The 288,358-nt window shown below is 42.9% G+C and overlaps 5 protein-coding genes across 7 annotated transcripts in view; 2 read left to right on the top strand and 3 right to left on the bottom strand.

The window, feature by feature from the left end:
* Positions 1 to 23,428, top strand: part of DAAM1 (dishevelled associated activator of morphogenesis 1) — a 56,825-nt gene extending 33,397 nt beyond the window's left edge. Inside the window, exons 15-25 of one of the 2 annotated variants that reach the window (XM_054400813.1) lie at positions 4,819 to 4,848; positions 6,222 to 6,325; positions 11,956 to 12,040; positions 12,789 to 12,895; positions 14,677 to 14,765; positions 15,002 to 15,170; positions 15,899 to 16,006; positions 18,118 to 18,178; positions 18,828 to 18,959; positions 21,587 to 21,757; positions 22,193 to 23,428. In XM_054400813.1, coding sequence (XP_054256788.1) covers positions 4,819 to 4,848; positions 6,222 to 6,325; positions 11,956 to 12,040; positions 12,789 to 12,895; positions 14,677 to 14,765; positions 15,002 to 15,170; positions 15,899 to 16,006; positions 18,118 to 18,178; positions 18,828 to 18,959; positions 21,587 to 21,757; positions 22,193 to 22,402 — 1,266 coding nt within the window. In that variant the 3' untranslated portion in view covers positions 22,403 to 23,428. The remainder of the gene's footprint in view (positions 1 to 4,818; positions 4,849 to 6,221; positions 6,326 to 11,955; positions 12,041 to 12,788; positions 12,896 to 14,676; positions 14,766 to 15,001; positions 15,171 to 15,898; positions 16,007 to 18,117; positions 18,179 to 18,827; positions 18,960 to 21,586; positions 21,758 to 22,192) is intronic. The other variant, XM_054400812.1, reaches the window with a different exon arrangement.
* Positions 23,429 to 34,073: 10,645 nt separating this feature from the next.
* On the bottom strand, positions 34,074 to 35,360 carry GPR135 (G protein-coupled receptor 135). Its single transcript, XM_054400834.1, has one exon. It carries the CDS (start codon positions 35,358 to 35,360, stop codon positions 34,074 to 34,076), a length of 1,287 nt encoding a protein of 428 aa, XP_054256809.1.
* A 1,947-nt stretch (positions 35,361 to 37,307) lies between these two features.
* On the bottom strand, positions 37,308 to 40,572 carry L3HYPDH (trans-L-3-hydroxyproline dehydratase). The gene is made up of 5 exons (XM_054400591.1): positions 40,026 to 40,572; positions 39,571 to 39,740; positions 39,160 to 39,282; positions 38,073 to 38,210; positions 37,308 to 37,433 (listed from the first exon to the last, which is right to left on the bottom strand). The coding sequence occupies exons 1-5, from the start codon at positions 40,570 to 40,572 to the stop codon at positions 37,308 to 37,310; spliced, it is 1,104 nt and encodes a 367-aa protein (XP_054256566.1).
* Positions 40,573 to 40,836: 264 nt separating this feature from the next.
* JKAMP (JNK1/MAPK8 associated membrane protein) lies at positions 40,837 to 45,425 on the top strand. The gene is made up of 7 exons (XM_054400472.1): positions 40,837 to 40,856; positions 41,050 to 41,141; positions 41,826 to 41,980; positions 42,898 to 43,104; positions 43,890 to 44,071; positions 44,675 to 44,751; positions 45,016 to 45,425. The coding sequence occupies exons 1-7, from the start codon at positions 40,844 to 40,846 to the stop codon at positions 45,232 to 45,234; spliced, it is 945 nt and encodes a 314-aa protein (XP_054256447.1). The 5' UTR covers positions 40,837 to 40,843; the 3' UTR covers positions 45,235 to 45,425.
* A 44,162-nt stretch (positions 45,426 to 89,587) lies between these two features.
* Positions 89,588 to 211,093, bottom strand: RTN1 (reticulon 1). Of its 2 annotated transcripts, XM_054400302.1 has the most exons (9): positions 210,904 to 211,093; positions 142,281 to 143,018; positions 137,284 to 138,066; positions 94,219 to 94,426; positions 92,756 to 92,894; positions 91,806 to 91,875; positions 91,374 to 91,420; positions 91,226 to 91,284; positions 89,588 to 89,630 (listed from the first exon to the last, which is right to left on the bottom strand). In XM_054400302.1, the coding sequence occupies exons 1-9, from the start codon at positions 211,091 to 211,093 to the stop codon at positions 89,588 to 89,590; spliced, it is 2,277 nt and encodes a 758-aa protein (XP_054256277.1). The 2 variants fall into 2 exon arrangements, with proteins under 2 accessions (XP_054256277.1, XP_054256278.1); XM_054400303.1 differs by lacking the exons at positions 137,284 to 138,066; positions 142,281 to 143,018; positions 210,904 to 211,093 and adding an exon at positions 106,373 to 106,433.
* Between the last annotated feature and the right edge of the window lie 77,265 nt (positions 211,094 to 288,358).

Below are 288,358 nucleotides of genomic sequence, written 5' to 3'. Positions count from 1 at the left end.
TAACAGCAACTGCTTCGTGTCTCTGTATTGGGTGGAAAATTTCTGTCCCTCTCTGGCCAAGAAGGACTAAGTTCTGCCCACATCTACCATGGGTGGATCTCTACTTTTATTTTTGTAGTGAGCCCAGAGCAAAATGTGAGCTTTGAACAAAAAAGCAAATCCCAAACCAAAATAATGACACTGCAGTCACAAGTCTCTGCTTTTTAATCTCCTGCTGAAGCAATATGGCCCCAGTTTGGAAGGCATCAAAGCACACAAAGAAAATTAAACACTTGTTTTACCCCAGGCAGGACCACTATGGGCAAAAGCAATGATTTTTTCAACAAAGCAGGAGAAAAAGCAAGGAGAGAGGCTGAAAAAGTCATGTTCATAGAATCATACAATCATAGAAGGTACCAGGTTGGAAGGGACCCTCAAAGGTCATCTTGTCCAGCCCCCATGCAGTGAGCAGGGACATCTTTAACTAGATCAGGTTGCTCAGGGCCTCATCAAGTTTGACTTGAATGGCTCCAGGGATGGGGCCTCCACCACATCTCTGGGCAACCTGTTCCAGTGTTTCACTACTGTCACCTGCTGAATGTCTGTCTGTGTGGCTGGGAGGAGAGGACTGTCCTGCGCTTGCCAGGCTCAGGCACAGGGACAGTGCCAGAAAGGAGTGGATGCGACACATAAGCTCCTTAGGCAATGTGAGAGTTTAGTCTCTTCCAGAGGCTACTTGAGGGAAAGATCAGGGTGGATTTGAGTAGAACAAATACCAAGAGTAACCCACGAGAAGTATGTGGTACCCCAGTGTGTTTTGGGAATAGGTGACCACAATGCTGGCTCTTCCCCTCGGCGCTTTTGGAGCTTGACTCATGCCTACTGAAGGGCACGTCTGCAGATGAGATGGAAAGGGAGGGGAAGCAAGAATAGAAACCTGGTGTGTCAGTGGGGTGGTTTGCCCTCTGGCTTGCCTGCCTGAGTCCATGAATCACCTGGTGTGTTGCGGATTAGTGCCAGACAGGAATGTAAAAATAATTTGGCTTGGCCGAGGTCCTGCTGGGTGAAGTAGCTGGTTGGATTCAGGGCCAGCAGAAGGGGTAGATACTGCAAGGAGTGCTTGTGACATGAGCTTTTTTTAGACTAAAAAGTAGCTCTATGTGGCAGCCAGGGACTGGCATGGGGCTGACAGAAGATAGAATAGAATATCACCAGGGGTGGGATCCCAACCACCTTCCTGGGTGGCCTGTTCCAGTGTTCCACTACTCTCATGGTGTAGAACTTGTTCCTAACACCCAATCTAAATCTGCTCTTCTCTGTTTTGAAGCCATCCCCTCTTGTCCTATCACCACAGGCCTTTGTAAACAGTCTCTCTCCATCCTTCTTGTAGGCCCCCTTCAGGTACTGGAAGGCTGCTACTAGCTCTGCTCAGAGCCTTCTCTTTTCCAGGTTGAATAACCCCAGCTCCCTCAGCAGAGTTGTTCCAACCCCCTGATCATTTTCATGGCCCTCCTCTGAACCTGCTCCATCAGGTCCATGTCCTTCCTGTACTGAGATGCTGTGGGAACATCTGGAAAGACATTTGGGAAAGAGAAAGTGAAAGTTCACCCATGAGATGATGCTGGGGCTTGAGCCTCCTTTGAGAGCCAGACACTGGAGTTCCTTATGGCTCATCCAGGTTTCATGGTAGCACCAGTTTGTGGTGGTGAAGCGATGGAACACGTTCTCCTTGACCCAAGGGTGTGCAATTGCTCACCTGCAAGTCCCCAGGGTGCCCGCACTTGTGGTCCCAGCATGAGGATGGGGTGCCTGGCTGTGTGCCCCAGTGTTGCTGGCAGCACAGATCTGCAGACAGCTGCTGAGAAGACACCAGCACACAGGGTTAGATGTTGTCCTCCTTGAGATAACACACACACCATGGGACACTTCACACACAGTGTGGGGCTGGGAGTGCTCCATGGGAACGGCCCAGCCCTGCGGGGGAAGACGGTGAACTAATGCCTTAATAATTTGCAGTGGTTTTGATCTCTAGCAAAAGCTGGGTTCTGTTCTGAGCAAGCAGTGGAGTAACAGGGATTTCTCCTCCCTGCTTCTATCCTTGGCTGAAAATATCTTCCTTGCTGATACAGCGTGGGCTGCCTGCTTGCCTGTGCCCCGAGCAAACTGGCACTTCAAAACCTCACGGCCAGGTGGTACACTGATGTAGCCAATGTCCCAGAAGGGTTTTGGAGCAGTGTACAGGGGTGTGCATGGTGCAGAGAGTTCCTAGACCCCCAGAAGTAACTGTTGCAGGGTTGCTGTTGATAGGTCTGGGTTATTTCTGTTACCATAGTGCCTGGGAATCCCTGAGTAGTGCCCAGACTCAGGACTTGATGATGTACTTCATTTTAAGTATCTCTTTAAATGCTTTTTCTGTGTTACAGTCTGAGAGGTAAAGGCAGGCTCTCCAGCTCTTGGAAAAGGCCCTTTCCATGCAGGGAGGGCAGGAGCTCTTTGGGCTTCCTGGGGCACATCCTGGGAGCATCTCTGCCCTGTACTGTTAGGAGAGACCATATCCTCCCCATCCTCCCTGCTGAGGCTGTGCACATGTCCCTGTCCCCAGAGAAGAGCTCAGCCTCACAGCTGTACATAATACCAGCCTTTACCAGCCTTGTTAGTTACAACAGAAAAAAATGCAGGAGCTCTTATTTCCTGGCTATGGCATGAGGACGTGGGACTGGGGGTAGCTGCTTCAGGACTTGTATGCAGTGATGGAGAAAACCAAGTCTAGGGTCATCAAGGCTTAAATGTGCTACTCAGAAGTCTGCTCCTCTGTTGGAGATGTTTTGAGAGCTTGCAAGGGGGAGGAGGCTGGAAGTGACACTGATAAGTGGCAGTGACGTGGCTGGGGCAGTCCTGGCAGATCTTGCAGTGAGTGATGTAAAAGACTCAGGGCCAAGTGGAAAAAATTCGTGTTGTTGAACCAGGGGCTTAGCAGTGAGCTGGGAAAGAATTCATCTCCCAAAAAGGGATGAAAGAAGAAAAGCCTCCAGCTCCTCCGTGCAAGCAAGTGTGACCTGTGCAGGATTCAGGGGCACCAGGGATGGGGAATGTTTGTGGAGATGGTGACAGCAGATTTAAAGCTACTCCTCCTTGCACCACTGTCCTGCAGCAGAGGCTGAGCATAGTTCATGTGAGGGAAAGGGGCAGGGATGAGGCTGCTCTGAGGCATCCTTGACAACTGTGACTGATCTGTGGAGTTAGTTCTGCCTTTGCAGTGGCCAGTCCAGCTAAACTGTATGGTTATGGGTTTTCATCTAACTCCCTGAAGTACAGCACTGGCAGCTTAATTGTCCTTATTCAGGGTCTGCAGGTCCCCATTGCCTTGCAGTGCCTCTGGTGTGGTGGCACTGCTGGAGCTCTGCTCCTGGGGATGGTTGTGGTAGCTCTTCAGCACATTTCTACACAAATGGGTGCAGTGCTGCCGTGGGGGACCGCTTGGTGCTGTGCCAGGCTACCCATATCACACCCCATAGTTGTTCATACTCCGACAAAGAGGGAGTTGCTTCTTTGTCTCCTGGCAGATCTTTGTCTCCAGGCACATCTTGTTCTGCTCAAGGAAAGCCCTGGCACTTTGGTTTTTAGCCCAGAGCTTGCAGTTGGCACAGCTCAGCCCCCAGTGGGTGCCAGTACCCCAGTCCTGGGTGTTCAGTAGTATCTAATGGAGCCTTTTCCCATCCTTATGCCCAAAGCCACATGTGGGTCCTGGAGTGATCCAGTTTCAGCAGCTGGTCAGGGAGGGGAAAACCTGCATAAACAAGGTTTGACTTTAAAAAGGCTGCAGTGATGGGGCTGTGGTTGGGAGTGACCAACTTGAATGAGGCACATGGATCACTCTGCACAGAGGTGCTGAAGGGAGCAACCCTTGTAAACTAACTGCGTTTGGGCCCATCTACCCCCACCACTCGCTGTCTGCCTTCTCTTCTATAACAACAGCAACAACAAATCAACTATTTTTTTGTAACTTTGAAACATCCCTCCTCATCATGGACCTGCTGGCTGGGCATTTGAGCCAAGCACACAAAACCAGTAAGATGCAGCCCAAGGAAGAAGGAGGGAAAACCTTCAAGCGCATGTGCACATGTGTGGTCCTGGCTTTGCTGCATGTGCTTCCAGTCTGGTGGGGGGAGATGGCAGGTCAAGCAGGTCTTTGGAGGAGTGCAGTGCCAGTGGGGCATTGAGGTGGCATTTGGCCAGGCAGTTGAGCCCTAGAGAAGGAGAATTTTTCCTCTTGGAGGAAAAGTCAAGGAGAAACATATTGCCATAGCAAATGGTAAAGTTTTGCTGCCACCAGATTCGCTCTGGGATGAGCCTCTTGTTATTTCCACTCGAAAGCCTTGTTTTTCCTGGCAGTCACGTTGGCATTTCAGTTCAGATTTGCAAAAAACTGCAATTTTCTTCCCCAGCACAGCAGGCTGAGCACTTCTGTGCCTTTGGGCCAGCACTTGCCAACTCGTGCACAGAGCAGTGGCAGAATTTGGCCAGCATCCTCCCAGCTCTTCCCATGGCACCTCCTCACCTCCCTGCATAGCAGCACCTTGTCCTGACCCGTACATGGATCCATACATGGACCCTCTCCTATCAGTCCTCCCTTTCTGTGCATCCCTTAATTCTTACCATATTTGCATGTGCAATGCCTCTATTTCAGTGCTGGCAGACCCCAAGTGCCTGCCTGTGCTGCCAAGCCCTCCAGTGTTGCACCTTCCACTTGCCTGTGCTTTGATTCCTTTTGGTTTCGCTGGGATCACTGAACTGCATGTGTTTTTACTGCCTTTTTCCATGCTTCTGCTATGGCCGTAGGACTTCTTTGTGAATGGTAACTCCAGACAGGTAAGCCAGCATCTGCATGGGCCTCACACCTATGAGCATGAGGCTGGGGATGTGAGGGGTTAATGTGTGCTGAAATGGGGGTTAAATCAGAGAGGTACAAAGATCACCAGGAGCAGCAGCTTGAAAGTTGCTGCCGGGAGGCCGCAGGAAGCTGCCCTCTCTGCTGTCTGGTCAGATATTGAAGACGTCTGAGTCCAGGGGCTGAATTTTCAGATGTGGCTTAAAGCAGAGAAGCTCCTGCCACTGGGTATTTTTGCTCATCAGAACATGGAAATTAATAAACTCATATCTATGTCTTGAAGCTGTTTCACTGTGCTCAGAAGCAGCAAGGCACATAGAGGGGCAGCTGGTGGTAGGTGGTTTGGGGCTCACCTTCTTTCACCTGCTTTTGCCTTTTGCCTTCAACACCACCTGTCCCAGCAGTTTCTTGCTTCTCATAGTTGTTTGGGTGTTTTTCATTCAGACAAGAAAAAGAGTGAGAATTTGGAATTTCTGTGCTCACTCTCAACCCGTGCAGTGACTACATGCCAGCTCTCCTCCGCTCATAGGCATTTAGCACAGGTCTGTAATGTGTGGGACCTTGCAACTCCAGGTTGTGTTCCTTGCAGAAGGATTGAATAGCGAGCTTTTAACTGATTAACCTTACTAAAACATGCAATACGGTAAATTAAAACCAGGGGCAACATGAACCCCTTCAACAACCCTGCAAAACTGCTCTTACATAGATCTGCCCACTTGCCTGCAACCACCATTTGATATACTGTTAGTCATTTGAGGGTAATGAATTTAAGCTGCTTAGGAAATGTAGGTGCTGATGCCACGCCAATTCCTGCTTTCACATCCCTTGCTTAGGGAGAATTTCACTGAAAGAGCAGCGAATGCTGCAGGTTGTGTTTGCAAGTCTGGTAGCTTGTATTGGTTAGCTTGCTCCGGAGGGCTGATGCGTGAAGGGCGACTGCAGATGTGTGGAGCAGGGGTGAAGAACAAGAGTGATGCTGAGTGTGTGCAGCAGCCCGTAATGAAATATTTTGTGTGAGGATTTAATGAAGTATCACAAATATGTATGCTAAGAAAGCCTGGCTTTATTTATTCAGCAGCGCCTCTGTGTTTGCAGATTTTTAAATCTTCCCAGTCTGAGAAAATATTTACATTTCTAACCAGTGGCTTCAAAGCCAGCTCTGGTTTATGAAATGACTTACTGTGTTTCATTTACAGGCGATGAGTTTTACCCGTAACCCGTGGTGACATTCCTGATTAATGGGGGCCCGCTGTGTAGCACACTGCTATGTGCTGAGAGTACTAAATGTCTTTGCTTCTTCATGGCTTTTCTCCAAGATTTTCTTTCTCCTTTTTTTCCCCTTATTTTTCTGTAGAAGGAAGATGCTATCGATGACACCTTGAGTTCTCGACATAAAGTCAAGGAGCTTTCGGTCATAGATGGCCGGAGAGCTCAGAATTGCAATATCCTCCTCTCAAGGTATGGTTAACATCTCCTTATCCTCTGGGTAGCAGGGGGATGCTTGATACCCTGCTGTGGGTTCGGGGTTGCTCATCATCCTCTGGGGGGGTTCTAATGACAAGAACCAGTCGGGGGGAGAGCCAGTAACACCTGAGCCCAGCTATAGTTTTACACACTGTGTCAGGGTGACATGGGGTGGGGAGATGCACTTAACTGGATGTGTGGTAATTCAGTGTCCCTGGAAAGCCCCAGAAGGGCTGTACCCAGGGAGCTTTTATATGGGCTGGGAGGGTGGTCTTTCACCTCTTTTCTTCCTCAGCCTGGGTTTTGTTTGCTTTTTGATTGTGGTTGAAGAGCATTCCTGTTAGGAAGGTATCTGCAGGGTGTGATTTGGCCAGGGACTGGCTGCCAACATGGGTGTCCTGTGCCACATCTGGATTTCAGGAAGGAAATGTCCTGCTCTTCCAGCTGCCCAGCCCCTCTGGGATGACAGCCTCCTGCACACCCCTCATCAGGCAAGCTCAGCACTGCTACCAGCAATTTAATCCCATCCCCGGCTTGCTGCCAGGAGGATAAAAAGGACCTTTTTTGGCAAGATAAACTATACCAGTAAGACTGACTCCTGAAAATGAGAACCCAGGCTGAGGTGGTCTAAAAGGATCAACAATCAATGTAGCTAATCAAAAAAACCCAAACCCACACAGCAGCAGAAAATGCCACATGCCACTTGTTTCTGACTCATCCAGAAAAAAAATACCAACAGCAGTAAAATACAGCTCCATTCAGAAATATTCACTCTGCTCCTTGGGAGTGTAAAAGCTTTTATGCCATTCAGGTCCATCTGGGATGGAGCAATGTCACTGACAGGTTGGGTTTGCAGCCAGGGTGCCCAGACTCTGTTTCCCCGGACAGTGTATCAGCAGAGCCAGTGCCTTGCCTTGGCAGCCTAGCTGATTTCCTTCCCTAGAAGGCATGCAGAGGATGATGCCTGCAAAAAAAAAAAAAACCAAAACTGGGTGGGTAACACAAGGTCCTTGGTGATTCTTCAAACTCTCGTGGTGGTGGTCTGCAGGCAGTGGGGCTGATGAGTGCAGTGAGCCATGAGTTGCAGCGTTCAATGATAAAATTGCTGTGTTTATGGCTGTTTCTGCTCTGGGTTGCTTCTGGGGATTTCTGTACTTCCTAGCAGCCCAAATAAAAAGGACAACGATGAAAGCAGAGTTTAAGGCAACAGGCAAATGAGTATGTCTGTGGCAGCCAGCTATTAGCAAGAGAAGTGATGGGATTCAGGGCACTAGCTGGGCTGCTTCCCAGTGTATGTAGGCTGAGCGCAGTCAGAATGGGTTTAGGTGTAATTCAGTCAGAGGTTTAAGCGTGTAATTGAATGTTAAGCGCACAAGCAGCCCCTTTGGTGGGGAGGAGAGCTGCCCAAGCACTTTACTTCAAAGGCATCTTGCATGTCTTACTGAGTAAAGGTCTTAATTTCATCTCACCACCAAACTTTTCTCTTCCAAGAAAGCAATGACTGGAAATGAGTTGCCAGTAATTAATCCCACAAATAGGGCAACCCAGAGGCCACTGCCTGGCTGTCCTCCCCTTTGGGTCATTTCCTAGGGGAGAAGCAGGATCAGACCTGCTCTGCAGGGTGGTCCCCAGGCTTCTCATTCAGCTTTTCCCTGGGACATCCTGCAGCATTGGAACCCTGCAAGGATGAGTGGCTCTGGGGGTGCAGTGGTTTTTGCCAGTTGCTGGTTTGGAGGTGCTTTGGGGTTCATCCTGTGGAGCTCCCAGCCAGGCAAGACTTTTCTCTAGCACTGCAGCAGCAGCCAGACGGACTCCTTCCCCCATTTTGCAAGGGATGACGAGTGAGTTTCTCTGCCCAAAATCCCTTTGGGTGATTTAATTGTGCTGCCAAGCAGCTAAAAGGAAGGGCAGTACTGGGATGAAGCTCAGGCATCTTGCTGGTGGGTTCAGGTCCAGCTCCTGCACCTCCAGCAGATTTTATGTGACCCTGGGAAAACTCTTTCATCTCTGCCTGCCCCAGCTGCCCATCCCTAAGGATTGTGGTGTGGGTCCTTGGTCCCAGTGTTGCAAAGGGACTGGTCTCACAGAGTAGCTCACTGTGGCTGGGCTGCTGCTTTCCAGCCTTGCTCACGTGGCCACCATGGGGACACACAGACTTTCACATGTGAAAGGACCTGCAAGCTTGGCCCTTGATTTAGGCCAGACATTTGTAAACTCACCAGGCATTGTCTGGCTTGCAGCATGGAAAGATTACAGTCAGTGAGATACTTTATCTCTCTCTGTAGATTTATTTTTCTGCCCGTTTCCCTTGCTTTGGGAGAAATTGCTGCGCAGTGAGATCATTGGATTTTCCTCCAGCTTGTAATGCAGCACAAGAATATTTTTAATGCTTGTTGTTTTCGTCCTTGTTTTTTGGAGAATGTTTTGCCAATGTCAGTGCCTTGTCAGATCTTCCTCTGTGAACACACCGTGTCCTTGCTTTAGCTCCCTCTGCACATGTGTGTGTTTCACAGAATCACAGAATGTCTTAGGTTGGAAGAGACCTACAAGATCATCTTTGATCCCTTTGACCTAGCACTGCAAGGTCACCATTAAACCATGTCCTTAAGCACCAAGTCCACATGCCATTTAAATACTCCAAGGATGGGACTTCACTACTGTCCTTGGCAGACAATTCCAGTGTTTGAAAACCCTTTCAGTGAAGAAGTATTTTCTGACATCCAATCTAAACCTCCCCTTGCACAGCTTGCATCTATTTCCTCTAGTCCTGTCACTTGCTACCAGAGAGAACAGGCTGTCCCCGTCCTCACTCCAACTTCCTTTCAGGTAGTCATAGAGGGCAGTGAGGTTTCCCCTCACCCTCCTTTTCTCCAGACTGAACAACCCCAGCTCCCTCAACTGCTCCTCATAGGGCTTGTGATCTAGGTCCTTAACAAGCCTTTTTGCTCTTCTCTGGACAGGCTCCATCACTTCTGCATCTCTATATTGGTGGGCCCAGAACTGAGCACAGTGTTCAAGGTGTGGCCTTACCAGTGCTGCATTCTGCAGGATGCAGACGAAGCCCTTGCTCCCGTGCTGGTGGTGAATGGCTCTCTTGATTCCCCTCCCGTGGTGTGAAGCATTTCTCTCAGATGAATGTGGCTTCTTGGGGGGGGCGTGTCCCTTTCCCGTCAGAATTCATTTCCCCCCCTTCACACTTCCTACGTCCTGCCTGGGACTCAACAAAGGCCACTCCAGACAGCCCAGTGCTTGTCAGGCTGGCGAGCTGTCACCTCGCATCGGCAGGCTGCTGGCTTTAAATCCCTGTGACAGCGAGTCCTGTGACCCCGTTCCTCTCAGACGGCTCGCCTTCGACAGCTGCTGCCAACAATGATAATTATTGTGGTTATAGATAAGCTTCTAGCTTTCACTGGCCCCTTTCCCATCGAGTTGTCTGGGAAGCTGTTTTCTTCTGGCGCCCCGCACTTGCTCTCTGCTGATGCTGGGGCAGGCTCTTGTTCTTGGCACTGGGTTGTGATGATTCCTGAGAAAAGGGGTCTTTTTCAGCCCTTCTTTTTTTTAAAGAAATTCTATTATTGGCTCTGTTTTTAATGAGCAGGGCTTACAAAAGTCACCCTCATTTTTCAGTGCCTTCCTGGAGACAGTCATGGTGGGAAGTGTGTGCTTTGGCTTTGGATGAGGGGTAGCTGCCTAGCTGCCCCCTACTCAAAGGAGCAATTTGTCTCCCAGGGATCCCCCAAATGTTCAAACACAGCCAGTTTCTGCTTTTCATTGGACTGAGGACTGGTTACATTTGTTGGTGGTCTGACTTCTCATGTCACTGCTTGGGAGTAAAAAGAAGTTCTGCTGCAGCTTCGTATCCTACCTTGGGTCATGTCCGTCCCAGCAGCTGCCCTCATATGGGACAGGTATGGTGTCCTCAAGTACATGGCTGCTGGTCACTGAAAGCATAAGAGGAGACATTTTCCATGGATCCTCGGTTTGCTCCTTGTAGGTAACCCTAGCAACTGTCTTGGCTGCTGCACAGTGCAACCTTTGTGCTTCCTTCCCTGCCTGAGATTTTAACTCCTTGTTTAACAAACCCTCTCTTAGGCAGCTCTCTTGAGCAGAAGGTGAAAGAGGACTGAATATGATATGAGCAACATGAGTTCGTAAGGAACAAATATTTTCTTTCCAGCCTCCATAAAGTTAATCCTTCACTCGAGTCTTGAGCAAATCCTTCACTTCAGGTCTTGAGCAAAAGATTTTAAGCTAAACCAAACTCTTGCTACACAGTTCTTAGAGACCAGCACCCTTTGTGCTTCAGCTTTGTCTTCCAGAAGCCAGCTCTATGATCTCGGTCTGCTCCCTGAAGCAGTGCCTGGGTGATAAGTACCCTCCTCATTAAATTACTGGGAGTGATCAAGTCAGCTCCTGATCTGCCTTCAGGTTGACACAAGGTCTCACATCCCACCATAGTATATTTCTGGTTTCAGCTCATTCCTTTGAACCACAGGCAGTGTTTCAGCACCTCTTGGCAGTGCTGGTCACTGAAACTAGGGAGATAGGTTTTGCTAAAGCCCACAAATGGGTCTTTTCATCTCTGCAACTTTTCCCTGCATGCAAGAACCAGGGATTTGGGTTTTTCAAGTCTATCTGCTTCAATGGCTTTAGCCGTCACTGCAAGCTGAGCAAGGGAGAGAGTGTTGGCAGACGGTTTCAGGAGTTTCTGTGCTTTCCCTCTTTTGCATTTAGACTACTTTATCAACCACAAAATGTGAAGAAAAGTATGTGTGGTTTTGCAATCAAAGTCATTGCAGGGAGCGGTCACAGGGAGTGTTGCAGACAAATTAAACTGCAATTAATGGCTGCTCTAGCCCAGGAGGAGCTGAGGGCATCTATTGCCTCAGCTTGGTACAGGCTGCTGGGGGAAAACCAGCCTGCTGTTGCTTACTGTGACACAATGGTCTGTGATTTTAGACATCTCATAGCTACATCTTCAGTTCCTGTTACTTGAAGTGGAAGGTGAAAAAGGTTTCAAACCTGATACATTTCAAAGCACATTCAACCCTCACCCCTCAAAAAAACCTTTATGGATTTCCTGGGATGATGAACACCCATTTCTGCAGATTTGTTTTATTTCTTTCATCTTAGAGGGAAACTCTAACCAAAGGCAGCTGTGAGAGGTGGGGAGGCAACATTTCAATCCAAGAAAAACAGCATAAATTGGCCAAATTTTCCTTAGGGATTGTGGTGATGGGTTCAGGAGCAGTGCTGAGCTGTGTGACCTCCACTGGTCCCATGACCCTTGGGGATGGTGGCACTGCAGGAGCAGTATTGTCATGAGCAAGAGTTTAATAATTTTATAAGATGACAGCTATAAAATAGGGGATGGCAGCTGCAGTATGGGGTATTGGCCAATGGGATTTTGACTTCCCCATTGGCAGTGAGGCCAGGGCTGCCTTGGCAAAGCACCATCCTAACCACATTTCTCACACATCCTTCTTCACAACACACTATATAGTGTTGTTTGTGATGCTGCTGCTGGCCAGGAGTTAAGCTGTTCATGGGTGTGTAAGGAAATTCTCCTGAACCTTGTCATATTGCTGGGCAGGGAATAACTCTTCTTCCCTTCCACCTCCCAGGCTGAAACTCTCAAATGAGGAGATCAAACGAGCGATTTTGACAATGGATGAGCAGGAGGACCTCCCAAAAGACATGCTGGAGCAGGTGGGCAATGTGTCTAATGCACCTCCATGGGAATATCATGTTGAAACCACCCTGTGCAGGGCACTCAGAACCAAACTGCAGTTTTGAGAAGTGTGTTGGGGCCCAACATTATTTGTGTTGAACAACCACCCAAGTGGGCTGGAGGAGCAGGAAAGCAGCTCAGTTGTAGCATTGGTACTGGGAGGAGCATGGCCTCCACATGCCATGCCTGTACTCTGGTCTGCCCCAAGACCTAGATACTGAGCCTATTTTGTGGATGCAGACTGAAATTCATGCACACCCAAAAGCTTGTTCAGCTTTTGTGCAGTCCTCCAAAACGCAATCCTATTTTTCACCCTTTTTTAATCCCTTTGGAAGCATTTTGTTCACCTGTCCTTAAAGTTGAGCTGGCTGCACATTCAGCAGAGATGTGGGAAGATTCAGTGCACAAAATTTCCATCTGCAAATAGGTAGAGTTGCAGCAAATGAGAGTCCCTGACATCAACTCTGGCAGAGCTGATGTCAAAACCTCTTTGGAGCAGGTGTAGTACATCTGTTGTAACACCAGAGTGGTGGCAGGGCAGAAGAAAGAGACACTAATGTGGGGGAAAGGTCACAGGGACAGCAATAACACTTATTTCACAGGTGCCTTGGGGTCACTGTCTGTACATGCTGAAAAGGTAGGAGGTTCAAGTAAATAAGTCACCATTTTACTCCTAAAAAACTGTATGTGGACCTCATGTCCACTATTGTGCTTTTCTTTGTTCAGCTCCTGAAGTTTGTTCCTGAGAAAGGTGATATTGACCTGCTGGAAGAGCATAAGCATGAGCTGGACCGTATGGCCAAGGCTGACCGGTTCCTCTTTGAAATGAGCAGGTTGGTGGCCCAGGGGAATCATGTTTTGGCCAGTGGCTGCACAGGCTGGTTGCAAGGTGGGTGTTTAATCAAGCCTGGCTGGGAAGTAATCCCTGCTCACTGTTTTTCACATCAAGAAACGAGTGAGCCAAACAGATGAGAGGGCAAGCAAGGTGCTCCCACCTATATGGATTGCACATGATGGTGTGCTCATAAAATTCAGTGTTGTGTGTCCCAGACAAGCAGCAACTGGCCAGAGCATGGGAGGAGGGGTGGGGAGATGGATCCTCTGGAGAGAAGTGTTAGCTTCCCAGGTCACATCCTGACACATTTTCCCTCTAATTTGAGAGAGAAAAGCTCAGTCTGGCACAGCTCTGTGAATATGCATCATGGCCCAGGTAGGATGTGCTCTTTGGTAACAAAGTACTCCTTTCCCTTTCACACAAACATATCCTGGTGAATACTCAAAACTGATGTATGTAAATTATATTCTGCTGTTTAGATGAATCCCACTCCTTACTGCAGGAGAAGGAGGTCCCTGGAGCCCCTGAGAATATATGAGATGGAAGGGAAATGACATTTCTTCCCGCTCCTGGTAGTAATCATTTAGGGCTTAGAAGTCTTCAGAGATGAATAACTTTATCTTTGGCATACACATCCTCTAGAGGTGCTAGTTTAAAATCTTGAAGCTCCTTATTTAAATCCAAATGAGTACTGAGCTCTTTGAATTTCTTAGCTGAAATTGAAGCAAGTCACTTGTTTGCAAAGTCAGTGAGTTTTACAATCTGGGATCATTCTGGGAGATCAGAAATAGAAACACTCTGTCCTCGCTGAGGAACAAATCGATGAACACCAGCTAAGCACCAGAGGCAGGCAGGACAGAGCTGTAAAGTTCAGACCTGAACCCTTAGGGCTGGAAGATGCTCAGAATAAGCTTTCTTATTGCAGGTCATCTTTCTTCTTCACAGTCTCTTGCCCAAGTGTTGCTCCTGTGGAAAGCATAATGTGCTGATGCAAGTATTTTCCTTGATTTCCAGCACAGCTTTTTAATTTGTCCTGTGGTCTGTAACTGAGTGTGATGTCTTTGTCACCTCTGATTAGCACAATGACAGTATAGCCCATGGCCTTGTCTGTGAGCACGTCTCCTGTGGGTCCTTGGTCCAAGTGACTCAAATCAGACTTCTATTTCTGTACAAGTGAGACCTTGTTCAGCCTAAATACAATTGACATGAGCAGAGCTGTCTGTAACTTGCCCAGGAAAGGGCTGGATTGGGCTGTGTTGGTGGCTTCTCTTCTCCAAGCTGAACAACTCTCTCAGTCTGTCCTCACAGCAGAGGGATTCTAGCCCTTGGATATTTTTTGTGGCCTACTCTGAACCTGCTCCAACAGATTCTGAAGGTCCAGTTTCATTAGTGCTGGTAGCTGGTGTGCCTGTGTCCAGCTGCAGCTCATATAAAGTTTTGGGAGCCTCAGACCTCATCAGCATCTTTGGTAAGGAGTGGTTGTAAAAAACCTGTTTGTTCATAGCAATAAGGTGTAAAAATGTACTTGTTGAACTTGCTGAGTTAGGATAGGCTAAGGATGTGCTTTAGAGCCCATCTGGATCCACCCCAGGACAGCTGTAGCTTCAGTTATCATTTTTTCCCATCCCAGCATAGTTTCAGGGAGACGTGCAGTCATTATTTTTTAATCACCATGGTTCAAGAGTGCTTTGTAAGCACAACTATGAGCAGCAAAGCAACTGAGGTCTGTCTGGAGTGAGCAAAGCTCAACCTAAACCTCTTTTTTTTTTTTTTTTCCAGGATAAACCATTATCAGCAAAGGCTGCAGTCCCTCTACTTCAAGAAGAAGTTTGCAGAGAGAGTTGCAGAAGTCAAACCCAAGGTGGAAGGCAAGTGATCAGAGTTGATACGGGGCTCTCTGCTGGCACAGGGACTGCTCCTAGGAAGAGCATCTCTCCACGACAGGGCAAACCTGGTCAGCATGGAGGTTGCGGTGACACAGAGGAAGAGAGGGAGTCGATGGTCACTCTCTGGCCACAGGGTGACTGAGGTGGTTGCTGCAAGAGAAAGGGAAAAAGGGAGATTTTGTGCCAGGGGATAATGGTCCATGCCTCTCTGCTTTCAGCTATCCGTGCCGGCTCCAAGGCAGTGCTACAGAGCAGCAGCCTCCAGCAGCTGCTAGAGGTGGTCCTGGCCTTCGGGAACTACATGAACAAGGGCCAGAGGGGCAATGCCTTCGGGTTTAAGATCTCCAGCCTCAACAAGATCGCAGACACCAAGTCCAGCATTGACAAGTGAGCAGCCCCTGCTCTTGTCTTTGGTAGCATTCACAGGCCCCAGGGATGATGGAGGAATGGAAGAGCATTGCCTCTGGGATGTGGCTAAGTGGGAGCAGTCCCCCTCCTGCTGCTGGCACATTCAGTGGTGCAGGTGTCCATTTTTTGGAGCTGAGCTGCAGATCAGCATGAGGATTGATGGGGGCTGTCCTTCCTGTGCTGGCTAAATGGCACATTTGAGGCTAATTAGGAGCATCATCCTCCAAATGCTTTTTTCCCCATTTGAGAAGCCAAGAGCTGTCATGCTGTGGCATAGTGGCCAAAGGAGGGGTCCCAGGGTCTCCTTTTCACAGGAACCCCTGCTGGAGCACCCCCAAGCTGATGCAGCCATTGCCTGGTTCACTTTGCCCTGCTGAGCTCCATGCACAGGGTGAGAAAAGCTGCATCAGGTCTTAAACCTGCCTTGTCTTCCATGAGAAAAGACAATGGAGGATGGGAGCAGTGATGCTCAAGTCACTTCCCCTGGTTCCTCCTGTGGAGGGTCCTTGCTTGCAGCAACCAGGCTGCTCTGCACTGTGGCTGTGCAGGGGAGAAACCCATCCCATGTCCCCACATGGGCAGCAAGCAGCATCCTTGCAGAAATCCTAAGAGTTCATTGCCAGGGCTGGGATTTAACCAGGGTTTTCAACTGAGCATTTGGCTCCCCAGGGTGCCACCATGCTGACCTTGCTGCTTCTCTTTTCTAGGAACATCACTCTTCTGCACTATCTCATCACTATCGTTGAAAAGAAATATCCCAAAGTCCTCCGCCTGCATGAGGAGCTGCGAGACATCCCACAGGCAGCCAAAGTCAAGTAAGCAGGGGTTAGGTGGTGTTTGGGGAGTACCAGAAGCACCTCTCCCCTCACTTCAGCTTGCTTTTCCATGTCTCAGACCAACTCTGGCTGCCAGGCTGGACCCTGTGCTCTGGCCACTCTAGTCTGAGAGCAGCCCAGGGCAGAAGCAGACATCACCTGGTGGCTTTAAATCTCAGCCCTTGCAGCAAAACGCTGCAAGCCTCCAACCATGAGGGAGGAGAGCTCCTTGGAGCAGACATTTCCTGTTGTTATCTCACCGCAGAAGCATTTAATTAATTTCTAATGATAGATTAAGTAATCCAGGAGGAAGCGGTTGCAGTGTGGCTGCAGATAAAGGGCAGCTGTTTATCTGTGGGTGGTGGGGAGGCTTTTCCTGCGGCACAGGCAGGACCAGGCAAGGGTGTGAGGGGCTCACCTGCCTCCAGGTCCAGCCTGGCCCTTGTTTCACCACCAACATGGAGCTTCTGGTGTTTGCAACAAGCTTTAAAACCCTGCTTGACTTCCAGTGACCTGTTTGGATCAGGCTGCCTCCCTCTCTTTGCCGGTAGAGGCCCCGATCGCAAAGCCATTTAAACACACACTGAACTTTTAAGTGCAGGAGGAATCTGCTGTTGCTCTGCAAAGCCCTGAAGTATGTGCTGAAATCCCTCTGAAATCAATGAGGCTCTGTTTCAGTTTTAAAGTTCAGCAGGAACTTACAGGCTTTGGTGTTTCAGGGACCTGAGCAGCAAAGATCACAGGTTTCTGCAGTCAGCACATTTGTGATAGTCATGGACATGAAAAAGGCCTGAAACTGCACTTTTCTAGAGAGGGGATGGCAAATATGCACAGTATACAGCAGCTTAGGAATCTTTCAGGCTTCAAAGTGCTCTTGTAGCAACAGTGGCTTCCCCACAGAAGATCTGTAATATGCAAAGCAAATGTCCTCACATTTAAAATGTGAAATAATTGTCAGCCATAGGGAGTAAACAAAGTGACAGGACAAATCTTGGTGTGCCATGAGGAATGTCTGCTGGCTGCTCTCATAGGTGTTGGCTGAGACTATGGTTGAGCGGGGCACACTCCCAGCTAGTGGAGGCTCCAGCTTTCTCGTGCTTGCGTATCTGCAGCTGTTGTGCAGATACTCATATGGGAAAGAAAACCTCTGAGCAGAGGGTTTTTATCCCCCTAAACTTTATCATTTTGCTCTGAACTGGACAGCGTATGTAATACTTGGGTTTGGTCCAATCTAGAGGGAGACCAAAAAGTTTCTAAAGCTGTGGAAAACCCTAAATTCCCCCCAGCCCTGCAGCTGTGAAGTCAAATTGCTGCCTCTGTCAATCCCACAACTAGTAATGAACTGCTGGAGCACAGGGCTCCCAAAATGGCATTTTCCCAGACTAAACCTGCCAGCAGCTCTTGCCCCATGACCCAGCATCAGCATTTCCAAGGACCCCAGTCATAGGACAGACACCCCTGGAAAGGCGTCAAGCCTGTGGTCATCGAGTCTTTGTGAGAAAGCTTTCCCTCAGATGTTGTGGTAGAAACCCATAAGCACTTGAACTCAAAGCTCATCAGGGGCTTGAGCCTTCTGTAAGCAAAGTCAGTGTCAGACATGATGATTTATTTTAATTTCTCTATATCTGGGTTGTCTCCCTTTATGAAAGCCTCACCGCTAAGAAGGATGCTTCACATGGCATTCACCTAAACATGGTACTCTAAAAAACTCTCAGCTGTGCACTGGGACAAGAAGCCTGTTTTCTGCTGGCCTTCAAGAGGGGAAGAGAAATCTCTGCTCAGCAAAGCCCTCTCCTGAGCTCTCCTTTTGCTTGGAGAGGTCTGGAGGCTGCTGAACATGCTAAGCCTGCACAGTCGCCTTGATTAAAAATACAGAAAAGTGCTTTGCTTTAAAAGAAGCAGCTGCAGCCACTTTGAGATAGGCAGCTGTCCTAGCTTAGAGGCTGTCAGCCCAATTTGCTGCTGGAGACACCCTGCTCTGCAAACAGAAGGCAATGCGTGCAGCACCGGGGTCTTTCCAGTAGAAAAACATGATCAGGTTGGTTGGGAATTTGGTTCATTGTAGACTTTCCTGGGAAGGTTGAAAATTAACATCCTGCCATTTCCAACAGCATGACCGAGCTGGAGAAAGAAATAAACACTCTGAGAAGCGGCCTGAGAGCAGTGGAGACTGTGAGTACTGTTTGAATCAAATATAGCCCAGCCTGGCTCTGAGCGCCACAGCATCCCCCCTTAGGGAGGCAGGCGAGGCAGCTCCCAGCAAAGCTGCTTTCATCTCACATCCTGGAGATCTGTTTGTCTTTCCTTCCTGCCCTGCATGTGTGCCTGTCCTCTTAGGGCTGTTTTGGCAGCAAAGTCCCCATGTGTGGTCAGGCACGTGCATGGTTTGTATCTAATACGCCAAGGGAGGCTGAGTAAGTCTAGTGATGATGCCCATGGAGGACCTGTGATGTGCTGAGGGGTCTTCCTTTGGCTGTAAAACTGCAGAGGACTGGGGCTCAGGCTGGGGAGCACTTCTGCAGCCCAGCTGAAGTGGTGATGAAATGGTGAAGGTATCCCAAAGGACTCACTGTCTCGCTAAATTTTGCCACTTCCACAATCTGTCTTGTAGGATTTGGCCTTAGAAGCAGACTGCAGGCACGGTGTTGTAAAGGGGAGGAATCCACAGTCTCACCCATGGAAGGAGGTAGCAGCAGTGGCAGTGCAGCCAGCACCTGTGGCACTGATGCAGGCACACACCCAAGGGCACTACCAGAGGCCAATGGTATTCATGTCCCTCATACAGGGCCTGACTTGATTTACTTTTTTTTTCCCCCTAAAGGAACTGGACTTCCAGAAGTCTCAGGTTCAGCAATCAGGTGACAAGTTCGTGTCTGTTGTCAGCCAGTTCATCACGTTAGCCAGCTTCAGCTTCTCAGATGTTGAAGATCTCCTAATGGAAGCAAAAGAGCTGGTAAGGTCACCTTGAGATCTAGGTAGCATTTCAGCCTTTCTTCCAGTCAGCAGGACTGATTGTTCCCTTCCCACAGCACATGCTGTATGTTAGCATTTCAGATGCTAACAAGGTCATGCTGAGACACTGACAGAAGAAAGGTGTTGGCCTGCTCTTCATGGTTTGTTTGGAGTAGGTTGGTGGGTAAATTCCCATCTCTCTTCAGGGTCTTTTTCTTTCTCCACAATCCCACATACGAGGGGATTTCAAGTCAGGCCAACAGGCTGCTTCTGGAATGCAAGATATGCTATACAAAGCAATGAGACACCTGTCTTTTGGAAGTCCAGTGCAGGGTCTAGCCATGGAAGAATCATGTCTATTTGTGAGGATCTGAGTTTTGGCAGAGAGCTTTAACTCAGGCCTAGAAGGCTTCCTTGCTTTCTGTGTCTTAAAATGAAAATACTCAAGTTTTGTTTGCTTTAGAGTTAGGAGTGTCAGCTGGGGCACTGTGGCCAAGGAAGGCTGTGAAGGGGCAAGAAAGCAAGCTATTCTGTCTGGTGTGGATGGAGGAGGAGGCAAAATGCCACCAGTTCTTCAGGATGGACATAAGGTCATTCAGAGGTTGATATCAGAGACAACCCAGGCTGCCTGAGTGACATTGCTTCTGCAGGACAAAACAGCATCCAGTGTGTAAGTGTGGACTGAGACTTTCCCAGCTCTTCTCTCCAGAGAAGAGGGAGAGGAGCTCAGTGACATGAATTGAGGCCAGCTTCAGACTTTGTTAGAGAAGCTACTCAAAAGATTCACTTTCCCCAGAGTAATGCCTTGTGAGTGCTTTGCAGCCATGTGCAACAGCTTCTTGCCATATTGTCCTTTCCTCCCTACCAGACTGGTTCAAATCACAGCAGAGGGGTGGCTGTTGGCTGGCATCTGTGATTCCCAAACACCTTTTGTTTCCCCTCTTTTAGCAGAGGGCACACAACTGGCTTTCATTTCCTCTAAAAACAGTCCTCCAGTATCTTGTCCCTGGCCTGGCCTTAATCTTGATTGAAGTGGCAGGGAGATAGTCCAGCACAGGCTGATTTAGAAGTCCCATCCTTGTCCCACTGAATGAGCTACCTCTCCAAAGACAGAAGTTACCAAGTCTCACCACCTCCTTCTCCCTGCTTGTACCAATGTCCAGCTGGCACTGTCTTTCAGACCACCCGTCTATACTTGGGCATTATGATTGGCCATGGCCTTCCTGAGGCCAGGCTAACCTAGGCCATCCTTTTAAACTGTGGATGGTAAACTGGCAGATCTTCCCTGCAGTGAACTGGGATTGTTGGAGATGATGACAAATGCTCTTCAGATTGTATGATCTTCTGCTGACTTGTCTGGATCTGAAGGAGAAGGTCTGGTTGTGGTCCCCAGCATCCATCCAAGTCCACTCTGAAGCAATGTGATAATGGCACAGGATGGACTGTGCAAAGCACACCAGCTCTTTGCTTTTTAGACGCATGTCCAGGTTCAAATTGTTACTGGTTTCTCTTAGGAAAGCAGAAACATAATTGTTTTATAAACTTTATATCCTGTGAGGATCACTTTTTCAGCCTTCCCCCCACCCACACCAGGATCTCCTGCAACATGGCAGAAAATGTCATACCTTAGTGAAAATCAGTAAGAGTAATCTCGATTATTTTGACTTATATAGTGTCATTTCTCAGATTCCTCCCTGTGTCTTGAAGTGCAAAGTCTCTTAAGTAAACAAAGAAATAAAAATGTCCTAAAATATCTTTTGAAGAGCCTGGGACACCCCTGCAAATAAAACTAAATCATACAGGCAAGCTTTAAAAATGTTCCTCTCAGACTGCCCAGCCAAATCAAAGCAACCAATAAATCTGTTTGTGCTTTGATTTTGTTTTTCTTGTCTTTTAAGCATGCTTATCGCCAGAATGAGCCCTCACAATTTGAACAAACTTTCTGTGCACAGAGAATCTCTTTCAAACTGGAAGTGAGAACAAAGGATGTCAGCCCCAGGGACGACTCATGGACTCCTTGGGGACCAGGACACATTGGCAGATCGTGGATGTCCTGTCCTGACCTTTGCCATGGCCTCATTCAACTCCCTTCCATTAATGGTGTGCAAACAGCACAGAAGGCCGGAAAACTCCTGATTTCCCCACACAGGGCTGTGCCTGAGCCTGGGCAGAAGTGTCTTTTAGGAGTTTCACCAACACATTTGGTTTCAATAGCAGAGCATGTGGCAGTGATAAATAATACCCCAAAAATACTTCAAAGAAAAACTTAAAAGTGCGAGTTTCCCTTCCCCTGCCGTGTTTACTATTAGTTTTATGTCTTCAGTCTTCAGTCCCACAATATTTTGCTTCCTTGTTTTTACTGCTGCTTGGTTAATAAAGTCGAGCTCGGGCAGGGGGAGACTCAGCAGAGCTGGAGGGGAGAAGGGGCTCAGGAGCCACCCAGGGCAGCAGGTAAAACATCAGATTATTTATATCATGTTTAAGGCAAGGCTTGATGCAGCAAAGCCCTGCTCTCCGCTGTGGCTGCTGGAAATGTTTCTCCCTGCTCCATCAGGTTAAAGGCTTCCCATGAAGGCTTTTGCTATGAGGTGGGTATCTCTGAAACTGACAGATTCTTCTCTCTCCCAGTTTTCCAAGGCTGTGAAGCACTTTGGAGAAGACACAGACAAAATGCAGCCTGATGAGTTCTTTGGCATATTTGACCAGTTCCTTCAAGCTGTGACTGAGGCCAAGCAGGAGAATGAGAACATGAGGAGGAGGAAGGAGGAGGAAGAGCGCCGAGCACGCATGGAGGCACAGGTGAGTGGGCACCAATGAGTCTAGCAGCACCCTCAGGGCTCCCAGGGATGGCAACCATGCCGTGCTGCCCCCATGGTGGCATGGGGAGCACTGAAGAATGGTCAAGGAGCTTCAGTGCTCTTAGACCCTCTGATTTTTGACTTCTGATTGTTTAGTTAACTAATGACCTTGAGTTGGTGAGATCTTGGAGGTAAAGTGCGCAGCAGAGCTGGTGCTGCCTGTGGGCTGCACTGACCAACCAGCAGCAGCCATGGGCCTCTGGACCTCAGCCCATGGGTTGTATCAATAACCTTGCCCAGCTCCCATGTGCTAAGCATTGGGGCAGAAAACTGCGCATGTCATAAGTTTGGGGATCACCATGCATGTGTTGGGCACCCCACAACCACCTGCCTGAGAGTCAGATGTCTTCTTTCCTTCCCTTTCCATGGCCTGTAGTTGAAGGAGCAGCGAGAGCGGGAGCGCAAGGCGAGGAAGGCGAAAGAGAGCGGGGAGGAGGGCGGCGAATTTGACGACCTCGTCTCGGCCCTGCGCTCAGGAGAAGTCTTTGACAAGGACCTCTCCAAACTGAAGCGCAACCGCAAGCGCATCACCAACCAGCTGGCTGACAGCAGCCGCGAGAGGCCTGTCACCAAGCTCAACTTCTGAAGAATGAGCACCAACAAAACCCGGCAGAAGCAAAGCGTGGGTTAGTCTTTTCCAAGTGGCTAGGGGGGTTTTTTATTCCCGTTACACTGCCTTGTGACTCAGAGCAAAACAGTGGCACACCCTTCCTGCCCGCAGGCGACTCTGTTTCTGTATTTACCATGTATATAGTCAGGGCGCAGGTGCTGGGGTGTGGGCAGCCCAGCTACATGGCTGCCAGCGCTGCCTCCCCCACTCCCACCCACTCCCAAAATTAGTTCTCCCCATGCACAAGCACAATGCTGCACCTGCGGAGCAAGAGAGGACCCAACCCCGAGATGCCAGCAGACCCCATGGTCCTGAAAAACAATGGGATGCCGCTCCCTGCCACTGTCCTGCTTGGAGCCCCCCAAAGCTGCTTGCAGGTGACGCCTGCAGCCGAGCGGTCTGAAGAAGAAAAGACGAAATCCAAGTTGACTGAACTTGAATCCGTGGGTCGTGTTTTTGGTTATTGTTGTGATTGTTACAAAAAACTTGCAGATCCGTGCTTGCCCGCTGCTCCCTGAGCTCGGCGACACAGGCACTCCCAGCGATGCTCTTCCCAATGTCCTTGGGAAACGCTCTTTTCCCTCTTGCCACCACCTTGCTAACAGAAAAAAGGTTACCCCAAAGTGCTTATCGCTCTAAGGCCGCACAGATGTATTTATACTGCTAGGACCCACTCTGGCCCTGGACGGTGGAAAAGGTCGGTTCTCGGAGGAGACAAAGAGCATAAATTTTCTCGTGTTGTAATTTTTATTCTTGATTTCTGTTCAATGGGACAAACTGTATCCTCTGTAAAGGTGGGTCAGGACCAAAGGTCTCTGATATACGAAGGGGCTGGTGCAAAATCCACCAGCTTTCACCCACCTTCTTTTCTCTTTTCTTTACCGGACACACAGAAGCAGCGATGCCAAGAAACCACTCGTCTCTTAGCCAGGTCCTTTTTCAACTGGTTACTGGTTTGCTGTTCTTTGTCATTGCAAATTTGTAAGCAGAACTACCTGTCAAATGTCAGTCCAAAAAAAAAAAAAAAAAAAGGACAAAAAAATAATTAATAATAATAAAAATCATTGAAAGCTCTCAGGGAGTAATAATTTAATGGTTTAGAAAATTAAGAATTGGAGAATAAAAAGTAACCACCATTAACATATTAACATTTCTATGCTTAAATTATGCTGAGTATATAGAGGACTGTTACTTTTTACTTTTATTTATTTGTGGTGTGCTTTTTTAAGAAAACAAAGCAAAAACCTTTTTATACCACCAATACTTTTTGTGATCCTTTGTTGTTTGTTTTCTTTTTTCCTTTTGTTTGTTTTATTCTTTTTTCCTGTGGAGAGATGAGTTTGTCCCTGTTGCACTAGATATTAACACTATTTGAAATAGGTTGGTTGGTTGTTGTTTGGGGTTTGTTTTTTTTTTTTTGTCAGATAATCGGTATTACTGGTGGGGTGTGGGATGTCAGTTAACTGTATGTACTGTATAGCAAGAAAAAAAAAAAGTGCTGTTTAAACTAATTTGTGTAAAAAGATATGGTTCTAAGCACTTGAAGGCCACAGGGTCTGTGTGCTGAATGAAAGCTGTGAAATCTCTCTCTAACCAGAGTTGTCAAGAGCTGTGGTTTTACCGTTCTGTTCTTTTCTTCATTGCAACTTTTGACACACTGTAAATTAAAAAAAAAGAAAATTAGAAAAAGGAAAAAGGAAAAAAAAGATAGACTTTCTGAGTAGCATTTAAAGCAGTAATAAATAAAGCAGGTAAGCTCAAAAAGCCCAGCACCTCGTATCCCAGCAGCTGCAAAACCTGCGGATTATGTTCAAAGGTGGAGTTAAGCACTTTGCTTTAAGAAGGAGGGGGAAATAAAGACAAAAGGTAATGATAATACTATTCCTTAACTAAAGTGCCTCTATTTATATTTTTTATTTATGGCTGAAATAAAAATGGGGCTCATACAATTGAGGGAATGGACTTCGGGGGGAATTTAAAATATGAAAAAAAAGGTTTAAAAAAAAAAGTCTGGCCTTTGATGGTTTAAGGAATGGTTGGTCACACGTCTTTCATTCAAAAGGCGCTGGGAGTCAGACAGGGCGATCGCCTCTGGGGGTCCCTGGGTGCAGGGCTTGGCCACCAGCACCCACTCCCAGCTCCTGCCTCTGTGACCCCAGTGCCACATCAGGACCTTTCCTGACAGATTTCCTCTTGCCCTTCCAAACCTCTTTGTTGTTGTTTTCTTAATTATTGTTTTACAAGAGCCTTGTTATCAGGCTGAATTTGCCATTTCTTTGTTTTCTTTCAAAAAAAGAAAAAAAAGGAGGAAGAAAAAAATTTATATCTCTCTAAATAAACACAAAGGCTGTGTGCAGGTAATTCCATGTGCCATTGTTGAAAACTACTTTTAGATTGGTGCTGGTGTAAGTAGCCGCTCTTTTCTCTTGGGTGTGTATTTTAAAGATGATTTTTTTTTTTTAATAATGCCAAAAAGAAAAAAAATCCATAATAATTTGTAAACTGAAGTTATGTGTCTTGGATCTTATTAGCTTTGTAGTGACCAAGGTAGCCTGTTAGGTGCAAGGATGTTCGTAGTCTTAGGTAGCGGGAAATGCTGTGTAATGTTCTGAGACTGTACATTTTCTAAGATGGCAACATGCAATAAAGAAAAGCGATCTCAGTGAGTGTGCATGGCAGAGGTGCGAGTTATTCTGGGCGGGCTGGAAATAAATGGGATGCTTAGAGACAGGTATTGAAGAAAAGGCCTTTGCTGGTTGCTCTTTTTCAGATCTGTTTGCAGTCGTTGCTGGGATTGGCTTCACCACTTCGCTCACCTCATTGCTTTCCTGCTTGCTTGGTTTTCACAGAATCATAGAATTGTTTCAGTTGGAAAAGACCTGTAAGATCACCTAAGACCACCACATGGCCATTTAACCATGTCCCAGAGTGCCATGGCCACATGTTTCCTGAACACCTCCAGACAGTGACTCCACCACCTCCCTAGGCAATCTATTCCAGTGTCTGGCCACTCTTCCGGTAACAATTTTTTCCCTAATATCCAATCTAAACCTCCCCAGCACAATTTCAGGCCGTTTCCTCTCATCACCTGATACTAGGGAGAAGAAACCAGGCCCCACCTCAGTACACCTCCTTTCAGATAGTTGTAAAGAGCAATGAGATCTCCCCTCAGCCTCCTCTTCTCCAGCCCACCTGTGGGCTTTGAAATGCCTCCCAGTTAGCAGGGCCATTCATTTCTCCCCACCTTGGTGACCAGCTTTACTAGGAGCCTGGGTCAAGGCAGATGCTGGTTTTACATCACTGGATCAGAGCAACTACCGTTCTCCAGCAGATGGAGCCAAGCCAGTGCTGCCTGAGCTAGCCAGCATGCCTCTAGCAAGTTTGGCCAGTAGCTCAAACTCCTCTTGGCGTATTTACAGTCACCGTTGCCTTTCCCGTACACCTTTCCATCTGTTACTTTTTCTTCTTGTCCAGAGTTGGACCCAGCACTACAGGTGGAGTCCCACGATAGCAGAGTAGAGGGACAGAATCACCTCCCTTGACCTGCTGGCTACACTGCTTTGGATGTAGCCCAGAATACAGTTTGCCTTCTGGACTCCAAGTGCTGGGTCATATTCAGCTTTTCTTCTACCAATATCCCAAATCCTTCTCTTCAGCTGCTTTCAATCCCTTCCTCCTCCAGCCTGTACTGATACCAGTACCTTGCACTTGGTCATCTTGAACCTCATGAGGCTAACATGAAACTTGTCTGGTTCTTCATCTTCCCTTCACTGTCCCCAGCACAGGGGTGCTCTGAGGTGCACCCATAAATGAATGTGAACAAGGTGGCAAAACTCCACAACCCAGTGAGGCACTGAAATTATGGCTAGTGGCAGATCACAGGTTTCCTAAGCCATACCAGTGTCTGACACAGGATGTTCCCCAGGACAAGAACAGGGTGGGAGATATGAGCAAGGATAAGACAGCATTTTTTTCAACCAAGATCTGATGCCTAGTAACATGCAAGCTTCCTAGACTACAAAGCCTTCCTCAGGGCTAAAATAGCTACATCTATGGCCTGAGAACACAAAGCTGAGATATAGAGGAAAGGGGTCTAGGGTGGGTGCTATACTGCACCAGTACCACTGTACAGTGTTAAGTCCATGCCACCAGGATCTCAGGTCCACTGATGGCCTGGCTGTTTTCCCTTGAAAAGGATTCTGTACCCGAAATCCCAGCTGCTGCCCCAGTTAAAGCAGTAGAGGAGGTTGTGCTGGATGGGCTAAACCTTGCCCAGACCTGCCGGTGCCAGGGGAGATTCCAGGCATGGCACTCCTGGAGGGATTGCCCCATGGGGCCACCCAGGTTGGTGGCACCAAACCTGCTGAGCCAGCCTTGCCTGTGCTCCACTCCAACCCAGCGGCTTTCCCAGTTGCCAAAAGCTGGGGCGACTTAGAGTCCTGCCTGAATGAGGAGTGTCAGTTGTCGTCTTCTGAACTCAACTCATTATCCTTGGCACCACACCCTGGCTTGGAAAAGATGAGTCAAGAGGTTGGGGAGATGCCCTGATGTAGACAAAGCACTGCATGCAAAACTCAGCTCAGCACGTAGGGCAGACATGACTTGATGGGGAGACACGGGGCTCCCAACCCTGCTGGCAGCACTGCCTCTTTGGTGCCACTGACAAGCAGCTGCAGGGTGCCGGATCAGCAGGAGCTTGCTGGACTTCATGTACAAAAATATTTTATGTACTCCCAAGGGAGCGTACAATGGGACTGATGGAACTGTCAGACTTTGATGTCCCTCCTGGAAACCCTCAGGAAAGGGTTGGCAAAGTGAGGACACTGCCAGTCCTGTTCCAACCTGTATGGTTGGACTTAGCTCTGTGCCCACTGCCTATGTCACAGCTCAAGCTGTGACAATTCCGGGGTAGAACTGCCCTTTGCAAATGCTATGATCTCACACAGCTGACTCATCAGATATGCAGCCCTTGTGCAGGGGATGCCCCAGGAACAAGCTCATCCTTCAATGCAGAGACCAGTGTAGCAATTAAAACCCCATAAAAGCATCTTGGTGCTGTGGGGTGAACATGCCCTTCAAGTTGTGCTCCTGTGGGCACGGGAAAGGCCAAGCTGCCATGAAAGCTAATGGGTGCAGGAAGAAGGCTGTGAGCCATCACCACCCCCACCCCTATCCCCATCCCTTCCCCCACAGCAAATCCTGCAGACGTATGTCCTGTGAGCTCTCTCCTTGGCATTGCTCAGGGTCCTGCAATATATGCACATGAAAAAGAGTTCTCCATTTTAATCAGAGGTTCTCTGACCTGAAACTTTGGAACATTTTATATTATTTTTAGCCTTAAACCAGGCTTGATGAATGTCTGCAGGTGAACCTGGGGAAAGTTGGAAGTCTGTGCTGCTGGGCCCCAACAGAGCCTCAGGAAAGGCAGCACCATCTGCTGGCACTGTCCAGAGTCCATGGGTGTAGAGTGTAAAATCAATCCTGCCTCTTGCTTTCCTCTGCCAGATCTCTACTGTGGTCTGCAAAGTTGAGTGTTCTCTGGCTGTGGAACAGTCAAAATGCTACATTTTATATTTACACTTCCCCCAACATAGTTGAGGAGGGATAATTTTAATTCTGTCCATCATAATTCAAAGGTCACAATGTGTCTTCACTGAGGCTTTCAGCACTGCATGAGCTTCAGGTTGGTACATTCTGTCTGCACATGCAGGCGGCACAAATGTGCAAGGTAAGCTAACTAAAAATGCTTTCATGGATCACCTGAACTCCCCTCCATGGATTTTGAAATCAGAGAGTGCCTCACTTCATTACAGCAGTCCTCAGGACTTGTTCCAATGCTGAGGTCTGTGCTGGGTGCTTGTTTTGTGAAGGCCCCCTTGTGAAAATGCAGCTTTCCTTGCACTGTGTTGTCACATTGCCATGTCATCAACATGAGGGTGGAGTTTCCCAGCTCCCAGGGCAGCCATTTTTCCATGATATTCTTTAGCAGCCCATATTCCAGCATTTGCTCACAGACCTGTGCTCTCAGGTCAGCTATGGCTCTGCAGGAAAAGGAGGACACAGGCACTGTGTATTTGGACAACAGCAAGCAGAGCTGCCCTGCACCAGGATTATTCCATGCACCACAACAGCAAGTCTGGAGGACATAGGACATCCAAACATAGCCATGTTCCTGCTGCCTAACCCAGCGTTTCCACTTTCCAGGATGCTGCTGCAAGCAAAGCTTGGCTGTGATGTTGCCTGTTCCTTTACCTGGGTTTTGGGCTCTGCAGGGTACTGGGAGCTTTTCTGTGTGCTTGAATTTGTTCTTGTGGGTGTTCACACAGCTTTGTTTTGCCAGTCTCTGTGGCTCTGTCTAGAGCATCCCCTGAGTTCAAGGAAAAGTAAGATATACCCAGCCTTGTGTGTCACTCAGCTCCCAATCTCTGTTTGAGACCCTTTTTACTGTGAAATCGGTATGAAGCACTCAGGCAAGACCTAGTTTCTGCAGCAAATCTTTCCAATTCAATAGCAGGGAGATCACAATTTGAGTTCTATTTTCTGGAAAGAATCCACAATTCAGATGATGCATTCAAAACTTGGTGTGACCTCAGGGCCAGTATATTACCAAATGTTCTGTAAAATGCACCAGAATGAGCACAGAAGCCACAGGGGCAGGTCAGGCAGGAGCACAAGTGCCAGAGCACATCCGATTTCACTGGAGAAAATAAGTGACCTGGTTACTCAAAGCATTTTTTTTCCCCTGGTGCTAAGATTTATTCAGAGGATGTTGCTAGATTGGGTAAGCAAATTACATATATGTGGTTGTGAGGGAATTCCTGGGTGAACAATGTAAGAGAAATTTATCTTGCTGCTTCTGTCCATGTCTGTGCCCCTGAGGGATTTTAACCTATAGGATTCATCCAGGGGGGTGAACCCACACCAGCTGCAGTATCAGCACCTCCCCAGCTGCCTTCTGTCAGGGTGGGTTGGGCTGGGCTAGCCTGGTGCTAGCTGTCAGCCTAGGAGCCAGCCCAATGCCGACATGCAGCCCCAACCTGGGGACAATTTCCACCTTCTCTGAGTGTGTACACTTCAGTGAAGCCCTCTGGTCAAGCCTCTGAGCATAAATCTAATTGTTCAAGCCTGCACATCAGTACTGCTGGCAGAAGCAGGTGGAGAGCTTCCTGCTGCCTTCAGCCAGACCCCAGGAGAAGCAGACATGTTCCTCCAGATGCAAAAGAGCAGTGCTATTTCCACTCCCAATCTCCACCCCAGAAATTGAGGAGTGTTGTCTTCCTAAATTACCTCCCCAGAGTCATCATCAGTGTACCTTTCTACTTTTCCTTAGAGTGGGGACAAGGAGAAGAGGATGTCCCCATGTCTGAAGGGAAAGCACCCACAATGTTTGAAGCATTGAGGTTTGCAAACGCCATTAACTCTTTAGTATGCACAATAGTAAAAACCTCTCTGACAAAAGCTGGAATCATCTTTTCAGACCAAAGCTTTAAAACCAAATTTTTTTCAGTTTATGACACTCTTTAGATGTTACCCTTTTTATTAATTTCTGAGCTGACTATGGAAGAGCTAAGGGTGAAAGTAGTTTATAAAGGCAAATATAATGAGTGCATAAAATGAAAACTAAGGAGCTCAAGTATTTGGAAATTGCTCCTCAGACAATTTCATGGGTTTCTGCCAGTGCTTGCCTTTTTGAAACCATCTGAACTTGGAGGAGCTCAGTGCCAGCGAGGCAAAAGAATAGCACAAATCACAAATGGCTCCTCTCAGAGTGAAAGTTCTTCATAGCTGGATCCAGCTCATCTTTTATGATAACTCCAGCAGCCTGTGGGCACGTTGGTGTGCTGCTTTCTCCAGTACAAACAGCCCAAGCCAGGCTTCAAGGCCTGCTTGCTGACTAAGCAGCAAGTACCAGCACAGCTCCTCCAGATGGGGTGGCAAGACGTGTGCTTTGGTTGTGGCTGTTACAGACTGAACTAGAAGGACATAGGTTTAAGGCTCAGCCAAAAATCAGCCCCTGAGGTATGTGAAGCTGAGCACAAAGTGGTGATGCCCACAGTGACAAGGACAGCAGCAGAGCAGGGATATCTATCTCCCCAGGTACAAATGCTGGGGATGCTATCACCTGCCTATCACACTATCTGGCATAGTGTTCCTACAGCTGAGGAGAAGGGTCTTTGTAAGGAAATCCAGTGTAGGATCTGACAGCACACACCATTCTGTGCCAGTATTCCTTCCTTCTCTGAGTCCCCTGTGCTAAATTTCCTCTGGCTTCAGTCACAGCCTCCTGGGATCTTCTTGGCTGAGCAGGTAATTCATCACTTCCCAGCCATACTAATGCAGGCCCTGGTATTGCACTCTGGGATTTGTGCTATTTTCACTTTGATTTCCCCAGGGACTTATCCATTTCATACTACTGAGAGGGATTTACAGTCTGTGTCTCCTTGTCACTTTTCCTCCTGCTTCTCACAGTAGTGATTTCCTAGGAAAAAAATACCTAGCAAAGCAGAGCTGTTCCCCAGGCACCTCAGATGGTAAGGAATGTAGATGTTCTGAGAATCAAGCAGTGTGCTACCAGCAGCACAGTATTAGGAACCCAATTGTCTCTTTGCAAACTGTGAACATCAAGAGGGCTGACCATGGCAAAGGCAGCACCTCATCCTCCCACATCTGGCCCCAGTGAAGCCACTGTGCTTATCTGGCAAGCTCACTACCTGCAGCAGCACAGCACAGCTAGGCATGGAGTCACCCAAACCTGGATCCCAATGTGGGTTACTCTTCCTGCAGGACTTGGGACCATTTTATTCTTCCAGCACTTTCAGTTACTACCTTATGCCTGTGTAATGCTTTGCAAGCAAATCTGGAGGCTCACGCATTTGTTATTAATACTCAGAGTCACTATATAAAAACACAAATCCAGCTAAAGTGAAGAGGCAGCTCTGCTGCTGAACTAAGCACCCTGTCAGTATGAGGCCTGATCTCACCAGGCATGTGGGTGCAGGTTTGGCAGCTCTGGAGAGCATGCAGCACAGGTGTTAGCCAGTATAGCACGAAATGCTGTTTTTCTGATGTGCCTCTCAGCTTATTCATTTTGGCCTCTACCACAAACCTTCCAGAGAGCAATGAGTGTTGAGTTTAAGGATGTATACCGAATACATCTTTGAAATGAGATCTGAGAGAGGCACCCTGGAGCTTGACTGCACTGGTCACAACCTTTACTCTGAATGCTTTTATGTGGGGTGAAGCAGTGATGAAGGTGGAGGGACTGACCTCATTAACAGAAGGAGGCTTTTCTTAGGATCATCAGAAAAGCTGTGCTGGCTGCTTGGATCTCTGCTGGCACCTACTGGATATGCAAAACAAGACCAGTGCTGAAAGTAGCAGAAAAGGGGACTCTCATCCACATGAGCTGGCAGAGAAAGCTCTTGCATGCAAAAAAATGCAAAAACCCCAAATCCTGTAAATCTAAAGATGGGGGTGGGGAGTTGGAACTAGATAATCTTTAAGATCACTTCCAACCCAAACCATTCTTTGATTCTACTCTATGAACTACAACACTCTGCCTTTGCCTGCAGTCAATACTACACAAGGCTGATGAGTATTGTGCTTGGACAGTTTTCCTTGCTTCTGCCCTCACCGTGTTACAGAGCACTGGAACTTACTCTAAGGAATGTTGCTGTGTCCCTTCTGGAAGGGCAGAACCCTGTGGGTTTTCTTTGCTGTCTTCTGGATTATACTTAAAAGATTTCTATAGATCATACAAAAGTCCAGAACTGCTGCAACTCAGACAAAAGCTCCCGAAGTTCAAACATCACAGTGCTCTGTATGTCAAACTGGCCTACATTAATCTCCTCATCATCAGCTACCCAGGTAAGAGTTAAATCTAACCTCATAATTCACAACCACCTCTTTCACTTTACACTAGCCATACTTTGATGTGAAAGGGCAGGGATGCAAGAAATTCCTGTCTGACCCTTCTAACAAGTCACTAGTGGTCACTTGCTGTCAAACAGCATCTCTGGAAAGCTGTGGGTTTTCTGGACAGCTTCTCTCTGGAGTGGTATGAATACACTGCTCAGTGTGCAAAACCCAGGATCTGCAGGGCAAAGCAGCAGTGCTGAGAAGTAGTCAGGGGTCAAACCTTTTCCTCATGGACTTCAGGAGCATCACAGAAGAAAATCATAGTAATGCTCACAGCATGGAAAACAGACAGTTACAGTTCTCTTTACTATCATTCATCTGGCAATGTTTCACACAAGCTCCCTTCTCAAAGCTGGGCTGAGAATGATAACAGGCTGAGACACTTTCATCTCCAGCATAAACACAATTTATTTGTTGTCTCACAAAATAATGGTACTATGTTGACCTGGGTCACAAAGAGTTAAAAAGCCAGTAAAACAGTAAAATTATAACCTTAAAGCCTGTACAAGACAAAACACTGTCTGTCTTTCACATTTAATTCTGGCAAAGATAAAGGAAAGCCCAATCTTATTTTCTGATTCAAAACAATAACTTAAAGCTTTAGGCCTTTGGACAAAAAAAATTGCATTGATAAATTCATATGAATTCAAGCTGTGCAACTGCATTTCCATTGTTATTTTCCTTCCTATAATGACAAACAGAACTGTTTTCTACATACCACACTCCAGGTAGATTGATGCTATCAACAGAATAGTACCTCTTCTCTTTGTATACACGCTTTCACATGCTAAGAGCTCATAAAGAGCACATGGTGTTGCTTTACCTCTCCTTTCAGATACTCACCTCTCTCACATAGCTCCTCTATGCATGATTAAACTCTTAAGAGCTGTGAGACACTTTGGATGAGCTCAGAAAAAAGACACACACCTTGTGCACAAACTCAGTGATACCACAGTCTACACCCACACCCTTCTTCTTCGTCTGTCTGAAGAACTTATTTCACACATTCATAAGAATTTTAAGCTGACTGTACCTGCAAAAAAGACAGACATAAAAGAAAAGAAAGGCTGCTAAAATTTTGATAACTGAGGTTTCATCTTCTTTTCCTTCCCCCTTGGTATCACACATCTTCACTTTCACAATTACTGGCTTGCTGTGCATGGAGGTTTGAAAAAAAATCATCATAACTGATGGGTTTTTTAGCCTGTCCTTTCTGATTATCAACACTTCCACACATAATGGGTTAAAGCAACAAAACTGCCATGTTGAGGTTTTCACAGTGAGTTGTTTTCAGTGTCTTCCAGCTGCCAGTGCTCAGCTTTCAATTGTTTTTGTGGCACCTAATAAACCACTCACACAATCAGTCAGTTTGGGCTGTATTTGTGTTTTCTGTTCCTAGCTCTGCTGCGGCACTTTCTGGAGCAAGCTCTGGTTTGTTCTGGCAGACAAGCTCTTGTGTTGGCTGGGCTTGGTGGCTATCACCACTGCATCAAGCCTGCTGAAGCGGGATTTCCTTTCCCTGTGGAGCTCTCGCTGCTTGCAGACTGAGTCACCAAACCAGAGTTCACATAATGGAGAAGAAACTACACCATGGCTCACACAACCCCATCTCTCCAACTTCCTGGTAGAATGGCTGCAAAGGGCGGCAAGTGCCAGGGCTCCCTTCATTTCCACAAAGAGATGGCCCTGGAGCCAGACATCCCCAGTCCCATCCTGGAGCCCTGTCTCTTCAGAGGCTGGTATCAACAGTGTCTGTTTTGGCCTGCAAGGCGGCCTCGGAGATGGTGTCCGGTTGCCCATCCCGACAGAAGAGTACAGCAGGGTTCTTGCAGGCCCACATGGCCACCTCTCCCCCACTCCCTGGGCTGGAAGAGGATGGGGCACTGCCTGGGGGGCCACTGTGCCGGTTGATGTAGCGCTCCCGGACACGGTCAGCCTGGCTTCTGGACAATGGCAGGCGACCTGGCACCGAGAGGTAGGCTGCCACATTGTTCCTAGTCCTGTAGCCACCCTCACGGCTGCGCCGCAGCAGCACAGAGATGTTGGGGTTGCGGGCGGCATAGATGAGGGGGTTGATTGCTCCGTTGGCCCAGGCCATCCCACTGGCTACGGCGTCCATGGTGGGCGAGAAGGGCAGGTGGCCAGCGGCCGCGGCCAGCCCCAGGATGCAGTAAGGACCCCAGCAGCAGATGATGGAGACGATCATGATGAGGACAGTGGTGGCTGTGCGCATCTCCCCGTAGGCCCGCAGCAGGTTCCCATAGGTTGTGAGGGGCCGCACGCGGCTCTCGGCCAGCCGCACTGCCCGGCAGATGTTGTAGTGACAGAAGCACATGAGGGCGAAGGGCAGGAGGTAGCAGAGGATGATGAGGGCTGCACCGTAGGGTGGCCCCAGCCGGGAGGAGCCCCAAGGCAGCACGTAGACACAGCGGTAGGCTCCGGACCGGGCCTCCCGCTGCCCCTCACCTGCCAGCCCGTACCAGGGTCCGGCCAGGGCCAGGGCAACTAGCCAGACAGCAGCCAGGAGCTGAGCGGCACGACGGCGGCCCATCTTGTGTCGGGGCTGGCGGACGATGGCGCAGTAGCGGTCGAAGGAGAGGAGGGCCATGGTGAGGGTGGCGGCGATGCCCAGCCCGGCGTGGAGGGCGGCGCTGGCCAGGCAGAGGCGCTGGCCGAAAAGCCAGGCGCCGGGAGGGCGGCTGAGCAGACTGAGGAAAGCCAGGGGCAGGCAGAGCAGGGCGCCCAGCAGCTCCGACAGCGACAGCGACAGCACGAAGGCATTGGTGACCGTGCGAAGCTGACGGTGCCGGGCGATCACCAGCACCACAGCCCCGTTGCCCAGAGCCGAGAGGGCGAAGATGAGCAGCAGCGCCAGAGCCTGCGAGGCCAGCGCCGCCGCAGACCACCCCGCCGTGGCCCCCGCTGCCGCCGCCGCGCCGCCGCTCTCATTGCCTCCGCCGCCGCGGGAGAGGTTGCCCGGTACGGCCGCCGCCGCCGGCTCCATACGCAGCCTCATGCCCCAGCCCGCGCCGCGGACGCGGACGCAGACGCTCTGCCCACTCGCCCGGCGCGGGCAGTGGCGGCCCTGCCAGTCGCTGACGTCGCCGGGCCGCCGTTGCCCGGGGAACCGGCCCGGCCCGACTCGCTCTGCGACCCGGGGGCGGGAGAGCAGCGCCCGAACAGCCGAACGGCGCGGCCGGGAATGCCCGGCCATCGCGACTGGGGTGGGGACAGGGACGCCCTCGCGTTCCCCACACCGGCACCGTCCCCATCCCAGAGTCGGGGACGGGTTTTCACAACTCCTCCTGGTCTCTCGTTCCTCACATCCCCCTCCCCACACGGCCCCTCTCCCCTCACAGCCCACTCCCCTCATACAGCCCTACACAGCCCATCACAAGGGGTCTGGGGTCAGCTACCCCCAGACACTGGCAGAGGCCAGGACCATTCCCTATTTCTCCATCCTGGGCCCAGGCCAAGGAACCCCACATGAACAGCAAGACACTGTCTTCTCACTCAGCCACGCTAGAGCTGCTTGCCCCTAAGTGAAAAAAATAGAGGGATGGGGATACTAAATAGATCATGAAGGCTGAGAGCCAATTACAGGCTGAAGAGCTTCCAACCTGTTTGTGCTGGGCTTCATGGCTGGCTGCCCTAGCTCTTCCCCAGGAGCTAGAATGGGAAGCTGATCACAAAGGAGAGGCCTAGAAGCCAGAAACAGAGGATGATGTGTGTGTCATGCCCACTTGGAGCAGAGGCTGTACAGGATTTATCTGGGGCTTACAGGAAAACTGGGAGCAAGGCCTCCAGATACCAGCCTAAAAAGAACTCTGTTGGCAGTGCAACTATTCTCTGAATGAGGGGATTTCTCTTTCTTCCTATTCCAAAATTACAATTTTCAAGTTGACAGAAGAAAATCCTCCCAGGCTCTTCTATGCCAGCCTTTTCCGGGCTCTCCAGTATGACTTGCTCCCTTCTGTTGCATGAGCTACTGGGAGCATTCATTCTTATTTTCATGTCTCATTTTACCAAGGAACATTCCCTTGAGTGTCTTCAATAAATGAAAACTATTTTGTCCAGTAAGCCAGTGGAAATTACAGGCCACAAATGGTCTGAAGCCCTGCTTGCCAGGGCTTGGTTTGGTTTTTCCACCAGCAGTCATCCCTTGTGGGACTTCAGCAAAGCAAGCACTGACTGCACTCTGCTGTGCAATCTGCCCCTGAGGCCAAGACAAAATCATCAGTAAATAATTAGCAATCAAAGGTCATAATGGCTCAGACTTTTGAATACAGATGTCCCTGTTGAAAGTTAACCACAATGTATTTGCAGCCAAGATAAGCAAGAGAAGTTTAGGGAAACTGTGTGGTGTGCACATGAGGTAGGAAATTCTGAGCAAATACTTGCATCCAGCCCCAGGATGCAGGAGGAAAGCAAATACAGTGAGAAAGGAGGTGTCTGGACAGGTCTGAGAAGGCAGACGAAGGAAACCGAGGCATGAGACAGAGCAGCACAGCCATCTGAGCCAGAGGCATCAAGGAAGAGCAGCAAGCAATTCAAACCAATAGCCATGACACACTCATCAGAGTCCTGGAAATTAGACTTGTGATTTAAAACAAGGATAAAGTCAGTGTTTTCAGCTGGCATAGGAATCTGCATTTGGAATTAGTAACTTGCAGACCTAGAGAAGGCACATAAATTGAAGATAGCTCTCCAAGATCCGGTCCATTTCCTTATGACTTCTCAGCGCAGCCCATATGTGCTAATCACATTACACCCTATACACTAATCACAACAGGGGAGTGCAGCTTGTTATCTCAAAACAAGGCAGATGCTGTCACACTACCAAAGGCTCTTCCTGTCGCTCTGGCATACTGCAGTGAGCCATGTGGAGAAGGAGAAGAAAAATTTGTGTGCTGGAGAAGCACAGCACCATCAGGTGAGACTTTGCACTGCCCAGTGGCTCAGATCACTTGAAGAAAAAGCCATGTTTCAGCGAGTCCCCTTCTTCAACAGTGAAGGTAGCTGTACCAGTGTAAAAGGCTTCTCCTGAGACTTCAACGATGACAGCATTGTAGTTCCCAAACCTGGCTTCCTGCAGAGGGATTAGGATCAGGACAGAGACAACAGGATGTTCTCCACTTTCCCAACCCCAACCCCATGTGCTCTGCCCTGCCCAAGTACATCTCAAAGTCTGCAGCAGCCCTTTTACTGCCTCACCTCACTAGCACAAGCTTCACACCTGCACAACTGCTACTGCCCCTGCTCTTGAGCTCACAAGACCCTACACTACCACACCATGGGTTTGCCCCAAAGGAGGCCAATGAACTAGTCGCTGCTTACACTCAAAGACCAAAAATTCCCTGGGGCATGTCCAAACTTTCACATCGATGTGCTGCCAGATGCCAGGAATCCACCCTTTGCTGTCACTGAAAATGGGCCAGACTGATTTATCTACATCAGCACTGTAGGTATTTCTCACCCCAGTCCTTTCCTGATGGCAAAGAGGGGCTTTGCAGGGAAGCCATGCAACAGAACAAGGTCTTACTGTTACTTGCCTCTCTAATAAAAAATCTTGAAGTGTGAGGCTTGTGGAAAAGCAAGATGCCCAGGCACCTCCCTCCTTTCACATGCCAGACACAGAAAGGCTTTTCTGCCTCCCCACTGAGCCAAGGCAGCAGCACTTTTCCAGCAGTCCTCAAGACACAGGGAAAGTTTAGCATGAGCCACTTGCCTTCACTGCCTTCCCAGTGAACAAAGACCCCGTTGTGCTGCTCCGAAAGGTTCTGGTCTGGTTCAGCTGGATGAGTCCCTTGTGGTACTGCAAGGCAATGCGAGCTGTCACACCTGAGCCTGTTGGACTTCGATCAACCTATGTTCAGAAGAGAAGATGAACAATCTCTAGTATTTTGGGGTTTAATAGAAAACATTATTCCCCTCAGTTCTATTTGCAGCCTTTCTAACTGCACTTGGGGGAACCCCTCTAGCACAGGGTTTTTTACAGAATCCAGAAAAAGTATGCATGTTTGGGATGCTTTTAGGTTGTGATTAGCTCTGACATGTTGAGATGAATGATCTAATAAATATTGAGGCCGTTTAGGAAGCACTCGATAACTTCCCAGCATCACAGCAAAAGGACTGAGAGCTGCTGAGGCCACCTTCCCCATTCTCATGCATCAAGGTGGGACCAGTTCTCTTTAGAGAGAGCTGCCGGCTAGCCTGGTTTTTAAAACCCTCCAAACACACAGCACTGGCCAGCTTCTGAGGTGGTTTGTCCAAATGCTCCACACTCTTCACTGCTGGCAAGTCCAAACAAAACTTCTCCTATTTATGCATACTTTATCCACTGCAGTCAAGGACAGACATTTACACCCCCCTATTTTCTCTTTTGCTCTGTTTATTCCCAGCAGCTGTTCCCTTCATTAGGACTTCAATGACATGTTTTGTGTTGGGATCCTTCCTCAGCCCCTAAACTGAGAAATTCCTGCCTAAGGCACATGAGTATGAACCTTTTTTAAATGCCATCATCTACAATGTGCAGACGTATTTCTGTCACTAGGACCTAAACCAGTATGTGTTAAGTGACCCTCAGATCTTCAGAGACAGCAGTGTAGCAGAAGCAATTTTCACTGTCCAAACCAAGAAGAAGCAGAGCTATCCCTCATCTCTGCAGTGGATGTATGAAGGGAAAAAGGTGGTGCCTCATAGAATCATAGAATTGTTAGGGCTGGAAGGGACCTCAAGGATTATCTAGTTCCAACCCGCCTGCCATGGCCAGGGACACCATACATTAGATCAGGTTGAAGAGCCCATTTCTGTACCTGTTCATCTGCAAACACACATATGTTGGTGGTGGGCTCCTCACTAAAGGCATCTTTCCCATCTGTGAGTATGGTGCCATAGAGGAAAGCCAGGTCTTCACTTTCAGGGTGATGAAGCTTGAACTGGAAACAACACAGACAGGTTCAACAATGCTGTCAGCATTTTGTGCAGATTCCTCAAGCCCAGAGGAAAGGGACAAGGCCACTGCTGCTTCTCCAGTAATGGAGATGGATACAGCAACAGTGAAGCAAGATCCTTCTCACATCTTTGGAAGGCTGGAGGAGGACTCTGAAATTCATCATGGTGCTGGGTAGGCTCCCATTCTGAGCATCTTGGGGGAATAAAGGACCTTAGTCTAGCGCAGTTACTCTGAGGGGAATACACTGGGGTACCACAAAGTTCCACCATACCTGTTTCTTCACCACTTCTGTCACCATGCTCGCTGCATTGACAAGGTCTCTAGTCTTTGAAGAGCATACATCAAGGCCCAGCTGCTCGGCACTGAGGAAGGCATAGAAAGTGCCACCATAGCCAATGTCAATCACCACTTTCCCATGACCAGGGACATCAATGGCCAAGTCTGGGTAAAGAAAGGGACAGAGGTGAAAAGGAGATGTCATGTGGAGCCATGGGCTCACAAGTGAAGGAACTCAGCCACAAGCGAGCAGGGGGACAGGGAAAATGACTTGAGTGCTCCCATGCCAGAGAGCAGTGACACCTTACACCATGCCAGACAGCCTCTGAGAAACATCAGAACTGGGGCAGCGATTTGGCAGAAGTCGTTTGGACAGGCCACCAACCCCCAACCCCAGCGTGGCCATGACCAATCCTTCCCGAAACCCGGTGCAGCAGGTTTGGTGCCCACCGGTGACGGCAGCAAAGGCGGGCACGCTGTGGAAGCGGACTGGGTTGCCACTGCGGTGGCCATCCCAGGGCACGAAGGCAGTGACGGGCCCGCAAGGGCAGCGCAGGTGGACGGCGGTCTCGGGGCAGCTGGGTGCCACCACCAGCCCGTAGTCCAGAGCGAAGCGGCCGAGGGCCATGACGGCGTGGCCGCACATGGCGCTGTAGCCGGCCCCGTGCAGGAAGAGGGCCGCCAGGTCAGCACCGGCAGCGGCCCCGCCGCCGCGCACCACCACCGCCCCGTACATGCCGGCGTGGCCCCGCGGTTCGTGCATCAGCGCATGCCGCACGTGGTCCTGTGTGGCCGCCACCTCCCGCCGCAGCGACAGCAGCGACAGTCCGCGAGCCGCCACCGCCTCCTCCGCCGCCTCCAGCCGCGGGATGATGCGCAGCGGCTCGCCGCCCGTGTGCATCTCCACCGTGTGCAGAATCAGGCCCGAGGGAGAGTGAGGTGGCAGCCGCCGTCCCGCACGATCACAGTCACTATCGCCACCGCCCGCCGCCGCCATCGCCCTGGCCACGACAGCAGTACGGAGCTGGAGTCCCCGCCCGAGCCGAGCCCCGCTCCGAGCCGAGCCCCGCTCCGAGCCGAGCCCCGCCCAGAGGCGGAGCAGCCCCGCCCTTGCCCCGCCCCGGCCCCGCGCGGGTAAGCCCCACCTCTTGAACGCGACCACGCCCATATCGCCGCTTAGTGGTGGCGCGGGGCCCCTGGCGGAAGCGGAAGCGACGTGTCTGGAAGTAGCTCGGCGGAGTTAGAGGGGCGGTTGCTGGTTTACTGGCATGTACCGCTCCGGTAGGATGGGGCCTGTCGAGCAGGGGGCGCCGGGCTCGGCGGTACCGGGATGGTGCTGGGAGTGGGTTATGAGTGGCTAGAGTGGGATGGGGGTGGTTCTTGATGCATCTCAGCTGCGGGGGAACCGTGTTGTGCGGACCGGGCCGTGCAGGATCCCAGCGCCGCGGTAATGTGGGCTGCTCCTTCCCCGCAGCTGTGGACATGCAGCCCGCCTGCCTCGGGCTGTACTGCGGCAGGACCGTCCTGTTCATCAACGGCTCCGTGGAGACCTATGGGGAGTGCGGGGTAAGTGCAGCGCGGGCGGGGCTAGACCTGGGAAGGGGAGATGGCCTCGCTTTCCCCCGGACTAGGCACTGGCCGGAACGCTCTGGAGGGTGATGTGGATCACGCTGTAAGCTCGCAGCCCAGATCCGAGGTGCCGTGAGCATCAAATGATGAGAGCTGCGAAGGGCTTGGCAGCGCTCCGTTGCCGAAAATAGAAACTGCTGGATATCGCTGAAGGAGGTGCAGAAGTCAGGTGATAAACGGTAACTGAACAGAGGGTCTACAAAAGGTGGAACAGAATAGGATGGTGTGGAGAGCTGTGCTGAAATTGCTCTGGCCGCTAATTTTATTGCATAACTAAAAGAGAGCAAGATCCAGGGAGGGTGGAATGAAAAAGAAGCAAGAAACTCTGGGGGTCAGTGTTTGTGAGCAGCCTGGTGAGTGAGCATAGTGGTGAGAGGGAAATGATGTGACAGTGTGAGAGGAAAAGGGCTCTTGTATGAAGCCTTTGCTTCACCATTGTGTTACAGAGAAAGAGACACAGAACAAGGCTGATGTTAACTGAGAAATTGCTGAGGCTGGTGTTTCATCTCTAAAAACCTGATACTTTTCTTGCCCCCACTACTTAAGCCTGCTTTCTAGGAACTGCAGTGATTTGTTCTTGGTACTCAGATGGTTTGTAAATACACATTCTGCTTTTCACAGGTTTGCCCTAGAGGTGAAAGAACCGATGACAACAAAATCTGCCGGGAATGTGTGGGATCTCCAGACCGCTATGACTGGCTGTACCTTGGATTCATGGCCATGCTACCCCTCATTTTGCACTGGTTCTTTATTGAGTGGTACTCAGGAAAAAAGAGGTTTGTGTAGCCCTTTTTCAGATAAGTTATTTACAAGTGGAGATCTCAGATCCATGAGTGATTCACCTGAGATGCTGAATTGAGGTGTTCATGCTGTTGGTTGTGCTGATACAGTAGTACATGAGCTTTGGGCAATTGGAGGGAGTGTTGTTTACAAATGGAAGAGTCCTGCAGCTTCTCCTTGACAGTCAGTGCCTTCTGGGCATGACCTGTATCTTTAATGTGGTGGTGCCCAGTCCATCTGGCAATTTGGGCTGTTTTGGGTTTCCCAGTAGCAGCACGTGGTGTCATGCCCTCTCTCCTGGGTCAGACCATAAACCTGCAGCAGCCCCAGTCACCAGCACCCTCACAAGAAGATAATGGATTTAAGGTTTCTCTTTAGGAGTGTGCGTTCTGGAGTTTGGTCCTGATAAGCATAGCTGATATCGACTTTATGTCAGAGTGGTGCATTAAGGAAGGTCTGTAAAAAAAAGGAGTTTAAAACTGCTGCTGCATGTGGCCATTAGGTGTTAGACTTGAACTTTTCAGAAGCAATGTCTCTGGAGGGTGCTAAATACCGAAAACACAGGAGACTGAGACAGTTCAGCGTATGAACGTGTGCCATCTTTAACAAGGGCTTGAAACCTTGAAAAATTTGCTTACGTTATATGTAACAAGGCTGTACCTGCTGGGATCTGTGGTGTCTTATCCTCACTGCTGCTTCCTTGGAGACTGCAACAGTATGAGTGTTGGTGTCCCTTACCTGCCATGATGCTTATGTTACAGCAGGCTTGCATTTAAGAAGCTGGAACGTTCAATCACATTTTACATACTATATCACCTGAGATTGTAAATGATATTCATATTCAGCTTCAAGTACTTAACTTTTTGCTTAAGCTGTAGTAGTACAATAGTAGTGAATCTCTCTCCTTCCACAGTTCCAGTGCATTGTTGCAGCATATCACGGCCTTGTTCGAGTGCAGCATTGCAGCCATTGTTACCCTGCTTGTCAGTGACCCTGTGGGCTCTCTGCATATCCGCTCCTGCAAGGTGAAGAAGCTTTCAGACTGGTACACGATGCTCTATAACCCCAGCCCTGACTACATAACCACTGTGCACTGTACCCACGAAGCAGTCTATCCCCTGTGAGTGAAAAGGCTGTTATGCTCCTGTCTGTCCCTTCATTTTTTACAGCCATGCTTCTGTCCATACCTCTTCTCAAAGGTGTAAAAATAATTGTTCAGATATAAGTCAGACCAATGACTAGCCATTCCCTGAAGTCTTTCATGGATCGAGCTGTTTTCTGCATGAAATACTTGGCAACACCACGTGACTTTGAGTTGCCAGAGAAGGTGACACAGTCCAAGCTATTTAACTATGCAGTGTAAAACTTCTTTTTTCTCCCCTTTTTCTGCAGGAGGTTGCAGTGAGGTGGGGGTCAGTCTCTTCTCCCTAGTATCAGGTGATAGAATGAGAGGAAATGGCCTGAAATTCCACCAGGGGAGGTTTAGATTGGGTTTTAAGAAAAATCTCTTTATGGAAAGAGTGGTCAGGCATGGCAATAGGTTGCCTAGGGAGGTGTCACTCCCAGGGAGTGTTGACACCCCCCACTGTCTCTGGGGGTGCCCAAGAAATATGGGAGTGTTCAAGTGTGGACATGGCATTTTGGCACATGGTTTTATGGCTGTGGTGGTGTTAGTTTGAAGGCTGAACTTGATGGTCTTAAAAGTCTCTCCAACCAACACAATTCTAAGTTTCTATGATCTTGACTGTTTCCTCTAGCAAAAGTGAGACCATCGCTCTGAGTGTACATCATTTGGTTGGTAATGTTTTAGACTTGACTGGCTAACCCTGAATTTCCTGGTTCTGAATTGAGTCTTCAGGAGAAAACTGCATATTTCAAGAAACTTCTCTTTTGTTTTTTTCCCAGGTACACCATAGTGTTTATCTATTATGCCTTCTGTCTTGTGTTAATGATGCTACTTCGTCCTCTTCTGGTTAAGAAAATTGCCTGTGGCTTGGGAAAGTCTGATCGATTTAAAAGCATCTATGCAGCACTGTACTTCTTCCCCATCCTCACCGTGCTCCAGGCTGTTGGAGGAGGCCTGCTCTGTGAGTTCTGTCATAATAAATGACTTATGGGAGGGAGGGAAGGGATATGACACTCTTTTTGCTTTGAAAAGAAGGATGCTGTTTAAGGTGATTGTGAGGAGTCTGACCTGAAAAGGTTGCCTGGCTTCAGACCAACATTGCTTTGACATGCTGCTGGAGACTGTCCCATTCGCAAAATGGGAGCAGAGGGGATTTTAACTCCACTTTCTGCTAAGGCAGAGTTTGTCTAATTTCAGAGAGAAATTAAAGTGGATGCTTGGGGAGATCGTCTCGTTTTGGTTTAGTGTTCAGTGTACTTGTCATGTGGAGGGGACAGGTGCCACAAAATCCCCACTCAGCCTGAGTGCTTTATTCATCCTCTTTTCTAATTAGTGACTTAAACATTCAGTAACTCCACCTAGAAATACTGGAAATCGCTTGAAAACCTGAGATGGAAGTAGTGAATAATTGTGTTTGGCTGACCCTCACTGCTCTGCATGGTTGATGTAATGACAAGAGGCAGGCTGTAGTAGCTCAGTTTAGTTCACGCATGTGGAAAATGTCTCTGCTGAAGTGTGTGCTATACATTCTTTATCCTGCTGAGGTGTTCAATATTGCCTTTAGATTACGCCTTCCCATACATCATACTGGTGTCGTCTCTGGTTACACTGGCCGTCTACATGTCTGCTTCTGAAGTGGAGGTAGGTAAACATCTGCTCTGTCTCTTGCCTTTTCTCAGCAGTGCATTCTGCATTTAAGCCTCACCTTTCATGACTTCTCTTATCTGGAGGAAACCTCTGCCAGACTTCCCTCCTGTGGTGCACTGAGAAACTGTGTAATGTGCTGAAAGGTTTGAAACACAGGAGGCTGCATACAGTCTTTGTGTGATACCTAGAACTTCTCTTAAACATTGGGCGCTAGGTGGCAGGCTGAATGCTAACAGGGTACTGTGTTCAATTTGCCAGACTTTCAAGGATCTTCTTGCCAGGAAGAAAAGGCTTGTTGTCCTCTTCAGCCACTGGTTACTCCATGCCTATGGAATCATCTCCATTTCCAAACTAGATAAGCTTGAGCAGGACCTGCCATTGCTCGCCTTGGTACCTGCACCTGCCCTCTTCTACCTCCTGACAGCAAAGTACACTGAGCCATCACGCATCCTCTCAGAAGGTGGGAATGGACATTAAAAGGAACCTGTGCCAACAATGCTGTCCTAATGATCTGGATCACGCAGTTTTAGTGTTTGTAAAAATTCTATTTGAAAGAAGTTATTTATGTACAAGACTTGTATGTGAAACCCCTCTAAGAGAGACTGTAATACTGAAAATTTGCACTTTGAATTCTCTGTAGATAGCTGGTGTAGGTCAAAGGGAACATCTTTGTGTCTGTCACTGCATATCTGTACAAAAAGCTTGTGACACTCTAGTACAGCATTTCAATAAAACAAATAGAGCTTGAATATACCATTGAGCATGCTTTTCTCATTATATAGGCTAGCTTCTGTTGCCTACCAGTGGAAACAGACTCATCTTCCATCAAAAAAATAAAACATGTTGAGCATGGCTCCTCATGAACCTTTAGTATGACTGCTAGGTAGAAGGAGATGAAATGTGTTTTAAAGTTCTCTGACATGCAGTTTATGGTCTGTGTACTTTATGTGTATGGAGATCTCTTTCTGGAGATGATTAAGCAATGGTATCCTTCCCCCTACATCCATTTTCTTTGACTAAAAATTTCCATCTAAAATCAAGATTGTAGATGTTCTTTTCCTGGTCATTGCTAGCAAACCACGTGCCTGTGAAGCACCTATTAACTATGTATGGGAAAAGCGTTCTTGGTGCCTTTCAGCACCCACCTCAGATTCCTTCTGGGAGGAGGCTTCAGGCCTGTTTCATCAATGGTGCCAACAGCTGTTAGCCTGTGCGCTGTACTGGAAGACACCCAAGGCATGTGTCCTGTATACGTCACCAGTAACAGCTACTGAGGGTCTAATAGAAAATGCAGAGCAATGCTGAAGGGCTAAACACAGAGGAGTAAGAGAACGTTCTTGGCTTAAACACCTCCTACTGCATGGATCATTAGCTGTTGCAGTGCAAATAACAGTGCATTTCAGTGTTTAAGTGTGACTAGGGCCTTTTTAATTCTTTGACCTGTCACCACTGCTAAGCTCTGGCTTGCTGGCAGCTCAGGAATGTTGGGTGATGTCATACCAGCCAGGCTGCCTCGAGATGTCGCTCTCCTCTTTCTCCAAAGTGGTTTCATTTCAGTGCATCTGATGTACCTTTGCCTTAGAGCTTTTTTTTTATAATGTGAAATGCCAGTTGACACATTCACTGCTTGCACACTGTTTTTAGAAGCAAACTAGGGCTTGCACACAGAAGTGAGGGTTATTTTAGGGATTAAATAAGTAATTGATCTCCTTAAGGAAATCAGATGCTGTCTGTACTGCTAGGTACAATATGTGATTTGCAGACACATTAATCTAGAGGACAGTTCTACTAGTATGAGTTTAAAACGTGTGTTTTATAGTCATAGGCGTGTTTTTCTTTAAAATGCCCTTAGCACAGTTTTGTGTCTGTATTTGCACAGCTGCCACATTAGTTCAGGCATAGTAGGCCTGCAAGCACCTAGAGCAGCACTGTGCAGGAAAAGCCATCTGCAAAGGTGTGATGCCTGGGCCCATACACTTGTACGTGCATTTTTGTGTCTGGACTACCTGCATTGGGTTTAAACTTTGGGCTATATCTTATTTTAAAAAAGAAAAGTAACAACAACACTCAGATAGTATTAGCTGTAGTAAAGAGCATACCTTCTGTCAGATCTAGGGAATCACATGTTAATTTTGAAGGCTGCAGAATGAGGGACTGTTTATAGCAGCTTAGAAGAAGGCAGTGCACCCCATGGACCCCACATGGCACACCTGAACACTGACCTTCCTGCTGGGCTGCAGAGCTTTAGCCTTCAGCTAAACCTGGAATGCGAAATACAAATGAATTTATATCACATTCTCTCATCAGGATAAATCACCAAAGTACTGGCAGCCAGAGGGAGATGCAGCTAAATAGACACATGTGGTTTGGACTCACAAGTGATGTTTTTGTGCAGGCTTCTTTTGCCTTGCACAACTGACCTGTGGTGCTGGCCTTCAGATGAAGGAGGACTGTCTTCTGATATATGTTCACCATCCTTCCCGTCCCTGCTTGACTTCCTTCCAGGGACAGTCCCTCCTTCTATAAATTCATCATTCCTCTCCCTGGTTTCCTGTTACACTGCCTGGGCCCAGTGCTTTCAGAGCAGCCTCTCTTCCATAGCCTTTCAGCTGTAGTAGGTATAAACCCCATGTTCTGTAAAAAGACAATGGTCATACAGTGACCAAACCTGTGACCAGACCTGCAAATGACACCTGCAGGGCTGAACTGAAAGGAAGCCCTGAAGCAAGTGATTCATATCCACTTAGGGTCCTCATGTAATATCACCACTCTCCAAGACAAGAGTATGGACTATTGTTCATTTAAATGGAAACAGTAGTACCAATTGCCCACATGTAAAGTTCTAGAGAACATAGACATTAATGAACTAGATAGTCCTACTGTGAGAATCACACAACCACAAGCTGCGACAGTTGGGGTCTGTTACTTTTGTTTGTACTTGGTGGAAAAGCAAACATAGTTCTGGAAAGATCAGCTATGCTCAGACTGTTGTGCAGCTTCCTCAATGTTATTATCACAAGCTTTTAGAAAGCAGAAATTACAGATTAAAAAACCCAGGCTGTGTTATAAAGCCTGCCTCATTCTTCTGACCACTAGGTCTCCACTTGGAGCACTGATGGCTGTACTAGTGTTCTATCACAAACTGCTAAGTGTTACCATACTCTGGGATTTTTTTTTAAAGGGCTGAAAAGGAAAAGTTTGGTGTGTCTTACGGGGATTATCCATTCTGGATTTTTTGTCCAACGGAGAATTCCGTCCTTCCAGTTTATTTTGTAGCCTGCTGATTTTTTCCTGTCGTCGTTGAATTTCTGTTGTTAGAGCCGTCACTGCATTCAGTATTTCCTGCTCATTCTCCAGAAATTGCTGTAATGACACAGAGGAGAATTTTTTGGTTTTCTTAAAAAAAAAAAAAGGCAAAACACTTCACAAAATTTTAAGAGCCTTGGTTTGTTGAGTTTATTTTTCCCACTGCTTGACTGGCCATCAGACCTGTAGCTCTGTGGGAAGTTTGCCATTAATTACCCAGTCCTCACAGGGAGGTTTGTCTTTTTAACAGAATAACTGATGAAAAAACTTTCTTACATGATAGTTTGGTTTAACTCCTGTTCAAAAGGAAGGCTATCCCCAACCAGAAAAATATGACAAAGCTGAATATCTGAATGCAGAACAGCAAGAATAGTGTTAGGTACAGGTATAGGAAAGGTTTGACTATAAGACCAGCAAAAGGAACAATATTGGGGAAAAATATTTTTACAGCCAGGACTTTTACACTTGGTGGGAAACAGATTTAATAATTTGACCCTGCACCACTGCAAAAATGTTAATGCCCTATTTGCAAAATGCAATTTTATTTTTCACATGATAAGTGAAATATATTTCTGCAAACCAATACAGTAGAAAATTGGAATTCACCTTTTGAATTAAGCTTTCCTCTGACCATTCCTTCAGAAGAAGATCTGTGAAAGTTACAATCTGGTAGACTGCTGTGCCAAAAAAAGACACAAGGATTGAAAGGTATTCTTAAAAAAAAAGTCACTTTTTGTTTTGAAATCATTATTAACAGGTTACCATGATGTGCTGCTAGATCAGTCAGGATTTTGGCTCTTGCTGATTTGTGGGTTTCTGCTTCAGAATTCAGAGCAAAAAATACCTTCTTTCATCTGTGCATTGCCCTGTGAAAAAAAAAATCACAACTAAATACTTTCCACAATTTTCTAAGTAATTTCCAAACTGTTTCACTGTTCCTAGAGAAATCAGGAAGAAGAAATTGAGTTTTAGCTTATGGAAATACGAAGGTTAATGTATTCCTATGAACACACTTTCTTTCAACAACAGTATCCATTTCATCTTGTTGAACAAATTTTGATAGTCCCCCAAATCAACACAAGCCAGCTATGTCTGTGCTACCAAATAACATGGCTATGAACACTGAGAGCAGCCAGAGCAGTACAGGTTGTGTGAAAGCAGGGAAACTCTTCCTCACCCACTTACTCATCCACTCACTCCAAAATAGGATGGCCTCATTCATGTAGGCTCAGTTCTACCTGTACTCAGCTTGTCTCAAGTATGGCTGAAAAGTGTTAGGTGCCCAAGGTCAGGCACAATGAACAGCATTCCCTGGTGCAGTGGGGGCATCAGCAAAATCAGAGCTTCTTGGCCTCTGCCAGTGAATTGCACATAGGGAGATGGATGTTTGTGGCACGACCAAGACTTTGCTTCCTGAGCCTTTGTTTCCATAAGGGAAACAAAGAAAGAGCTGTGAAGTAGCTGATACCTAGCATCTGCAGGGCTAGCACACACAAGCAGAAAACAGTGCACAGAGGGCTGCACAAGTGTGGTTCAGGTCTGGATAGCAGCCTGGTAACAGCTGGCAATGAGACCACTTCTATTTCTTGTTTTCTAGAGGGAAGGAAATTCTACTACTCTGGGAGTCAAAAGGCTGAAAGGCATACAGAATATTTTCAAAAGCATATATTCCAAATTGCACAGGCCTGTCCTACGTCTCACATTCATCTCATGTCAGGAAGGCCTTTTCCTACAATCCTTGACTGAATACAGCAGATATAAGACATTGATTATGCCCTAGGGAGATGCATAGCTCTTGGATATTCCTCTTTTGTTTCCTTCCAAGTTAAACACAGCCCTACACACTCATTTATAAGGCCATATTTGCCCTATGCTGTTGATGTTTCATCATTTTCCACAGCTAGTTCTCTGCCAAATGAGAAATTAATACCCTGAGAAGGAACACTGTCAAGCTTCAATATACTTACTAATTTGAATCTGCAGTTCTCAGTGTTCACAATGTCAGGTTTCCTGCTGATCTCATAGATGTCCTGTTCTAGCAGCTTCATACTCTCTGTATGACTTTTCAGCTGGCCAACTTGCAGCATCACGCTTATTCCACAGTTTGTTCCTCAGCTCCAGCTGTTAATGATAAACTATTTACTGCCAACTGATCTTTATATAAGGTTTTTTAAATTAAATAAAGCAAAAAGGATTTTTGTTACAGAATCATAAAGAACTATTTCATTTGGAAAAGACCTTTAAGATCATCAAGTTAACCTAGCATTGTCAAATCTACCCTAAGTCTCATAAGATTTTTTGTAGTTTACTAAGCTTGTTTTATGTTTCTTAGTAACTAAAGATACTTTAGTTCTTCCTACTAACAGCAGAAGGTGTGACTGTGTTCCTTTTACACCTAAAAGTTTTGTTCTGGCAGAGAATCAGAAAGCAAAGGCAATCTGATTGTTTCCCTGGGATGTACAGCCTAACTGAAGCAAGCTCTGGCCAGGCTGCCTGATGTCCAGCAGCCCTAAGCAAATGGCCCCAGTGCATACTGGTTGTATGTGGACCATAAAACTGGCCAGTAAGGGCACAGCAGGTCTGATGTGCACTGTGCCTACTGCACTCAGTCTGGCCAGCTGTGTCAGCTCTGAGGGTGGCTGACAAGCAGAGTCACTGTGTGAGCTCTGCATGGACACTGGCTAGGAGCAGTAGATGCTCCATGCCTCAAACATTTTGAGCTGCTGCAAATACCCTCACAGCTATGAATTTTTCTCCCTCCTCATACTGGTGCTAATTGAATGGCTGAAGTCAGAGATGAGAAACACAGGTGAAGAGGCAAGGACACAAAGATTTTTCAAATACATGTTATTGAGATGGAAGACAGTGTCAGGCATCTGAATAGAAGCAGGTTCTCAAGTGCCCTTAGTTCACCAGCTTGGATTATCCTTACTTCTGTGCCTAAGTAACACAAATCAGGCCCAAGAGCAGCTTGATATAAATATGGGGTTACAGGCTGAGCTGAGGTCTGGGGCATCACCAGATGGAAGCACAGCGACAAAGGAGAAGGTATGTCCCCAGGCCCTGCCTGTCTCCCCCAGTCCCAGTGTCCATGTGTCCCTAGTCTTTACAGAAAGGCATAAAGGTAGTGGTGGGATCTCTGCAGAAGCAGTACAGCTAAGCTTTATGCTATTACCATGTCTTCCTTGAGCTTCCCAGTAGTTTTGATTGACTGCTGAATAGCTCTTTTGACTTGTACCTCTTCATCTTTCTTTTCTGCAAAGCAAGGGAAGGATTTTTAGAAAGTGGAATGACTGAACATTAATTGAAGCTGTTATAAATAAACCTAGGTATTGACGGTAAGCAATCTGTTTAACTAGCCTGGCATTTCTAAAAATGCTTCATATTTATGTTATGGCCACATCCACATTCCAGTTGTATCCTTGTTTCATAGATCACCTGGATCATAGGCAGACAAAGGGCTGTGGCAGGCTGCTCTTGGAAACAGCAAGAAAAAGCCCCACTGTGCAAGAGCTACTCAATACTTACTTAAAAATTATTTCTTCAGTTCTTCATATCTTGTGTGCTTCTCTTCTTTTTCTCTCTGGGTTTCTCCCAAGGTTAGCCTGGTTTTAATTCTTGTTCTTTTTTAAGCAGATTTTCACTGGCAGTTTTGATGTCATTCTTTAATGAAATTAAATATTAATCGATAATCTAAGCAGTGGTTAATGCATTAATAGTTCAACATATCCAGAGGGATAAAAAAAAAAAAAATACCCACAAGCAAAACCCCAAACCAAACCCAAAAAACCCGAAAGAAACAAACAACAGAAAAACAAAAAAAACCAAAATAAACCAAAACACAAACCCAGAGACCCTCAAACAACTAAAAAGAATCCCCCCAAAATGGGTAAAACAATACTGGAAATGATCCCCAAAGGTCATCTTAGTCAACCTTTTTGCTGTACAGTAGAATCAATTAGACCTAAGTACCCATGACAGATGTTTGATTTGTCCTTAAAAAACCTAGTGGCAGAGATACCACGTCTCAGACATCTGATTCCAGGGTTTTACTATTTTTGCTGTGTTGTTCTTTAACCTCGGCTAGCAATTAAACACCACATAGCCACTTGCTCACTCTTGCCCTCTCCCAGTGGGATAAGAATAATAATAATAAAAAGAAAATTAAAATTAATGCAAGAAAAGGACAGTTTAATAACCAAACTGAAATGTATTAATAATGTTAACTATATTAATAAAATATTAAAATAATAATTGTTGTGAAAAGGAACATAACAAAAAGAGAGAGAAATAAAACCCAAGAAAGGACAAGTGATGCACAATACAACTGTTCACCACCTGTTGCCCTAGCAGCAATTCACCACCCTTGGCCAGCTCCCCCAGCTTATACACTGGACATGACATCCCAAGGTATGGAATATCCCTCTGCCTAATTTGGGTCAGCTGTCCTGGCCATGCTCCCTCCCAGCTTCTCATGCACCTCCTCCATAGCAGAACATGGGAAATTGAAAAACCCTTAAGGCAATAAACATCCCCAAGCCCCACATTTAAATGACCTGTAAACACAGCCAGGGATGGTGACTCAACACCCAGCCCTGGGCAGCCCATTCCAATATCTGACCACTCTTTAAAAAAATTGTTGCTACTGTCCAGTCTAAATCTACCTTGGTGCAGTTTGAGGCCATTCCCTCTTGTTCTATCACTAATTACCTGCGAGAAGAGACCAGCACCAACCTCTCTACAATGTCCTTTCAGGCAATTGTAGAGAATGATGAGGTCTCTCCTTAGCCTCCTCTTCTTCAAACCAAACAGCCCCATCTCCTTCAGTCACTCCTCATAAGATTTATTCTCCAGGCCCTTCACTGTCTTTGTTGCCCTCCTCTGCACTCACTCCAGCAGCTCAACACCTTTCTTGTATTGAGGTGCTCAAAATTGGACACAATACTTGAGGTGTGGCCTCACCAGCATTGAGTACAGTGGGACAATCACCTCCCTGCTCCTGCTGGACGCAGTATTTCTAATACAAACCAGGGTGCCCTTGGCTTTCTTAGCCACCTGGACACATTGCTGGCTCATACTCTGTTGCTTGTTGATTAGAACCCTCACATCCTTTTCTGTCAGACAGCTTTCCAGCTTTCCTCAAGGCTGTACAGTTGCATGGAGTTGTTGTGACCCAAGTGCAGAACCTGGCACTTGGCCTTGTTGAAACTCATACCATTAACATTGGCCCATTAATCCAATCTATCCAAGTCTCTCTGTAGAGCCTCCCTACCCTCATGCCACCAACTTAGTGTCATCTATGAACTCGCTGATGATTCACTATCTGCTTATCAAGATCATCAGTAAAGATGTTAAAGAGAAGTGGTCTCAAAACTGAGCCTGTAACAACATCAGTTATTCTCATACTAATCCCAAACCACAGCACTGCACCTACTACTAGGAAGAAAATTACCTGTTCTAGCTGAAAATGCTTTCTTAGGGCTCAACTTTTTCTTGAGTTAGGTCTATTCTGTTCCCTGTTATTTGTATCACCAAGAGGACAAGGAGAAAAGTTATCACCTTGCTATTCATTTTTATTTATTTGGTAGTTACAACCATGTCTTCTGTTAAACTTACCTGTTCTAACTGGAAAAGCTGCATATCTCTTTGTTTGGTGATCATTTTTACTTAGGTCCCCTTGGCTCTTAAAATAACCTACATCTTCCTTAAATGAAGTAATCAATACCAGACACTGTACTGCAGCTGTGTCCTACCAAAACCAGGAAGAGCAGAAAACTTACATCATAAACCTTGCCATGCTACCTGCTTATCCAGACTGGTTCAACAGTTCCTTTTTTCATTACTAGAAATCTTTCTTATGTTCAACTTGTCAGCTTCAATACAATTTATTACTGCCTAAACACTTCCCTCATGATGGATTTGTACATGCAACTCTCTCTACCTAGAAGCAAAAATACGGATTTTTTTTTAATTATTATGACATTTTTTCACAAAAATTACTTCTCCAACTTGCTAAAAGAATTCTGAATTCTTGCTGTGCCCTGGAGAACATGCTTCCACTCTTATTGTGCTTGTTATCTGTAGATATGATAAGCATTCGCTCTATCCTACCACTTGAGTCATGAAGGAAATTACAGATTCATTCCAGTCTGAGAGTAGACCTCCTGCAAACTAACATGGACCATTATTCCGTTTTAGGTAACTATTATCTAGGATGATTCTCTAATTAGTTTTGTACCCCAGCTCAGATTCTTCAGCCTGGAAAAGAGACAACTGAAGAGACACACAATAAAGGTGTGTAAAACACACATCTTTGCCGAAGAAGCTGAGAAGACAGCAGTTATTCACTATTTCTCATAACACAGAACTGCAAGATGCCAATACAATTTTGAGTTTAAAATGAAAATTATTGTCCTTATTAAATAAATTATGTATTAGAGGTTGTTCTGGAGAATAGATGCATATGTGAACTAAAAGAATCAGTCAGTGATAGAAGAGTATTGCGCTGAATATCGAGCATAGCATAAAATTCCAAAGCTATTAAATGCAGATGCCATCTCCATCCAAAGAAGTTCCTGACACTTAATTTGTCACAGAAATTACACAGAAGAAGGGCCATTCTATATCTGACTGTTCTTACATTACTTCTCCAAGCAGGACTATTGATCACCGCAGAAGACAGGATCCTGGTAGGACCAACATTGTGTCTTAACCAGTATGGCTATTTTGGGAACTGAAGTCAATCTGAGTTTCAATTCTTTATTCTTGATGTGCACTTACCATCATGAATAGCTCTGAGATGGCTTCATACACGTACCTATCTGAAGGTGATTTTTATATCTGAGTCTAATGAGTGATGCTCTGAAGGCATCCGAGTTCTCCAGGTAAAGTTGCCAACGTGTTCCTTCACAATACTTGCTTGAGATGTTAGTTTTCTGATGTTGGCATTAGTACATTGGATATTTGATTTTGCTGACCCATCAGTGAATCAAAACAAACTTCAGTATTTCTTTGTCTTACCACAAAACTGGAGTGCTTGCATGTTATTCCACACATCTTTCTCTATTAGCATGTCATTCTGTGACTAGACCTGACTCAGGTTGTTGCACAATGCCCAGTCATAAGCAGAGTTTCAATCACAATAATATCTGTTCAATAGAAATGTGACTGCACTGCTCCTGGATCTGATCTGTATTGTCCTCCTAAAACAAGGCTGAGCAAACCTACCAGTCTGAGAATCTTTGCATTCTGTTGCAACATGTGGAAGAAGAACAATTCATCACCTAAATACCATTACAAATGTCTACTTTTTCATTTACCTCTGTCTTGTTCCTTATCTTTAAAAAAAAAAAAAAAAATCTAACCTTTGGCTTTAACACACACAGAGAAAAAAAATAAGTATCTATTTCTATGTATGTGCAGCTCTCATCATAGTGAAATCTCATCTTGGTTTGGGCCAAGGAACACAGGTCACGAGTTAAATGACTTTTTAGTGGAAAAATACATCTCTCTCTGCAACAGATAAAAGCCCAGAAAGGTACAACAGGAACAACCTAAACAGACTGGGAGACTTGAAGAACAATATTAAGAGAGATAAGATGGTATCCAGGAAATAAAGCCATAGAAATAAATTAATCTGAGCCCAGGATATGAAGTGACACCAAGGTTCTGACCTCACTTCTTTACAGGGCATTAATGTCAAATGTCACACTACATGCTTTTGTTCAGCTCTGAGAGTCTGAGGTTAGGGTCAGGTAAGTTGCATCCACCTCAGTGATCAAAGACTAGAAATATCATAAGACCTAAAAGCTTAGATGTTTATAGATGTTTGGATATGGATGTTTGGAGCTGTGTTGTGTTTTGTTGTTTGGTTGGGGTTTTTGTTTGTTTTGGTGGGGCTTTTTTGTTTGTTTGTGTTTGGTTTTGTTTTTAAGAAATGCAGTAGAATGGGTAAAAGAAATGGAAAAAACTGCAAATAAGGAGAGTAGACAAAATGGCTTCCTTGGCCGAATTAGGTGTGTGAAAAAGGCAGAGAAAGAAAACGTGATATGAGTTTAATTTCTCTGGACTATTTTGATAACATGTATCACCATGATGCTCCAGACAAAGCAGAATGAAGCTGACAGAACTTTTACACAGGAATTGTTCCCCCTCCACAGTCCACCTCCATGACACAGCATTCAGACAGAATCATTTTCTGGATGAATATAATAAAAAGCAAGTGCAAGGAAGTACTGAAAGCACCAAAAGCAAAAAAAAAAAAAGGGGGGGGGGGGGGAGTGGGGCAGGGAAAGCAGCAAATTAAAATGTTTCATCAAAATGGTAGGAAATTAAAGCATAGCAGGAAAACAGTTGCAATAAGAGAAAATGTTAGTGTGCCACCAAATGCAAATAACTATTTACAATTACTTTTTCAACCTGACTTTGTCCAGTTCACAAAGGAAATAGCAGCCCTCTGGTAACAGTTTCCTAAGTGCCATAGCATATGAGGGAAAACTTCACAATAAAGGAAAGACAGAAAGAGTGTCAAGGTCTATTTAGTATCTCTTTTTTATACCCAGCATAGCTCAGTGCCAGAAAGAGAATCATAAAATCACAGAATCATAGAATCAGAATCATAGAATGCACAGGGTTGGAAGCACCTCTGGGGGTCATCTGGTCTAACCTCCCTGCAGTGAGCAGGGACATCCCTGACTAGATCAGGTTGTTCAGAGCCACATCAAGCCTTACCTCGAAGAGTCTGAGAATTTACTTAGTGCTGACAGTTTCAGCCCTAATTTTTAGGGGAGCTTGAGCAGTTGCATGACCACAACTGTATTCTGTGGTGTGGGACCATAACCTCTCTGATAGGAAAATGAGAAAGATTCTCAAGGCTTTCTGTAAAACTACCTTTCTAAGGTCAGATATACCAAGAAGAAATTACTCCTATGCTCCTGGCATCTGATTTATTTTATCTCAAGCCAGACTGTTGACCAACAGTCAGTTAGTTTCCTTTAGAATAGAGCATATGCTACATACCAAAGACTGGAGAAGTTCTTGAAATCTTTGAAATCTCTGCGTAGTTCATATTCAGCATTTCAGTGTCCTACTTTCTTTGGGAAAGACATCTCATCAGTGTTTTAAATACTCTGACACTAAGCAGCCTTGGGTTATGTCTTGTACACCATCAGTCACTCCAATAGATTTGCAACAACAACTCAGAGGAGAATTTGACAAGTGTCTAAAATCAGCTGTCATATTTCCACAAATGCTGGCCTGTTTACTGGAAAATTATGAAACAAATTCTACAGGAACAGGTCACACATTAGGAGGCTCACTACAAAGTGCAACTGGACACATTTCAGGACTGAATGCGGTCCAGCACATATTTTTATTTTAAACTAGGAGGCATCCCTTCTGAGAAACACCTTCACCATATAGATGTCCATATGCACATGAACATGTATATGTACATATAGATATATGGTTGTGTACTAATTCCAGTGTCAGATTGAGATCTGAGACTCTCAGATTAGATCTGAGAGTCTTAAGTGCCTTTGACTGTAAAAAAAAACCCAAAACACAAACCTGAAAAGCAGAGAATTTTCTTGACACAATTACTGACAGGTGGGTCACATTTGAGTGTGGCTCTGCTGAACACCATTGCAACAAGGTACAACAAACACCTCTGATTTGTCCCTCAGAAATCTTCCCAAGGTTAACAAAAAGAACAATAAAACTTACCTCCAGTAAGTAAACCAGACAATTTGTTAGGAAAATCCTCATTACAAGTATTGAAATGTTTTTCCTTCTTAATTGCTTCTTCACTCAAGACTTTGACTTCGTTTTCAGTCTGAAAAAACTCTTTGTCAAGGTGTTCAATCTTGTAATGGAAGCAAAATGAAGGTCAGTGATTTTTGAACTACATAAAATCTACCTGGACCACTCTGAGATAAGCAATCAGAGCAAAATGAGAGCAATCCAGATTTAAAACACAAAATGTACTCTAAGATAGATAATTGCTTTCAAATTGTTATTTATTTGTTCAGGGGAATCATAGAATCACAGAGTGGTTGAGGTTGGAAGAAACCACTGGAGGCTATCTTTTCCACCCACCCTGCTAAAGCAGGACAGCTTAGAGCATGTTGCTCAGGACTGTGTCAAAATGGCTTTTGAATGTTTTCAAGAATAGAGGTATTTAAGTGCTGGAAATCTTTAAACCTGATACCATGTTTAATAGGTTACAAAAGTTTGGCCCTTTTGGTTACTTAGGTATCAGTTTCCTCTGATTATGTATGGCATGAATATATGACAACACTGGATGGAATGGGTTGCAACAGCTGCTGTTTTATTTACCTCCAGGAGGATTTCAGCATGCCTTTTTTTGCCAGCCTCTATTCTTTCATTAACTTTTCTGTTTATATTCTCCTCCTCTGAGATAAAGAGTTTTCTCTGCATTGCTAGGTACAGTAGCTTCCACTGGAGCATTATTCTAGTGACAGAAACATAAGCAGAAATAAATTGAAATAGGAAGAAAAACAGTGGAGGGAGAGGCACTACTAGACTAAGTGACTGGAAAGCTCAAACATACATCCAGTAACTTGAGGACTACAGTCGAAGTGGGTCAGATAGAAGTCTGAGATCCTGACAAAATCCTAGGAGAGATGCATGAAAGCACATAAACACCTCTTAAAGTGCCTCTCTGTACTGAGCCTGGAGGAGGATTCTTAAAGTGCCTAGCCTCACTTAAGTGCCTCTGTTACGTGCCCAAAATTAGTTAGTACAAGTCTGGTTCAGATAATTTGGTTCATTTAGCTTAGCAAATTGGAAGGTTGGAAGGGACAAGATTTTATACTCATAAAATCCTAGGGTTTGAAAACTATCGAAAGGATAGAAGACGAGATACAAAGCTTGTCACATAGACTACCTGTCTATATGAAAATGCAGACTGGAAGTCAGAAAAAACCTGGTCTTTAGTCATCAAAAGAATAAGATTTGGAATGACATCCTAATGAGAGTAAAGGGGAAGGGCCGATAGCTTTTTGGATTGAGCATAGAATTGTAGAACCATAGAATGATCTGTGTTGGAAAGGACCTCCAAAGGTCATCTAGTCCAACAGCCTCTGCAGTAAGCAGGGGCATCCTCAACTAGATTAGGTTGCACAGAGCCCTGTCAAGCCTCACCTTGAATACGTCCAAGGATACCTCCCTGGCAAACAGTTCCAGTGTTCCACTACCTTCATGGTAAAGAGCTTGTTCCTAGCATCCCATCTAAATCTACTCTTCTCTAGTCTGAAACCATTACCCCTCATCCCATCACTACAAGCATTTGTAAACACAATTATTTTCATGTAAAGCATTACTATTTTCTACAAGACAAAGTTATATAATATTTGGGGGAGAGTCAGACTGGATTAGACGTCCAAGAAATTTCCCTTTGTCTGTGCACCTTAAATGGCAGAATAATCAGATGGGAAGTCAGAGCTGCAGAGCTAGTCTGAAGTAGCTGAGGAGACAAGGGGTTCATTTTGGAGAATATAATATGAACTGCAGCGGGCTAAGCACTTTCCTGAATCCATCAGGGATCTCACATATATAAGCAGGCATTCATGGAAGGAGAAAACCAAAACCAACAAACTTTCCAATACATGGGTATTAATGCTCTGACAAGAAGGTATCTCCATATTGGTGTGGACTAATAGCACCTCAAGAACCAGCTGCACAAAACAGTGTTTAGACAAAGAGCATGAACAGACCTGAAGGAGCTTTAGTTCAAATCTTGCAGCTGCCGGAAAACTCAAAGCCAGCAGCAAAACTTGGTATAGCTCTCACTTTAGTTGCAGCTACAATAATTCATTTAAATTTATGCACCTTGAGGCTTCCTCTCTAGGCATCTGACACCACTGTGGGTAGGCATGTGTGTGTGTATGAAGAGTGATAGAAACTACTTCCTGACAGATCTTCTGCATATAGATAAAATAACGCTTAGTATTTTTGTGGCCTTTGTGTAATATGCTTCTTACAATTGTCTCTAGACCTTTCCTAAAAAGACAGATCAGTAGAAGACACTGTTTAACTAATGAAAAATCCTTAAGCCCAAGGAATAAAGACAATTTGCCTGAAAATGTAAGGATATCTCATACTTATGGACTCTGTCAAAGGACTTGTCTCTATGACAGCTAGAACCGCAGATCTTACCAGCCTGAGGAACTGATTTTGAAAAGTTCTCAGCACACAAAGTTCCCATGTTTCCTAACTTGAGACTACAGGAATACTGCTTTTTTTTTCTTTTCTTTTTTTTTTTCTTTTCTCTTTGAATCCCATGGCAAAGCCCTCATTGACTTGAAAGGTACAGATTAGCTATCAATGAACATGACTTGAAATTAATTAAAATATTTTTTAAAAACCCAAAACCTGCAGTTTTACAGTTTATGTAAGCATCCAGATGAGTCCCAAATAGCTTATAAAATAAAGTGGAACATTTAGTGTTATAATGATTAAGAGCCACTTACACAGTAAGTTCAGTATCTCTCACCACTTGGCAGTATAGCAATAATATTCAAGTGAAACCAGGGATATTCTTCAGGAGATGCCCTTTTATTTGCCACTATCTCACTGAATATCCACATAATAAGGCTTTGCTTTTATCTCTCTGATATAATAGCAGCAACAAGATGCAGAAACCCATGAATTTACTGCTTTCTTTGAAAGATGCAAGGCACACATTCTAGCTTATCCTACCTTGTCTTATTTTCTGTCTTCAAATCTTGCTTTAGAGATGTCAGCTCTTCTGCATGACTCTCCTTCATATTTCTGGGGGGGAGATAAACTTTTAGAAAAATTCTGAAGATTTTGAGAGTGCTTTCTATATGTCTACATTCTCATTCTTTTTTTTCCCCCAACATCTTCCTTCCCACTAATCAATGTGCAAAGCATTTAGACCAGTTGGAGAAAGACAACGTGGTGGTACTTGTGGGACACTTCTCATAAACCTACACATATTATAGTGTTCAGCCATTGCTGTGTCTTAACACACTGGTGTTTCTCAGGTTGGAAACAGAATTTTAAAATTAAGATGCTCTTATTAGAAATCAAGGCAAAACCAGGAATGTTTTCTTCAAGCCAGAAACAAATGCAAACCACAAGAATAAATCTTTCAGAAATTAACAATTACTCTAATGCTTTAGTAGCAAGTTCTACAGAAGAGTGTTTTCAGAAGTAGAACTTCAGGCCAGGAGGACAAATCAATTTATTTTAATTTCATAGCATGCATTTTCTAGTGTATTTTGTGCATGAATTTTGTATGTATTCAACTCATTCTAGAAGACTTCAGTACAATTAACAGGTTGGCAGACAGGGAGCGGGGAAGGGGATTTTTCAATAATTTTTAGTAAGAGGTCAGAGCTGAGATGCATTTTGTGCAGTTCCATGCAGCATAGTTTAAAAGCCCAAAATTAAGAGCTGATTAACTCTGTAATAAAGTTCTTACAAGCCTTTCCTTTACTATCACTAGTGTTGATATCCAATTAGCATCAATACCATGCAGTGATTATTTTACCTCATTATTTTGTTAAGTTAGTTTTAGACTGTAGACTCCATTGCACTTCACTACAAGTTCCCTCTTCAGCAGTGCATAGCTGCCTTCAGTCATGTGTGGCTCTCTCATAGTTTCATTTTTTGCATCCCCCATTTACATGGCAACAATATCTCCTTTGTCAGGAAAAATGCAGAGTCTGATTCTATCAAGATCATAGAATTACACAGAATCATAGAATGGGAGGGGTTGAAAGTGACCTCTGAAATCACCTGGTCCAACCCCCCTCCTATGAAACATTGGAATGGTCTGCCCAGAGCAGTGGTGGACTCACCATCCTTAGAGGTGTTTAAGCAGCAAGTGGACCTGGCACTTAGGGACAGTTTAGTGTTGACCCTTCAGTGCTGAGTCAAGGGTTGGACTGGATGATCTTTGAGGTCTCTTCCAAGTGGATGTTTTCTGTGATGCAGTGATTCTAAAGAAGGGTTGCCTAGATCAGGTTGCACAGGATCATATCCAGGTGGGTTTGGAATCTCTCCAGAAAAGGAGACTCCACAATCTCTCTGGGCAGCCTGTTCCAGTGCTCTGGCACCATCAAAGTAAATATTTTTTCATTATGTTCAGATGGAATTTCTTGTGTTCCAGTTTATGGTCATTGCCCCTTGTCCTTTTGCTGGACACCACTGAAAAGAGACTGACCGCATTCTCTTGGAACCTGCCCTTCAGAAATTGATAAGGATTGATAAGTTCTCCTCTCAGTCTTCTCCAGGCTAACAGCCCCAGATCTCTCTGCCTTAACACATTTTTTTTTGTTTTTTTTCCCCATAAAGCAGAATAAATGTATTGCATCTTTTCTTATTTAGTATGAAAAGGAAGGTGAGCAATTATTTTCTTTTTAGTTATATTTATATCCATAAGTAGGGCAACTCCATATTAACAACACATTCCTCAGGAGGATTTAGATAAAGGAAGACTCTGGGAGCACAGCCACTTTGGTGCCATAATGTGAAAAACATTGCACAGAATCTGCACATCTGGCATCACTCAAAACTCAGAGTGTGTGCAAGTATTTGGCTCTGCTAGGTTTTGGGCATGTGTGGTTTTTACTTTCTCTTGCAGAGGGTGTCACTCCAGCAGAGGGAAAAAGAAAAGCTCTCCCTTTTGTCAGGATTACCCTTCTTAAAAGACAGAATGTGATGATTATTGTACAATATAAGGCCTTGATCTCCTGATTCTCCAGCAAATAGGTGAACTGGGTCTAAAGAAGGATATCTGGTGCCAGCACAGATGTGCCTGCCTTCACCTATGGGAGCAAAATCCCAAATCTGTTCCAAAAACCACAGGCTAACAAAGCTGCAGTGCTTTGGCCATGCTCTTCTCAGCCATACAGCACTGGATAGGACATAGAACATCTGTTCTGTTTAGCCTACACAAGCCAGAGATTTCTTTTTTTTCCAGAGCACTTCTGTGCACACGACAAATCCATGCTTACTTAGCTTTATCTGAGTAAAAGCAGATTTTCTCAGATATCACCATAAATGGCTTGGTCCAAGACTTGGTACCACAGTAAGGACCTCACAGTCACAACTGTTCACGAAGTTTCACATTCTGCACTGCTTCGACGTCTTTTAATATTTGTATGTTCCTTGCTTGGTGATAAGAAAATGCAGATTAAATTATGGTAATTGGCAGCTAAAGCTCTTTGGTTTATGACATTTCACAGCAGCCTAGTAGTTTATTTTATAAACCTGTTTAACTTCTATTCCAGAATCACTTAAACCACCTGAACTCCTAATTAAGCAGTTTATTGTTTACTACTGAGGTAGTTTACTACTGTTAAACATTGAAAGAGTGCCTACCACAGTCTGCCTTCAAGATTCTCAGTTTCCTTCTCTAGTTTTTTCTTTTCCATCATATGATTTCACAGAAGTTCAAGTTTTTCATCCAACAAAACAGATAATTTCCCCAATCTGCCAGGAGAAAAAAAGAAATAAATTAGATCCATTGTCAGAAGTATGAGTTCACTATGCAGCAAGAAAAGCCTTAGTCATAAAATCACAAACTTACCAAACTTGTATTCAAAAGCTGACAGGTAAAACCTACTTTGCCACCATCTGATCCCTTTTTATAGCCCAGTGTTTTTCTTCCTCCAGTACTTGTTCATATTTTTGGTGCATGGCTTTATTTTCTAATTTAAGGTTTTTATTCAGGCGTTCAGCATTGTAGATCTTCCTTAGTCTAGAAAGAAGGACCACATATGTGAAGTTATTATTTCTGTTCCTGCTTCACCTTACAGTAGCATTCTATTCTCTATATAGTGCCTTTAATAAAAAAAGCTTTTGAGAACTTTATAATGAATCAAGATTCACAGCATGTATGCAATGAACATATATGGAGATCACACCAAGATTCCTGGATGTTCATTTCTACTCTGAAACACTCTGCAACCACCTACAGTTTGTGTGCTGCTTCCAGACTCATAGTACCTTGCTCCAGCTGGAGGTAGCGATTTCCACTGCAAACCTCCCAAACTTCTTTAATTTGAGGGTGACAGCACTGGAACACACTGCCCAGAGTGGTTGTGGAGTCTCTTTCTCTGGAGAGATTCCAAACCTGTGCAACCTGATCTTAGGCAACTGCTTTAACAGTGGGGTTGGAATAGGTTGTCTACAGAGGTCTCTTCCAATCCTCACCATTCTGTGGTTCTGTGAGTGATAAAGTGGAAATGGGGAAGGCTTGACAATGATGGAACTCTGGGATAGTGGGCATGCAATATCAGGATGGAAGGAAACAGGAGTCATAAGTCATGGTTGAAGGAGGCAAGGGCAGGAAGGTGGAAGAGAAAAAGAAAATAGGAAGATTAAGATGGGAACCCTGGCTTTTGCTGTTAAGAATGCAGTAGAAGTGCAGGTGGGGTGACCATGGGATGAGGAGAATGTGGCTCCCTCCTAGTGCTGCCTACTGTCAGTATGACAGAGTTTTTAATGGACAGAGATCTTCTCTGATATGGGCACTTCTGAAGGACAGGTTGTGAATACAGTTTGGAAACCACTCCCTGATAGATGTGTGTAGTCTGCATAACAACAATAATCTCAGGCAGCTGGTGCTCCTTGACAGATTCTGCAGATGGTGTGCCACCACAGGTTAGATTTTCCACACACACAAGTTAGTCATAATGCAAAAAGCATGAAGCAAGTCAGCAGGAACAACAATGAAAATTGCACACTCAGCTTTCCAGATCAGGAGCCCAACCTCATCCTTGTTAACAAATCTCCTCACAATCCTCCTACATATATCTGTCTGCCCCATTCTCTTATTGCACATACAATCCCTCCCAAATCAACATCCTAGCCTCATAACTCTCTATTCTCTTGCATCCTAGCACACAAGACCACATGCTCAAGCTGGTTGCACCTTTCAGTGACCCTTAAGTGTTTTAACATCAGCCCATGGCCTCAGCTGATGACTTGATCTTACCTCTACCTTCAGCATGACCTCCAAAGCTCAAGTAGAATAGAAGGTAAAGGCCATGGGTCTAGGCACAGAGGCACAGGCAAATCACAGAACCTAGAACACCTCACATGTCACACTGTGTTCAGGCCTGTTCTCACTGAGTGTTTCAAGAAGACAAGGTCTAGCAAAAAGTCTGAGCCAGAATAAAAACATCTCTCTTACCTTTTCAAGTTCCTTATTGAAATCCTCCTTTTCCTGGGCAATTTTTGATTGTAAAAGCAGTAACTCAGAATCAAGCTGAAGCCTATTAAACAAAGCCAAACCAGATAGGAAGGTATTAACAATTTTTTTTTTTAAATAAACTAATACAAAATTATGCATTTTTATTCTCAGGCTCCTCCTGAATATAAACTATGTCTACATACATATAAGTTCCATTACATCCAGGTGTCCTTATTCGGTACTTCACTCTAATACATCTGATGAGAATAAAACTTGCAAAGAAGGTAAGGACATACAGAACTAGTAGGGTTTTTACTGCAAGATCTTCAAATACAAGTTAAGGAAGGCTGGTGAGGAGAAGCAATGTTTTCTACAAAGAAGCTGATAGCAAAATTAGACAAGAAGAAAGCAGACAGGCTTTCAGGTAAGTAAGTTCTACCAGCAACAGGTTGGCAGGTTAAAATGGGAAAGCTTGAGCATAGGTCTGTACTTCTTGCTTGCATGAACGTTGTGCATTAATGTGTTTCACAGGATGCAGTCAGAACAAGGGATTCTCTCTTCCTTTTTCTGTCTTCTGTACAAAAACAGCAGTCACGCAAGAACCATTTGCCTATCTAAAGAAGTGTTTGAAGTAAGAAATCAGAGACAGAGTAGAACACACACAAACACATAAAAAAAAAGATGGCTCAGCATCCTAGCACTCCTACAGCAAACAAATATGGAACCAGAGATCCATATTGACCAAGATTTGAGAGCATATGCCAAATGCTGTGAAGGAAAAAACACATTGACCAGGTAGTTTCTTTAACTCAACTATCTAACTTATCTACAGACAACACTACAATCACTTATGAAGGGCAAACACTCTAAAACAAATAAACACATTCATGACACTGAACAGTTACAAAAATGCAGCACAGAAAGACAATGCTTCTGTTACCATAGCCCACAGCTCTGTAGTCATCACCAGCTCATAACTGCTCAGACCCTCAAAACGTGAGTATGGTCAACTTCCCTAGCACAGGTGTTTCTACAGAAGTTAGTGTTCAGGAAAGTAAAGATAAGCAATTTATAACTGCCTGCAGGATTGAGGGCCATGGGCAGATGCTGGCTGCAGCTCATTTTTTACAGTAATTACATTGTTAATTAACAGCAAGATTCATTTCATGAAGACATTAATGAATTAGTTCTGCCATCAAGAAAAATAGTAGAGCTCAGAGTGATAATTTTACTCAACTCATATGTTCCACTTTGAAGGGATTTGTGACTCGGCTTGTACAGTGAAATGGGTTCCAACAAGAAGCTTGTATCACCAGGAAGAGTCTCTGTTTTTTTGCCCATCACTTTGGCCATATAACCCTTCTGAAGGGCTATGGTGAAGTCAGAAGACAAGCAGCTGTGGAGCTGGCCTGGATAATGCTTAAATGAGAATCTCCACATGGGGCTCCATGGGTATAACATAGACAAGCCCATAGAATGGCATTTGGATTATTTTGCTCATTCACATAATTTGTGATGGCTTGCATCCCAGATAACATACAAAAGGAGAAAATCTCTGTGCCATAGCACAGAGGCATTCCAGCTGGTAGGATGGTGGTAGAATATGCAGGGAGTAATGACTGATTTTGCTGCCATGCATATTGTTAGGACAACTGTATAACTCTAGTTCAAAGGGCGCTGTTTGAGAATATTGGTCTCCTGACACATAATTCAGATTAACTCCAGCCTCATGCCCACTGAAGGCAACAGAAAGATTCCCACTGTATAATTCATACCCTTTTTTGAATTTGGTTTGCTTTTCTTAAATAGTGGGGGGAAATTCCTCTCAGAAAACACCGATGCAGGTTTAGCAAAAAGATTAGACCAAATGATCTAGTAATTCTTACTTCTGTTCTGAGAATGTCAGCACATCTGTCTTTTTAATTTCTAGGTTGTTTGCCAGTCCCTTGCTTTTTTCTTTCAATTTTGCTACAAGAACTTCCTCAATAAGTAGAGCCTATAAAAAATAGAGCAGACTATGTCAAAACATATGAATTTTCAAAAGCAGTAGATAATGAATCCCTTTACTGACACTGTTTGGTGGTTTTGGTTTCTTTTTTTTAAGATTTCATAACATTTACATGAGACTCTACTATTTTCTAGTTACTCTGAGACTTCACTGTCAAAATTACTACAGCCTGCAAATGAAGAACACTGAGGAAGCAGGGGCTAAGGCTGTATTTGTTGCATCTAATCACTGTTCTAAATAATAATGTAGGCTGGTACCCCAAATAAACTTTAACAAAACAACATGAAATCTGTCATTTAAGGGTACCTCACTGCAGAGTTGGGTAGAGTTCTGGAGTTTTTACTAATGTAGTACTCATTCAGACAGGAAAAACTCTTACCAGGAAGGCAGCAGTGATTCTAACAGAAGTTGGCACGACTGAGGCAGAAAATGATGTCTTACATCTCAGTTTGGCTCAACTCGTCACAGAAGTATTAGTTTTGTAGTGTGGTTGCTTTCAGTAGTGCTGAAGTAACCCAGCAGATGTTAAACTGAATGCACAGAGTTTGAGTTAACTTTGCAAGAAAGGGAAGTTCCCCTCACTTTGACCAACTGAATTTTCATCTTTGCACTAATGAACAAAACCAATTTTCTATAGACCTTACCGATGATTTCAGACTTATCAAATGCTGTAGGTCCAAACATTTTTTATTAATGTTATCAAATTCATTAATTTTCTTAGAAGTTTTCCCCTCTTGAGCATGAAGGGTTTCTTTAAACTCTCTTTTCTAAATTAAAAATAATAAATTAATTGAGAAACGCACTATGCATTGTTTAAAAGTTTGTATTAAAACATGTGAAGCCTTCCAAAATGAAACGAGGACAAAAGTCTATGCTGGAAGAAAATATTTTTTTCCAAAAACCACAGCCAAAGGACAACATTCTTGTAAGAAAAAGAAGCAATAATCAATTAATGTAAGATGCAAATTAAGACACAATTGTCAAAATTTCAAGAGCTTTTATTCCAATGCAGGAACCTGATGATACCATGTTTTCTACTAGAAAATTTTCTTTCAACCCAGTTGTCTGTTTTCTACATTATCATTCAGAAGGACATCAAATACACACCATCGAAAGTAGGGCAGAATACAAAACCAGTAAAACCTTATGCCAGAGCTGGCTGGAAAATACAGGTACCTTTATTTTAAGCATTTTGCCTGAAGGGGTGGAATTCCCAGCACATGATTATTTATCCCACAGTCAGTAAGAAGCATCAGTGCACACAAGACGTTCTGAAACGTGTTGCTAGAAAACAAATGTCATACACCATGGCAATTTTGATCTGTGCATGTTTATGTGTGTGCATATATATGCATACAGACCATTCATGCATAAACAGATGTATACAGAAGTGAAAACAGCATGTGTTTTCCCAGTGTCAAGACAGCCACTGTCTGTGCTGCTGTGGACATATGTTAGCTCCCTCTGAGAAAAAAAAAAATATTCCAGATGTTGTATTTTGCTAAGGTCATTTTGGTTTGGGCACTATCTGTAAACCCATGAAGTAAATTTCAAAACCTTCACCTTTTTATCACATTCTTCTTTCTCTTTCTCAAGCTGATTCATTTTTTCATCTCTTTTTTCTTTCAATTCTGCTAATGCTGCTTTCACCCTGATTATTCCTCCTTCTGTATCTCTTATTTTATCTCAAGTTTCAATTAAGAGAGCATTTGTGTTAGCTTTTGTTGCCATCCTTTCATTCAGTAAGTCCTCTTTTTCTTTATACTGTGTCCACAAGCATTCTTGTTCCTTACTGGGAAAAGAAACAAACCAACCAATCACAGATGAAAATTATATTTTCTTCCATTCCTCCAGATCCAAAATCCAGTTTACATGTTTGTGGAAATGAACATTTGCGTATCCAGTAGGAATCAGCCTCTTCTCCCAAGTAACAAGCAATAGGAGAAGAGGAAAAGGCCTCAGGTTGTGCCAGGGGAGGTTTAGATTGGACATTAGGAAAACTTTCTTCCCCCAAAGGGTTGTCTAGTCCTGGAAGAGGCTGCCCAGGGAAGTGGTGGAGTCCTCCATCCCTGGAGAAATTTAGAAGTTGCAGAGATGTGCTGAAGGAGTTGGTTTAGTAGTGACCTGGCAGTGGTTAATGGTTGGACTCAATGATCTCAAAGATATCTTCCAACTAAATGATGCCATGATTCTTATGTTAGCAGCTCAGGCTACTCTAGCACTACACATACAACACAGCATGACGTGCAGTGGTATCCATATAACACCAGAGGCTTCCTGTTCCAGTTGCTGCTTTCTGTTTCCAGGTTTGGAGTGTGGGTTTTTTTCTGCAGAGCAGGGGATAGGTGAGGTCTCTGTCTTCTGCTGCTGCTTTGGTATTTTGCTGCACTTCTTTGCAAATAAACTAAGGTAACTGTGTATCTTATCATCTCATTAAACTCTCTTTAACTCAATCTAGAGGTTTTTCTTCGTGTGTTACTTTCCCTCCTGTCTGTGTGTAGAGAGGGGGGCTTGTAAGAGCAGGCTGTGTTAACTCAGGACATAAACCTTGCATTTTCATGAAACAGCTTTCAGTTATCTGTGTCATAACTTTGCCAAAGTTTTTCTTTTACTGACATGATTATTTTCCACAGGTTTCATTAAAAATGGAAGGGATGTTTGCAAGCACTAAAAGGACAAAGAAAGCAGGCTTCCCCCAAGAAACTGCATTGTGATCTTTTTTGAGCAGCTCCAGCAGCATGGCAGAAGGTGATAGCAACATGAAATCTGGCAAGAAGAAAACAAATGTCTTCCAATTCTCTGTATCCTCTTGGGATAACTCTTAAAGAAGAAGATGGATGTCTAGCACAGTTACTGATTCAGAGTTCCTTCCACAGTTCTTTTTGTAACTGGAAACTATGGTTTCTGTCTGTGCCTTAACATTAACTGTTTAAAGAGAAAACTCTTTCTGTTGGTGTGAGAAGCAAAGCTGCAGACAGTTTTCCCTAGGCAAGCTATTCAGAGCTACAGAGGGCAGACAGTAGGCAGGCAGGCTCTACTGTTCGAGAAACAAGGTCTTAAAAGCCAGGCTTGCTGTGCAGCAGAGTTGCCTAGGAACATTTGTGGTTAGCTGCAGGGGTGGGAGCCAAGCACTGCTTACCACGTTTTGATAACATTTCAGTGCTCCTCAGTCATCTTGCCAGTATGGTTTCCCTTATTCAGATGAGTACTTACCACAGTGCAGCATTCTCTCTGTCACAAAGGTTTTGCTTCTCCTCCAGTAATTCAATTTTATCAGCCATGCTTTTCACTGCAGACAGCAGCTGATGTATCTCAGCAGCACTGGATTCATGTGCAGCAGTAACAAGAGCTGAAAAATAAATATGAAATATGCAGAAGCCATTTAGCTATAAAAAGGTATATATGAGATAATGCATTAAAGGATTGATCCATAATCTTTTATTCACTACTATTGGTGCTGTCCCCTGGTAAACGATAACTGTGATTTTTAGACATTAAGATCCTAGAAATCACATAATTTATTTCAGTAGTTTGGTCTTACCACATTTTCCCTGAGTCATCTGCATTAATTGAGAGGAAAAGTCTGCTGTGCTCTCACAAAACAATTGCTCTTTTACTTGCTATGTGTCTAAGATATTCCCTAGACATAGAGTGAACTGATAAAACTTACTCCTTTCTCCCAAAATAATCAATACAACCAGCTCTAGCAGACAGGGACAAAGAGGTGGATGACATAGCTTAACATTCAGAAGCATTTCTCCCATGAGAACCACCACTGTGCAAAATTGAAGAGCCTGAACGAAGAGGCACTGTGGATGTAGCTTCTCTGTGCCAGGGCCTTGTACTAGAGCATCTTTCCAGCTTCTTTTCAGAGGGAACAGTCACATTAGGGTACATCCACCCATGCAAAAACACTTCAGCAGCACAGAATGGGAGCAGCTAGTATAAACAAGACTAACTACATAGCAACCACGTGCTGAAGGCAGAGAGAAGGTGAGGGAAGAAACTGCCTATAAGCAAGTAATCAACAAGCACAGAATGTAGCTAGGGAAAAAAACAAAACCAAAAAAAACAACCAACCAAACCAAACAAAAACAACAGGAAAGCTCTGGCTGCTATTTCATGATGCACCTAAAGGTGATCTAACTGCAGTCTCTAAAAAGAGCAGTCCTGCTCTCCCTGGCCACCCTGCAACCTTGCTCTCCCTCCTTCTGTGCCACCGCTAACATGGGTAGCCAAGATAAACTTCAATTTCTGTGCTTCTCCCAAAGAGAAGAAATCCTAACGTTCATCTAGATCCACTCCCTGACTACTTTGTTTTGTGACTAAAATGCAAACAGAAGGGTAGTGGTAGAATATGCTTTGGACATCTTAAAGTCAAGTCATACCAGATGGGGGGGGGGGGGGGGGAGGAATTTTGTTTTAACCTGAATATCCACATTTGAGCTAAGGCTTTATCCTCCCTTCATAGCTGGGGCAGGGAAAGAGGAATTTCCAGGTCATAATTCTTCTGACTTGATTTGAAAATCTCTTCTAGGGTGAGATACCTAGAAGTCCCTCTTTTTTTTCCACTGTCTAAAAGAGACAGTTGATAAGCATTTCGTCAGATGAACCTTGCCCAAAAGTAATGTCACATCAGATAAGCATTATTATCCCTACTTCACAAAGAGGGAACTTGCAGCATAGAGCCCTCAAACGCTCCATCTCAAGTATCAGAGAAGGGCTTTGGCATGTCTGGGATCAGAACTGAATGCTACAGTTCTCCAGTCATTCCCCCAGTGCTTGTGCATGGCCTTCAGCAAACTACCTCTCATTTACACTCTTATGTGAGAGAATAATCCCTACAAGTATCACATATCAGCAAACATTCCTCTTACTTCATTAGTAAGTTCTTCTTGAAGGTTATTTAACTTTAGCAGTAAGATTTAATTTGTAGGATATTTCAAATTGTTTAAACGTATAGAAAATTCAGTTCCCTTGTTTGGGTTTGTGTGTTTGTTTGTTGGTTTGGTTTTTCATTTGTTTGTCTTTTCCAGAGCTGGTTCAGTCAGTATTACCTGTCATCTCTGCATTAAATTCTTCTGGAAATTTTTGAATTCTGAAGTGAAGATTACTGATTTTTATGGTCTCCTCTTCCAGGCGTTCAAGGGTATGCCTTCAAATTTCTTCCTGACAGTTAAAAATACCCACAGGTGAGAACCAAGCAATGTAACAGTTTTAAAAGCACTTCTTCCTTACAAAACCATTATTATTTCTTTCAGCTATTTGATACCGGGTATTTTCTATGCCTAGATATATCATCCCCCTTGCTCATACTTGCTCCCTTTCCTCCTTTCTTTTGTCACCCTTCAAAACAACAAGTTACTTGTTTTAGAGGTAGCTGAGCAAACTTATGAGTCTTCAAGAAGTGTTGGCTTCTGATTGTTAATAATCTTCAGAAAGCTGTTATCTCCATCTCTGCTACAAAAGCTGTCCTGGCCAGGAAAGTCTTAGCTGTCAGCTTCTGCCATGAAAGGTGCTATTTAAACAACAGAAGAGCTTCATTTCCCTGTGGCCTTAAGCTATCCCTAAGACTCAAGCTGGCCTTGAAACAGTAGAAAGTCATATTCTGACTCATGGTTATTGGTATGAGAAGAGTCACTTGCAGAGCAATGGTGGAACAAGAGAAAAATGCACTGAACTGATTGTGGAAGAGGCCCTCAAACAACTGGATCTGCAAATTTGTATGACCGAGGGTTGTAGATGTGTAATGAAGCCCCAACTAAATGTCTGGGAAAAGAAATCAGTTCTTAAATGGATGCTGACTTTGACATCACAATTTTTGCATAAAACCAATCCTATCTTTCAGTTTTTCTAGTGGTTACAGTCACCAGCTGAGACACTGGAAAGAAAATATACTATCGAATTTTGCTGTCTACAGAGCAAATTCTATATGCATGCATATAAATAGCTCTCATTTCCTTGGGAAGATGAAATATTTAGAGGTGTAAAATAAATGTGTAAAATGTTTTAATTTCAGATGAGTTACATCCTCAATTAGCTGAAGCAGTGAAAAAGAAAACAGCTTTATGAGTTCAGCACATTACATAAAACACTCATCTGATAGACTAATGCAGAGCTGGTCTGAAATAGGTGATTTAGAGGCCTTCTAAAGGAGAAAAGAAAGTTTTACAAGATTTACACAAATCTTGTAAATACATTATGGAGATACTTTTAAAATACCTTCTGTTTGAAGTCATTCTGGTTTTAATGGCTTCAAAGCTGACAGGAAAAGTTAGCTACCTATGAACAGCCATCCTCAGCCTGTGATTGCTATGAAGTCTCTTATTGCCACACACAACACAATTGTTTCAAGGCAAGACAATTTGCTACAAAACCACAAATTTCCCTTTGCACCTAGTCAGAGGGCAAACCACCCACTTGCTGAACTCTGTACCCTCTGCAGAAGGCACTAACCTTATTGGGTGCATCCTAGCAGCAGTCCTGAGAGGGAAGCATTCTTTTTCTCCCTTGGACTGATGGCATGAAGGCTCTGATGATGTAAAAAGCTCTACACAATCAGACCTTTCCCTTCAAGTGATTTTGTGATGCTCTTACTAAGCTGCTGTAGGTTCAGAGCTTACACTTCTTGCACAAAAGCGAACTACAAAGACACAATAGAGTTGGAAGCAAAGCTTCAACCCTGACTCCCAGTTTGCTGAGCACAAACCCTTTTTTCTCTTTATTTTGACAGAAGCCAGGACAAGCCTCAAATTTCACTAGCCCCTAGCATAAAAGGAATCTACCATTCCCCCGTGAAAGCACCAGCAGGTGAGCTAAGGCTTGGATCAGCTGTGTGATCCATACAAGTCAGGTTGGTTTGTTCTATTATAGCCAAACTTCTGTAAGCAGCTGCTTGCAAGCGCACACTAACCTCACTCCAGATTGCCTGTCTCTCTCTTAAGGTAGAATACAACTCTCACAAGAGAATGTCTCTAATAGTACAACCATAAAAGATTAATTTCATGGTTACCAACTAAATCCCAGGCATTTGAAACTAAATATTGGATTTTTCTTACCAGACTCTTAATAGCAGCAATAGTCTCCTCAAGGCGCTGCATAATTTCCCAAATGAATGCACTGTCTTCATTTTCCAAGTGTTTTTCTAAATGAAAAATACAGTGAAATTAAAATGTATAATTTTTAAGCTTCAAATAATGCTCTATTGTTCTGCAAGAGTTATTCTGAAACAGGAGGTTTTATTTTTTTAATTATTTGCTAAATCTATTTTCCCTTATTCTAAAGTAGGTCAGCATCTTTCACACTCCTCCTCCTGGTGCACAGAAAATATAGATGCATAAGTAGAAGGACCAGGTAAAATTTTCAGTCACAAAATGGTTCCAACTTCAATTCTGCAGAATTAATCTTTTAAAGGAGTAATTGAGAAAAGTTTACAGAGGTTGTTATAATGAAGTAAAAGCTGTGGATCAAAATAATTTCCCTTTAAGCAGGTTGTAGTTAATCTTCAGAAATTTTCCAAGTAGTCATGGCTTCATTATGTTTCTTTCCAACTAAAAATACTAATCCAGATTCATTAAAGTCTGAAGTGAGATTTACTTTACTCCAAAAGCTACTCTTTGTATTTTTAAATTTAATTTAGCTTGAGTGGAAATAATAATTGCAAGGATTTGAATTAATCCAAAAGATGACTTTACCTGTTATGGTGGCATGAAATTTTTTTATACTCTGATTTCATAACAGAAACTAATGCCTCATAGGAAGGGGGAACAAGTTGTAATCCAAGCAGAAGAGAATTCATAGTGAAGATGAAGCATGCAGCCAGCTGATGTGAGCACTCTGTTTTTAATTTAACCTACTAACTTGCTTGAAAACCAGCAACTGTCCCATTGCACCAGGATCTTTGTCTGGAGTTGGTAGGAACAAGGGCCAGCAAGAGCCACTGCCTCTGCCCTCTTTGCCCTGGTGATGGCATTTCCTGTGGACCCTCAGCAAGAGAGATGTCAGCAAAGCAGCCTATATATGCACCAAGCAGCAGAGTGGGTGCTGTTAGAGCAGAATTTGCCCCAGCTTTACCAATCAGCAGCAATTCGAGACAGTTCTTTCTAATGATAGCAGTCTTTTTACCACCTTAAAGTCAACAGGACTATGAGCTATTTTCCTCAGAAACATAACAAAATTTAAGATACACAGTGCATAAATTAAAAATCCATGTGAAAATATATTTAAAGTTCTACTTGTGAAGACTTTTTTTCCAATTTTTTAGGTGTTCTCTTTTCTGGACCCCCTTTGATTTCTTTTATCTCTATGATTTTCTCTCCTCATTTGCTCATTCAAAAAGTCTATTTCCTAGATGAAACATCTCTTTTGGAAAAAAAGCTGAGATAAAGCATTCATTTTTAATTTCCCTCTATACCTATCATTAAACCAAAACTAAATGCCAGATGTAAACTAACGCTAGTGAATTATAAATTTCCAAAATACAGAGTTCTTCTTAAAAAAAAAAAAGAAAAAAAGATCACTCCATTTTTTCCTACATGCTGCTCCAAAATTCAGCCAGCCTTTTATCCCATCCTCTTCACTGACAAAATTATTCTCCCCCTCAAACCTTTCAGCCTTTAAAAGTTGTGTAAATTCAATGTGATGTGCAAAAAAAGGTCAGATACCCATTTTCCATGTTTCCTGGCCTTTCATTCAGTGCCACAGGCACATGCTTCTGGCTTCAGAACAGCACCAGCTCATTGTCCCTGTACAGCAGAACATTACTTGCATACCACATCATCAAATGCTATAGTTACTGCTTTGTCCCACCTGAAATCCCTCCTCACACTCCTGTCTCTTTTGGTCATGGAATGAACTGTAGCCTGACAGTCTCCAGAAAGGCAGAGCACCAAGATCATGGACATTTACTGTTCAAGTGCTTTCACTTGATTTTATACTACAGTTTATTCTACTCCATTTGCCTCAGCTGTGTATGCCTTTTTCTGATCTCTATGTCTTACCTCTTTGAGGGACATTGTAAATTTACAGCTATGAAACCAAGCTGTTGAGATAATGCCCTGCAACTGTTCTCAAAGGCAGCACTGAAACTCAGGCATACGGTTCCATACAGTCCTTAGTCTGACAGCTGAAGCTTCCAGAAGTGAATGTTTTGTGATATACACCTATAACCATAAACTGTGCTCAGTCCTTTTTATTTATAAGAAACCAGTTTTGTTAGACAAGAATAACTTTCCATTACAGCTAAGCAGATTTGACAGTGATGGAAAGTTTTGAGTGTTCTGAAATTGGAAAATTTCAAATGATAACCAGAGGCAGTGCCCCCCAGCACAGACTCCATCCCTCGAGACTCCTCAGCTATAACACGTCTGCCTCCACCTTTCAAAAGGGAGTATTTTATGAAATGTATCTCCTGGCACTGATTTCATTCGGTTCCTTTCCTCTGGCTAACTTTATTACTCATAGTGCAATTTCCTTGCTTACACTTGAAGTAATCCTTCTTTCATATGATGATTAATCTTTCCTTCTAAAGCAGATTTATTCTGTTTTTAGTCATTACTTCATCTCCTTCACAAAGGCCTTCTCACGAAGTTACTCCTTGCTGAATTGCTTCAGTTCTGCATCTCTGCAATCCATCCAGCTACCCTGAAAGCTGGCTGTATTTCTTACAAGACACACTGTGATAAACATGATTCTATTGGTTACATTAATCTTCCAAGAAGACCAAATAGCTTCATAAGCAGGTTCTTGTCTGATACAGCACAGGAAAAAAAAAATTAACATTCAAGACAATTCAGTGGCTTCTAACCTTTCCAGACCTGAAAGGAAAGAATTTGTGCCTTGAGCGTATTTAAAATTTCCTTCTGCTTTCACCTAGATGCCACATGCTCACTTCAGAGGCTGAGGGGACCGCAAGCATATGTCTGACACCACCTGTCACAGTGCCTGAACCACCGTGCGAAGTGCGTTTGCTTTGTGATGTGCCACCAGCCTTCTAGTGGAAGGAGAATTATGCTCAATGCTGCCATACAATGTCAGCACTGGTAAACAGCAAGGAGGTTGTGTTACAGGTGGAGACTGCAGCTGTGCAAGAAACCTTTTTTTAAAGCAGGATTTCCAGAAATTAAGTGTAGCAGAAAGGCTTGAAGAGGAAAAAACCTAGACGTCTTCACATGTGCTTGCCAAAAACTTTTGGGAATCCCACAGAGGAACCAGATGGCCCCATATGTTATAATAAAACCAAAAGGACAAGGAGGAAATGCATTAACAAGCATGGTAGCCACCCCTTTTAGAAACACACGACCTACATACGGCCCTTCCCCACCAAGCACTTGTAGTGGCTCTTCCCGTTGGATTGTATGTCGTCTGCATTAACCCAAACACACCAGGCTGCAGGCAAACAGGAAAAGACCACTGCAGCCATGGGGATAACCTTGGCCCTATTTAGTCAGGCAGACAGTTAAAATGGCAAACAATGCTAAGGCAAAATAATAGTCATTTTCCACATCAACCCTGGCTGCACAGAGCCCCACAGCAGAATATGTGCAATACAAGGTTTGGGTGCTTCCTTGCTTCTGCCTGCCTGGGGCTGGAGGGATGTTGCCTCTAGTGAGACCAGCGCCAGGGCAGGAGGAACCATGGCAGCCCCTAAGCCCTGTGCACACCCACCCCGGCTCTGCAGGCGGCTGAGGGCAGCTGGTGCCACTGCAGAGGACGAGAGTGTTGTGGTGGAAAGGCCAGGCCTCAACACGGCATCCAGGACAGACCTCCGCGTGGTGGATGGATCAGGCGGCAAAATGGCAGCCAGGCCAGGCCAGACCTTATCGCCAGGCAACCAGGCTCTGAGGTCCCAAGGCCGTGCTTCATCCTCTCACCCTAGGGCAGAGGGATAGACCTTCCGAGGGCTCAGACCTTCCAGGGCTTGGCTTCATGGTCTGCAGCCCCAGTAGACCTCCCAGGCTCAAGAAGGGCTGTAGCCACCACGCCAGCCTCCCAGAGGTGCTGATGGAGAGGCTGTGATATGCACAGGCATTCAAAGGAGGCCTTGGGCAGGAGAGGACCTTACCACCATCCCCACATCGTATCCATGGGCACAATGGGTGGTTTGTTGTTCCTGGTAGGAGTAATTTTTGGGGAGCAGATGATCGATCAGGAATTTTCCTCATTTTTGCAACCTCTGTACCTCTGGTTTGAGGCTTTCTTCTGTCATGGACAATGAATCACATCAAGATTAGACCAAAATATTCCAGTAAATCTAGAAGTCTTGGCCAGCATATGAAATGGTCTCTTCAGAAAACACAGGGTATACAGTACTAAAGATTAAACTTGGTAGTCTCCAAGGCCAGAAATTGTGTTGGCATCCCAACCTTTCAAACCATGCACATTTAGAAACTATTAATAATAAAGCTTAGATTCCTTATTGGCTTTTCCAAGGCTGCAGCTGAGTTGCCTTTTGAATCTTTCCCATTAATAATTTTAAAGGCAGTCACCAATGTTTTACATTTATCATTGTAAGAATAGGGGCTCTAAGAATAAATATCCTCTGCTGAAAATTTAAGATAAAATATTGATTATTTCTATGTGAACTAAGCTCAGAGACAAACATTCAGAAAGGTAATACCAAGAAATTTCTTTTTAATTATCTAAAAAGAGTCTAATTAAATGTTCTGCAACTTTCCTCTGGAGATAACCAGCTTGTTAGGTGACGGTTCCTTTCCTTCCTATATATTCACGGCTGCTGCACCTTGCCCAGCTATTACTAGAGACCTTCTTCATCCACAATCAGCATTGATTTACGGCTCGTCAAGAGACCAAGGGACAATCAGCAAAGGTGGTGCCATCCTTCACCTCCGGCACTCTGAGAAATTGCTTTGAAAATTGAACTGTGCCAAGAACAGCGATGTGTCAAATGATCTGCAGTTAATCCTGTGTACTGAGTACATGGACAGGTCTTGGTGCCATTTGAGATGAGCATCCTCCCCTTCTCCTGATGTGTGCAGGAGATGGGAGGGAATCATTGTCTACTGCCTTGAAGACTGTAGTTATGCTTTTCTGCAGTTTCACTATGCAAAGTATCACCACATCTTCATTTCACTGAAGACAGAATAGCATTATATAGGTGAATATAGAAATTCCTGAGCTAGTAGACCTTCTCATAGAGCTGATTTAGCAGATGACCTATTCTAACTGACTTAAAAAATTTAAAAGAATCTGTTCATCGCTGTGATGGTTTGAAACTGTCTTTTTAATTTTTTCCTTGCAAAGTTCAAAACAGAAAAGTGAAAGATTGTAAATAAGTCACTATTGGGTGTAAGAAAGCAAAATAATGGTTGTTCTAAACACTTCCATTGGATAGATAGAAATGTTTAAGAACTATTACCCAAAACAAAGTAGGCATTCTGCATATTCTGTGTTCTGCAGTGGGGGCAGCTGCTGGGCTGTCTGGCTGCTGTTTCTTCTTCTCTTCTGGCTGAGGATGGCGTGTGCTGACCTTGGCAGCTGGCTTGACGACTTTCTGCTTGGCTGGCTCTGCTTCTCTGTCCAGGGGGGCCTGGGGGGGAGGCTCCTGGGGGAGGGAGGCCCCTTTTGGGGGGTCCCCTTGTGGGGAGGCAGGGGGAGATCGGTTGTGCTTTTTCGGTTGATCATATGTATGTTTGTGGGTGTTGTGAATTTTGTGTGTTTGTGCATGTTCATTGCATTTCATCGTGGATTTTGGACTCTGCTTGTAAATACAGCTTTTCATTTGCTTCCAGACTGAGCTAGCCTGGGTATTGTCGGTGGGGGGGAATTTCAGCTCACACCGACACAATCGCACAGCACCCAGTTTGGTAACTACAAGATAAAGTTTTGCGAGGAAGAAAGGAAGGGTCCTCTTTTCCTGAAGATCTTTTTAATGCTTAAGTGGAAGTCAGATGTTGATGAACTCAGTGTTGCAGAGTGCAGGCGGTTTAGTACCTGACTGAAATTCAGGCACCTCTGGGTCAAGTAAATAAATTGATTTCTACACTACCATAGTACCGAGGGCAAGTTCTCAATTCCCTTGGTGAAGGCAGGCCCTCAAATTACACTTTAGAAAAAACTACAGGTTGTTTCCTTGTCAAGCAATTAAGCATTTCTAGGTAGAAAATTCATCCATTCCTCCTTAGTTGTGTTAGTTTTGTGTTTTGGTTTGTTTTTTAATATTATACTCCCTCTGTTGAGGTGGTACAGGTAGCTTTGTAAAAAGGTATTGGCAAAATTAGAGATTTAATGGAAAAATAGTAGTATTTTTTCTTATGAAATATAATATCTTTTTCCCCTGCCAAAACAGTCTCAAAATCAGAATTTCCAATGTGATTTTTTTTTCCCAGCAGGTATTTCAAAACAACACTTCCCTAGAACTTAAAACACTCCTGCAGATTCACAAAGGCTTTCAGGCTCTTTAACAGAATCTCTCTAGTGGCTCTTATAAAAAAGTTCCACCACAAGGCTATCTCCTCTCCTAGAGATATGCCTTTTCAGTTGCCATCAAGCTACCTGTGCAAGTCCAATACAACCTTATCTGCAGACTTTGCTCTCAAACTCCTGTCAAAGAGGAGGACAGTAAGTATAGTACAGATATATAAATAGCACACCTGAGCAAAGGATAGGTCATAAAGTGAAACGTTACCACTGCAGCAGGGCATTTAAGCTAAGAAATACTTTGACTTCTAGCTTCAGACTTCTAGAGATTTATTGCTGCCCTGAATCTAAAATAAATTTAGGTACTTCCTTGACCACCCAATGGGAACAGTCAAATCCTTGCCCAGCTTTAAAGTGAGAATAGCTGGGCAATGCAGTATCAGCTTACAAGCACTACTAGGATATTAGGTCTGAGTAAGCAGGCATAATTTTGCCTGGGGGAATCTGCTCTCTCCTTCCTTTTACTAAAACTCACAGCCTGAATATGAATGAAGCAAATGAACAGTCAATGAGAATGACATTTTACGTCTCTGATAAATCATCTGCCTCCTGACAAGTTTATTAGAGTAAAAACCAAGAAGGGAACTCCGGTAAAATATCCCCCCTCTATTTACTTATGTCAGGGAAAAAAAACAAAACAACAAAACCAAACCCAACAAAACCAAACCCAACAAAACCAAACCCAACAAAACCAAACCCAACAAAACCAAACCCAACAAAACCAAACCCAACAAAACCAAACCCAACAAAACCAAACCCAACAAAACCAAACCCAACAAAACCAAACCCAACAAAACCTTTAGATCTATTTGCACTCATTTCTATTAATCTATCCATCACAACCTGAATTTAATGTGGTTACTCTTTTCCCTGAATACAATGCTATGTCACAGCAAAAATTGGTAGAGGGAAATATGGACCAGTCTTTCTTAATAGCATCTTCCTCACTCCCAGGAAACAAGACTGCAAGTATCTGCAAGAACTCATAAGCCTTTAAAACTTTGTCACAAGTCTAATGATAGCCTCATTCATGCCTGCATGTCTTTGATGAGCCTGGAATACCTTTCTTTGGATCACAAAGATTACTAGTTGATAATAAATGACAAGGGAAATCTTTTCTTCTCAAAAAACAGTGGGCCAGTTTTGGGTTCACATGATCTGGAGAGAGCTGCTCTGACACAGTAGATCATAAAAATCACAGAATACTTTGGGTTGGAAGGGGCCTTTTAAAGGTCATCTAGTCCAATCCCATGTGCAGTGAGCTGGGACATCTTCAGCTAGATCAGGTTGCCCCATCCCACCTGACCTAGAATGTTTCCAGAGATAAGGCATCTACCACCTCTCTGGACAACCTGTTTCACCATCCTCATTGTGATCTACTTGTCCATATCAGCTGGTCATCTGTAACATTGTCTTCCTGATAAATAAACACAGAGACTCTCTAATGGTTAATGCACTAGTGTAATAATTCCTGGAAAGAAAAAAAAAAAAATAGAGTGTGACTTCCTTCAATCCTCTCCTGCAAACTCACTTCCAGGTCAAAAAAGAGCCACATGGGAAAAGTCCATCTGCTTATTTTATCAACAAGACAATTGTCATTGTATGTAATCCATTTCTAACCTTGAATGGCTCTGTGATTCACACTGCTTTTTCCTAACTGCTATTTGGGAGCTAGTGTTAATTTCCTTGACCAATAATAAATTTTAATTTCCAAGCCAAAACCATGGAATTTTTTTTCCCCTGTGTCATCATTGAGCAGCTTCATTGAACACCAGCTTAAACATCTTTTAGCCTTCATGATGTTTATCCCCAGTGTACATCTAAACAGCAACTATATGTCCCTTCTTAGCCTTCATTTTTGCTAGCCCAACTCTTCTGGATCCCATTCCTGTAATGGCCTCTACTTTTTCTTGGATACCCCTAACAGCACTTCTCTGACTCACTGAGCACTTCCACACTGTGTTCAACCAGAGTTTTCTCATTGGTATTTGTTTCTAACTAACGACCTTCTAGCCAACAAGAGAATTTTCTGTTATCAATCCAGGACATAACTTTGCATTTATGGTGCAAAATAACATCTGATTTTTATTGCTCATGGGCTTAAAGATATCCCAGCTCCCTTCATATGGCATCCGAACGGTGTCCTGTGATAGTTCACCACTTTGTATCTTTAGCAAAGCTCATCAGCGTCTTCTGCATCTGGGATATTTTATTTTCATTTTATGTATAAAAAAATTGAAATATGACTGATATTTGGGAACCCTCACTGTTGACCTCTCCTTTTAGCACTACCGATTGCCATCTGCTCCAGAAGATGTTCTTAAAATCTTCTATTAATTGCCATTTTATCTGATTCCCTCATAATTTCTCTCACAGCAGAATATCACAGACTCCAGGCATGTGACTGTGTAGCAGCTTCTCTGCCTGATTTGTTTTGCAAAACTTACGTTACAATACCAGAGCTCAACCTGCAAACAGAACATTTCACTCTAGGAAGAAGATTTACTCAGGTCTCTTGTGACTGGATAGCTGTAGGAGTACCTCTGGCTAAACAGCACTAGGAACAATGTTTTCTTTTAATTTGCACTATGGTATAGTGTGTGAGTCATAGACTTGTGATTGCTTTGGGAAAGTGGGCAAGATAAAACACTTGAGGCAAGAGAGGTTCTTGGTTATATCTTGATAGCAGAAATAAAATGAAGCATGTTTCTGAAAGTCTGGTGTTCAAAAGTGACACTGTTAGTATCAGAATTTTACACTCCTTACGCTGCTTTTTGTTTTTTCTTCTTAAGCTGACGTGGAAACTTGGAGTGTACTTTTTGATAGTTTTGCTTTCTGCAGTTCTTCTCAGCTCCATATTCCATCTGAAAAAGTTTCCAATCGTCTAGTTTTTGAGGGGTTAGAGAGGTGAGGAAGATTTCCAGGGCTACAGAATTTCTAACTAGAAGTACAAGAAGCGCTTTCTCAAATGAGCTCTCAGAAGGTTATAGCCCCACCTCTTCCTAATTAACTGCTGCAGATTTTCTGATAAGTTAAGATGATGTTCTGCTGGTAACTGCTCAGAAATCACATTTCAAGTGTGCCAAAGGTGAAACTTTCTCACTCAGTATAACAGGTTAGTAATCACATGGATGCTGTTTTCTCCAAGCAAGCATCCGTGGAATTAGGAGAAATTCAATTAGGCCTCATGTGTAACTTGGCAAATGAAGACTGTTTTGTGTAAAGACATCTGCTATTCATGTTACTCCTCTGCCTGGATGTTATACTGTTGGGGTGGTGGTTTTGTTTGGTTTGGTTTTTTTGTTTTGTTTTGGTGTTTTTTTTTTTAAGTCACATCTGTACATCATTACAGACATTTTTGGACCGCTCTGAGACATTTTACATCACTTTAGCCAAATTAGGAGGCTATACAAAAGAAATAAAAAAGTAATTAATACTCTATAGATCCTTCACAAAAGGAAATACATACAAAGAGGCCTGGACTGAATTATTTTTTTCAACTTAAATGAAAAGAGCCACGAGGAGGCATAAATTGCAACCCTGAAGCTGAATCAATTTGATATTCATTGAAAATGAGAAAAGGGCCTGATGTGCTAGCTAAGGGGCAGACAGGAGGGAAAAACACAGAAAATGTGTCAGCACAGGGCTACTTTGCCTTTTGGTTTTCCTGGACAGATTCTGCAGCTCTATCCCATCCTCTTGGTTTGATCTTGGTCCCTTCAGCATCTCACAGCATTTTGGCTGAGGCAGAGCAGGAGTGAAAGTGAAGATGAGAATCTTGGGCAATGCAGAGATGAGCACATCCCAATCAATGGGGACTTGCCAGACTGCTAGTGAGAATTGTGTCCCCATTTACTTGCCTACCCATGTAACCTCACCTTGCTTTGCACACACACAGAGTGATGTCCCCCAAACTACAAATCTGGCATACCTGTAGATTTAGTGCTAGGGGAGATGCAGGGGTGGTGAAGATAGCTGGACTTGCAGCAGGTTCAGGGGGTTGAGGTTTCTAGTTACACAGAGCTCATCCTCCCCCATTAGGAGGTATCCATACAAAGAAGAAGGTAGAGTTGTTGAGGTGGCAAATCACAGATATCTGGTTTGCTAATCTGCAGCTACTTGGATTAGATGATGATCAGAGGAGAGCACCAAGAGATGTTGAGCTGGCTGTTCACTTGGGAGTCAAAACCAAAGGCAAGGAAATAAACAGTTAAGAGAAAAGCAGATCAAGCCCATGTATCTACTTGCACTTGACTTCTGTTTCCATCTGCACCTGTGGAGAAGAATCATCCATTCTCAGTATCTTTCTTCCACTGTGGCAGAGAGCAGAGTTTTGCCCCTCTCTCCTGTAAAGGTGCTGAGCAGCAAGGAAGCCTGGTGGAAATTATTACAGACCATTCTCCCTTCTGTTCTCAGGCACTGCAGCTATTGACTGTTACCAGCGGGCATGTCTCACCCTTATCCAAGTGCCATATGTCCCACAGTGGTTGCATGCACTAGCCAGCCTTACCAGGTTCCTTCAGGCCAGAAGCCTCTCTCCACTGATTCCCAGCACCCCAGGAAGCTCACATGCATCTTCACTGATGGAACATCTTTTAACTATGTGCCTCACAGAAGAATATATTAAGAAGAGGCAGGAAAAAATACATCACACTTGATGTTTTCATAGCTGCACTAGGCAAACACATGGGCTTGTCACATATTTCCTTGGGCCCATATGGAGAAGGAAAGGCTGATAAGCTTATGGTTTACTGACTTGTAACCCACCAGGACAGGGATGGGAGCCAGGTGCCATCTGAAAGCGTGCAGGGAGATAGCAAAAGCTATGGAGTAGCAGATAGACTCTCTTTAACTGCATTAGTTCCTCACATAATATTATATCATTCTTACCTCCTCCCCATTCCAGGGCTTTCCTGACACTAATGTGTTTTATGATCCTACTCTTACTAGATTAATATTAAAGAGCAGAGGAAGCACAAAAGAGATCAGCAACAGCTCAGAGGCAAATTCATAGGCTAGAAGAAGAGTGGAATACTGCTGAGGCACCAAGAAACAGGGAATCAAACCAAGCAATGTTAGAGCTTATTTACATTTCACATCGAACTAGCAACGGAATAGTAATTTTAAGGTACACAGACAGACATTCAATGATACAAGGCACTGACACAGCTCTTCAGTAGCTATTGAACCTCTCCTTAACAGACAGCAATTTAGGGTCAAGCTAATAAAGTTTCTGGAAAGTGCAGGTGACACCACAGAGAAGGTCTGTTAAAATCATAGAGCCTAAATCAGTTGTAGCTGTAGAAGTTTTTATGAAGTTTATCTCCCACCAGTGCACCATTCCTGATTTCATATCCCCAAGCCAGAGTTAAACTGGTTTAATTTCACATAAACAGTCATTTGGGTTGGCTTTTTTCCTTGAAAGACAACAGCAGGCTGAGCAGCTCAAAACACATCTGTGTTCTTACATTAGACAATCAGTACCTAGCCATGGAACAGCTTGGTCTAGACCTGTCCATGAATCTAAAGAAGCCTCCCAGCTGAGACACCCACCTTAGAAAACTCTCAGCTTCCTCTCCAGATAGGATGAGCATCTCCCAGAGACAGTCTGAGAGACACTGCTTGGGCAAGGTATTTAGCACAGATATTAACTTCAACCACCTGAACAACCTCACCTGTTAGGTGGGTCTTTGAAACATCCATGCATTTGCATACTTTGTTAAAACAGCCTTAGAACAAGGAGGACAAGCTGACATCTGAAGTATTAGTGATGTGGTGTGATGTCCAGGTTCCTCTTGCAAGGAACATTTTGAAGAGAAAAGAGTAGTTTAATATCCTCCTCTCCATTTTACCCAGGCAGTGTGACCTGCTTCCCAGTTTCAATTGCTTTAAATCCCTCACAGGTGTGCTGATTTTGCCTTTCAAGATTGTCTACAGCTGCCCTTCATTCTGAATGCAACTGAAGCTCAGCAACAGAATAGTTTTACAGCCTGTGTACCTCAGAACACATCTCAGCCCAAGAACGTGTGTCATTTTGGTATCTTCAGCCATCTACTGTAATCACACTAAAATATTTTTTGAAGCAGGGCTCAGCGTTGTTTTTTTCTCCTCACTTGTTTGAAAACCAAAACACCTGGAGGTATAGCCCCCTCCCCATAGTGTTGCTTTGTCAATGAGACTTACCAGGGAACACTGAAGGTACCACAAGCTATCACTCCCTGTATGTTCAGAGGCTTTGTCTTTGTAAGCTGACCATGAGTTAGTAGAGGTTTGCAAACAAGGCTTATGGGAGCTTTGGCCATGATCCCTTTCTCCATGCTTCCATGTCCAAAAGTATCATGTAGAATGCTGCCATGACCACAGTGGCCATGGACAACACAAGCAATCCAAGTCCTGGCTAAAGTCCTCTGCTTCTGATACATCTCACTGTAGTCTTCCAACCTGCTTCCACTCATCAAATTATCCCATCTCAGCTGCTCAGCAGCACTTGCCCACTTGTAGGCTGCTACTGCCAAATATATGGAAAGTCAGGGTGGTTGTAAGAAAGTTTGGGAACTGAGCTGCAATGATGGAATGTGAGAAAAGATGGAAGTAAAGGGTATGGGCTTGAGAGGTGGGTGTGCAGGGCATTGAGGGCTTGGAGTGGAGTTCTGTGGGGTTTGAGAGAGGGTGATGTTGGAGGACACAAGGATGGGGTTCTTGGTCTCTATTAATTTAGGTTCTTCAGAATATTTGGCTTCTTCCAGAAGGTTTTATTTTGTTTGGAGATACAGACTTCAAATCCTCCTTAGCATTCAGTATTGCAAAAGGTTAAGTCCTGGTGGTGTTCAGGGGAGCACATTTATGGGACCAGCGGGATGGGACATTAAATGTGCTCGTTTTCAAAATTAACATATTGGATCCATGTACTCATCTTGTAAGTAATAAGAATTCTGAAGGTCAGTCTTTACCCTCAAGGACAGTCAAACAGGCTGTACTTTTCTTCAGAGATACTGGGCATATACTGGCCATTTCCATGCACTGGCTAGGAAAGTATAAGAGTAAGGGTAGATGTTGAATTTTAACTCCTGGCTGCAAACTACACATGCTAAAACAAACATACTCCAACAAATGTCACTTTGAGGTATTCCATTCTGAATTGAGAAAAAAATGTTCATAACAAGCTACTGGTGACATTTAAGAGACAGACTATTATTTTAAAATAAGAGCAATTAAGAATAATTAAATATAAACCTTAAACTAAAATAAGGGTACTTGAGACTCATCACAAGAATTTACCAGCCCATGGATATGCCAATGTTTCTACCGACTCCTCATGTGGTTTTGGGTTGTAGATTTACACACAAACAGCACTTCAGCATGACCAGCTATCACCATGTCCATACACAACTGAGACCAAGATGAATTATGTGTATGAATCAGACTTTAATTAAAAAAGTTGGGAGAAGAGCTTAAGGATCTAGTTCTTTCTAGAAAGAATAATTTCTGCAATAATTTTTTTGCAACAGAAAAATAACTTCAAATTGGCTGAAAAAGTTTTGATGCTCACATTTTTATATAAAAAGAAATAATAATTTCCACAGATCTGTTCCAGAAATGGGCAAATCATTGAGGACATAACCAATTGTTTGTTTTGAGGAAGTCTAGATAATGCTCAACAGCTCTTTCTCTTGTCTGATGGTTCTCAAGCAGCAAAACCTTCACCTTTGAATACAAGCAAATGTTTATTTCTGTTCCCAGTGTCCAGGTTCAGTACCAATCCCACAGTTTAAAGCAGATTTCAAAGAACAGCTTTGGGTAAGAGATGTTACACCTGACCATAAGGAAACTGCAAAGTCCACTGCGTCCCCTGCTGACCCCTCCCATAGTGTGTTGCTTGTGATTTGCTCAACGTGCAAATGGAGTAATAGACAATTATTCACATTCCTGTTGTTTGCCAACACCACCAAAAAACCAGCCTAGTACAGGTGATCTTTTTGGGCTGCACCATGTTGTAAGGGCAAAGTGTGTGTGGATCTCACCTTGGCCAAGAGAGAGAAAATGCTTTTTTTTCGCATTGTGTGTTTCCAGTTTGCAAATGTCAGGACAATCCCAGCAGCAACCAACCACAGGGAGAACTTTCTACACTTAGTAACATTTATTTCTGCATTCGGTATCAAGTACATAAGTGCAAATATTCAGAGTCCATAATTAAGTCCGTTAGGAACTACAGAGAATGTAATACAAATTGTAATAAATTTAACATGCTGGAACTTTCCAGTTGCCATACATGTAAATCAGCCTGTCAATCCCTTACCACAAAAGTACTGGGCTTTGTTTTCATTGTGTATTTATCATTTTTTGAGTTATACAAAACTGATTACCGTAAGTACCGATTACTGTTTATTTTATTTGTGCTGGAAAACACTAAAACATCAGTCTACAATTCTATATAGTTAATAAAGATGAATCCAACCAGCAACCCAGTGACGTAGAAGCAATTTTAACTATTGCATCAGTGCGCTAAGCAGGAAAGCCCCTAGCCACATGTAACATTAAAAGTTATAGAAGCAATGCCAATAGAAGAAGGAAAACCACTTAAAAAATAAAATAAAAAGGTCAATATTATTTAGGCTCTCACCATCATGCACTTTATAAGCAACACAAAAAAACCACATCTAGTACACTTTTCTCTTTACTATACTTTAGTGCTTGACACAAGTGATTGCAAATATTCTAAGTGCAGAAGCAGCAGGGGAAAAAGCACTGCTTCTGAGTTTTCTCTTTCTAAGATTATGGTGTTGAGAAAAAAAAGAACAATAAATTTGCAGTAAAGTGTAAGAACAGAGCTTCTTTCACTCCAGATTCCCCCATTACTCGCTACTGTAGTCGATGAATTCTTGGCATCTGCTTTACTCTGCCTTTCTCTTAGCACCTGGGATTTTAGCTTGAATCCTAGAAATAAAGAAAGGGAAAAAGAAGAATTATATGGTGAGGTAGCCATTCCATTCCAGCAGATCCTCACTTGCAGTCTTACCCAAGAGTAATCTCTAGCTTGTGTTCAGTATGTTATGCAACAGGTGGATTAGAGTCTAATAAGAAAAAGAGTTGATGCTCATTTCTGTGTTCTTACAGGTCCCTAATTCTGTGGGTGTTGGTGGCTCATGCAACCATGGGATACAGGCAGCAATATTCTCTCTCATGTCATTATTCTACCATGGTCTGTAGCCTACTGGAAGCCAGGAATGAAATTTAGACAAGGCTAAGAGTTTTGCAGAATCACAGAAATATTGGCTGGATAGGACCTCTGAGAGTCTTAAAACAACTTCTCAAGTGAGGCAGGACTACTATCAGTGCTGAAGCAGGTTGGTCATGGCTTTGTCTTGCTGCATAGAATCACAAATCATAGAATTTGCTGGGTTGTAAGGGACCTCTAGAGATCCAACCCCCCTGCAGTAAGCAGGAACCTCCCCAACTAGATCTGGTTGCTCAGAACCCCATCAAGCCTTAAATGTTGAAAATCTCCAAGGACAAAGGTTCTGGCACCTCCCTATGTAGCCTGATCCTGTGCTGTCTTAATTTCCTAGTGAAAAGGTTTCTCCTAATGTCCAGCATTAACCTCCTAGGCTGGGTTCATGTTGTTGCTCCTTGCTATAACATCTGCCACTACTGAGAAGAATTTGGCTCTACCGTCTTGCAACTTCCCATCAAGTATGTAGAGGCTGCTATGAAATCACTCCTTAGCTCCTTCTGATGGGTGAAACAAGCCCAGCTTCCTCAGCAGCTCCTCATGAATTGCTTTCTGCAGCTCACCATCTTGTGACCTTCCACTGAACACGTTATTCAGCCAAATTTTGCAAAGCCATGAACGCAAACTGCTGAGGTGTACGAGTCTACCTTCCAGCCCAGTTATCCTGCTTTAGCAATTCTCAAGTTTTGAGAGCTATGCTTAAGCCTCACTGTGTCCTGAAGGATCCCACAAAAGCTTTTGATACAGGAACATGTTAGGAATGCATTAGGAACTAGACATCAAAAATTTCATCCAGGTCTTCCATCTGTTTCATGGTGGCTTAAAACACTCAGGATCTTGGTGCTTCCACGTATATTCTTTCTGCAGCACAGTGGTGTTCTAATTCCCACTGTGTTCATTTATGGTATTATGAACTCTGAAGGATGGAGTCCTTAAATGCAAAACCCCAGGCTTGGAGTGGTCAGTGGGGAAGGGAGTTAACAAGTTCCTTCCTGTTTTGTCTCAGTTTGGTTAAAGTATGGGCATCAGCCTCTAGCTGGGCTGCTCTGTCCACAGCTCCCCCAAATGGCAGGAGAAGGAAGAGAAGGATGTAGGGTCACAGCTCTGTCTCAGCCTATGCTCGGCTGAGAAGGCCTGTGTTTCACCTGAGATTTGCCCTCCTGCAGTCTCTTAGATGCCAGGAGATGAGTAGGACATCATTCATAGGATACATTGTCCCCAGGACCCCCCAGCTCTTAGTCACCCCAGTGCACTGCACCCTGACAGCAAGACTTCTGGCCAAGCCTGCTGCTGAACTCACTTTGCCACAATAGTGTTTATGTGGGTCCTCACAAGTCCCAAGTACTGATCAATTTGTGCCTGCAAAGAGCAAAAGGAGACCAAGTCAATCAGGCATCAACAAGGCAGAACCACCAGAGACCCAAACCACATCATGCAGACAGGCTCACCTGGTACTTGTCATATACAACAGGGAGAGTAAACATAGACACCACAGCTGAAGAGGAAAAGAGCACACTGTTACATTTCTGCAGATCAGATTCCTCCAGAGAAGAGACCTATTTCAGTGACATACACTTATCATGCCAGTTGGTTGGCTGATCCACCAGGGACCTTTGTATTAAAAATGAACTTTGCTCAAACCTCCCAAGTATGGAACTCCCCATTGCTATAAGACTAGTAGTCACAAAACCACAAAACACAAATTAGATGTAGCATGAGGGATAATGTAATAGGAATTATGAATATTGACTGGAAAGGGAAATAGAAGTTGATGGTTTGACTGTGGGGGATGCACACCAAAGACAGGCTGTTTTGTCTAAGCAGAAATTGTGAGGGAGTTAAACTTAAAAATAGATTTTAAAAAGAATGCTGATTTTTACCCATGATCAGAAGAGTCAGGCCATTGAAGAGGGCTCCCACGTAAGTCAGCAGCCACATTAGTACTGCAAACTAAATTAAAGATGGATCATTACATCACCTCCAGAGTCAGCATACGAAGAGATTAGTTCACTTAACAGCCAAGGTAATAGCATATTAGACATTTTTAATGTGTAAGGAGAGTTGTTAAGTAAAGCACGTTAAGAACAACATTTTTTCTGGGTGTATAATCCCCACTCTGCTGTTCACTGCTTCTCACCCTCTTAGCTGAGTTTTCACATATATTTAGGGCTTAATTGCATACATTCAGGGCTCTGCATTGATCATGGCAGAGGCAGACTTCTGCATCCAGTTTTGATGGTGGCAAGGAGTCATCCCACACAGGTTAATCACAGCCTTACTGTGATAATCACAGTGACTGAAAACACCTGAGGCTGGGAGATGGGTATTTTTTTCTCAAAATCTTCAGTAATTTAGGAGCCTAAGCTATGTCTGCTCCCCTAATGATCTTCCCTTTGTTCTGAAGAACACCTTTTTGGGTGTAAGGCTGAAAATAAACAACTACCTCAGCAGAGAGGGAAAGGAGACCTTCCTCCATAGCAGGAAATGCCACCATGGGAGGACATTCAGATGAACAGACATATTAGAGGGGACCACACGATTCTGTGGCAGTCGTAACAGAGAGATGTTGCTAGAACTGCAGTGGAGCTAAGCTGGTCCTGCACTTTTTTTTTTAACTCTTGTATTATATATCAATGAATTCAAATGCAGATTGCCAAACCTCTGAACTTCTGGAATTAAGAAGTTTTGCAATTAAAAAAGGAGAATAACTTTTATATCTGAAGTCACACAAAACTAGGTTTTATGGTGACACTGTCAACATGGTAAGCATCACTTTGAAATGAAGAGTGATCTTCTAGAGAGGGGGTAAAAATATTTAAAGCAATCCTACTTTTAAAGAATCCACAAGGTCCTGAACAAGGAAGAGTCTCCTCAGCTCTTTGACTGTGCTGTTGACGTATAGCTGGAGACAGTCTGTGTATTTCTGAATCTGGTCCTGCGAAAGATTCATTTCCATCTCCAAGTAGGCTCTGCCAGAAGCACAGGACCAGTTACAAACCCAGGCAAGTTCACCTGCCGTTCACACTCATGTCCACCCATCCCATCTCCCTCTGCTCCCCAGACCAGTTCACCTGCTGTTCACACTCATGTCCACCCATCCCATCTCCCTCTGCTCCCCAGACCAGTTCACCTGCTGTTCACACTCATGTCCACCCATCCCATCTCCCTCTGCTCCCCAGATCAGTTCACCTGCTGTTCACCTGTCCCCCATCTCCCTCTGCTCCCCAGATCAGTTCACCTGCTGTTCGCACTCATGTCCACCCATCCCATCTCCCTCTGCTCCCCAGACCTCATTGCTTTGTGCTGGAGCAATGTATCCCACTTCCTGGTGGCACACAGCCACCAGCAAACATTGGTTTTGCTTTGCATGACCCATCTCCCCAGGCAATTGCAGGCTCTGCTAGGGGTGTTTGCCTCCAGCCTTTTTCTCTCTCCACACAGAACCTGGTCTTGATGGGTGCAAATCTAGGGGGGTTTCCTGATAAACTTCTGTGCAATACTGCTGCCAGAAAGGGACATCTCCTCCATTTGGCAACCTCTAGAGTCAAAAAAGCTACTGTTTGGCCATGTGTCACTTTTGGCAGCATTGTCCCCTTCTCTCTCTTTCATCCCTCTGCCTGCCCTTCACCTCTCTTTAAGTTATGCTCATCTTGTGAGTCACATCTCATAACCAAATCAAGTGAAACAGAACAAGCAGCATCCCAACAAGGTTTTTATAGCCTGTGTCTGTAAACCAGACTGGTTCCATGTCCTGGTTTACCAACTTGTTGGCACAGCAGAGGAGGAGGGATCACTGCTCTCTTGAAGCAAACCACCTAGACCCTGTTGTGGGTGGGGAGGGCACCAGGACTGGCACTGGCACCATCACCTAGGGTAGTGGATTACCACATCACAGCCAAGCAGTGCTGGAGAAAAGATACAAATAGTGTCCTTCTGTGCCCATAAGAATGTGCCTGGAAAGAATGCTCCTCCTGCTTGCAGAAACACTGCATTACATTGGCTCTAATGAAACTCTTTTTCTCTGATTAACATTTTCTGCATCTTTTGCATCTTAGGAAAAAATATCCCATGTCTCAGAGGACGATGGCTTTTGTGTTGTTTCCCCCCACCCACCATGATCTGAGCCAATACAGCCTTACAGCTCTTGAGATACTGGACAGCTGAAAATACTACTTCTCCTGTTATGAGCAAGAAAAGAATTTTATCCAGTATAAAAGTGGCAGCTAAAGAAACGTGAATTTCCACATCCTTTGCAAGACAAAGAGCCCCTGTCCATGACTGCAAAGCACTCACTTGAAGGGGTGGCCCTCGTCCGTCTTCTGCACAGCCTGTAGGACAGATTTGTAGATTCTGAAGCTAATGGTGGCTGAGAGGCCGGCGAGGGCCAGGTAGGCCACCACGCTGACAACGCTGAACTGGGTCAGGGAGAAGAGCAACAACAGGAGGCTGCCAAACACTATCCCTGTCTGCTTGATGTCACGCCAGTACAACAGGTCAATAGCTGGGGAAAGAAAACCAACGTGTTAAAGACAGGAGCTGGAAGAGCACAAGGGTGCAGGGGGGTTGGACGTGATGACCTTCAAGGGTCCCTTCCAACTTGATGCATTCTATGAAGGACGGCCACCATGGAGATGTTTGGAGTCCTTGCAGGAGGATAAAGGCACGAGTGATGCTCCTGCTCACATCAGGATCAACAGGAACTCCTCAACAGAAGCAGTGAAGTGACTTCAATGACGTGCTGAGGAAATTACAACTGATAACCTACTTGAAATTCTTGTATTTCCTGTGTCTGTGTCTGGGTTAGATAAGATGGATTAATATCTCCAGCCACAGCATGATGGGTCTCTTACAGCAGCAAGGCAAAACCAAGCTTGGGTTGGGGTTGCTAGTAGGCTTGTACAGAGGGTTTTACCTTAACTTGCATTTAGCTACTCTGGAAACTTTATTTATTTCTTTATTTTGTTCTAAGCGCAAAGGCTGAATGCTTGATCATTTTCAAGTTTTGGTTGTTGATTGGAAATGATAAGGATTGTTGATAAGGAAATGTTGAGGTTAGCCACTATAAACCACTTTCAAAGTTTTGACAATAAGGTTTTGTTATTTCTAAATATTTGAGAAAGGAAAAGAATCCTCCTGGGTTTACCACTACTTAGTAGTTACATGGCAAAGAAACCATTTTTCAGATGGTACCTTAAATTACAGAATAAATGGCTTTGGCTGCTGCAAATCCAACCATCTCAGAGCTATTAAAAAAAACCCAACCCTTTCTGCCTGTTAGATAACTTTCCTTGTCTACATCCATGGGAAGTGTTAAAAAAATGTACTGAAAACCATTTTCAGCCAATGTCATTGTTTGGTTTTGGTTTGGTTTTTTTCTTTTGTTTTGATTTGGGTTTTTTTATTTGTGAAGCAGTTAATTTTGACAGCATTTTTCACCCAGTTTGTATATTTTACTCCAATTCCTCCAGCAAACTATCTTACCATCAGGAATAGCCATTCTAAAAGCAAAATTTTATGAAACAAAGGTGAATTTAATTTCTTTACGTTGATAGGGTGTTTCTGAGAGGACTCTGCCTCCAGCAGACAATCTAAACAAAACAGCTCTGATTTCATAGACAGCACCAAGTCCTCATGAACAGCTTGAACACCACCAGCCAAACAGATTTTGAAGATGCCACTTGTCAAATTATTCTGAACAAAGAATAAATTCAGGAAATGTTGCAATCTGTCGAAAAGACTTTCACAGATACAAAAACAATTAATCCAGCCTAGTAGTTCTTATCTCCAGAAACTGTGAGTCACCATGGTGTGTTTGCCTTGAGCCAATGAGCTTTATTGCTCAGTACTATTACACATATTAGCATTGCTTTCAAAGTGATGGGCTTCAGTGCAAAAATTGCTATTGTATTACTGATGCAACATACACATCCCACTCTATGCTTTATCAATATACACAATATAATAACTCTTCCATACTTTTAAGTGCCAGTGTTCAGCACTGGAACTGTGATCATAACATACATGATCTATGGGCTGCATGGAAGCCTAAGGACATAGGACCTTGGTGGTCTGTGCTGGCATTCTGGGTGCTGACTTCACCAATCAGAGACCAGGCCAGAGTCTTTCCAGATACATGCCCAGGTCTCATACCTGCAGAAATACAGGGGCATGGACTAGGGAATGCTCTAAAGTGCAGTTATAGCACAATCAAGGCATGGACAGGTATCTAGCTGTATTGATGTAGGCAGCTGGACCTCCACTGTAAACTGAAGCTTACAGTGAGGTGCTGGAGTATGTGACTCACAAACCATCCTTACAAAATGGCATCCAGAACACGAGTCTCCAGTTTTATCATTTTTAATACTCTTTTTCAATTTAAGTTTTGCAAAATTCTCCAGCATAACACCACTGGTGTACTTTCACCAGCAAGCATTTGGGACTGAGGTATTATTCAGAGCCTGATCATTTTTGTGCTTATAAATTCCTGTGTCAGAAGACAGTATTGGAAATTGATGCAAATCTCAACTTTCTAAGATACTTAGATTTTATATCACTAAATACTTTCATGTTAAATGAAATGAGCACAGGTGAGCTAGCTCAATATGCCATACATAGAGCATCATCTACTGAAGGAAAAAAAAGGCCACACACCAGGGGAAAACACGACCTGGGACACAGGCAGTAGACAGGCAAACAAATGAGAGCTGAGCCAAAAAATACAAAAGCCCATTCCAAAAGAGTTGCCTGAATCAATCCTAATTGATGATAAGACCCAAAATGATCAACTAAACCTTCTCTCTGTGTTTCTGGGATCTTCAAGTTCTTATTCCTGTGGACTGGAGGTGAGCTATATTCTCACATAGAGATGTCAAATTGCATTTTCTCATTCTCCTAAACAAGGAAGATACTGAATGACTCAAGACAGATTTGTCCAGGTGTGTGCATATCCTGAAACTTGCCCCTTTCATCATGAAGCAACTGGGGTATTTGCTTAGCTGTATCAGGTAAGGAAAAGCTTGCCACAACGCAGAGCAAGATGGACAGAGGCCAAGTGACACAGTTCTGGGGACATGTGCATGCATGAGAGAGGAGATGAAAACGCAGCTGGCCTCTTTTGCCAGCCAAAGGAGACCTGGGAGAGAGGGATCGTGGAAAAAGTATGTGCCAACTGCTAGGTGGAAAATCTCTGCCCAAAGGAGGAAGATATAAGTTGAATGATTTTCATATGGCTGTCCTGGTGTCCAGGATCAGCCTGGGAGCACAATTACCCCCACCCACAGCAGGTCAGTTAGGGTTTTTAATGCCAGGAACCAAATCTGCCTTCTCCTCATTCCCCTCTCCAGGGTGAGGAGTAGCAGCACTGCTGTCATGTCCAACTGTTCAGGCAGGATTTGCCACTCCTGCAGCCATTCCTGCTCCTCTGCCTTATGGAGGAGGGAGTGAGCCACATCACCTTGCAAATGGCAGAGCAGAAAGAAGGTGAAACTCATGGCACCTTGGGTGCAGAATGGGGATATAAGGAGAGATCAGAGCTAGTAATCAGTGGAGATTTGTGAGGTCCAGCCATGGTTCACGAGCTTCCCTGATAAAAGCACTTTTTCTGCTGACAGCCCTCAGGGATTTGAGCTGTATCTGTTCCCCAGGAATTTAGATGCTGATGCAAACACCTGAGCTATATTTCAGAGATCTTTTCTCCTTCAGTTGCAGCTTCAGTCACTTCAAAGGCTTTTTACTTTATTTTTGTCCTACATTTCCTTACATAAACAAGTCTCACTAACAAGCAAGCAGAAGCACACTGGGTGCACAAAATCCTAGCTGGGATCCTTTGCCTGACTTCCTTGGGTACAATTTTTTCCTATAACCATTTCCACCAGAACAGAAGTACCTGTCACATAAGCATCTAAATAAACAAGGCATAAAGGAATGAGAAATTTGCTCCTACACTATGAGGTGAACCCCAAACTGGGTGCATCAACCCCCTCCACATCCTTTAAAAAAAAAAATATTTTAAATGGGAAACTTGAAGTTACCTCCCACATTTATATGTCTGCTTCGAGTTTCATCTCATCCTATATTCGTATAAAACTGATTAAGACATCAAACAACTTCTTCAAGCACTTGCTGACCCCATGGGCTTACTGCCTTCCAACAGGTCATAAAATATAAATGGTGACCAGAGTGTCTGATAAAGGGTATCTGTGTGTTTATGCCTGCAACCCTTCCTTTGTACTCTGAAGGGGCAATCACCCAGGCTCAGACCAGCCATCCCAGCACACGATGACAGTAGGGCTAGGAAGTGAGCCAGAGCAGCACATCTTCACACACCCACCTTTCTGCAGAGCCACTTGCCAACACATGCCCACCTCATGCTCAGCAAGGCTGAGATAGCCTTTGAATCTGGCTCTTACACAGGTACAGCCTTCCCCAGATAGATTAAAGGAGAGGGGAATGAGTTAATGACAAAATAATTAAGTACTTTGGTCAGTCTGTAGGGAACAAATAAGAGGTCCTAGTGTGACTAAGGGTCCTGCAAGCACTGGGTGTGTGCAGACATTGTGTGTGTGTTGAAGCACAGCACTGTCCAGACCTGACTACAATGGCATGATTCTGAGCAATGCATGCTGAATATGCATGAAGTAGAAGGCTGGTGCCACGTGAGCCTGTTAATATGTGATGTGCATGCAAGTGGACAGTGTGTCAATCTGCCTGGCTAAGCAAGACACATTTCTGAGAGCCAAAATGCCAGCTTCAGACCACCTAAGCTTTGCAACCAGAATTTGCAAGCAGGGTTTGGAAAACAGGCACTGTTTTCAAAACTCAGGCTTCACTGTGGTTTGAGTTCTTTCTGTTGTGAAAATCCTGTCTCTAAAATCCTGACCATCCTATTAACATGCAGAAACTGTTCAGCTGTAGCTTTCCACGATCTCTCTTTAGCCCCCTGGAAGGAGGGAAGCAGCATTGGGTCACTTTGCACTCTTTCCAGTACAACACACCAGAGCTCTGGCTCATTTGTGGAGGTATAAAAGAACTCTGGGTTTTGCCAGAACTGCCTCAGACTCAAAAGTCTTTGTATCTATTAAGGAGGACTGGCCAGCCATCTCTAAGACAGCAGAGCTGCAGGTCACTGCAATCACCTTTGAAGCGTCACTCGGGAGAAGCATGGCTGAAGAGATAGTTTCACCTGCTCGTGTTTTTAACTGACAGCAGAACTTGTAAAATGTTACTCAAGTAACCTTCTGTCTGAAGGAAAAAGTTTTCAAGGGTGCCAAATCCGTCCCTCAGCAATACTTTCTGGTATAACTTCATCTCATCAAACTAATGCGACTCCTTCGGTTGAGGCCAACCCCCAGGCTAACAAGGTGCAAAGGCAAAGTCTGTGATACAAGCAGCCACTTGTTAGTATGAGTGGCTGGTAAGCATCCATGTTTGTGAGGTAAGCTAAAAGCAGCCTTACAAATACACATAGCAGCAGCAGCATGCAATGCTTGTGCCAGCAAGGAACTCCTATGTGAGTACCATGCCTGAAAGCTCTCTCAGCTCTCATCATGGCTTTCAGGAGAAAGTGTTTCTGCTCCTCAATATTTGGCATCAAAAAAGACAGAAGACAAGCCTCTGGGCTGGAATGGGCAGCACTGGCAACAAGGGGTGAACAACTTGAGATGGATGAGGTGCAGTAAGCAGTGATGCTCCTTAGTCCATTTTCCTTACAATGCGTTGGAAATATGAGGTCCCCTGAAGAACTGTGGCATTGGGCAGCTGCAGCCCAAGGCTACTAAATGGAGATCCCAGAGGGAAAACGTAGGACCCAAACCAATTCATAGTTAAAATGTCCTCACACCTTCTTATTCCTGCATGGTTATCTTTTAGAAAAATACTTTTGTAAGGGAAATGGCAACCTTCCCCCTCCGTGTCTCAAACAAAGCATTTTAAAATTAAAATCAGTGAAGATTGATTAAGCACAGACTGAACAATTCACATCTTCCCCCTCCCAGAGAGCCAATGGCATCCTGGCCTGCATCAGGCATAGTGTGGCCAGCAGGAGCAGGGAGGTCATTGTACCCCTGTACACAGCACTGGTTAGGCCACACCTTGAGTACTGTGTCCAGTTCTGGGCCCCTCAGTTTAGGAAAGATGTTGAATTGCTGGAGCATGTCCAGAGAAGGGCAATGAGGCTGGGGAGAGGCCTTGAGCACAAGCCCTATGAGGAGAGGCTGAGGGAGCTGGGACTGTTTAGCCTGGAGAAGAGGAGGCTCAGGGGAGACCTCATTGCTGTCTACAACTACCTGAAGGGAGGTTGTAGCCAGGAGGGGGTTGGTCTCTTCTCCCAGGCAACCAGCACCAGAACAAGAGGACACAGTCTCAAGCTGCACCAGGGGAGGTTTAGGCTGGAGGTGAGGAGAAAGTTCTTCACAGAGAGAGTGGTTGGCCATTGGAATGGGCTGCCCAGGGAGGTGGTGGAGTCACCATCCCTGGAGGTGTTCAAGAGGGGATTGGACATGGCACTTGGTGCCATGGTTTAGATAGTCATGAGGTTTAGGGTGACAGGTTGGACTTGATGATCTTTGAGGTCTCTTCCAGCCTTCATGATTCTATGATTCTATGATTCTATGATTCCCTTCCTCTGAAAATCTCTGCTCTCTCTGTCTGACTTTGCAAGTTTTTCCTCTACTGCAGCAATTGGATGAAAAATGATCATGCACCAAGCAGCATTTCCATGGGAGTTAATGCAAAAAGCACGTGCAACAGCCTTGTATCCAGCCATCAAATGAGGCCTATGGGCCTTGAAGATGGCATAAGAGGTTATATGCTCTTTAGCATATTAATAACACCATTGGATGTGATCAAGGTGCCTTCCTCACAATGGAAGTCCCATTGGGCCTCTTTAGGAGGTAAAATCAATGCATTGTACAGCTTCATTCCCTATGTAATAGTAGTAGCAATGAGAAGTGAGAAAAACCTGTCTAACAGCAGTCTTTAATGGTGTGTACAGTGTCATATTATGACTTCAAAAATACAAATGGCTTCATGAGGCATTTATCAGACCTACTGAAAGTGAAAAGATCAAGAAACATATTCAAGAAGGGCAATCTTGTTTACAACGTTGTCACAGCAATATTTGACAATGAAAGCAACAATGCTGCAAGTCTTTGAATAGAAGTAAATATTGCTCACACTCAAACAAATTCCAGTGTGCAGCTTTAACCACGGGCTGTGAGACCAGACTTTGCCTCTTGTCTCCAGTGGATAATTCAATGTGGTCACTGCTCTCTTCCCTACAACAGATCTGATTCAAATGTAATACAGATGGATACACCATCTAATGAGCAGTCTGGTGTCTTCAGGAGACTGCTGTGATTAACAGTAGAGCCAAGACAGAATATTTATGCTGTTTCATGAGGCATCTCTCATGTCTTATCTGCAGCTTTGAGGGATGCTTCCCTACTCTTTCTACCTCTTGTAGACACTTTGTATATTAACTTTCTGTCCTCAGCTCAGCTTTATATCTTTATCATCCACCTGCCACAAGACTCAACATGAAAGTTCAGGTTTTCTTGGTCCTTGAACTCTGATGAGAGGAGACTTGGAGCAGGAATAGGATGAGGGAAAAGGAAAATGTTGACATAGCATGCCCTCCACATTATATTCTAATTATCTGCAAGGTCAAGATGTGAGCAAAAGAATATCGATTGATTGGTCTATGCGAGGCACAAGACTTGGCTTGGGTAGATGGAAGGGGATTGGCAATAAAAAAATCAGCACTACAACCATGCTGCACACAAGTCTACTGTAGTGTTATTTAGCATTATTATTACTATTAATATTATTGTTGTTATTGTTTGCACTGGAGAGGTTCTTTAATATTTAACATAGCAACAGGAGAAAGACTTCTCCACACACAACTGTATCACTACCTGCTGTGGCCAGTTTCCATGGACAATGTTATTGCTCTTACCTTAGGTGAGCAGAAACCACAAAGACCAAGCAGAGTCCCTGAATGCACTCCTTGAATGCACAGGATGCTATGGAAATGGTAAGATTTCCTGAGAGGTTCCTGGACCGAAATAATGGATCTACACCCTTCCTTAATCCATCCAAACATCTGAATATCTGCAGATTTTTGAAAGGTATGGCTTAGACGTACGTCATTTGTGAGAACTAAATATGACATGGAGAGAGTATCCCTTCTGATACCAAAAAAAGCTTCACCAGAACTCACTTTCTAGAGACTTAATGAAAGCAAAGTAGCCCTCCAATGTTACCTTCCAATGTTACCTTCAGCTGTTGTCACATCACCACCCACTTGCTAGAGTTTAAAGTTACTCCTCAGGTAATACCTTAAAATAATCTTAATTTGGGAGAATTTTCTCTTTGTACCAGCAGTAAAAGAATGTTGCCCACTTATTCTTAAAAGAAAAAAAAAATCTCAGACATGGCACAGAACATGTGCAGAGCACATTTTGGATGAACTATTGAAATCTCACTGTTTTTTTGATACTACCTGAGTCAAGATGTTTGCTGGGATGGTGGGCAGTCAAATAGTGTAAAGCTCATCTAAGAGTTTGTCCTCTAAGCTCTTATCTTGCAAGTTGATTTGCCATGAATAGGAATGTGCTTGAGAAAGAATGGGTACAAATTCTGCAGCAGCAACAAAAAATGAAAGCAAATCTGAAAGTGGAAACAAATCTTGGCAAATTTCACTCAAAATTCACACAAAACCAACTGTGAACCTAGGAAGTCAATTCCTCATAAGTTAGTGTATTTTTGTGAAATTTCACTAAACTAAGTTACATCAGACAATGACTGGGTTCCACGATTTTATCTATGTCAAGGTCCAGCATAAGAACCATCTACTAGGACAGCTATTTCGTGGTCAAAAAGAGGGAGAGCTCACTTGAACAAGACAAGTGGATCCCAGCTGAGGTTCAGCACACAGTGTTTTCATGAAAGCACTGAAGGTACAACCTGGCTGAAGTCACATTTTCATGATAGTAACTGTTATCAGACAGACTTCAGAACTGTCAACTAGATTATAGATTAATAGTATGCATCCATGTTACAGGCACTGAGTGTCTTTACCAGTCTTAAAGTGGAGAATGAGGCCATGAATAGTTGGTGCAGCTTCCCAGCACCCTCTGGAAACTAGTTGATATATCAGTCAAGTGAGGAATTTTGTTTTCTTGAAACAGCTGCCAAGAAAATGCTAATTAGTGACTCTAGTCTCAGAAGTCTGCCATCCTTTCCCGCATGAAGTTGTAATTATAATGTGGATAACATTTAGGATCATTTCTATGAACCATTTCTATTTACAGGCCTTTTCCTCTGAATTTTCAATAGGTCTTACAGGAGGATGAAGCTGCAGGAACAAGCATGTCACTTATGACCACCCAATAGCTGTCAAGTAGAAGAAATAGTGGAAAAGGGAATACTTGTGGGCACTAGCACACTAACATTAAATAGTGTCACCAAGCTGGGGTGCAAAGACCTTCCTAACCCAGAGAAACCCTCTCCAGCAAAGCATGGGGATGAGTCCTACCAAGCTAGGTCAAGTACCTGGGGAGGGCACCAATAGCTGCCCCATTACTTGCATCTAGAGGCACACCTCCTCCAGCAGCTCCACTCTGGAAGCTGTGCAACAAGATGCGTCATGTGGCTGGCAGTGGCCATAGGTTGTTACATGAAGGCCCACATCAACCAGCATGGCCAGTCAGAGACATTCCTCTGCATGCTCATGTATTATGCATGGCTCCACCCCAGCCTACTTCAAATGCATCACCTTCCAGTGAGGAAGGTGACTTGGGTGTGGAAGCCAGCTGCAATTCCCCCAAGCTGCCTGTGACAATATTTTGACTGATGCATATACCCAGCAGGGGTGATTCACTCTCTTGCTCCCCTGAGGGGTTGGATCATGGTCTACCATTGACATATCATGCTATATCTTCAGGATAGGCAGGTGAAACACATTGCAATACTTCTAAGCATATGCAGCAGCATTGGTTGCTTCATTGCAAGGAAAATAACCATATGTTGATTAGGCGGGGCAAAGCCAAATCTTCACCAAGAGTCCCTGCAGCTTCTCAAGATGTCTACCTGATTTTAAACCAGTTGTAAGCAACAATATATCTAGTTGCTGGTTTGTTTGTTTATTAACCAAAACTTATGTTAACCTCAATATCTCCATAATTTTAGTAAAAATATGCTCTGTGTTTACTGAGGTTTGTGTCTGCATCCCTTACATTCACAGACCTATTCCAAAGTTTCCTAAAAGGAACCATAATTCCACTGATAATAAAGCTGCCAAAAATTGTACAGCTCCAAGTTTGCTCAAAATTGATATTCTGGGTTAAGACAGAGACTACATGAATAATAGATATTAAAAGAATCAATGAATCAAGTCTGTAGTCTTCATTCCTCTGAATTTTAAATTTCTTCTATTTTATCTGGGACTGATCAAAGAATTTTGCCGACAGAAATAATTTTCTATATCTATTTCATCTTTTCTGCAGAATCATTTTTGAATCTGAAAGCACCACCCAAGAAAAATAAGAAGATATGCAGACAATGTGAAAGTGAGGCAAGTGATTTATTTTAGCTGCGTTGATTTTTTCAGATCTGGTTTGGTTTGGTGTTTTTTTTTTTTTCTTTCTTTCTTTCTTTCTCCAATCAGCATGGGACATATTGTGTCATTTAATTTTCAGCAAATCTACCTCTTGGTTTCAAAAAGAAGAGCACAGAAGGAGAGAAACCTCACTATTATTATTAATTTGTAATTAAACAACAGCAGCATAAAATTTGTTATTGCCCCCTTTTTAATTTATGAAAAAATATTATTTTTTTCTGATAAAGAGGTAAAATACTTAGTTTGCCTCTAAATACAGGTTGTTCAGCAATCTGACTCAGCAAATTAAGGTTTTTATAAGGATGAGTAAAATATTGATCCTTTCAGGAAACAAAACAAAAAACAAACAAGCAAGCAAACAAACAAACCCCCAGACCCCACCTAACAAGGGAATTTATCCACAAAGCTTGGATGAAAAGATCCTGAAGTTTGGCTGTGGCTCTCCCATGTGAACTTAAGGAATCAAGCCACCCTGTAGAAACCCCCAGCTCTTGATTCAGGCATGGACAGCCCGAGATGCTAGAGGCTGGCATTTAACAGGTGCATGTTTACTTTCCAGCTACTCATCTTCTTTAAAAACCTCTCAGACTTAATTAAGTGCAGTATTAAGATTGCAAAAATATCCAGCTTCCTAGAGACATGTCTTCCTGAAAGACCTCTGCCCTCCCCTCCCCAAAGGTCTTCTGCCTTCTGTTACACTGAGCTGTTTATGAAACTATGTCTGTAAGCATCCTGGATCCTTTCATGAGATGATGCTAGTCACCTCTCTCCCAGGGCCTCTGTTGTGAGTATCAACATCATGCACCGTCCGTTCAGCGTAAACATGCACCTTAAAATGAAAAAAATAGATTCCAGCAAACCTTAAAATGAAAAAATACATTCCAGCAATGCCTGCTCAAAGCAGACAGCAGCCTGCCCGTCAGGATCAGCTGCTAGCTTTTCTCCCTCTAATCTACCCACCGAGCAGCGTCACAGAGACTGTCTTTTATCAAAACAAAGGCTGGATGATGGCTGGGAAGTGTGAAGCTGACTAAAAATGGCTGGAAAGCTGTCCGAGGCGCCCGGGAAGGTAGCCTGCCCCACCCAGCGCAGACACTGACCCGCTCAAAATAAGCTGAAAATAAGCCCAAAAGGGAGATGCTATTGTTCCCCATGGCTGCCCGGCAGCAGCACAACATCATCGCACCATGTTGCCCCCGGCGGGCTCAGCTGAGGGCTGGAAAGCACAACGAAGGGATTAATTTGTAGAGGATTCTTTAAAGCAATCCTACAGCAAAGTAGGAAGTGGGCAGCAATGCCACGGCTGCCTCAGTGCTATCGCACTCCTTGCCGAAGCTGCGTTTTCTTTGTGTCGACGCTAGGCTAAGCCCTCTCCATGGGTGTGTCCGTGGGTAGGATGTACTGAGGCGCCCGACGGAACCCTCGCGAGCCCGAGCAAGCACAAATTCACCGTCACCCGACTTTCCTAATGCCCGAAAGGTATGAAACCATGGCCAGAGGCAGCCCGACGGAGAGAGGCAGGGATGAGAAATGAAACCGCTAACAGCATGGGCGGATGCTTTGGGAGTGAGCTGTAAGGTGGGAAGGAAGGTTCTGTATCCTGGATACTTTCAGGATGAGGCAGCCGGAGACGAGAGAAATACATTCAAAGAACAAAATTAAGGGCTTTTTATCTTTCTTAAATTATCCTCAAAGAAAAGCTTCACGGGGAGGGAGAGAAAACAGCATGCAAAGGCCCACAGGTGAACAATGCGAAAATGGATGGATCCTGCCTTTGCCTCCTCTGACATGCAGTCTTTCTAGCATGCAACACTAGAATAGATATAATACCCTGACATTTCCAGTTGCTCCAAAGACAGTCCATCTTGGTGGAATCGGCACTGGCTTGCATCTCGGAGAGCGGAGGAACTGCCGGTCCCTTGGTCTGAGGCACTGCGTTAGCAGTCAGGCATTCCCGAGCAGGGGTGGGTTAGCGGGTACCGCTCCCGTCTCCCTGCTCGGCTCCGGACTGATGCTGTAAGCAGCACAGGCGGAGGGGGGAGGGCATATTGTACGCGCTGCGGTCTCCACTGCAGCAAATCAGCAGTGTGATGTGGTTGCCCTAGGGAGCAGGCTCCTTTGAAAAGGGGATGCGGTCCCCTTTCAAATCAAAAGCTTTGCGCTCGGCGGCTTAGCCTCCTAAGCCATCGAAATGGTTAAGACAACCTGATGGTAAAGAAATAAAAACAAATTGGGTGTGGGTGGAGGGGGGGCGGGAGCGGGGGGTGAACTGTGTTTCCTATGTGGCTGTATGGTTGTGACTGAATTCATGTTCCAGAAATTTCTTAAGTGATGAAATATGGGGTTTTCTTCATTTTTTTGGTGAGGGCTAAATGTTGTCGAACCCCTCCACATTTGATGCCCACCATTCCTCTGACCAGATGGGTGAGGTCAGGGAACAGGCAGGATAAAAACAAGGTCAGGATCCAAACCCAACAGAGCAACTCCCATTTTGCTCTTTTTTTTTTTTTTTTTTTTTTCCCTTTTGGTCAAAACTATTCCAGAGACAAACAGCAGAGTATCCACACCACTGGGGATCACCCTCCTCCTGCTGCAGGCATGAGCACCCACAGTCATGGGGTGACCCACATAGCCCCCCAGCCCCTCCCGCCAAGCTCTGCCACACCAGCATGCCAAACAGTGCAAGCTGCACCCCAGTTAGCATGCGTGGGGTATGAATACTGCCTCCTCTCACTATTCAACATGCTGCATAGACCAGGATTCAAGGTGCAAGGGTGTAGGTAAACAGGACAATTTGTGAAAAATCAAGTGCTCTCTGTAGTAACTGTGAGCCCACTACTAGCTGAATTTTAACATCAATACCAACACTCTTGCTCTAGTAAGACACTGTCTCTGCCTTGGTTTCCCCATCAATAAATAAGCAGCCTTGCAGAGACATCATAGCTAAGCAATGGCCATACTTAGTGAATACTGGGAAAGAAAATATTTCACATCCACCCAACTTGTTTTCCTTTTCAGATTTTGTGGTGGTTACTAATCACGAAGAAACTCCCTCCAAAGTTTCCCTATTCACTGAAGAGTGAACTGAGATACAGCATATAAGACTTTGTGCAGTCATCATTGACAGAACAATCCCACCTGGCATCTCTCAGCATTGAGGCTGTAGGTAATCTTTCAGATCATGCTAGTTTATGAAGTAGTTTTACTTTAGCCACGTAAGGCTGAGTTTAGCTTTTTTATATGGAAATAGACACCAGCACAGACCCAGTGGGTCATGTACACATTAGCATGAGGAATGAAGTTCGAATATCTCTGCTCTTTTGGTTTCAAAAACAAATGGTCTTTAACTCCTGAGTTAACAGAGATCTCCCCCATTGTCAGTGGTAGGTCACCTATCCTTCCCTCAGGTAACTCATCTCATAGAAGAAAGCCAAAATTTAAGGAGACTTTCACCACAGATTTACCTAGGAAACTCTGCTGGCATTACAGAGGCTAATAGCTATTGTTCATGTTTCAAAACCATCTTTGAAATCCCCCAAAAGACTTGCTTAGACTTGAATCCAACATCTTCAGTCCCTTAACAGGGAAATAATTAACTAATTGGTGCAGAACTGGCTTCACTTGTCATTGTATATAGTAAGATGAAATAATCTGCAAACAATGTTGAAAGTCTTGATTTTGCATTCTTCCTGTCTTTATTAAAAAAAAAAAAAAGAGAGAGAGAGAGAGAAAAAGAAAAGGAAAAAAAAAAAGAAGGAAGAAACAGGCTGGCAAGGGATGATTTCTCAGCATAGACTAATTGGTTTAGATCCTTTGGAGGAGCAGAAAATATCCCTATTGATACACTTTGCCCTGCATGCTGTTTGCAGCTCTGCAATAAGGTTCCAGCACTAATCCATAACACAATGTACTTACAAGCAGTGTGTATAAACCAGAGTCATCATTCACATGAAAAATCCTGAAGTCCCCCCTCAAAACCCAGTGAAGTGAAGCTTACTGTTATACAGCAGCGAGAAGACACAAAATCTCTGGTCAGTCTGACTGTTACCCACATTTCTCAGTCAGTTATGAAAGACAAATTCCCTCTGGACAGAAGGGTCATCCATGTACATTTAACATCCCAGTGTTGTATGAAGCAGTGATGATTTCTGCTTTCCTTCATTGCTGTAGAGAATTTTTTTCCTCCCAGACTTCAGGTCTCTATCTCCTTCCCCAGGCCACCAAAATAAACCATGCCATCAGTTTTCTTATTAAAATCCTTCCCTTTGGATGAATGTCTCTTCAGACCTGCCTCATAAGATTAGACTGTCCCATACTACTTCCAGAGTTATTTTAAATTATGAACACCAGAAATCATCACTTTGCCACCAGTAACGTGAATGGGCTGAGGAGGTTTTTGGTGTGCACTTACTTATTCCAGGAGCTGAGTCAGGTGAGGGACAGAGCCAGCACCTGGCATTAACACCACATGTGTGTCTACATAGGTGTCCACAAAAAGTTCATCAAAATCCCAATGAGCTCTGGGTGGATCCAGGCCTAAAATGGTAATTGATTAAAAATGCATTTCTGCAATGAGATTTTAAATCATGCATTCAGCAAGCAGTGAGCCAGAATTAGGACTAAGCAGCTGGCCATCAATAGACTGAGGATGAGAACTACTTCTCTGCAACAGAACTAAACCAGGACCACCAAGTAAGCTTCTACTGGGCAGACTGAAATGCACAAATAAGCACAGCACTGCCTGTCTCTTAAAAGAGTGAAACATGCACAGATCTTGGCATCAACTGCAGGATGCTACAATGTTGGAAGACAATTTTCCTGTGATCATGAACAGAAGCAGGATTAAAAGCAGTGAGTGGGATTTGCTTCCCTTGCCTTCAGAGCCCTGTCCATGAGAAGACTCCTTCTGCTGCAGGATGTTACTGAACTACAGATGTTACTGAATTACAGATGTTACTCTTTTGCTGATGTCACTGATTATAGGTGTTAAGATGTTTCAGTGAGGTCACCTAAAGTCCAGTGTTGATGGCACAGCCACAAGCCAAGTGGGCTTTTCAGTATCTGCCTGTTAAGTAGCTCTCTAGCTCTGCTGGAGATAATCACCCATGTATGGAAGATGTGTGAGGGAAGGACTCCAAAGAATAAAGTCACCTAGCTGCTTTCAGTCCATCCTAAGCTCCCATTGAAGGAAACATCTGGCCAAGTTAACACATGAATAGGGTATTGCTGTCTGCCTCATTTCTTTCCATCCTTCCAGTCCCAGTAGGGTCTACTAGATGAAGTGCAAACTGCAGCTCAACAAAGGACTTGGACACCCTGACATGGTATGTGGGCCACCGTGGTTGGGCTGCTTACAGAGACACAACAAGCCATCTCAGCCCCTACCTTACTTCCTTCCAAAGGCCCTCCCACACTGACCCAGCCTACCTGCACTGCTGCTGAGCTCTGATGAGGACAGAGTTAGCAACATCTAAGGCTTTTTAGGTAAATATACTTGAACTGACATAGTAGTCCATGAGAGCTCCTAAGTACTCACTGTGTTCCAGGAAGGATCACACATGGCCCTAAACTTCAGGGCTGTCCCTTAACTGTCCTGTTGGAGGGCAGGGTGGAAATCAGCATTGGTTTTAAATAATATTTAGTGATAACAAATTCAAAGACAGAGCTGAAGCCATCACCAGTTGTGCTCTAAGAGCAATGACTTTGAAGACACTTTGGACTGATTATGTTTCTCAGAACAGTGCTCTGCATCACTCCACGTCAACTCATTGTGGGACACATTGAGGGCAAGCACCAGATCTGCAAAGTGGTGCCGTAAGATCCTGATATTTAGCACTTTAGGAGAAAAATGGCATTAAGGAAGATCATTGGGTTTTTATTCTAAGCTAATTTCTTTTTAGCATTAGCCACAAAAATAGAGGGGATGCTATTTTAAAAGTTGCATTAATATGTCTTGAAGCTTTAAAGAGCAATGGGGAAATTTTGCCAGAGTACTCCAAGGCAAGGGCAGCCAGCAATAACATTTTCATGAGGAGGCTGTCAATAGCAGAGGGATGGGCCAGATCCTGGCTCTGTTCTCATCCTTCATGCTGTCTTGTCCAACACATTTTCTGGGCTGTGGAATTGCTCAGAGGCAGCTCAGGTGTAAAGGCCATGAGCTGGGGGATGCTCATGGCTACTTCAGGTCCATCACTATTCAAAGTATAGGTAGAAGATAGACAGCTCTGTTCTTGATGTCTTTTGCCCCCATTTTCCCTTAGAAGATGTGACTCAGTGATGAATTGTTGGTTTTTTTTTTCCCTCAGGTCTTTAGACCATAAAAGGAATCAATATGCTGGTAAAAAAAAAAAAAAGAAAAAGACGATATGGTCTTAAACAGGTGTCTGAAGAAGAATACTCATAACAGAAGAAATCCCATGTCACAGCATGTCACATAATGTTCCACTCTGATTTCTTTTAGAAGTCTTGAAATGCCTAGGTTTATGAGGGTCTTTTTAAATCATCAATCAAAATATTTGGGTTGTTCACAAAGACAAGTGTGTTTTGAGATGTGTTGATGAGCTTCTGCTCTGCTGCCTCTGCTTCACTTTCTGCTCAGCAGAAATGTTCTTCATGCCCATGTTTTGCTCAGTGTTTTGGTTTATCATAAGGTCTTTGGCAACAAACATGTGATGTGAGTCAAATAAGTGGGTGAAAGAATCAGGTGATACAGACTTTCCACTTCCTTCCTTCCCTGGGAATGAGAGACCTTTCCTTGAATCCTAGTAAATGAGTCATTTGGTGCTATTGTTAAGAAATAATTTTCCATTTTGGTTTTTGAACTGCTGATGTGCAATCCCCCAATGAATCTGGCAAGATCCTCTTCACCAGAGGATTCCAGAGATGGTGACATTTCTGTAATGCCATCTGAACTATTGGACTACTGCAAGCAACAGTGCATCTACCATGTAAGTATCAGTTTTGATTTACTCCTGGCTCTTCAGCAGTGGATAATTCCTCTTGGTTCTTTAATGATATTTTTGAACCATGAGGATCACAGAAATGAAGGCTCTATTCCTGCCACTGACCTAGAAAAGTCTTTTGATTCTTTCCAGTGGGACTACATTTTTTTCAGCTGCTAGAAACCTTAAAATTGGGTGTTTCTCTCCTCTGGGGGAGGCAGTTGCTACATCTTCATTCCTTATTTAAGATTTGGTCAGTAAAGCTGACAAGACCCTAAAACTCTAGCTGACTTATTGCAGAGCAGGCTCTTATGGCACTTGCAGCCTACCTCCAATTTCAAGCCTGCCGCTTTTAAGCCTGTGCTGCTAAATTTGTCTTCCTTACAGTGTTGCTGGTGCTGCAGCTGGCATTATTCATTCCATTTCATTAACTGAGCTTCCTAATGGACTGGAAGACAAAAGCGAAGACAGTCCTGAGACCACACCATGGCTAGGCCTCAGGAGATCTATGTTCAGTCTTCACGTTAGCCACAGGCTTCCTGCATGACCTTGGGAATCATCTCTCTTAAAACTCTGGGCCTGCTTGGTCTGTTTAAATTTGGGCCATCATCTGCTTTTAAAGCTTTATTTCTGTAGCACCCAGACATAGCAGCACAACATTTCTGCAGCACAACATCTGCTGCTCTAGCAAAGAAGCCTCACATTTTTGCAGTGGCACTTGCAGGCTGGTGTTATTGGCTGTCATTCTTGAACTAGTGGAGACCAAGCAATATCACTAAGATGAATTGTGATTGCATTGCTCTTGGCCTGGTGCCGGGGAAGGATTCTGGGGGGAAGTGGAGCCTCCTCTCTGATCAAGCATACTCAGAACAGATGAAGAAGACACACTTACAGTAAATTCTCAAAGCAAGGTCTGCCAGCCAGTGCCCAGGCTGGGGAAATGAAGCCTGGACTTTGTCATGTGGGTGTACCACCTGCCTGAGCAGGGTCCTGTGCTGGAGACAGAGAAGGTGGTCCCAGAGCAGCTCATCTCACTGGCTTTCCTGTCCCAGAGCAGCTCATCTCACTGGTTTTCCCTTCCACTGGTAGCATTCTGCAAGGCAGGCACAGCATCTCTGAGACACTTTGCTGGGAGGAGGAGGCAGTGAGAAGCAGCAATAAGAGCATGAGCAGGGACCATGCCAGCAGAAGCACACAGGCACGTGGCACAGTGGTGCATAGAGAGAGCTGTGCCCCAGGCAGGCAGCCCTGTTGTGAGCCAGGCACAGTGCCACACCAATGCAGCTCTGCTACACAGCAGCACTAGACAGGTCCTGCTGGATCAAGTCCTGCCCTTTTCTCCTCTGCACATCCAAGTCCTGGGCTGAGGTAGCTGCAGTGCAGCCCTCAGGAAAGATGAGCCCACAGAAAGACCCGAAGCCTTGCTTCCACCTTATAGGGGCTGCCCCTCAAGGGCTTCTGCTCTAATTGGATCAGGCCCAGGTTTTGAAGCTCCAGGTGCCAATTCAGGGGCTAGTGCAAAATGCAACTATCGTTGTGCAAATGTGACTGCAAATTGAACAAACAGCCTGCAGATAGAGGCTCAGGAGACTAAGATTTAATTTGCAGCAGTGCCACAAGCCCTTCATTCAGGCTGGATTCCTCAGAGGCAGCCAAGGGTGCTTGCAAATGGGTTCTGGTTCGCAGCGTTTCTGCTGCTCGTCTGCTCATGTACCCAGTGCTCCTCCTGCCGGCCCAACCCAGGCGGGTGGGCAAATGTGCAGAATGACCTACTGCGGAGCAAACCTCTTACCTCAGCCCTTGGTCCCCCCAAAATTAATTTTCTTTGGGGAAGGGAGTCAGCCAGCAGGCTCTGAGCTGCTCCCCACTCTGCATCATGCTGGAGAGCTGCTTTGAGCATCTCAGCATGGGTATCTTTGCATCCCTCTCTGCTGCCCCCACCCCACTGCACAACAGGATGGGAAAGATAAATGCATTAGTGGAGGAGGTGTGTGGATGCTGTGGCTACGTGTGCACCAGCCTGACCGACACACAATTGTCATGGCAACCCCAGCTTTCCCTGGAAAACAGCCACAGATCACCGCTGGATGGAATAGCCACTACCGCCTGCTCTATGGATGTGAGACACCTGGGTACCAAAATGCTCTCTGCAAAGAGAGGGATGGCACTCACCGAGCCACAGCTCTAGATCACTCTCAGGCTGGGAAATAGGATGCTAATATGGAAAAATCTTGGCCAGAGTTGCAGAAGAAGAGGAGAGAGGTAACAGGGGGGAGGTTAGAAAGCAGCGACTCTGGTCCTGAGTGAGTGTAACACCACAGTGCTTGCAGAGGAGATGGAGGAAGCAGAGAGTGGCTGCTCATTGCAGCAGTGCTCACGGTGCTGCATGGTGTGAAGGCCTGGTGAGTTAATGCAAGGTTACTGTCCAAGGGAAAAAAAAAACTACAAAAGAAGAAACAAAGGACATAAAATACTGGTGTGTAAGACAGGAATGTCAGGGCCAGGCTGTGAGAGATAAAAAGCAAAGAAGAATATGAGCAGGGCTAGGGTGAGAGCCAGTATGAGCCCTGGCTAGAGAAACACTTTGGACAGTGAAGCAGCACTCTGAGTTTTAAATGCTATTATGGGCCTCTGGGGTAATTAGAGGAATTAGATCAGGAAATGGTGTGTCAGAAGTGTTGCCTGGAATGTGGTCAGAGTTGTGCTTGTTGGATAAACGAACAGTGGAAATGGTTTTGTGGAGCATTTTAAGACATCAGCTGGATGAAGAGCTACACAAAAAATCAGTGATGGTTGGAGTACAGGAGGTGCTGGCCCTGCCCCTGCACATCCCTTCACATGTGGCAAGAGGAAGAGGAAAGGCTATGTGTGTATCTTATGGAAGATACTACAAGCAAGGTCAAGCAAGCTTCCAGCATCAAATCAGCAAAACGTGTAATGAAAATCCACACCCTGGAGCCAGCTCATTAGGAACTCCACATCAGTCATCCCTAAAACTAGACTTCTTATGCAAACAGATGCAAAATCGGGGGGGGGGGGGGGGGGGGGGGGGGAAGGAGAATGGAGAATGCAGATAAACCAAATGAATTTGTGTTTATTTTTCTCTGAAAAACTGATTCCATCTCTGCGTAGTTGAATAACGTGTATCCTCATTCCCCCTCTGCACACAATGAGAAAGTCGTGATTTGGATGCTGATGTTGAGTATCTGAGAAAAGACAATTTCGTTTCCCATTCTTATGGCCAAAGGATTAAGGATGGATCAGCGAAACTATTTCACATTTAGAAAACCAAAATAAAAGGCTTGAGGAATTCAGATTTCCCTGATGATACCATTAAGCACCATAAGCTACATTTTCCTGATTGCTTCTGCAAAGGAATGATAGCCCTCTGCTCTGGGGTGAGTGTGAATATGCAATAGGAGGTGTAGAGTGAATCTGAATGTATATATGTAAAATGGAATTATATTGCCATCTTTATCAATTGATAAGCAGCATGAAAGTTCACTGGACAAAACTGAAGAAGGGAAAATGTTTTCCTTACATTACAATACATTTAAGCACTCTGCTTCAATAACGGATAGCACATGGATAGGGTAGAAGTACTCTACAGATTCACTGTACCTTTGCAGAGAAAGAATGTACATGAACAATGTGGGGTGGAAGGACAGCATACTACTTTTTTTTCTGCAGGAATAGTAAATTTCCTTGCAACAGATTTAGCTTTTGCAGAAACTAGAGAATTCCAAAGCGAATAGTAGAATAGGTCTGGGTGAGCATTGTAAAAGCTCTGCTGGGATTTCTGAACTGCTTTCCCCAAGTGTTCCACTCCTTGTAAACACTTAAGTATATGGAGCTTTGCTGAAATTCCCTGATTGAGAGAAGTAGCACCAAAAAACACATGGTACATAGCATTAGCTATCTCATTCTTAACATAATTTTCTGCAAATGAATCAGAGATAAAATGTAATGGCATGGCATTAATTTTAAATTATGATAAATTCAAGATAACCACAATATTTGTACATTCAAACAAAACAAACTCAAATGCCATGTTTTGGATGAACCTCATCTCTCACAGGTACAGTAGATGTAATCAGCTGTTGCTGAATGAAGGGCAGGATTCTGGGTCCTATTGATCCTCAGCACTTGTGGGGCCAGGCTTTCAGAACCTCTACCTCTGAATACCCACGGCTTGAAGCTGAGAGAAATCAGCCCTCTAAATTAGGCTATCTAGTACTGGGGTTCAGTAGAGAAGGGATTCTGCTTCATTTTGGAAGAGGCAGCTCTTACTTTTCCAAATCACTTGTTTTTTAACTGTGCTTTTTGTTTGTTTTCTCTTCTTTTTCTTTTCCCAGGCTGCCCGACAATTAAAGTGATCAAAGTTTCCTGTGAGACACAGCTTCCAAGTTTCAGATAAATATAGCCATGCAGCTCCACATTTGTTTGTTTCACTCGGGTTGCAAACCTGCAGTTGAGACCTACTTATTTTGGAGCAGGGAGAGCTACTGCTCATCACTGTGCGCTTCAACAAATGGGGAGGAGCACAGCCCTGTACTCAGGGTGCAACACAGGGTCCAATCCTGCTCTGGCAACTGGGTGCAAACTAAGCAGCAGCCATCGTGTTGGCCCAAGGAACCACAGCAACCCTGGAGCAGGCAGAATGCAAAGGGAGATGTGATGCATGCAGACAGGATGCTTAGAGGGGTGCCCAGAGGGAATGATGGAGGTGGTCATGGCTGAGCATTGTGACATGGCCAGCCCACGCTGACACACAAAGGGACAGCCCTGAGCCCTTTGAAACATGGTGAAGCACCGTGGGCTCCAGGGTATGGATAAAACTATATATAAGGCCAGGGAGGTCCTGCCCCCACTCCCTTGCCCACCCACACACACCCACTCAGCTCAGTACAATTTATTTTGGCCTTCTCATTATCTGGGAAGTAAACGTGGCAATTACTTTGCACATCTGAAGTGTCAGAACCCTTTGGCACATTCCCCTGAAGATAAATAATTAATGAAGGGCTCTGATTGGTGTAAAACTTGTAGAATCATCGGACAGCATGGAGTAACATTTTTTACCTCTCAGAGCCTGAGATAGCTCTTTAAGAGGTCAAGGATGGATGGGCTTTCCAGCCACTAAAATGGGAGGCTGTCCTGGAGCTGAAAGTGCTTGGCTTGGGATTTGTTTTGGGAAAGGTTTCTATCCTGCTGTGGGCTTAGGCTGTAACAGACAACAGCAGCCTTCAAAATTTGGATGCTTTGCAAGTGATGGAGGATAAAATGACTTTCTTTTCTATGTAATAAAAACATCTCACATAAGTAGCACCCAGCAACTCATTCACCTGAGCGCCTCATTAGAGGCATCACACCTAAGATGTTTTTTTACCTCTCATCAACGAACAGGGGTCAAATAGAAGTTACTCAGCATGTGGCTGCCAGGGGTTAGGCCCAGATCCTGCAAACTGGACCACCACAGCAGAAACTCATTCCTGCAACAGGATCAAGCCCTGTGGAATTATGCCTGTGCAGTGGGTTTCCAGATGGGCTTCCAGCAGCAGAGCAAGCTGGTGTCCCTGCAGGATAAGAGCCCTTCTAGTGATAGACTGCTGCATGAAAGATGCAGGGAGAGCTAGTGCCTGTCACTTAAGGTTCATTTTCTTCTGCAAGGTCTTTCTTTCTGAACCTATTCCCCATAAAAACATGCCAGCCACCCAAAAACTGTACTGAACCCTGCCTATGCCATACAGGTCTACGTAAGCCACCATCCTTTATCCAGCCCTTACTCATTTTGCCCTCAAACTGCAAAGAATATTTTTTTCTACCACGACCCAGGGAGGAGAGAGGCTCCCCAGAAGACACCTGGAGCTATTACATGACCAAATTGGGTATCCTTGGCATCCTGAAGTGCAGAGGAGGGTATGATCTTCACCTCTCCAGGGAGATGGAGGTAACATGAAGGGACTCTGTTAAAGCTGAACTTGCCTGACCCCAAATGTCACTGTCAGGAAGGCATCAGCTCCAAAACCCACTGCCCCTGCCTTGCCTCATGCATTTCACCTCTGAGCAACAAAGGGGTGTGTTCACCTACTCAGGGAGGATGCTCACAACCCCTGCAGCAACATCAGTCAGGCAATCAAAAGATTGTCTCTCCCTAAAGAGATTTCCTCCTTACCTGGAGTTTTGTACAAGCAAGAGGTAAAGGACTCTTTGCAAGGAAAAACAAGTATTTTGGAAATCATGTACTTGAAGTCTACGCCTGCTTTCACTTCATCCAACACGTGTTTCCATGGAAGCAGAGCAGGGAGCGGGCAGCCTGCGGCTGCAAATCACAGCTCTCTCACTGCCTGCTCCTGAGTCTGGAGAGACAAATAGATCATTAAAAATAAAACAAACTGGGGAGGGGGCGGGAGGGGGTGTGTGTGTGGAGTGGGACAGGAAATCCCTTTTGATAGTAGACAGCTAATACTTAGTGCTGCAATGCTGTTTTTAGGGACCAGGGCCCAAGTACTTCACAGCTGAATGAAACCAAACTTGGTGTCACTCGCAGAGGAAGCAGAGTCTGCGCTGAATAAAATTATTTTTGTTCTTTTGTTGGTGACATTGGTGTAGTGACTGTGTGAGCACAGAGAATGGCAGCGCAGCACACAAAGGGTGTTATATAAGGGGATTAAAAAGATGTTCTCAGCATGCTTTAGAGGAGTGTATTGCTGACAGAGACCAAAACAAGGATGATTTAGGAAATGCAGATTGTTTAGACAGTTGGAAGATTTATCTGTTGAACCAAACTCAGTTCTGATCTCAGGAGGAAGTCTGTCAATTTAGTTTCTTTTATCAGCGTGTCCTTTGAGCAGAAACTTATTTTTGACTATAACCACATAGTTTTCCTGGCCTTAAACCAGCGTCTTGAGGCATCAACTCATTCAAAAAAACCCCATGCATTTCTTAACAGCATGCAATTCTGTTGCAAATACATCTTCTTGCTGCTAAGTCAGGCGTGTTTCACTGGGAGTAATTAACATATGTCCTCAGGTAAGAGCTGCCTCTTACCCAAAATGTTGCACTCAGCGACTTGAACGCAGCTGCTCCACAGAGCTGCTCTGGAGTGACTGAGCTGGATCTGCCTAGTCGCCCCACACCAGCTTCCAGCAAGGCAGCAGGGCTGATATATATGCAGCCATTATGTGAGCAAAGGCAAAATGTCCTTCCTACATTTACCCCCCTCAGAAAATATATATATCTGTTTACAGCAGCCTACCTTCTCCCAAAAGGCAGCAGAAATTCTCACCAGTGGATTTTTTTATTATTTCTTTCTTGACTACCAGGAAAGAAAAATTAGGCACACTTACAAAAATCACCAATTACAAAACATAATTGCAGACTCCAGTAACTTAAAAATCCTGAGTTTTTAGTGCTTGTGAGATTTCTTCCCCACAGTTCTGTGTAATGGATTTGGAGCTGCTCTCTACAGCTGCTGAATTTCTGAATGCTGTGATCAATACTACATTGAATACCAATGCCTATGATCTAATGACAGCTCTGTGTGCATCTATTACTTAAGTTTAGTAGACAGCTTCCAGAGGAACAATAGTAACAACTGGAAGAATGGGTCAAATCAACTTGACTTTGTTAGCTACTACATCTGATCAGAGAAATATGTGAGATGAAAATAGATCTACTGTGGAGAATGAAGAGTTTGGACCAGAACTGACCCTATTTCCAGAGCCTGCCAAGGTTCTGGACAGCTCTATACCAGCAGATCCTGATGAGTCAGAAGTATTGTTCTTGCCTTTCCTAGCCTGTGAATTTCATTGCTGACAGAGGAACTCAAGCCAGCAAACCCAGACAGGGCAGGGCCCTGCAAAAACCTTCATACACAGGCTGGCAGCAAAGTCTGCAGTAGTGTAGAGTACCAGCATCCTGCAGGACCTGAAGGGAATAGGGAAGCACTGGTTTGGTTTTCATCTCTGGTTAGTGTTTGGTTTCTTTCTTCATCCCACCAACAGGAATTATCTGGTTGGTACCATGAGCTGTGATAATTGAGGATTTCTTCCTTTTTTAAAAATATGGACATCAAATCATCATAGTGATTTGTGACTTATTTCTACCTATGCCATTGATGAGTGAGCCACTGAGTGTCCACTGGGTCCAATGGCCTGAAGGTGAAAGGCTCCCGTATCCCATTTACAACCCTGAGTCAACGAGGACAAGGCCCTGCAAGTTTTACAAACATGTAACTCAGCAACAGCATGCTTATATTCTTGGATCAAGCAGGAATGAACTGCAAATCAAGTGGAAAACAAATGCAGATGAGTCTGGAGGAAATCAGAAAAGCATTTGCCCCTAGACAGTGTAGGATATTGATCTGTGGAGTCACACAGCAGCACATGCTGGACAGGAAGCCTCAGAAACTGGCTGAGGGAAAAGGAGAAAGTTTTCAATAAAATCAAGCAGGGTGGCAAAGAGAGGAGGAGAGAGGAGGCTAGCAGGGCTTCAAGTGTTGCAGCCATGGGTGTTTACCTCATGCTGTGTATCAGTGACCTTGAGAGTGATGCCATTATCTAATGCCAAATTGTAGGAGGCACAGAACAAATTAATTGCAAATGGGAGATTAGGCTTACGGTCTGATAAGCAGCTGTTGGAGTTCAATGAAGAGAAGTTTTAATGAGATTAAGTGACAAAGCCATCACTTAGAAGGAAGCATTAAACAGACAAGGAGAAGAACTGCAGGTGAAGACAGAGAACTATTAAAACCATCTGTGTTATTAAAAGAAGAGTAAACAGAGCCTGTGCCTCTCAAGGGGAAATGGAGATGATAGTAAGGTGTGCTGGCACCACCAGTGGGAACTCTTCCCTAGAACGTGTCATGCACAGCAGCTGAGTCAGGCTCAGGGGGATATTGATGGAGCATAGCAAAGGAAATCCAGCCCGCATTTGGGGCCAGCATGAGGAGCAAAGCACTGGCTGGTTTGGTATAAATTACTGCAAGCAAGAGCCCTCAAAGGAGGTCTAGAAGGCCTGTGTTACTGGGGAATGGCAATGGGTTTGAGCCAGCTTGATGGAGAAGATTTTGCAGTGGTGCACCTGGAGAGCCACTACTGCAAGGCACTGGATAGTAGAAATCAAGGAAAGAAACAGGCTAGCAGTTAATATATCATGCTAAGAAGGAGCTTTTAAATAATAATAGCTGCTGCTAATGATGAATAATTAAAGCAAACCATTTGGTCCTCGAGCTCTTCTGTAGTTCCATCCCTCTAATGTACAGCAGAAGCATCACTTATACTACAGGGCAGGAGAAATCATGCACTCATATGGACTGGCTGCGCTTCATCTCTTACCAAACCCACTGCATCCTTCTCTATGAGCTGTACTTAGTGCTGAGTTCAAATGCAGTGCAAACAGGAGCAGCTTTGAATCAAACTGATGAGGGACCTGGGCAGTAAAGGCAGCCCCATCTTACCGTGTAGGAATTGGAGATAACATCCCCTATTCACATTACCTACAGATAATGGGCCAAACCAGTTCCGAAAGAGGTAGAAAGACCTATCTTTCAAAGGAGGTGTGCAGACTTCTGTATATCTGTTTCATGAAGTAAATACTAGACTTGTTTCCTCATTGTTTACGTTCATGGTGGGACAGGTGCAATTGGGGTACATGGGGCTGATTGACATGTAAGTGACTCACCAGCACAAGAGTTATCAATTCTCACTTCTTGGATAGCGTGAAATAGAGAAAAGGTTTGGGAACCAAGCAGAATAGACCTCATCACTTGTGTCCCTCCTCCCTTGCCTTTCCAATCAGCCTTCAACCCAAAAGGTAACACCACAGCAGGGGAACCGAAAGATGGAGTGGGCACCAAGTGAAGCAGGGCTGACCCTCAGCCAGCACAAACCAGAGGAATTCCCTGGTTTCATGCATTAAACAATTCTCATTAGACTAAATTTAATCCTGCAGCCTCTCCAAGGAGAGGACCTTACTGTATGCTCTTATCTCAGCTAACAAAAGACCCTGATCTTGACTGGGTCTCCAGGTGCTACAACTGAAATAAGATTTTAACCCAATAATCAGCACAGAGCTTTCTTTATCCTTATGAAATCAGGGAGCAATTTGTGTGTGTTAAGAAATATGTCTAGCACTACAGCCTTTCAAAGTCATCTGGTATTCCCCTGATTTCTCTTGCAATGCAGATTATCCAAATGTGGATCCCTGGATGCAATCTGACACACAACTCCAGTAAATATTTACATGCCTTCTCTTTCTATTTTGGCTAGAAATATGCTAAAAGTTTGCACAGGGAGTACTCAACATTTTCAGACTCTTCACTTTGGTCAGCAGAAGTGAAACCCCCTTGCGCTTTTTGCACTTTCACCTTTCTGGAAAGAGTCAAACCCCTACAGTTAAACTTTGTTAAAAAAACTCCAGAAAACCAAAGCATGTGGCAGAACCTTCTACAGTGATTCGATTTTTTAGGGGTGAACCTAAAAGGTAGGGTTATCAGTTGGACTTAGTGATCCTGAGGGTCTTTTCCAACCTGAATGTTTCTGTGATTTCTGTGATTTTTTAAAATCTCTTTTCCCTTTGGAGGGGATTACCCAAGACAAACTATCAGAGATTAGCTCCCCATTTCTGGATTCTGTCACTGAGGAAAGGAAGGGAGAACTGATCCTGGGAAAGCACAAAGCTCAGTGGTTTAGGATGTATGTACTTCCTTGGTTGTACCTTGTTTTCTTGAGTCAGTAATGACAGGGATGAGGTGATAACCTGTTCCATTTGCCTGGTCATACCTGGCTTGACCTGGATGTGAGATCCTAAGAAAACCCAAGAATAGGCTGGATGGGGACTATGGTCCCTATTCCGAGTGTTGAGGACTAGGACCTCAGGGCGTGCCACAGCACACCCCATCAGGGGTCAGCTACAAACTCCAACTGTCACAACTGGTTTATGGCATTTGCTGGAAGTGGATGGGATTGTGTTACTCTGCATCTGAGTATGGCTTAGCCCTGATGAGGATGGCATAGGGGTTTGCTTTGCTTCAGGCTCTGGAAACAGGAAAGAGCATTGGATTCTGCAGGAACCCAAAGAAACCAAGAACACAGTATTTGGATGCAGCAGAGCGCAACTGGACATGCTGATGTTGGCTTTGCAAAGGCCTAGACAGCTCCTGCTTTGTTTCTGCTGCATGATTGTCTCCTTGCTCTCTTTGCAAAACCTCCATTTAGTAACACTGGTAACTCTCTACTGAGCTAGCACAAAGCAGGCAGGAAGAGATGGGAAGGCTTAAGTATAGAATTATACACATAGGTTTGATACGTACCTATGCCTGACTCAAATCCATGAATAGAAACTGCAGATCTGAACTCCACCCTTGCCCACAGGGCTAAAGCAAAGCTTGCATCTGAATAAAATCCTGAAAATCTCATCTGCCAGCATCTCCAAATCAGAGCAACAACAACAGGAGTTGAAGCTGAGTGCTCTGAGTATTTTCTTACAGATCTTCAGGAGAGATCAGCTATACGTAGCAGAGCCATTTACTTGGTATTTGAGGCAACATGTCTCATCTTAGCAGACAGAGAGGTGCCAGGAAATGACTCTGCTCCCCAAGCAGGACTCAAACCACAGCATAACCAGACCTGTGAATCCATGACTATCAGCATTGATCTTTTCAGCTCCCCCTCAGCATAGCATTGAGCCTGTGTTAGATGTCTACTGCTCATTCCAGATACTCCTTCTAGATACTGTTGTGTGTTGTAACTTACAGCAGTTGTAACTGCAAAGGCAATGTCTCTTCCCAAACCATCCCCAAGAAGAGGGTCAGATCCTAACCATGCTAAAGGCAAGGCTTGTTTCCCTCCCTTCCTTCAAATATAGTGCTATAGTACAAAACAGTTTGATGAGACATTGTTCCACTGTTTCTATGGAATTTAAAGTGGAGGGAACAGGGGAAGGATACCAGCAGACAGCTGCCCAGATTGTTCAGGAAGAGGGGGTGTCACCTGGGGAAGAAATTTCAACAGGGTTGCAGGAACAGAAGAAAGCAACACACCTTTAAAAGATGTAAGAGGAGATGCTGTGTTCTCCAGACAGAGGTAACTGACAAAGGTTAATCTTTCAGACTTCCTGCTATAACACAGTTGCCCTGTCAAAGCATGTGGCCCTACACAGTTGCCCTCTGGCCATCCCCTGCTCTTTGCAATACCTCCCCTCAAAGGGAAGGTCTCCCATCACAAACTGAGCTAACCTGGACCCACAGGAATCACTGAAGTCACACCTATGTGCATGACCAAAACATTCACTCCTTCCTTTACAAAAAGCTTGCACGGGGATGCAACTGGCACTTAAGGGGTGGGATCCCAGCGCAGATCTTCTGTGAAATCTGTGACACTGAGGTATTTGGCTAACACATCATTTGGCACTTTCTCTCCAGCACCCTCATTTATTTTGCTTTACAATATCAGATTGCCCAGCCAGCTCAGTGAATAATTTAGCACTATTAAGCACGTGCAAAAGCTGCTTCTGCACTTCGTAAGATCATTTCTTTGACCTTTTTCTCCATTTAAACATTCTAATATAACCTCCCCTTCATTGCTGCTGGAGGACCAAAATCTACAAGTAGAAAGTGCATTGCCATAGCTCTATGGAAATATAGCAATATATATGGAAATCAGGCCTTTGATAGAAATGATGTGTTGCTAACCATTCTGCTTGATTCATGGTACCTTGCTGCTCCTGCTTACTGCCACTTTGAATGATGGAGAAACCCATTATTTTTTTACAGACATCTATTGAATGTAAAAGTTAATAACCAGGCAATAAGGATGATCTTACAAACCACGATTCAGAAAAACCTGAGGTAATTTCCCAGTTCTGTTGTGTGTTCCTGGTGTTATTGCAGTGAAAGCAAGTCATCACACCCAACAAATCAATGAATCACATGATAAATTAATCAGTCTCAGTCCCATATTCACCAGCTTTTCTAGGCAAAGGGACTTTAAGATGAATGTTTCAGCATCTCATCTGCAAGATGACAATATCATCTCCGTTCTCACTTTGCCTGGAGACTTGGACTCTTTTACTATCCCCTGCTGCCAACCTGCAGTGCTGAGAAAACTGGAGCTCTCAGCATGGATAAACCCTGCAGGTTCACAGAATCAGAATATACCTGGTTGGAAGAGGCCTCAGAGATCATCCAGTCCAGCCTTCAACCCAGTACTGAAGGGTCAACAACAGACCATGTTTCTAAGTGCCAAGTCCACATGCTGCTTGAACTCCTCCATGCATCGTGACTCCACCGCTGACCTAGGCAGACCATTCCAATGTCTGATAACCCTTTCAGCGACAAAATACTTCCTAATATCCAGCCTAAACCTCCCCTGGCACAGCTTGTAAGCATTTCCTCTAGTCCTGTCCCTTGTCATCAAGAAGAAGAGGCTGTCTCCCTCCTCACTCCAACCTCCCTTCAGGTAGTTGTTTACTGCTTCTAGAAGTCCTGTCACCATGATTGAAACACTTTTATTTTGGTCCTGCAAAACAGCACTACTCAGACCTTTTCCCTGCAAGGACCAAGGGCTGTTTCTCTGGAACATCAGCCATAACTGCACAGACAATTTCTGACCCAGTTTGCATGTGATTGCCATGTCTGAGAGCACCAAAGCAGCAGAGTCAGCATCCAGTATCCAGCTGCAATAACTGTCTGTGCAAAACAAGTCTATAGGTAATTGCTCATTTTGGAAGGCACAATTGCTACTATGGCTTTTATTAAATCCCCCACACTTATGACTCCCTGGATGGAGCAATAAACCTTTTGTTTTCAGCTAAGGTTAGATATGGGCCTTCTGTTTCAGTTACAGCATCAAAGCTGCAGCAGCTCCATTGCAGGTGTCTGAAAAGCTCAGCGAAGGCAGCCTGTTCTCTTGCTTTGGGAAATAACTTCCTGTCTTTGGAAAAGCTCTTAACCTAAACTAGTAAGCATAGCTGCTTGTGTTTCAATGGTACAATAGTCAACAAACTAACTTTCAGAAATCCTGACTATTAATCTCCACTGGCTTTTCTGTAAGCTCTCTTACCCTGCTCCTTGCTTGTTGCCCAGATACAGATCTTGTTTAGCAGATGCTCTCGCATTTCATTAGGATATACGCAATAACTACCCCCTCCTCTCTAAGGAATTGTCTATATTTCTAAAAGAGATCAGAAAAATGTGTCTGTACAATGCCTGCCTCTGCTAATTGTACTCACTGAGTGAGCATAGATCCTAGGTTGCTTTCAAATGAGTCGCTGTGAAAACAGTGTCTCTGGGATTGTCAGAAGATGGATTTTGATCTTACACCACTGTGGATCCCAAGTAACATCAAGCAAGGCAGAGGTTTTACAACCCAGAATGTGCATGGTATTGGACCTTGGAAATATGCATTTGCTTTTTCCCTCTTAATTCTTGCAATATCATTGCACCTTCTATTCAAAAGATATGAAGCAATTAAAAAAAATTACATTTTGCTCATTTGTATGGAATGTGCTGCTCCAATAGTGTCTGCATCTAGCTAGATGATGTAGCAACACCAAGAGTCGTTTCCCTGGAAACTTATTCTTTAGGATCCAGGTTGAAAGGGATCAGTCTTTACTGAGAATCCTACTTTATCTGGCAGTTTGGGTAGTCTAATGCCAAATTCTTAATGCAAGCTGCCTTGGAAGCCTTCTCTCTCCCCAAGACATGGCTTCTTGCAAAGGCAATACTGATTATCTGTGTCCTTTCTATGCCTCTCAAGTTCCCCCAGCTCTAGAGGACTCCTGAGGTCATCTCTCACAGTTGTTTGCACTCCAGTGAACCAAGTTGTGGATTATTTTCACATGGACTGTGAGAAAGCTTGCTGCATTTTCCAGTGATGTTACAGAACTGCAGGAAAGTACTGGAGGAGTGGCAGCACCTAGGTGGACCTAATCGGTGCCCATGTTATAGAAGACTTCTATGAGGAACTGCAATGTGAACCAAACTCAACATCATCTGAAACCTTTGGAAGAGATCATATACAATTCCACATAAGGTCACATGGCACCACATGGGAAAGGGTTTCTCTGAGCAAGTGATAAAGCCCTTTGGTAAAAGGGCTTTCAGTGCATAGTCCTGTGACTCAAGCTGAAGTGGCAAGGAAAATAAACCCTGAAATGAGGTTTGTGGTAAAGCAGAGTCTTTCACCTAAAAGCAACCCAACTGGCAGTGCTTTTTTCCCACAAAACAGTCACTGTTGCATAATGTGGCTTGCAAATCAGAGATGCTTCATGACTTCTGAGCCCCGAATGTGCAGGAAACACACATTCAGTCCTTTTGAATGACAAAACACCTCTTTCAGAAGGGCAAGAATCTTTGTATGCCAAATTTTCATAAACAATGCTCAGCTGGAGCTTCCCAGACTCAGAGCACTTTTGAAATCTATTATCACTGCTAAAAAGGAAAAACCTTCACTTTCATTGCTACAGCTGATTTTAGCAACCTTAACATCACCAAATGTCCTCACTGCAGGTAGGCTAGCATCTTGTGGAACCTGTGGTGGAGGTAGAAGATTATTGCCCTCTAAACCAACCTGTCTTCTTGTACCATGAGCTTTTCTCCGTACTTGTTTATATTATTCATGCACAAATGAAATGCTGCAAAAGCAAACCACCAGAATGACCTCTGCTACAGTTCCCATGTATCCACTTAGCTGCTGTTAGAGCCAGAGGGGAAAAGAGGATACCTGTAATACCTCTCTGGAATACACAGAAGGTGAAATAGCTCACACTGGGTAAAGGTCAAGAGAGGTCAGAAAAAAAATTACAGCAGAGAAATAAACCAAAAAGAAAGTGGTAATCAAGACAAGACTACCAGTTAAAGTGGCAAAAAGACTAGACATTCTTTCTTCAAGGGGAAAATAAAGCCCTTTGTATCACTGTATGATTGCATGTCCCTTATTTTCCATGTTGTTCTGAATTGACATGAACACAGCAGCCTCCTGAGGAATAGGGGAAAAAATAAATCCCCTTTCCAGTCAATATTGTTATTATGTCCCAATCAGTAGTGCACTCTGAGAAGCTAAGGAAAAACATCAGCAAAATCAATACCCATGTCCAGGTTTTATTCCCAGTGGAGAACTCCTATCATACACCCACCCCCACTATAGTCAATACTTTAATTTTAACCTCATGCAATCTACCAGACACAACTAGCAATACTCAGGGAAGGCCTTATCCTGCTTAAGATCTGAAGAATTAGGGCCACTCTGAAACAGGCAGACATGTTCAAAAGTTGGTATTTCACTTTTCCTTGAGATGGACATTATATCACCTTAATCATAAATTTAAATTTGACCTGAAATGAGACTGAGTTCTTCATCTGAATTAATCAATGAAACTGGTGAAAGCTCATGTTTCTCAACTCACAGAGCAGTGTAGAGGTTCAGAAGTGGAATTTCTACTATATCAGTAAGTAAAATATTCCAGAATTTCCCTGAAAAATACTACATTTATGAGAAAGTTGCATCAGCAGGCACAATATTTTGTTAATAAAAATACATATTCTTTTTCCTTTGCTTGATTCGTTTTATTATTCCCCAAGCACCTTTTGAGCTAAAAACATGAATGGATATGGAAAAGGCTCTTCAACATCATTTACAGAAAAGCCTTGCAGGTGGTATAACCTTTTGTCTTCATTGTATACTACATTATTTTCTTGTTTCTGTACACTCAGAACAAATATCTCTCTTTCCTCTAAGCTCTGTCAGCCATAGAAAAGCTATCAATAAATGTTAGATTTCTCTGTCAGGAACAAATCTCTGAGATCTGCTAGGAGTATCCAGGCAAAGTATAGCTATACAAAGGCAACTGGTAAAAAAATGGCTGCCATCAGATTGTCAACATCCCAGCCCTGCCTGGAATCTGAGGCACTGATTGCTGATGCCAGGAGGCACCAAAAGGGCTTCTAAAACATGCTTAAACTGTGAGTGATTTTGCAGTTAAGGTGTGTCTACATGGACAGAAAAATCACTTGTGAACAGAGCAACAGCCTCCTTGCAGCCTTCTGCAGGAGAAGGACTGAGCTGACTTCGGATGCTTGGCTTGGCAAATGGATGGATGGGATGTGGATGGGGACAAAGGTAGAGGAAGCAGTGGGCTTGTGCAGCTCAGCTGGCAGACATAGGCCTTGACACATTAAACATCTTCTTCAAACTCTTCTCAGCAGGTTCTTGTTTGTATACAGATACACACCAGCTTGCTGCGCTTGGCACACACTTTGCCATTCACAGCTTTGATATTTAAACATCTGAAATAACCATCAGGTACTTGTATACAGTCAAACAAGTAGCTCTTATTTTTGTTTTTCTGCTGGTCATAATGTTGTCTTGACCTGACATAAATGTTTTATAAATACCATCTTGTGTCATACTGTTCTGGTTTTAACTCAGCTGGCAGCTGACTGCTGGCAGTCTGGTTACAACAGAGGGATTTTCTTTTTCCCTGCTCCTTCCCCTCTGGGTGGGCAAGAAGGGAAGGAGCTGACAAAAAAGCTGAAATGTCATCTGAGATAAGTACAATTTACTACTCTATTGCAGGGATTACACAATGGGAAACAAACAAAAACAACAAACAAAAAAACCAAACAAATACACAAAAAAAAGGAGAAAAGGAACACAAAAACCCCCTGCTGCCACACAGAAACCAAAACTGGAACAAAAAGGCACAAAACCCATCCCAGAAACTGGGGAAGAAACATAAAAAACCTGGAACAGGAAACTTTACAAGTTACAGAATATATTTCAAGCGCCGTAAACCCCAGCCATAGCGAGCATGACATCAGCATGGTGTAGAATATACAATCCAGTCTGCTCTGTTTCTCTGTGCCACCTGAGGGGAGGGGGGCTAGCCCCATCCCTCATCCCTCCTAGTGGGGCCAGTCAGCTTAAACTAACACACATACCTATCAGAAAGGTCTGCATACTTCTGAGTGCTGGGCCTTATGACAGCTCTTCAGAGACAGTCCTTTGCTTTTACAGGGAAGATATATGGAAATAGAAGGATAAGGCCTATAAATTTTTATAGCTCTGTACTCTACTCACACATAGGCAGTGAATTGGATAGCAATCCCAGAAGAAGACATATGATCCTCCTACATTAAGCTATGTCCAATTTTAAAAGTACCTCTGAGCATCCATCCACTGTTTAAGATGCTTTGACATGTGTTAAAAGTTTGTCCCTACCCAACATACAAGGAGTAATTTTCATGAGCACAGACAGAAAATCAGGAAAGGACACAGATGCCAGTGGTGAAATGGGCCAAGTACTCAGGTTGTAGACAAAGCCAGTTGTGATCTGAAGGTCACATCAAGGACATGCTCTGGTATATGCACATGATGCTAGTCATGAGAGGGCATTACTGCACTTGGTGGTTACTGATCCCAGGAAAGCCATCATTTGGGAAGAGGAGAGAAAAACTCCTGGTCTTTGCTTTGCTCTGATCCTTTCCAGGGCTCAGACATCTTCTCAAAGTGACTACTCTTCCCAAGAGAAACCCTGCTATGCTCCCATTAGACCGGGACTCCAAGGAGATCAGCATCTGATCATCTATCAGCTCTCCTTGTCCCCTCTGCAGATAGGACAGGTGACCCTGCAACCATACCTGAGGCCAGAAAGTGCCAAACACACTCCTCCCTCCCTGATTAAAAAAAAGGGTCTGGGAGGAGTGGAATAGAAAGCATGTACAGCACAGACCTGATGGTGTGCATACTGCTCATTTTCACCACCGTGACCTGCACGTCTCTAGGTCTCTCCAGCTCAGCTTTGGTTGAGTTATCACAGCTTGGCAGTTATAACAAGCTATCATGTGGCACCTGAATTGCATTAACTGGCCAGAAATGGGAAGGCAGGTCACAGCCTGTTGCAAAGGCAGAAACATTGCCAACTGTTTGGCCCCCAGTGAAAAAAGGTTTCTGTGACATTCCCTCTCCTCCTGCATAGGCAGAGGAACATGGGGCAGCTCAGCTGGCATGGGGAAACTCCTCATGTCACAGTGTCTGGAGATGGTGTCTAAGGCCCCACTGCCTCTGACATTCAAAAGTCACACATTCAAAAGAGGATATCTGAATGTGTCTGCAGAGTCCACATCATTACAGCTCGCTGTTTGTGTCCTGTCACGTGTTTAGAGAGTCCCTGAATGGAGGAAAAGCAGAATTGCAAAGCAACTGGAAGTCAACACCTCTTGGTCTACCAGTCTACTGCTACACTTTCCAAAATATTAAGAATGTACCATGGAAAGGTGAATCCCTGGTATGAAACTATTCTCGGTAAGACATTTACCCCTTGCCCCTTGCTGCAGCTCTGCATGCCTCAGAAACATCAATTTAAAAGTGGTTTCTTACTCTTTATTGACCATTTGTCATCAATATAGCCAATAAATATCTAACTGGCCATTTTTTTCACCATAACTTGGAGTTGCTAGGCCACAAAGCCAAGGAAGAACATGCATCAGAGCAGAGAGAGAAGAGGAGGCTGAAGTATGTCTTAGCTGCATTTCCCCCACTCACCACCTTAGTCTTAAGTTCATCCCTGACCTTACATCAGGACAGTCATAGGTATGGAAAGTGAAGATTGGCTTGGACAATAGACTGATTGCCAGTGCTGCAGGTGTGCCCCTAGCATGGGGTTTAGCAATGCAGGTGTCATTTCTTCCTCCAAGATGCTCTACTCTTAATGTATTTCACTGTTTTTCAATGGAATGTGCACACTATCAGTTTCTAAAGAGGGTAGACCGGGAAAGGGCCATGCATGAAGCAGAGACTTGTGAATCAGAGAGCCTAGGAGAAAAAGAATCCATTTTCCTGAGGGGAAAAGTCCAGAAGATTTGTAGAAAAGTTGTAAGTCATGCCTACAGAACCTCTTCCACTCGATGTCTGCTCATAGTGCTTGGAAAACACCTGTCTCCTTAGATTAATCTGCTCTGCATTAATTGAGCAAGCCCACTTCAGCTGGCATTCTACCATCTGAGCAGTAAGTCATGCAAGTTCTCAGTTTCTCAGAAATGGGCAGGACTATAACAGCTAACTTTTTTTTTTTTTTTTCCAAATGGGTTTTCCCAACCCTTCAAAAATTCCTCCACTCCTGTTATCACATGTAGAAAATCAACAGAGTCAAGTGAGCCCAGGCAGGGAAAAAATGGGTTATCACAGCCTGCTACAGAAGGATGGACAGGTTTTCCAAGCAACACAAAAGAGACCCCTCTTGCAGCAATGGAACTCAATGTCATCCTACTGCAGTGGGCTCTACAAGTCCAGTGTTAGTCTGTGGAGCAGGCAAGTAACCCATAATCAACATCGGGACAACCTCCATACAAACACTCCCTCCACTTTAAGAAGGATTTGACCAATGATAGAAAAGAACAAAGCCAACAAGTCAGGTCAGAAAGTTCAAAAACATGGCCAGAGAAGAAAACTGCAGCAGGCAGAGCTGTTAGCCTAAAGACAGATGGAAGAATGGCAACTGTTTTCGATAGATACCTGGGAGCTGGTAGAGGATCTGCCAACAGAGGCCTTTCCAAATGAGTCACAAGCATCTGTCAAGAGGGCCCTACCAGGAGTCCAGGCTGTGGGCTGGGAAATGGGCTCTCTGGGCTTTGGGAAGTTCTTGCCAGCCCACTCTGTATGAAGCCACATTGAGTGGTATCTCTCCTTTATCCTGCTCTGCAGTGTGCCTGCAGCTAATAGCTTTGAGGCAACAACACAGGACCGACCCAGATTAACAGACCCCAACTCTCAGCTACCTCTAGACACTCTCTTTGCTGAGATGGACAGGTAGACAAGACCCTGAGCAATCTGACCCAACTTCTTTGAGCAAGAGATTGCAGCAGAGATCTTTATAGGTCCCTTCCCACCTACATTATTCTCTGTGGGAGGCGAACACATAGAGGTTCACCAATCTACTCCCAAGATTTTGAGGCAAGGCTAGGTCTGGATTCACATGCTTACTTCTCCAGGTAGGTTTTGCCCCATTCCTCCTCAGCATGGCAAGGTGAAGACACTCCAGCCCCAGACAGGACATCCCTCTCCCATACAGCTTTTCCAAGCAGGGACTTTCCAAAGGATGCAAAACTACTGGAGCCACATAAAAATCAAACTGAAGCAGGCAAAACAGATGGGCCAGAGCGTGGAGGCACATACAGCAGATGGCACTAAAATATTAAACTAACATTACCGCATGGTTAAGCCACAGCCTGGCTTGCTGCTGATTGCAGAGCCAGCCTGGGGAAAGCATGTAGATGAGAAACGAGCCTCAGATTGTTAAACCACCCTACCAAACATCCCCTGCCCACAGAAAAATGCCTTAGTAGCAACTCCTCCAAGAGCAGGGATGTGTAAACTTGATGCAGATGACATTTTGCTGAAGAAAAAGCTTTCCTAATAACTTAAGGTCTCTCCCAGATATCTGCTGGAAAATCATCTGTGTGAGAAATTGTAAAATCAGTTTGCAGCACCAAAAATGGGTGGATGCAGTGAGAGATTAAAGGGGAAAAGCCTACACTGCTTTCTGCTTGTCCGTTCTGTGACAGCCCTGGATGCCTCCAGATAGCATGAGAGGCACCAGAGGGGAGGTGAAGCATATCCATCAGCCCAGGCCATTTGCCATTTTCACTCCAAAAACCAGAAGTGATCCTACCACAGCTTGTGACACTACATGAGAGACACGAGGATACCAGACAGAGATGGGTGGTCATGAACCTTGGAGTCCCACATGAGCGCTTCCAGTCACAGCAGCCACATAGAGCTTGTGGTAAAGACATGCTGTTGTAGGGGACTAACCAGATGAATGCTAGAAAAGCCTTTCATAAGGCATAAAAATCAGCATGCCTCATAGCAGAGTGGCATAGGACCATGACACAGAATAAAGTATTTTAAATGATTAATTTTATTTGACTGCTTTTCAAGCAGGACTCTGCCTGGAATCTGGGTCCTGACAGTCATGCCATCTAACATGCAAGTGATAGCACTACCTCAAAACCCTGGGCCTGGGGTTTCCTTTTGTATGTTAAATTTTGCCATAAAACTAAAAGAAAATTAAACATTACTATTAATGTCTACTTATTTTTCTTTCTTTCCTTTTTTTCTGTTTTCTAACCTGAGCTCAGACATCTGATCTGGAAAGTAACCAGCTGCTGCACATTCCATTAAATGGATCGAGTGCAAGGAATCTCCAAATATTGTCATTGAAAGAAAGGCTGCAGAGAGACATGATGCACCAGCATAAGGGAAATCTCTGCCCAGATCTAGGTCCCCAGGCTGAGGGACACCAGCACATGGTAAGCCAAGTGAGGGCTATCAAGAGTCACAGGCATGGCAAGAGAAGATAGGAAAGGACTCAGCCAAAATGCTCCTTTCCAGTCTATCTTGGTCCAGGCTTCCTCTGGGCTTCTTGCAAACTGCCCCAGGCCAAAGTGTACATGTTTCCAGGACAGCAGGTCTTCTCTGAAAATTCCTGGATATTCAAGCTGGGTGGAAGCCCAGCCTGGATGTTACCTGGGATATGCAATGTCACAGTGCTGAGAATACCACACCACTCCATTGTATTACCATCCAAAATTTGTGAAAATCTGTTGCAAGACAGGGTTTTCTTAGAGCAAACCTAAAAATCTGCTCTGGCTACTGGAAAACACAAAGGCATCTTGATTTTCCTTCTCTGTGGCTGCACATTTGAAAAAAATAGAAAACAGAGAGACTGAGCTGGCAAACTTCTCTCCCGCAGAGCCACAGCCAGATGTTCTCTAAGCCCTCTTGTGTAAGGGCTGTGCCCACCTCTGTGAAGAGATGCCAGGAGTGATGCGGGGGCAGCGACAGCCCAACTGCAAATGTCTTGCTACAGCTCTGCCTTACCCTCCTCACCCCACAGGAGGCAGAGGAGCTGGTAACACACAGGCAGCAACTGTGCAACACTGCCCAAGACTAAGCTGTGTTGCAGCGACCAACGTCATCGTTCTGACCGTGTGGAAACCAGAGAGGTAGCTTAGTGGTTGTCAGCACGGGAATAGCTCCACTGCCTCAGCTCCAGTAAAATGGAGGTAGGAAGTCACCGACCGTTTTTGTTATTGCCACTGGATGGCAACAGACGTTAAGCAGAGAGGGTGAGTTATCCCTGCGCAAACCACACGCACTCTTGCTCTGCTCCACCCTCTCATTTAAGGGAACGACCGTGATTTTCAGCACACCCAGCAGACACACCAGAGAGATCTCTGAGGGATTCAGCCGCGGGCTGGTAGCAGTACGCCCAGCAAGACCTGGTTGGGTTGAACACTGGGCGTTTCCTTTGCACAGCTTCTCCTGTAGCCTGCGCTCAAAATCAATTTTCGTCTTGCCAGCCCCCTTCTGATGAGCCATGCAAAGTATATTTAACTCCATGGATATAAGACTCCTTGGTGGTATTACAGTATCATGCTCTGAAATGTTGTTAGGGGTGACGTGCTGGGAAGCACCTGTGCAGAGAAGGACCTGCGAGTGCTGGTGGACAGTAAGCTCACCATGAGCCAGCAATGTGCCTATATGGCCAAGAAGACCAATGGTATTCTGAGGTGCATTAAGAAGAGTGTGGCCAGCAGGTTGAGAGAGGTTCTTCTACACCTCTGCTCTGCCCTGGTGAGGCTGTACCTAGAGTATTGTGCCCAGTTCTGGGCTCCCCAGTGCCCGAAGGACAGAGAACTGCTGCAGAGAGTGCAACAAAAGACCACACGATGATTAGTGGACTGGAGCATCTCTCTTGCCAGGACAGGCTGAGAGACTTGGGGCTCTTTAGCCTGGAAAAGAGAAGCCTGAGAAGAGATCTTATAAATGCGTTGAAATATCTAAAGGGTGGAGGTCGTGAGGGTGGGACTGGGCTCTACTCAGTGGTGGCCGGTGATAGGAAAAGGGGCAATGGGTACAAACTACAACACAGGAGGCTTCACTTGAACTTAAGGAGCAACTTCTTTCCTTTGAGGGTGCTGGAGCACTGAATCAGGCTGTCCAGAGAAGTTGTGCAGTCTCCTTCTCTGGAGACTTGCAAAACCCATCTGGATGCGCTCCTGATCTAGGCATACCTCTGTTACCAGAGGGGTTGGACTAGATGATCTCCAGAGGTCACCAGAGGTCCCTACCATTCTGTGATTCTATGAAATAGTTAACACTTAGACATGAAACTGATGTCCTTCCACCCAGAACAGCACGCAGAACACAACAGGGTTGCAGAGAGCCAGTGCTAGATGTTGGTGGAAAGGTGTGTAAGGTAAATTCAATCAGCCCTACAGCTTCTGGTGTTTGGGCAGGGCCTGGGCCAGTCTTCTGAGAATCTGGCAGAAAAGCACTTACAAGCAATAATCATATGTTTCTTATTCAGCCTGTTAATGCCATTAGTTCATTACTGCTAAGAACAGCAGTATAACATATTATATTGCACTGCAGGTCTTGCAGTCTTTAGTGCATCATGCAAGTTTGGGCTGTTTCCTTACTAGACTTCATGCCTGAGTCCATGGCACTAAATCAGCTGTAAAAGTGTGCCACTTAAATATGTCTGCCACCAAGTCTCCAGGCCATCATGTGGCCAAGCATCTGTACAAATGCAGATGGATGCTCTCTCAGCAGCAGGGGTGGGGTTTGCCCCCCTCCATCTCTATTCAGCTGTTTTCAGGGAAGCAGCAGCTTTCCAGGTTGCAAAACAAGCTAGAGAAGAGCCATGCACTGCTGCTGCCCCCCAGCCCAGCTGTGTGAGATATCAGAAGGGCAGCATGGGGCAACCCCAGCATCTCTTCCTCTCTCCCTCCCACACTAGCCTGCAAAGCCAGAGGCACACAAAGGTCCTGGCTATCTAGAGCTGGCGACTTACAAAGAATAAAATGTCTCTTTGTGGTGTGTGCCTTGTCAACTATACAGGCTGCAGGGACCTCTGGCAATGTCAGTGTGCAGTGACCTCTTGGCCCTCTGGGTTAAGTCCAGACCCAAAGATGGTGGCAGCTTTAGATGTTTAGTGGGTCCAGTCAGAACTGAGTACTGGGCACAGCAAGCCTGGACCTGGCTGGCTTTGCATTGGGTTTGAAAGGATCCTATGGGACAAGTGCCCTTGAGCTCACCTGAGTACCAGGGAAGTGTCCTGCCCTCCTAGAGCTGAATTACGGAAGGGGTTTTCAGTGGGATGCCCTCCAAACTGTGTAGAACTGGGATGGATACCCCAAGCCACCCACCTCCCTACACTAGCCTGGAAGCACACACAAAACTCTCATTATTCAGTATGGAGGGTGTCAGCCACTGTGAGAAATTTGTTTAAGCTGCAGCAGCTTCAGAAACACCAGATTCACCAAACTCAACCCCTCTCCTGCTCCAAATATCTCCTTCTCTTTTTTTTTCTTACACTATCTTCACATTTCTGGGAGGGGCAGGACCACCTTCATGATTGCACCCATTCCCTGGGGTAAGGCAGGTAGTATTTCAAAGGAAAAATGATCATGTGTTGCTCTTTGTCCTCTAGACATCTGATGTACAAATCAGTCTTCAGTTACTGGGGTTCCTGCTTGATCCAGTATCTATATGCTTAAGCCTAAATATTAGTGTTGCTGGTATTTATTTGTTTTCCTAAGGGGAAGGAAAGGGGGATAGGAAGGTCAGAGATGATTTGTGGATTGTGACAGGGCATGTCAAGCTTCAAGCTGCAGTTATCCAGTGCCACTTGCCCTCTGCTCAGCACTACTAACATCTGCCCTACAAGGCACAGGCACCTCTCCCTCCTCCCCCTTCTCAGCAACATTGCAGAAACAACATAAACATCTGTATTTACCTTTCTGCCTATTTAAAAATGGCAGTAGGGATGAAGCCAAGGAACTTCTTTTGCCAGAGTCCTTGGGAGACACTTTACTTTGGTTAATAACAGTTTCTTCAATGGGTTTCTTCAGGATTATTCTTTCCTTTAGCTCCTCAGTGCTGACGGCAGAGGTCAGGGGCTCAGCACCTACTTTTGGTGCAACAAAAGAGCTTTTCAGGTAGGACGCAGACTCTGCCAGGTTTTCCCTGTTCATCCTGCTCTCTGTCATTTTGTTTGCTTCGTAGTCTGAGGTGTCAGTGCGTGAGCCATTCTCTTCCTTGATAATGTCCATGACCATGGGCTTCATCAGCGGGGAGTCTTGTTCCCTCTTTGGGCTCTCTTCGGAGGCCGACGAGGCGTCACAGGACTCGATGATGAGCTCACTGTCAAGCTCAGCCTCCCGCTCCTCCCGCAGGATGCTGTACTGGATGGAGGGGGAGGCAGGTGATGGAGGGGGCCCTCCAATGTGGCTGAAGGTCATGTAGTTGGAGTGCAGTGCCTCCTCAGCAGCCAGTGGGTCCTCTGACACAAGCTCTATCTCTGAGTCTCCTGACTCAGCACTGCTGGCATCATTATCCAGGTGGGAGGAGGCAGCAGAGCGCCCGGGTTTGACCCGTTGGTCTCTCTTCTCAGTGGAAAGGCTTGGTGACTGCTGAGCCTCTTGGGTCTCAAAAGAAAAGCTTTTTGCTTCCTTGATGGCGCTGATGAGCTCATCCTCTGACAAGCTTCCCTTGCCCTGTGACTCTGAGCCAGATCGTTCTGCCACCCGGAAAGAAAAGCAAGGGGAAAAAAAAATGTTAATAAAAAGATTTTCTAGCTGCTTGGGAAACAAACACAATAGATTTCATGACAGCATGGGGTGGTAAGAAAGGCAGAAAGTTTCCCTGTCTTAAGAAGACTAACAGTAATAACAGCTTGTCCTTGCAGAGTGTTTCCCATGCACAAATTATAAAATAAGTAACATTTGCCACTTTCACTGAGGAAAAAGCTGAGGCCCAAGGCACTGCTGGTCAGTGCTTGGCCAGTGGCTCAGTAATATGGTTTTCCCCAGGAAAATCACCAGTCATGAGCAATGTGGAGTCAGGCCACACATGACAGCAACTGCCACTGACAGCCAGGGGACAAATACACATGCAGGGCTGGTGGGTTCCTGACACCACTAATCCTAAAAACTCATGTAGTTTTGTCAAATTTTAACTTTGAGGATAAAGATTTAACTGTGAGGTGTGGAAAGTTCTTGGTCAGAAACTTTTCTCAGACTTTTTTTTTTTGGTGGGAGGGGTTGTGGTGTGATGAATTCTCTGCTTTTATCTCTGTTGGGTCTAAGACTGAATTTTTTTTTTTTTTACTGTAATTCTTAATATTGTTAAGGACTATCTTAACCAAATTAATGACTGACCAACCTGTCACCCAGAATTTGAAACATTTTCTTTTTCCCCTGCATTTCCTGACTGTGGGCCTGGAAGAAGGCATGCTCAATGAGTGAAAATGAGCACTTGAAAAGGCTTGCTGGTCACCCGGTATTGGCAAGGAGTCCGTATCCCATTCTAGAAGGGCATCTAGCACCAGACTTCCCTCCCTATCACTTTGCCATGTGGGATTTTGTAATGAAATAACAATAATAAAAAAAGAAAGTAAAATTGCATGTAAGGGCATTGCAATAAGGGGTGACAGAGACACATCAGCAGCTGTATTGAGTTACTGCATGGGGAACAGGCTTCACTTGACCATTCACAGAGCATCAGCCAGTTTCAAACTCAGAATGTACATCAGCAGCAAGGCCAGCCAGGCCACCTGAGCCTGTCTGTGCTAAGGGGGACCATGGTGGCACTTTGCATCCAATCCCCTGCCAGTGCCTGGCCACTGCCACCTCCTCGTCACCACTTTTCACCTTGAACTTCCCTGACACAGAGATCTCTATCATTTCTTTTGGGTGACAGAAAAAGGCTGGATTCTTCATTCATGTTGAAACAGCCATCAAGCACATGTGGAAATGTGTCCTCTGGATTCTGAAGTGCTCATTCACTGATTTTATATCACTATTACCATGACAGGGGTCACTAAGTAGTATTGCAAGTGGTGAGGGCTCAAGAAAGCCATCAGGAAAAGAGACACCAAGTTTCTTCCTGCTGATGCTAGTGAAGAAGCCCACACAGGACACTGCTTTCATCTGCATCTCTCTGTGAGATTTCCAGCCCCTCAGCTGAAGGCATGGGGAGTCTCAAGCTGACTTGTGCCTGCTCCCAGTGGTTATTTGCCTTTAACCTAGCCATGCTTTGGGTGCAGCTGCTGGCATCAACCCCCAAAGCACATCTAGCTGTGTTGGCCACCTCTGCAAGCTCCACTTCAACAGAGGGTGGGAGAAAGATTGTATTATATGTGACCTGGATAAAAAACAGTACTTGTGGATTCTTCCTGATTTACGGCAGTAATACTGTAGCCGATTTCTTCCTGATGCTATGCCTTCCCCAGGATGAATCTGGTACAGAAGGAGGTTTTAATGATAGTACTTCCAAGACATGATGTCCTGCTATGAGATAGGCAAGAAAAACAATGTCCCCACACCCCTCCAAGCAGTTTTGGTTTGTGCATCTGTCAATACACATGATGTTGAGCACACATCTTTGGCATGTCTGCAGCCCCTCTGACTGAACACCTCTCTTGTAGCAGATCCCTCTCCCTCAAGAAAGTCCTCCTGCAGCCCAGAGGTGGCCACAGCCAGGACTGAGTTGTTTGGGACTGTTAGAACACGCTCCTGTCTGGATGCTGGGAAACTTCTGTTCCATCAGCTGGGCTGAGCATTCTTCTCCTCCGGCTGCAGGAAGCTGGCATGAGCTGTGCCTCTCTCCTGCATCACCACACGTGAGCGTTTTCTCCCTGAGCAATGACTTAATCTGACACACGTCCAAACCGGCATGTGAGCATCAGCCTTTGCAGCGCAGCAACGCCAGCCCTCAGCTTCACCCACCCCAGCCCACCCTGGCAGTTTGTATCCCTCAGTCACTGCATCCAAACAGAGAAGTTCTTTGTGGCCAGCAGCAGGGTGTCACTTTTACCGCTGGCATGGGGAAGCGTATAAATACCCAGCGCCTTTCAGTGCCAGCACGGTGTCTGAACACACCACATCATCCTTCCCTAGAAAGATGATGGCCAGCCATTAAAAGTAAACTCTTTTCAAAAGTCCTGATCCAAGCAGGAGCTAACTGAGGGCTTTGACAGAATGCCTGAGGGGTATCTAGAAGCAACGACTTTGCTGGGTCACTAGGTAGAAATAGCAAGGGCAGGTTTTACATTTCTTTCTCGCTTACAAACATGGAGTCTGGGCGAAGCGTGTCCCTGGCTGTGGGAATGGGAAGTCCAGAGAAAACACCCTGCAGGAGCCAGCCCCTGAAGAAGATGCCTCTTTCTTTTCTTAATACAGTGCTTCTGGTTTCCTAGAACACCAATGCAAAGTGGTAGGACCTCCCAGGGCTGTTTGGGCAGTGCTGGGGATCAGCTTTGCCCATGAAGAGGAATATTTTTGAGCCAGCAATTATGCCAGCCACACCAGTATGGCAGTAGCCATGAAACTCAGCCACACACTATTTAACTGTTTTGATGGGATATGGTTATCAAGTATCATGAAAGCAGCCTTTAACAGTTGTCAAAGACTGAATAAATAAGAGTTAGTGTCTGAAGTTCTTAATTACTATGTAGTGCAAAAAGTGTAAATCGATAAAAAACAGCATGTCTCAGAAGCAGTATGTGATGTCACCCAGACAAATAAAAGAAAAACAGGGCTCTAAAGTCTATTTATTATCTAAAGTTTCTGTCTGATGCAGGCAGGATAAACTGACAGCTGTGGCAGACTCCTTCTACCTCACTTTTGTGTGGAAAAGTGTATAAATGCACATGAAGTTTGGGACAGGAACTTGGTAGTTTCTTAAGGGTAGACATTAGTCTGGGTGAAAATCCCAAGATGCCATTTTAAAGATATTCCATTTGATTTTTAAAAGCTTCTAGATGCCATCAAAGCAATGGAAATTTCAGCTTGGGGATATTTATTGTCAAATGTTTCTTGTCAAAGGGGGTTAGACCCAGGATGATGAAATTTAATTTCAAGTCTGTAAATTCTGGTTTGTGTCACAGAACTTTGTCCCTTTTTAAAATACTATACTACTTCTATATTTTAGCAGTATGTAACAGGGAAAATGAAGAACAGATATTATGTACACCTGCAGTAATCAGACAATAAGAAAATGTATAAACATGAGATTTTTGTGCTTTTCCACATACACCACCACCCCATCTCCACCCCCCAAAATCAGGAGCCTTTGAAAGAGACTTTTTCTTTCTCTCTCCAGTCCACTTTGTAAATGAGGTGACAACATTTTCCTCCTCAGCACTTTGTAAAAGCAGCACTTTCACTTGAAAACAGCCCTTATTTTTAATGGCCTCAAAACAGCCATTAAATTTTTAAAAAGTTAACCCAACCACACACTTCATTTTCTCTGGGGAGCATGACCAGCCAAGGTGGCTGAGACCTCAAAATGACTGGGGTCTAGTCCAAACTATCACTTGGATGATACTCACAATGACACCTGCCATCTCACAACTTCCACTGCAGGAATTGCTGAGTCCTGTGGGAATGTGGCTCAGCAAGCCTGGATCTGACCCTAGTCATTCTTCTGAGCAGCTCCCAGCAACTTATTTCTGTAGATCCCCAGTCCTGTCTTCCCTTCTTTACATATCTAAAGGGCAGCTTATCCTGAGCAGTCTATCAGTGATGGGCAACACAGTTCACACTTCTCTTCAGTTTTGCAATGCAAAGGGGTGCCAGAGCAGAAACACCTACAGCTATAGAGACCTATTAATGTCTGCTCACATTCCCTTAGACCCACCCCACAAACCCATAGCAATTCTTCAAGGGGCAGGGCTACAATTGCAAACACTTTCCAAATACTAAAAATCCCAGTGCCATGCACCAGCATTACCTGTGCCAGAGGATGGTGGTGTGACAGACCCAGGGCTGTCATCTTCTGGCTCTGACACTGTCACTGTTGGTACTACCTCACTGGTTGGCTTCAGGCCGGTCTCTGGTTGAGTCAGGCTTGACTCTTTGCTGGCAGCTTCCCCAGTGCTTTCTGTCTCAGTGAGCGTGATCTTGACAGGGGCTGTAACCACAGAGGCACTGTGCTGTTCTCCAGACCTTGTGTCTTCAAGATGGTCTTGCTCTATGGCTGCCTTCATGCTTTCTGAAGCTGTCTGATGTGGTTCAGCACTGTGGCTGGACCTGGTGGCTATTCCCTGGTACTTATCTGTAAGGTCTGGGCTCTCATCCTCTGAGTCAGAGTCATTCTTTTCTTGGTATTTTATTTCTTCTGATCTACTTATGTCCATGTATTTGTAAGCTTCTACTTTCATGGGATCTGCTAAGGTTTTATCAACTTCAGCAGACTCTGCAGGAGTCATCTCTATTCCTGAATCTGAGCTAAACAAGCCACGGGACTCAAAGCCAGTCACATCTTGAACAGGATGCCCCAGCGCGTTAAATCCCTCTGTGCTGCCGGAGCAGGGAATGGGGCTGTTCTCCTGCTGGTAAATGCCTGTGAAATAGGTGGAGTCCCGCGGGGTGGTGTAGTGGACATCTGAGATCAGAGAGGTGTAGAAGGAGTTGTCACCTCCGTTGGCAGTGGAGCCGTAGTCAAAGAGGTGTGATGAGGCTGTGACACCTAAAGCAAAGACAGGAAATGGATGCAGAGTGAGGACACAAGTGCCTGCATGCTTCAGCCTGTCCGCACAGTTGGAGTTGCTCCCCACCCATTTTAGACTCAGTTTGTGCACCAGGCTTGGCTTTGCTTATAACATCTTTGGGACTCTCTCTTACCATACCTTTGGGCAGGATAATGGCACATCTGTCAGAAGACAGATGCTGTTGTATCTTAAAATAGCTACAATGATCATGATAGCTACTAAGAGTTCATGGCCAATGTCAGCCCAGCCTATGCAAAACAATGTCCAGTCATTTGACTCAAGTCTGAGTCAGGGGCTTAACACTCCATATTCATAAATAAATAAATAAACCAACCAAAAAACCACAACAAAGCAAAACAATGCAGGACAAAAAGATTTATTTATTTTTAAACAAAGAGAAATGGAGGAGTTTGACCCTAAGGAAACTTTTCATTATAAAATATTCTGCTGCACAGGAATCATGATGGCAAGTCAGTAAGCAGCTTTAGATTCCATTTTCTCTAAGAACTGTAGAATCATTAAGGTTGGAAAAGATCTCAAGATCATCAAGTCCAACTGTCAACTCAACACCATCATGCCCACTAAGTAACATCTCAAAGAACCATGTCTACACATTTTTTGACTCCACCACCTCCCTGGGAAGCCTGTTCCAATGCCTGACCACTCTTTCAGGAAAGAATTTTTTCCTAATATCCAACCTAAAACTCCCCTGGTGTAACTTGAGGCCACTTGCTCTTGTCCTATCGCTTGTTACCTGGGAGAAGAGACTGACACCCACCTCACTACAACTACTACTCTCTACTAGTTGTAGAGAGCAATAAAATCTCCCCTCAGCCTCCTCTTCTCCAGGATAAACAACCTCAGTTCCCTCAGACTTTCCTCGTAAGACCTGTTCTCCAGACCCTTCACCAGTTTCACTGTCGTTCTCTGGACACGCTCCAGCACCTCAATGTCCTTATTGTGAGGGGCTCAAAACTGACCCCAGTATTCAAGGTGTCCTTTAAGAGTAGCCACCCTAAATTTGTGAAATACAGGGGCAGAGACTAAACACCCTCACTTAATTATTTTCACATGGCCAGAAAGCCATACCCTGTGTGCATCTTCTACAAAGCACTCCAGCATGGAAGTGGTTAAACCTCTGCCCACACCCATGCATCATTTCCATACACTACCTCCGATTCCCTCTGTCGGGCGTTAAGTTCCTGGGGATGACGCTAATTGTATTACAAACAACAGCCACTCTTTATTTGCAGCATTAATATGAAGCACAGCTCGATAATGGGAACAGCAAGATCCCCCATGAGGGAGGCAGGAGGTGGGGAAACATTTTTATAGGGGCTGAGGGAACTAGGATGTAGAGGAATGAAGCGGATGTCTGCAGGAGCTGGTGTCTGTAGCGGGGCAGAAGCCAGTTAACCACTTGCATGCTGATGCACACTGCATCACAGAGGCTGGACAGCTTTCTCTGACCTTTGTTCATCACCCTGCAAGGGAAGTGGGGGTCCTGACCAGCTCCATATGTGCTGCGTCCTGGTCTACAACACACAATGCAGGCTTAAAACTGATATTAAAAGGATGTTGCCACAGCTGCACAGCCAAAAGCTGAAAAAACACCAGCATGAAATCTCCTAAGCTACTTCCATTTAGCTATTTTTTCCTCCATGCACACACATTATGGTACCATCTCTAAATACTGTCACAACTACTTTTTCCCCACAGCCCTCCATACATTAGACACATGCAGCTCATTTAGTGAACCCTGCAGCATTTTTTTTTCCTTTTAACGCTGTTCAATGTGTAGCTGCAGGCTTTGTTTTACTGCACAGCCTTGGTTGGATTTGGCATGTGCATCCCAGGCCCTGCACAAAGGCAGAACGGCCATTTCCCTCACCTGTATTTTTGTATCACTCAGTGCTATGAGGACTTGCAAATAACTTCTCTTTATTGGGCTGTGTTTAGGGTAGGAACAGCATGCTACCTTAAAAACAGAAGCCTGGCAGCACAGGGGAAAGGCAACCAAAAGGTGCCACGCCTTGTTTTTCAGCCTACCTGTGCTGTCCTGTGTGTCCACCTGCACTGTCTTTGGGTACTGCTGGTCCCTCACCACTAAATTGTTACTGCACACACCATGGTGGTAGCAGTTCCATCCCCACACCCTGAGAGGGCCCAGTGGTTTGTGGCAGCTGTCTTTGCCACAGGAGACCAGAGTAAGTGCTGTATTAGAAGGTATACAATTATCACCATTCTCAGTCATTCCCAGCCTTCAGTTTGCTCATTGTACTGCTGTGGAGCATTGCACAGAATGGTCATAAATATTGCTGTGGAAAATGTCAAGATCTTGTTTCAGAATGGTGAGTGTCACACATGAATCTGGGACTTTTTCTTTCCTCTGTATGTAATTTTGTATTTACCTACACTGAATTTTGTCTTCAGTTTTCCTGCCAGCTCACTCAGGGCTGCAAGAGCCTTTTGCAACTCACTGCAGGCATCTCTCATCCTTACTGCTCTAAATGACTCAGTCTCATCAGCAAAGGTACATGAAAATGGAGCCTAAGTGGAAAACCACTGGGAAACCAAAACAGAATAAGGGCTAAGCTGGGCTGCTGTCAGCAACATTAGGTCTTACCTGAGGCCACACAGTGCCTCACAAGGGCAGCTCATACCCAAACCCCATTTTTAAATAATCAGTCAGAAAAAAGGGATAGTTTCTTTTTCTTGCAAATATTTTTCTTGCTGAATCTACCTTTTGGAAAATTATCCATAAAGAGGCTTGGATTTTCACAAATGTGTTGGTTAGCTGAAATTATCTGAGGCATTGCTTATGCCAACATATTTCAGGCTGTGAATTGCTGACTACAGATTCTTCATGCCTGTTGCTGCCAGTATCTGCTGTTTGTAATTTACTATTTGTGCTGGGTGAGTGGCTGTCTAAATCATGGGGTTTCACAGCAGCTCTTTCATTAGATGATTCCTTGATACCTACTGAGTCTGATCCAAAGCCCACTGATTCTGAGTGGCTTTGCACCAGGTCAAGATGGCTGTACAATAGTACTGTGCTGGATGCTCATGAAAAATACATCATCACAACACCATCAGTGAGCAAAAATCCTTTTCTACAAACATCCCACTAGTGCTAGTAAAGAGGGAGCACAAACATGGTCAGAGGAGATTGAAGTCTTTGTCAAACCAATATTCATGGATGCTGTTAGCAGCTTTCATTTCTGCTTTGTCCATGGTATATGTGAGCCAGATGCACATGCATTTGCAGCACTTACTGATGCTGATCAATAAAGCAGTGAAAGGGTTCCTAATATGTTTGTGTCAGGTGCTTCATAGCAGGAGTTACAGCAAGCCTGGTGAGGCACTGTGACAAAGAGAGCCTGTGAAAAACATCATCCTATTCTTTATGTTACTCATTAGCAGGAAGAAAAAGAACCCTGAAAGAGTCACTGACACATCTGCAAACAGTACAAAACCAATGCTGCAGCAGATGTTAACACAAAAGCTGATTTGAAATGGACTTGCTGTTAGTCATAAATCTTTTTTTTTCTTTCTTTTCTCTGCAGTGGTTTTGCAAATGATGATGGAAGCAGAAAATGCATCTCTTTGGGGTTCAGGAGGAAGACAAAGAGTTAAAGGGAGTGTGAGCACGTCCATGTGCATGTGTCAGTACAGAGGGTTTACATTAGTAGGATATAGAAGGATCCCAACTCTCAAGGCAACTGAAGAGTCAAAAGCACTGAAGACAGCTGAAAATGCCTAATTACTAGGATTTAATGCATCAATCTATTTCCACAGGGAATGATTTAAAGCCACTGGTAAAACTGCCTCTTATTTGGGAAGTGTGAATCTATCTGCTATTAGGCTGGCTATTAAAGACATGGAAACCTATGACAGCTGAGCAAGATTTTTGCTGAATAGTGTATTCAGAGCCTGGTGATTAAGCAATGACCTCTCTGGCTTTAAGTTTATTCAGTTCAATATCCGTGGGAAGGAGAAGCCATGAATAGCACTGGTAATGGATGGCAGTATCAGATCTGAATTTACCCCTGTAACAAAGGGTCAGGGTTTTTTAACTGAATTTCCTTCAAATGTATCCAAAAACTTGCCTGCCAATTCAGGTAGAGCAAAGCTATTCAGTGCCTGAGAGCAGCAGTCACATCTTCATGTAATATGAGCCTTCAGGAAATAATTTCCCTTCCTGTGACCAGCTAAGAAGTAATGGGTCTGATTCAATCACCTGAGCACAGCTGAGATGCTCAGCAAGTTGCATGAGTTTTCATCAACTCTAAAGAAAAAAAGAAAAAACAAACAAAAAAACCACTGAAAATTACTTTTTTGTTTCCTCAGAGTAAGTAAGTGAATTCTCCAGACATCCTCTCCTACAGCACTGTATTTAGAGCTATTTAACAACTGACACAGGAAATAATTTAGAAATCATTGGTTCCATGCAGAGTAACTCTTAAGAAAGGCAGCTGAAGCTCAGTTTGGATCAATGCAAGCTACTGCTGCAGCATTCTGGAGAAGGAAATAAAAATTTAGCTGAGAATAACAGACAAGGAAATCATCTATTTTAAATAAAACTGATTTATTTTTATATATATATAAAAATATAATTAAAAAATATATATATATTCCCCCCCAATTAGAGTATGCCTGGTCCTTCTTAAAATTGACCACTTCAGAATATTAGAATATTGTGTTCAATTTTCAATAAGATTGAATCATAGAATGATTTGGGTTGGAAGGGACCTTAAAGATCCTCTAATTCCAACCCCCTGCCATGGGCAGGGGCACCTACTACTAATCTAGCTTGCTCAAGGCCCCATCCAACCTGGCTTTGAACACTTCCAGGATTGGAGCCTCTGCAACATCTCTGGGCAACCTGTTCCAGTGCCTCACCACCCTCATGGTGAACAGTTTCTTCCTAATGTTTAATTTAAATCTAGCTTCTTTCAGTTACCCCTTGTCCTATTACTGCACACCTTTGTAAAAGTCCTTCTCCAACTATCCTGTAGGCTTCCTTCAAATACCAAAAAATACTTCAAATACTGGAAAATACGCAGTCTCCACATTACCCTGCCTTTCTTAAATCTTCACATACAACTCTGGTGACCTTCAATGGCACAGAGTGACACAGAAGGACACAAACTGTCAGTTCTGCGGAAGAGTTGGCAGCTCCAACAACAGGAGGTTCAGCATCAGTGATTCAGTGAGAAATATTAATTTTTCAGAAGAGGAGAGGGGGAACTAATTTGTAATTAGATGAGGCTATTTTTACAGACTGGAGCTGCACTAAGAAGGGGAAAGATCTTCGGTTGCAGCCGGAGGAATCAAGGTTTCAGCAACCTTTTCAGACAAAAGCAGTGTTGAGCAAGCTGCTTCCAGCAAATTCCTGTAAGCCTTTTAAATAGTTGGCTCTGATTTTTGCTTTGGATATTGAGCCTCAGAAGTTACCAGCTACCCAAGCACTGCAGGGCTGCTAGCTCCCAGGAGCAGAGTCTCCCCAGCTTTCTCCAGTGTTCATGCAGATCACAGCCTCCTAGTGACAAGGTCCACCTTGTCCTTTTGGACAGTCCCTGACCTACAGCAATTGATGGGCTAGGGGTAATAATGAGCAAAGGCCTATAAACAATAGGAGAGTACTCATTTGGCTGGCTCCAAATGATGCTAGAGGGTCTCCCAGGCCACATGTGACACCCAGTACCTTCAGCCTTTAGATGTCAACCAGAGATTTAGGGTAACAAAGAGCCCCAAACCAAGTGATGAGTATTTTCCAGCACAGCAACTTTGCTCTGATCCAGGACTCCTGAAGGCACCACAGAGCTCAGGGATATGTAGTGACTTTCAGCACTCAGGCTAAAGTCTAGGTCTGTATTGTCCTAAGGCTCAGAGAGGTGGCTGAGCACATTGCTAAGCTTTTTATTTTATAATCACCTTATCACTTAGAGAGGCTGATTTCATAGCAAGGCTGTTCTAAATCCAAGGAGGAGAGTCCAGCTGGCCAGAGCTTGCCACCACCTACACACCTATATCTAGAGATCAAACCACAGATCAGGGTGCTCTCTAATGAGCAACACATACCATGTTTCCCAGCCCCACATTGTCAGCTTATGTTTCAAGCTCTCGTTAGTTTTTATCACCCATCCATGACCACACAGATATATCTTCTTGCTTTCTTCCAAATAGAAAACAAAAGTAAAAGCAGCTACCAAACAGTCCTGCCTTTTCTCTACAATTTGTCATCAGCCACTAGCAAGAAGCCTGTGCTTGACCTTTAATTCCAAACCTATCCTTTAAAAAGGGCCAAAAAAAGGAAAAACTTATTCTTTTGACCCTGGTACATTTTCATTGGTTTTTTTTTGTTTCCTAACTCAGTTGCGTTCTTATTTAAAAACTCATGTTATATATCTTGCCTGTGTTCTCATCTGTAGTCATGTACCTCTTAATACCAATGTTCAGTGTTTTATCACTTTTCCCAGGTCTCTTTACAGTAGCCAGATCAACCAGCAGTCCCAAAACTCTCTCCAAATTCAAATCACACTGTGTTTTTGCAGATCTGGACCAAGCTGTTTCCTCCTCTCTGCTTTGGCTTCAAGTCCAACTCAAACCTCAGAAAAGCTCTACAGAATCATAGAGTTGTAGGGGCTGGAAGGAGCCTCTGGAGATCATCTAGTCCAACCCCCCTGCTAAAGCAGGGTTACCTGGAGCAGTTTGCACAGGATCACATCCAGGTAATTTTTGAATCTCTTGAACCTCTCTGAGCAGCCTGTTCCAATGCTCTGTTGCTCTCAAAGTAAATAAGTTTTTCCTCATGTTTGGGGGGAACTTCCTGTCTTCCAGTTTGTCCCTGTTGCCCCTTGTTCACGTCACAGGGCACCACTGAAAAGAGTTTGGTCCCATCCTCTTGATACCCAACAACTTTAGATATTGCTGAGCATTGAAAAGGTCCCTTCTCAGACTTTTCTTCCACAGCCTAAACAGTCTCAGGTCTCTCAGCCTCTCCCCATAAGAGAGATGCTCCAGTCCCTTCATCATCTTTGTAGCCCTTCATTGGACTCTCCTCAGTATTTCCCTTTCTCTGTTGAACTGGGGAGCCCAGAACTGGACAAAACACTCCAGATGTGGCTTCAGTAGGGCAGAATAGATGGGAAGGAGAACCTCCCTTGACCTGCTAGACATGCATTTCCAAATGTCCTTTGCTAGTACCACTCCCAGCAGCAGAAAGGGCAGGTTGTACAAATGGCAGAGGCATCTCAGCCTCATGCCAAATCACAGAAGGCTTCTAAGTAGGTTGGCTACCCCCAGGGACATCTGAGTGCACCACTTGAGATCCATGCTCTCAATTTTGCAAAAACCATCTCCATGAATTTTCTAACCCAGGAAACTTCAATATCTATGCAAACCTTGAAAGTACTTGAGCTCTCATGTCAGCTCAAGTGGAGCTTGAAACCCAAACAGCTGAGACCCCTCATGCCAAGTGTGCCATCACCATGCTGAGGATAACACCACTAAATCAGCTCTCAGACTCCCCTCAATTAGCCTTTCTCCATAGCCAGAGCCATTCCAGCCATGAGCCATCCCACCTCCAGAGGCTGTAGGTTATATACCGAGAGCAGCAAGCTGCTCACAAGAGAACTGTACCAGGCATGCAGCCCTGGCAGCAGTGCCAGGTTTTCCCAGCTGCCAGGAGATGGTGCTCTTTATTTTAGCTCAAGATCTGCAAACCCACTTTACAAGTCAGCAGCTTCTTTTCCTCCACAACTCTCATGACCCTGACTGTGGGAAAGACAGAACCCTGCAAGACATAGCACTGGCAAACATGTGAATGTCCATGCCCAAAAAGTCACTTGGGGATCCACTTGCACAATCAATGCTATAAGCAAGCTGGATGTCTCAGGAGGACACATGCTCCTATTCTATGATTATTTCCCCTTGGTTTTCTGCATGGGTCCCAGATGTGCTGGGGAAACTCATAGTTTCTTCCCCATCTCACAGCAGCTGACAGCTCTATGCCTTATCTCCTGGGATCTGGCAAGTGGGTCAATACATCAGCTGTGGAAGTTATTCAACCTTCCTCTCAAGATCCTGCAGCAGCCAGAGGAAATGCTGCTGTGCAGAGAGGCAGGTACTGTCTCCTGCACAGGTAGGTGGGCAAACAGACAGGGTGGGAAAAGCCCAAGCTTAAATCTCCTTACACTGGTTACTCCATTGACTTCATTAGAGTGATTTCTGATTCATCCTGCCTGAGATGGGAAGCAACTCCAGGACTCAAGTTACTGATACACTTTGATGCATGTAAACCTCTCCTCCAGGTCAGTTTGCTTTAGCTTTCTATTTTAAGCAGGAATTGTACCTTTCAGTTTCAGGGCTCTCGCATTTCAGTCCTCCATGGGGGTGAGAGTCAGCTGGGATCCCAGCCCCCCAAAACCTTGGCTGCTGAGGCTGAGCATCCTTTATGAATTCACCACCTCCTTATAAGCACAGATGGGGCAGGGGACAAAATGCTTTGAGGCTCTAACTCCTGGAGGCACAAACACTTTAGGGAGCTTCAGTTTGATGGCCTTCTGGTTGGGGCAGGGGCCCCCCAGCAGCTGGTGTCAGGTCACCATCATGTTACACCAAAGAATGACTTTCCTGTGTGGCTTCCCAAGACGCTGTTTTCAGGTTTTCTCCTGTTGCCCCAGTAAAACTCCAGTTTCACCAAAAAACGGGCAGGCATGGATGAGGTCTTGGCTCAGCTGCTGAGTGCTACAGCTCTGTCTGCAGGAGGGCTGTGTAGCAGACACTGATGAGCTTTTAATAAGCTTAAGACAGATCCACTCTAGGGAGCACAGGACACACTGCGCTGCCAGCACAGTCACCCTAGCAAGCTATTGACAGCTGCCTTTTTTTTTTTTTTTTGTGGACTCTGCACCACGACAGCTATTATCTCCCTACCAAAAAGATACCAGCGTACACCTTTTTGTTACTGCTGAATAGACACTGTGGGTGTTGTGGTGTACCCCAGACCAAATCAGTTCAAACAGAGGAGCGGAGCTTGGTTTGGTGATGCTGAATATCCTCAGCTCACATGGGTATCCAGTGCTCACAGCATGACAGAATGAATGCTCAGCAGGTCCTCCAAAGCCAACCAGCCAGAGTGCAAAGTGAACTCACAGTAAATGATTCAGCAGTTCCCATCCCCACATGCCCTCCAGGCTTTCTGCTTCAATAAATGGCCTCAGAGAGCTCCAATTTGACCTGGCATTAAAACCCTGGTATGAGGTCTGTGACAGCCCTCCCCAGAACTCTAGACAGCATGAAAAATCATGGCCACTGAAAAAAAGAGCTTTCAGAGGAGCACAAGGGCAATTTAAAACATGTAAAGCTGCAAGTGCTCCTGCTGGAAGTGCAGCTGCAGCAGGTCTTCATAATTATCAGAAAAGGTTACAAATATCATTTAGTAAGTTTTAACTAAACTCTGGTTCAGGAAAAAAAATCAGAGTTTCACTTCTGTGATAGTATCATCAAGAGTAACATGACTGGTTGATAGAGATCAGTGACACTAAGGTACTGCCTAAAATGCTATCACTTTGCTAAGAATAATAAAACCCATCTTACAAGAATAATTCATTCTTATTTTACTGTAGTCACATCTCCCCTGGAAGGACCAAACTCCACTGAATTGCATGACAAAAATCCTCCAAGCACTTAACACCTAAATCATGCTTTTCAATGACTTGAAATGGGGCTCAACTCCCTTTAGAGCAACAGATACTAAAGGATTTTACAAAATCAGGATTAATTTAGCTGTCTCATTTGTCTTTGAGTTCTAAGATATCTAATTCCCATTTCAAACATGATTTAGGAACTTTGGCTGTTCACTGATCTTACCCCCAGCTCGTCACTCTGCAAACTCAGACCAGGTTGTCCCTCAACACCCCCTTCAGAAACACCCTCTTACCTTGCCCAGCCTCCATGCCAGGGCCCTGCTACAGGCACCTTCTGCCCATCCTGCCCCACATTTGCTGTGTCCCAGTTACTTATAAATTCAGCCTCCCACAAGTGCAGTAAGGGCAATACACAGCCATGTGGCTGCAGATTCAAACTGGAAAAGAGAGAAATGCCAACGCCAGCTGCTTTTGATGCTGTGACAAACTCAAGACAGAAAACATTGCCCTACAGCTTCAGGCTCTTCCACAGAGAGGTAAAAGCCAGTGCTGTCTATTAAAAGATGAGAAAAGAGGAAGAAATGGTTGCCTTGCACTTGGGTTGGTTTCTCATCCTCCAAGGCTGAAGCCACCCCAGCAGCATGAATCTTCTAGTGAGACAGAGCGACAATTGCAATGAAGTTCAGCTGAAATCACTGAGAGCTCTCGAGAGGAAAATTAATTTTGTAACAATGGATAACACCTACTATGATGTGTCAGGCATGGTAATTCAGGGAGAAAAACAGCTATTGGGTACTGAGGGATGGGGTAAATCAGGAGTGACTCCACCAAAGGCACTAGAGTTACACCTGCATAAAACTGTCAGTAGGGAAGGACGTATGAGGCCTTGGGAGCCACAAAGCATCCAAAGACAAGGCATCATCAGCCACAAATCAAGATCAAATCTAACTCTGAAGGGACAGCAAGGAAATCTAGGTCAGAGAGGACATGGCAGTGGGAGGCTGATGTAGGCAAAGAGACAGAGCTGAAAAATCATCATCTAACTCCCTTTTCACTTAAGGTTTTCCCATTGCAACATGACCCACACCAGAAAGATCAGAGGACCAGCATATGCTGGCTTCTTGTGACAACCTTTACTGGCTGCGCTAGAAGTATTAGAAGAAAAGACTGTGTATAGCACCAAGCAGAATCCAGCATGTGTAACATCAAGGAGGAGTGAGGAATAGAAACAACATCAGGAAAGATTTAATAAAAAAAAAAAAAGGTAAAACAGAGAAGCAGGAAGGTTATGCTGAGACAGGTGAGGGAGCAGGCTCGGGTCCCAGCACTAATGCAGTTTCCTTACGTTTTAAATGATTTCTCAGTTTCTAGAAAGTGGGGGCACCAAAATTGGATCTGAAAGTCAATCAAAAAGTTTTCAAAAGTGTATCAAAAGTTAACCTCTCAAAGTAGTGCAGAATGTCGGGCAGAGCCACTGCAACCATATATCAGCATCAGCCTGCTGGCTCCAGCTTCTGTTTAAGGAGGATCAGGCCATATGTGCAATAACTAATGTTATAAATGTCCTTTCCTTCAAGGTCTCTCCTTTTTTTCTCTGCCACTGTCTCTTCCCCTAAAAAAGAGATGAGTTTACTCCAAACAGAGACAGGAAAATTCCTACCTAGACATCTTGCTTCTCTGAAGGACATTTTTAGAGACTTATCACACTCTACTTGAGTGAAGAGCCAATGCCACAAACCACCCCATATCCTGACTCTGAATATGTGAGACCAAAAATATTCCCTCACCCATGAGATCACTAGCAAGTCTGAAGTCTGTGCTTTGAACAGAGGTATAATTAAGACTTCAAGGAACACAGGTTAGTTGGACTGTCTCACAGCCTGGAAGCACAGGAGAAGCTTCTGTTCCTTCCTTATGTGGCAGCTTTCCATCTCTTTTCCTTGGCAAAATCTGTAGGATTTCAAGGGTGATGTAGTACCACTGTGGTGAGTTGGGGCAGACTGATTTGTCTTTGGGCACATTCACAAACACCTTGGATATCATCAAGATACTCCTCACTCCCGGATGCCCTCAAGCTAGGGAAAAAGGAGCAACTCCTCTCCTCTCTATATGTGTACACCATGCAGTTAGCCCCCTGGGCAGCAGTACAGACTCGACCCATTGTTCTCTGGGATAAGGAAACTTAGGACAAGGGTATCTTTGGCTCTGGCCCACTTCTGTCCTGCTGCAGCCAGCACAGCAGGGACAGAACAGGCAGATGCTGAGCACCACTTTTCTGGAAAAGCAGAGGAAAGCTACAGCAAAGCCAAGGCCCTTCTCCTTGCAAGAGAACCCAGCTCCTCACAGTCAGAGCTGGTGGGTAAATTACAGTCTCCTACAGATTTACAGACAGCAGAGGCTGCCCTGCAGAAAGCTTCTGAGGTTGTGGCAGAGCAACCTTGATTCAAACCAACCCTTTGCTGGAATTATTGTGTGTAATTAAAGCAGGAGGGGGACAGCAGCTTGACAGCAGCACCAGGACTAACCTCTCTGGTGGGCTCTTCTCTCTGCATTCAGCAGCACAGCCTGGCGTTAGGTTTCACAAGTGAGAAACTGGAGATAATTACCCAGATAATGATGCCTCATGCAACTTTCTTAGAATCTCTGCCACATGTAAAGGGTCAGCTGCCAGGTAACTGTGGAAGCTTCAATGAAAAGCAGGAGCAGAGAGATCTCCCCTTGTTCTTCTCCTCTACCAAACCTCCCATCTATGGACTGACAGTGCTGCTGAAGCAGTTCTTATGAAGCGATTCTTGCTCCACAATAAAAGCCAAAATGCAAAGAATGTCCTTTCCCTCAGTGAAATATCCAAGACTTAACCCCCCAAAACTCTGATTTTGCTGCCATCTTGACACTAGAATAGGCAGAAAACACTGAACTAGTTTCTTATTCAGCCCAGAAAGGTTTCAGATCCTAAGAGCAGTTACAGAAATAACTTTTGAATGGTATCAGTAGAGGTGCTCCTGCTTGAGGAGACAGAATTAATACACAACCTTCACAGCAGCTCTCCTGATTAGGCTCCAGCATAAGCTACTTTTGGACAGCTACCCCACCGTCAGACTTGCATCTGTGGTCATGGACATTTCCATTTCAGCAGACATACCAGGTGGAATGCTTCATCTGAGAAGAAAGCAGCTTCTAGATCAAGTTCTGGATATTGCTAATTCACCTACAGTTTTTTGCCAGTGTGATAAGCATGTCTAAAGAGAAAAAGCAAACACGGCAAGCAGTTCTTCTGCTGTGGTTTCAAAGAGTTAGAAGAGAACATCCAGAAAACCTCAGCAAAATGTCCTTTGGGAAGAGCCCACACTGAGTCTTCCACTGTGAGTGAGCCAGGGGGCATTTGAAAGAGCAATATAAGATTAAGGTTGTGCTTTAAGAAAAAATAAAAAACACCAACATCTAATACCCTTCTTGGCTGTAAGCTTGGTGTCAGGAAGCAAAGGAAAATTGGCAAGAGTAGGAAACAACTTTCTCTTTGTATTTTCAGTATTCAGTCCCCGCTGATCATCAACTCATAATGTATGTATGAGAAATCTGTCAAACGGACAAAGTGTTACCAAGGGAATTAGGACATTAAGATATCCTGGACTGAGTTCCTCACATGCAATATCAGAGAGTGACTAATCATTCATTGCAGTAAAACTTCAGCCAGGGTAGTGTACATGCATCAATAGCTGACACCATGCTCAGGGATGAAGTATATTTCCCTTGGGCAGAAGCCCAGAGTGCAAGGATGTGTACAGTGCTGCAGCCTGAGCAGGGCAAAATGTCCAGGCAGGACACGAAAAGGGACAAGAGGCAGTCCAGAAACAAAATAACAGCTCCTGGATTAACCCTGCAATGTAAAACAAAGCAGTGGACAAGGCAGGAAGAGAATCCCACTAATTATCTGTAGCTTCTCCTCTGGCACAGATAAATCAGAAGCCAGGCATTTTTGTGTTTTGTTTGCTTCATTTAGGAAAAGCATAGAAAGATGCAGAGAAGCTACAGGACATGCTGGTGGCACAAGTATTGGAGGGCAAGGCACCTGGGACAAGTCTGGAGGTGACAGTAACAGAGATGTTTATACAATACAGAAGGGGGGAGGGAAGAGGAGGGCAGGTTCACTCTATAAATACTCTAAAGGTACCAGTATATGAGAAGGGAGGGAATTAGTCACAGTCTTAGAGGATGGGAGGAAAAAGAGCAATAGCTCAAAGATATAAAACTGGGCTATATGTCAAGGTGTATTTTGTGACGGAAAAAGGCAGAGGGATGGAATAGGGAGCACAGGGTGTGCCCATGCACCATCTCCCCATTCCAGCACATCTGGATAGGCCTCAGTAGGTGATAAACTCCAGCTCTGCCCTGGGAGGTGCTTCCAGATGTCTTTCTCTGGCACCATTGCCAATAGCCCAGTTTTGCCTCTTATACATTAGCACTTCAGATGACATTTGGCAAGAGAGAAAAATGAAGGGAAATGATTTGGCTTGGAACTGAGCTGTAACAATTTCTTTTTCCCAAGTGAAACAAAAACAAATCAATAAAAATCATTCTAGGTCAAATCAATTTAATTTGACCGGAAGCTAAATGTCAGATCTGGTTTACAGCAAAATGAGTATCAAAGGAAAACATCATGCAGCAGGGTCCCTCATGGAAGCACTTGCAACATGGTGAATGCAGGGAGTCTTTGCAGGGTAGCTTTTACTTTCCATGCTTCATACCAGCACCTATCAGGCTGCAGCTCCCTGCAGCAACAGAGGAGTACCTTTTACCTTCTTCCCAAGTCCAACCACTTCAGTGTAGCACCCACACAGCTGAAGTTTACAGTCAGTCCTAAATAATGCTCAGACCCATGGTAGCTCCTAGTGTTTTGGATCTGAGCCCATGAAATTATTCACCACATCATATAGTTGCTATAGTAACATCCTATTGAGCATTATTAGAAATTACTGTCCCCAGATCCCATATACTGGAAGGAGTTGTGCAGTCATCGTTGTCTGCACAGCTTTCTGTTCCCCATAGCTCCCAGGAGCAGATGATCCAGGCAGTAGATTAACCATGCCCTATCTTTCCCCAGCACTGCCAGCTGCAGCACTGTGATGTGGAGTTGAAAAAGCAATGTACACCCCACTTCCAACCAGCCCACCTTGTTCAAAGCAGCTGCAGTTTAAAGCTGCTTCTTCACAGAAACTTGCTTACACACTTTCCAGAAGTGAATAACAAAATATGCTCTAATTTAAATGCAGGCAACGGGTATTTTTGTTAGCCCAAGCAAACAAGGAAAATCTGAGCCCCTTTCCCCCCTGTTGTTCACAAGAGATTAAACTCTGCAGCAAACCTTCCTGAACATTTTCTTTTCAAAAAAGGGAACCATCAACTCTTCCCCCCCCCACCCCCCAATGTTAAATGTTAAAAATGTTAGGAAATATGAAATTGTTAAATGTTAGAAATGTTAGGAAAGATGAAATTAAATCAGTACAGGGCTGAAGATGGACGTAGACAATTGGACAGAGGAAGAACCAGGTTGCACCTTATTCTAAAATCCAAGTCATTACATTCTTCCCTTAAACTCCTCTTCCAAAGGGAAAATTTGGTTACAGAAGTTGAATACAACTTATTTATCAGGCAATGGTTTCCCACAATGGGTTTACAACTTCCTAAATTTTCTATTATCATTTGTTGTCTGATCCTACATGCTGCATCTCTTACTGCCCATGAGGCCAGCAGATGTCCACATCAGCTGTGGAGGCTTCTGAGGTCCATACATGTCCCAGCCTGATCTGAAATAGCCCAAAGACAATAACTAATGTTTTCCTTCTTTGAAAACTGGAAATGAGAGAAAGAAGGGAGGTGGAGACAGGAGAGTGCATGAAGAGCATTTCCAACAGGCTATTTATATTCTCACTGGCTGAACTTCCACTTACCCTGAAGCCATTTAACACTGTCTCACAGTGTGAAAGGGCCTTCACATGGATAAACATTCAGATCTGTCACTGTAAGGCACTCACAACATATGGCCAGACTCTTCATTTTCAGTAGTTTCATCCACTTAAATACATCTGATAAAGGCTTAATGATTTTATGCCAAACTTTGACCAAGATGACAAGTGCAAACAGCCATTCTGGTGAGACATTTCTGCCTGCACACACAGGATGCAACAAAACACCTCCTTGGATTGCCATCCTATTTCCCAAGCCAAAGGCTGTGCTGGCAACCTTTGGGGATCAAGAACCCCCATCTCTTGTCTGGACCTGTTTCAGGGTCCCTCTAGGTGGGTCTGACCCAAGCTGCAGACTGAGGTCTGCAGTCTGATTGGTCTTTGAGGGGGAGAACAGAAATGGCTTTTCCATCCTAACCACAACTCATCTTGATGCAACGTGCCCAGTTTACCCAGTCTCTGGATCTCTCAACTAGCATTTAAGATAGCATTTAAGCTTAGCAAAGCTGAGGGCCTAGTTTCCAATCACTTGTGCTTTTGAATCCCATCAGGGTGCTGAAATGCCTCTCCTGGAAGTGGACCAGGCTGCTTTGGCAGTTCCTGAAGACTGGGGCATGAAAGCTGGCAAGAAGCATGGCCCATAGCCAGCTGGTTATGGTACCATGCTGGGTGTTGGGAGCCCCCAGCCAGCTGCTGTTGACTTGGAGCTGGATAAAGGCTGAGAATTGTCCTGGGTGCTGGTGAAATGCTGCCCAATATGAAGTTTATCCTGAAATATATTTAATAAGATCTGGATGTGAATGTTACACTGATTCCCTTTACCCTCTGATGCAAATGGGATGGAAGGTGGCAGGGGTAGGGGAGTGCCTACAACCCCAGTGCAGCAGTGGAAGGTTTCCCTCAATGTCTAGACACGCAGTAATGGTGAGAAAAGGTGATGTCCCCTTGGGGGTGAACATCTCCCTCTAAACCCTGCAGAGGTGTGTGGGTACCATGCAGCTTGGTTGGAGGGGCAGGGGCTGGGCAGTCAGCCCCCACTGCTGCCTCTGTGCTGCTTCCTCCTTGCCTGAGAGCTAGCAAAGTTGACTTCTCCACATACCTGGGGAAGTGATACTGGGGTCAATGGGCCCTTCACTGCAAATTAGGTTTGTGACTTTGCCAAAAATGACATCATTTGTTAAGCAATTTTCTTCATTAGGAAGCTTTCTAATCTCAGACATGAGTGACACAGAAACCCTCCCCACTCCCTGAGCTCTGAGAAAGCTGACCTGCATTGCCAGTCTCTGCAGTATGCTTTTATTTACCATTTGTGGCATCATGTTTGTTTTATGACAAATGAACTTGATCATGATTTTCACAGTGGAATACACAGGAAAATAGCCAGTGTTACTGTAGCTGCAGATAGAGAAAACAAAACTGAACTTAGAAAGGATATACCAGAGCAGTCTAACCAGCTGAAGAATTGAAGTAGTCTAACAAAAAGGCTCAGCTATATATAATTCTTCATGCTGGAACAATAGCCCCATGAGATAAGATGGTGCTCAGGTTCTGCATTAAATTTTTTTCTTGTATGCTTAATGCTGAACCAAATCACTATTTGTTGCTGGAAAGTGTATTTGGGTGTTGGGAATATTATCATTTTATTTTTAACCCCCTTACTGTTGCAAAGTAGAGGAGGGTAGGAGTTGGAGATTATTTATTAAGACTCAGCTCCATTGTGGTCTTAATCTCAACTGATGGGCCAGGATGCTCTGGCTAAAATTCAGCGTGAATATGCTGACAGTGATACAGGGGCTGGACCAGGGCACTTGGTGTGATGGTCACCCAGAAAGGTGATTCCAACGATTGTAGAGCCTGGGAGACAAAAGAGTATGCATGTAGATTCATGCAGAAGGGTGTGCTTTGGAGTATAGCTTGGTTTTAGTTCTTTATGTTATTTCCTGTGTGGCCATGCATGCCAGGGGAACTCTGATAACCGCTTGCTTGATCCTGACAGTGCTGTACACTTCCAATTTCTGCATGATTTCTGACCTTTATCAGTGTTTTCTTCCTCTCATTATATCAGAGCAGAAATTATGATGACTGAACCAAGAACAATGCTTCAGAAACTGACCTGTGTGTTTTCACGCTACGCCAAACAAAGTAAGAGTATGAGCGATCTGTGCTGCACTAAAATGTATTTCTGTGTGTAGCAACATCATTAAAGAGTGGCTTAACGTACACAGCACTAAAGAATTTAGAACATGAATTAGAAGGAACTTCACAGAGTGTGGCACCAGGCATCCCAGATTCTCCATGAGATTTAGTGTCAGGGTGTGGAGAGCTTTCCTTAGGAGTATAGAGACAGTAATTTGTTCAGTCTAGCAAAATGAAAGCTCCGGGGAATGATTGCTTCCTATAAATATTTCTGAGGGGCAAAAGCCAATGCTGACAGAAGAAATAATGGATGTAGGCTGGTGATGAATAAATTTAGGCAGAAGATTTAGGAGACTCCTAACCACAAGAGCAGTCATGTTATGGACCAGTTTTCTAATGAGTGCAAGGTGTCAAAAGTCAAATTGCTTCTAAGAAAGGTTGATGTTGATAAAATGGCCTCATGATAGTGTTTTCTGCCTGTGAAGGTGATGGTTCTGCTTTGTGATCCAAACATTCTCTACTTGCAGCTTTACATTTTATTGAAAACTGTCTCCTTTTCCTCTGAAGTGTCCTTAAAATGCACTGGAAAGCAGCAGGCTGCCATGTGACTGAGCAGCTTAGCTCCAAACATCTAACTCCTTGGTTTGAAAGTGTTGTAGCTGGAGATACATAGGATGGCCCTGTCTCATTTGGTGACTCTAAAAAAATGCAGTGAAATGCAAGGTTATGGATATTCAAGTTATGGTGAGGATGGAGCTTGCAGTGTATCACCTTGTGGTGTGCAAGCCCTACCTCCTGGCAAATCTGAGAGGTGTTTGCCCCAATCCCATTACCACTTTTGAACAAGCTGCCACTCCCTTCCATGGGTAACTCTGGACTTGGGAGTGGTGATAGGAAATAAGTTTCTTTTTGAGGGCTGAAGTACTAGAGAGCAGAAGGAACCTTCAGCCATTTCCAAGGCTGCAGCAAGCCTCAGATGAAAGATACTCAGGCTTCTTTCTCTGTGGTATTAAGGCAGACTGTGCTTGAAAGCCTGCAACAGACATCTCCCGCATCACAAACCTGTAAGCGTTTGTTTCTGTCAGCCATGGTCTGAACAGATTTGCATGGGATGGATGACAGAGGAACACCACAGGAGGCACCAATTCCCATCTTGACACGTGTGTATTCTTTACTTTCTGCACATGCATGATCCATTGAATTCATCAAAAACATGCCCCCTCAAAGAGCACTACTTCAGCTTCACAGCCTCTGCAGCTCAGCCACAGTCCTGCCTGGAGTCCAGCCCTGCTTCTGCATTTCCAGCCAGCTTCACCCTCCTAACACCTCCCTGTGTTTCTGGCACACTTCTGTGGCCTGTGGACACAGCCAAACACACTAACTTCATTAAAACCATCTCTGGTGCAGGCAGGACCTCTGCAGCTCTGATCACAGAGACTTGGAGAATTAACTGGAACTGGGAAAGCTACCAATTCTTAAGCAAGAAACTATCTTTTGGAAATGCAGTGAAGGGATTTGGGAGCCTCACATCAACTTCATGAGTATAAACTGTGCAGGCATTCAGTCTGATGCACATTGCATCCCAGAGAGGAGGGCAGATGCTTTTCAAAGCAAGCTGAATGTACTGTATAGGATGGTCAAATTGCATGCAGCCTGGAGGGGGATGCTGTTTGCAGGGGGAAACAGAAATGGCTTTAGGCATCTCCATCTGGAGCCACTCTCCCAGCTAGAGTTAGAGCAGCCTTGAGGAAGGGATAAGTTATGCCATCCTGAAGTAGCCTTAAGGGGAAGAAACTGGAGATGATCTTTGGTCAGACTCAGTCTCTGCCTTCCCTGTTGTCTTATCCAAGAAGAAATCTTCAGAGTTCTTCCTCCTATAACTGGGTACATTGACCTCAGCTGATGCTTACAGGGAGAAACAGAGCAGCTGTAATGTGCAAGGAACAGGACACAACAGCTTATTTGACTGATTCATGCACAGAGATGACACTGGGGGGAAGGCTTAGCCTTAAATCAGCACATTTCTGCCTTAAACTAATCTCCTCCCTGCTCAGTGTTTCACACTGCAGCCATGTTAGCCAGTAACATCCCAGCCTGGCTGATGAGAATGTCAGTGTAACAGCAGAGGAAAGCCTCCTGCCTCCCTGCTCCCTCCAGCAGTGTCTGCTCCATCCAAAGTCCTTTCACCTGATGGGGAACAAATTCACATTGGACTGATGGCACTGAACCTGTTGTGGGCTGTCATCCAGCAGACTGGTGCAAAGGGCATGGGATGGTCCTGGTGCAAAGAGCTGCCTTGGATCAGGCAGCAGGACTTGCACAACAGTTCTCATGATGACCAGAGGTCTTTGTTATCATGTTGCTCCTCATGCCTTTTACTGCTCCAGACTGAGAAAGTTCTTTCCCTGCAGGAAGGCAGGTAAAATGTCTGAGCCACACAAGGTTCACTGCCACCATCTCCTTGTTCACTCCCAAGCATCCTCTTCTTCAGAGCTATGTGCACATCTGAGAATAGCTCCTTGTCACAGCCTCTTTCACAGGAATAGAATTATTTATTCACAGGCATTGGGTTTGCTCTGATAGTCTTTCTGAATTTATTCTAAAAAGAGATTCTTTGTGCCTGGCCCTCCTTCCAAAACAAAAGCGAGAAGAGCTCCTAGTGTGTTTTTGTATATGGTTAAAAATAGTGCCTCAGAAGTGCCTGATGGATAAATATGAATGAGGGAAGCATAGATTAAATGTAGTAACCTTCAGACTGTACATACAGACAGGTGTTTGTCTATCCTGGCACTTCTAAAATACCTTCTAATCCATTTCATACCTGCTTTCTTCTCTGCCTCTTTGTCCTTTGTTCCCACAGCTATTCTAATTCTTCCTCATCACTCATTCTCACACTGCTCTGCCTATTTCTCTCAGCATCAGTGTCTTTCCCCACCACCACCCTCTGCTGCCCACCCCAGTCATACACACCCTCCATCTTTTTCCTCTCTCAATACCTTACCCTGTTCTTAACAAGCTCTTCTTATCTCTGCATCCTTTTTCCTTCATTCCTCAGTTCTCAAAATCTGTTGAAGGTAACTCTGCCCATGTAGCCTCTGGGCCAGACAGGTGCCAAGGATCACTGGTTCAGTTTAGCCACCTGACTTGGGGATGGCTAAACCCTATGCACAGCTTAAAAGCTAACTTCTAGGCATAAACAAAAAGCCTACAGCAGCAGTCAGCAAATACAGACCTGCTAAATGCAGTAGCTGTAAATCAGCAAAGCACAGCAACAACAGCCATCAGGATGTAAACCCATGAGAACTGCCTCCAGACCAGAGAGCTCTTCTTTCTCCACAGGATTTAGACACAACTGAGATAGGGGCCACCTGCAAAAATTCAAAGCAAGTTTGCAACCATCCCCATGGGTTGCCAGACCACTCCCTTCATTTAGCTGTAGGCTAATACTGCTTCATTTACCTTATTTGCAAGCACCATACGTCAGTGTGAGCTGAAATTGCTCCCCCCCACACCAACAATGTTTGCTTTATCCCTTGGTCCTTTCTGTCTTAGGTGTTGCAGAGTAGATTCAAATTCAGCATTCTCCATTAAAAAAAAAATATCTTTGGCCAATTCTCTTCCTAGCCCTTTCAGCTGAAAAAGCATCAGTTAGTGACTGTTCAATACCTTCCAATTAATGCAGTATTTCCTCTTCCATCCATAGCAAAAGATGCAGACACATCCTGCTCCCCTCTCCAAAAGCATCATCTGTAATCTGATCAGACATATACTTTCTTGCCTTTCCAACACACTAATCAACAAGGTTGTCTTCTCTTTTTCTAACATTAGAACAAATTGCTCTAACTACATGCTCTCTGCAGCACTCTCAGAAGCTGTACATAAAGAACTAGCCACACTATCATCTCATCTATACTGTCCTCCAAAGCAGCCCCCATGGACTCTACTTGCAGCACGGAGAGTGGGAATATATTTTGTGCAAAACTACCTGAAAGGTCTAGCAAACAGGCAGAGGCTGGAGGCCTTCTATAGAATTATTTCAGTTGGATAAAGACCTCTAAGATCATTGAGTCCCATCACCAACTCAAGACCACCTTGACCCTTAAACTACATTCCAAAGTGCCATGTCCACCACAAACCCACCACATGTTTCTTGAACACCTCCAGGGACAGAGACTCCACCACCTCCCTGGGCAACCTATTCTGACCTTACCACTCTTTCAATAAAGAAATTTTTCATAATATGCAATCTAAACCTCCCTGGCACATTTCCTCTCATTCTATACTACCTGCTGATACTAGGGAGAGGAGACTGAACACCACATCACTACAATCTCCTTTCAGGGAGCTGTAGAGAGCAATGAGATCTTCTCTCAGTCTTCTCTTCTTCAGACTAAAAAAATCCCAGTTCCCTCAGCTGTCATCATAACACTTATTCTCTAGACCCTAGACCCTTCACCAGCTTTGTTGCCCTTCTCTGGATATGCTCCAGCACCTCAATGTCTTCTCAGCAGGGGCACAGCTCAGCACAATATTTAGCTGATCATAGGCCATCCCCCCTCTCACATACCTAAACTGCTCTCCACACTCAGGTGCACAACTGCAGCAGAGACAAGGTCTACTATGAATCGTTACCTATCATGACTTCTAGGAAGGAGATCCCAGTTTTGCAGCTGTTCACATATTTGAGACCAAACTGAAAACTCATTATAGCCAGCCTGAGCTGTTTCTACTCAGATAAAGCTTTCAGTCAGGTCACCTCCATGCCCTACAGGAACAAAAGAAGGAAAGAATTAATAAGTTTCTACAGAAATTATCCCAGAAATGGTACAAAGACATTCTTGCTGCAAGCCTCTTTGGGATGATCCCCACAGCACACAGGAAACCTGTGCTCAGTGCTGGGAATTTTCCCATACACATTGTTAAATGAGGAGAGGAATTGTTGCTTGCAAGCAGAGCCACACTGCTCTTTTAATTCAGCCTCAGGAAGACCTGCACTGAATTGATGCTGTGTCTCTAAGCGCAGGATGGGAGCTCCCCTGTCAGCCAGTAATGGGACTCTTCAGAACACTTAAATTGGAAAAGGCATTTCTAGGTGTCACCAAGTCAGTGGCAACACTAGCCAAGGCAGTCAGTTAAAAAAAGCTAAGAGCCTGTGCTCCAGTGTGGGAAATGCAGGCAGTGATGCACTCCAGCAGGCTGCACTCCAACAGCTCAAGCACTGCCCAATACAGAGAACCATCACCAGGTTTGTGGAAAGTAACAACTCTCCAAGGCAGTGCTGGGGGTCTGTATCCCCTTTTTCTAAGCCATGGACCACTCCAGGCATGGCAGAGCATGAACAGTCTCTGACCTGCTTCCTCATCAGTAACCTGGTGCTGCACCCACTGGGCAGAGCATCCCTGATGGAGAGAGTGACTCTGCATAGGGCCAGTCCAGGGAAGCAGTCACACTTCCCATTTTACAAGAGGGAATGGCTTGAGTTGGAAGGGACCTTAAAGATCATCTAGTTACAACACTTCTGCCATGGGCAGGGATACCTCCCACTAGACCAGGTTACTCAAAGCCTCATCCAGAATGATAATTTAAATGACATGCCCAAAGCCACACTAGAAGATCAAGGGAGTCATTGGCCATCTCAAGTCACTGTGCACCTCACAAAATAGGTGCCTTCCACGTGTCTCTTCATTCATGTGCACAAGTGGCTGCATTCATCAGGGGGACTCCTTACAGCCACAGAACAAACACTGCTGAGTGTTTCCACATATGCATTGCAGCACCACAAACAGAACAGATCCAGGGGCTTCAAAAGACAAGTTTTAAAGTTGAAAAACCTCTTTTAAGGCATTGCTTTTGCATTTAGACAAAGCAGCAGCAATGGAGAGAAGTTTATTGAGCTTGGTCAGAGAGTGGTTATAACAAGGTTCCCCCCAAAAAGGAAAGTTCCATCATCATAGCTTAGATGTGGAGGTGAGTGGGTCCATGCAGTCATCCAAGGCTCCTCACTGTAGCACAGACTTTGTAACCCACTAACCTACCTCGTGATGATAGAATAATAATATCTAGCTCTTAGACAATCCTTTTCATCAGTAGATCTAAGAAAATTTCCTAAATGTTGTTTCTGTCAGTGTTTGCAACTGCCAGGATAATAGGAAGAAAGCAGCAAGAGACATTTGTGAAGATAGCTTTGGAGCACCAGGTTTTGATCAGTACCATCTTACAATGGGAAATTCAATTCAAAGGCTGATAAAATTCAATGGAGCCATTATGCAGACTTCAAGAGGCTTTGGAGCAAAACACCAGGGATTACCCTAACTTTTACTACAATTGCTTTTGCAACAATAAAACCACATGACAGTAATGTGCTTTAGTTGCTTCACACACCCTCAGATATCTAAGAGCTTAAGATGATCTGTGGTTGGCTGTTCCCAATGGCACATCTGCAGCTCTTCTTTGGATGTCACATGTCCACCTGTAAGTGATACTATGGATTCTGTAGCAGACTACAAAGACTTTACAAAACCGATCTACAGAATGCCTTTAAGGTTCAAGATTCATCAGTACTCTGTGCAGTGTGTTCTAGCCTTTAAAACAATGCCATCTGCCACCATGCTGTATTTATCAAACTAACATCAAGGAGGACAGGACAGTTGAAAGCACCATGAGTTCAGCTCATATGTCATGCTTCAATATCTGTGCAACAACAATCTGAGGTTCAGTAAATAGCTCAAATGAATCATGATGCCCATGAAGTGTTTATTTTTTTTTAAAGACAGCCTTGCAACGATGTCACACATTTGTGTAAAACACATTCCTACCATAGAACAAGTTCTCTCTGGATGCAGCAAGTTCTCTGTTTACATTTTCATTTTAATTGCACTTTCAGACTAATGAAAAAAAGAAACTAAATTTTCAGGATGCTGTAAGCAAGCAGGCTGTGAGCAGGAAATTCATTTTAGAGGGGAGAAACATGCATCTACTGCTGAAATTCCTGCTGTTTTGCAAGGAAAACCAAAAGTGTCCTTAAATTAGTGAGCGCCACTTGCCCACAAAGCTGACAGACTGAGACATCTCCAGTCAGCATGAATACAGCTACCAGCAATTCTGATGGAAAGCGCCATGTAAAACACTCTGCACAGAAATGGTGGTGATTTACCAGAGTACATTTCCTTGCAGATTAAAAACCAAACTATATGTTGTGTTGTGTTTGGCTAAACCATACCTTAAAAGTTCAGTTTTTATGACAACAGTACAACTACAGTGTCCAACATGGAAAAATCTGACGAAAATAAGCATATGGGAAAGCAAACAGGAGGAGTCTGTAAGCAGTCAGACAATGCACTTGGAAGCAAAGAAACACAGGCTCCATTGCCTGCTCAAAAAAAAAAAAAAAAAAAAATCACTTTATACATCTTTAATAGCTTATAAATAAACCAGCATATGAACAGAGACTGAAATTGAGGTCCCGTGCCTTGGAGGCCTGCCTGAAGCACTAGCACTTTTCATCTCTGGCTGGCTGCACATCAGCTCAGGCACTTACCCTGCTGGGGTGTGTGTTGTACCCAGTCCTCCTTGAACACAAGGGTAAGGCTCTAATAACCCAGGCAAGGGGACACCCCCAAATGATCCCTTTTTGTCAACACAAATTTGCTGCTTTATCAGCTATGTGGGTTTCCTGGCTTCTGTGCAGCTTCCAGCCAGCAAGTTCCAGACTCACTGAGTTGAACCACTTGGAGGTGCAAATGACCTCTAAAGGAAGAGGGCTTTGAGAAACATAAGGGCAGGACCATAGCTCTGTTCCAAAATGCCTTTACTCCCCATCACAGTCTTATTAAGCTCTCACTTGTTCAGCTTTAAGGACAAGACAAAGAATTAAGTGCTTTTACTAGCCTAGTGCCAAGAAAAAATGAATGATGTATATTAATAATATATGGCATTCTTACTGAAGCTAAGGTCATTTTATGATGCATAAAACAGTAAGCTGGAAATGACTGATTTTTAAATCAATACAAAATTCACTCCCCAGTACTATCACATAAACTAACTTTTCTGCTTTGTCTTAAAGACTAGATGAACATGGATGGAAAACTATGACTCCTCTTCAATTGCAGAAGCAAGCTTCAGGTTTTCAAGTGGTTTTGGACCTCCCCAGAGAAGACAAGCAGAAGAATCACTGAAGATGGTGAAAGATCTTTCAGAGCACTGAGTGTTACCTGGTAATACATGAATGGTGCAGGCTGGACAGACACTAGGATGCTACTTTAACTCACAACCAGTTTGATGTAGCATAGAACATCACCAATACAAATGCTGTCTGACTGTAATCCAGATTGTCTTGTCTGGTCAAAAACTACTCATAACACTTTTCTAGCCTCTTTACTCACCAGGACAAACTCATTAAACCCAGTGTGATCCTTCCTTACTATTTCTAGTGCATTGGCTTAAATCCAGGAAGGCAGGTTTATCCATCAGTGAAGGCAGAGGAATAGTTGGAGCCACCAGATATTCAAGTGAACTAGAGCAAGGGAAGGTGGAGGAAGGGGGAATGTTTGACCTTCTGACCTGACACTAGAGCAGAAATCTCATGCTGCTATTTCCCACAATGAGGGCTGACCCACTGACCAGCCAGCTCTTATAAAGAAATGAGCTGTTTCACTAAAAAGAAGCACTTTAAACTACAGAACAACTTATATTTAGGCCAGGTTTACCTACAAACAAGTAGTTGTTTGTCTTTGAGCTGAAATGTCACATTTATGTACTCTTGTCCCTTTTTTCACCCAGATGACAACACCACCAAAACAAAACAAAACAACCCCAACACACACAAACCCACAAACAAACCTTAAATAGACAAAACCCCCCACCAAATCACAAGTGTCCAGAGATACTTCTTTTTAAGCTGGAATTTTGCTACAACTAATAAGTCCACCCAAATCACCACACATGTAGGAACACAATAAAGCAGTTAGGATGATACTGATCCAGCATTTTAGCTGGACAGCTGTGGGCTAAGAGACCCTCCCAGGCATGAGCACAAGATGCACAATGTTAAGAACTTTTTCCACATGTTCCCACTTCCAAATCTTCTTTGCTGGACCCAGATGAACCTCACCCTCATGCTTTTCAGACAAGAAGTAGTTCTGGCTGGCTGCTTTAATTTTGAAAAAAATGCATATAACCCTGAACTACTTTAATCTGGACAGATCAATGTAATTAATAGGCTTCCTTTAGTAAAGGAGCGGGTTCTGTGAGCACTTTGTTAGTAAGAGCAGGACCAATTTGCTCTGCATGAGCTCCTATGCATAGCAAACTTTAATGAGCATATATCATAATCTGGGTGTGCAACACTGCCATTAAACAGTCAGGAGGACTTGAGCAGCTCCAGCTCCAAGTATGAACACACATAAACCCTTGTAATATGATAAAGGGTAATGTGATTTGTACTGCAGGTATTCATCATCTCCTCAAATCAGTCTCCTCTTCACATAACACTAGGAAAAAGGAAACTACGCACTTGCGTTTTGGCTTTAAAAAACATTTTCTACCTACAAACATAATGATTCAGCAACATACAGACATCACTATTCTGTTGAGCTCTGCTGGCTTCTTAAGAGGATCAGTCATGAAGAGTGTCTAAACCATCCAGAGGGATGAATCTCCACTCCTTTTCACTGCTCTGCACTAAGCAAACAGAACGTTTTTTATCATTGAGGTGACATAATCTCTTCTAGCCCCCCAAAACTCAAGTTTAAGCAAAACTAACACAAAGGAAAACTGTATTCTTCTTAATACAAATAGTGAAAAGAGTAATTTGCTTTCTGGCTGTGCCTCATCCTCCATTGCCTGCAAATAAATTACTCCATGACATCAAATCAGAACACCAGCTTAGAAAACACTGAAGTCAGGTGAGAGGAGTACTATCCCTAAGAGTATAAAATTTTGGGTTATAAACATATGTAGGACCTCACAGTTACAGGATCCCTAAAAACATCCAGTGTTTCCTCTTATAACATGAAACCATTGCTCCTAGCCATATCCCCAGCTGGTAGTAGGCAACAGAACTGAGTCTTAAAATAGATGTGGATGTAGGATACACTCTATTTCCCAAGGCAAACTATGGGCAAAATACCATGAACACTAAAAAAAAAAAAAAAAAAAAAAAAAAAAGGCAGTCAAACAAAAAAAACAACAGTACACACAGAGTAAACTTACAGGAAAGAAGCACATTAGATGAGAAAGTGTTAATTTGGGGCAGGTGCTGTCCAGCTTCTGCATCAACCAACATATAAACACCAGTACAAGGATGTGCTCACAGAAGTGAAAACACACCGTACAAACACCAGGAAAGCACCCTCCTCATGCACCTCTGTAAAAATCCGTACCTCTGGGCTCTTTTTAAGCTCAGAGGCAGCTGAGGGAGGCACTCCCATTTAGGCGCTAATTAGATAATGCTGAGCTTATTAGCAAACACTGGTGTTCAAGTCAAAGGGGAGCCCACAGGGCTGCAGAGGAGGAAATTGGCATATGTGTGGATAGATGAGCACTGCTGCCCACCAAACGGATGCATCCTTTTCTATGTATGTTTATATCACCTACATTAGCCCTCTGGAGCAGCTATTTCTGATGTAAGCACCGAGATGGAAGTGGATAGGACGTGGGATCGAGGAATTCCCTGTGGCTATGGCTTCTACAGTAGCAGCTCACTCAGCTGCAAAGACACCAGCACCAACCCATGCACCCAGTGGAGCTGCTGGCTCTCTCCACGTGGCTTTAGAGCTGTAGGCAGTTCTGCCATGCCAAGCAGGAAGCTGAACTGGAGGTGTTTCTGCTGCTGCAGAGGGAGGACCAGGGAGCCATGTTCAAGGAAAGGCACTTCTGCCTGCAGCATTGTGGACTCAAACCACAGCCTCTGTGTTTGCTGCTTATAAAATTGCACATGAAAACCTTGGCGCTAAAGTCTTCTGCCAACTCACAATCTCCCTGCATTAAAACAAGGCACCTAAAACTTCCAAATGTTTTTGTGTTCAAGCAAGCGTTTTTATTGAGCTTCCTTTATCATGTTATTCCATACAGCAGGTACAAACAATGCATTTTGCAAGGTGATTTCAACATTGCACACACCTTGCTGTGCACAGAGAGCCAAGTAGATATTCCTGCCCCCTGCATCACAGATATAGCATAGACACTCCAAATAATGTGGTTACAAGTTGGACGTCTGGGAAAATAATCCTAGAATACAACCATAGAATCGTTTGGGTAGGAATGGACCTTCAAAGGTCATCTAGTCCAACCTCCCTGCAGTGAGCAGGGACATCTTTAAGTAGATCAAGTTGCTCAGAGCTCCAAACAAACTGACTTTGAATGTTTCCAGGGATGGGGATTCTACTACCTCTCTGGGCAGCCTACGCCAGTGTCTCACCACTGTCATTGTAAAAAACTTCTTTCTTATAATTAGCCTAAATCTCCCTCTTTTAGTTTAAAACCATCACCCTTTGTTCTGTCACAACAGACCCTGCTAAAAAGATTGTTCCCATCTTTCTTATAGGTCCCTTTAAGTACTGAAAGGCTGCAATAGGTCTTGCCTGGAGCCTTCTCTTCAAGCACAGCATGTTTTATTCTACAGCAATAAATCATATGCATGATGCACCATGCCCTGTGAGCTGAACCTGATTTAAAAACACAAATGCCAAAAAAAATTGTATATACAAGTTACTGAGGTCCAAGGATTGGGCTTTTTGTGGAAGCAGCATGTGGGAGCCCCCTGTAGAAATTCTTAGCAAACCACACAGGTTGGATAACATTTGCAAAAGTCCTTCTGTGTATATTGTCATAAGACCGTTTTATTCAACTATTGCACTGCCAGTCTGCATTAATGCCAGGATGTTAATATCCAGGAAAGTCAATCTGACTAAATAGCATGCTGCTCTAATGAGCAATTTTTCTGTATTCACCAGCAGTAAGGCTCTGTTGTCGAAATGTAGTTCTCCATAATTAGCACCCACTCATCGCACTGCTGTGAGCTGGCGTCTGAAGGCAAAAATAAGAAGGGAAGCCCATAAAGTTGGAAGTGCTCCTTCAGTTGTGTCTGTATTAGGGATAAAGATGCTCTACAGCCCTTTTTAGCACAGAGAAAGAAGAGGGATGGGGAAAGAAGTGACTATATCTTCCAAAGGGTACGGAACGTCTCAACAAAATACATGCTGGGCTGAAAAGCACAGTGTATGCTGTGCTTTGAATGGCATATCTGTAGATACCTATAGCATCAGGGCACATCCTCTATTTCCAGCTCCCAGTTGGGTTTCCCCTCTGAGACAAGGAATTTCAGTGATTTTCTCTCTCCTTATAAAGGTTTTGATGAGAGACACTAGTAAATAAATGAGCCTCTATATTGCAGGGTTCACCTGCAGACCTTCAAGCAGTCTGAGGTTTTTACAAAGCTTGTTAGGAAACAGCAGCTTTAAAAGACTCTGTCTGGCCCAGCTGGAGCAGACTGTTACATGGCTCAGAGGCTGGTGTTAACAACTTGGATGGTTTTGCTCTTGGGCACTTAATGAAGCAGATCCCTCCTGCTCCTCAGCTCTGAGCAACTCTGGAACCACACTAAGGGTTGAAGAAGCGCTTTGCCTGAGACAGACAGTGAAGGAAAAGCAGTTTGAGAAACCTGGATCCCTTTGGCTGGGTGGAAGAGGCTCTGCATAACCTGTTGTCACTAGCATTGGTGTGTTCTCTTTGCATAACCACATTAGCTTCTCATTGTCCTCACTACCCATGATCACTGAATAAAGATGCAGAAAATGCAAGCAAAAAATAATGTGAAATGTTTTAACCAATTTACAAACAAAATGTTTGAGGCTTTTAGAAGAGCAGCTACAACAAAATACAACAGATTGGTGGACCTTAAGCAAATATTCACATTTCAGGTAACTTTACTCTCAAATTCATGGCTAAATAACTGCTAAAAACCTCAGACTGAGGGAAATTATTATGTAACCAAGTGTGATAATCCTCAATACCACTTAAGAAAGGGTGGGAAAAAGGAGGATCTAAGATGCTTTTTTAGTATCCAAATTTTGGCTTTGAAACTTCCATGATCAGTAACTGCGAGGGGGAAACAGTGAGTTTTGTAGTCAGTCATTTCAGGCATTAAAGAAGCCACTCCTCCTGGCAAGTGCAGAAGGCACCATGGCTTTGCACGGCTTGGAACAGCCCAGAGTCTTGTCCTTGCTATTGGTCACCCCAAGGTCCTTCTTGGGGATCCTGGAGTCTGCCTTCGAAATGCAGAATGAATGTAAGTGCTGATGATCCAGTGGGGGAATGTGTGGTAAATGTCTTCTGCATGGGCCAGTTCAAAGAAGACTTAGGGTAGTACAGGGAGCCCTGACTCGGGCATTTCAAATGCAGTGGCAATAGCTTTCATATTTTAAGACGTGAAGATGCCAGACTGTACTATGTCACTGAAGTACAGTGTGCAGTAAGAGGGTTACACAGGAGAAGACCATTCAGAACAGGTTAACTCTGCTTTCGCTCAGCAGGAAAAGACAGGAGGTAGGAAAGAAGAGCAGTATATCTGCTAAAGTATTTGGCTGTCAGCATCTCCATTCACAAGCAATGCACTGAAAACATCAGCTCCCCATTTTTGGTGGTTTTAGCATTTGTCTTGTTATTAATCTCCTCAACAGCATTCCCATCTGCAAAGTAACAGTCCAATGACAGATCAGATACGAATCCTCTGCCCACTTCCAGGCACATGTTTTGGTGATCTTATGGAAACCATGTGTACCAGCTGACAGCTGGGACAGCAGGACATACTAAATCAAACCCCTATTTAGCCCTTGATCTTCAACATGCATAAGACCAGCTGAGTCACTGTCTGCACAGGATACAAAGCATTGGCCTTCAGTAGTGACAATAATTATTTTCTACATAAAAACTCACTGCATTATAGGTTAATCTAACTCCCCTTGTTAAAGACCCAGTACCAGACATCATAGTCCACCTGGTCTTCTCCTACAAGAATTCCTTTCCTGCAGATCAAGGTTATAAAGTTAACAAGAAGGTGAAAGACTATAAAAAGCCCAAATATTCTTGTTTCACCCCTCCACTGACCTGATAAAAAAAAAAAAAGACATAAAAATATCAAGTTCCAATAGATTATTTCTCTCCTGTGAGAAGTTGTGGAGAGAGAGAGAAAATGGAGAGCCATCTCTCATTTAGCAGATGTGACACTGGTACATTCATGAATATGTCTTTATAGCTTTATTCAAGTATATATCAGGCTACACACAACGCCACCACTCAATTGGCTTTTTTTATAATGCTGTAGTTTTTACTATTTTGCTAGAACTTCCACTGCTTTGTGACAACACCAGACTTCCATGAAGACACACACACGTGGGGCTAAGGAAGATACAGTTCCAACATGTCTCTCTTTGAAGGCTTAGGAAAAACCAACTGATTGTTAAAAGCCCCTCTCCTTTCCTTGCCTATAGCAAAACAGGGGGAAGAGAGAACCATAGGGTTCTGACTTGAGAAACCATGTGGATAAAAAGTAAAAATAAAGGTTTCTCCTCAGGAATGTAACAGAATTTCTCACTTAAAATGATCATTCAGCTGCCTTAGCTGAGCTTGAGGATCTGAGCCTTTATCCTGCTCAGCAGGAACTTTGTGCCCTGAAGATGCAAATCCTGGCTCATAATGCTCATAATGCTGGGCACAGCCCTCGGCAAGCAGGAGACATGAGGAACCACTTGTCCCTGAGATTGTGTTCCTTTCGCCTACCAATGTTAGCTGACCCATTAGAAGTTGTTGTCTCTCCTCACCAGTTCTATTTCAGGCTGTAATGGCTACAACACTGTTATGACTCTGGCAAAGAACTCTGATGGCCAGGTTTGAGGTGTTAATAACAACATAAAGATTGGGCTGAAAGGGAAGGAAGAATAACCTTAACTAATCCATGTACCATTTTCCAGACCTCACTGAACTTATGGTAGAATTTCACAGGATGATATTCGGGGAACTATAGCAGTCTTCAGTGTGATCAGATTTACTCATCATTTCTTTCCCAACAAGAGGAGTGTGGCCCCTTCCTTCATCCAGATTGTTACTTCCTTTTCTAAAAAACATAATAAGCTGGAAAAAAATTCTCTCCTTTTAATTTTTTTCCCTACTTCAACTACTGAACAAATAAAATCTGTTTCTTATTCAGCTCTCAAAAGCCAGCAAATATCTGCACATACCATGAGGAATTAAAGCAGATGGCTGATAGAGGCAGTTAGCTATATGGAAAAGTGCATACACCTGTCTGTGGGGACCTAATGGAGCTGAGAGAATGAAAATAAAACTTGGTGTTTGAAGTCAAGTATCTTTCACTCCCTATCTCTGTCCTCTGCCCAAAATACAATGTCTGTGATGAGGACAAGGGGTTATATCTAGAAGCAAAGAGCATCCAACATACACAGCAATGGGCAGAAAAATCTGAAAGTAAGTGCACTGTTCTTGGAAAGACATCTGGATTCTCTGAGGAGAGAGGCAGAGCAGTGTTTAGTGCACAGCAATAGCAATGCTTGCAAATGCAAATGTGAGTGTGAATCTGAAAAAGCAACAGACTGCAGGAGCAACATGGGTGTGTGGCACACAGCATTAGTTATATCTGCTTGAGTTGTTTTGTTTTGTTTTGTTTTTAGGGAGTGGAAAAGAAAAAGTGAGTTACTAATTCCAAGGGAATTCAGCACACTAAACCTTAGCACTATAAAGGTGGATTCTGGATTTATTGTTTAAAAGAAAGAAAATAATCACCCAAATAATTAATTTTTCCTGGCTTCACAAGACACTGGTCTTAGGATACCTAAGTGTAGGGTGCTCAAAATTGGTTCAAAATAGACTTTCAAGCCATATCTTCCAAAGTGAAACTCTCTTGGAAAGGTAATCTGCTGGTCTGTTGAAATGGTACCTGCACTTGCATGCAAGCACAGAATCCATTAACTGTAAGCACATATTGCTATTACTAATTATTTGAATTTCAATACACCCACAGAGTCCCAGTAGTGACTTAAGTCCTACATGTTAAAAGTTGAGCAAAGAAGATCATCTTGTCCTAAACAGCTACAGTCTGAAAAGACATAGGCAGAAAGTGAAGGAGAAATGGGGAGCACAAAGAAGCCATCTCAGGGTAACTGGGACCATTTACTATTTCAGTTATGTGCACCTCAGGGGAAGGAGCTCTCTCATTACATGTCCATAGAGTATCACAGTATCATAGTATATCAGAGGTTGGAAGGGACCTCAAGAGATCATTGGGTCCAAGCTCCCTGCCAGAGCAGGATCACTTAGGGTAGTCCTCACAGGAATGCTTCCAGAGAAGGAGACTCCACAACCTCCCCCGGGCAGCCTGTTCAGTGCTCTGTCACCCTCACTGTAAAGAAGTTTCTCCTCATGTTGATGTAAAATCTTCTATGTTCAAGTTTGAACCCATTGTTCCTTGTCTTATTACTGTGAACCACCAAAAAGAGCCTGGCCCCCTCCACTTGACACCCACCCCTCAGATATTTATAGACATTGATCAGATCCCCTCTCAGTTTTGTCTTCTCAAGACTAAACAGCCCCAGGGATCTCAGTCTCTCTTCATAGGGGAGATGCTCAAGTCCCCTGATCATCCTAGTGGCTCTCTGTTGTATTCTGTCCAGCAGGTCTCTGTCTCTCTTGAACTGGGGAGCCCAAAACTGGACACAGTATTCCAGGTGTGGTCTCACCAGGGCAGAGTAGAGGTAGAAGAACTTCCCTAGACCAGCTGGACACACCTTTCTTGATGCATCCCAGGATCCTATTGGCTTCCTTGGCCACAAGGGCACATTGTTGTTGCATGGAGAACTTGCTGTCCACCAGCACTCCAAGGTCTTTCTCTGTGGAGCTGCTTTCCAGCAGAGCTGCCCCTAACCTGTACTGGTGTCTGTTGTTATTCCCCCCCAGATGCAGGACCCAGCATTTGTCCTTATTAAACTTCATGAGGTTTGCCTGCACCCAGCTCTCCAGCCTGTCCAGGTCACATTGGATGCCTGCACAGCCTGACAGGTGTCAGCCAACCCCCCCAGTTTTGTATCATCAGTGAACTTGCTGAGGGTACTCTCAATGCCCTCATCCAGGTCGTTGATAAAGATATTGAACAAAACTGGACCCAATACTGATCCCTGGGGGACACCACTTGCAAGAGTGAGTACCAGTCTCAATAGCACCTTGACCTTGATTGATGTCATAAACTAGATATAATGATAATAATACGACAGACATTTCCTGAGTGCACTCACCCAAGATCCATGGTTTTCTGAGGGCTGGACCTAAGAATCAAGCACTGCCTTGCTGAAAACACAATGGCAAGAAATTTGCCTAGGAAGGAACTGTGCCACCTGTGCCAGACAAAAAGGCTGGATTGCTTTTAAGGAGACACTGAACAGCCACGTCTTTCACAGATGTCCTCCCACTGTTTTCAATAGGACCTGCAAAAAGCTTACACTGCTGAAAACCTGGGAATTTCATTTGAGTTCCCAAATGGCACATGTACATTCTTAATCTCCTTTACTATCATATTATTAATTCTGAATAAATTATCCAGAAACCTGGGCATTTTTATTGTCCCTCAGTTCTGCTGTCTATAAATACATTCATTATTTGCATGTTGTTACTGAACACATAATATTCTCCTGTGGAGCTATGGCAAATTGTTAGTTTGGAATATATATGCTACTCATTAGCTGCTGTAGAACCAAGCAATTAACTCACATGATGTCATTTCCTTCAGCTGATGATGAGAACCAACCATCAGCAGCTTATGAATAACAAATATCCCTATTATCATGGAATAGCCCCATACTAATGAAGAGAAACATCATTTCCACATTGGTGCATTGGGGTCTGGATGATCCACGAAGAACTTGATCAGAAGCTGAGCAACCACTTGTGAATACTGCTTTATCCCACTGTCCCAAAGACTTTATTTTAAGACAAGGAAATTGTCCAAGAAGATTGAAAAAAGAACTGTGAAATTATTTCCAGCTTTGCACCACAGAGCAGAAGACTTCCTAAAGAAAAGTCTCTGTGTGGATTCACTCTAAGGGGTCAGGCAGCCTGCACACAACACAGGGCTGCGAACTTTCATGCTGTGCCTGGTTTTGGGAGAGGTGTGTGGCTTTGGGCACCCTACTTAATTCCTCCATCTGTTTATTCAGTTGGCCCTAATACTTGCACACCCACCATGGGAAAAGGCAGCATGTGTAAACTACCATCCATACACAATGTTGAAGACCCTTTCAAAATAGGGGGAACTGCTTATTTCAAATACAGCAAACACTGGGAATGAAAAGGCTTCTTCTGTTTCCCATCCTTTTCAAATACAGATGTGCACAGAAGGTAATTACTTGCAGAGTGACTTTGACCTTACCATAGCACCATAAGATGAAATCTTTAAACACAGGTTCTCCAGGGAGTCAGATTAAATGTTTTCTCCTGATTTAAATCCACGACGGACCATTTCCTTCTACCAGTAATCCTTCATCCACGAAATGCAAATGGTCTTTATCTTTGCATTCTTTTTTTTTTCTCTTCACATTAAGCTGCTGCAGTGAGTGGAGAAGGTAATGTGCTCATTTGCCTGCACCTCCATATCAGCTCTGCTGTATCCCAACTGCCCATGGTCGTTTATGGCTATTCTTAATGTATTTTCAGCCATCCCAGATACCTTAACTCACCAGGAAGGCAAGTATGAGTTTGAGTTGTGATTTCCAAGCCAAGGAGCAATGCATTAATGCATTAAGATGTCTCTGTAGGAGATCTGCCACAGCGTATTGCTTATTGCCTTTTCAGCAATAGATGGATTCAAATCTAGTCACTTGGTTCTTAAGAAGGAACGTTTTCTTACTTTGATATTCTACTTTATCATAATGTCAGCAGCTCTTAAGCCTACAGACTTCATCTGTAATACAGCACAGGGCATCTGATCTTTAGCAGATTATTTCCACTTATGGTGTCAACCTCAGCCCAAAAGCCCCAGTTAAACTGTGTCCCTATAGACATCACCTTTGCATACTGCTGCTATGTGGCCCCTGGCTCAGTCCCTGGCTCACAGCAGATGAGGCAGTGAAGGGGCAGTAACAGGAGCGTCGCAAGAAGGACTCCTAAAAGTGTGCTAGGAAACTGCAGAGTGCTGATGGCAAGCGTGACTCACACAGCTCATGTCAGCAGAACCACATACTGAAGATGCATCAAAAGTGTCAGGCATCAAATGGCTATCTTTAATTTTAACCTTGAGCTTCAAGAGAAGTTACAGATGTTTATGGCTTTCAGGATTTGCCTGTGTTTCTTTGACACCACATAGGGACAGGCCACTACTGCACTTCATGCTGAGGGCAGGATTTGGATGCCACATTGCAGGAAGATGGAGTGATGATGCAGTACTAATTCCAATATATGCTTGCACAAAGCATCTAAGAAAGGAGAAAGCCGCTCTGGGCAGGGTAGTCAGGCATGTTTTGATAACAAAAGAAAGGAAAATTCCACCCAGGTATCCTATTAAAACTCTCTTCACAGGTTTAATCTGGTCACATATCCCACTTCAGATTTAAAATACAATCTCAAAGCCACTCCTTTCCCTGCAAAAAAAAAGGATGCTGGTCTGACTTAAAGGGAAAATAAATAATAAAATCATTAAGGGTGGAAAAGACTCCTAATATCATCAAGTCCAATTGTCAAAAAGGAAGTCCAGATCCTGACCCATGCCTTGAAAATTGTGCTGGTGTATAGCCATGCAAAAAGCTAATGTGCGAAACAGCCCTTAACTACTTATGCATGAACAGTGCAGTGGTATTTTGCACAAGGGAAGAAGCATCTTGGGTGGTTTCCATAGCAGGTCTCAACACTTTGGGCTGTTTAAGAGGTCTCCGACTGTTTGAATAAAATGTGTTATTCATCTTATGTGTGCAGTCAGCACCATAGCCACATTGTATTGTTCCTCTGGCAACTAGCACTGCGCTCCATGGGCAGTGGAGCTCAGGAAATGATCTCTGTGTTTTTTCCTACTTGCTTTGGTTTTTAAGCCTCTGTCAGTGGAAGTTTCACATACCCAGTGAGCCCTGCACCAAGAGCAGGTGTCTATCTAAATATCCACTGTAGACACAGCTGATACCTCTAGATATCCAGGGGCAATGACAGATATGTTGCTATAACCTGCTGGGATACCAGGCTCTAACAACGGTATCAATTCCTCTGATTCTCTTTGGAAAAAATTTCCAGGTGGGAAAGGGGACTCAGCTCAATATATAGATGAGCTCTGCCCTTTGTGCAAGCCCTGCTCCAGCAGCCTCCATCCCCAGGGATCTTGCCCTAATTCTGCCCTAAATATGGAAAGCTGAATGATGTCTGGGGTTATGCAGATAGAAAGGCTGGAGGGATCCAGCTGGATTGCTCTGCCCTACATGGCAAAGGGCTCCTGGGAATAAGGAACACTGTTTTCTATTCCTGGGTCTAGAAAGCAGTGTAGCCTCTGGGTGACAAACAGCACAACCCATGGCAGGGATGGGCAGACATCACCTGCTCACTTCACTGGCCAGCTCACATGCAATTTTATTCTTCATTGGTTTTTCAATAAGGTACTTTGTTGGATGGGCAACTTAAGCCAGGGTTTTCTCATTCTTTCTTGGGCATACATCTTACACTTAAAATAATGAGTTCATCTTTGAAAGAGCTGTAGTAGGAGGCTTTAAAATGACTCAATACTGTATTCTGAAAAGAACTCGTGGACTGCTTATGCCTCAGAGCTATTTATATACTACCTGCCAGGGAAAATCACAGATGAACAACTAGCAAGAAACATACTATTCAAGAGAATGTTTCTTAGGATCTAGAGTCAAAAAAACCCCACATAATCACATAATGGTTCAGAGGGCTCTGCTCACTGGAGAGAAACTCTCCAACATTTCTCTATGTGGTGATGAGAAGGAGCTCTTCCCTTTGCCAAAGAAAGTCACTGCAAAGCACATTTGGAATCCAATATATTCTATTAAATTGTTTTTACAGCAACATCATCTGCACTAGAGGTGTCATGTGTAACTGAGTTACAAAAAATGGAAAAATTCGTATACACATAATTGGTTTGTGGCACTTTGCATTGGTGAAAGGAGACCTCTTGGGAATATCTCCTTGGAGAAAGGCCTTCCCATGCCTCTCACTATATTGCATGGAAATCCTTGGAGATTTCTTCCTCATCCTCCTTATCTTTCTCCTTCTCCTCCTCACTGTAGGGTAGGGGCTGTAGTGGCCTGGGCTCCCAGGGGACCTCCCCCAGTCCTGAGCCCACATTGTGCTGCTAGAAATCATAGCTTTGAGGCAAAGACCTCAGGTTTTGTCCTCATTGCCATACCTTCCTCTTTTCTCAGGTATTTCCTCTGCTTTAGGGAAGGGCAGTTCACCATGGATCCCTCCTTTGTTAGTGATTAAACAGGCTCCCTTGCATAGTTTCAGCTAAAGCTATCTCTTTGGCCCCACAGGCTTTATTAAGCCACAACATTACTAAGCTGTGTGTTCCCAAACCAGTGTTTATTTGCATGAGCTACCTGAAACCTACTTAATATGCACAGGGCTGTGGAAATGATGCTTCACAATCTCTCTTTAGGCAGCCACAGAACTCTCTGGAGGGACCAGAGCGGTAGAGCTGAGGGACCAAGGAGCACTTATCCACCTAACAAAGACTAAAAGCCATGCTGTTTACCAGGCCAGCTGCATAAATATTGCACAAACTGCAGACATAGAGGTCATCACTGCATCTCACTGAGGAAGACAAGCCTGTTTGGCTGATCTCTTCTGATGGGTAAATGGACATTTCATTTCCTCACAGTGTTAGCCACGGAGGATGCTCTCCTGACAGCAGAAAGTGCCTTATGTGGCACAGATAGCCCCAAAACCTTCATGCTAATATCTGCCACTGCCCACTCACCAGCTCTGAATAGTTCAGAAAATTTTCTGCCCCCGGAGCTGGGCTACAGGGGCAGGAGACCAGATCTGACCTACAAACCCTTCTCTTCTCATCCCTCAGGAGAGCAGTTCAGGGTTTTTTGCTACTAGGGAGGTAAACAAAGGGTATGCCTAGAAAAGCTGCTCGTTAAATATCTTGGGCATTTCTGGAAACCCTCAGCTCACACAAAGTCAGCAGTCAGGGTCTGCCACCTGCACAGATGCAGCATTCAATGAATGGGTGGAAGAGTAAAGCTGCTCTCTTTTATTACAGCTGTTTGGCTCTTTGCAAGTTGCAGAGGATCTTGCAGAACTGTGGCCAGAAAATAGAATTTTTCAATTGGAAAGAGAGAAAAACACTTCCCTTTGTTTCACATTCTGATTTTGTGTTTGATGGAGCCCTTGTTGCATATAACTCCCTGCCACCCTTAACAAATGCTACAATGGGCATGTTTTAAAGCCAGCAAGGACAAGTCTTTTCCTTCTGCGTTGCTTGTCAGAAAATCATCCCAAAAGATGATGAACAGTTGATCTAAAATTGTGTTCCTTTAAAAAGGTATTAAAAACATATCCTTAAATATAGCTTCCCATTATCCTTAACAGGAACAGTGCACATAGGACAAATGCTGGTGGCCAGCACTAGTATTTATTATCGGCTAAGGACATAGACCCTTTGGAGCAGGTCCAGAGGACAGCCATGAATATAATCGAAGGGCTGGAGCACCTCTCCTGTGAAGACAGGCTGAAAGAGTTGGGGTTGTTCAGCCTGGGGAAGAGAAGGCTGTGTACAGACCTTAGAACAGCCTTCCAGCATTTGAAGGGGGTCTACAGAAGAGTTGGAGACTTTTTACAAAGGCATGGTGTGACAGGACAAGGCCTAATGGCTTCAAATTGAAAAGAGCTCCATTAAGATTAGACGTTAGGAAAAAATATTCACTATGAGGGTGGTGAGACACTGGAACAGGTTGCCCAGAGAAGTTGTGGAGGCTCCAACCCTGGAAGTGTTGAAATCCAGGTTAGATGGTCCTTGAGAGACCTGGTCTAGTCCATGCCCATGGCAGCAGGGTTAGAAGTTGATGACCTTTAAGGTCCCTTCCAACCCAACCCTTTCTATGATTCTCTGAACACTGCAGGCTCATCTACACAGGCAGGCACCTATGGGCACACGTGGGCTTTGTGAGAGCACTGGATTTATTCACACAGATAGCAGAAGCCTCTATACAGGGCTCCTGAGAATGGCCAAGGCCAGCCTTATCTCAGGCTCATGAACATTTCTGTCCTTTAAAAGGTGAACTGCAAGGTAATTGCTTTAAGTCCAGAGGACTGCAAAAATAGCAGCCTCCCAGCAGGGTTTCCCTGTCTGCCTTAAGATGCCTGGCTGTTTATAGAACACAAACCCGAAGGATGAGGAGTTTCTGTAGGCTGCTTTAGCTCTGCAGCTAGAGCAGGTCTAGAGCAGGTCTAGAGCAGGTCAGGGCACTAAGAGCTGAACCCCAGCAAATCTTTGAGGTCTGGTTGTTGCAGTATCCTACTCATGCATGGCATTGATGGAGAGACATGGTTACTAGAAGGTGCTCACAATCTAATAATGATGGAGATAAGCACCTAGCAACATAAGAAATGCAAGAAGCCATACCAGACTGGACTTTGTGGGTTTATTAGGTCAAAACCTTTTGGTTTTCTTTCCAAATGTGAAAAAGTTGCAATCTGGTGATGTGAAAATTTTTCTGGGAAGACTGTCCCCCTTCCCAACAGGATTTTCTAACCTCCCTTCATCTCCCTGTCCTGCACTGTGGCTCTGTGTGCTTTCAACAGTTGTAGATCAAAGAATTCCTATTTTCTCAGCAACAAACACCTGGAGATTTGTGCTTCTGGGAACAAACAATGTCAAAAATTTTATGGAAAATGTCAACACAAAGTTAAGTCAAATACAATGTGTTTTTCAAACACCTCCAGGAGCTTAAGGGCATGGAAAACATTCCTTAGCTATATTTACAGAGAGGGGTTTTGATGCCCACAGAGACTGACAAGGCAGTGACCCTGTGTATGCTATGAGGCACTTCCATGGTCCAACCTGGGATTCTCCCTGACTTCACATAAAAGCAGGGACCCCCCCCTTACACTGTTCAATATCTTCTGAAAGAGGCACCTTTCCACAGTGTCTTTTCAAACACAGAAGCAGCTGCAAATTCCTCCTTCAGTCAAAGAAAGCAGTATAAATATGTCTGAAACTTGCTCACAGTCCTCAAGGGCCATTTATTTTCCCTACTTTATCTTGCAGAGACATTAAACTGTTTCTTGAGTGCCAGGTGCCTGCCTGAATGGGCCAGAAAGGCCACATAAACCATGTTCCCTGTTGGAGGGGAAATCCTGACATCCTGCTCAACAGCACAGGTATTCAGATGAAGCCACTCCCATAAAGGAAACACTGTTGTATAGGATGATGTGTCTTTGTTGTGAGTTTGTTGGGGTTTTTTTGATCATTCAGTAGAGATAGCAAATATGAAGTATACAATGTTCCTGAGTTCCCAGATCTCCTGCACAGAAGCTTTTTCAGATTACACCAGATAAAAATCAGGCCTGTAGGTGATGATTACCTTTCCATTCCTGGCACATGTGTCCTTCCCACCACCTGCCCAATGCACTGGCTGCTCCAGATTTGTTTAGTGCATCTTCCTGTCCACTCTCAGTTTGTCATGTCTGCTTTTCAGAAGGAGCTCTCCCCTGCACAGCCTGCTTGTCACAGCAGATAATGATGCTCTTTGTGCTGTTCCTCAAGAGACAGATGGAAAAGAGAGATGAGGGAGGCATCTCAGACACGCTGTCATGGTGTCAGAAGGGGCTGGCTGTGATGGGCTGGTGGAGGAGAGGCTGTCTGACACTGGGGCTTTGCCAGCCGGCAGGAAGGCACTGACAGGAGCTCTGACTCGTTTCCTAGGCAGGGAATTACAGGAGCATATGAAGGGATCTCCAGCCGATGCTCAGAGAGAAAAGCAAGAAAAAATTAGCTTGATGAAGTGACAGTCCACAGCAGAAGCAGAACTGCAAGGTTGCTTGCAAGGGATGCTAGGGATGACCTGCAAACATCACATCTCCTTGGAAATGACCTGGCTACAAAAGCACATATTATCTCCTACAGTAAGAGAGGGTGGTGCCAGGAGCTTTGTTTTCCTACTCAGAGCATAAACAAAGAACATCCTGGCATTAAGCGTAGAATTTAAAAGAGACAGTCAACACTCTCCCACAATGCACCCAGCTATTTTTACAGCAGGGGCAAATGCATTCCTGCTCTCAGCTGGTGAGGAGCTCAGCCAGAGCAGTTGGTGGCCTTCAGATTTTATCCTTGATGGAATAATCCCAGTTTCATAACTAAGGGATATAGCTGACAAATTTCTCGGGTTGCAGATTAGAGAAGGTTGGCTGCTGTGACAGGCCAGGAGATAGAGTCACTCATAAACAGTGTGAAATTAATGAAAGTATTTAGCAAATTGTGTAGGCTGTTTTCCATGCCTACAATCCAAAGAAAACAGAAAGAAAGGGCCAAAAGCCATCCAAGAAATTGCTAAATGTCTTCTTGGAAAAACTGAGATAGAATGTAGTAGGGAAAAGTCAACAGTGTGCAAACAGTGAGGGATCAGACCTACCCTTCCCAGGGGCAGGCCTGCCTGAACTCAAAGAACCAGGGAAGAAACCTCAGTGGTGCTCTGCTGTCTTGCAATGACCGAGGATCTGGGTGTGCCACCCCACATATCACCCTTGATACTTATAGCAGGGCACAGCCCATGTGGCAGAGATATTACAGATGTCATTGGTCTTACTGGAGGAGCTTCTGCAGAGATTTTCAAAGGAAATAACAGAGATGCAGACTTGTACAAAAAGAGGCAGTGAAGCTCTGTGGTGAATATTTCTGCTTTATTTAAACCTCCTTTCCAAACACATTTAGGGCTTAACAATAGGCTTCATATTTTGTTTAGGATTCAAATACATGTTTTCTTCCACTCCACTCAATCGAGAATTGCTGGAGTGTCTGCCATTAGAAAATATTCTGGTTTGTACAGATAAACAACATGGCAGATTATGTTTAGGGCAGACTATTAGTTTGCTTCAGAAATTAAGGTGCAGAACAGCTTGAGTTCTGCAAAACTGCTCTCAAGAATGAAATGTGCTGCAAACCTCATAGCTTCTATAAACCAACAGCAAAGCACACAAGAGGTTTCTGGCATACCTTCTTCCCTCTCCCCTACAAACCTCTGTGTGCCATTCCATCTTTCACTTCACCTACAATCTCCATGCAGTCTTCTATACCAGAACATCCTGATCAGTGTCCTCTTATTTCCCAAACCTTCTGTAGACCAGTTATCACAAGCCAGAGGCCGTCATCTCAAACTGATTCACCCTTTGCAAACTGGATGGTGGAAAATATTCAGCTTGTCCCTGGGCACATCTTCATTGCCCAAGGACAAATTGCATTACCACAGCAGTGCAGCATTAAGCCTCAGTTATGCAGTCCAGCTGCGAGGTTTATTTTGTCCAGAGCTCTGCAGAAGCTCAGCTCACAAGGCGAAGATGGCACCTCCACAGACCACGGCACTATCCAGGATGGAGAAGCAGATGGCTCATCCATAGTGCACTACTTGCCACTGCCTGGTCTCAACTGCCCCTACATAAAAACATCTCTCATGACTTTCCCATTCTCTGTCTGGAGATCCTGCTTGTTTCTCCATATCTGCAGCACTTGCATCCCCACTGCAGAATTGCTGCTGGGGCCAGGCTCCTTGGGAACACCCACCCCACATCAGAATCTGCACCTTGTCCTCATATCACTCCATTTGCCAGAGGGAATTTCTCCTGAGCTAGTCAAGGCCTGAGGAATGTAAAGTCAATATCTGATGGTGAAAAACAGTCTGAATCACACCATCTCACACACACCACCTTTGGTGTCCAGCATACCCACTTGGCTCCCCTCATCCAAGCACCTACAAGCTGAGATATATGAGTGCTTCTTTTTACTTTCCTGCCTTGCTAAAATGTTTTAATGACCTCATGGTGAGAAGAACAGCAGGAGAAGTGCACATGGTTCATGGAAATTAAAGCAGAAAATAAACAAGCCATATCCATAACAGAAGAGACGTGGCAGCACTGAAGCCTTACTCTCCTCCTTGTGCTTTGGTCCAAACCAGCTGGTTTGAGGTGGATCTCACCACTGTGCAACTGGAGTAACTCTCCAGTGTTATCCCAATTTTCCACCCATGAGTTGATAACACAGCACAAGGAAACATCAGCACTTCCGTCACTAACTTGCCCTTATTCTGTTATCGCCACCCATTCGCACAAAATGCTGCTGGCAAAGAGTGCCAGCTCTGAGAGGACACCGTAACTCATCTCTGAGGATGGGGAAAAGAGGGATAAAGACAGAGAAAAAGACAGGTCTTGAACATGTTAGTGCTTGGGACAATGGGTGGCTGTCCTCATTTCAGTTGCCCCATCAAATTGTGTCACAGAAAACTCATCACTGCACCTTCAATTTTCTCTTTAGCTTCTGTCCAGCTTTTCATTTGTGTCAAGGGTTAGGGCTGGGACAGCCACTAAATGAATGTCAGATGCTCTCTATTAATCTCTCTCCCTTCCCAAAGGGGAAGTGAAAGGGAATAAGGGAGAGAGACTGATGAATTGGAAAAGAAAACTAAAACAGCTTTAATGAAAATACTAATAATATATAAAATTCATATCAAACCCAGCACTCCTGATGGCAATTATGGCACCATCACCGCTGATGCTGTGGCAGGAGTCCCAGACTGGACTAAGTGGCATATGGGAACCAGATTCAGAAGCTGGATTCTGGAACTGGATTTGGGAATTCATGGATCAGGATTGAAGACAGAACAGAGAGAGTCCACCTCAGATACCCAGCCATTGAAAAAGAGCGCTCTGCCTTCATGATCCTTCAGCCTTACACTGCAGATGATGTGTATGGAATGGAATGCCTTGTTGGTTAGTTTAGGATCTCCTGAGCTCTACACTCCTCTCTGCAGGTGAGGCCTTCTACTTTTTGCACCCCCAAGGTAGTACACAGTGACCTTGGTCTGCACCCCAATCCTTGGTATTAACTGTAAACATTGAGCTTCATCACTACTAGGAGCAGCCACTGTATGCAAAAACATGCTGTTAATTTCAGAAAGTCAGTGAGAAGAGATGAGCTGAAAAGTCAGATCACTGAACAGAATTAGTTCTGTATTAACTCAAACCAGGACAACTCCTCTAAAACAAGGAAAAATACTCCATGCCTGCTTATTCTTCCTTGAAAGCAGCAGCAGCTTCACCAGTGAAAACCTCTGCTCTACCCTGCTAAAAAGTTAGTAGCTTTAAGTAGCACAAATATGGGATATGGGAGCTCCCTGCTGTGTTGTCAGAATTGAAAATGGATGATATTTAGGTTCTCAAAGCTCATTTGGTGAAAAGCTCAGACTTGACTGACCTCAAGGTTTGGAAGTTTCTGCCAAATTCAGTCAATAATTTTAGCTAAGAAAAAAATGTTTTGTTGAAAAGGCTTGTATTTACTGCACAGCGGTTGTGGCAAACTGCAGTTTATGTTAAACAGTGTCTTTTGCTAGAGCTGACTTTTCATAAAAATAGCAAATAGTTTCCAAACTGAAGTGAAAGGATTTGGCAGAGAGAGAAATGAACACCTGGGACTTAATAAAAACCACTTTTTGTTTTGGTTTGGTTTGTGTTGTTTTTTTTTCCTGAGGAAACTGAAAATCCCTTGTCTCATGCTGACATGCAGAAATACACGCATTTTTAATTCATTAATTTAGTCTGTGAACCAGAAAGAGAGAAGGGACTTACTCAGTAGAGCAACAAGATACTCAGCCAGGCTTGAGAAGCTACTCAAGCCTTTTGTTGGTGCAGAAGTGCCTTGAGGGCCAGCAGCCAATTTTTAAAATAGGCCTTTATATTTATAATGGGAAAACAGGTAGAAGTATTCAGGAATAGTAGGTAGAAGCACAATAGAGAAAAAGGTGATATAGCTAAGTCTTAAAAGTCATAGAATCACAGAAAAAATCAGGCTGGATGGGACTACTGGAAGACTCAGGTCCAACCCCTATTCAAAGCACAAGGATTTTGAAACTAGCTCAGGTTGCTCATTTTTTTTCTTTCTCTCCGTCCTTGGCTGAATAGAGGGAATAATCTCTTTTTTCAACTTGCCATCTTTGCTCTTGTTAATACAGCCCAAGTTCCTCACTCGAGCTCAACTTACAAGCAGAACACCAGAACCTCTGTCCGTCATTCTGACAAAACAATTGCCCCATGTGTTTGCAATGTACATGTGTGTTTTTGTGAATAAGTGCATTACCCAGATGACACCCTCAAAATTATAATTAATTTTAAATTATTAAGTCAAATAAAACCCTAAGAAAGACCCTAAAAATTTCTAATACTATTCACTCTCTGTACAGAAAGTGATTTGCTTTCAGTGCCCCTTAACACAAATTTTTGGCCTTCTTACAGTGATCTGCGTGGCACCAGGGACATAGAACTATAGAATCATAGACTGTTTTGGTTGGAAAAAACCTTTAAGATCATCAAGTCCAATCATTAACCTAACACTGCCAGGTTAATGCTAAACCATGTCCCTTAGCACCATGGCTACACATCTTTTACCAGGGATACCTCCAGGGATGGTGACTCCCAACACTGCCCTGAGCAGCCTGTTCCAGGGCTTGACAACCCTCTGGGGGAAGAAATTTTTCCTAGTGTCCAATCTAAACCTCACCTGGTACAACTTGAGGACACTTCCTCTGGTCCTATTGATTGCTACTTTGGAAAAGAGAACAACCCCTACCTCACTACAACCTCCTTTCAGGGAGTTGTAGAGAGCAAGGTCTCCCCTGAGCCTCCTTTTCTCTAGGAGGAACAACTTCAGTTCCTTCAGCTGCTCAGCGTAAGACTTCTGCTGGAGTTGTAAGACTTGCGCATGTCACACCAGGCATGTGATGGGAAGGGTGACTCAGGGCTCAAACAAGACAGCAGAACCTGGAGACCTCTGGGGTGTCATGCACCCACAATCATGCCACGTCCTCTCCCCAGGCTCCTGAAATATGAAGGTCTGAGCAGACAGTGTTGCACCTGGGGGTCCCAGAATGTGGTAGCATTTTATGTTGCAAAGGTGATGTCCAGATGAATGGGAGCATCACATGGTAATGCACAATTGGACCATCCTAAATGTATCCTCCAAAGATCTGCAGAGGATCTGCCCCAGGTGGAAAATGGCAGAAGAACTTCTCTAAATCCCTAGAAATTGTATTTTTTCCTCATGGGATAATGACAGTCACTATTAGTCCCATTCAAAACCCAACATTTGAATTTCAAACTGGATGGAAGTTCTTCTGAATCTTGCATACAGTGAGAATTAAAAATACCCACAGTTCAACAACACTTTAATGGCATGGCTTATAAACATAAATTTAAGACATTGTTTTGTGAAAGAAAACACAAACATTTGGTAGAAAACACACTCACTGCTCATTGTAGCTATTCAAGGTTATATAAAATGGATATATTCCTGTAGAAATGTGGAAAACAACATTACCCCAAAGCCATAGAATAAAAATCTAGGGAGCCATTTTAAAAATGGATTTTGTTCTTGGCTTATCATAGTGGTTGATAGGGGAAAGTGTATGTTTGCAGCTGAAAACATTTAACAATGAAATATTCAGTGCAGGCCAATTTTCATTCACTCTTTCTCTTATTTGCTCCCTTTTATTTATTTGAGCTTCTGCAGTATTAAGGTCTCAAATCTCTCAAGCAGCAACTGCACCACCAGCAATAAGCAGAAACTAAGAAAGCCAGTTCCAGTCAATGCCACCATGCTACCAGCTCAGCAAGATTTTGTTTTGGAGGGATCATAAGCTAAAATTTTCTAATCATGAGGGCCTGGAGTTTGTCCCTCTCAATAAAACCCCTTCTGTAATAGGGGTGTAATATTCTCAGATGGCAGCAACTGGAAAAGGAATTTAGCATTCCCAGCACTTCAAAATCTCAGGCCACTTAGGTTGAGTCAGCAAAGCACAGAATATCAAGTTTATTTTAAGCATGCACAGAGTTCTTTTCCTCCTTACATTCAGACTGAGATCTGTAAATATTGACAAACATTAAAATTGGGTCTTCATATTTTACAAGGAAAATACTAGTCCGATCAAAAAGCAAACAACCATCTGGCACTGCTCCTTCCAGATGTTTTCCTAAACATTCTCCATTTTCATTTCCCAAATGCATGTTTTCTGCATGCTTAAAGGGCTGCCATGGTCCTCTCTTGATTATCTGTGCCCAGCTTCAGACCTCCAAGCCTATAATTTCTTTCTCTTCTTCCTTACTTAGTCTGGCATTCCTTTGGTCAGTGACTGGAATCTATTCAAGAAACAGCACTGTGTTTTTGGAAAGAATTTGCCTTTTATTATGTTTGTGGTTCAAGGGGTTCTGGCTGGTTTGGCAGTGGTGTTTCAAAGGACATCTTGTTAATAATTTTAACCAATGCATACACCAAGGAATTTTGGAAATATCTGTGCCACCAAGATGAATTTACAACATTCACTTGAACTGGGAAATAATCATCAGTGTTTGGTGGAATTTCTGCTGAGATAGAAAATGTGTTTCATCTGTGGAGCTGCTTTCCAAACAGATAAACAGTATAACCTCAAGGGTCACATAGGCCAGGTATCCTGGACTGTTGCAGCTGTAATGACCTTTGCAGTCTGAAAACTGGAGATTATTTTTCAATCCAGGCAGCTCACTAACTCTATCTTAGACCGGTAGCACCCTTTGCTGCCAAGCAGAAGGAACAACACTTGTGTCATGGTTTATGTTCATGAAACAGTGTTGAATCTGATGGGAGGGTACTTCAGAGAAGTACTGTTGTAGTTGAATGCTTTAATGAGATCTTCAGGAAAGATAAAATCTTTCCCCCCAAAACTTAATAAACAAATTTCCATGAGAAATTGTTACAACAAGCCATGCATCACAAATGTTAAAACTGTCAGTCTCCTCACACAATGGTCTTCTGTGGACCTTGTGATTCCCCTTTAATCATAGAATCATAGAATGCACTGGGTTGGAAAGGACCTTTAAGGGTCACCTCGTCCAATCCCTCTTCAGTACAGAGCGACATTCCCAACCAGAGATCAGGTTGCTCAGAGCTCCATCAAGCCTGGCCTTGAATGTCTCCAGCAATGGGGCCTCCACCACCTCCCCTGGCAACCTGTTCCAGTGTTCCACCATCCTCACCATAAAGAACGTTTTCCTGATGTCCAAATGTCTTCCTAATGTCCAGTGCTGTGTGCAGGATTAGACTCAGAGATCAGCAGATGTGACAGTGGGGCAGCTATACTGGAGCTGCAATACCCCCTTTTGTTCTAAGGTGAGAATTATAGCTACCATTATACCCAGGAGAAACCTAAATATGCAAAACCACAAGCCTCCAAGTTACAGCAGAGCTAATAAAGCAAGCAAAGCCTTTCCTGAAGCAGGTTCTGACTTCACCTAATAAAACTTCCACAGCTGGACGCACACACGGCTGTCACCCAAATGTACCTCACGGGTTAATTCAGTGCTATTTTATTAATTTTGGTCCAGAGAGGATGATACAAATATTTTTTCAGTGGGTATTACATGTTTAGATGATTTTATATTAGCTAAATCCATCTATCATCTTCCATCAGTGCTTAAGAAATGATTTTTTTTGGCAAATTGTTTCCAAAGCCAATGACAAATGTGCATGTGTCAGCATCAAGAGAAAATTAGCACTTAAATTGGCACAATCAAGTATGTATATAGGATGTGTTTGCTCATCAATCAAAGATCCTTTTTAAATAATCATGTGACTCATGTACCAGGCTACAATTAAGCCCTACAGCTCACATTTCAAATAGTCACCAGCAGTCCATAGAGCCCAAATATAAAGGGAATCATTTCCAAACTTGGCTCATGAGTTGGTTTGAAGCAATGTTGTTTGTTCATTCAGCTGGAGAGAGGTGATACATTTCTCAAAACTATTTTCATCGATTATTTCTTCATCTTTGAGGAGGACAAAAAAAATTAGTTAGAAGTATTAGAGGCCAATAAAACTGGCCTTTTTGTTTGTTTGTTTTTTGTGTCAGGGGGAGAGGGGTTAGGGACCAACTATAGTTTTGGTTGTTTTGGTTTGGAATACTTCAAAACCAAGTATCAAGTACTTAAACACTTTGATTTTTTTTTTCTCTGTTGTCATTCTTCCTGCTTTCACCATTTCATCAGAGGGCAATAGTGACTCTGCACATAACCAGTGTGGAGTTACCCATGGCACCAAATGGCAGTGGTGATCTCAAGGCCAAAGCAGAAGCTGAACCAGAACTTGTACAAAGGCATCACATCCACATTCTGGGAGGATGCATCTCCACACACAAAGCTCTTGTCACCCTTGCAGGTTGTCAGGTCTATTTCTACACCTCATGACTGCTCAGTTCAGACAGCTCCACCAGTAAGATGCCCCAGCCACCTCATGTCCCAGCTCCCAACATACTCCCAGCCTGCTCTGGCTTTTGGTACCAAACATTTTACAAAGGTATTTAATAAGATGGGCGCCAAGAGTGGCTGGGGAGCCCCACCAGCAGCTCCCACACTGCCTGAGTTTCTTCTTTTCAGCATATCTGCTCTTCAGGTGACATACAGCACACCACAGCTGTCTTGTCCTTCCACATTCTCCAGCTCAGCCAGAAACTGTCCTTGCAGAATGGGATTTTACACTTCACTGAAGCCCAGTCAGAAAACAAACAGTATTTTTACAGAGTAAACAATCAGGTTTGTCTTCATCATCCACATTCATCTTTACACAGTGATGCATTTTTCCCATTTTCCTTTTACTTTAGTGTTCTTAATGATACTAATTAGATAAAATTACTAAGCCTGTACTTGCTGTATCTTTTGCTTTTCCAACTTCCTTGGACACAGGCACTATGCTGTTCATCTCCAACTATGACTGTATACTTCATCTTCTATAATTTCTCCCTGACAAGCCTGCATTTACTAAAAATCCTTATTATTGTTTGTTTGGTTTGGTTTTGGTTTTATGTTGAAGACTGCATACTTTAACTGGAAGAAACTAGAAGGAGCTACATTTAGATTAGACATTAGGAACAAATTCTTCACCATGAGGCTGATGAGGTGCTGGAACAGGTTGCCCAGAGAAGCTGGGAAGGCTCCAGCCCTGGAAGGATCCAAAACCAGGCTGGATGGGACTTTGAGCAATATAATTTAGTAGGAGGTGTCCCTGCCTGTGACAGGGGGTTGGAACTAGATGATCATTAAGGTCCCTTCCAACCCAAACCCCTCTATGATTGCTCTATTTCTCCAACTTAAGACATTGAATGCTCTGCTCATGTTTTTCTGCAGGAGTCAATTCACCATCACCACCACCCTCCAGGGAAAGCTGGGCTTTTCATAGAATCCTAGAATTGTTTCTATGAAAATAACCTTTAAGATCATCAAGTCCAATCATTATCTAACTATATCAAGTCTGGTGCTAAACCATGTCCCTCAGCACCACATCTATGTGTCTTTTATGGCAAAGCAGACAAAAAGATTGTTTTCTTTAAAAAAAAAATCCTGGCAAAAGACACTGAAACACAAAAATATCAGCCACTCCTACTTTTCTGTGACTTGTGGTTGGTGCACACTTTCAAAGGGTAACACAAGAAGCTGCTGGTTTGAATGGGACAGAGACAAAATCAAGAGAGGAAAAGAAGGAATTAGTATATTTCCTGCTGTCATCCCTCACACATCTTAGAAATTCCCCCAAATAAGGGCCAGAAAGGCCTGAAAGACATGATCTGTGTCCACCACTGGCCCCAGGCAGCAATACCACTTCCTAGGTCATCTGGGTGATGTCTCTCTACACTGCTCATACAGCCCTCCATCAATGGAGTTGCAGCCACTGCCTGCTCCCCCAGCACCTTGTTTCTCTATTCTGCACATCTACACTCTCCAAAAGCTTTTCCAAAATGACTAATCTGAATCTCTTACGTTGCAATTGAAGCCACATCTATTCTTACCCACCATGGACCAGGTTAACTCAGGCTCTTTGTATGAGTTTTCATGTACTTAAGGACTCTTTTTGTTCTGTTCCCCAGTGATTCTCTCCTTTAGCTTAAACAAACGCAGATCTATCAATCTTCCCTCCTAGATCATGTTTCCAGACATCCTGAAATCTCCAATTGGAGAGATATGGATTTGAAGGGTGAACTGTTCAGTGGATAAGGAATTGGCTGGATGGTCACATCCAGAGGGTAGTGGTCAATGGCTCAAAGTCCAGATAGAAATTGGTGACAAGTGGTGTCCCGCAGGGGTCTGTACTGGGACCTGTGCTGTTGAATATTTTTATCAAAGACAAAGCCAGTGAGATCGAGTGCACCATCAGCAAGTTTGCAGGTGACACCAAGCTGTGTGGTGTTGTCGATACACCAGAGGGATAGGATGTCATCCAGAGGGACATGGACAAGCTGGAGAGGTGGGCCCAGGTGAACCTCATCAAGTTCAACAAAACCAAGTGCAGAGTCCTGCACCTGCACCAGAACAATCCTCATTATCAATACAGGCTGGGGGATGAAGTGATAGAAAACAGCTCTGAGGAAAAAGACGGGTAGATGAGAAGCTGGACACAAGCCAACAATGTGCACTTACAGCCCAGAAGGCAAATCACCTCCCAGGCTGCATCAAAAGAAGCATGGCAAGCAGATCAAGAGAGGTGAATCTGCCACTTTGCTCTGGTAAGACCTCACATGGAGTCCAGTTCTGGAGCCCTCAACACAGGAATGATATGGACCTGATTGGGCAGGTCCAGAGGAGGGTCACGAAGATGATTGCAGGGTTGGAACACCTCTCCTTTGAGGACAGGCAGAGGGAGCTGGAATTGTTCAGCCTGAAGAAGAGAAAGCTCTGGGGAGACCTAATAGTGGCCTTCCAGTACCTTAGGAGTAGCATAAAAGGAGAGAGACTGTTTACAAAGGCCTGTAGTGATAGGACAAAGGGCCATGGCTTGCAACTAGAGACAAGTAGATCTAGATTGGATACTAGGAGCAAGTGCTTTACCACAAGGGTGGTGGAACATTGAGGGAGGTAGTTGAGGCCCCATCCCTGGAGATATTGAAGGTCAGGCTTGACAAGGCTCTGAGCAACCTGATCTAGTTCATGCTCACTTCATGGGGGTTGGACTAGATGACCTTTGGAGGTCCCTGGAGATATTGAAGGTCAGGCTTGACAAGGCTCTGAGCAACCTGATCTAGTTCATGCTCACTTCATGGGGGTTGGACTAGATGACCTTTGGAGGTCCCTTCTAATCCAAACCATTCTATGATTCGTCTGGTTTTCCATCCTGTGTTTATGAAGCTGGTTCTTCCTGCTGAGATGCCTTGTGCCTGCCGAACCTCTTCCTGTTAATTCAGAACATTAATAAAATGGGCAAGATCACTCTGAGTTTTTGTGGTTTACCTTGTAGATTTCCCAGGGCAAGATGTAGGCAGTGGGAAAGGTTGGCCAGTCTCCGAGGGTGTGGAGAGCAAAGGCAGCACAGTGGATCCCACTGTGTCACAGCACTCCTCCAGGTAGTACTGGCATGGAGAAAGTTTGAACAAATTTGTCTCTTCCTTGAAGAATGGGGATTTTATGCCCTTCCAGTTCAGTAAAACAAATAAGTAAAAGGTAAAGTACATTCAATTGCTTTTTTAAAGAGAAATTATGTTAATAGCTCCAACTAAACAAAGAGGGGGGAAGATGGTTTTGTTTGGACAGTCTGCCTCCACAGCTCATAAATGCAGGAGAAGGGGACCAGCTTAACTCCCTGCTACTGCAAGCATCACATTACCTAATTCTCTCCATAAACTGGTGCAAAATCCATCACTTGAGAAATTCAAACTGTTAAAAGTAGTTTGGATTCTTTTTTTTGCTATTCATTTTTCTCTCTATCTTGACTTCCTCTTCTCATCCTGAACACTCCTGTCCAATGTATAGATCTTTACCCTTCCGCCTACACTTTCAGTGTAGCTCATTTCTCCTGGTTGTTTGCCTCAAGCACCAGGAGCAAATACCACTTTCCCTCTCAGCTTTTGGTTAGACTAGGTTAGAAAACAGCTCCTCTGATCTATCTTCTCAGAAACTGACTTGTAGTGGCACAGCAGAGCAGTTGTGACCAGAAACCTGAGCAAGCAATATTGCAGGCAATATGGTGCTTTGCTCATATCCAGCCACTTCATTTCTATGGGCTACAAAAGCCTGGGGCACCTGATGCTGGGTGCAGGCAGAAGCAGAGGACTCCTGGAAAATCTTGTATCTTACCTGCTCTGGCAGTTGCTGCCATCCAGCTAGCTGGGTCTGAAATCAGCTGAAATCTTTTGGAACAGCCCATCTTTTCCTGGTTAACACACAGCACAGCAAAACTGAGGAAGTGGTTGTCATTGCATCTCCAAGTCCAGGCTTGGGAAAAGGAAAGTGATGGCTTCTGAAGGCTTCACTTCCTGCTCATAGAGGAGCCTGCTTACATAGAGTGAGAAGGGGAGGGCTTTTTAATAAGAAGTTGTCTTGTACAGAGCCTAAGAAAGAGTCGTATTTGCCCTCACCAGCTTTCCTTCCTTTGCTCAGCACCGACAGGCAAATCACATTTTAAAGTGAGTAAAGGAGGGAGCACAATATAAATATTTGAATCCAAGGATGCTGGGAAGCTACTAGATCCAGGGATACTGTTGGCTTCAAGCCTTCTTCACCACAGTGGTAGCAAAGTCATCTGCCATAAAGAGAGCAGAACCTGCCTGTTCAGCAGTAATTAGATGGGCTGGGCCAAGAGGCACTTCACCAGTGAGAGAGAACCAAGGTCCCAGTCCTGTTGAGTGTATTAAATAGGTACCAACAAATCCTACTTGCTAACACACTAACTTTCAGTTTAATGGGTATTTTCAAGCTGAGAGTAACATTATGTTGATGGCAGTGCTTTTCAGACAGCCAAGGCAAAGAATAAGTCATAAATGCAGGGTTGAAATTAAGCATATGGAATGTGGTCGGTTCTATTTTTCCTTACATTAGCTGGAAGTGGAGCTATTGCAAAAGAAATTCTGTCCTGTGGGAAAAATTCATACTATTTTCAATTTTCTTTTCATCTCAAATCAAGGGGAAACAGAAAACCTTTTTATGGAAGAGAAAGCTCCACAAGAAAAATGTTTGGAAATGTTGCTTCAGCAAATCTGGCAATATCATAGAGACAGCAAATAACACCTAGTATTCCCTCTCTGTTGTTCTGCTTGAAGAGTAAATTCCTTTGCAAAACATAACTAAGCATCCTTAATATCCATTTAAAAGTTAAAAACAGGCATAAAAAAACACCTATCTCCATGCACCTTAGCAAAAAATAGCTGCCCTACATTTTTCAGTCGAGAGGAATGACTTTTTGGAACCTCAGCCTGAGAGGCCCCACAAACTGAGTCACCAATGATAAAGCTGAGACTCTCTTAAAGCGGGGCCTCAGCAAACCCAGACCTGGTTCAAATGCAGCTACTGGGGACTATTTGTAAGATTCTTCACTCCACCACACATCAGTAATAAAGGTATCTACTTCCTTACGCCTCATCAAAATGCAATCAGAGAAACACCAGCTTAGTCTTGTATTTTATGCTTTTCACCACCTTTCACTTGGAAAGCAAAGGATGATCTTGGCAGAATTCTAACCAAGAGACAGCAAAAAACCCAAGAGAGACATTATAGAGCAAGGCTCCGAGTGCTACTGTCCTGCTGAACTCCTAATTCCAGTAAATACCAAACACCCAAGCAGGTTACAGGCAGGGGAAGGGGAAAAGTGACTTCTAAGAAAGTGCTGGAGGATGTGGCATTTTACATTTCCAAGATGCTGCTGATATGCTGAAAAATCCCTTCCTGCTCATTTAACACAGCTGGACGTTTGCTAAAACCAAACCCTCCCTGTGAAATATTTTTTTTGCAAATCAGCACATTCTGAAGCACATTTTTCTTTCCTTGGCAAGAAGGGAGGCGTCGGGAGTCACCATCCAGCTTTGATGACACCTCGTAGGAACAGTTAGAATAAATTCCTAAAGTCTTTATGGCTGAAGCTCAGGCTTTGGACCGATAGAGCAGAGGGACTGTGTCCACTCACTGCTAACAGCTGCAGGCAATTATCTGCAGGCTGAGATGGGAAAACTTGTCACATATTTTAGGCAGATGTCGGACTAAAAGAACAAGTAGTAGAAAAGGGAGTGAACGAAGCTGCACTTCTGGGACCAGTTCACAGAACTATGTAGAAACAGTTCAAGATTCATCCTGCACAGATCCCATTAGAAAATATCTTGATGACAAAGGGAAAAAGAAACGAAACCATTCTGTGCATCTTTCTACTCTACGGGGTTCAATCAGAGCACATCCTCAGCATTGCTATTAGCATTCCTCCACCAGGGAACCTCAGCAAAGCATTGAGCTCACATTTTCAAAGATGATGCTGGAAAGCTTCCCAGATTATGTATTTTCCTCTTTAATTTATACCTCTGAGGATAATGCTAATCAAGGAGGCAGTGAGAGTGGTGAAACATCCTTGGACTCAGGCTGATTTATTAACAGTGGCTGCATTATTCTCACTTGCAGAATGATGCTAGTAGCCCAAGCTTCCAGAAAACAGAACAAAACAAAACAAAACAAAAAATAATTTAAAAAACCCACACAAAACCAAAACCTTGTTTGCTGGTAGGTTGTCAAGCACAAGCTGACAATATACTTGCACAGCAGATATGCATAAGTGCAGTGCACAGTATGATTCATCTGCAAAACATCTAGCATGCTAGATGATTGAGTTAAAGTAGGTTAGAAGAACGATTCATCAAAAAGCAACAGAGGGGGGGGGGGGGGGAGGGGGGGTGTGAAAGAAGCCCAAACTCTGAAATCTCCTACTGGGAATGGTCTATTTTCTTCTCAGTCTTTGTCCAGCCCTCTCTCCTCAGGCTGCTTTTGATCAGAGTTTGGATGATAAGGGATGGATAACCACGTAAAAATACATGTGGTTAGACAAATATTACAAATGCCATCTTCATGGCCTGGCAGATCTACCAAATATTCCAGGGATTATACATGGTCTGTTTACCATGTTCAAAGTGAGAGGAGATTGCTCATAATTCACACAGTGTAAAGCCCTAATCTGTCCCCTTAGCTCTGACCTGAACTTCTAGTACATAGCAACCGAATTATAAAGACTAATGTCAAAAAGAATTTGAGGGGAAAAAAATTCCCAAAATGGCAACTGGCTTTTACTATGAGAGCTGCTCAGATGATCCACTGTAATCTCCAGTGCTATCATTTAGGGTAGGAAAAAAATCCCAGAACAAATGTGTGTGACATGGCAATTCTGAAACAGAATAGAGAACTCTGCAGGCCAGAATTAATTCTTTTTAAACAGAATATATGTGTATTTGGAATAAAAGTCCTACTGTAGAACTAAATGAAGACAGGGTGCATGCTGCCTGCCAAATCAGGTGAAACACCTGAATTGATTTGGGAATCATTTGAAAAGGCAGACACTGATTTCTAAGATTTCACTATTAAAAAAAAAAATAATGTGGAAATACTTTCTTTTTTTGTCTGATGGCAAAAATATTCAATTTCAGGAATTCAGTTCTAGCATCAGCAGGGACAGGCAGGCATTTTCAAAGGCAGGGTCCCTATGTAAAAATAACCCAGATTTTACTCAGTGACTCCACGTCTGAGCAGAAATTGTTTGCTTTACTTCCCAATCCCATACCCTACATACCCACATTGAACAGACATCAAACTTTTAAAGTAGAGAATTAGACACCACTTACTAACAATTTACTCCAAATTGTTCAGAAATGATGTAAAAATGTTGTCTTGGTAAGTGGCAACTGTAATCAAGTTGCCACTTACCAGGCATTTTGATATAAGAATTTCTGCTTAGTGAAAGCAATAAACAGAGCTACTGCACAGAAGAACCAAAGCCTCTTTTCTTTCATTAAGCAATGTGTTCAGAGGAGGTTACCTCCTCTGGGACTTCTCCTGGCCCTCACAGATCATCTTGGAGTTTTGCCTTTGGGTCCAACACTTTTCCTACAAATTAATTATGGTCTGAGAATCACAGATTATACACACAGACTTTCAGAATAACCAGAAGGTTCTGAGAAATCAATTAAATATTCAACAACAGTGATATTTTTGCTAGAGCAGTAGCGAAAACAGCGAGATAAATGCTGCATTATGGCTCTTTTAAAGAACTGCAGAAGCTGCAAAAGAGAAGAATCAGCTTCAGCTTTAGGTCAGCCCCACATCAAAGGCAATTGCCTCAATTAAAGTTTAATGTACAGCAACCTTGCAGTTTAGAGCATCTGTTTGGTCAATGTTGTTTATCAAAGATACAAACCTTTGTAATAAAAAGGAAAGAAACCCAGCACACCGGCAAACATGGTACGTGCTAAGACATACAGGACCACAAAGCAGCAGATGAAAAAGTGGTGAGCAAAGCTGAGATACACATTTTCACCACATTTATAAGGGGTAGGAGAAGGCATTTTCCTTTTGACTCCTCCAATCAGCCTGCAGTAAGCTGTGATCACTGTTCATCTCCTACAGCTCTACCTGCACACAGAACAATGAAGCCTCCAGTTCAGCGGCAGTGCACATTTAATTTCCAGCATGTTGCACTGTACTTCATTGCTGAAGTCAACAGGAATGAAAATATCCCAAAATGCAAAATATGTCCTACGCACATGAACAGCAAGTGCATCTCTTTTGCCTCTAAATTAAGGACATCAAGGGAAAGACCTAATTAAGACTTAATGGAATTCAGACGCTGCCATACATCAGTAGTCAGTGGAGAGATGCTACCTGTGAAACTTTATTGCAGCCTCCCACAAAGCACATGGGGATGTTGCTCAGCAGATCAGAGCAGAAATGAGATGCTGTGCTCCCCAGCACCTCCCGCCCTGGCTGTGGCCTCAGTGCATATTCCTGGCACAAGGAAAGGCACCCAGTTGACCCAAATACAGGTGAACATTAGAGCAGTGGTGGCAGACTGAGATCAACATCTAGGCTTTGCTCAAGACCTAGTCCTTTGGCCTGCCAATGAGTTTGGGATTAAAAGCATTTCCAAGCAGAGCTTCTCTGCTGGCTATGTGCATGTCAGGACCTATGTGGGGTGAAGAACTCCTCACCCCCCTCGCACGCAAAATTCTGTCTTTGGTGAGTGTAGGCATCCTCTCTGGATCAGCCTTGCTACCTTCAAGTTGCAGGGGTGTGTTCAGGACTGTAAATGGCAAAACTCCCTTGCTGATTTTGAGCCACAAATGCAGCCTGCCTCTCCAGCAACTCTTTTAAAGGTAACCCAGAGAGCTTTTGGGGCCAGGCTCAGCAGAAGTATATCAGCACAAATTGTGATGGCTCAAGCTGTCTACAGCCCCTCTCTGCTCAATTGTGTTGCAGAGGCTGCCTAGGGTGGGGATTACACCCAGTGACTAACACAGGGCAGGCAGGGAGAGGTTGGGGATTTGGTTCAGACCTGTAACTTCTGCATTTGCAGCTTTGTGATGTGCATATGAAGGGTGCTTTCATGAGGTGAGGGGTGGCCATCCTGGCCTGTGTTTGGGAGACAGAGCTGCCAGCACTGACAGTGAGAGGCTCCTGCCTGGCCCCATAGCTAGAGGACATGTCCTGGTGCTGTGGTTCCTTGTACTCAGCTGTCCATAGGCACCCATGTGTATATTCAAGACATGGACTGATATGTGCATGGTGGAAAACCTCAGAGACCAGGGAATCACAGGATAACCAGGGGCTGGAAGCAGGAAGATTTCCTCCCTGACAAGGCTGCCCTGTCCATTTGGTTTATACTGGCTGCAGTTAACAAGCCCTTCAATGTCTTTAAATCTGCCAACAATAAATCAGCTGCTATTAATAAATTCATCACTGCTGAAAAATGAGATCTAATTCATGTTAGACATAGTGAAGCCTCGAGCTGACTTACTGCAGGTCTGCAGTCACTCTTGTTCTGCGGTGAGCATCCTCCCACACTCAGTTCCCACCTGTACCCAAGCAAACACCCCACTGCAGCACCACATCCAGGATGAGAGTCACTGTTACAAAAGGAAGGAGATGTTGGGGATATTGCAGCTGTTAATGGCAACGGTGTTGAAACACCCTCTGAAGAACTGGCTACCTTTTCTGATACAAAATCTCATAATTGGAGGCTGCATCAAGGGCAGGCATCTCATTACAGCAGTGAAAGAAATATTCAAAGAACTCTTCTAGCAGCTGTTATTTGAATAAAGATGGAAAAGCCCACTTTTAAGGAATATTAAAGTATAAAGCAAATGCTTATGAGATAACACCTTAATACTTGAAAGAGACAGGCTTATGAAGGCTATAGTCATTTCCAACAATTTTTAGTCTCATTTGGACACACACAATAGATCAAAATAAACACCACCAACACTGTAATGATTCTCATCACAAGTTTTATATCTTTAAATGTTAATTCTCACAGTGTTGTAACGAGATAGGTAAGTGCTAGTGCCTCTATGTTACACAAAAGTGGCCCGAAGCAGTCCGGTCTAATGGGTAATACAGCTAGTTTATCCATGATGTATCTTCCACTTTAATTATCCTTACATTCATCAAAACACATGGTTAGGATTTTAAATACTTTATTGAAACAAGAAGGACTGAAACAGGTGATTAAGGTCTCTTCTATTTCGAGTCTTGTGTTGCAGGTGCGTGCCAAGAATGTATTCTCACCATTGAAAGGTATGGGAGGGTTCTTAGACAAACAGGATGACCATAAATCATGAGTGACTTAAAACCCAAGAATACTAAATGTGGGGTGTGTTCCTGAGTGCTGAATCCTGCCAAGTCTACAGCAGCACATATATTTACTTTCCCTGAAGTAGAAAACTAATTACAAATAATTGCTTCATTACTTGAAGCATGGTTTGCTATGTGATGGCCTTATTTTATTTGAAAAAAATCCAACAACAAACAAGCCAAGAAAAACAAGAATCCCCAGAATTTCATAAGCAGCTCTGTCCTGGCAGTAAGAGAATACAACATGAAAAACAGACACGAGTACATAAATGCTACATTAAAAATGAAAAAGGCTTAGTGCATGCCTGGCCCATTTTAGAGGTACTGACTACTCATGAGGGAAAGTGAGGTAAGTTCCTAAGATGTCACCCATTTAAAAACCTCCATTCCCTGTTGATAACGTGGAGCTGCAGCACAACTCCTTGGCTATTTCAGGAACTTTGAGCTCAAACAAATGAGCACAAAGTAAGTAGGTCTTAGGACCAATTCAGGTCTCTGGGACTAAAGTAAAGTGAAACATTAGTCCTAATCATCCTCCTCAATCCAGGGCATGCAGCTGGGCCAGCATTCTTTTGTGGGATGGTCTGTGAAGACATGATAAGCAGACCTGTGGGATCTGCCCAAACTTTTCCAGAACTGAGCCAAAGGCATTTTCTGGGGTCACCATCCCTGGGCAGACTTGGAACACATGCTGATGTATCTGTGCTGCACACTACAGTTTGGGGGGTGGGGGGAAATGAAATTTACGGCGTTGTTGAATGGCATTTACAGAGCTGCAGAAAAAAGAGGAGGCAGATGTGGCCCCCAGGACCCTTACACCAGTGAGATATAGAGAACCATCCAGTCCAGGAGAGACTCACAGCCCTGGAAATACTGCAACATGCAAAACCCAATGCTTGCCACAACTGGGACATCCAAAGCCTCCCCCCTCCACACTATTCCTCTCCTCCTCAGTCCCATGCCTATAAATAAAGCATTTCATTCCTGAGTGATGAAGATTAAAATAAGGCAGTTGAGTCACCCTTACTGGTACTACTCTGCTCTTTCATCTTCCTCATCTTCTTCCTCAACCTATTTACAGCCATGAAGGGGAATGGAGCTACCTGCATCCCTGTGGGGAGCAGGGCAAAGAGAGCTGCATTTTGATCTGTATGGAGCGGAGAACTACATTGCGGCACAGATTTTAAAACAGGAGTGTTTGTGCACCTCCAATAGCACTTTTCACCCCCAGATACAGAGCTCTTGCTGGAGGAGCCAAATAGGAGCCATTGCTCCTACTTCACCCAAGTGAGAATGAAGGATGGTATTTCAACAAGATTTTTTTTTAGATGACTGATTGTGGGCTGTGATGAAATGGCCACTTTGTCAAGCTTTATGAAAATTACAGGAACAGAAGAATCCAAGAAGGACCACTGTTTCTGTCCAAATCTGCAAAATCTGATCGCATTCACAAAGTCACACAGAATGTGGGGAACCTGCACGAAATGATATTCAACACCTTCATTCACACCAGTATGTCAGAGGGATTAATCTAAGGAGCAGAGAAATTTTTTTTTTAAAAGTAAATCTCTATATCAGGAAGGACTAAAATGTCAATAACAGAATTGGCAGGAATATACATACCTTTCCAAAGTGAGACTAAATCAGGCCTCAGTTGGCTAAACCTGAGCAAGATTGTCTAGCATTCAAGGGCATATTTACAAACAGCTGCTTAGGTTCCCCTGTGGCATTTGCATAGCTCAGTGAATCCACCTATCAAGATTCTTTCTATTGCAAGTTGAAAAATCCAGTTTTTTATCTTGGCCTCCACGGTGGACATGGCCTTGAGCAGCACATTGCCATGGATGATTAGGGAGGGAGAGCTCTTGCTAAAGCAATACTTGGAAAGGGGTGGGAAGGCCCCAGAGAGCAGCTGAGCCAGTTGCCTTGGGGAACCTGCTGCATTTGATTGTGCTCCGACATCTTTGAAAAGCATCAGTGCCAAACCCCAGCAGTGCAGACGTTCATGTCCATACCCACTTTTCTCTACCCAGGTCAACCACACGGTTCTCAAGCTGCCTGAAAACCATCACAAAAGCTCTTTTGGAAGTTGAGGTGTAAAGCTGCCAGTAACTGGAGAGAAAAAATAAACTCAGATTTACAACTACAGGCTTATATTAGGAGCACCTCACTGCAGTCACTTGCTGGCAGGAGGTTAATGTGCTAGCTCATGGTGAGAGCAGGCATGTGCACAGCACATGATGTCAAACTCAACCTCTACAACTCATGTGTGTAGAAAATGTCTTCACTACAAGCACTGAGGTTCCATAGTCCATTCTCATCACAGAGCAGCAGAAGCCACAACCTCTCATGGTCTTGTGTGCTACATCTACACTCATCAGACCACAAAACATTACTGGGATTTAGTCTCTCATTGCTCCTCAGCACATAGAGGCTGTTCCTCAACTCATTTGCCTTATCCAAGCAGCTTCTAGTCCTTCCTTTCCACCTCACCTTGCTGGCACATACCACATGGGTGTCATTCAGTCCAATAAGCATAGGACTTTTGTGCCATTGAGGCACCTCAGGGGATCCAAATCAATCCCATTGGCCATATTTGCCATCCCATTGTGTCCCCACAGACATGTCCTAGTTATTAATGCCATCTCTTCTGGCACTGACCAACTCTCCTTTCAGCAGCTAGACCCCACCTGTGACCTATCTTTGAGACAGCTGGAAATGGGCCAGGATTTCCAGGGATGTGTTGACTACTGTGGCCATTCTGAAGGCAAAGAGCATCTTGGTGTGAATACCACCAGGCAGGCCTCGCTGCAGACCACTTAATCCCAGCTATACGGACGTAGGGACATACCACTGCTGGCTGTATCTCACCCTGCAGATATCCATCAGTGCTGCACAAGGCTGCACACAGCTTTCCAAATCCTAGCAGAGGAATCACCATGTGTATGAGTTCCTGCCCTTTTCCCATTTGTTCTCCACCCAAGCGTGTCTGCAGTTGGAGGTGCTGTCATTCTTACATTTTGCCATTCTCTGAAGGAAGCCATATGTATTTATCCTGGGGAATGCCTAGTAGCCTGGGTAGTATTTTTGGAAATAATTCTCTTCAAGGAGTTTTAATCACTGTTGATGTATAAAAATAAATAACAGAATCTGTGACCAGATGGTGTGTTGGGTGGCATGGGGCTCTCTTCACCAACATGCAACTGCTCAGCATCCTTTCAGGACTGCTTCAGCCTTCAGCCTTTGCAAGCACTGTCTGAAAGCTCCTCTCACTCTGAACCAAATTCATCTTTGGGAAAGAAAGAAAATCTCTATTTGAGGGAGAGAAATGTTTTCAGCAAAAATATTCAGAGGCTAAGTATGAAAGCAAGATAAACAGCTTTGTTCCTTCCCAGAAGCTACTGGAGTCAATCTTCACTGTTGCAGATGTGGGATCCGCAGCTCCTTACTGCCTTAACTTTGCCTGAGAAATCTCTCAGCTTTCTGCTCCTCGTGGGAATTCTTTTCTGTAGTCTCAATCATTGCTGATTTTGGTTGATCCAAAGAACAAAGAATGAAATCCATTGCTTTTCATCATTCAGAAACCACTCACAAGGCTTTGACACAAAGCCAGTTTGGCTCAAAGCCTGGCCCATGGCCAGCCTGAAAATATTCCTGAACCTTTCAACAATCCTTGGCTGGTTTTCAAACTTAAAACAAAAGCCAAGATCAGGGCAAGACTGCAAATTTTTAGGCTGTATAAGAAAACTTCTGTACAATTTGTGATAAATTCCCACCATTTATTTTCAATTATTTTCATGCTGGAGAACATCTCAGTCTCCAAACCCTATTCTTGCCTCAAAGAGCATAACCGTGGTTTTCACCAAAAGAGTGGTTTGAGAGGTGTGGAGGAAGATAGAGGATGTGTTGGGAAACTACCTGGAAACTACTATCCAGTTCACTCATGTTTGGATTCATTCTTGCTTGTTTAAAGTGTCCCTGATTCTATAAGGGACATTGTGAGTTTATGGCAATATTGTAAGTTGCTGGAGCTAAATAACTCCTGATGGACCCAGGTAACTCCTTCTGGATCCATTCCTACAGCCTAGGAACATGCAGGAATTCCTCTCTGAGCAGGAGAATTAAAGAGTTTTCTGAAATACCTGCCCCCCATGAAGGGAGTGAGAGCTGCAGCTGTCTAAATAATAACAGAAATGCAGGTGCTACTGCCACAAACAGAAAAGGAGACAGTGTGTACAGGACTGTACTGCTTGGGATGCTGTTCTGACTGTCATGGCCAACCAGACACACAGAGAGCCACCTAACAGGGAGAACAAAATGGGAAATGTTTAAAGACATTGCTACTCATTACAATATTGCTATTTTGGCACTGTCAATACACAGCTAGCAAACACCAAGGAAGTCTGTATTGCTCACTTTTTCTCCACCTGGCCAGTTTGACACATGCAAACATGTCTGAAGCACCTCTGCAGAGGATTCCAAAAGCCAAAAATTATTTTGCTTCTTTTTCCTATTCTTTCTTCATTCTTTCCTCCTTTTTTCCTTTCTTCTTTCTTTCTTCTTTTTTTTTTTTCTTTTCTTATCTTTTTTTCCCCCTGTCTACTCTTCATTCTCTAAGCTTGAATCTGCACATGAGGTTAAGCCTGAAGAAGCCTTCACTGAACATAAGCAGTATCACAGCCATTCAACTTAATGGGAACTTACACAATTTAAAAGACCACCCCTCTTTGTTCTGTACACTAAGATTCAGCATGGCTATATTTTTATCCATCAATTAATAACAAAAGCTCATAGGATCCTTTCCCTTTTTTCATATTTAGCCACTGTTCAGGTAACCCGACCTGGAGACCCCAGTCTTTCCCCTCTTCACCTAATACAGCCTCACATTACAGGCCATCTGTCTCTCCAGTAAAAAGCCACATTTCACAAACTACCACGCAGATCAGCAAATGAACAGCAGCACATCAGCAGATTAGCTGCCTGCCCAAAACTACAAAACAGCAAAACATTTCCCACACCAGCCCATGGGTGTTAGATCCCATTTTACTACTGAACTCAGCAGCATCAATCAGGCAGAAAAGCACCAGGGAAACATCCATGTTGAGAGCACACAGATGCACACTCAGACACTGAAATAAAACATACAGATGGGAATCAGTGGAATAATACACATAGTCCTGCAGACTGTGTTGTTTCTGGCCAGCTCCTCTTCGTGCTGATTGACTGGAGGGGATTAGAAAGGACTCAGCCCAAAAACGCAGTTCCTAATGCTCCTGCAGCTATTGCATAATGGAGACCGATTCCAGTCCCAAGCCCTGACCCTCAACTTACTCAAGACAAGTTTAATACTGTTAAGCTGTATAACGGAAACCTCTACTTCCCAGCAAAAAGGAATCTAGATGGGATTCACCAGCTTCCCTAGGGCTGGGTTATTTGGTTATCTGGGTTCTTTGATGGGTGGTAATGGGAAAGAAAGTAGGGAAGTGTCACTAAGAGAGAAACAGAGTCATTTTTCCCCATACATTTCTACCAGGAGCTACCGGAAGCTGAAACCTCCTGGGATTCATTAATAAATATATACCTGCTATTATCACACCCACTAAAGAATAGATCCCTAAATCAAAGGAATTCAAATACATCCCAAAAGTAAACTGAAAATCAACAAACCTTCAAACCCTAGCTAAACTGAATGTACCTTAAGTCAAACACACCTAAAAAAAAAAACAAAACAAAACTAAAGAAGGAAAACAGAGCAACCAAAGGACATGTCTCAAAAGCATGCAGAAAATATACAAACACTACAGAACAGGGACTCCATTAAAAGCTACATGTTGAAATAATATCAGGGATCATGCAGGAATTCCAGGTGCATGAGGAATAGCTGAAGTAACTACTTTGAGATCTGTCACTCCAGATGTGTACAGGTGTATGATGAATGAGGACAGAGCCCCATCATGCCAGACTGAAATCTGGCTGTCCTGTGCCTACCAAACAGCAAGGAGCTTTAGGGAACTTGGCTGGGTATTGCATCCTCCCTCCCCCACATCAGCAAAAATTATTATTTGCAAAGGCCGCAATTGCTCGTTGTTATCTCTTTTCCTACAGGCGCTCACTAACTCATCAGAAATGTTTCCAAGCAGCCAGACTGAGAGAAGAACCAGGATAGGGTTAGGAACGAGACAATCAAGAGATGCTGCCACCAAGGTCCCTTTGTTGAGCATCCCTGGGTACCCCTCGCCTTTTACCTGGGGATGCAGTCGCCATGGCAACGGGCGGGTGTTCCCTGGCCGAGCTGAAAACCAGCTGTTCCTGCTGCTGAGCCCCATCTCCATCCCGCAGCGGAGCCCCAGCTGCACACTGGTCTGCCCCGTCTGCAGCCCAGTGCACCCCAGTGCCCGCCAGCAGCAGGTCCTGGGGGTCCGGCGGGGCTGACATGCTGCCTGCAAGGCGGCCGCTGTGTCTCCGGCTCTTAGGCTGCAGCGGGAGCCACCAAAACAGCTGCAGTGACCGCCGAGGGCTGGCTGATGGCTGCGGCCGCACTGGAGTCTGGCCGGCTGCAGGGACTCGGAGCCGCTGCCGCCGCTGCTGTATCTCCACTAGCGCTTATTACGCAGGTGAAAATGGCTTGTTAGTTGGAGCCTTCCAGCCCTTGCGTCACCCTGTGGCTGGCATATCACAGGACAGGAATCTGCCAGCCTGGCTGCTGCTCTCCCCCGGTTAACTGCTTCAGCAGGGTAGACATCAGCGTGCGTGTGAGGGAAGAAATGCCCCCTTCCAGGAAAGCACACGCCTCCCTTTCTCCTCCTCTCCTCTCCTGCAGTCCACCTCCCCTCCCTCCTCCCCCCCTCGGATCCCCCCATCTCCAGAGCATCCCACGGCATGCCACAGCTCCTCCTGCACCTCCGGGCTTAGTGGAGAGGGAAGGCAGCTCACAGTGAAGCGCATCGTAAAAGCTCCCCATTCCTTCTGTTCTCATCCCGCCAGGCCCGAGCCCAGCCGTACTTTGCTCCTGAGCACCTGGGTTTGTTTACTCAGTTCAATCCCTTCCGTTTGCAGCCACTCCGGAGAGATGATCACAGCTTATTGCACCCAAATGGCACTTGTCAAAATAAACTCACAGCAGGTGTCTGTCTGCCGTCTTTCCTTTTCCTTCTTTTCCTTTTCCTTCTTTTCCTTTTCCTTCTTTTCCTTTTCCTTCTTTTCCTTTTCCTTCTTTTCCTTTTCCTTCTTTTCCTTTTCCTTCTTTTCCTTTTCCTCCTTTTCCTTTTCCATGTGCCATTGTACTTGCTTGCTTACAGAAGAGGTATGAACTTGAAGAAATTCTTGCTGTTAGTAAGAGCAGCATGAGATTTAGAAAAGGTGAAAGTTCAGGGTCACAGCATCTGTGACATCCCTTAGGTGTACAGGGAAACAGAGTCCTTACCATCCTTCTACAGATTAGGAAATGGTCAGGTACATGGTATGGTATGTGATCATTTCTTCATTGCATGGAGATCTGACGCTGGCTGGGTAAAGTAACAAATTTCTTGTCTTACAGGAGGACTTCTCTCTTCTGATGTGACAAATCAGGATATAAAGTGTAGAGTAATTGCCCCAGCCAGCAGTCTTCACCCTCATCTGGCTCTTTACCTGTTGCAACACAGACCTCCAGCTGTGATCTTCATCTCATGGCATCTCTAGGGACGCTTCAAACCCTTTCCAGCTCCAGTATGCCTATGCTTTGGTTCGAAAACTTTATACATTTCTACTCTTTCCAGGCACAAGGAAGGAAATTCGGGGCAAGCCCACAATGTAAGATGAAAAGTATCAGAAGCAGCCTTGAGCATTTCCATTTGTGTTATCTTCCCAGAGAATCACCACCTTTATCCTTATTCCTGTCCAGGATGTACTTCTGGAAGCTGTCCTGCAGCTGCCTGAGCCTGTGCTGTTCCGATCCAGCTCCCCATGGCCCTTCAAAGATGGGCTGCTTTCCAGTGGTGGGATAGACATGGTCAGGAGTGTCCTTTTGGAGGTCTCCGGGGAATGACTGCAAACCCTTTGGCTGAAATATGGCTGTCCAGAAGGTAAAGATTATCAGGGAATCTCCTGTTTAGCCACTCCTTTGTTAAAACAATTACAGAGGTAGGTGTTACACCACATAGTCAAACTGAACTTTACTTGTGAGTTACTTCCAAGTAATCCAAAGACACTTTGAGACCGAAAATGTGTCTTTGATATCACCCTCAATTTTTTTGCTGGAGGGTGCCACTATGGAAAATAGCTGAAACATACAGATCTGATGAACCCCTCATGAATTCTGATTCCCCTGTAAATCACATATAAAGCATTTATTAATTAAGCATTATTTAATGTCATTGTGGAATGATGGTGAAATCATGCCCTCCAGCATGCTTAAGCCTGTCTCAAATGCTCAGGCTCACTGGATTTTCTTTGTTTCTGTCAAGATAGGATGGTGTTTGCTGCAGTTCACTAGCATAACATTCTAGTCGTCGTGTTTGTATGGCCAAATGCCGCACTTAAAGCTCACCTCATGAGCAAATTCACAATTTTCCCTTTGTCATGTACCATGTCATGCACAGTGTATTGTCTGATCATATGAATTATATGATTACATGAACATGAGCCAGCAGTGTGCCCAGGTGGCCAAGAAGGCCAACATCCTGGCTTGTTTAAGAAATAGTGTGGCCTGAAGGAGAAGGAAAGTGATTGTTCCTCTGTACTTGGCACTGGTGAGGCTGCACCTCAAATACTGGGTTCAGTTTTGGGCCTTCTCACTTCAAGAAGGGCATTGAGGTCCTGGGATGTGTCCAGAGAAGGGCACATATCTGGTAAAAGGTTTAGGGAACAAGTCTTTTGAGAGCAGCTGAGGGACCTGGGCTTGGTTAGTCTGGATTCTCCAGCAGAAGAAAAGCAGACTAATGGGAGACTTTGCAACTACCTGAAAGGAGGTTGTAGTGAGGTGGGGGTTGGTCTGTTCTCCCAAGTAACAAGTGATAGGATGAGAGGGAACACCCTCAAGTTGCACCAGAGGAGGTTTAGGTCAGATATTAGGGAAAATTTCTTCCCCAGAAGGGTTGTCAAGCCCTGGAACATACTTCCCAGGGTAGTGGTGGAGTAACCATCCCTGGAAGTATCCCTGGTAAGAACCATGTAGATGTGGTGCTGAGTGGCATAATTTATTTGGAACCCAGCACTGTTAGGTTGATGATTAGACTCAATGGTCTTAAAGCTCTCTTCCAACCAAAATGACTCTATGATTCTGTGATTCTGATTCCACCAAGACTCTGTTGACTTCAAAGTTACTATTAACAATGTTAATGGTATATAGTATGTTTTCAAAAATATGTCTTCCCATAGATGTCAATACATGTCCTTGATCAGAAACCCCAGTTTTGTGTCTATTACTCTCTGGGGCAGTCCTGTGACACTATTAGTGTAAACTGGTAATGCATTGGAGGGCTCAGGAGAAGGTCTGCAGGAGCACCAAGCCCCTCATAGCCTTATTCTGTGAGCAATATGTGATCACAAAGGTCTTCTGATAATGCAGCATCATCAGAATTTGTGCACGCAAACTAGGAATGATTAATTTCTACAGGTCAAAAAGCTTATCACGATATGAGGGCTGATGGCATGAATACAGGCAGTGCTACTATAGCAAAAGAGGTAGAGGAAAGAGTGCAGACTTGTGTGCTCTGCTTATCGAAACGGGGACAAGCCCGGATGAGTACATAAACAGAGGGAAAAAAAACGGGTTTTGCTTCAGGGATCCCAGTGCCACCCAGAGCATTATTTCACCAGTTCCTGTAGAGTCCCCAGGTGACCTGGAACAGTCTCATGCAATACAATCAGCCCTGCTCATCATCACATAATATCAGGTGGGAAAACAGAGGTCTGACTTCAAACATACAGTACAAATCCTGGGCTTCTAATCAGCATCACAGGTGTGGTATACACTATTCTGATAGCAAAGCTTTGGCTGAATGAAAATTTAAAAATCAACAGGAACAACAGGACAATATTCAGAAGGCTTGATGGATCCGTTTTGTGTGCTTGCACAGAAAACATTAAACTTGGCACAACCTGGGCTGTCACATGTAAGGTTAAGTTACTAGAGACTTGTCAGGCTTTTTTAAGATACCTGGCCCCTGTCAGGGAGTTCGGGCTGGATGAAGATTCAGTCAAACATGCTTAAGAGAGGTGTGAGTTTCATTAATATTCAGCACAAAGGAACAGAGATGATTTATTTCTGTTTCTGAGAAATATACAGAAGCTCTGGGAAGTTTGTATTGTGTCGTGTTGAAAACTGATTTGTGTGAGGCTCATCTTGCTCTGCTCATTGGTATTTAATTCTTTCACTCTTCCCTTTGGACATTATAAGCCTCTGAATGTATGAAGCCTGAAAACATATACATACAAACTGTTTCTCTTTCCATTATAGCCCTTTGTGTTCTGGGGTTGTTGTGTGCTGCTGTGGGCCAAAGTGACTTTGAACCTCGAGGGGATTTTTGGTCTCAGATGCAACATTACTGGCAAAGAACACAGGACCTGGCAGGGTATATCAATGGATTCAGAAATAGAAAAAAATCCTCTCTCTTCCTTGAGGATTTATTCTTGATGGTTAAGAATAAATGAATTGCAATAGGAAGGGGGAAAAAAAAGGGGGGGGGGGGCGGCACTGCTCTGACATAAATAAATTAAGTAAAATAACCTTCTCCCACCACATGAAAAAGACTCCAGCACTGTAGCAGCTCCAATTTGCTTTTCAATTCCCCACATCTGCAGCACAAACCACCCAGTTTACATGTGTGTCTCACACCTCTCCCCCAAACAGGCAGATCTCTGTGAATGTATGACAGCAATGGCCTAGCCAGGGTGCACAAATTTCCTTCCACTGCGTTCAATTAGCTCTCACTTGGGCACAGAGAGATAGAACCCCCAGAAGCCATGTTGTGGGGTAAACCAGGCAGACACCTACGAGTCACAGAGAGCCACTGGATTCCCAAAGCAAGTCTGGAAACCTGGTGAGAATAATGACTCCTCCTGGGCAAGCCAAACTACTTAGAACTGTCACTACAAAGGGATAGATGGTCTTAGAGAAAAGCTGACCAGTGGTCATGGCTCTCCCTACAGCAAAGGCCATACATCCATCACAGTGGTCCTTCCAAGGGAGCCCCTTGGACCTTTGGTCTTCATGCCTCCTTCTCCATCCACAAGCTCTCGCAATGAAGAAGGGCCAGACAGCCCCTTCAAAATCCTTTTCATCTACTCTTCCCATTCCAAATGCTTCAGGCCTGACTGCAAAGAGATAACCCAACCTCCAACAGAGCTTTCAAGGCATCATCAACGTCCCTGTTTCCTTCATCACTCCTGGGACCCACCACATAAACTCCTATTCCAGCGCTGCTTTGTAACTCCAATTAAGTTTCTGCATTAGCCAGTGGGTCTTGGCCCCAGTTTTGCTGCTGAAAACACAAGAATCTCAGTGCCAGGAAAGCAACAGCAAAACTGGTTAAGCCCAGGAAGGACAGAAGTTTAAATATGGGTGTAATAACAACGTTCTCAGACAGCTGTGTAAGGGTGTGCTCTCCTTTGTAATGAACAGCTGCAGACATGAGACAAGTACTCAGTCCAAAGCTGCAGCTTTGAAAATGATCACCTGGAGAGGACCATCTCTTACAACTGCTGTAAAATGGGGAGATTCATTCAACTGGGGCCTCTGGTAAGTACATCTTTAATAATACCAGAGTCTACATAGTAGCGTTTTTACTGCATGTCATGTAATTTAACCTTCCTTCCCTCTCAAAGCTTGTAGCCATAGTCTGTAGCAGACATTCATGGCTCTGACGTCTGCCTGGCTATAGCCGTACCACAGCAGCATATAAAGTCCCTGCCTGGCCCTTTAATTCCCCAATCATGTGAAAGCTTTCAGCATCTCTAGCCCTCCAGTTGTAATGAAATGTGATTAAAGGTGGTGCCTTCCCCGGGTAAGCCTGAGTGACTGCTCTGTCCTTCATCCCCTCGACATCGACAGCCACTCTAGGAGCAGTGAGGATTACCTCTGTTTTTCTGAACAGGGAGTTTTAGAAGGAAATAGAGAGACAGGAGCTTAAAGAGCAAAACAGTTGACCATGTGAGCAGGCACAGCCATAGCATGTGTGTCTATCAGGTGTCAGAGAGGAGAAAACCCACTGAGCCTCTGATGAACACAGCCTCTTTCCTTCTTGTTCCCAGCTTCAATCTCTTTGTGGAGAAGGAGAGATGAGCAGAGTAGACAGGTGAGTAGGTGGGAGCTTTACATATACAAGATACATTCAATAGTGGCCTAGTTACAGCACTGCTTGAAAGCTGAATTTCTGTCCAAGTGCTATGCCTGAAAAGCCCTGAACTCACCTCTATAATATATGTCTAGTGAAACACCTCCCTGTATTGGAACACACTGGACTAGGAGTCTGAATCTGAATCCATAACCTTAGCTGGTGATATTTTTTACAAATATATCCTCCATGCTGCAGAAGGATCTCTACTGCAAGTGCTGTTCACAAGCATCTTCAGAACAATAATCTTTCTCTTTTTGCAGTGCTCATGCTGGGAGCCCAGTCCAGGGTTATTAAAAGAAGAAGCATTAGAATTTGTCCTGTCAGAGATTCCCAGCTGCATGGAACAGGAGTTCCTTCTTTAAGAGCTGGCAGAGCAGTTTTAGAGGCCAGTCATCACTGAGAAAAAGGTTCAGACTGACACCAGTGGGTCTGGTGCTATTTACTTTCACTGTTAGTGATCCAGTTGAAAAGAAAGTGCCAGACAAGACAGTCTATGTGAGCTCTGAACAGATCATACAGTGACATGGGCAATGATTTCGATAGTGGTAAAACCAAAATAGCTACAATTAAAATATCCACAAATTTAATTTGGGGAGAAGATGAAGAAAGTGAGACAAAGGTCTAACCAGAATTGTTACTATCAGAGGATAGTTAGGTTGGTATTCAAAAGGTACAGCCAGCTGCCAGAGAAGTAGAAACAGGCTTTTTATGATTTCTCATTCCCTTGCATTACCTCAGAAGGCATTTGTGCAGAGTGCTCTGTACACTTACACAGCTCTGCAGCGAGTCCATTAGAGGTTAGCAACTGAGCCCTGATTTATGGTGAAATAGTACATGCATTTATGAGACTCTGAGTGTTGATTATGTACCATTTGCACATCTCTGGAAGCTCGTAGATGCTGCAGATTACAGCTTGTCTGCTGGGGGAAAGAGAAATGGCCATACATCCCATTCATTTGGGATTTTCTGTCACACAGAGGGAATCAGAGAAGCAGCCTGTGGAGATAAGACCTGCAATCCCTTCTAAGACAGACAAGAGATAACACCTTTTAGTGTAACTGAGAGGCACCTCCACCTCATCTACCAGTTACTGACAAAACAGAAGTGAGAAAGAGCACATCTTTGATAGACACAATGTGTTGTGTCCAGAGACACCTCTAAGCAATTGTCACCTAGAGGTAATCAGCAGTGCTTCTAATAGTTGCTGTGCATGCCATTGGTTCACGTAAAGATAGGTGCTAATAGGTAACCTAAGAGACTAATGCAAGAGGTCTGAGGACAGGCAAGTCTGCACATGATGAAACTGAACATTGCAATATCTGCCTCTCTGTAACCTTGATAGCCGGGACTTGTATTCCCCTAATGAGCAACATACTTGTCTTCCATTTTATATAGCACAGATCTAATTTTCCTGATTTGTATACAAATGAGAACAAAGAACATCCACTGGGGCAAATCCATAAATCAAATTCAGGCTTAGAACTCCCCATTTCTAGTTATTCATTTAAATATTTCTTATGAGAAGTAGTTACTTGAGCAAGAGGCCATTCCCTGTAGCGCAGTCGACTCTGAGCGAAGCTACTCCGTCTCAAAACAGACAGCTCATAACAGATGTGTCTAGTTGACCTTTGGAGCTGGCTGGGTGTTGGGTGTTATTATATTCAATAGGCTATAACACTGAATATAACCAGAGTCCACACACCTCATCTATGATCACAGAATCACAGAATCACAGCAGGGTCACCCAGAGTGGGTTTTACAGGATCATGTCCAGGCAGGTTTTGAAAGGTTTCAGAGAAGGGGACTCCACATTCTCTCTGGGCAGCCTGGTCCAGTGCCCTTGGTACCCTCATAAGAAAGAAGTTTTTCCTCATGTTTAGATGGAACTTCCTGCATTTGTGCCTGTTGCCCTTGTCCTGTCACTGGGCACCACTAGAAAGAGTCTGGCCCCATCCTCTTGACACCCACCCTTTAGATATTGGTAAGCATTGATCTGATCCCCTATCAGTCTTCTCTTCAGACTAAACAGCCCCACATCTCTCAGCCTTTCCTCAAAGGGATGTTCCAGTCCCTTCATCATCTCTGTAGCACATGATGTGAGAACTGTAATATTTTGCACTAAAACTCTGTGTGTTTAGGTGCTAGAGACCCACAGATGGCTGAGTCAGGCAGGGTTTGCATTTTGCCAATAGGGAGCCACACTGGAGTTGTTCTGAGACCTTTAATCTATTTTTTATTAAATTCATTAAATTAAACTCCAGTTAACAGAAGTGCTGTAGAACCAGGCTTCATTTTATCTTTGTGATTAGCCCCATTGACTTCAAAGAAGCTGCTTTTGTATAATATTGGCAGGGTTGGGATTTGGTTTTGCATTTAATTTATATATCATTTAGCACTTGACATCAGGTCTTCAAAGAGAACTACTTTGTAGTGCATTCTGTATATCACATTATTCAAACTGGAGAGAACAACCTGCAAATTCTTACCAGCACTACTCATCTGTGGCTTTATTTGGTGAAGTAAATGCCTGAAATGAACACAAGCCCACATTCCCCAAACTCTATCTGATGTCAGTGCTGAAAAAGCAAAAATGGGCAGGATTAATCCCTGATATAAATAATGCCTAAAATCATCATTTTTATTCTCTGCATTTTGCAGTGGAGTAGGTAGATATGTAAATAAATCTGATTACTTGTCCTTGTAACATGTGGTATGTTCTTCATCTAGTGTAACTTTACTTTTGCAAAAATCAAAACCTGAACTGAAAGCAGAGCTCTGCTGGTGTTCACGTGAACAGCCCCATTGTATAAATAAACTCATCATCTGCCAAAACCCCTTGTCAGATCAGATCCAGGGCCCTCTGCTGGACTGTGAAGAAAACCTTGCCTTCCTCAAAATGCTGAGATGAATCACTGCCTTGGAAAACTCACAGTATGCAACATAGGACTTTTGGCCATCACTGTTATGTTTATGAAAATAGAACTTCAGGTTATGACTCAGCTCAGCATCAACAAAGTGGGGTTTGCCACTCACAAGCAACACTACAGGGAAGGTTTCCCAGAGTAAGGCATAAGGAATCTGTTCTTACTGTGCCAAGAATAAAAAAAAAAAACAATGTCCCATTCATTGTGATTTCCTTATCTTAATTCTTATCAACTCATTACAGCTGAACATGGTAGAGAAAAAAGATAAGAAAACAGAAATAGATAAGACCCAGTGGAACATGCTATAAGAGGAAATGAGCTTTGGCCCTTCACACAGCTTGGGGAGTTGGGGAACAAAATTCAAGTAAGTGAAAGGACTTGAATCTTTTCTGTGCTTTACACTTGGAAGTCTTATTATTTCTTCTTAAGGATCATCCTGCCTTCAAGTGGTGGAAAGTCCTCGTGTTCTATAATACTGTCATCTACCTAGGACAGCAGGAGCTTTGTGAGCTCTAGGACCTCAATCAAAAAAGCAAACTGGAGATAGGCACTAGAGAAGATAAAACAAGTGAGATAACTGAGCTCCCAGAACAGTATGAGAAAGGCTAAATCCAAATGGAAGAATTGTAATGCTAATAGAAAGCATTTCAGCTCAGCAGTCTCTGTGCTCAGCTGTTAGAAGAGGAGGTTTCACAAAGCCATTCTGGACAAAATTAACCTGGATGACACAATTGATTCCTTCCTCCATGTCATGTAGACAATTCTTGTGACATTACTAAAGAGGCTATCTGAATCTTGGCAACTCTGACTCTCTAACCAGGGGTGAGAAATCAAAATGAGATGAACACATAGTAAGTCACCACATGGCTCAACATGGAGTTGAAAGCTTAATAGCTGTGAAGAGGATGACTGAGAAAACAGGGAGGAACCATTTGTGATTCTGTTTTTTCCTGACTTCTCAGAACTTTTTTAGCATCTCCTACTTGCAACTGTATTAAGCTACTAGCTTAATTGGCCATTTGCTCATTAATGGTGGATACATGACCTTTTTCCCTGCATCTTCAAATGTTAACTCTTCTATATATAAATTTTGAAATTGTTTTGGTTAATATGATAAATTCTGTGAAAGTTAAACATTTTAAATTACACTAGCTCAAAACAGTGGTTTGGAGTCTGGATTTACCTTTCCATCTCCCAGCTGACGCTGTTGAGCAGGATCAGTAGGATTCATAACTCTGAACCTGTATTTTTAGTGGTGAAAGTATTACTGAAAGGTTTTTGTCAATCTCTGATATTCTCAGTGTTGGAAGTTACATCAAGTGAGTTAATGAAAAAGAAATGTGAGAACTTGCAACCTTTTTTACTTTAATTATTCTTCAGTCAGTCTTGGACATAGCCCAGAATTTCAATGCTTTTAGCAATTTCATTCTGTATTAAGAATTAAGAGTAACTGCTTGAAATCTGTTGTATAAGTGGTCATGGTCAGATACTAAATGCTCCTAGTGCATATTTATTTAATCAAGGAATGGAAACGTCAAGGGAGTAGATTACAAGATGTCTCTGAGGAAAATGAAGTTACTTGATATGCATGAGAACAAATCTTAAAAGGTAAATAATCAAAATTTTAGTTTGAACTAAAATCAGAAAACTCATTCAGGGGGCTTAATCTCCCAAATGTGTCTTATTGCTTATTTTCCATTAAAACTGTCAATGAAGTTAGAATTTGTATCTTCGTGCCCTATTAAAAGCTCTGCTCTAGTTCACTACAAACACCACTGTGAAGACATTACCTGTGAAGACAACCTTCTCTCCAACACATGCATTGTGCCTAGTGCCACCATGATACACCACAGAGGATCCAGTCAGTTGTTTCAGAGATGCACTAAGGCTAAGCCTCAGCGACTGATCCTGTAAGAGAAAAGCGTTTTGACCTCTTCTTCCATCCTACTGCATCTTCCATGTCTCCCAGCTTCCATACCATCACTTTTGCCATTGATTTGGCAAATAATATTCCAGCAGCTCTAAACAGAAAACTAACTGCTAAGTTTGTCATTCAGATGCCAGAAGAGTCTACTGTATCCCTGAGAAAGAGGAGAGGGGATTGTTGAGCATTTCCAACATCATGTTTTCCCAGGGTGAAACACAAGATCAGATGGCAGCTTATTGCTACCAAATAAATAATTTTTAAATGTCATCTACAGAGAGAAGAAGTAATCTGTTCAAAGACAAAACTAAGATTAGAAGCTAATTTTGTAGCCTGCACTGGACAATTCTTATACCTGAGGTCTGATCTTTTAGGTACTGCCTTTCATGGTTAGCATCTTAATTATGTGATCTTTCTTGAAGCCACCTGGTCTCAGTATCCAAGTTTCTTTCAAGACATTTTGAACCATGTAAGTGGAAATGTTGGTCGTAATGCTTCTCTTGAAATGTACACCTCTCTGCAGGCTTCTCTCTAGGATGCCAACCCTGCTCATACCAGCAACGTGAAAAGCTGACACTACTTGCCTGCAAGATGAGCTGAGCAGGTATAAGTATCCAGTTCAACAGCCAAGACCTTTGGCCACTGTTTCCTCCTTTTCAGGAACTTTCAAAGAATCCATCACTCTATGTATCTTTGTCAGTGGACTCCAAGGGTTTAACATTCAAGGCTCTGTAACATGACTCACAATGAAAATGGACCAATTAAGACTGCCTTGTTCTCTAGACTGGCCACTGCAAGGCACATCTTGAAAATACCTGTATTACTGCTTTATTTGCTCTTCTTTTAGACAATGCACATGATGACTCATCCATGAGTTCCTTTGAGTAAATATTGCATAACCACTTCACTCCAAGGAAGTGTCTCATAAAACTATTTTTTCTCCCTCTGTCCTTGAAACATTTATGTCCTTTAAATCTACCTTCATCTTATATTACAGAGTTGCTTAAAATACAAAAAATATAAGCTACTTCCTGGCTTTACAGGCACAGTCCTTTCCTTTGTTTCAGACACCAATATAATATAAACTGCTCACTGTCTTATTTTAAAATAAGGTAGAGTGTTCTGTCCCTCTTCTTTTACCGGAAAGTTGTTCCAAAAAAATTCACTCCTCTTAGGGACAGACAAATTCTTCTAATTTCCAGTCTAAATTTATTCGTGGTCAGTTTAAAGCCATTTGTTCTTGTGCCAACAGTGTACTTTAGCTTAAACAACTTTTCCTTCTCCTCACTGTTTTCTTTGCTGATGTACTCATAGCTTCCCAAAAATCACTCTCCATGTTCATTTTGCTGCAGGTTTTAAAGTTGGCGTAATTTGTTCTGGGTTTATTATCTGGGTCTTCTAAAGCTAGGTGAAGTGTGGTAGACCTGCTGTCACTGCAGTTAAGTCAGAAGAGCCTCCATGTCATGACGCCTCTGTGTATGTAGACCAAATTGATCATCCCCATTTCCGTTTCAATACGCTGATGTCATTTCGTTGTCTTGTGGCTGGTCACTTAACCTCTGCTTTTCTATGTACCTACTAATGTTTCCACCTCCCAATGAGAATAGGTATATGGAGAGGAGGAAGGGCAGAGCAATTCCCAGATGTATCCATTTACAAGAGAGGTAATTTTTTAAAAACTAATTTTCAGATTCCATTTCCTAGTTGCCTTTTTTTTAATCCCAGTTGCTGTTTGCTTCCTCATCCAGAGCTGGATCATGTACATGTTTTTAATCATGTCTTTAAGTGCTCTTTTAGATAATAGAATTTAATTCCTGAAGAGTAGTTCTAATACAGATTTTTTTAAACCTAGCTCAACTCAATAACTCTTGTCACTGTGAACTATCACAGTCGTTCCAGGAGAACATCACCAGTAATTAGAGCTGTAACTCGATTATGTCGCACGCCTCAGACAACTGCCCACACTTGCCTAGCAGTGTCTTCAAAAACTTTTCCATGATGTATTAAAGAAAACAAACTCTGCAGTTCATGTATCCAGGAGTTAATAAAAAAACCTCCCCATTTTGCCAAGTGCTGAGCATTAATACAAGAGGAAATGGCCTCCAGTTGCACCCAGAGAGGTTTAGAAAGGACCTTAGGAAATATTTCTTCACTGAAAGACTGGTTAAGCATTGGAACAGGCTGCCCAGGGAAGACGTTGAGTCATCATCCCTAGAGGTGTTTAAAACAAGTGTAGATATGGCACTTAGGGACATGGTTTAGTGATGGACTTGGCAGTGCTGAGTTAATGGTTGGACTCAATGATCTTAAAGGCCTTTTCTAACCTAAACAATTCTATCATTCTAAGACAAGATATGGGTAAACTATCCAACACATCCAGTAATCAAAAAGAGTTGTAAAGGCTATCAGAGATGGAAAGGAGAAAGGAAATAAAGTAAGATTTATAAAGAGCCATAATAAGCCAAGTCAAAGGATTGCTCAGGATCCTGTATCTGAGGAGGTCCAGATGTAACTGACTATAGAAGGTGCACAGAGGGAAACCGGGAGCAAAAATCACTCCCTTTAACAAGGAGTGAAAATCCCCTGCCCCCCTTTCTCAATATATTCTTGCTGATTTCCTGCAGTCTTTGCTGAAAGGTTTCCTGAGTTAGATATTGAAACCACATCCTTCTGTTTAATAACCTTTAATGGAGGTATGTTCATAAATTTGTCTAATTACATTTTTAATACATTTATGCTTTCATCTTCCATTACATTCTGTAGCAATGAATTCCACAATTTAATTAGAGGCTGCTTGAAGAAATACCTCCCTTTGTTCTGAGCCTGCCTGACAATTTCATGATGTGCTTGTATAGCAAGAAATAATGACTTATTGTTCCCTATTTACATCTTCATGCCATCTGTGTGGAATATTTAATATATTGTTATATATATTTCGTATACTTAATATATTGTTATATATATTTTATATACCTCTGAGATTTAGTAGTCTGCTTTCCAAGAGTAGCACATCTATTTAGACTCTCCTCATATGGCAATTTTTCCATGCTGCTGGTCACATTAAATACTCTTTCCTAAGCATTTTCTAGCTATAGCCTTTTTAAAAATCATGAAGAAGGAACTAGGAAGAGGCCAAACTGCCTGTATGAGATAAGGTGTGGGTATCCTGGGGATTTGCTGCTGCAGTTTGATTTTGTTTTCTTCCCCTTCAGTGAGTGACTTTTTGCCTGCTTTTTTCATTGCTCCTAAACATGGAAATGATATTTTCATCAAATTATCCACAATGACTCCAATCTTTTTTCCTGAGATGTGATAGCTAATTTAGAGCTCATTGGCGCTTATCTGGAGTCAGAGTTGTTTCTCCTCATGTACAGCAGTTTGCAGTTACCAACATAGAGTTTCATCTACTGTGTCACCATCTAGTTGCTTAGATTTTTATGAGGTCTCTTGTGCAAGTCTTTGCAGATAGCTTTTGGGTTTGCTAACCTGACTAATTCCATGTAATTTGTAATCCTTGTCACATTGCCTTTCTCTCTTTCCTGCATGAGAATAACAAGCAGCATATATCTACCATGTGAACTCTAACTTGGAGGATCCCTCCACTGAATACTATGCCCTTGTGCCTCCTGTTTTCAACTATCCCTGCCCATCAGCTCACTAAGCCTGCCCCCCATTTCCCTCCTTCATGGCCATCTTGCTGATTTCTCTCATAGCACTAAATCTATGCTGCAGCATTTTGCTGTGACAGAGATAAATTTAGCCATTTATGTCCTCTGGTTCTAGAGACTTTATCTTTTAGAGAGCATAGTGACATCAAACCTCCTTCAGACTCTGACTTTCCAGCAATGGAAATATCCCTCTGGATATGTCAAAGCCATTGCTCCAGCACCGTAAGGAATGGTACATGGTGGCTGGATTGTATACTGTGACCACATCACACACATACAGAAAAAGAGGATACACATCAAATGAGCACTAAACCCAGGCATGCATGAAGCAGCTCCAGGTCTGCTAAACTGACCCTCAGCATTCATAGAATCATATCACTGTTTTGGTTAGAAAAGATCTTTAAGAACGTCACATCCAACCACTAACCCAAAACGGCCAAGTCCACCACTAAACCATGTCCCTAAGTACCACATCTACATATTCTTTTAGATGCTTCCAGAGGTGGTGACTCCACCACTTCCCTGAGCAACCTGCTCCAGTGCTTAACCACCCTTTTGGTGAAGGACGCTTTTCTAGTGTCCAGCCTAAACCTTCCCTGGCACAACTCAAGGAATTTCATCTTGTCCTATCACTTGCTACTTTCTAGAAAAGACAAACCTCCACCTTGCTACAACCTCCTTTCAGGTAGTTATAGACAGCAAGAAGGTCTCCCCTGAGCCTCCTTTCTCCAGACTCAACAATCTCAGTTCCATCAGCCAATCTTCATAAGACTTGTGCTTTAGACTCTTCACCATCTTTGTTACTTCATTTGTGTTAGAAAAGGACAGAAAGAAGGAATTGATTTTGCCAATGGTGCTGCCAGTGCAAACTTCACTGCAGTGAGTAGTCATTGTTTGAACCATTGAACCACGACTTAGAAGCATGTTGCATGCTGTCTGCTACTTCCTCATCCACAGAACACCAATTTTCAACTTGTCTCTAACATCATAATCTCATAAATAATCCTCAACAATACATCATGCAGGTAGATTAATTCTGCTATAACATTAAGTGGAACAAATCAAGGCAGTGTGGACTTTGATGTTTCCTCTCACAGTATGTCTCTGAGTAGGAAAATCAGCATGGCCATTCCTTCCCCTGCAGCAGATGCAGCATTCTTCCACATACTCCCATGCTCTCTGTAGCTGATTTGATTGAGGCAGCACTATATTACACTTTCAGTAATCCCTGTCAAACCAGTAAAATGAGATTTCTTAGTTATATTGAAAAGGTGAAGACTTCACTTGATCAATGGCCAATTTCATTATAAGATCTTGAACAGGTATTACTACTCTACCAGTGACAGTCCCCTCACCTAAATCCCCTTGAATTAAGTTTTGAAAGATATCTGTTTTAAATACACATTCCATCAAATACAAGGTAGATTTTTGATTCCTTCTTTCCACTATATTTTGTAATTCTATTAAAAAAGCAATCAAATTTGCCTGCCAAGAGAGAATCAGTCTAACCTGATTCTTGTTCAATATGCAGAGTTTAATTATCACTGCCAAATTTAACATCTTTCTCATTCTTTTCCCTCTATTTTGATCAGTACTTCCCTAGAAATGTGAGCTAGTTTTGGAAGAGAAAAGCTGCTGCCTGAGCCTGTCTTTATTACCTCTGTGGCAGCACAGTCCTGAATCTGTCACACTGCAAGAAGCTGATGGGGAGTCAGCTAGCCTTTTTAATGCATGTTTTACAGTTGACCAGTACCAAAGCCAAGTAACACTAACAAATTAATTAACCTCTGCCCTTCTGCTTTTGTGTTCTTGAGGCTCAGAGCTTGTCTTCCAAATATGCTAAGACAGCCCTTAGGCTTTATTCACTACATTACCACCATTATAGTACAGTACCACACATTACCTCTGCAGCTCTGTTCATCCACGTCATGAGTCAGTCAACATTTTAGCATCCCATTATCCTGAAATATCTGAGTATTTCTACAGTCAGACCTGATGCAAAATTTAGTACTAGTCTGGCACTGGACTAGCATTTCAGCCTGCTTTGTGGTCTTCCTAATTGTTTTCAGACATCTTAATTGATCATAAATTACAACTTAAAAACTGTGAAGAAATTACTTGACAGGGCAGCTTTGAAGTTTTCAAAGTACGTGCATTGTGGTAGTAAATTCAGTGCACTAGGGTATGAACAGCAGAGTGCTGGGTCTCAATTTCTTGCAGTACAATTATTTACCATGCACATCTTTTCCCCCAAATTTACAGAGATGTGATACAAACAGCTACTCGCATGTGTTTCCCAGGAACATATCCTCAGAGCAAACGTATTCTAAATAAGTTACTTTTTGTATTTTTATCTATATATCTCTTTTCCTTCCAGCCTTGTTTTCCATTAAATATTTTCTGGTATCTTCCTTCCACACATAAACTGCCTGCAAAGCAATTACATCTTAGCTTTATTTCCCTTTACTGTGGTTCCCTCCAGACTCCTCCTGTTCTATTCTCCCTCTGTTTGTTGTCTCAAAATGACTCTTCTCCACTATTCTCATAATGGTCTCACTCATGATTTTCAACCCTTTGTGCTCCCCTTTACCTTCTCTATCTTTGTAGAATCTGCTGTGCTGTGTAATTCCCCAGAGGGGTCTCATGATCTAAAGGGTATATATGGACTACATAAGCAAATATCTATAGATTTGAAACAGTTCTCTTCCAGTGTTGGAAGCACATGAACATAACCCTTGCACTGCAGAAACAGAAGCTTTGAAACCTTTGCCTCTAAAAGCACAGACAATATAAACCTTATCTAGAAAGCTAATAAGATTCTGAGGTACAGAACTCGTTCATAAAAAAGGCTGCTAATTAGCATATCTTTCCATCTTTTACTCATCTGTTGGAATTAATTTGATCTGTGGGAAGCACAACCAGGAAGCAAGTCTCATCAGCTGTCTTCATTATGTTTGCTCTCCATCTTAATCCCAGAAGGCACTTTTTCTGCTCACATGTGTATGTTGCTGTAGATAATAAGCCAGCCTTTGCTGCTGTTGCACCTTCTTGTAAGGAGTTTAGTTTAGTGACTGAAATAACCTGAATAACAGCTGGCCCAAGATATGGCAAGAATAGGATGCACTACATAAATCAGCGTTCTGGGGATCCACGTTTCCTTTGGCAAGAAGCAAAGCATCTGATGCCATCAGTCTCTGTGTCCCCTAAAGGAGAAATTATCATCTTGCTTGTACTCACTGGAAATTCTTTACTGACACACAGATCCATGACTTACCCCACTCTGGGAGTGAATGTTGACTGACACTAGGCCACGTAGCCTTTTTGTGTGTCTTTTGCTTTTTCTGGCTTTTTTGTTGTTGTTTTTATTTGTTTGGGTTTGTGTTTTTCTTTGTTTTGCTTTTTGTTGAGGGGATGTGGGGATGTGCGTGTTTGTTTACTGCCTGTTATTTTTCCAATTGCATTTAAAAGAATAAAGAGATCCAGGTTCAGGTGTTACTCTTATGAATGATTGTAGAGGTGGTAAGATGAAGGTCTGGAAATGGTGTGTACATGAATTTTTCAACATCAGATGTCACAAAACCAATAGAAACATCTGAGAAAGACACATTCTTCACTCCAAAAATTAAACAATAACCTGTTCTGAGCCCTTGTATCTAGTTTCTCTATTATGCTCCAAAAGACTGGTGGGTTATATAGCTAAAATAATTTTCTTGAAATGCAAGTGGAGTCTTTCAGCTGCACTTTTGAAATCATAATCCCTCTCCCAGAGCAACTGAAGGCAGTTGTCAGTACTCCTGATACTCAGGGGCTCCTCAGGCCCAGCACGTTTATTGACAGAGTCATTCTACATTTCAGATTAACTCAGTCACTTGGGCTTCTCAAAATTCTCCTTTGCTTTGGTAATATCAGTATCTCAACCTGTCAGAGCACAGTCACTTCCATAACAGAAACTCATACATAATCTTTTTACCCCAGAACAGTTTTATTTATGGTGATATAAGAAGAAGAATTAAAGACATATTTTTGCCGCATATCTTTTGAAAAGAAATACATCAATGGTGGTTCACAGAACTGGGCAGGAATTCATCGCTTTTGTTTTTCTTTTTTCTTTTTTTTAATTAACTCCAACACAAAAAGAGATTCTTAAGTCCTTCTTTAAAAGTAGAACTGGTTTATAGTAATACAAGTTGATAATTTCTCAGTTTTCCTTTGCCCAAAATATAACAATGTTTGACAGCCCTAAGGATATTTCATTAACTTCACCATTCAAAGTATTAACTTAGAATACCAGTTTTATATTTTTAGTAATTTTGAGTCCTTTGGACTGTGTTGTAACTTTTTTAAAATTGGGACGCTAAATGAGAGAAAACCAGTTTTCCTGTTAGATGATTTTTTAAAATGGCTTTATGAGTAGAGGTTTTTGATGCATCAACCTATTCAAAACTATACATTTGTGATTGTCTCCTCTATCACAGTAAGTCAAAAGCATGCTCATTTCATTTCTTGCTATCAGTGTTCAGTTCAGAATTTGGACAAGATATGTATTCCTTATGCAACATAAAGGGATATAAACTTGTACAAATAATTCAGAGAAATGATGGAAGCTCCTGACATTGTCAGCTGAGCCTTTGAAAACTACAGGTTCTTGGTCTCCTAGAAAAGAATCTAAAATGAAATGTGATATCAAAGTACCTTTGAGCACACCACCATTTTCTCTTGCACTCACTTTCTCTGCTTGTTGGGATTAATATTTGCCACTAGTCTTTGGGTTTGAAATTTCCATTACCAGAGGCTTTTAAAAATAGGTTACAGAAACAGTACACAGGGAAGTTTTGGAAAAAGTCCATTCTGTCTTGGAGCAAAGAGGTGAATAAGGTGACTTTGTAAGGTACTTACTAGTATTGTTTCTGTGATTCAGGGGAAAAAAAGTTTGATGAAAACAAGAAGTGCAAGAGAAAGATTTTTTTTTTTTAATTTCCTTAAGATGGTTCTGTAGGAACTCTGTAACATGACCAAAATAACATTTTGATACATAAGTTTTAGAATATCCTTGTTTTGTGAATTATGTTTCCAAGTCTCTTCTTTAAAGAAGAAAAGGGGGAAAAAACACAAACAAAACAAATATCCAAAGTAAGACTTGCTGGTATCAGATCTAGGATGCTTTTCTCATCATATCTCTCAGACTGGGATGATAGGGCTTGGCCCTTTTTCATCCATGAAGACAGACCCATTAAGGTATCATTTCATTCTGGGAAGCTGACTGCGCTCGTTCCAGTCCAGCAAGTTTTCAATTTCCATTGTGCCTCAGAGACAAAGAGCTGTGCTAGTCACCGCGGGAAAATGCAAGGAAAGAAAAGCAGGTGAAAATTCCTCACTGCATTTCACAGTTGCTTTCAGGTGCAATTCTTTTGCCCCAGATATTAGGCACAATTTTCCAGTGGTACTTCTGTGGTGCTTTTTGAGGTTGCTATTTTCTAGAGACCTCTGGTAACTGATGTTTCAATGTGACAGCAGCATACGCTCAAGAACTCTCTGAAATATTTTTGTTTGCTTCCCCCCACCACTTTTTAACTAGTGGTCTTGATCTCAGTGTATTCAGGCTCTGGGACAAGATGATTCATAGGGATGCTTTGTAAGACCCATACGATTCTTCACATTTAGTCCAGTGGTTGGGTTTAATGTCCTGTGTGTGGAATAAAGCCAATTGCAGGCAAGAATATGATCATAAAATTGTTCTGGCATTCATCGGGCACAAAACTACCATCATACCATGGGATTCAGTTGAGATACAGGAATAACCATGAACTGCAGGTAGGAGCTGAAATTACTTCCCTTGTGACTTCATGAGCCTGTAATGACATTGTGTGCCATGGAAGATTTAATTCTGTTTCAGTGGATTTTGTTCAGGCCCTTGATGCATATAGAGAAAATAAAGACAAAAAGGATGGCCACAGAAAAAGCTGTTTTTCAAAATGCTAGTGCAAGCAGAGTTTGTTCTCTTGTAAAACTTGAAATATTCTAAGAGGGGAAGTGCACTCATATTCCCATATCTGTAGATCCTCTTTAGAAAGCATGAAGAATTTGATCCTTCTCTTTGAGAGATTATTTACTTTACTATTCATAAGCATTTAAAAATATGAAGTGTAAACTTTAAAGAGCTTAACGGATTGGATATTATTGATAGATTACAACAAAATATAAAGTTGAAATTAATAAAGAAAATATCTGGATGAGGTTTCATAGGTGCTGACTTCTAGCCTAACTCCAGTCCCACTGAGATTAATGGTAGAGAAGAATTCAGCACTGACACAGCACTAACCCCACTAATGCTAACTATACTTTTCATGCATGTTACAATGTGCTGTTCAGTATAAAATTTCCGTGGCCGGATATTGCTATTCCTTTCCCTGTTAGTCTCAAAAGCCCTCTGCTATCAGATGTAATTTTCTGTAGCTGTCTATAGACTACAATTCAGTCTCAGCCTTCCCTTCCTTAACAAGGTGCTGTTAGCAGTCTATCATCTGGTTTGATTCCCAGCCCATGACTAAGTTTGCAGCCTCCTTCTCTGGACTGAAGATAAATTGAATCAACCCAACATTACAGGAGCTTTCTTGTCAGAGTTGCTTACAAAAGAAAAATCTTTTCTCTGTCTTATTCTCTGTGTTCATCTACTTGATAAAGCCACTGATCTCATTGGTTAATTGAACTGTAACAGTACAATGGGAACTGAGGCTGAAATACTTTGCTGTGGATGATTCTATATTGCTTTCCCAAGTCAAAGCATTTCAAGACAGGTTTTCTTACTGCGTAGCTGCAGCCCACATAACCCCAGTGTATCAGCTTGCATTTAGCTGTATTAGAGTGCAAATTGCTGGACTGTCACCATTTAATTAGGTGATTGAAATAATTTTTAGGATGAACTTCATTACTACTCAACAAGCCTATGCCATCTGCAGATTTAACCTTACCATTTGGAAGGCCAATAAAATGACTAGACAGTTTTACTAAATTGATTAATAATCATTAAAATATTTTTTTCCCATTTTGAGATCAGCTTTTAAGCCAATCTCTGGTCCACTTAATATATGCTCTGCCAAGTCTGTTTAATGCTACATTGTTTATTTTTTATATTTTGGGCCATACTTTTGCGTGTATGTTTTTTTCTCGGAAGTGTGTTTATAGTAATATTTCTCTGAAGGTACCTAGCTGATGGTTTCTGAAAAATTCCCTGCTTTCATTGACATTTTCCATTTCCAAATTACTCTCCCTGTCAAAAATCACTTCAAAAATTGCTATAAGCTGTGGGACAGTGACCCTCACAAAAAGCTGGCACATACCCATTGCTGCATAGTGCTATTTTTCATTTGCATAAAGCAAGCATGCCAAGATGATGAGTCACTAGGCAACTGCTAATTTATAGATCAATGATGAGATCATTTCTGTCTGCTAGCGTGACATCCAGCCCAGAGACAGCTGAAGAAGTTACTGCAATAATACAACTGTCTTTAAGTAATGTCTTACCTATTGTTTTTTAAGCACTAATGAAGTTTAATTGGTTTGTGTTTGGCTTTTTTATCTCCTTACAGGAGACTTGCAACAGCTATCCTCAAGACAAAATCATATGAGATAACAGTTTTCCTTCCTATGTGTTATTGACAGATACAGAAGCAGCAGCTTGCCCTGCTCCACAAGGAATTTCATAGAGATGCCCAGTGCCTGTCCAAGTTCACTCAGTTTTTATAACCAGTCAATCAAAGCAACGAGAGAATATAGCAATTCAGATGATCTAAAACCATACAAAACACAAAGCATGGGCATACGTCCTCATCTCTATGCTTTAGTTCATTTACTTCAGAAAAATGGTGAACAGTTGTCTGTAAAATCACGTGGGCTGCATAGACAGCTGATAGCTTGGACATTCGTTCTGCATCATACACTCTGTGGCATGAGGATGCAGCCAGACCTGCTGAGAAATTATCTTTTCCACCTAAAGCTCTGATAGAGGAGTTACTTTAGATAAAACCCTCATGCATATGCATCTAGAGTCATGACTGAATTCTCTGTGACATCTGTTGCGAGTGACATACTTGAGACAACACAATTTTATTCCTTTCAGTCCTGTGGGTCAAGCTGTAAGTAGATTGGGAGACAAGCCAGAATGCTCCTCAAATAGCATCTATTTTTCACAGTGCCAAAAGCAAGCAAGTGCTCTTCTTCCCTTGTCCCATGAGCCATGGGCACATATGTGGCACTTAGAATCATAGAATCATAGAATGGGCTGGGCTGGAAGGGACTTCTGAAGGTCATCTAGTCCAACCTCCCCACAGTCAGCAGGGACATCCTCAACTTGAACAGGTTGCCCAGGGCCTCATTGAGCCATTTGTGAACATACTTAATGCATCACCAAACCCAAGAAGCCTCCTTTGGTCTTGCTTCAGCAATGTTTTTCTTGTCATCAGTGGCAGTAAGGAATCTGTATTATTAAGTGGAGACATCACCAAATCACAGAATGGCAGAGGTAGGAAGGAATCTCTGGAGATCATCTAGTCCAACCCCTCTGCTAAAGCAGGTTCACGTAGACCAGGTTGCACAAGATTGTGTCCAGGAGAGTTTTGAATCTCTCCACAGAGGCAGCCCACTCTAGCACTCTGTCAGCCTTAAAGGAAATTTTTTTTTTTCTCATGTTTGGATGGAAATTCCTGTGTTCCCATTTGTGCCTGCTGCCCTTTGTCCTATTGCTGGGCACCATTGAAAAGAGTCTGGTCCCATCTTCTTGACACCTGCCCATTAGATATTGACAAGCATTTGTAAGATTCACTCTCAGTCTTCTTGAGGCTGAACAGCCCCAGGTCTCTTAGCCTTTCCTTATCAGAGAGATGCTCCAGTCCCATCATCATCTTTGTACCCTTCATTAGACTTTCTCCAGTAAGTTCCCAGTCTCCCTTGGACTAAGGAGCTCAGAACTGTGCACAGTACTTCAGGTGTGGCCTCACTAGGGCCACGTCAATATAAATAGATCATGTTTCCATGCTTGTCCTGCCAACCTAACTGCTCCCAGTCACATTTCCCAGGTGCTTAATGGGAAATCTATTATCTTAAACACTTCAAGACATCATTATTGTCTTACATCAAAATAATTACCAAAAAAAAAAACACAAAAACCCAACCAAAAACCAACAACAACCAAAAAAATCCCTATCTCATATATCTTATCCAATACTGAAAGCTAGCTAAAGTGCTTACAGTTTTATTAGCACTCAGGCATAGAAAGACTATTTTCTGATAAGTAATCGTGATTGCTTCTTGCCACTTATCTGGCAGTTCATCAAAATATGCAGTGGTTTGCAGAGTTGATACCAGGAGCACTTGGATTAATAAATGACACAAGTGAAGTCAGAAATATTCCAGTGATACAAAGCAGACAAAAAGCTGCACAGAAGTTATAAACAGTAATTTTTTAAGGATGGAGACTCTTCTGCAAACAAAGACAATGACGACTGTTTAGTAATGCCAGTAAAACCAAATCATCTGCTGGCATATAAAAATATCAACATCAGTAGAAGGCAGAAGCAGAATCACATACCTGTGATGCACAGTATTCCATAAGAAACAGTCTCAAAAGTTTCTATGGTACTCAGCCAAACTACAAGGACAATTCCAGAACTAAACATACAGCAGCAAACCATCATCAGCACTTAACAGTTGCTTTGACTATGCTATGAAACTATTTCAAATTATACTAAAAGGCTTTAGCAGAATTAGAGCAGAATGTGCCACAGCAGAGGGTGAAAGATAACACACTCAAAATGATTATTTCAGCCTGAGATACGTCTGAAAATCCTTTACATTAAAAGAGAAACACAGCAACTGCTGCCAGGCATTTTTAGAATACTTTACATGCAAATATTTTAACAGCTTTGGAAACCAACAGAAGATTATCTAGCAGTAACATTAGCTAGCACTTAATGAGCTGAGTTAGTGATTAACATTGTAATGTTGCCCTGCACATTTGCTGCAGTTGAAGAGATTAGGAATATTATGCACATAGATTTTATGCTGCTAAAACAGGTCACTCTGAAATTATTCAGTCACCTAGAAAGAACCAAAAGTGTTGCACAATATTGTTGATATTTTACAATAATTCCTTTCTGGTAAGAAAGCAATGCCTTCCTGTCAAACAGAAATTCCTATACCCAAATTAGATCATTTGGCTTTCCTCACTGCCAATAATGACTCATTCCACTAGACTCTCAGAAACAAAAGCAGTTGCATTTTTCTACTGATGGTACCAATGAATATTTGGATTTGGATGCAATATCCAGTTTTAATGCTTACTCATTCAATTACTGTTTAAAAAATATTAAACAGATCACCAAATGGTATCATTTGGCCCAGCTACATAAACTAATTTACTGAGAAGATTGCCCCAAAAATTCTTTGTCAATGAGAAAGGAAAGAAAAGGAGTAATTGCTAAACAAGATCCTCTGTCTTGCAGGATCTGATGTAAAACGCACAGAGCTCAGTCTTACGCAAAATTACATAACACTTCTCTGGAGCAGGCTTAGAGTAGATGGTTGGCTTGGTTTTCTTCTTTTAACTAGAAAGTGTGCGTAGTATTCAGAGCATTAATACCCCCTTTTTATTTCAAATTTTTCCACTATGTACTTTTTATGATATGTTAATTCAGGAGAGCGTATTTGGACTCATAGACTTACCTTGTCAGGAACTCCTGCTAATGGAAGTGGGAGAGATAGATAGATAGATAGATAGATAGATAGATAGATAGATAGATAGATAGATAGATAGATAGATAGATAGATAGAGACATTCATACATAGATACATAGATAGGTATATTACGTATTTTTGTCTTTGGGTAAATGAAATGTAGCACCTATGGCTAGGCAAGCCTAAGACCATGCCAAAATGTCTTCTACAATGTAGAAAGAGACAGAAGCTGTCTGCCTTGTGTGGTCTTGGAGTGACATCTGGTGACAGGAAATAGCAGTGCAGCTTAGGAGCTACAGACATCCGTTTTGGTAAACTGCACAAACTGCTTGAGTAGTTTTCCCTCCATCCATTAAAAATGTTGAGAAGCGTTAATGCTATGATTTTTAACATCAATATTTTGAATTTTCATTACACTCAACCTACTTACTCACAAATTGGATCTCTTGGATGACATTTGTTTCAATGAGGATCCAATTTTCTACCGAGCAATCCTACCACAGGAAAATGTTCATCTGGTCTCACTGCACACCAAAAAAAAAAAAAAAAAAAAAAAAAAAAAAAAAAAAGTGATTTAATTATAACTGGTCTGAAACAGATGAAATTAATTCAGTGCAAATGGCTCAGTAACAAGGTTCTTTTGGTTTAAGAATGGCCTATTATATCTCATGCTTACATTTCTAATTGAGTTAAGCTAAGCTGCAGTAAGCTTCTGTGCTGCGGTTTGGCATTCAGTTTACATTGCCCCCTGAAGACAAACTGCTGCAGAGAGATGACCCCCTCCTTGAGCAAGGCAGAGACACAAGCCAGAATAAAACTCTCTAACCCTCTTTGTTTGACATTTCACAGACCAGCTTATCAGCTACACTACACACACACACACACTAACAGAGCAAGAGGAAAAGTCACTGCAGCTAATATTAATCACCATCACTGGGCCAGGAGCCCAGAAAAGGGATGGGGAAAGTCTCCAATATGTTACTGGCAGATTGCTGGCCTAGCATGGCTGAGGAGTGCAAGGACACAGTTTCCATGGGCTTACTGGTGCTGAGCCCTCTAGGGTGTACAAATACCCCATGTCCCTGCAGACTCCCCTCACTGAGGTAACCCCCCGGGATGTGCCAACTCCTCCAGCCCCTGCAGACTCCCCTCACTGAGGTAACCACCACGGCCGCAGTCACTGCAGTGTCACATCTGTTCCACTCACTGATTTGCCTCTGCTCTGCCACACGGGGCACGAGAGTGGTCGCTGCATCACACAGTTGCCTCTGGTTGGCTCCCAGCCCACTGGTGGGCGGGATGATGCCATCTCCCACGCGCAACATCTGGACCTGGGTTCTGGGTAGTGTCTGCCATTGAGGGCTCAGCCCCACCCGGGGTTGCAGTGAACAATTCCATGGCATTCCTGTGTGGGAATGTATTATAGAAGCCCTCTCAGAAGGCAGTGATCCCGAAACGATGCCAGCAAAGCTGTGCCATGTCTAGGCAAGGTAGAACAATTCCCTGAGCTTCCCTGTGGAGCCGAGAGAAGCAGTCATCCACCCGAGGATAATTCAAATCTAATGTAATTTCCTTAGCTTTCCTGTCCTAAATTACTTGCTGGAGGGGCTGGGTGTCATTAAATACAGAGGCAGAAATTCAAAAGCAGTGAGGATGTGGTATATTTAGGGTGTGTTTGTGCATACTGTGGTTAATATACCGTGTGTTTTCAAAAGGGAAAAAAATATAATTAAAAAAAAGTTGCTACCACAATCACACTCTTATTGCTAATAAGCGTTTAATAACTCTAAAGAGTAATTGTAGCAGATGGGATTACCTAAAAAATTGCAGCAGGGGTTTTATACTCTCAGTTATATTCCGATAGATTATTACATATACAGAGAGTGGTGTTTCTTGAGGTTTTTAGTTGAATTATGAGCTCTGACTGGTTCCCTTTTACAGCAACTATATGTCTTGTATGAGCACAATTTACTGAGTCCAATAACAAGGATTAGCGAGTTCAATTCCTTAGCCTTCATTAAGAATTAAGAAGGTCAGAATACAACGTTCTGGACCTTTAGAATAGTATTAATAATTTTTTAAAGTTAGTTTAAAAAAATAATATATCAAAGTATGCCAGAAAATTTCAGCTTTCTTCTATTACAATTGCAATCGTGATTACATTAGAAATACAGATTATGGAATTCAATCTGTTAGGAATTTAGATCTTTCCAAACTTCTTGGAAATCTTGTGACTTGTAAATTATATGGGTGGCTACACAGCTGATAATATTACTGTACTTTTTATATGAAGATACTAAGTAATAGTCACTGCAGAGAACTCAAGATGATACAAGCGATAACAAAAACTAGAACCTTGTGAAAAATAATTATGGAGCTACCAAGTTATTAATTTGGTTTTAGTTTAACCCTTTTTATTTTTCTCTCTCAGTACTTCTATAAATATCGATGCCTTTGCTGGAATATACAATATTTATTCTCTAGAGAGGCATCTGTAGGGTTGTCTCCATTCTGTAACGTCCCAAAGGTGGTACAGGGCATGTATTAACGTATTTCAGAGCTGTGGGAAACACATTAGTAGTTAGGATGCAGAAATGAGAATCTCTCAAGAGAATATCTTCAGAGTAAATTAATGTTAAAGTACAATTTCTTACTTAGTCTCTGTTTCTTGTCAACTGCCCTACAGAAATATTCTTATAGAGAAACAGAAATAAGTTTATTATATAAATTTGATCAAAGTAAATCTTGATATTTTTACTCAGTCCAGCATTTTTGTAGACAATGGGTAGCTGTGATCAGAATTAGGTGATTAAAATAGTGGAAATTTTGTCTACTATGAACCGGTTATAATCTTTAAATGGAGTCCCAATTCACAATTTTAGAATACCTTCATTTAAGTGTCTACTGGTAGCTGTCTACATATGCATTTCATTTCCTGGATTTCATCACAATCAATGGAAATCAGGGATAGGACTCAGGTGCATAGATATAGCTATCTAGTACCATTTTACTTGCCTCCAAGTATCTAAGAACACCACATATATCTAGGAGGATGTACAGAAAACTGCACCCTACTGGAACAGCTGCTTTGTGTCTTAATCTCACACTGAATCTCACCCTTAATAAAATTTCATGTAAGCTTTTGTTTTTTCTTGGCCAAAAGCTTTCATTATTATATTTACTTGATAGAATCACACCATAAGTGGTAAACTACAAGATAGATAATGTACACCATCTATCCTCATAAATATGTATGTGTGTGTATATGTGTATACAAACTTATATTAGTTTATAGATAAAACTACAGATTTCCTGTTTTTAATTTCCATTGAAATTAGCAGAATGGAAAATTATTTTTATTTAAAGTGAAGGCACGTCCTGAGGTGTGATATGAAGCCCCCACATAATATTTTGCAAATGTGCTTTGAGAGCAGAAAAAAGGCTGCTTAATTGCTATAGATTGAATATGGACTAAATTGTCAACACTTTTTAATGCAGAGGAAGTTTTAAAAGACACTACTGATTTAAGCAGCTGTCTCTACCTTACTGTAATGGCAGTGAGGCATTCTATTTCATGATTAATTTTTCACAGCACAGACATAAAGAGAGTAAGAATTGCATTTCATTTGCAGTACACATGTAGTGGATCATCTTTTGAGAACATTGATCAAGAGGGATAAAAACAGCAGCACTGGAGATGTTTTTCTCAAATTGTCCCAGAACTGTAGGCATCAATTATTTCCCAAATGTAACTACTCTCATTCTCATTGGACAAAGTATTCAAAAGATTTCAGACCTAGGGCACTGCCTGTTGCTGTGGATTCATAGAATCACAGAAGGGTTAGCATTGGAAGGGACCTTTAAAGGTCATCTAATCCAATCCCCCTGCAGTGAGTAGGGACATCTTCAATTAAATCAGGTTGCTCAGAGCCTCATCCAGCCTAACCTTGACCGTTTCCTAGGATAGGGCATCTACCATCTCTCAGGGCTATACTCTAGTGTCACCACACTCATAAAAGGAAAAAAAAAAAAGAAAGAAAAAAATTTTTAAAGGCTTACTTATTTATCTCCCGTCTTTTATTTTAAAACTGCTAGCACTGTCACAACACACCCTGATAAAAAGATCATCACCACCTCTTTCTTATAGGCCCCCTTTAAGTACTGAAAGGCTATAATAAGGTCTCTCCAGAGCCTTCCGTTCTTCAGGTTGAACAACTCCAACTGTCTCAGACTGTCCTCATAGCAGAGGTATTTCAGCCCTCTGAGCATTTCTGTGGCCTTATCTGGACCTGTTCCAACAGGTCCTTGTCTTTCTTGCACTCAGGATTCCAGAGCTGGGCCCAGCACTGCAGGTGAGGTCTTACCAGGGCAGAGTACAGGAGGCTGGTGAAGGCTGTTCAGTGGTAAGTTAACTGAATTTTCTTTCTAGCCAGGTTTAGCAGATTTCCAGACCCTTAGAATTATTATCATATGCACATACTCCATTGGTTCAGAGGAGTCAAGATCACCAAATACCTAAGTATCCAAAAATCCCATCTTAGATATGGATCAGGCTATGTTTGGTACATGTTACAGTTTTTTGCAACCTATTGTTGGATTTTTTTTTTCTCTCTCATTATAAGCAATTTTTTTTTTAAGTAGAATAATTACGTTGAAACCTTTCCCAGGAAACTGGTTAGAATGAAGTCATTGTAGTGCAAACAATGCTGTATTTTAAAACATGCACGATCATTTATGATGAGCCATTGTAGCTGCTACTATTTTTCTTTGTTGGCTTAATTGAGAAGCTTTATAAATCATCAGACTTCTGCACTGAGGGTGAGGCCTCAAATTATTTAGAACTACATAACAACTTCCTGCTTAAGTGAATGGCATTTTGACCAAAAAAAAAAAAAAAAAAAAAAGTGTGACATTTTCTTGTTCAATCCTGCAAAGTAATACCTCTTCTTCTGTTGCAGAAAATAGATGGTCTACAATAATGTGTAAATCTGCAAAATCTTTATCTTTATGGCAATAAAATATCCAGAATTGGAAAATTGGGAAGCCCAAACAAAGTTGAACCCACTTTAGGTGAGTAACAATCTGATCAAGAATACAGAGGTAAGTCTGGTGTCCTAGTTATGATTGCTTTCCTTCTGATTTGTCTCATGTATGGTACTTTAATAGTATAGTTTATAAATGTGTCTAATATGTAGGGCTAACTTTTAGAGTTATTGAACAACAAAAAGGACAATTTTAAATTGCAGCTTCTAAGAATTAAGGCTGAAACATTATCTGGAATAATTAGCTGTCAAGGTTTATCAAAGATCTCTGAGATTCTTGATGAGGAAAAGCTTTTTTTAGTTGTCTTTTAACTGCAGATTTTTGACTGCACTTCACCATTATACAAAAGGCTTGCCATTTAATTTTTATTTTAGTGTTTGGATTTTTATTTCTTCTATATATAACTTGGAGACATTAACTCTTCTTTAGGATAAGTTTTATCCTGACTTTTTCCCTGTCATTAGCTCCTATGAAAAATTGATTTCTCTTCTTTCCCCCCCAAATTAATACTCTTTCTGCTAACTTTTGAGTTGGAGGCTAGTCCAGAACCAGCAAGAGCTCTGTGATTAGCAGTTTGACATGTAAAGGGAGAAGAAATATGTAAACATCCATTTCCAACAAAAGACCCCATATAGCTTTATGAATTACCCAAGTCATATGAATTACCCAAGTCACTGTCCCAAGAGGGAGACAGAAGTGCTGCAGCTCAGGCCGCCTTTCCTTGGGAAAGGACATGAAAAAAAAGGCAAAGGGAGATAACAATACCAAGATAAAGGTAGTTAGAGCAGAAGGAGATACTGATAGAGATGAACACTGTGAGACTTCAAAGCTGTAAAAGAGAGGAGAGAGAAATTGAAGCTGAGCATGACAGTAGGGAGGGAAAGAGAAGACTGAGAAATTACAGCTGACACAGTGCAAGTGTAAAGGTAGCAGAGTGTTTCCAGACACGGTTATTTACTAGCAAGGACACTGTAAACACTAGTGGCATCTCACTGGAAAGAACTGCAGTGTCATTGTAGAAGGAAATGACTGACATCAGTGATTTAGTTCTCATGATATCCGGAGGCCAAGACACGGGCTGCAGCCAACAGCTAATGAGTACTCATGACATGGGGCATGATCTGTTAGGGTTCTCGTGCACAGCTGTGAAACTAAGGCTGGGGGACTAAGTTTATTTTCATTGCAGTATCATTTACAAAGGCTTTCCAAGATCATTCCCTTTCAGCAAAATGCATTCTCTCTTTCCATGTCAAAAGAAAGCTATAGTTTACAACACAGGCTAACATTATTTAGACTCCAGTCAAATTTGTTTTTACATTCGAATGATCTGCCTCTTTGCCTACAGGCTCTTCAGCATTTGCAGTGCTATATTAGATTAAAACTGTTTTGTTTAAAACATTCACAGGGCTTACATACTCTGCAGAATTTTTAAGAGGTCAACCTCACTGGAAACTTCATAGGAAAAAAATAAAAGGTGATACCAGCCTGGCATTTCTAACATGAGCATTCTGATTACTACCAAGGATTTATGTACATAGTCTGAGCTTTCCCTCATTCTAATAATAATTTCCTACCAACTTGCATGGTTCAGAGTCTTATCCAATATATACAGCTCTGATCATTCCAAAGTCTGTGTTAAAATCCCTGAGGTTCATTTCTGTTTACTCCAACTGGTTTCCATTACTGTAATCATGCTAAAGAAGACAGAAAATAGGTATCAGTGGGATTTGTGCATATATTTATTTTTGGATTTCACTGCCTTTAGTATAAAGGGCTTTTAGTTTAAATCTAAATCAAGCCTGTTTAGTTATAAATGGAAATGTAAATCATGCCTACATTTCTGAACAGATAGTAGAGAAACGATTAGTTTTTCTGATTGCACCTTTATTTGTAACAAAAAGATCTTCCAGATGATATCCCTGCACTTTGGGTGGAAATGGAATATGATCTATTACATACATTATGTCATTGTTTGTGTTTTTTATTCTTCAGAATAATCGGCAGGCAAGTTTATAGGACACTTATTGTGTTGCAGAGGATCCATTTCCAGGTTCAGTTCTGCTAGGTTAATAATTATTTTAATCTGGTGTCTCAAGCCTTAGGTAAATCCTTTAACAAATCATCTCTTAAATGAAACAGCACCATGAAGAAAACCTTAAAGATCCAGTCCAGAACACTGGACTAGATAAGATGTGGTCATTTATTGTGGTCAACTGCGTTTCTAGTTGCTTCTCAAGCCTTAGGTAAATCCTTTGACCAATGGTCTCTTAAATAAAACAGCACCATGAACAAAGCCTTAAAGATCCAGTCCAGAACACTGGACTAGATAAGATGTGGTCATTTAATGTGGTCAGCTGAGTTTCTAGTTGCTTCTTTTATTCATCCAGTACAGATGTTTGCAGAGGATGTTCCAGCTGAGTTCCTAGATTATTATGGTTATTGCCTATTCTACCTGATACTATAAACATTTCTGAAAAGTCTGTTTGCATGAATATAGAAAACTTTTGCAGACTAAAAAGCTCTTTCTCACCCAGCTCTCAAATTACTGGTTTCCAACTAATTAGACTGTTCACCTTCCATTAAGAGCAGTGTGACATAATGGATCAGAGTCATACTGTGGTTCCACCAGTGCAACCACAGTTCTTCTAAAATGAAAAGACCTCATTCTTAGATTTTCTGTACAACAGTTTGTAAACATTCCTAGTAAATCCTTAATGCACTTTGAGTGAGCCCTTTGCACATGTCTTTACAAATAAAACTAAAAAAATATTTCTGATTACATAAGCAGGGCCCCTTAAAAGTACTTTGATAAAGAGTCAACAGATCAATGGCTTCTGCCAGTGCAGGTTTGTGCCTTTATGGTCATATCTTCCTCCTCAGCCTGCTGTATGTAGATCAGGTAGCATCTAGGAAGCAGACATGCTCTTCAGTCACCACATCTCTTCATCAGAAGTGCCTGTAGTTAGCACATATAGGAATATTTTAAATAATGTTCACATTGGGCTATGTAGGCAGAGTGAGCTAAGCTGCTTGCTTTAAGAGGAGTTTTATGGAACTTTTACACTTGAGACCCAAATCCTTGATTGTTATTCAAAAGCAATGAGTACTTTTTGGCCTTGCTTTAGGGGATCTCAGCTGCAGAGCAGCTTGATTGATCTTAAAGTTCTACCTCTTAAAAAAGAATGCAAAAACAGTTTTGCTTTGACAAAGCTGAGAGTAATTACTGTGTTTCACAATAATGACACATGGGGAGAGAAATGATCCTTGCAGTTAGTCTTAAGAAAAACTGCACTTCCATTTTAACTCTACCCTCTAACTCTCTTTTCTTTGTTGAAACTTGCATTGTAATGAAGTCCCATTGAGGAATAGGTCTTGCCTGGGTGAAGCAATGTTCTAATTAATATGAATAGGACTGGGATATGAGCCAGTAGATGACAGAAGAGTATGTGCAGTTACTCAGAGCAGAATTGTCCCTTTGGCCAAGTAATTCAGTTTTTTCTATTAACAATCAAGAGCTTGAATTTACTAAAATAATTTTCCATTTGGATGATTTAAGGTATGCTCTTTAGTATACATCTAAAGGGCTTATAAAATAATTGTCCTGCCATACAGTAATATAACCTCTTATTTCTGAATCCTAATAGGGTCTTTTTATCAGCTGGAATGTGAATTGTCTGGGATAAGTAGTTACATTGGACCAGTGCTTGGAAAAGTTTTCTGGGCCTTCAAACAGTAGAGATCCAACAAAGTGCTGTGGGGTTTTTGTTTCTGTTTGTGGAGATTTTAATCCTCATCAATTCCAATGTGATTTTAATTGCTTCATTTTCTTGTCATTCTTGATTCTGGCTTAGAACTTCATGAGTCAAATTTGCTCTAGAGTCAATGGCCAGCACAAAGACTACACATAGAATCTTTCATGCTAGGACATATGAATATTTTAATTTGATAGCACAGTTCTTGTTGATAGATTTGGAAACAGTGGGAAACATTAACTTTGAAGAAGGTTTGTCAAATAATCCCTGATAAACTTTTTAAAATATACTTTTCCTGGTTTTGCTGGAACAGAACCATATGCCTGCCATGGGCTTCAGGCCATTAGCAGCTTCAGATCAGCCAGGGCAGCTGACCTGAGTTGGCTCACAGGTGTATCTCAGACGATGAACATCACATTATAAAGGGGGAAGTTTGCTCATTATGGCTTCTTCTTGCTTAGGCTACTCCTGATGTTGCTCCTCCTTCTTTTTTTAGGACTGACTTCCTGCTTGCTGTGATTGCTCTACATTTGATGGGCTGTGTATAAGTTTGTATACTTTATATTGGTGTCAGTTTGGGTGTTTCATAGAATCCATTTTCAATTCAACCCATGGGTTTTCTCTCCTCTTCCCAATTCCACATCTCTACTGGGGAGGGGTTATCAGGTAATAGAGCAACAGCTATGGTTTAGCCATAGGTAAGGGCTAAACATAGACAATACTTCAAAAGAGAACTTGTTTGTTATGATTCCAGGTTAACAATTTGTAACAAAATGAATCTGGAGTATTTAGAGACATCAGTGTTCCACAGATTGCATTTGCACATAGCTAACAGGAATGTAAACACTCTCTTCCTTTTCATGGAGGTATACTAGACTGAAGCTTTGAGCCCACAAAGACTGATTTATTTTTGTTGTTGTAGTTGTTGTTTCCTGCATTTTTGTACCTAATTATGAAGCATTTTATTTAAAAAGGAAGATAAAAGAATCAGCAAGCTATCCATTTGTTTTTAACAGCAGTGATACAGAGCATTCTAAGTTTCCACAGAGCTTTACTTGTAAAGAAGCATTAGAAGTCACTTATATAATCTTTGTGTGAATAACCTTGATGCTCATTTGAGGGGAGATTCAAATTTAGACTGGCAATATTTCAAGGACTGTTTTCTGCTTGAGTACTCCAAGCTTGTGCAACTCAGGTATGCCTTCTTTCTCTGTTCAGGGATGTTTGCTAGAGCGGCAGGTAGTTTTGTACTTACAGATTCCATCTGAGGTTGTTTATAAATAGCATTCTGCTTACTTTCAATGCCACTTTGTCAAGCCAAGGATCTTTTTGTTTTGGCAAGGAGAAGTTAATAATTTACTTTTGTAGGGATGGAAATCAAACCAAAGTTTTTTTGGATGAGTAATCTCAGCACAGAATCTTTTTGAGAAAGAACACTGGTTTTATTAGTTGCCATAAGGATTTTGACCTTTCTTCTTTTTCAAGAGAGCTTTCTGTTGACTGATAAACTGGAAGAACATTTCTAGGTGCATTCTCTTTCTAAGGTGTTTGATTACCCCATCATCTTTAAGGAATCTTATGTTACCAGATAGAAGTACAGGAGTGTGTACATATATATATATACACAAGTGTGAAAGTTTGTTTTATACATATAAATAGTGTGATTTCTCTGTGTGGGAACCAGGGCTTGGAGGGAGCTGGAAGACCTTTGCAATCTTGAAAGCAAAATCTTATCTCTCTGAGGGACAGCAGGTGTCCTTTGAGCTCAGGACATTTTAGCTGCTAAGAGCAAAACAAATTCCCTGGGGAGTGCCCAGTCTGACATGCAGTATTTCAGTTAATGACGTAATTTGGCTCAATGTGTTTGGGGGCTTTGTTTTGTGTTTTTTAGGGGTTTTGTTTGCTTGGGAGTTTGGGAGGGTGAGGTATGATTTGACCCAGGAACAGCATATCCATGAGAAACATACAGAGGGGATAGGTCGTGTCACTTACAGGAAAAATCTGACAGCATTAAGCTAAAAGTTTTCTCCCCTAACTGAAATGCCACTCTTGAGCTTCTAGTCCATTCTAATACAATGTGAAACAAATTTTTTCACCCGTTGCCATTTTTCACATAGCAATGGATACACAAAATTACTTATTTTCCTGAAATTAATTCAGGTAGCAATCTTTTGGACAATTACACACAGAATCACAGAGCGGTAGGAGTTGGAAGGGACCTTGATAGATCATCCAGGCCAAATCCCCTGCCAGAGCAGGATCACCTAGAGCAGATCACACAGGAATGCATCCAGACAGATTTTTTTAATATCTCCAGAGAAGGAGACTCTACAAGTTCTCTGGGCAGCCTGTTGCAATGTTCCATCACCCTCACCGTGAAAATGTTTTTCCTTATGTTTATGTGGAACCTCCTATGTTCCAGCCTGGCTCCATCCTCCTGACACTCACCCTTCACATATTTATGAACATTAATGAGGTCACCTCCTCCAAGATAGAGGCCCAGCTCACTCAGCCTTTCCTCATAAAGGAGATGTTCCACTCCCTTAATCATCTTTGTGTTGCTCTTTCAAGCAATTTCCTGTCCTTATTGAACTAAGGGGCCCAGAACTGGACACAGTATTCCAGATGTGGCTTCACCAGGGCAGAGTAGAGTGGGAAGAGAACCTCTCTCGACCCACTTACCACACCCCTTGTAATTCACCCCAGGATGCCATTAGCCTTCTTGGCCACAAGGGCACATTGCTGGCTCATGGTCATCCTGTTATATGTACATCAGGAGCACCAAATCCCTTTCCCCTACTCTGCAACATGTCAATCCCCAACATGTATAGGTACATGGGATTGTTCTTCCCTAGATTCAAGGCTCTACACTTTTCCTATTTCATTAAACTTCTCCCAGCCCAACTCTCCCATTTCCAGCACTTCTTTTTGGCTTGTGAGGAAGTCAAGTTGGCACAGCTAATGATTTTAGGAGGTCTTATTATACGGAGAGAACAAAACTTTACAGGAAGCTCCTCGATGCCCTCTGGATCGTACTGGTGGAATATCCTCTGAGCTACGTGAGGAATTGTCTTGTCATAATAGCTCCATCATGGATTAGCCAAATCAGCTCCATTCACGTGTTAGACCCCATTCCAGTTGGTGATAAGCAATTTATGCATCTTCTTTGAGAAGCAGCTCTCTGCCCAACACTGTTCTTAAATTGAAACCTCATGGTCTGATGCTTGTTTTCGCAGAGAAGTCAAGTGATAATTAATGAAATCCTCACACTAAACTGCTGACACTGAAAATACAGTATTGTAAACCACCAGAGATTACATCCTTATGAAAGAAAAAAAAAAAAAAACAACATTTCAAACAGAAAGTAACTTATCAACAGTTTTGTGATACTTGTATGGTGTTCTGTATCTGCTGTCAACATACACTGTACTATTCTCTTTCTTCTTCGCTTTTGCTACCTTCCTGCTAAGAATCTTCAGTAAAGGTATGACTTGTGGTTCCAGAGGCAAATAAATCTTTTAAGTGTGTTTTAGGTAATGTAGAACATGGAGACTACTCCTACTGGTTATAAAGAGGCAGGGAAAAAAATGTCTTGCAAGTGATATCATATCTATGAACATCATTATTATGGAATTTGTGTAATTATAGTCTGTTATCCTGCAATGTATAAAGCTCATACAGTCAGAATGTCTGTTCTTGATTTTGCCTGCTTTTGCAGCAACATAATGATAACCTGGAATCCTTTCCTTTTTCTGCTCTTTGTAGTTTCTTGGTAAGAAAATGTTTAGTTCTCTGTCATTTAGTTCTCTGTCATGTATGTGGCTCTGACATTCCAGTTAACAAAAAGAATAGAAAGTAGGAAAACTAATTCAGGGCAACTGCTCTCTGGTCCCCTTGCTCTCCTTTCTTTCCAACCTTTTGCACACCTGCATTTCTTTTTCCTTTTCTTTTTTTCTTTTGTTTGTTTGTTTGCTCTGAGAAGAGATCAGATTTTTGGGTGGTAAGCTTGTATCTTCAAGTGCAGTATCTATTGTCCTGTTTTGTTTATTATTGTACGTATCATGCTAGTTTGCAGAGCGCCCACAGAGATTGTTTTCTATGACATTAAATCCTATATAAGCATATAGGAAGATGGACCCTGTCCCACAGAGCTAACAATCTGATTTTTCCTAATGACACCATAAACTATTTTCTTATTCATGATTCTTTGCTTTTCTTGCTTTCCATCCCATATCATAATTCACAGACTTTTTTCATGTTGCTTAAATTTGCTGACATTTTTAAGGGCTGGTCTCAGTTGAAGAGTAAAGCTTCTGCTTTAATATTAGCAGCGAACTGACAGGAAGAAAACAAAAAAACACTTTTCTTCTCTGTTACAGTCTGAGCATATGTGAATGTCCCTGAACAGTTTCTGAAACCATGAACTAAGGCAGAAGGCAAAAGCAGCAGTGATCCTGAGTAGTTATTCAAGCATGGTCATTCAAAGTTTGGAAAGGTCTTGTAAAACGTGTGCTGTATGGCTTGTGTAACTGCTGTTAGAGAAAGGACAGCTTGTAAATACTGTAGATGGCCATGAGGTGGCATATGCAGCCTTCAAAGGAGTTCTGGAACTTTGCTGAAATTTGTTGCAGTGGAGGTCCTGTGTATTAGGAAGTTCCCAAAAAAGGGTTTTGGTTACTAGGAGTAATTCCCAGGCAGGAGTTTGAAGCATCTGAGAGATGTTCTCATGTGAAAAATAATTAGATGTGTCTGATGTATTCTAAATATGTGAGGAAATACACAAACGCATTGGTTCAATCCATTTCCAAGACAGGGCACAGATGGGAAAAATACCCATGCTGGGTGGCTGTCACTGCAGTGGCTTAGGAATGATCACATTTCAACCAACGTTGGAAAAAGTATAGAAGGCCTAGAGGTAATTAAATATTCATGACTTTTGTAGAAATGTGGCTTAACCTAAACTAGGACGCCTCCTCTTCCTCTCCTGCTCCCTGCAAAGAAGAGAGGCTTCTCATATTTCTATCTGGGCTTCCTTTAGCATTGATAGGACTGGGACAGAAGGTGGAGATGCTGCTAGACAAACTTGACATAAAAGAAAAGGCAAGACTAGGAATCTCAACAGTCCAGCCTTATCTCTGTTTTATGTAAATCACAAAAATCCTCTGCTAATGCCTCAGACAGGGGTCTTGCTGTAAACCAGCAGTGTCCTCCCAAGGCAGCAGAAACTGGACATAGCCTGAACTTCTGGAATTTTAGGACAGAATGCAGGCTTAATAGGCAACTGAATATTAACTTTTCTGCCCAGAGAAGTGAAGAACCTAATTTAAATGGACATATGATTCATGATGCAAGGGGCCAGTACCTGTAAAGGGGAAACATGTAGTAGGCAGACTGGGAAGTCTGTAAATTCTGAGTACTTCAGCTAATGGGGAAAGGGAGAGGGAAATTTGCCTCTGGGAATTTAGGGTAAAAGGGAAGCTGCACCTTAGCTGTGCCTTCCAGCAGTTTGAGAGGCCTTTTTTTATTTGAATAAAATTTTACAGGACTCCTCTGCCTCCATTGTGAGCAGTAACCTGCAACGATGGACCCATTTTCCTTACAGCATCAGTCAACAGGACAGTCAGCACGCACTTCTGACAAGTTTGGCAGCATATACATATGCTGAGACTTACCAATGCACATTCTACTTTGTTTGGCCTTGGTGTCACAGGGAGTTTGTCAAGGCTGGGTTTACTGTTGTACAGAAGAAAGAGGTTAGAAGACACAAGTCCAATGGATACCTGACCTCAGGTTCTGCTGTTTATGAAATTACTTGTATTTTGGATTTTGCTGGCTTTAAATATTAGCCAGCTGCAAATGTGAAATTTCACAGTGTAATCTCATTTGCTGAAGTGTTTCATATAAAAATCCATTAAAAGGAATTATAATATAAAATTACATATTTTATTACTATGTGTTACATACACATTAGAGCTTTCATCTGCCAGCCCAAGATGTAGTCTGCCTGTTATTATATTAAGGAGTACTGTTGTATTCTCCCACCCATATCCTCAAGCTAGAGTTAGAAGCATTAAGTGTTTTTTCTTCCTTGCTCAGGGAAAGTGATGATTGCAAAAGTTTTCCTTGGCCGCAGTCCTCCAGCTTGTGCAATGAGTCCCAGCTATAAAGTCAGCTACCCAGAAACTAATTCAGTATTCAGGCCATGGAAATGTCTAGGAAGTGATGCATCTACTTCTGGTAATGGTATGCACTTAAGGTTAAATTAAGGTTAAATTAACATTTGTATTCTAACTTGCCTTTGCCTTTGGCTTGTTTCAAGCGGTTTTATTCCTCAGAAGACAGTCTGCTTAGCTGAAGTGCATTTTTTTTGAAGACAGTAGAAAGCAAGATGATTCCTCTTTGTATTAACATTTGTGCTTGTGTAGTTCAGAGTGGAAGTGAGCTGTGCCATACTGCTATTTAGCCATTAATCCACACTAGAAGCATCTTCTGCATACAGTTTCATACCCATTCCTCATACAGTGGGACAGAGTAAGTGTTGCAAAGGGCAAGATGCATATCCCCCAGAGGAAATCTTCCCCCTTCAAACCCACAGCCTTTAAGTAAAATAGAAATGAGTGATGAGGAATGCACTAATTAAGTTACTAGATTAAATCTCTATATCCTCTGAGTGACAGATTCTTCTTTACCCTATTTTTTGGCAAGAGAACAGAGTGAAAATTGAGTAATAATGTTACTTGTTCACGCTGATACACTCTCCAAACTTTCAGACACTAACAGAGACTAACATCTGCCTCTTTATAAATGGACTGCGATTGTTTCTGGCTTCTTGGATGCAGGAAAATGAAAGCTAATTTAGAAGGTGGTCACACTGTAATATGATCATAGAATAAAACTGATGCATCTTTATGGGAGGAGGTAGCTTTGATTCATTAACATTCTGAAATTAACACAAAACTTAGTGAAAAACCAGTAATATATTTACCCTGTTTCCCTCACTTTTGAAATGTGGCCTTCCTTTGAAGAGAGAAATTGTGACCACTGTCATTTTCATTGCAAGTAGTTTGTATTTGACCATGAATTGGTCCTGCTAGAATATGTTGCTGAGTTGAGATATGTTACACTAGTATGGATTTCAGTTTCCCCACTGTGATGTTAGAAGCTGAGCTTTGGATTTCATGGATCAAGATTTTAAAAAAAAAAAAATGGGTAGGTAAAATTAAATTCTGTTCAACTAACATGAACCAACAAGCCCAGATTTAAGGCTGATTTCTGTCCATTTTGACAGAGCCAGATCAAATTTCTGTGGAGGTCAGTGAGAAATGTTTCCAGTCATTGTAGTGAGATTTAGATGAGGCTCTTTGTACTTGTATGAAATATACTGAAGAAAGCAAAGATATTCTAAGTTTCAACAGATTAAATGAAATGCAGCTGAACATTGAGTCTTCTCTCACTAAGAACTACTTTCTCTGAGGTACCATGTAAAACACAGTGTTGACTGTGCGAAGAGTTTGTTGCTCTTGCAGGAGCAAGTGAACTTTAGCTGTTTGATTTAAATTGAGATGTGCATTTTTGAAAAGAGAAAACCTATTTTATTCTCAGCTGTATTATAAACAAGAGGTTTTTTTCTTGATTCTTTCTATTCATTTTTACAAGTGTATAATGCTGCTGATTCATCTAACTTCATAACTTGCTGCTAGGGTAGAACAGCTCATTTCAGTTATTCAGTTATTCAGTTGGAAACAAGAAAATGGGATATTCAGCTTTAGGGAAAGGAAGGAGAGAGTCAGATTCAATGAGTCAGTCCTGCCTGATTCCATAGCCCAATGTTAAGCTGCTCTATTGTGATACCTGGACTTTGGGAATTCCAGTGCATAGCTGTGCTTCTTTTGACACTAACCAGAGATCTGTGAGGTACACAACAACCCATACAATTAAAAGCATATGAAATGCTTTGTTTATGAGGCAATGAAACAGTTTCTAGCAGATCTGTGTCACAGAAAGATGATCTCCTGACCTGATTGCTATTCATTTTATAATCAAACATCTCTAATTTTACACATAGTTAAATTTATTTAATTAAAAAATAAAGTTTTAAAATATTTCTTATATAGCTCAAAGACTGGTTTCTATTTTCTGTGTTTGATAGAGTTGTAGAAGAGAGAAAGAAGCACAGAAAGATTTATTCTGTCTCATGATTTGCAACATAACGAAGTTTTAAATGTGGAACCAAAAGTAAAGGCCAAGCTTCAGACTGCTTGCTTAAATATTAAAAGAAGAACAGGGGGCTAATATTGAGTCAGGTACAGGTGACGAATTGCTGTCAAATTTGCAGTAAACTAATTGTATCATTCAGACTGACTCATGACCTAAACAAAAGGCAAAAATTAAAAATGAATGTTTCCATTTGGGCTTTTTTCTGATGTTGTTTACATTTGCTTAACATTGTCAGAACTTGTGTACCTCTGCCTATCAGTTCTTACGCAATGGAATTGCAAATATTGGGCTGAATCTTAATTCCATTTCCTCTGGTGTAAAGGGCGCATGCTTAAAAAGAAAAACAGTGCAATAACAGATCTGAGAATAGGACCCAAGCAAAATTATCAGCCTTTCCTTTGAATTTGTGGAAATGCATGACTTCATGCCATTATGCCAGTTGTTCTTTAAAACTTTTTTTCTTGTCAGATTTCACATCACAAGAATGTAGCCTGGGGGGGAGGGGTCAAAACTGCAGCAGGCTACAGATTTTAGCTCTAGAAATACATATTGTTACAAAAGTTGCACAAGAAAATTCTTCTTCAGGTGGACATTTATACATAGTTCTGATATTGCATTAATATGCAGAACTATTGTGCAACATCTTCTTCCGTAGTCACCTTTTCTGATGAAGCAGCCTTTGCTAACTATCTGATACATGAAACTGAAATCAGTTCTGAACTGTCACATTTTTAACATGCTTGTGAGTGGTGTTATTTCTTATACTTTGTGTTTTCAATCCCGTATTTTGACAGTTTCAAACACTTTTTCTTTTCTAAAACTCATTTAGAGGGAATGTTAAGAGGAGAACAACTATTCTTATTTTACCATCTTTCCAGTGGACTGTGTTTCCAGTGAGATACTACAAATTCTCCTCTCACTTTGCCATTTCCCAATGATCTGTTTCCTCTCTGTGCTTGTCTCCACTCTTCCCGTATTGCTATCTCATAATGGTAGAGCTGCCAGTTCCTTAGTGTCAGCAGCTCCTGTTCCCTTCTCCTGAGAACTGACTCCCCATCTTACCCGGGTCATGTTTATTTTGGGGAGAAGCTGGAGAATAAATAGTTTGCAAATAAATTAAAAAGTCATCACAGCCTTTGTCTTTTCACTATTTCCTCTTAGTTTGGATTCACATTTTGTAGTCTTCACCAGTAAGATGGTATTTGTATTTCTTCTCCATGAGCTGAAGATTTTTCATTGTAATACTCCATGGCTTTCTTTACAGAGTTTGGCTGCACGTCTGGTAAAATGGTCTTTTCTGATCTGCTTTTGGCCTGGGTTTTGAATTTGAATGCAAACAGCCTGAGCACACTGCAGGACATCTCTTGACTTAAAAGCACTTCAAAAGCTAATCAACCTTAATAAATATTACTTAAGGAAGTAAATTCATGACCTGGTGAGAAACTAAGCTTTAGTTCTTTGTTCCTAAGGAACATTTACTAACATAAATATTCTTACATCATGAGATGTGCTTACAAGACAGGATTGGGCCAGAATGCACACAGGGGAATGGGGGACTAACCTAGGATTATGAATGCAAGCAGACCACAGTTTTGGTGCCTGTTGATATTGTCTCCAGTCTAAATCACCATGTTACAAGGATATCACCGTATCACCCATCTGACCTTTATAATGGTCATAACAAATAGAGTAACACATCCAGAGCACACTAGGTCTCCTCAACAGACCCAATAATGAGCAAGGGAAGTTCTGAACACTAGACCAAATTAAGTCCGTTTAAAGATTAAATATGTCTGGTTACTTTAACCAAAGCCTTTTGCAAGACTTTTGGCATGTAACTATTTTCAATCCTGCATTGTCTTGCAGCCCTACCAGGAATAGTCTGGACATGAGCCATAGCCATGTGATCACTTTTGAGGGCATTAGAGGCTTAAGAAACCTGCAGTTCTTCAACCTAAGATGGAACCAGCTGAAAAATTCTAGGGAAGATGGGAACATCTTACATAAACACAGTCTTTAAATCCCACACAGCCCATGGCATAAGGCACATATCAGCACTTGAAATTCCTGGGAAAACATTCTAACCATGACCATAGTTATAAAGGCTTAAAATCTGGTCCTGCACTGCGTTAATTCTAAAGCCCTTGAAATGTAAGAAGCCTTATGATCATGTTAGGACAACTTCGTTCTCACAGTGTCTTAATTTCTTTTTTTTGTTGTCACAGCCTAACAAAGTGAAAAAGCTCTGTGGCCTTTTGTTCAGAGACATCTCTGAGACATAATTCCTGTCTTTTGTGCATCCCTTAAGATTTAAATTCATTGGTGGCCTGTGACAGATATCAAAAACTAAGCCCTGGTTTTAATTTTGCTGTCTCAGCTGCACTGAATAAGGGGTGGGAGCTGAGACAGTTCCTAGCCTTGGGGATGTGCATGTGCACTGTTAGTCTCTCTATTTCTGCCAGTATCTGCCTGCAGCAGCACAGCTGTGTTGGATGAAGCTTTGCTGAGAAAGCCAATTCTCAGCCCTTTTACTGAGCAGCTCCTGGAACAAATGTTTCTCTCTGTTCTTTATTCCCATTGAATCAGTTCATTTTTAACACTATTTAAAGGGTTCAGTCAGAGTAAGCAGTTAAACCTTACAAATCTGAGGCATTGAAAGACTCTTTAAAAGATTTATTTAATGATCATTTAGCACTAATATTTTGTACAAGCCATGGTCAAGCAAACAGGACACTCTCTGACTAAAGAGAATACCTCTCAAATAATTTGAACAAACATATATAGGATGCAGAACTTCATTGGGACACATAGGAAGCATACAACAAGATGCTGCTTTGTGTGTTTGGCCTTGTATCTTTTCAATGCATGCTAGGATACGAAAAGAAATAATAAGAGCTAGAGCAGTCTCTGTTTCATCGTTGTCATTACTTGGGCTTTTCTCGGATGAAATTTTTTAATTTGTGCTCTTTGCCATTCAGCTCTGTGTGTCAACATGGTAACTTTTAAGCACTGCACATCACTAAACCTGTGCATCTCCAAAGTTTCTCAGGCATCCAACCACCATGTCTAGTTCAGAGCAAAGCAGAGAATCCTTACTGCATCTCTCTCAGAGGATGTTCTACCATCTAGATCACAAGACTGATTTGGCTGTCAAAATATAGCTGTATTCTGCTCACAAAGACATTATTCATTATGTGAGAAGTGTGTATTTCATGGATTATATTTTAAACTAGTGGGCAGTCTAAATAGTCTGTATGGATAGGATAGTTCTGTGGTGATGTCTTGAGGTTTCAGTCCTTCAAACATTCCTTATGTGGCCCATGAAGCTTTCTTTGTTGTTTTTTGTTTGTTTGTTTCTGGTTTTGGGTGGGGCTTTGGGAGGGTGGAGGGGTTATTTTGTTTAGCGGGGTTTTTTGGTGTTTGTTTGGGGGGGTTATTTTGTTTTTTGGTTGGTTGGGTTGGGGTTTTTTTTTTATTTCTAGGTCATAAATGGAACTCCTACGTTACAAAAACATATACTAATGCATCTTATATATTAGAGAGCTTCGCAAGATTAGCAGACTTTTCTAGTTAGCCCCTGTGACTCCAGAGCAGTTTATTACCATCAGTAACACTTAAAATCAGCATTAAAATCTTGTCTTATGTGTTTCTAGCACTCCATGTAAGTAGGGATGGCAGAGTGGCTCTGTTGATCACTGCAAAGTTCTACCTCAAAGCTCATCCATGAGGTGATAGTACACTAAAAGGAAATGCAAGTCTTTCTTGCATGTAAACTATACTGGAGTTTTTATACACGTGTAAGAAGGAATCCTTCTCAACCCTTGAGCACAAACATGTTCTGCTTAAGCTCTGAACTATACCCCAAAGCTCTCCTGAATACAAGGTTCATTCTAAGCTGACTCAAAGATGGGCTGTGTAGTTTGGAACTCAGTATCACGCTAGTACATCTTTTATGTGGTCACAGCACAGTCACAACAATGAAACTGCTCACATGCTGAGTGAGGTAAATCATATCTTTCTGAAAATAAATAAGTAAATATCATCACAGGAAACAGACTATAGTTACTCCAGGGCATTTTAATGAGCTCTACCTTCTCTGGTTTATCTAGTGAGACCTCTGAAATCTTTATATGTGCAAGATCTAAGAGAGCCTTGCAAAACTCTTGAATTCATTAGATTTATGAATTATGTCTACTAATGTATGATCCTTCACCTTCTTAGGATAGCAGGATTTTAATGCCATTAACTGTAAGCCAAGCTCTGAAGTACATTGAATATATCTACTTATATACTTAACACAATGTTTTCTTTTTTCCTCAAACGTTTCTGTGGGAACATTCTAGGACTAATGAATAAAATTCCCATTCTAATGTCTTTCCTTGCCCTAAAATTCTGTCTCAAATTGCAAGAACAAGGTATTCAATGATAGGGATGATGATGTTTCATGTATTTAGGTTAACACATAAACTAATCTCCGTAAAATTTGTATTGTCTAAGGTTAAAAGTTTTATGGGTTTTGGTTGAGAGGCGAGGGGGAAGGAGAGAGAGAAAATTTCTGAACACATTCAAGTCTAATTAATAGTTATTTTGTTCCTGAGCTCTGAGAATGGCCATTTCCAGGCATTTAAGTTAGTAAATTCGCAGTCTTTTTAGCATTAATAGATTTGGGTTTTTTTTTTAAACCAAAGGGTGCCAGTAGGATTCTCTAGACCAAATTTAGGCATAAAGCAGTCAAGAAAGCATTGCATAGTAATTTCTATATCCATTTCATACAATCTCATTAAGTGATAGCAGATTTTACATTCTACATTCAGATGAGAATTAATTTCACCTAACTTTACTTATCTACAGCATGATCATAACCATATTTTGAACTAGTCACCCTACATTCCTTTTACAGGCAGTGCAGAAACAAAAATAGTTTGGGGCCATGAGTCACCTAATAGTTTAGAGGGTTACTGTAGGTTGAAGTTAATCATATCCTACCAGACACCCACCACAGATGGAGATACCTCTGTTGCTGATGTTTTGCTGGTATGAAATCTACTCCTAGTGTTTGTTTAAATATTTCAAGTAGCAACAAATCTACCAGGTCTTTTCATTTTCTCTATCATGTCTACCTTGTTTCTAATATAAATTTGACTACTGCCACATTTAATCCAGTGGGTCTCATTTTGTCCTTCTGACATTCTAATAGAGTAGAACCAGATGTTCTAAACTTTTTCCATATTTAGTCAAAATCACTCTGCTTTATCTTGCATTAAAGCAACTATTTTAGATGGAACTTCTTAAATGTCTCATTATAAATTGCCTATTTGTTTCTCATGACATTCTCTTTTCTGAGCATGTGTTATGTCCACATGATTTTTATATGTGCCTTCCTACAAAACTGTACACAAACTTCCAGCACTGGGCTGATAATGACATATACAGAAATAATTCTGCTTGCTTAATCCTATTCACTAATCCAGTGATTAAATATTGGCTATCCTTGTGGCAATAGTGCAAGCTCATATTCACATGGTTTTCTGACATGAGTTCTAGTCCTTTTCAGTATTCCTGAGATGCTGTCCCTCATTGTGAGTGTGAATTCCTTTGTTCCTAGCTACATAATTTACAATTTGTTCTATGCAGAAACCTGTTTTTTAAATAGAGCCACCCTTTTAGTCACCATAAAACTGTTTTGTATTGCTGACCCTGCTAACATCTTTTTGTCATCTCCTTATTTGTGAGGAAGAAATTCCTGCTGCTCTTTGCTAGGTCATTTTTTAAAAAGCATTTGGAGCATAACATCAATTAAAATACTCTGTGAAGTAATGATTTTCTTTCTTTAGTGAGTTTTTGAGATCCATCCTCTAACCTTTTTTTTTCTCTATTTAACAAGATTTACCTTCACTTCTGGATTTCACTATTCTTTTAGTACATTCTGAGGCAGAAGCAATTAATCTTATTGGTATATTTACATTTTCATCAAGACCAATTTAGTATTAATTTTTGTTTCCTATGCACCACACTGGCATCTATTCATAAGGCCATTAACTTGTAATTATTTACTGTGTTGTGTCTCAGCCTTTCTGTAATACTTAGGGATGATATCAACTGATCTGTTCTGAATGTCCTATTTATCCTCAATACTATTACAACTTTAGTTTGTTCATAACCTTCTAGAACTTCCCAAGCATACTATCATTTGTATAAAATTAATTGATGAGTGGTTCAGAAAGTTCAACTGGTTCATTAATATTCTTGATTGAAAAATTCCAGGTTTAAAAATGTTAACATGAGTAGTTCTAGTTGTAGGTTCTTTTTAGTTAACAAAATATAAAGTAACTTTTTTATTCATATAAATCATGAGCATCTCATCATGGTTCTTCCTAAAGGCAGAGAAAAATATGCATTGAAACAGTCTTTCTCTTCTGTATTCTGACTGACTTTAAAAATCAGATAGCATCAAGCCTGTAGCATTGCTTGAATGTCATTAGGTCCTGATTATGATCTGATTATGAACCATCACATTTTAATTGCTATTTTTAGGTTTCATTTTCAGTAATCTGTATTTCTAACAACTGTTTTATTCTCACTGCTACATTCTTCCTTTTCACTTAATTGTGCTGTAGTGAAGTAAAAGGGCCTTGGCTTGATCCAGCTGGGCTCATGAATATTTGCTTTAGTCTGTAAATTTTAAAAGGGTGAAAATGTTTTGTTTTGTTTTTTTTCTGTAAATTAAGAAATGTGTAATGAAGTGTTTAGAGTTGAAACTTTTGCATCTTTAAACCTCCCCTAACTAGTCTTCACATTTTTTAGCTTAAGTTTCTATGTGTTTCACTTTGCTTGGGACTGCTTTCACCATGTAAAAATAGCCCTTTGTAAGACACCGTAAGCTGTTCAAGGAACCTGCTATGAGAGACACACTGCTTGTTGGTTTCATTTTTTTAAGAATTGCCTCTGAAGGCAAGACAAAGTCCTTAATTCACTTGCTTCATTTCGGAATTCCAAAATGCTCCAGAAATATTTAAAAGGACAGTCAGTGAAGCTTCCAGAATATTAAGCAATTTTCTAAAGAGCGAGGACACTGGTGGCAAGGATAATGACAGAACCAGACTGATTCAGGAAATTGCACCCAACTTCTTTGCATTCTCTCCCTGATCAGTAGAGATCAGCCTGAAGAATTTTTCATTAGAAAATTCAGTAGCTATGCTTAGCATGTTCTGCCAAATTTGAACCCAGCATTTGGATATTAGGAAAAATTTAATTCCTGAAAGAGTGGCCAGGCACTGGAACAGGCTCCCCAGGGAAGTGGTGGAGTCAGCATCCCTGAATGTGTTCAAAGAACATGTAGATGTGGCACTTCAGGACATAGTTTAGTGGCCATGGTGGTGTTGGTTTAATGGTTGGACTTGATGATCTGTGGGGTCTTTTCCAAACTTCATGATTTTATGATTTTCCTAATGTCACAAAAGTGTAATGTTGAAACATTAGTTCTACTTAAACACCAATTCTCTAATACATATAGCAACAGTTTCCCAATACTGACCCTTCAAGCATACCCTACCTTAAATTTGGAGGCTTGGTCATATTTCATGTCTAAAGCCAAAGAAGTTTTGTCATGTCCTTGTTGAATTCTCATTAGTAATCCATTTCTGGTGGTCAGGCAGCATTAAAACTTCAAAGTTCTGCTAAATACCAATATGAAAAGCAGACTGCAAGAAGAGAGCTAATAGGTCTAATTTTAAACCAACAGACATCAAGAATAATCCTTTGAACGTTATCTCTCACCTTGAAAGCCTACCTAAAATTATAAACTTGTTAAGCAGTCACTTGATGAGCAGCAGGACTGAAGGAAATTGGCTTGCCTTAAAGAATCTCCTCTTTGGGTTACCCAGTGTCTAACCGGGTGTGAGCTCTCAGTTTCTCAGATCATTCAGAACAGGTCTGTACTGAATCTTCTCATGTCTAGCATTGTAGCTGAGACAATATTGCAATCTTTCCTTCACCAGGATCATTAGTTTATAACTCAAATTCAGCTGCAATTTTTCATGGAATTTGTTGAAAGCTGAGCAGTGCTGCTTTGATGCAGAGCTGAAACTCACTAATAAGTTTAAAAATCAGTGGTAAGACTAGCAGGTGTTTATAAGGTATCACAGCCATATTACCTTGGTTTCCTTAGTAAATAGAGCTAACAAAGCTTCAAGCGTCAGTTGAGGACGATCCAAGGTCATCCTAACCTGTTCTGATCCATCAGCTGAAATCATGTTAATCTACCCAGTATGAAAGGTTAAAAGCTCCTCTGTCAGTTCAATTTGTTATTAGAAAACAGAGTAGCTAGAGGAAAATATTTTTCTTCTGATAAGCATAGTGCTTCATTCTGTGTGCATTAGGGAACTCATCTTTAGAAAAAATACCACAGTCATTAATGCTTTAGCGTATGTCAGAGGTTTTGTGACATCAGGGAGAAAGGATTGAATTTTTTAACTAGGACTCTGATTTTTACTCCACTGTAGTGTTTTTGGGATGGGGGAATCACAGTCATACAAACAGGTTATAGACTGGATCACTGATAGCCATGTCTTCACAGGAAACTTGCTCCAGATTCTGTGTAAGAAAGTAATTTCACCACTCAGGCAGCAAATATATCGGTATTTATTTGTATCTGTTCAAGAATATTTCAGACAGGAAAATTGCTGCATTTGTTTATCTGTGATATAGAAATTTTTCTGTATAAAAGCATGTGTATAAGAGTATAAATTCTGCTCTGACTTTGCATTAAGCTTCTTCTAGACTAAATATCCCTCCTTTTTGTTATGCTGAAATCCTGTTTCCATTACAGTCTTGCTGTAGACTGAGGATGTGTAAAGCAGTCTAGCCAATAAAATAATCTTGCAGCAGTATTTGAATTTAACAAAGCTATCTAAGATCTAGTGCAGTCAAGGACAAAAAAGTCTACATCGAGATAGCTTGCAAAGGTACATTTGGGAGCTGGCACACATGTTGTAGAGCTCTTGCTTTTGGAGAAGTTTGGAACTACATTTCAACACTAGATGGTACTATATTTCCTGTGGTAGCCATAACGCAGGCTGTTAAGCTGGAACACAGTAGAAATGTTTCTTTATAGTGAGATGTACCAGAGGATGAATTTTTACTCACTGACAACAGAATGAGTTTTTCAAACACTGAAAAATCGAGGTTATGTTTTCCAAACTGGAAAAAAGGGAGTAAGGTGGAACAGTCAGGTTCTAGCAAAAATTATTTCTTATGAAAATGTGCAAAGTTATCTGTTTCATGATCTAACTGGTCTCGTGATTATCAGCTGTGAAGTGATCATTGATGTAATTACAGTTGGACCCAGCAATACAAACTGTCTCTTGTAATTTGTTTTATCTTCTGCATCAGCCATCTTTTTCCATTATAGCTCACTTTATACTAAGTGTATCTTGTTTATTTTTCAAGGAATTTCAAAGCTCACCCAATTTACAAGACATGGTGTAAATAATAACATCTTACTGGCCTCCGAAGAGGTGTGTTTGAGAACCTATCTTACGCTCATTACATTTCCATTGAGAGCAACAGAATCACATCTTTAGTTGGTGTAAAGAAAACTCACTCCCTAACAGAGCTATATAAAAATAATAAATTTGCTTACATCAGCCAAGAGGTACATCATTTAAATGTAAATATTTGCTATTTTAAAGTTATTTGTTTTTTATTTCATTAGAAATAGTCTTCCCCATTTGTTCAAGCACAGAGGAAGCTATATTTAAATGTAATCAGAGGTTCTGCCAGTGGGTGCTACATTCATTCCTCTTTAAGTGAACCCCATCCAATGAGAACCCCAGTCTAACAGTTTTGAATCGATACTCACTCCTAAGAAGGAAGCACTGAGCCTTCCAGGTGGATTGGTCTCAAAATGTTCTGCAGAGATAAACATCCCTTACACCAGGTAGGCTAAATGAAGCTCTTCAATCCATGGAATAATTCCACAACTCATATCAAATAACAAACGACTACATCTGCAGCAGTTCTGTTTCTTTTGGGCTCATCTGGAATGCTAATGTAGGTATTACAAACTTTGCTGGCTGGATTCAGGCACTAATTGGAGGCTGAGGCCCTGATTGTTAATTATGTTCAGATTCTTAAACTACATGACAGTACAAAGGCTTTTAAGGCAATGTTGATATTGTTTTCACTCACTTTAAGGGCTTTCTTTGTGGCTTGACTGCTGAAAAGTACTGTTAATCTAAATGAAGATATCTGGATTTTAAGTAATTTCTCAGTTTTGAGGCATACAAATGATGGCTGAAGAGGGAACTGAAACCAAAGCAATTTCAATGCACCTTTATACAGATGTTTGAGTTTATTACTAAACTTGTGCTTTTTTCTAAATTCATACTTGTCTTTTTTTACTTAATTTAGAGTTGTAGAGCTGGTGTTGCCAGTTCAGATAGGAAGTATTCATTACTTGAATTTATAGAACAATCTCATGTCGTTCAGTGATTTTATCTTCCTAATGCAAAGGTGGGTTCATGACAGTCTTTTCTAATTTTTGTTACAATACTGATGATAAACTAATTTCCTTTGATTGAAAACACAGTCTTTAATCTTCTATAATACCCTTGTGTTCATGGGGTTTTGTAACAACAATCATTAATCAGCACAAAGCTGATTGCAACCACCAGTTCAATGTTGCAGTATTGTTGCAGTAATCTAATCCCAAATAATTGAATTGTACCAAACTTATCTAAGAATTTTAAACTGGCCAATCATCTTTATAAAGATCAAGTTTCTGAATCAGAAAAATATAATTGGCAGGTTTGCTAATGAATCAGCAGAGAAACACTCTGTTTGATGAATACAGTTTTCTTTTCACATGTATTGTGGGCAAACTACAATCACATTGAATCAACACTGCCTGGATGAAAGCTCCCAAATCAAGTAACAAACAGGCAGTAGCTTTACTGAAAAGGTGGCCTCTCATGGCTATGCATAGGTAGGACTTGCAAAAGAAAGTAAACAGCATCAGCTTTTAAAATGTATTTATGCTCAGTAAGAAAGATGTGTCTTCAGTGTCAGTACATTTGGATCCCTGTTTTTTAACCCCTCCAGGCCTGAAGAAGCCCAGTAGATTTGGTTGGCTGGTTGGTTGGTTTGTGCATGTACGATATGTTTGACATCATTGAGTTGACTTTTCTTTCCTGAGTTATTTGTGAACAACTTGTTAGGCTACATTTTCAATTAACTATAGCAGGCTATTGTCATCTGTTCTGTGGATCCTCTCACACAGGTGGTTAGGCATACATTGAAGTTTTTCACCTTCCTACAAAGGATTTCAGTAAGGGAACCACCTACTTCTCTAGCTGCTAGTTTGGTCTGGGAGAGTGTGTGCATGTATCTCTGGTAGATCAACCACTGATATTCTGTTTTCCTTCTTTACTTCGTACATCACAGTACAAAATTTTAGGAACATAATCAGCTGGTGAGGAATACACTGAGATAACATTTCAGTACTTTGAGCCTGACTTGTAAAAATTCAGCTGCCTTACACTGTGTAATATACTGATGGCTGTCATAACCCTTTGTTAGAATCACTGAGTTCAAACTACAGTACCTTTTACAGACATAAAGAAAGCTTTTGTGTATTCATCCAAAGTTCTTCTGCAATGTTATGTGTAGTCTAAGCAGTCACTCATCCTGCTATTAAACTCCTTTCCTTTGCTCATTTCATAAATTCAATTCTTCTCATCATCCTCTGAAGGAGATGGTCATACTTCTTTTTGCCATCCATGTTAGATCAGCCTGTGTTCTAAAGAGCATTTTCAAATTACCTTCCAGTTTATATTTCTCATCTGTACTCTCTTCCAAGACTGAAACTTCAGGAACCTGCCAGGATTCATTTAGTTATTTCTGCATGGATAAGGCAACACCCACAGTCAAATTCAGTTTTACTATATCAGTCAAGTCTTGAAAGTCACCATGTGGAGTTCCCTCTGTATATTGGTCAAGTTTTATAAAAGTAACAGTGACAGAGCATTAGGGAATCCTGCAAAATCCAGCCATTGTGTGCATACTTCTCAAGATTTTACCCAGCTCCTCTTGTCTTTATAAGCACATGCTCAGCAACTGGAATATGGGGAAAACATTAATTTCTTTTTGGATTTTTTTGGAAAGCACACATGGATATAGGTTGTTTGGGCTTCCGTCATAGTATGACATATTTCAGTGCTCATTTTGCTTGTCTGCTTCCTCATGAGATGAACGTTCCTTATACAGACTGGTGGCTCAAAAAGGACTTGAAATAACAGTTTGTTAACTGAGGAAAGCCTCTCTGGTTGGTGGGAGGCATTTCCTTGTACTAATGCCTTCTAGTTTCTTTCCCTTGTCCCTTTTAAATATTGACATATTTTAGCTTTCTTGAAGGCCACTGAAACTTGGCTGAAGTTTCCAAAGTTAGTGCAAGTCAACATAAATATGCCATGATATTTCTCAGACAGCTTTTTCAAATCAGAAAACTTATTCAGGGTCACTGCTTTAAACAAGTCAAGTTCTAGCTCAGCAGCTGCTACTTAATAACCTTTAAGTCAACCCTGGAATGGAAATTATTGCATTATTACTGTATGATGTGAATAACATTGCCCTTTTCCACAAATACAGCACAGAAGTACTTAGTGAGCAGTTACCACAGTATCACAGTATATCAGAGGTTGGAAGGGACCTCAAGAGATCATTGGGTCCAACTCCCCTGCCAGAGCAGGATATGCTTCATTCCAGGTCTACTGATACAGTCTTCAGCCAGTAATGATCCACACCATAGTCAGGATTACTTTTGTTATTGTTATACTTTCAAACTCATTTTCACTATTCTTAATGCTACAAGCCACTGATGTCCCCTTATGTGCATGTGCTCTTTTATTCTCTTTGCATGTTTTTACTTCTTTCTGCCAATTTCTTTATTCCATTTATTGCTGCTTTGAATTTCCCACTAAGTAGATACTGTCATTTAAAGGATTGCTTCCTTTTTTCTCAGTTGTGAGGTACTCTAGGAACAAAAATGTCTTAAACTTTTCCCAGATCCTCTTGACACTTTCTGTGGAAGTTGTATTAGCTCTTAATTTTTGCAGTGCTGTGAGATAAGCCTGTGTAAAATGTAAAATATACACAGCACTTATTTACATATCTTCAGAAAAAAACAATAGCCAAAATGTACATGAATATGCAATATTGTTTCATTGTGAGATATGAATGTAATCAGGTCACTAACATCTCAGCAATCACCAACATTAAGTGATTTTATAAAAATGGAGGGTTTCTAACCACACTGTTTCTTTAGCTAAGCTAAAATTAGAACCTTTTGTTCCCTTCTCTTTCTAATTCTATTAGTTCCTGTTACCAAATTACAGAACTGAAGCTTTTACAAACAAATGAGTAGAACAGTGCATGTTAGTATATTTTGCCCTACTGTCATTCATCCATCGTGAGAATACATCCAAAAGTTGTCATAAGTCTTTTATTAAACTTAACAGCATTTTACAGCAATTTTCTTTTCATGTCCCCAGACTTCTGTGAGCAGAGGAGGATTTTTTTTTTCTGTGTTTGATTTTCATGACCTGGATCTAGAAAATTTGACCTAGTTTCCACAGAATAGAAGTTTATATGTGGAGTATTTTCATGTTGAAATAGTGCATTTGTTTCATTTTTTGGTCAGATTTTAAGTGTACAGGTGTGATTCCTATGAAACCTGTTTCAGTGATTACTGAAATTGCTGTCAGCCATATATATACCTTTCTTTCCCCCCCCCCCCCCCCAGAAAATTGCAGCATCATATTCGTGTTTGCTTTACTGGTTTAGGGATGCAGAATTCAGAGAAAAACTGCTCCTGGTAATGGAGTTTGGGAGATTTTCATCTGGGCTATAGTGGAATTATTAACATGCCCCAGTTATATCTTAGCAGCCTAAAAAACTTGAAACTTCTGTTTTTTGCAGAGTAGAGGATAGCAGCTTTACTATCATTCATTCAAGCCTTTTGCAGGACAATTCTTATGTCCTTCACACTGTGCACTGAATTTTGGGGGGGGACAGTCTTCTCTGGTTGTGACCCAAATAAGTATGATATCCTAGCTTTAATTCTTGCCCTAGCTTCAAGATCTCCAGATCCTAAGCAGTGACATTCTTCCACACCACTCCCCTGTGCCTCACTTATTCTCTTCCCTAATAATGTTACTCCATGAAGCAGTATCACAGCAACACTGTGTCAATGTTCTGAAGTGTAATTTCGAAGTGCAGTATTCAGTGTTATGACTTCTCTGTCCATCTCTGCTTGGTAAATGGAATTCTTGACACAGCCAATTCCAATTTCTCTTTTTTGCTGGTAATTACCTTCATATCTATAATTTAATAATCCAGTATTTTATTGTCTTGAAAGATTTTATCTTGTCCTATCTGTAGACATTGGAAATACTTTCACACAGATAATATTCTTTGTTTACTGCTTTGCCTGTAAGCCTGTTGCTTTGATTTAGCTCTGTCTCTCCTCATCAAAGTACTTGTCTTCATCACTGGTTCACTCCTGCTTATTCCCATGCTTCTTGTAGAGAATGAGGTTGCATCCTAAGCCCTTGAGATGCAATGGCATACCATGGGTCTTACTGGTCATCAACACCCCTTTTTCACTGCTCTACTTCTACCTTTGCTACTGCTTTTGTTGAGAATGAGCTCCCTGGATAAGCCACCTTGTTTTCCTCCAGACCTTGCCCTGAAATTCTAACCAAGAAACAGTTGGGCATCTGCTGTGACTGTTGTCTGTCACACTGACCAATTTTATTGCTCATTATTTTCTTGTGCTCACCCATCTGTCAGTCTATCTGCATTCATTTGGTGTGTCTCATCACATTTTATGGTATAAGTTCACTGGAACAGAGATTTTTAGTAGGATTCACTGTCAGGTTTCCTAAATACAAGAATAGCACCACCAGCAGCAATAAGTTGGAGAGGAGACTAGCTCAGTATGTGACTCCTATGAACAGAAGGTTCATTGTCTCTATGATTCTGTTTATCACTAAGAACCCACTCACTGAAAGAGTTTGTTGTCTCACAGCAGACCTGTGTGTTCTTTATCACAGCATGAAACTTCTCTGAAGATCTGTTTGATCAACAGAATTCTTCCCTTCCAGCTTAAACGACTGCAGTATGCATTTTAACCATCAGATTCCCCAGGAGAGCAATAGAGTAATGATGAGATCTAGAGTCTGTTTCTACTCTATGCTGTGGAAGCCAGTTCTCTCTTCACGTCTCAGTTTCATATTTACGGAGCACAGAAACTGTTCTCTTTCACGCATCCTATACAGAAGCACTAGGGATGATGAGAAGCATCAGTACAATCAGTTTTATTCTCCTGTCGTCATCAACCCATCCAGCTTTTCCTCAAACCTCTTTGCTTTATAGATAAAAAGCACATTCAGTAGACACCTGCACCACAAGGTCATTATACTGCAGTTGTCTCTTTAAATTTTTTACTGCCACGATGTTGTCACTGTACCAAACCATATCTAAACTGTTGCTGAGCTACAAATACCACTCGATGCACTGAATCTAGCCCCTTTGCTGCTATCTGGTGTTTCCTGCAGCTGTGGGTTGTGTCCTTACTGTATCCTTGTATAAATTTCATGGCATAAATATTTTATCATATAACTAAAGCCATTTAGCAGGACATTAGCTTCTAGGTACTACCAGAATACATGCTACTGTTTGATACTGACAGTGTTTTACCAAATCTCAGTCTTCCCACTGAGAGCAGGTCACTGCCTAAACCAGATGGGTTAAAATCCATGTACACTTGGGTCTGCCTCAACTTCATCTGTCAAAAATGTGTTATCACAGATCTCTGTCTGGCTACATTAATATCTCTGTTGCAGCCTCAGGACCTTAGTAAGTTTAGTGAAACACATTTTCCCACTTGAAGCCACAAGGCTTGTATACAGAGTTCAAAGCACTTCTGGATAGAGTAACTTCATGTATAAATGTTTTATTTCAAAAATGACCTGTGCTTTTATTTATTGGACATCACTTAAAGAAAAACATGGCAGAATGAGTAAAGCAATAGAAGCATGTTAAGGCTACATCTTTAGAGAAATCTCTGTTTTATATTCAGGTTCAGTGAAGATGTTATACCTCATTAGCTGCAACAGAACAGAGCCATTTTCTCATTAGATCATTCAAGTGGAACAACACAAAAGATTTTTTTCAAGTTTGTCAGTTGCATTTTAGTTGTGCTTTTTAAAGTGCTTGTTAGAAAGCAAGAATTGAAACCGTATGGTGGTTTTTAAGATTTAAAAGTGCTTTTGATCTTAAGCTTCAAAAGATATTTTCTCAGCAGAAAGCAGGCTAGCACTTTATGTAGTACTTTTTTAGGTAGACATCAGAATACTGTGTACATAATATTTACTTTTTTTCTTGATGTTGATTAAATCTCTCTTAACATTGTCACATCTGAATTAGAAACAATTTACATGAGGCAACCAATCACTGTTGTCATTGTACTGTTCCCAGTTTTAATAAAATTAACAAATCAGCACAGACTGGCACATAGCTACTAGAAGTGGTCACAAAATTACACTTATGAACTAGTAGGTATTTTAAATGATTATAAAGATCTTTCCAAGGCTGAATAGCTTGTGTCTGGAGAGGTTATCTAGAAGGTTCAATAGTCAAATCTTAAGCTCATAGCTGTAATTTGAAGAGTTGGTTTTACAGTTCTTCACTCACAAAAGTTGATTATTAGTATTTACATTATAGCAAAACTAAAAGACATTTCTATTGTAAAGGCCAAGATATGTGATCTTTATTTTTGTTTTACCTTTTCTTAAGAAGGGTTTTTCCAGTTGCAAGCTCTCCTGAGGACTCCAGGTTTCCTGCGCTGCCAGCAAGCTTTACATGACATAATCCTCTTAGAATAACAAATGAGAACCTGAAAGAAAACATTAACCATTTATTTGGCTTTGATCTTATACTTGGTCGTGAACTTGAAGAGCTTCCACTGAGTAATTCATATGAAAGTAAGCATAAACAAACCAGGATTACATATTCCTGAATATTTAACATTGTTATACTCCTTCATGCTACACATCAAATGGCCATATAAAGCATTCTTAGGAAGGACATTTTCACCTTTCCTGGGTATCTTGCAAGTACTCAAGTTTCTCACAACCTCGCAGAGCTAGGAAATAGATATGTTTTGAGGAAGAATGCATCCCTGTGACAGTTCTTATCCCTAGGATGGTGAGGGATGGATGGATCTTCATATGCAGTCTGAATAATTGATAGATCAGTCTTTCAGTGTTTTCAAAAGCTTTGGGTTTGGGGCTTTTATTAACAAATTAACCAATTTCAGCTTGTAAATTGAAGTTTTTAACTATCCTAGGAAGTGAAAGGAAATGATCTAAGTGTTCCCATGAGGAAAATTAAAAACAAAACAAGAGTGAGTGCAGTACTTGATGACTGGCAGCTGGGTTGAGGTTGTGCAGGGAGAATATCCTTGTGCTTTTTGTGTTACAGATGACTCAAAAAACGCCAGAATTACAACAAATAATCTTTGAAGCATCCATGCAGAAAGAGCTCTTAGGCAAGTCAAAGGAGCAGCAAGTAATCTTCTAAACCATTTGGTACATCACAGTGCTACTTCTCAAACCAGCAAACTGCATCAGGGCAACACAGAAAATCAGAGCAAGCAAGGCTCTTACAACTCTGAACACTGCAGCTGCTTCCTTCCATTTTTTAGTGAGGGGGGAGTGTGTGCAGCCTAAGTGCTTCTCTTCAAACACCACTTTTATTTCTCTAAATGTTGTCGTACTTTCTTTACCTCAGTTTCTAGATGCACCAAAAATGTTTACTCTCTTTTGATGAAACATGCTCTGTTCCTGGAAGTGTTCAAGGCCAGGTTGGATGGGACTTTGAGCACACTGATCTACTGGAAGATGTCCCTGCTCATGGCAGTGGGATTAGAATTAGATGACTTTTAAGGTCTCTTCCACCCCAACCCATTCTATGGTTCTATGAACTTGAACTTGATCCTATGAACTTGCAACACATCCAAGCAAACATCTAGATAACAATTTTAAAATTTCCAATTAGAACAATATTATAAAATACAGCCAGAAAGAAGCTGTCATCACCCCAAATTCCTACTTAATCTTACTCTATCACTAACTCAAGACTTTCTGGTTTGGTTTTTTTTGTTCATTTTTTTTTCTTTTGCCTTGATATATTATTACACCTATATGGTGTGTTATACACTCTGTTTTCTCCTTGACAGAATAATCAAGAATCAAGAATCAAGAAGGTTGGAAGAGACCTCAAGGATCATTGAGTCCAACCTGTCACCCTACACCTCATGCCTATCTAAACCATGGCACCAAGTGCCACGTCCAATCCCCTCTTGAACACCTCCAGGGATGGTGACTCCACCACCTCCCTGGGCAGCCCATTCCAATGGCCAACCACTCTCTCTGTGAAGAACTTTCTCCTCACCTCCAGCCTAAACCTCCCCTGGCGCAGCTTGAGACTGTGTCCTCTTGTTCTGGTGCTGGTTGCCTGGGAGAAGAGACCAAACCCCTCCTGGCTACAACCTCCCTTCAGGTAGTTGTAGACAGCAATGAGGTCTCCCCTGAGCCTCCTCTTCTCCAGGCTGAACACCCCCAGCTCCCTCAGCCTCTCCTCATAGGGCTTGTGCTCAAGGCCTCTCCCCAGCCTCATTGCCCTTCTCTGGACATGCTCCAGCAATTCAACATCTTTCCTAAACTGAGGGGCCCAGAACTGGACACAGTACTCAAGGTGTGGCCTAACCAGTGCTGTGTACAGGGGTACAATGACCTCCCTGCTCCTGCTGGCCAAACTATTCCTGATGCAGGCCAGGATGCCATTGGCTCTCTCAGCCACCTGGGCACACTGCTGGCTCATGTTCAGGCGCCTGTCAACCAGTACCCCCAGGTCCCTTTCCACCTGGCTGCTCTCCAGCCACTCTGACCCCAGCCTGTAGCTCTGCATGGGGTTGTTGTGGCCGAAGTGCAGCACCTGGCACTTGGATTTGTTGAATGCTATCCTGTTGGACTCTGCCCATCTGTCTAGACGGTCAAGGTCCCTCTGCAGAGCCCTTCTACCTTCTAACAGATCAACACCTGCTCCCAGCTTGGTGTCATCTGCAAATTTACTGATGATGGACTCAATCCCCTCATCCAGATCATCAATAAAGATATTGAACAGGATGGGGCCCAGCACTGATCCCTGGGGGACACCACTAGTGACAGGCTGCCAGCTGGATGTGGCACCATTCACCACCACTCTCTGGGCTCGGCCCTCCAGCCAGTTCCTAACCCAGCGCAGAGTGCTGCTGTCCAAGCCACAAGCTGCCAGTTTGGCCAAGAGTTTGCTGTGGGGGACAGTGTCAAAGGCCTTGCTGAAGTCCAGGTACATCAACAGCCTTTCCCATGTCCACCAGGCAGGTCACCTGATCATAGAAGGAGATCAGGTTGGTGAGGCAGGACCTGCCCTTCCTAAATCCATGTTGGCTGGGCCTGATTCCTTGGCTATCCTTCAGGTATGCAGTGATTGCCCCCAAGACAATCTGCTCCATGATTTTCCCTGGCACTGAGGTCAGGCTGACAGGCCTGTAGTTCCCAGGTTCTTCTGTCCGTCCCTTCTTGTGGATGGGCGTCACATTGGCCAGTTTCCAGTCTTCTGGGACCTCTCCAGTGAGCCAGGACTGGTGGAAAATGATGGACAGAGGCTTGGCCAGCTCATCTGCCAGCTCTTTCAGCACCCTAGGATGGATCCCATCAGGTCCCATGGACTTGTGAATATCCAAGTGACTCAACAAGTCTCGAACTAATTCCACATGGATTTCAGGAGTACAACACTGCTCCTTGACCCCATCAACCAGCTCAGGAGGCCAGTTATCCTGAAGTCCTCCTGCCTTACTGTTGAAAATGGAGGCAAAGAAGGTATTTAGAATCTCAGCCTTCTCCTCATCCTTAGTTACAATGTTACCCTCCACGTCCAATAAAGAGTGGAGGCTCCTCTTGCCCCTCTTTTTAGCATTAATATATTTATAAAAATGCTTTTTGTTGTCTTTCACAGAAGCGGCCAGTTTAATTTCTAACTGTGCTTTTGCCTCTCTAATTTTTCTTCTACATGATCTAACAACATCCTTAAACATATCACTAGTTGCCTCCCCCCCTTTCCAAAGGCGATAAACCCTCTTTTTTTCCCTTAAATCCTTCAGGAGCTCCTTGCTCATCCAGGCCGGTCGTCTTCCCCGCCGGCTCATCTTACGGCATGTGGGAACTGCCAGTTCCTGTGCCTTTAAGAGCTCCTGTTTGAAGTAGGTCCAACCATCCTGGACCCCTTTGTTCTTAAGGGCTGTTACCCAGGGAACTTTCTGAATAAGTATAAATATGTATAAAATATGTATAAAATATGTATAAAAGCTGTAGATCGTATTTGCTAATGAAAGAGATCATTAAAATCTTATTTCCAGAGGGGTTTCTTCATAAACATCTTCAATTTGTATTTACATATGCACAGAGATGATAGAAGCAGTTTTCAAATGAGTGTATATTTTTGGGGACTGAGATCACCAACCCTCTAGAGAGGAACCACATTAAATAAACCTCCTTCAAACTAGAAAATCCCATGCTGATTCAGTTATTACAGATGTGAAAGCAGTGGTCAGAGGAAGTGAGACACTGCTCACCATGACTGATTTATACAGCATTATATTCCCCACAGCCTCGATCTAAGCTGACCTCTTCACAGGATTGGAGTCTACCTTAACTGAATGCATCCTTTTGCAGGGGCTTCCCTTTGGCTTAAAGCAGCATGTATGACTCCTTCTCAACATTGCAGATTGACGCTCACACATTAGAAAACTAATGCAATAAAACCAATACAACACTGTAGAAGAGGTGCTGTAGCAAGCATCCTCTGTCAGTAGCTCTGTCTGCATTGCTTCACATGCCACATATGCTTTGATCTTTTCTCTCTTCTCTCAGCTTGTTTTAACACTACAGAACTATGCAGTTTCTGAGCACTGCACCTTTAATCTTTCTTTTCATTAAATCCAACATGCTAAAATTAGAAGAACACCACAAAGGCACCCAGATAGTAAAGAAAAAACGTTTGCTCTGATTAAGCCATGCTAGTCGTCATCCCAGATTAGATAGATGTTTTAGGATAAATCAGCCCTTTTTTTAACTTTTACCCTCACAGCATCTCCTCAGGCAGAGATAAATCTACTCAGGTATCTTAACAACCTAACTCTTACCTTACTGTGGTTAGATTTCTGGTAAGTATTATCTTCCATATATTGCTTCGATATTTTTTGCATCTCTCAGCACTTTACAGTTGCTACTGATATTAACTTAGAAATGTCTCTGTTTATTTTATATACTGATGAGGAATTCTGCACACAGCCCTGAAGTAAAAATGAAATTAATGCTGATAGGCAGTAATTTTCATTATTTCTATTTACAGAACCTCTCTTTAATCAGTACTTATTTTTAGGACTTCAGGGAAGATTCACTGATTCATCAAAGCAGGAAAACTACAATAGTCATGTAAGCTAAATTTATAGTTGCATTCCATGACTAGTGCCCCATTCATTGCTTCCTTAAGATCTGATAGTCAAAGAGTTAGCTTATATGGTAAGTTAGGTTCAACTTTGATAGTGTGTCTCTCAAAGAAAGATCCTAGTCTTCTGGATCCAAAAGTTTTAAGATTGCTTCAGGTTTTCTGACAATGCTCTTTCAGTGCTCAGGCAGCCCACTGTCATTCACTCCATTGGTATCCAAGGCACCATGCAGCCATGACATTTATTAGAACATCTAACATTCGATTAACAATTTTACGCTAATGAGACACTGCAACATGCAGAATTGTTGTATGAAAATTAGCAGTGGTGGCCACAGGGTGAGTGGCTTGTGGACACATATTAAGAGAGTTATCCTTTGAGGCTAACTAAGTTTTTGTCCTAGGTTTGTGTGTGACCTCGTTAATCAAAACATTTGTTTATTTTTTTATCAGTAGCTTAAATTTACTGTCAACTGATTTATTCAAGTTCAGTATATATATAATATATATATTTCCCTTGACGGTTTAAAGCACATGTGGTTTTTCCTTTAACCCACACAGGAAGGCAAAGCTCATAAAAGACAGTTTCACATAATCTTACTTCAAAAAGTGCCAAATGGATCTGCTTGAATTTTCCCATTCAATTAGAGAGCTGGTAATGCATTGTTTAGTGTACAAAGGTATGAGCTGTTTAGTGTACAAACAAATGAGTCTGAACCCCTGTTTCATGTGCAAAACTACTCTTTACTGCTAGAGTTTCCACTATAGTCCCTGCTTAAAACACAACATCACATTTGTTTACTTTCTGAATATCACAGGATCACAGGATGTTAGGGGTTGGAAGGGACCTCAGGAGATCAAGTCCAAACCCCCTGCCAGAGCAGGACCATAGAATCTAGTGCAGGTCACACAGGAATGCATCCAGAGGGGTCTTGAAAGTCTCCAGAGAAGGAGAATCCACAATCTCTTTGGGGAGCCTCTTCCAGCACTCCATGACCCTCACAGTGAAGAAGTACCTCCTCATATTGAGGTGGAACCTCCTGTGCTGTAGTTTATATCCATTGCCCCTTGTCCCATCACAGGGTGCAACAGAGAAGAGCCTGTCCCCTCCCTCTTGACACCCAGCCCTCAGATATTTATAAACATTTATTAAATCCCTTCTCAGTCTTCTCTTCTCCAGACTAAACAGCCGCAGGTCTCTCGGCCTTTCCTCATAAGACAGTGCTCAGTCCCTTAATCTCTTGAACTCTCTCGAGTAGATCTCTGTCCCTCTTAAACTGGGGAGCCCAGAACTGGATGCAATATTCCAGGTGAGGTCTCACTAGGGCAGAGTAGAGGGGGAGGAGAACCTCCCTCCATCTGCTGGACACACTCCTCTTAATGCACCCCAGGATCCCATTGACCTTTTTGGCCACAAGGGCACACTGCTGACCCATGGGTAACTTGTCATCCACCAAGACTCCCAGGTCCTTCTCCATGGGGCTGCTCTCCTAATTTGTACTGCTGCAGTTTATTATTCCTTCCCAGGTACAGGACTCTGCACTTATCCTTGTTGAACCTCATTAGGTTCCTCTTTGCCCAGCTCTCCAGTCTGTCCAAGTCTCGCTGAGCGGTCACACAGCCTTCAGGTGTATCAGCCAAGCCTCCCAGTTTGGTATCATCAGCAAACTTGCTTAGCAGACACTCTGTCCCCTCATCAATGTCATTGATGAAGATGCTGAACAGGACCATACCCAGCACTGATCCCTGAGGGACTCCACTAGTTACAGCTCTCCAGCTGGACTTGGCACCATTGACCACCATTCTTTGGACTCTATTTTGTAACCAGTTCCTAATCCATCTCACTGTCTGTTCTTCTATCCCACACTTCCTGAAAGATCTTCCAGGCTTCATTTTGTTCAGTTTTAAATATTACAAATGATATTTCAATAGAAGGCAAATATTTTCGAAAAAAGAGATGACTGATAAAAGATAATTTGGACTCGAACAGAAAGGCACGTGTTTTAAGAGTGTTGGCTTTTTGTCCTTTGATGGTCCATTCCATCCATCACCAGCTAACAGAGCAATACCAAGGTATGTTTACAAATTTGATCCAAAGGGAATCCAGTATTCCATCTTCTTCATAAATAATATCTTCATAAAACAAAACCATTCTAAAAACACTTGTAAAGTGATATATTGAAGGACATGGTGAAATCTTGACTTATCTATGTAAGCCATGGATATTCAAAATTGTTGTGGATCTCCCATTCCTGGAAGTGTTCAAGGCCTGGTTGGATGGGGCCTTGAGGAACTTGGTCTAGTGGAAGGTGTCCCTGCCCATGGCAGGAGGTTGAAACTAAATGATCTTTAAGGTCTCTTCCAACCCAAACAATTCTATGACTCTTTGGAAATCTGTGAAGTGTACATAATAAAGTTATTGTCATGGGAGGGCATGCTAGGACTGAATATCATATTATTAATGTATTAAACATGTATTATTATGATTTTTACTTCTCTAAATTAATGAATATTTTTAAAAGCAAAGTCTCTGTGGTTTGATATGGAATTGTTTCTAGCCTCCCTATGCTAAATCGACTCTAGGAGTCAAAAGAAATGTGAAAATGAGAGAAATTCGGGGGTGGGGGGGTTATCTTCCAGGATATTGCTCCACAGATTTAAGTGGTGTCACTGAAGGGAAAACTTAACCATAATTATATATTAATATATAATGAAATTATTTAATTTAGCAAAGCAACCATTTACACACATGCAGAATATCTGGGCCCTGTGGGACTCAAAGAGCTCCCTGTGGCTTGTTCTGTTTTCACTCACCCCAGTATAAATCAGCAATAAAATATCAGAATTTAGTTGACAAGAAGTCTGGATTCAATATCATTTCTTCAGTTTTGCAGTGGAAAAACAGAAGGCAAAGTCTGATCCCTCCACCTTTACTACACAGCGGCTCTGTTCCAAGAGGAATTACTTTTCCTTTTTGCCAAATTGGGAAAATATTATAGATTATAGTGTAATGGATTTTCACACAAAAGTGAGGAAGGAAGCAAAACATTACCACAGCTCAGATCAAGGGTTTATGTTGTTTAAGATTTTTGGAATGCTGTTTAGAAATACAGTTAGATAATAAAAAAAATTGTCACTTTGGTAGTATAACAAATGTTTACTGTACCTAGAGAGCCTTTCTCACACATCTCTGTGTGAAATGACACAAGCAACAGCAATCAAACTGCAGATGAATGTAATTATGGACTTTACCATTCCACTTATTTAATAAAAAATACATTTCACTTTCAATACTATATATATATATATATAAATAAATATATATATATATATAAAATATATATATATAAGGTTTTAGGGTATAGTCTATAAGCTTATAGAGAGTTTTTTAAAAAATACAAAACTATAAATGTTATATATCTGCTGCTTTCTCATAAAATTGTAGATATTTAGAACTCCCTACCATAAGAGCTTATTGCCAGGCTTGATAAATTTTTGGTAGCATTCACTTCATGTATCAATTCAATTAAATTACTCCCAGAGTTATTGAGGTGCTTCAATTTCATAATTTGAGTTTCTAGACTTAATTTAGAAGCCATCATCAAATTTCTATGAATCATACGATTTAATTGCTGCCATTAAGTATCATACTATTTTTCTTTGGTTTCTCCTAGGTGACTTGAAAGAGAGGTTAATATTAGTTATACCTACAACAGGGAGGTGGCAGCATGAAGATTGTGACCAGACCACAGACATGTTGTGGCCACATCCCCATCGTGGCTGGTAAATTCTTTGTCTCCTGTGCGGTTTGCAAGGACAGCCACGAGGGGTCTTTGTTGCACTGCTGATTTCGTACATCAGGGCTATCAAGACGTGCCATGAGCACACTGAGTAACAGACTCCACCCTCGCTTCAGCCAGTTTATGGCAGATTTGCACCAGAATAAATCAAAGATCCTTGACGTTTCAAGGCACAGAAAGACCGCAGAGCTGAACGGGGTCTGTGAGAGCAGCACAATTCTTGAGTCTGATTCAGTTTGCTTTCTCATTTAATTTGGAGTCCTGACTACTTGGGAAATGGCTTTGAATGTGACTGGTTTGGTCTTCGTACAGACAACTTTGATCACACTGCATCTGCCTGGCCGTCACCTACTAGCAGTAAGGTTTGTTCATTGCAAGACAGCTAGAGGGACCTGCACAAGGGTGTTTCCCTGGCACAGCAGTGTCAGGGAAAACAATTTGTACCTCTAAGGTGAGCCTGAATAAGACAGAAGCACAGGTGTAGCTGCAAGAGGCACAGGAACAACACAAAACAGAAGATAGCCCCTTACAAGTGAACAGGTTGTAACTAGCCTGTGGAGGAAGAGAAGCAGCTAATGCTTCTCGTGGCCTTCTGTTACTGATCTCTGTACAGCATCAGTTCCAGCTCCCCACAAGCAATGACTGAATTTTAAGGCAAGATTTAACAGCCGGCCTTAACTAGGGATAAGAAGAGAGGAACAGGATGAGAGTGAGATCAGACAACTATGCAAAGACTGCTCAGTGCAGCTTTTTGCTCTTGTGCTCTAATTTTGAACCCTGAAGAAATCCCCTTGTATAATCTTGAGTAGAAATGTCCTGTGCCTTAAAGCAGCTAAGGTTTACTACAGGAGTTGGAGCTTCTGCGGCCTGGTACCTGCATCTGAGATGGAGAGCATTGCTCTGCCAGCCTGTTACAGGTGAACAGCTTTCATTTCTGTATGCTGTAAAAGCACAGTGTGCTGAACATGAAATCAGGACTATTTGTGAACCACCTATAGCTATGCTTCTTTTTCATTCTCTGAACTTATTATGCTTGTGCATAATATTCTTTCAAATTTCCATCTCTTTCAGGAATTTTAAATTCCACCATTGCCTATTGCCAGGGAGTTGTTAAGTGCAGAATTTTATAATGGGAACATATTTCTGTTTGGGAGGCTAACTGCACTCCATTTAAACACACTTTCAATCTCTCTTGGTTTAGCAAAAACTTTCCTTTGCAGATAATAGTATAATTAAAGCTAGAAAATGCAAAGTATCATAAATATACAGGGCACTCACAAAGCTTTTAAAAGAGATGCCTTTGTGTCTAGAAGACACACTTACAACACTGGAGCATGTATGTGAGTTCCAGGAAATACAGATTCAGACCATGAGTTTCTTAGCATTTAGGTGGTGTCTCCCAAATCAAGTTGAGAGATTTAATAACATTTTGTTTGCTTTTGATTCAAACTTCCTGCACAGAAAGAGTAGCACTAGCAAAGTGGGGCAGAGGGGCTGCAGCAGGACTGAGATAGAAGTCTTGAGGCTGTGGTCCTATTTCTGTGCTTCTATCTTATTAGAATCATAGAGTGCATTGGGATGGAAGGGATCTTTAAAGGTCATCTATTCCAATCCCCCTGCAGTAAGCAGGGTCATCCTCAACTACATCAGGCTGTTCAGAGTCCTATCAAGCCTGACCTTGAATGTCTTCAGGGATGGGGCCTTCTCTACCTCCCTGGGCAGCCAATTCCAGTGCCTCATCACCCTCATAGTAAAGAACTTCTTTTTAATGTCCATTCTAAAGCTACCCTTCTGTAGTTTAAAACCATTGCCCCTTTGTAATAGTGCTATAGGCCTTTGTAAAGAACCCCTCCCCAGCTTTCTCATAGGCCCACTTCAGGTTATTAAACACTGTTTTTCTGATATAAATTCAAAGTTATTATGAAATTCTCTAACTGATGTAGGAGCACACAGGATGATGGAGGTCTTTTCACCCCCACTGACTGACAAGCAGGTTCATGACAACCAGCTCCAACACAGCCTTTTGCAGTAGAAATGCATTAGTGGGGTATCACCACTCCCAAGCTTGCCAGTGCAAACCCAGACATAAGTGGTCATACTGGCCACAGACAGTTCAGAGGGAACACTATAATTAGTTCACTGACAAGAAAAAGGATAAACCTTCAAGTAAAATCCCAGACATGGATTTAAAGTCTCACAGTAGAGACATGATCAGTTCTTTGGCTGGATGTACGCAGGATTGTCTGCATTTACTATCAATCTTCTCTGTGGGAAGAAGCTCAGAAGAAAGCAAGCCTTCTTGGAGCATTTTTGTTGAACATTGCTCAACAGGCTTGCTTCCACTGACAGGAATTGAATTGCTTCTGCATACATCATTGCTGTCTTTGGCCTAGTGACCTGTAGCAGTGCTACATCAAAGAATCTTTGATCCCATAGATGCAGTGCAGCCAGTGGGATGTTTTGCCTGATAAAGGGATGCAGGAGTGGCCCTTAGTTTTTTCTGACTCCTGACTCTAAAGAACAGTGAAGCCTCTCTTTAGTATGAACACCATCTGCATCCAGGCCTGTTGCACACATTCCCTGTAAAATACAAAATGAGAACTCAGAGCCCAAAGAATGCAGACAGATCTGCTACAGAGGCCTCACTTCTGCAACTGTGCCCTGGGCAGAACTGTGAATGCAGGAGTCTTTGTCTGATGCTGCCTTATTTAATTTTGTATAAAGCTGATTGTCAAAAAAAAAGAAAAAGAAAGCAAGCAGGCAAACAAAACTTTAAATTCCTGCATCTGTGGAGGCACACAGCTATTTAAAAGGTGCTGGTGCTGCACCCTTTCAACAGCTTTTGCCTGCAAAGTGTCATGCTTTTTATCTACCATTTAATTCTTCTAAATGGATGTTGCTCTTCTTCCCATTATGGATCTCCATTGCTTCTATGAAGCATTATTTGCATAAAAGGAACTAAATAATTGATAGAGGATGTGAGCAAGAGCTAGCACACAGCTTGGGTAGTGGTTTGCTGGTAATCCCAGTGAGTCCAACACATAGCTCATAACTCGTTTAATGGGATGGAAACTGACAGAGTTTCCTTGTACCACTGCTACAGAACTCATTGCTGCTGCATGACCTCCTTGTACTTAGCTACTTTGCTTGTTGATCTCACTGCTCTTTTCCTCCATCAACGGGAGAATTCTTAAAGGAAGTGATACAGTATGCTACAGTTTGTGTTCACAGAAACCATCCAATGCTACTGCAGCATTTGAGGGCTGGTGGGCTTACTCTGTTGCTTTTATAAAGTAAAAAAAGAATAAAAATCTTAAAAGGATCATAATATTAAAGTCAAAGTCTGGGAACAGCTTTCATTTACTATTTTGTCTGATCTTGAATTCAAACCCAAGATTGATCTTGGTGCTAGGTAGTGGGGGGGTTTGCATATTACAATATTGGAAAAAGTCTATTAAAACTGTAAAACTCAAACTGCACAGATTTTTCTTGTTACTGCTCTGTAACCAGAGTCTGATGCTGCAAGTCGTCTGCATTTTAGATGTCTTCACTTAGTAAGGTGACTGTCAGAATGAATATCTGTATTTCTGAAAAGAGCAAAAGCCACAGAAGTAATATACCTTGTAAATAAAATATGTTTGGCAGTTGTCTGAAAAAATATCTACAAATAAAATCAGATCAAATACTTTTTAGAGCTTTCTACATTTCTGAAGTATGTATTTTTTTCATGATAAGCAGCAGTATTAGGAGAGCCTGGAAACAGCTGGAACAATTAGTATTTTGTGTGGTGAGGAGCTGTCTCAGCTGCTCTGACAAGCAAGCTGCCATTTTCACTGTAATCACTTTTGATTCTAAAGCACTTGCTTTGCTTTTAACTTTGTGCAAATCCCTCTTGATATTTCTCTATTTAAAGCAGATGCATTTCCATATGTCCATAAAAGTTTCCCTGACAATTCAGCCTGCTGTACAGATTGACTGCCCTTATTCCTGTAGGGTCATTTGCAAAATGAGGCCACTTTGTTTATTAAGTGTACGTGCACATAATGTAAAACACCCTTAATATCCTCAACCACTGCACAGATGTTTTTGTGCTGAAAAGACCCTCAAAGTTTTGCTGATTTAATTAACCTGTCTTTTTCTCCCATTTGTAAAGCAATTAAGTACTCTTCCTATTCTTGATAAATAAGTTACTTCATGGTTCAAATGTTACTCTTAAAAAGAAATAATTTTCAGTATTTGCTGAAGACAAATATTTGAGAACAAAAAATATTTTTTAAAAAAGATGAAATCGTGGGAAAAATGATCCAGACACTTCTGTTCATTCTGCTATTTTCTCTCTTTAGAACTGTGCCTGATATTTTTTAGGGGGGAGAGGCTTTCAAAAAAAAAAAAAGCTACTGCATGGCAGATTTTGTTAATGCCTCAAGATTTTATTCCTCACATGCTTTTTCTATTCTTACAAAAATATGTAGCAAACACATATGTATCAGTAGCATTTTTAAATTTCAGTTTTTATTCCTTCCCACCAGTTCAGCTGAAAACAGGTATTTGCAAACACTGGTAGCCTAATTTCTTATGGCCTTTCATTTTTTATGAAGTGTTTTCAAAAGACTTCAATCAGCCTTAATGGTGCAGTTTTAGTTAAGGAAACAGAATGGAGAGAAGTCAATTTAAGCTCCCCAATGAACAAGTGTGTACAGAAAAAAAGCCATAAATGGGTTTAGAAAACAGAGTCAGTACAAGCAAAATGCAGCAAGCAGAGCGCTCAGGGAAGCCAAGATATAATGGAAAGAGTAAAATACTGCAGAGCTTTTTAAACTATATACAATTGGAACAATGGACTGGACCCAGACATCTATGTTAAACTGTTAGAAGATAGGTGAAAAGCAAGCTGCAATTCTGTAACAGGGCTGGAGAATACTAGAATGGAAGGGCTTAAAGCTGAAGCAAATGAATGTGGGGTAGTTTAGCAGCACAGAAATCAAGTCAAAATTGGCCTAGTTCACTGTTTAATGTTCCATGTGAAGAACCATCTCCTGGCTTTCTGTCTTAAAGTACTACTAATACCAGCCTCCTTAATGAAGATGCTATTATGCCACCTGTGAAATAATAATACCTTTTTTTTTGCACACGTATTTTTACCAAAATACTTTAAAAGCAATGGATAATTAAGTCATGTGGCCCCTGTGAAAATACATTGCATAGCTACAAAATATCTAAAACAGACATACACCTGGGAAAATAAAACCCAGCGACTGTTGAGTTGTCTCCTGTTCATTAAAAATGGCACTGATAACACATAAAACATTTTTCCAATGCATCACAACCTCACTGGTAAAAAGGTATCTAGGCAAATATTAAAAATCCACAGACTACAATAATTCAGCCCTGCTAACCCAGACTGATGCACATTCCCTGTTGTCTGGGCCTCACCACCTCTTTGAAACAAAACTCCTGCCCAGGCTCCCAGTGATTATGATTGCTTGTATCACAGCATATCGGTTTATGCTTCGCTTTTATGCATGCTTACAGCCGAGTGAAATTGTTTTTAATGTCTGCCTTACAATATGATTCAATCCATTTGGGTCCCTTAATGCAAAGATTTCATAATGTACACAGGGATGAGTAGCACTAAGGCAAGGGACATAGTGCTCATTATTCTTTTAACGGGAATGTCAACAAGAAGAGGAATTAGAGAGGAAATCGTTGTAACTCCAAAAGAACATCTGACTAACCACCACAGATGACATGTTTTTTCCCTTTTTATCCTCTTCATGATCCATAAAGCAGGATTTTTCCAAAACAATTAATTTGGTTGCCAAACCCTTCTTAATTCTAAGGAGCTTTAAAACTCATCTCCTTGGAGTCTGTCTCATGGAGCTAGACCCACAACCAGATTACAAGCTACTCCATCATATGGCTGTTGTTAGCCCAATTGCTGCTGTGTGGTACATAATTGGACTGGAAAAAAAAAAAAAGAAAAAGAAAAAGAAAGAAAGAAAGACATATAAATTTCAAAGTCTTCTTTACACTAAGCCCCCTGGCACCTCTGCATTTTATTATTTCTGTTACTTTCTCCTCAAAATAAAAGCTCAGCAGCCTGAGAGAAAGAGATGCCAGAAACAACTTCCACGTAACCTTGATAGAAGGTTACTTAAAATAAGTATTAAAGCTCTAAACTAAATAAATCAATGGGCAGCAACAGGCATCCCAATCCTACAGCAAAACTGAGCTTTAAGTTAGCAAAATGGCTCTTCTTTGTGTCTGGTGTTGGAGAGCATATGGCAAATTTCCACTTAACAAGAATCTTGATTTGCAACACAAACTAAGTCCTGTGTTAATTCTTCTAATTACTCTATGTTTGTGTTTGTGTGCACACAAGTATGTGGTGTTTTGTTTCTTTAGGGAGAATCAGTGACCTTAAAAAAAAACAAGGCAGGCTTAAGTCCAGATTCATCCCTTTGTACCCTCACTGACTTAGAGCTGGGGTCACATGTAACGTTTTTGTTCTTTCTGCTGGTGGTGCACAATGATCTGCACTTAATCTTTGTGAGACAAGATGGTGCCAACAGCTCGGTAACATCTACCCTGAGAACTGTGGTCTTGGGCCTCTACTGATCCAGAGCCTTGTTGAATACAGCACAATGACCATCTAGCCTTTGTGCTGTCACCTTGTTGCAGAACCTAGAGTGCTCATGGAAAATGGAGGAACCTCACAAAGCTTTGTCGTGAGATGGCACTGGAAGCATTGATGGGTCAGCTGGTTTAGAGATACTGTTGAAGTCTTCACATTAGAATTTGACCCTAAAGTGTAAACTGCATTGTTTTGCCAGTTGCCTCATACCCTTAATGCTCCTTCAATATATTTGTTTTATGTACTGTAGGCATATTATTGTTATTAGCTTGTAAGCATAATCTGTAAAAGCCCAAAAAGTGCAGCTGCCTGCCCCTCTCACTCCAAAATTAATGCAAACTGGTTGTCTTGGATCAAAGAACAAAAGTCTTAAGCAAATAGGTTAACGGAAAGGCGTTTCTTCTTCCATGAACTTTAAAAAGTTAGGTAATATGCTAATATCCATTAAAGACGATGCTTTAAATGTTTTCTTCACCATCACAATACATTCCTGATGTCTTACTTTGCCACATGCATGGCCTCACTGAGGTCCCACAACACTGCTCTGATTATACATCTGTGAGAACAAAAGTTTCAGGTAAATACACTTTTTTCTTCTGTAAAGACCAAAACGGGGGTGTCTGCTGCTGTTGTTTCTTCTGTTATGCCTTTAGTGCACCCTAAAAGATGAACCCAGCAATAAATCAATGCTCTTAGTTTGTAACAGTTTTCTGATTTAGCAAATCTAAACCAGTTCCAAAAAAATACACACTTGTGCCCTTTATCAGTCCCTTCACTTGTCCTGTCCCTCTCTAATGCATTTTGTGACTGGACATAATAATGACTGCACTCTCTTTTTTTGTCTTTTTTTTCTTTTTGTGTTGGCCTTTTCTGACTGTTATTCCCAGGTTAAATACAAGCTGAATTCACAACAGTAATGCAATCATCCCAGAGTGATTCAAAACCTGACTGTCCCATATGCATCCATACTGGTGAAATACATTGGGCAGCCCAGGAATTTAAAAGAAATAATGAATGAAATACAGAAAAGGGAGTAGAAGTGATGTTTGAAATGCAGCTTGGACTGATTATTAGACAATATAGTACAGTCCAGATAGAGCCTGGGACAAACCCTCTCCACTTTGCAAACAGAAGACATGAAATACTGTAAGTCAAAGAGATGCTGATGTATGTGAGGACAAACCATTTACATTTTTACATAGCAGCCCCATTTTTACTTAGGGTTGAATCATTTAATTGAACCATCTAATTTTTGGTGTCCCAGGAAATAAACTGCTTAAAGATAAATATTTACATTCAGATCAATACTTTTAAATCATTTCCTTTGAAACCAAAATGCACTGGCATCAGATTTTCTCCTTTGGGGTTTTGGATTTCCAGCTTGTACTGAGTTCAAGTTTATCCTGCCTAGATAATACTACTCTTATCCCAGGAAAGGAGCCACAGTGCCCCTACCCCAGTGCTGATCCTTGTTGGAGAGGAAGGCTAAATGTGAGTTTATGATGAATTCCAACTTCAGAATCCAAGGTGAGATTTTTCCTCCCCATCTGAAACCAGCAGCTTTGGCACTCTGCTGCTCTGCTCAGCTGCGTTAGGATCTGTTTTGCCCTACCACAGAAAAGCATGGAGAAATTCTATTATTATTTCTGAACCCTGCTCTCTCCAGGGCTTGGAGAGAACGCCCTTTCTTCACCTCCTTCTTGTGCAGCTCAAGCCAACTTCACCAACATTAACTAACAATAACCCTTCCCATCCCTGATTTGTTGAGTGTGTTACATCACCTGTAGCCAAAGAAACTGTGCCATTTCCTACGATAGAAATTATTTTTAAAAACACTCAGGCTGGCCAGCTGTTTGGAGTCTCCCAGCTGTGAACACTGCCTTCAGAACCCACTTGATGCTCCTGTTTTGCTCACCAATCTGTCCATCTGTCTGTGTGGCATGTTGCCAGCTCTTAAGTTGGCCCGATCTTTATCCGGGATACCAAAGCAACACAGATTGGGACTGACAGTTTCAGTAACTCTAAGTGTCACTTCTTCTGCTAGAAGTCCCTCTGCAGTGACAGCTCTGCTGTTCTTGCTAGACTGCTGTCTCAGGTTGGTATCTCACTCCCCTTGGCCTCTCGGCTGTTTTACAAAAGGACAGAGATAATAATGTGGAGCCACAGAGTTACTAGTGAATACAAAATAACAAACACTGCATTTTTATGGCCATCAATGTGCCTTTCTATTTAGGAGTTACATACTTGAGGCACGTGAAAATGTATGAAAAGTTAATTATCTTACAATATAGAAACTGAGTCAGAAAACGCCCGTTGGTCTAACCGTGACAAGAAATTGCCCCTAAATGTTAAATTGCTGAAGATGATTTAAAACAAGCAGGTTAGGACCCAATTTTGCCATTGTTAGTTGAGTAGTACCATGCTCTAAGGAAGCTCCACTGAAATGAATGAGATTTCTGCTAGAGATGTTATCCATCACAAGTCTGGGTACCAGTTGAGGTTCTGAGAGCAGCGAATATGGCTGTGCCATTTTTTTTTCCTTTCTTTTGTGTAGTTTCATATATGAATGATCTATCTGCACTTGCTTTCTGACATCAGACTGGGAAAGGCTTCCTGGTGGGATCTTTGCAATTTGTAAACTAATTCTACAATAATCCCCAGCTCAGAAGCAGCCTGTGTCATGTACAAACTCCTCTTCACCTCAGTGGACACATTTGCTCTGCAGCCCACACAAATCAACAAGGCATTGTTTTTCTTTTCAGAGCTCTGGGTAGCTTGTGTACTGCATTGAGGAGAGCAATTACAGGGTAGTTACTACAGCTATAATTTCTCAGTCACCTGTTATACAGTGAAAAGTAAAAGTTTAAATCTTTAATCTGGAAATAATTGATTTAGGTTCTTGTTCTCTAAGATGGCCTGGTTTATGCAGAGTTGATTGCATCTGAGTGAAGAGACCTTGTACTACCTTTCTATTCATTAGCACTATAATTTAACATTTACATTTAGAGCCTTTTTCATTAAAAAAAAAAAAAGAAATAAAATTAAAAAGTGCCTTTTGTAAAGAAAATAGTGAGATGAGATTGA

This window comes from Indicator indicator, chromosome 4, assembly GCF_027791375.1.
Source record: "Indicator indicator isolate 239-I01 chromosome 4, UM_Iind_1.1, whole genome shotgun sequence".
NCBI classification, from domain to species: domain Eukaryota; kingdom Metazoa; phylum Chordata; class Aves; order Piciformes; family Indicatoridae; genus Indicator; species Indicator indicator.
The sequence above is the reverse complement of the archived record's forward strand: the minus strand, read 5'-3'. Positions and strand labels throughout refer to the sequence as shown.

Coding starts and splice junctions, on each gene's coding strand:
- L3HYPDH (XM_054400591.1), bottom strand. CDS start 40,572: ATGGCGGCGGCGGGCGGTGGCGATAGTGACTGTGATCGTGCGGGACGG. Junction 39,741..40,025: donor CGCCTTTGCTGCCGTCACCG/GTGGGCACCAAA, acceptor TTCTTTACCCAG/ACTTGGCCATTGATGTCCCT. Junction 37,434..38,072: donor TCACTGGGAAGGCAGTGAAG/GCAAGTGGCTCA, acceptor ATCCCTCTGCAG/GAAGCCAGGTTTGGGAACTA.
- RTN1 (XM_054400302.1), bottom strand. CDS start 211,093: ATGTCAGCCCCGCCGGACCCCCAGGACCTGCTGCTGGCGGGCACTGGG. Junction 94,427..137,283: donor ATTTTTAAATAGGCAGAAAG/GTAAATACAGAT, acceptor TTCTTTCCCCAG/CTATTGACCTGTTGTACTGG. Junction 91,285..91,373: donor TTGTATATGACAAGTACCAG/GTGAGCCTGTCT, acceptor TGCTCTTTGCAG/GCACAAATTGATCAGTACTT.
- GPR135 (XM_054400834.1), bottom strand. CDS start 35,360: ATGAGGCTGCGTATGGAGCCGGCGGCGGCGGCCGTACCGGGCAACCTC.
- JKAMP (XM_054400472.1), top strand. Junction 41,142..41,825: donor AGACCTATGGGGAGTGCGGG/GTAAGTGCAGCG, acceptor TGCTTTTCACAG/GTTTGCCCTAGAGGTGAAAG. Junction 41,981..42,897: donor TGGTACTCAGGAAAAAAGAG/GTTTGTGTAGCC, acceptor CTCCTTCCACAG/TTCCAGTGCATTGTTGCAGC.